The 246,853-nt window shown below is 43.6% G+C and overlaps 5 protein-coding genes and 3 long non-coding RNA genes across 18 annotated transcripts; 5 read left to right on the top strand and 3 right to left on the bottom strand.

Annotated features, from left to right (window-relative positions):
- Nucleotides 1–6,487: 6,487 nt before the first annotated feature.
- On the top strand, nt 6,488–30,362 carry LOC309370500 (solute carrier family 2, facilitated glucose transporter member 9-like). The gene is made up of 12 exons (XM_081912314.1): nt 6,488–6,857; nt 11,764–11,862; nt 12,114–12,274; nt 14,303–14,427; nt 14,960–15,105; nt 16,489–16,621; nt 16,795–16,982; nt 18,183–18,293; nt 22,259–22,360; nt 23,008–23,083; nt 26,714–26,841; nt 29,089–30,362. Exons 1-12 carry the CDS (start codon nt 6,813–6,815, stop codon nt 29,332–29,334), a joined length of 1,560 nt encoding a protein of 519 aa, XP_081768440.1. The 5' UTR covers nt 6,488–6,812; the 3' UTR covers nt 29,335–30,362.
- Nucleotides 30,363–36,144: 5,782 nt separating this feature from the next.
- Nucleotides 36,145–85,186, bottom strand: POLL (DNA polymerase lambda). 5 transcript variants are annotated; one of them, XM_081912311.1, is made up of 9 exons: nt 83,072–84,148; nt 82,476–82,773; nt 82,110–82,281; nt 80,465–80,773; nt 79,269–79,442; nt 78,962–79,090; nt 76,649–76,817; nt 75,211–75,336; nt 36,145–36,289 (listed from the first exon to the last, which is right to left on the bottom strand). In XM_081912311.1, the coding sequence occupies exons 1-9, from the start codon at nt 83,181–83,183 to the stop codon at nt 36,192–36,194; spliced, it is 1,587 nt and encodes a 528-aa protein (XP_081768437.1). In that variant the 5' UTR covers nt 83,184–84,148; the 3' UTR covers nt 36,145–36,191. The 5 variants fall into 5 exon arrangements, with proteins under 5 accessions (XP_081768437.1, XP_081768435.1, XP_081768439.1 ...); XM_081912309.1 differs by lacking the exon at nt 36,145–36,289 and adding an exon at nt 85,113–85,186 and having other exon boundaries at nt 73,240–75,336; nt 83,072–83,226; XM_081912313.1 differs by lacking the exon at nt 36,145–36,289 and having other exon boundaries at nt 73,240–75,336; nt 83,072–83,226; nt 84,090–84,255.
- On the top strand, nt 52,515–59,992 carry LOC309369473. The gene is made up of 4 exons (XR_014168162.1): nt 52,515–52,657; nt 53,519–53,564; nt 55,871–55,926; nt 59,355–59,992. It is a non-coding gene; the product is annotated as an uncharacterized lncRNA (long non-coding RNA).
- On the top strand, nt 84,616–93,954 carry DPCD (deleted in primary ciliary dyskinesia homolog (mouse)). 5 transcript variants are annotated; one of them, XM_081912326.1, is made up of 6 exons: nt 84,616–84,916; nt 86,144–86,224; nt 87,522–87,646; nt 88,638–88,771; nt 92,176–92,278; nt 92,862–93,954. In XM_081912326.1, exons 1-6 carry the CDS (start codon nt 84,739–84,741, stop codon nt 92,964–92,966), a joined length of 726 nt encoding a protein of 241 aa, XP_081768452.1. In that variant the 5' UTR covers nt 84,616–84,738; the 3' UTR covers nt 92,967–93,954. The 5 variants fall into 5 exon arrangements, with proteins under 5 accessions (XP_081768452.1, XP_081768451.1, XP_081768453.1 ...); XM_081912325.1 differs by having other exon boundaries at nt 84,616–84,970; XM_081912328.1 differs by lacking the exon at nt 84,616–84,916 and adding an exon at nt 85,182–85,318.
- Nucleotides 93,955–94,979: 1,025 nt separating this feature from the next.
- On the bottom strand, nt 94,980–167,702 carry FBXW4 (F-box and WD repeat domain containing 4). The gene is made up of 9 exons (XM_081912341.1): nt 167,034–167,702; nt 153,331–153,426; nt 152,003–152,188; nt 150,723–150,855; nt 147,791–147,885; nt 112,159–112,224; nt 97,012–97,152; nt 96,709–96,850; nt 94,980–95,733 (listed from the first exon to the last, which is right to left on the bottom strand). The coding sequence occupies exons 1-9, from the start codon at nt 167,255–167,257 to the stop codon at nt 95,617–95,619; spliced, it is 1,200 nt and encodes a 399-aa protein (XP_081768467.1). The 5' UTR covers nt 167,258–167,702; the 3' UTR covers nt 94,980–95,616.
- On the top strand, nt 167,027–169,165 carry LOC309370514. Its single transcript, XR_014168593.1, has 2 exons — nt 167,027–167,167; nt 168,812–169,165. It is a non-coding gene; the product is annotated as an uncharacterized lncRNA (long non-coding RNA).
- A 39,943-nt stretch (nt 169,166–209,108) lies between these two features.
- On the bottom strand, nt 209,109–227,360 carry FGF8 (fibroblast growth factor 8). 2 transcript variants are annotated; one of them, XM_081912336.1, is made up of 5 exons: nt 226,819–227,360; nt 226,601–226,637; nt 224,227–224,407; nt 214,811–214,917; nt 209,109–210,505 (listed from the first exon to the last, which is right to left on the bottom strand). In XM_081912336.1, the coding sequence occupies exons 1-5, from the start codon at nt 226,848–226,850 to the stop codon at nt 210,218–210,220; spliced, it is 645 nt and encodes a 214-aa protein (XP_081768462.1). In that variant the 5' UTR covers nt 226,851–227,360; the 3' UTR covers nt 209,109–210,217. The 2 variants fall into 2 exon arrangements, with proteins under 2 accessions (XP_081768462.1, XP_081768463.1); XM_081912337.1 differs by having other exon boundaries at nt 224,227–224,374.
- Nucleotides 216,395–223,024, top strand: LOC309370524. Of its 2 annotated transcripts, none has more exons than XR_014168610.1 (2): nt 216,395–216,486; nt 222,639–223,024. It is a non-coding gene; the product is annotated as an uncharacterized lncRNA (long non-coding RNA). The 2 variants fall into 2 exon arrangements; XR_014168611.1 differs by lacking the exon at nt 216,395–216,486 and adding an exon at nt 220,705–220,904.
- Nucleotides 227,361–246,853: the final 19,493 nt, after the last annotated feature.

The raw sequence follows: 246,853 nt of genomic DNA, 5'->3' as shown, positions 1-246,853 counted from the left end.
AAAAATTAACAAAACAAATTCTAGACATTTCCAAACATTTGAGGACAAATCAACCACAATACTAAACTTGAAAGATCCTGAAGAAAGAGGGTTCTGGCATCACCAGTTAAGGAAACCCTTCAAAACAGTATTGCAGACCATAAAAGTTGCTAGCCCTCAAAATTATTTACTAGCCTGCTAGGGGCTGGTAAAGAAGTATATATGTGCTGCCATTTCTCTAAATTTTACAGCATTGCTTGCTACTAGTGCCTTCACTTTTTACTTGCGTATTTGGAAGGTTTGTTTGTCCCTATTTTGTTCTCAGGCTACTGGGCCCCTCACAGGACACTGCCTGTTGCTCTCCCCTTTTCACCTCCTATTCCTAATACGCCAAAGGACGTATTTCCACTAGGTTTCCAGCTCAGTGTGAACATTCACCTTTACATGATTGGCTTTCTAGGTAGTATATACCGTATTTTTCGCTCTATAGGACACATTTCCCCCCCCCTCCAAAAATGAAGGGGAAATATGTGTGCGTCCTATGGAGCGAATGCAGGCTTTCGCTGAAGCCTGGAGAGTGAGAGGAGTCGGTGCGCACTGACCCCTCTCGCTCTCCAGGCTTCAGGAAGCTATCAGCAAGCCTGGGGAGCCTGACGGGAGTTCCTGCCGGGCTCCCAAGGCTTGCGGATAGCAGCCTGCATCCCGAAGCCTGGGGCGCACTGAGCAGCCTTCCCACTGTTCCCCGACCTGGTTTGGAGGCTGGCAGTGGGGGAAAGCAGCGCTTATCCCCACCACCAGCCACACAAGCTCGAGGGACAGCGGGGAGGCGGAGCGCCGCCATCCCGCTGTTCCCCAACCTGGTCTTTGGGGCTGGCGGTGGGGGGAAGCAGCACTCCCCCCCCGCCAGCCCCAAAGAGCAGGTCGAAAGGAACCCAAAGCCTCCAGAGCCCAGTGGGAACTCCTGCTGGGCTCTGAAGGCTTCGGGTGAACGCACCTTGAACACACAGAACGCACCTTGACTTTTATGGGGACAAACAAGAAAAAACATTTTTTTCCTGTTCTCCCCCTCCTATGGTCCGGTGCGTCCAATAGAGCGAAAAATACGGTACACTTTATCTTTTGGCACCCTGCCTTGAGGAAAGGGACCTGGCTAAATCTGGACTACGTCAAGTAGTATGTTCTGGGCAGTTACCTGCTGAGGTCCTCTGCTTCACTCAGTCGGCCACCCAAGATGCTGTTTTGAGGAGCAGTAAGAAAACTGAAATCCTAAAGTGGCTTTGTTTAGGATTCCCAACTCCAATGATAAAATGTGCTATGAGAAAGGTAGAGTATATTTCACATATATACTATGCTGGGGTGGAAAGACTAGGCGCTGCATCACTCCCCCCCCCCCCCGCCGCCCAAATCCAATGATCTACCAACAGGAACCAGGTCCAAAAGGCATATGGTTAAAATTTAAAAACTGGGAGCCTTCTGGTGCTTTCTGTACGGAGGGATTCATTTTCAGTACCAGAACTCAAATGAGCCTCAAGCCATTTCACACAAAAATCCACTCCAGATTAGCTTTCTTCATTTCAGCTGCCTCATTGAGGTGAACAAAGTTTTGGGAGTTGAAAGCATTTGCTGATCTGCAGTAGCTCACCCAGAGATTGTCCCTAGATTCTGATCAACTTTCTGCCCACTCCTCTGCTATGAGATGCCCATGCCTTGGAGCGGTCCTTAATCATGCATTGTTGTACTAAAATTGTAGAGGGTGTCTTTAAATTGTCCTGAGTCTCCTTGCTCTCAACCACCTTCCAAATCTGCTCTGGACAAAGCTATGGGCATGCATCTCATGTACTTTTGCATCATGATGCACATCCAATGTTGAGAAATCCCCTGAGCCAGGACAATGCATTGACACAACAGGTTTATGAGACTTGCTTGAGGTCTGATGTTACACACTAGAAATGGTGGGTGCGATGTCAGAATGCAAAAGTTTGGGTTCTGCTCAAAAATCATTGCACAGATGAGTGTAATGTCATCATGCAGGGAAAATTGAAATTTGAAAATGAAGTGCCTCTTCTGAAGTTGGCCCACAATGCGAGAAGCATGTCAGCTGGGAGTTGAAAGGCATTATGGATAATTGATCCTGGAACCTGGAATAGCACTCAGTTACTAGTGTGGTACTGAAGAGAAGCAAGATACTTGTGCATCTTCGCCTAAATATTGGTATACCAGGTAGGTGGGAGAGCTAGAAGTGCTGCAAATTCTTTTTCTGGGGCAGCAAGAAATATCCAACCTTGGCAGAATGCCCGGTTTCCGCAAAACAAATTCCATCCACCAACTTATAAGAATACAAAAGTGTTCTTTCATGGCTAGAGTCAAGGCTTGAGAAGGGGTGGCCACCCAGTCTAGGAAAAAAGGATTCTTTTGCTGCCAAGAGTTTTCAGTCTTGTGCCTTGTGGGCTGCCTCAGCCTCACAAGCTCCCCCAAAAATGAAGACTTCTGACCGTAAATTGAATAACTGCCGCTGCTCTTGCCCTCCTCTTGCCAACTCAGTTCATTAACAAACTCTGAAGGTCTCTGCTTCACCTGCTTTACTGCCTCATTTTCCAAAAGGGAAGTATTTGTTCTGAGTAGGAAAGAAGAAAGAAATTTGGTTTCGTTTGCATTTTAATGTGAAACTAATTCACCCTTCTCAAACTAATGCACAAATGCATTTTGTGAATCAGTTTTCCAGCCAACTTTTACAAATATGCATATATTGGCAGTAAGCATGCATAAAAAATGAATACATTTATGAAAATAACATACAAAATTGCCTTGTGTCAGGAAACTTCAAAAAAGTGTGCATTAGTCAAAAGGGCATTAAAAAATGTTTTATTTGGATAAATTCACACTAAAATGCAGACAATGAGGATTTTTTAAAATTGCAAATTGCTGTGGAAATGTGGAGAACTGAGTGTAAGATTGGAAAAATGAGAAACAAAGAGAATTGAAATTGACATTACTGATTACTAAGGAGCAGAAATCACCTTTCCCTGGCACTGTTTCCTTAGTTTACAAATACTGCTTGGGCATTGCTAAGCAATGAAAGAACCAATTTTATTCCATGTAACATGGGCAGTGTGACACAACTGGTTTTCTCCTCCTGATACTGGAGACTAATACTGAACACACCCTGTAGGAAATATGCTTTTAAAAGCCTAAATATTGGCAGGACAATAGCTCCATTGATGAATATTTGCATAACAACCATATCTCCCACTGCTCCCAAAGTGAAGTGACTCAAGACTTTAAGACGGGGGTAGGCAACCTAAGGTTCATGGGCCAGATGCAACCCAATCGCCTTCTCAGTCCGGCCCGTGGATGGTCCGGGAATCAGTGTGTTTTTACATGAGTAGAATGTGTCCTTTTATTTAAAATGCATGTCTGGGTTATTTGTGGGGCCTGCCTGGTGTTTTTACATGAGTAGAATGTGTGCTTTTATTTAGAATGCATCTCCCCCCAATATATATAGATGATAGATAGATAGATAGATAGATAGATAGATAGATAGATAGATAGATAGATAGATAGATAGTCTGGTCCACCACATGCTCTGAGGGACGGTGGACTGGCCCATGGCTGAAAAGGGTTGCTGACCCTGCTTTAAGAAGTTGGTACAGCAGGGACGCGGACTTATAAAAAATATTGGGGGGGCCCGGGAAAGCTCATGAATAATAAATAAGCTCATGAATATGCAAATAAAGTGGCGCCGCCTCCTCGTGAGCGAATAGGGGAGAGCGTGCTGCGCCTATTAATCAGCTCCAAAGGAAATTGGGTGGAGCTTTTGCTCGGGAGATAGGGCAGGAGGCATGCAGCCCGCCCCTCCCTGTGCATTTTGGGCTGGGGGAGGGGCGGCGATGGCGCTCTGCTGGAGGGGCGCCGGAGATTATTGGGGGGGCAGAGCCCCCCCAAACGAATTTTTGAGGGGGCTCGGGCCCCCTCAAGCCCCATGGAGTCGGCGCCTATGTGGTACAGGCATTGGGCTAAGCATCAACAGAACTCTTCAAAAGGAGAAAATACTCCAGAGGTCACCAGTGATTTTGTGTGTGTGTGTGTAAGAACGTTCAATTCTATCCAATATCAATTAAGGCCACTTGTATTATTCCAGTACAGGGGTAGGAAGAATTCAGGGTCCCAGGATCTACTCTGGGTGTAGTTGTGGTTTTTTACTAAAACCTTAAGATCTACCAACTGGTGCCTGGTGCAAAAGACATACACTTACAGTGTAACCCTATACTTGCCTACTCAGTCATAAATCCTCTTGAGTTCAATAGGACACATCTGTTCCCAAGTAAATGTGTTAGGGTTGCTGTCTGAAAATTTACAGGGGAAGTGCCATAGCTCATTGAGAACAACTGCCAGCATCTCCAGATAAAGGTAAAGGTACCCCTGACAGTTAGGTCCAGCTGTGGCTGACTCGGGTTGTGGCACTCATCTCGCTTTACTGGCCGAGGGAGCCGGCGTACAGCCAGCATGACTAAGCCGCTTCTGGTGAACCAGAGCAGCACACAGAAATGCCATTTACCTTCCTGCCACAGTGGTACCTATTTATCTACTTGCACTTTGATGTGCTTTCAAACTGCTAGGTTGGCAGGAGCAGAAACCGAACAATGGGAGCTCACCCCGTCGCAGGGATTCAAACCGCCAACCTTCTGATCGGCAAGCCCTAGGCTCTGTGGTTTAGACCACAGCGCCACCCACGTCCCAGATAAGGGCTGTCCTATACCTGTAATTCTGGAGAACTGCTAATTGATGCAGACAATACTGAGCAAGGTGGACCAAATGGTCTGGCTCGGTATAAGATGGCTTACTGTGTTCCTTAAGAACTTTGAGTCTAGGAATTTGGTTAAAATATCAGAACTATTCTCCTGGTTCTCCAAAGCACTGGAATTTACCGCTGAAAGTGCTTTTATGCTAGTCAATAAATTCTCCACTTGATCTGAGGTTCGCCAGATACTGACTCCGTCAACCCCTTTCCCTAGACTGTTTCTTGCCTTATCTCAAGGCTAGTAGGCTTAAGCTGGGGTCAGTTGCAGCCCTTCGGCTCTTACCGCTGCACTGTTACTGGGGTGAACCCAAAAAACATGGGCACCTCTCCAGATGTGTGACTGCATGGTGTGCCAACATGGTTTTAGAGCAAATTTAATCACACCAGGAGAAATTATTTTTTGAACAGAAGGCAATTTGTGTTTTCAGGCAGAAAATAAATCTCAATGCTTTTTTTTTTTTAAGGACAATGTGATTGGGTAGGGAGAGGCACAAATTTATGCTAGTGGTTGGAGGGACTTTTTATTACTTTTGGGAAAGGTTTGGGACAGCAGACTCTTCCTTTCAACACCATCCAACTGGAACAGGAACAAAGATGTTGAGAAGCCTGGAGACAGACTGTTGCGATTTGGGGGTGGGATTCAAGCACATACCACCCAATTCAGGTTGTGATAGTAGATCAGGAAGACTTGCACAACAAACCCACTTTCCCAAAATTTCAGATTTTGGGGAAATATGGAAAGTAATGAGGAAATGCACTGGAAACTATGAAAAGTGTTTGATGCAACATTGTCTAAAAACTCCCCGCAACCAGATAGAGATGAATGCTCACTAACAAGTCAGCATTGTCTAGCTGCTCTGTGAACAAATGAATCAGGATAAGTGCTCAATCAACAGCTCACTTAGAAGCACCTCAAGTTTTATGAGGAATGGCTGAAGGAACTGGCCATGTTTAGCCTGAAGAAAGCACAATTAAGAAGTAATATGAAAGCCACCTTCAAATAGATGAAGCCAAGTTTGTCTTCTGTTGCTGCACATTGTAGGGATAGGAACCAAAACCAATGGGTTCAACTTAATGAGTGGATTTAGACCACACATTACTAAATATTGCCTGGTGGTATGAACTGTTCAACACCATTGGAAAGCAATGAACTTTCCTTAGTTAGAGATTTTAGTTAGAGTCCACCTAGCAGTGGACTTCCCCAGTCAGCAAGGAGTTAAACTACATCCCCCACTTGAAATCTCTCTGAAATCTGTGAGGCTATATAGACTCAAGATGCATTGCTACCTCATCGTCCTCTAGCACCCGACATGAAATTCTGAAAGAAAAGGATTCCATTCTATGTTCTCCATTTAGGGCAGGAAGTCCACATGTTGCTGGACTCTCAACTTCCATCAGCCCCAGCATAGGCTCATTGAAATGAATGAACATGGCTAAGGTAGCCAATTAATTTTGATGGATCTACTCTAAACAAGGCTGAATTGAATACCACCCTTCAGCCCTACAATGGCCCTTATTGTTATACATTTCTAATGTGCTAATCCCTTCTCCTACAACCAGTTATCCAGGTACAGAGAGAGTTAATATTGCCCTGGGCAGCTGCCAATGCTGGAAGGTCCTAGCGCCCCAGGTTCTGAACTATGTCTCTTTTTCTCAAATAAGCGAAGCGAATCACATCAACCATCATGTGATTGAGCACTGCCTCTAAGAGCTTAATGAAGCAGAGCTTTTCTTCCATCTCTTGCATCTTTCTCTCCCTATCTTCCTTTTACTGCCTTGGCCCATGTGCTTGTGGTTTTTTCTGTCCGTCATTTGGCAAGTTGGGGGGGGGGGAGGTGTGTGTCTGCGTCTCCGTAGCTTGAGCCTCCAGAGGGTCTTACAGCATCAAGTATTACTTTGCTGAGTTTTTCATCTCTCCTGGACAATCCCATCATGGGTCACTGAAATGAGCAAGTGGATCTCAGCCAGGCAACTTCACTTCTTCCTGCTGAACCTTCACTGTATTGTCTGGACATAAAAGACAGAGATTGCCCAAATGGACAACAACCTGCGTTTTGACTTCCACAGAAAGATCACTGGGGTAAGTGTGGGTTGATTTTTTTTGGAGCTTTCTATATGCCACAAAGGTTATCTCCCTTGAGCCTGGCGTGCTGCAGTGCCCAGCATTCCTTAAGGGATTAGCTGGGATTTTAATTGCACACGACTTGAGAAGGCTGGCCAAGACTATAATCTCCGCTACTGTGTTCTGGGATATGTGGAGTGACAGTTTCCAGCTTCCCAGGGCATGGGGCTTGCTGTGCTGGCCTAAGGAATCAGGGCCAAAACTGGGGTGGGGAACTCAGTCCAGAAAGACCTTTCTAAGCCTAGTAAGCTTTAGATCATGCACCCCCAACCTGCAGCCCTCCAGATGTTTTGGCCTCCAACTCCCATGATCCCTAGCTAACAGGACCAGTGGTCAGGGATGATGGGAATTGTAGTCCAAAACATCTGGAGGGCCGAAGCTTGGGGGTGCCTGCTTTAGATCTTTCCAGCTGCAGATGCTACTGGGCTAGGGGGGAGGAAGGGTGCTGGAAGTGGTGCTGTCTAGCTCCTTATAAAATAATGTTTCAGCTGGGGTGCTTTGCAGCCACCATTTCACTTGTGTCTGTTGCATGTTTTCCTGTTTATGAGAATGAGGCTTAATCATTCCTGCTCTAAGTTTGCCTCCTGGCTATGTAGTTTTTATTTCATTTTCTTTGGGTTTGCAGATCATTGGTGATCTGTATATGTTATTAAGTTATTGCCATATGCTAATGAGTTGTGGCAAGGCTCCTCCCCCCTCAAAAAATAACCACACTGGTACCTCGGTTTAAGAACAGCCTTGTTTATAAACTATTCCGTATATGAACACCACAAAGCTGGAACTAGTGTTCCACTTAGCAAAGTTTACCTAAGTCTACGAACGGAAGCTGAATGGTGGAAGGGCACCAGGAGTGGGAGGCCTCATTAGGGAAAGCGCGCCTCAGTTTAAGAACGGCTTTGGTTTAAGAACGGACTTCCGGAACAGATTAAGTTCGTAAACCAACATACCACTGTATTAAGGGACCAATCCTGGTTACTTTCAGCATCTGAATGCCTACATCTTTCCACAGAGAAAAATACTAGACTGCAAAGGACTTTCAAGCCAACATAGGCAGAATAGGAAGAAATGGCTGACAGTAAATGCTGGGCCAGTTTCAGTTTAGAAATCATGTTCCCCTGAGCCTAGAATGTTGAAAAGTCCTGCCTGTCTACAGTTCAGAAGAAAATAATCTGTCCATTTTTCACAGTCATAGGGAGTAATACTGAATTATCATTTCAGCTCAGGCAGGTTCTATAATGGCCAGTGTTCTGTGTCTCAGAACACGAGGCACACAGAGCAAAGTAAGCCAGGAATGACAGCATGAGTGTGGCCGGTCCAGTCCCTGGCATCTCCTGGTAGGGCTGGGAATGTCCCCTGCCTGAAACCCTGGAGAACCACTGCCAGTCAGCAGTGGTGTAGCACTGGTTGCTGGCACCCAGAGTATGTGCCAGCCCAGCCCTTGCCACTGGAACAACCCCACCCACATTGGAGCAAAATGGGGCTGCACTGAGCTGCTCGCTTGTCCACACTGGCGGGAGCCTGGCCAGCTACTGCAGCCCTTGGTGGGTGGAGAGGAGCATTGGGCTGCAACATTCTGGGGTCACCTGCATAGGGGCGCCTGGTTCATTCCACCTCCAAAATTTCGCACCCAGAGCCACAGCTCCCCTGGCACTCCCCATGCTATGCCCCTGCCAGCCAGGGTAGTTAGTGCTGAGCTAGATGAATGGATAATGCAGCTTCCAACGTTCCATTTAACAGCATAGTGAGCTTGACGTTCTTGTATGGTGCCATGTTGGAAGAAGTGGCAGTAAACAGGGATGTTGAACCAGAGCATCGCTTTCCCATCTGTCCACCACACCATGTGCCCCTTTGGCTTCTCCCTCATTCACTCTGTGAGAGATGCATGATGTTGTAAACACAGAAACAACCCCAAAGTCTCTCCTTAATTGCTTAGCTGCTGTCCTCTCTCATATGCCACAGAGAGGGATAATGGGAGGAACCACTTGAAGGTCCATAGGAGAATGCTCTGCTATCCATTCAGAAGGTCCCAGCTTCAATTTCCAGCATCTACAGGAAGGACCAAGAGACTCCTGCCTAAAAACTTGGAAAGTCACTGCGTATCAGTGTTGGCAATACTGAGGTGGATGGTCTTGATAGCAGTGGAGGTTGGTCCATTGGGATTACTGGAGTGCTGTCCCACCAACCTCAGTCTGCTCTCGGTTAGCCCTCAATTGCCTGCCTCCTTACTTGAAACCAGCTCAAGGGGTGGCACTGGCTGTCAGCCTCCTCCTCCCTGGTCTCAGCACTTGCAGAACTCAGCAGGGAAAAGCAAAGGGGCAACAATTAGTTTGTTCTGGCTCCACCTTCTATTGGGCTCTCTGCCCTCTACCCCACCAGTCCCAATGGGCACCAGGCAACTTCTGATGCTCCACTGTAGGATTACAGCCATTTCCTCCACTCATTTCTCTGCCTGATTCTTAAAAAAGGGACACTGCTGCTACCATCTGCCTGGTATATTTTGGATGAGCTAAGCTAGGGAATCCCAGCCAGTTATTCCAGTACGTATAAAATACATTTCACCAGCATATCTCTATATGTGGAAATTCTGGGGAACCCACCTCCTCTTTTGGTAGCTGTAAAAATTCTCTTCTAGTTGCTACTATGGTTGTCCCAGGTTAAACTTCCTGTATACCAGTATTGCAGGGCTGTGCTTTTTGTTACTCTGCTATTTTGCGGGGGCAGTGTGTGCTCTTCTGTATTGTCCAATTGCTTCACTTTCAATAATGCGATGTTATGGATTCATCTCATTTTGCTGTCTGTGCCTAGCCACCTTGAATTATTTTTGTGATAGAAAGTCAGTATTGCAAATATTTTAATAATAATAAACCTTTAAGAGGCTGGGTGATAAACTCTTGTGCAAAAATAAGAAAAGGTTCCTTGGCATTCACATCTGACCTCAGATAATTTATTATGCCTTCCCATGATATTCTTACTCTAAATAAGTGTCACAATCTGGGCCTGCATTCACCATGATTTGATTTCTAAAGTCCTACCAGCTTCCATTTTCTCTGGAATCCACATTCCCTTACAGGACCTACCTGGACTAGCAAAGCTGGAAGTATTTTTAAGATCCCTTTATGGATCTGTTTCTGTGACAAATGAGAGATTTCCTCCCTCTACCATACTTCCTGCTAGCAAATTATGGTCCTGTTGCCCTTAATTACAGTACCATGAATTGTTCTAAAGAATCCTCCCCCCAAGGAACCCACCCATTTTTCAGTAGACTAGCTTGCGACAATTTTATTACTTTCCATGATGGGTTTCTTTTTCATGTTGTTTTGCTACGTTTATTAGACACTCAATGGCTTGTATTCTCTGGATACAATACAAGACTTACAAAATCCACATAGTAGCAAAAGCTTATCTGATAGGCTTTCACATGCTCTGTCAGTGCAACATTAATTGGTTCCAGTCCTTAATGGGTGTGGTTAGAAGCCTTTGTTGATTGTAAAAGTTTCTCTGTTAAACTATCCTGGGGAGTCCAGTTCTCTCTCTTCCTGCTGGCTCTTCCGCAATACCTAGCGGAAGGAGGCTTCTGGCTGGAACTGCTCCAAACCACAGCCGGCCCACGAAATAATTCCTTGATGGCACATGATTCATAGGAATAGCTTAAAGAGATAGCCAAAGTGGTGCCCTCCAGATACTGCTGAACTACAGCTCCCATCATCCCTGGCCATTGGGCATAGTGCCTGGGGCTGGTGGGAGTTGTAGTATCCAGAGGGCACAATGTTGGCTTAAAGAAAACAGCGACTTCCTGAACCCCTTTTAATTGTGTGGTGCCGTTCTCTGTACTCTGGAGAAACTGCAGTCATAGGCAAATTTGGTAACAACTTTTTTATTTTCCGAGTACCCTGTCATTCTGATTTCCTTCATGGTATGGTGGTAATAACCCTTCTGCTACCTTGAAATGCCACCCAAGAGGGGTACCGGGTCTTCCTCTCCCATGCAGCCAATGCTGGTGTCCTCCAGTGTAATTGCCTCACTAGCCACCACTGGGGTGAAAGCTGCCTATATTTATTTGTTATACAGTTTCCTCAGCGCTAGTTCGGATTACCAGAAGTGTGTTCATGTGCAATGTCTTCCCATCAGTGGAGGCTGGCCCAGTGGCGTAGCGTGGGTTGTCAGCACCCGGGGCAAGGCAAGTAATTTGTGCTCCCTAACCCATGGATTTGCGCCCCCTAGCCCGTGGATTTGCGCCCCCTAACCCTAACCCCCAGAGGTTGCGCCCGGTGCGGCCAGCCCCCCCTGCACCCCCCACGCTACGCCACTGGGCTGGCCCATTAAGACTCACTCTGCCCTCAGTCAGCCCCCACTTGCTGCCTTCTTACTTAAAACCAGCCAGTGAGCAGCATTGCTTGATAGCTGTTATTCTTTGTAGAAATAAGGGAGGAGGAGAACAGAGACGAAACTATATTTAGCTAGCTCTGCCTGTCATAGCTCTGGCTCTGTTTCTTGTTGGCCTCCTTGCCGTCTGCCCCTCTGGTCCCAAAGGGCACCGGCCACCACTGATTCTTATCAACTTCTTTTACCAGCTGAACAAATCATTCAGTAAATCTCACCGAGCTCCAGCACTTGGACATACTTATCTCTTACCAAACATGCTTAGCATTGTTTCTGTTTCTTTTCTTTTGGAGGAGTGGAGGGTTTTGTATGAGCATCTTTGCTGCCTTCTGCTACTTCTGGAATTTTGCACCAACTTTTGAACCCCTGTTGTTATGTAGGTTCTATAGCAACTCTTGGTGGCAAAACAATGTCCCATGCTTGGTATGTCTCATGACCTACTTCCACCTCCTCCTTATCTGACATGTATTCTTGTCCTTCCTAGCACCTCACCTTCCCTCTGCTGGCTGTCACACTGCTGTCATCGTTTGGGTCTTCCATGCTGTATGGCTACAATTTGGCTGTGGTGAACTCTCCAGCAGCGGTAAGATTCAGACAGAAAGTGCACACATTGACCACCATAGAGCCTTCCATCCTCTGCTGAGCTAGAATGCCCCTCTCTCCACTTCCTGGCCTGATATGCCATGTTGAACTTTCTGTTTCTCCCAGGACCTCACTTGGGTTAATACTGTTTCCCACAGACATCACAAGACTCGAAATAACCATCTGATGATGGTGAACACAGATCTAGAACTCTCACAATTTTATTGCATGTTGTGTCTTCCTCCACTGCAGCACATCAAAGCCTTCTATAACACAACATGGTTTCGGCGCTATGGAGTGGGCCTGGCTCCAGCACGGCTCACTCTCATGTACTCACTGACTGTCTCGGTCTTTGCCCTGGGAGGCTTGGTGGGATCCCTGCCTGTGGGAGTACTGGTAACCCAATATGGAAGGTAAGGGCACGGCCAATAACAGTGAATTTCCAATTCATAGCCAAGATGTGTTGACAGATACACCACCCATTCAATGTGGAGGGAAGCGAGGATGACTGGCACTGAGTTCCACATAGCTGAGCCCCCACATCCCTCTGGCTAACCCCTAATCCTGCTGCAATTGCTCCTTGCCACTATTGCCTGCTCTCCTGTCCCTTCTAAGCCAATGAGCAGTGACAAAAGAGGAAAGAGAAAGAGCAAAAGAAGAAGCCTTAGACCACATTGACCCATCTCCCACTGGACAGGTGTATGGACTGTGGCCAAAGAGAAGGTATAAGCAAAAGTGCAGTAGCAACAGCAGTGAGGAGGTACATAGGTCTTCTCTGAGAGGAGGCCCATAGAAGGTATCATGCCCAAGTCCCCCCACAAATGTTACAAAACACACATTAATCCCCGTAGAGTTTAGACAGCAGGAATGTACTACTACATAACCCCGTTCCGTTTTGGCACGCAAGCCAGAAACTGCCTCTCTCTTCCCATTGCAAGCTGCAGCACCCATGGATGTGACCAATTCATTAGCCTTCAACCTCATGACCATTAAGGACAGTGCTAAACTTGAGCTGGATAATGTGATCAAGGCAGGAGTGATTCTAGAATTCAAACAATTAAAAGATCAAAGAGGATACAACAGTGCAAGATACTGGCTAGACTGACTTTTGGCTACACATGTGAGACATTGGATGCAGCCTTATTCCATCCAGCTCAGTTTTGTCTACACTGCCTGCAGCACAGGCTTCAGGCAAGGGTCACTCCCCATCTCTTACCAGGAGATGCTGGGAACTGAACCTGTGACTCTCTGAAGGCAAAGATAGACGATAGGTATAAAAACTGTCAGTTAATTTATGGTCCTCTTTGACATCTCAGTCGAGACATGTTCTTTAAATGTATTTACTTTTTAGGGCATCAGGAATGAACTGAATCACTTGGAAGCACGATTATTCTTCACCGTGGGTTGTTCTGAATATGTTTTAAGCTGACACTTTAACTGTCCCTGAAGCTCATTGGAAACATATTTTGTTAAAGAGGGTGTATAAATAATAGAAAGAAATGTAGAACAGTTGTGTCAGCTGGGATAACGCTATGATTGTCAAAACAGAGCTACTCCTTATGCCTGCCTCTCAACTCACATCCCAGATTTAATTTGAGTTGAGGCTACTTGCCAAATCTCAATACCATCAGAACAATTTCCATATGCTCTAGCAAACAACCGTGTCTCCATTTAAACTCTGGATATCACAACAATTCATCCAGCTGAAAGGTTGCTCAGTGATCATCTACATCAGGGATGGAGAATCTGTGGCCCTCCAGACATTGCTGGACTCTAAGTTCCATCAGCCTCAGTCAGCATAGCCAATGGCTAGGGATGCTGGAAGTTATAGTTTAGTAATGTCTGAAGGGCCATCTCTGATCCACATCCCATTTGGCTAGTCAGTCCACCTCTGGCTACAGGCCTTAGGATCTGGCAAAGCAATTCTAATGGGGAAAGGAGTTAGAAGCACCAAGGAAGGAAGGGGGCAGAGGGGCAATTATGGGGATGCCAGATGGGCATTTTGTTGCAACAGAAAGCAGAGTGTTCAGCAGGGCTGGCCCAAGATATTTTGGCACCTGAGGTGAACCAGAAAACGATGCCTCTCTCCCTGGTAGGGAAGAATGGATGAGTGAATATCTACCTCAGGAGCAAGGAAATAAGATCTACATCGGGATCAGCTGCCCCTATGGATCCTGCCATGGTGCCACTTGAGGCAGTCACCTCACCTTGCCTCATGAGTGAGCCAGCCTTGGACCTCAGGGAGTGGGGATGGAACAAAATGTTTTATTTGGAACTTTTTGTAATCAAAGAGGTTGGATGACCATCTGTCATGTATGTTCTAGTTGAGATTCCTGCATTGCAGGGGATTGGATTAATGACCCTCTGTTCCCTTCTACCGCTACAATTCTATGGTTCCATGATTCAATGAAACCATCTAAAATAAATGACCTCTCTACCAGGAATGGTACCTTGGTCCGTAGCAACGTCCTCGTCTTCCTGGCTGGCATGTTAATGGGATTCAGTCGCTACTTGGAATCACCTGAAATGGTCATATTCGGACGCTTCATAACCGGCGTTCACTCTGGTAAGAGAAATGTCTCTGCCCAGACTTCCTCACTTTGTGTGTGGGTCTCCTCCTTCTCTAGTGTAGTTCCTTCTCCTCTAGGGTCCAGGTAATGCACAGCCACTGAAAACTACATATTCATCTCAAAAAGCATATCTGTACTGTATATATAGATTATTAGAGCCACTGCTGCCTCTCTTGCTTATGACGTTCCACACTGATTTGGAAAGCAAAATAACGTGCTTTTTAATTTAGAGAGTTGGAAATGAGTTACCACCTACAGTGAGTGAGTGGGAACATTCACAAATTATTGAATGTGGATTCATTGCATGCACTTTCTGAATTAGGCCACTGCCCATAAAATCTCGTTCCACAATAAACTAATTGCTAAGATGACACATTATTCTGCAACAGAACTTATATGACTACTTTGCGGGAAGTTAATATAGATTTAGTTGTTCCTGAAGATATTAACCCTTAGGTATCTGAGGCTGCTGGCTGATTGCCATGTCATTCACCACCTTCCTTCCCTTTTCTTTCCTCTTCCTACCAGGGATCTGTCTCAGTGTGGTGCCCATGTACCTGGGAGAAATTGCCCCTAAGAACCTGCGTGGATTCTTGGGCCTTGTACCAAGCATTTTCATCTGTCTGGGGGTCTTCTCTGCCCAAGTCCTGGGCCTTCCAGAGCTGCTGGGAGAGGTAAATGCCCAGGCGTGCCACTCTCTGCATAGAATGCCCAGGCCTGCTAGCTGCGTTGCTGTCAGAATGTAAACTGATGACAGGATGGGAAGGGCACCACTGGGAGCAGCTGAGAGTCCTAGAAGAGTGTGCTAGCAAAAGGTGGTGTAGTAATGAACATGTTGGACTTTGGATGGGGAGACATGAACTTACAGATATGAAGTTCAATGAATCACCTAAGGCAAATCACTGTCTGAGTCTAGCCTACCTAACAGACTTGTCCTCCAATCCTGAAGCTCACACTGTTGCTAAATACCACTCTAGCAGATGACACCATCACCCCTGCTGTCAAAAAGAGCAACAAAGCTGCATTTCATTCCACTGCCCCCATTTCTCCTACTAGTTTAGAAAAGGCAGACGGGCTTTTGCCATCTTGAATCCAAACATGTTTTTTTTAATGCGCTTCCCACTTCTTCAAGTGGTGAGAAGTTCTAGGATAATGACTTATTCATCTTTTATTCTCTTTGGGAAGAAGAGATGGATGGCGAGTTAATATGTTTCTGCTATATTGATTTACAAATATTCAAGTTGACCATAGATGAAGGTGAACATGAGGGATAGATGGAGGGCTTGCCCTCCCAGAGGTGTCTCCAGTTATTTCCTAGCCATTCCCAGCCATTTTAGCTCTAATTTCCCTAACAGAAGATGTGCCTGCTGGTATGCTTGGCCTCTTGGCCATTAAGGAACCTTAAGAACTCATTCTGCCTCCTTTAACATTAACAAATGCTAATCCCCACAGCAGAAATCAGATAACAAGACCATAAAAATGTTATAAGAAATCTAGCCATTATACAAGAGAAAAAGTCTCTGCCATAGAGAAAAGAGGAGGCATCAGGGAATATGTTGGAGAAAGTGTGAGGAGACAGATGTGGTGTAGGAGGGGCCTATCTTGCTCAGGTCATTCTTGTTTCTATCCATGCACCCACCACACCCAAAATAATGCAACACCTAGGTTTGCTACACATTTGGAATTTCCTAGGCCTATCTGGAATACTGCATTCAGCAGCAGCATCCGGACGGAAATTGTGAAAATATCTGGGAAAATCCGGACATATGGCAGTCCATGTCGGCAGTGTTATTTGCCGATTTCCCATAAAAACAGCAAAAAAACAGCAAAAAAACTCAACGACTTTGGCCAAAAGTTTGAAATATGGTAACCCTAGCTATACCCTTCAGAACTATATAACTCTGTGGGGAGAAAGATGGAGAAAGGGCTGCAGAAAAGGAGCCATTAATCTATCAAGTCCTTTGTGTTTCACAACCTGCATAAAGTGTCCTCTTTGCCAGAAAGTTGCTGCAAAAACCCCTCTCATCATGGGGGGGGTGTCTCTCTCTCTCTCCTAGGATGCCTACTGGCCTCTCTTCCTCTCGCTGGTGGTTGTTCCTGCCTTCCTGCAGCTGATCCTCCTGCACTGGTTTCCAGAAAGCCCCCGTTACCTTCTTATTGAGAAGAACAACGTCCTTGGAGCTACTGATGGTAAGGGAAGTGCGAGGATCTTCGTTTCTTACCGCTTGGAAATATTTTGGGGTGGCTATGAGAGGCAAGAAAAGTTTGCCATTGCGTGGCAGGGCTACCCACAGCCTACAGGCCTCCAGCTGGCCATCCCTGTCCTGGATACTCTTCTCACCCGTGTTGTCTTAACCCTACAGCACTGCGTTGGTTCCTGGGCAAGTACGACGTGCAGGACGTAATCGAAGAGATGCAGGAGGAGAAGCGCTCGCTGGCTTCTGTGGAGACGGTGTCTGTGTGGCACCTGCTCTTGGATCCCTCTGTGCGGTGGCAAGTTCTCTCCGTCGTGGTGATCAACATGGGCATGCAGCTCTCAGGGATTGACGCGGTAAGGGCTGCAGGGTCAATCACCCCTGCCACAAGGCCGCTGGGCTGGCCTTGCGCCTCCTGCACCTTCATTCAAGCACAACAGTATTCCAACTTCGCTGCTCTCTTCCCCCGTTTAAACCTCTGGGCCTATTTCCCCCATATATCTGCAACACCTTCGCTAATTGGAGCCAAAGAACTCTGAGCTAGGTGCCAAAAGTCAAGAGTTACTGTTGTTCCTCCCAAATCATGAATATTTATTTAAATTTCCGTACCGCCTTTCTTCCCAAAATGGAGGCAAATTGCAAAACAGAAAAATAATGCATAAATAAGTAAATCTAAAACCTTGTAAAACAGTCATATCCCCTCACAGCTAGTAATGCCACGTTTGCAGGAAACAGTGCTTTTCAGCCATCAAATGCCTGGAGGAACAGGAATGTTTTAAAATTCCACCAGAATGTTAATAGTGGGGAACTACCACCATGGAGACCCTGTCACAGGCAGCGCCCAGCACTGCCAACAGGCTGAGATGGTTGACATTCTTGGGTACTTTGGTCCCAAGCCTTTTAGGGTTTTGTAAGCTAGTTCCAGGCTTTGTGCACCTTGAATAGAGCCTTACTGACACCCACTCTGCTTGCAAAAGGAGGGAGGGAGAAGGGTTCTGCATGTACTTTTCACTCTAGCCCTGCCTACCACCGATATGCAGCCCTTAACAGATTACTCCCAAGCAAATACAGCCCATGGCAGAAAAAGGCTCCCCACTCATGTTTTACATCATGCATTAAAATGATTTACTATAATTCATGGTAGAGCATAATTAATCCCAAGAGGGAGGGGTTGGGCGATTAAAAATGAGGCACTCATATCTTAATAAAAGTGCTGTTAGTACCAGCATACAAATGGTTGCCATAAGCAGCCAAAAAAAGGTGATTTTTCTTATTTTACAAGTGTGCTACATACAGAACGGAGAAAAGTGGCATGCCTCCAGCTAATTTTGATTTGAAATCAGACCCTCAAACTGTCTTTGCTAAGTCCCACTGGCATGAAAGGAGAGGATAGGCAGAAATGGTCTGCGGGTGCTAACACACGCAACTCTGCAGCAGTTCCCCGCATATCCGTCCCCTGGATTTCCTTGCAGCCTCATGAGGTATACCACTGTCCTTCCTACTCTTCTAAGCCACACCTACCCCCTCTGCTTATGATTTCTCCTCTTCATTGACAGATCTGGTTTTACACAAATGTCATCTTTGAGAATGCCGGCATCCCTGACCCAGAGATCCCCTACACTACGGTCGGCACGGGTGCGATTGAGGTTGTTGCTGGCTTGATAGGCGTAAGTGTGGAAATCTCTAGTTTGTGTTTGGCTTGTCCTTTAAGAGGGCATCATCCTTCTGCTTTCCTTTTGCACTGAGAGAATAGATTTGTATGTACTTTTCATAATGAGACAGGGCAATAATTTCCTAACTCCTATCCAGTGTGGAGGGCACACTCTTGGTTCCTTCAGGATGCTCTCTACCCATTTTCAACTGGAAGGATATTGTTCACAGCTGGGCTCTTGGAGAAGAGAACCTGTGAGGTTGCTTGTCACTGCCTGGTCCTAGCAAAGAGCCTTTTCTTGCACTCATTCTCTGCTCTCCTTGTGTTGCCAAAAATAGCCACCAGAAGAGAACTGTTCACTTGCCCTCAGCACTCACCAGATACTGTTTATGAGGCTGGATACACACCATAAGTCTAAAGCACCTCCTGGGACTCCTGGGAATTGTAGTTTACACAGAACTACAATTCCCATAACTCTTAACAAACTACCATTCTCAGGACGGTGGGAATGTGCTTTAAATGTACGCTGTGTACGGAGCCTAAGCTAGCAGTACTTTCCTTCCTGTCCTAGCTATGTTTCTTCTGGGCCTTTCCTGCTGAGTGGTGGCAGTGCTCTCCTTAACAGAGCACCAGTCAAGGCACAGGCAGAATGAAAAGCAACAGCTTGGAAGATCTCTCCAGCTGCCTCTCTTTCTCCACTGGTGGTAGGGAGTGAGGACCATGCAGCAAGTCTACTTATAGGTAAAGGGGAACTATGTTCCATGCCTTTCTTCCTCAAGTGGGCAATGTGGGAACTGGGCCATAGGCTGCAATCCTATACTGTACATGGAGGCAGCCAGTGTGGTACCTCCAGATGTTGCACTCCACATCCCATCAGCCCCAGGTAGCATAATCAGGGATGATGAGCGTTGTAGTCATAAGAACATTAGAGCCTTGCTGGGTCAGGCTAAAGCAGCCTTTCTCAACCTGTGGGTCCCCAGATGTTGTTGAACTACAACTCCTATCACCCCTAGCTAGCAAGGCCAGAGCTCAGGGATGATGGGAGTTGTAGTCAAACAACATCTGGGGACCCACAGGTTGAGAACCGCTGGGCTAAAGGCTCATCTAGTCCCGCACAGAGTGGGACTTACTTCTGAGTAGACAAGGCACTGCTAGATTCTCTGTGATCAAAGAGCAGCCAGCACACAGAAGAGTGGAGCATTTTGCCTTGTGGCTTGGGAGGCCAGAGGGATCACAGAACCAGCCTCACTCAGCATGGTCTCTCAAACTCAAGGGTTGAATCATTATGCAGACTTAGTCACAGCCCCTTCTCTCGTCACCCCCAGACATCTTACCACAGAGAGGAGGATAATCAATGGCACCTCCTGTCTGTGGAGAAGGACTCGCAGTATTGTAGGAGGACAGAAGTCATTTATTAATCAGATTGCTTGCTTCCCACAACAGACAGGCATTTGTAACACTGATGATTTGCCTTGGGAGATGAGTCAAAAGGACCCTTCTGATTATTGCTAATAGCTCGTATGTTTGCATACAGCAGAATCCGGCAAAGGCTTCTGAGGGGTGCAAGCATAGTTACATAAACAACAGATTTGCAGGACGCATCCAGTACGGCATTTGGTTTGTTGGCTTGCTTGTTAGACGAGAGGTATAAATGGCAGGACCATCCCATACCTAATGCATCTTATAGCTGTCTTATTGCAACAAGGGTGCTCATTCCAGCTGTCACCATCCCTTTGACTCCAAATTTTAGCCTAGCTGGGGCAGATTTCCAGCTGGATATCACCCAGGGCTGCCCATGTCGGACCTGTGCCTCTCCCTATTACACAGGCCCATAGCTCTCCCGCCCACCAACCGCCTTTGCTGCCCATCAGCAACGCCTAACTCCGGCAAGCTCATCGCTCCATCAGCCTGATTGCTCCTGAGTGCCGACAAAAACGGCCCCCAATGGATGCACTGAGGTTGGTTATAAAATTACAGGCATTTGTTCTGCTGTCAGCAGCTTTCCTGCTTTGGCTTCCTTCTGGCAGCTTCTCCACACACACACGCACACACACACACCATCGCAACCATAGGCTTCTGGCTCCCAGGATACCCTCCTTCCTTCCACAACCAGTGCACAAACTGCTCCCATAGCTGGAGCAGAGCCAGGGGTACATCCACAAAAGTTTGTTCCTGAACCCACTTTCCATCAGCTTTAATGAAAACGACCTCACTTCTTCTCTTAGGGATGAACTTAACGGTTCTGCTTTTCAATGGCAGCTGCCCCATAATACATTGGATGAGAAGCCCTTCCCAAAGCTAGGAATAAAACCAGGACTGTGCATTTCCAGGCTAATGTTGTGCCTTATATATGTTTCACCTCCTTTGTAATGTTTTATTTTGAAATCTTTAAGATAATGTTTAGTTTCCTGTTAATTATGTTACTCTGAACATACACTTTCTATTTGAATTTCTTCAGTAATGTTTATTCTGGATTGTTTTATTTGATGTTTTATTGCACATTGTAAACTGCTTTGTTTTCCCCCCTTAAAAAAATAAAGTGGTATAGAAATAATAATAATAAGTTGTTGGACTACAAATCTCATCATTCCTGACCTTTGGCCATGCTGGCCCTGGCTAATGGGATTTGGGAGTCCAAGAACATCTGGAGGGTACTTTGTTGGCTGCCTCTGACCTAAACTATTTGATCTTGGAAGACAGAATGCAGGAGACAATGCCAAGCATAAGGAAGATGTCACATAGTCAGGCTATTGGTTCATCTTGCTTAGCCACTGTCTTTGGGCAGCAGTTCTCTATGGGCAGAACATCAGACAGGGTGACATTCCCTGCTCTACCTGGAGATGCTGGGGAGTGAACTTGGGACCTTCTGCATGCAAAGTGGATGTTCCACCAGTGTCAGATCTATTGCTCTAAAGGTCAGATCCCCATCACCACCATGTTGTGTGTAGAAGCCCAATATACAAGCTATACCGTTGGGACACCTGCACAACCAGGTGCCCTAAAAACAAGGAGCCCCTACTCTTGAGCATGAACTCACAGGTAGGGCTTCCTTCTCATGCACCTGCAGGGAACAAATGTTTGTGGGGCAGGGGCAAGATGTTGCACTGGGGCACAAACGTATGCCCTGCATTTGACTAGGGCATACTGGATCCCATATTGGATACCACTCTCCCCTAGCTCTGGAACCAAACCCAGAATTTCTAATCGTTGGCATTCCAGCCCCATTGTATAGGCCAGTAATGGCCAACCTTGGCCCTCCAGCTGGTTTTGGACTATAACTCCCATCATACCTAGCTAATGGGATCAGTGGTCGGGGATGATGGGAATTATAGTCCCAAAACAGCTGGAGGGCCAAGTTTGGCCACCACTGGTATAAGCAATGGGACAAGATGGTTCTGCATCCATGCACTGTCTACGTAGCTAAGGATGATGTTACTCCATGCAATACTGTTGGTGTCTACACAATAAGCTTGTCTGTATACTTTGTGTATATATTTGGGGGAATCTCAGAGACCAGGGATGGAAACCTCTGGCCCTCCAGACATTATTGGACTCTACCTCTCATCTGCCCCAAACAGCATGGTCAATAGTCAGGGATGATAGGGGTTGTAGTCCAACAACATCTGCAGGCAGTGCTGGCTCAAGATACTTTGCGGCCTGAGGCAAGGTATAAAATGTTTTCCTCTCCCATTCCACGTTCAGAAGCCAACTGGACCAGCAACTGAATCTTACTTCAACACCAGCAATGAGGCAGTGTCTTCCCTTGCCTCCAAGAAAGGCAGGTACAGGCTGTGAGGCACACTTAACTCTGTCCTTCAACTGAAGAAAAGGCCAAGGTTGCATTATTCTGCCTAATGGTAGAACCAGCCCTGCCTGGAGGGTCACAAATTCTCCATCTCAGAACAGACAGAGACACATGCAAAACCCTAATACAACTAGCCAGCAACCTGTCGCCTCATTTTCCCCCTTTCTCTTTGACAGTGCTTCACCATTGAGAAGCTGGGACGTCGCCCTCTCATCATAGTTGGGTTCTGTTTCATGGGCATCTGCTGTGCAGGCATCACCCTGTCCCTGATTCTGCAGGTAGGAACAGCCCCATAGACACTTATATACCCATGGATAGCTGACAACGTCTCTGCAGTCCGTCCCACCCTCCCACCCCCAATCGCATATTAGATTTTGTACTTCAGTTTGCACAGTGGGATCAGAAGTGCTGGTGGATCCTCAGAAACTCTATCCTGCTATATCTATACCACTGGTTTCCGTTTTCACACCTAAATGCTAAAGTGTAAACATAAGCAAGGCTTGGTCCTAGTTCATAAAATTGGTGCAAGTACAGGTGTGACCTCACAAAGAAACAGGGATGAGTGCAACGGGGCAGGATGAGGGGGGCAGGTTTATTTGAGAATCAGGAGATGGAAGAGAACTACCATCTCTGGAATATTGGTCAAGCTAGGTGGAGGACACCAGCTAAGTTAGGAAGCAAACAGCTAAGCTTGGAGCTATGACAGCAGGGTGTTGTGCCTCAGCTGCTTGGAACGGAGGTGTCTGCTCAAGCAAGGGTCACAGGATTGGCAAAGCTAGCAGTCTGCAGACTGGGACTGAGTGTGGTCAATGGAGCTGTAGGATGCAGGCCTGGATGTAGTGGTGGAATCTCAGAACTGAATGAGCCAAAGGGGCCCAGCTGCATTTATGTAAACTCTCTCAATAACCTTCTGTCCTTCCCACAGGCAACTGTGTCCTGGATGCGTTACGTAAGTGTGGCATGTGTCATTGGCATCATTGCAGGATTCTGCATGGGACCAGGTACGTTTCCAGTGCCAGACAGAGGCATCCAAAGAAATAACAAGGCGACAAAGCTCCTCTTCAAGATCCCTGGGCACCAGCAAAGCTGTGGATAGGCTGAGATCACAGGAAACCTGGTCTGAGCTTGTAGCCCCCAAGAACAGGACTGTGAGGGAATGTAAGAAGTTTGCTGATAGGATTCAGGTTATTTTGGGTCTTACAGGAGATGCAATGAGTCTTCTTCTTAGTGGGGTAGGAGAGCTGAAAATAATGCCAATATATTTCACATCTGGCAACCAATGTGCCCTTTTGGTTTGAGATAGTACATGGGAAGGCGAGTCTAAAATGCCTGAGGACACAAATTTTCATGGCCCTCTAGCAGCTCTGGTGGCTCATTTACCAGAAGTAATGTATTTAGCATTAACTCTGGTGTATATTTTGCTCTAGGAGGCTTGGTTTGCTCAGAATTGAGTATACACTTCCAGTGTTTAGGCTAAATACATGACTTTTGGAAAATGAGCCACCATAACCGCTAGAGGGCCATGAAAGCTTGTGACCTGGGCTTTTTAGACTTGTCTACCTGGGCACTAGTGGGATGTGGCTGGCACTGTGGTCTAAACCACAGAGCCTAGGGCTTGCCGATCAGAAGGTCGGTGGTTTGAATCCCCGCAACGGGGTGAGCTCCCGTTACTCGGTCCCAGCTCCTACCAACCTAGCGGTTCGAAAGCACATCAAAGTGCTGTGGCAGGAAGGTAAATAGCATTTCTATGTGCTGCTGTGGTTCGCCAGAAGCGGCTTAGTCATGCTGGCACATGACCCAGAAGCTGTCTGCAGACAAACACCGGCTCCCTCGGCCAGTAAAGTGAGATGAGTACCGCAACCCCAGAGTCATCCGTGACCGGACTTAGTGGTCAGGGGTCCCTTTACCTGGGTACTATCCAAAGGGACACATTGGTTGCCAGATGTGATTTTTTAAATCTCTCCTACCCCACTATTTGAATTGTCCTAAGTGCTGAGGATATTTATTTATTTGATAACAATTCTACACTGCTCTTGACCAATAATATGAGAATATGGACTTAAGAACGTAAGGAGAGACCTGCTGGATGAGGCCAATGGCCCATGTAGCCCAGCACCCTATTCTCACAGCCTCCTATTCTCAACCAGATGCCTGTGGGAAGTCCGCAAGCAGGACCTGAGGGCTATGACCACAGCATTCCCCCCCCCCAATTCTGATTCCCAGCATGTGGTATTCAGAGGCATACCCTGGCTTGGTTCTGGCATTTTGAGTACCCAAAGGATCATGGTCAGCAGGTCACTGGTGGGAATCTGAATCTGTCACCACCTGCCATGCCCTAAAACTGGTGCGGCATGAATTGCCTAACGGTGTCTTGCTTTGGATTTCAGAGGCAACTCCTGCGATTTCTGCTAACGAAAGGGCCAAAGCAGAGCTCTCTAAATATGATGGACGAGGCGGCTGCTGGTTTACCCAATTGATGTATTAGTATAGCCGCCAACAGATCCATAACTCATTGTCGGCCCAGAATTTATTCGCTGTAATTACATCTTTAATTAGGATTTTAATGGCTCATTGTTCACAAACAATGATGAATCTGACTTTTAAAATAAAAATATCTCTCTTCCCACTCTGGGTGATCTGTGAGCAATGCTCAATCAGGGTTTTTTCTTAACAATCCCTGGATAGATTTCCCCCCAGTATTAAGGCTGGTGGTTCTTTTTAACAACAACAAATATTATTATTATTTCAAGAAGCAGTCCCTTGTGTTCCTGAAAGAAAGTGGTGCTGCCTAAACTGCCACCATGTAAAGAGGGCAGATCTTGATGCACTAGGGCAGATAGATCTGAAACCTTTCTGTTGCAGGAGCACAAGGTCTTGGCTCCTTCTGTTAAAGAAGTGTCTGTCATCAGCATCACCATATATACGCAAGTGTGTAGGGCTACGCTGTACCAGAGAGCAGTTTTGTGAATGTCTTTATGCCCCTTGATAAGCAGTCCTTCACTTACAGCAATTAGAGGGGGTACTCAAAAGCATGCAGAAGTGTTTATGGGTTGTGGGGGGGGAGAGGGACCACATCTCTGTTGCCTTGGAAACTAGGCTGACAATCCTGCTTTGCTGCAGTTACGCTGCTTTGCCCTCACTCAGAAGCCCTCTTCCAGCTCTGGATGCACCAGAACATGTGCTGGAATGGGCATTCATGCTCGCAACCTACTGAGAGCAACGTAGTGCAGACAGGCCACATCTTCACTCAGATGTGCATCCTGGTATGCATCCAAGTGCACATTCAGGTGTGGGTGTCACCTATTCAACTGATCTCAGTCGGATGTGCACTCAAACAAACATTTCCATGTGACTTCTGGCAGCCTAGATAGAGCCAGATTAGAGCAATGCAGCTTAGCGGGGCCTCCTCACTGTTTTTGTCACGTAGCCAAATCTGATTGGCTCCACAACATCATCACTTTTACTGCATCACCCGTGATTGTATGAAATCTCTTGGGGTTTTTTTAAAGGGAGTGACAAAGCAGCAATAGATTGAGTGAAAAGAAGTGCAAAAAGTAAAAGACAGGGAGTTTGATTAATGGCTCCTGCATCCTTTATAGTATGTGTTTTGCCCTGTTCTGGGGCCAAAAATGTGGCACAGTTCTAACTTACTTTCTTTCTCTTTCTTTCTTTCTTTCTTTCTTTCTTTCTTTCTTTCTTTCTTTCTTTCTTTCTTTCTTTCTTTCTTTAAATCCATATACTGCTTGGTTGTAAAAAAACAAAAACAAACTCACAGCAGTTTATAAAAAGATAAAAATGTTAGATGAAAATTTGCAACCATGCTTTAAAACATGCAAAAGTTAAAATGCTAAAACAGATTAAATTTAAGTGGTTGTCTGTGCAGGTGGTCTTCCAATTTGTCGCTGCAGGGGGCAGCAATGAGCAAAATAAATGCCCCCTCTTCTGCAACATTATTTAATGTCAATCTTAATAATTAAGATTTATTGCTGGTGTCAGGGAACTGCCATCGGAAGGACAGGTGGTGGAAGGGCTCACGGAGGCTAGGAGAGACTTAGCAGCTGAAGAGGGAACCAGCAGGGGGAGAGAAGGGTCGGAGGGATGGCTCCGAGACACTTCCAGCGAAAACAGTGGGGAGGTTTCAGGACCTCCTATAGGGACACCCACCCCTCGCCGGAAACTGTCGCGCCGAGAGTCCAGAAGACGCGTTTCCGTTAAGGAGCTCTTACGTTGGAAGAGATTCCGTAAACGCCCACTGTCGGATTCTGCCAGCGATTGAGGGAGCCATGCTTAAGGGGCTCTGTTATAGACAGAGGTTTGCTAACCTGGCCAAACTCTGAGGGACTAAGCTTTTACGCACAAGCAGCTCATCATCCCATCACAGCTGGGTTGTTTTTTATTTTTATTATGGATTTTGTGCTTTTGTGTTGTAGCTGCCCTGTGGGTATAGGGTGGTATACAAATTTAATAAATAATAATAAACATCTTTGGGGAACCTGATGATTTGAAATAGATTCACCCCTGCAAGGGTTATTTGCTGGTTCTGACTTAGATAGTCTGGCCCCACTAACTGGGGCTCGGATTAAAAGCCTAGCCTGGCCTATTTGATTCTGAGTGTCGTCTTTCCCATACAGCTGGGGTTCCATTTCTGATGACAGCTGAACTCTTCAAGCAATCGCATCGGCCATCGGCCTACATTGTGGGTGGGTCCCTCAACTGGCTCTCCAACTTCACTGTTGGCTTTGTGTTTCCCTTCCTGCAGGTAATACTGGGCCCCTTTGAGAGGCTGGTAGGCTCTGGGGTCCCCTGACTAGCAAGGCAAGAGAGCAGAATGCCTAGTGAAGGCATAGGCAAACTCCAGTCCTCCAGATGTCTGGGGCTACAATTCACATCATCCCTAGCCAACAGGACCAGTGGTCAGGGATGATGGGAATTTTAGTCCCAAACATCTGGAGGGTTGGAGTTTGCTTATGCCTGGCCTAGTGGTTCTCATGGCAGGTTCCTTCTAGCAGTGGTTGCAGGACACAGCACAGAGGAGAACCATATGCTGTATTTCTGTGTGACCTAGAACTTTCTACTAGAAATGGGGAAAGAACTCCATAGGTACTGCATAGCTTAGTTCTTTCTCAATAGTGGCGATGGGGTCATGCTCCAGCATTCTGAGTGGCAGAAAACACACGTTACAGGAGCGTTTTGCCTACAGCGACAAAATGTGTCAGACTGACACTGCTAGGAGTGGCTCTGACTTGAAACCCCGGAGTGCCTCTGCTAATCAGTGTAAATGGGTCTGAGCTGGATGAATCAATGGCCGGACTCAGTGAAAGGCTGCTTCCTATATTCCAGATGTTGTCGAACTCCCCTCCACAGCCAGTATGGTCAATGGCCAGCAAGATGGTGGGAACGGTAGTCTAGCAACATCTGGAAGGCCACCACATTGTCTACCCTCTGCTCTAAAGAAACACAAGACCAGTTGTGATCTTCGTCACATTACACACACACAGAGAGAGAGAGAGAGAGAACCAGCAACAAAGCCATCTGGTCTTGACAAGTTATTCCCTAATCAGATCGCGTGGATGCGCCAAATGGCAAACCAATTCCATTGCTTTGTAAACACCATTCCCTGCCCCAAGACATGAAATCATTACATTCTGAAAGTACCAGTCCTTCTCTTATGTAAACAGCACTGGAAAGCCAAAGTGAAGGTTTCCTGTTGAAGGGTCAGAAAAGTAATTTAGCACTTCTTGACATACCAGTTGTATATGGTGAAGGTGTGTGTAGGTAACTATGCTAATTCACTTCAGTCACGGAATTAAGAGTCTTCTGGTACTAAATTTTAGGACTGTGTAATCTAGATCAGGGCAGTCCAACTTTTTATAGCAAGGGGGCTGCAATAGTGCTGTGACATGGGACTCACAGGCTACACACTGCCTTGTTGCATGGGGGGAGGAGAGTGAGGCCAAAACCCCTCCCCCCTCGTGCTGCCTTCCCAAAGTCAGGTAAGCGAGGCGCCGGGCTTGGGGATAAGGTGCAAGGCTCTGGCCAGGTCCTAGAGCCCTTCTACCTCCTTCCCAAAGTCCAGCACCTCACTTAACCAGCTTTGAGAAGGCATGGAAAGGGCTGGGGGAGAGCATTAAATGTTGCCAAGGACCACCAAAAAAGGCCTCAATGGCTGTGCATTGAACCACCCTGATCTATATTATTAAATCCCCCATGGAGCCAGAAGGAAACACATTAAGAGGAAGGGGAAGAGCAATAGCAATAGCACAGTGGTAGAGCCACAGATTTGGTTGCAGAAGGTCACAGGTTCATTCTGCAGCATCTCCAAGTAGAGCTCAAGGAAAACCCTGCCCAAAACCCTGAAGAGCTGCTGCCAGTCATAGACTGGAGTGAGGAACCTTAGTCCCAAGGCCCAAATGCAGCCCTCAAAGCATTTTTGTCTGGCCCTCAGAACTCTTCCCACACCACACCTGATCCCCAGCCTCACACCTTCTTCCCATGCCCTGCCTCTCACAAACTCTGCTTCACACCCTCTTGGGGTGTTTTTGCTTATACCCTGACCATGCCTTTTGTTGCCTGGATGGAGGATAGAGAGAGATGTATAAGTATGTTCAGAAACTAGCCTACTGTACAGTGGCAATATTTTTATTTGTTGCTTCACTCACTTTTGCCTCTTCACACCCGACACCTTCCATGTGGCTTCCAGGAGGAAATGCTGAAAAGGGTTCTCCAACCCTCGGTGTAAACAATACTGAGCTAGACAGACCAATTGCCTGACTTCATGTAAGGCGTCTTCCTATATTCCTAAAAGGCCTTAATAGGTAAGAAGAGAACCTGTGATGGTGAGGAATGGGAGGTGCTGGGGTTTGCTAACAGAGAGGGTGCCTATATACAACAGCAAAATGCTGGAGGCTGCTTCTTAGTGCACTGAGCCAACCTAATGGATGAGGACTGGGTAGAGCCTGTTTGTGTCCCTCTGCTTATCTGGACTCTTCTTTGTCTCCATTCCCAGATGTCTGCTGGTGCCTTCTGCTACTTGGTCTTTTGTGGCGTCTGCCTTTTGGTGGCACTGTATGTCTATTTCATCATCCCCGAGACCAAAAACAAGACGTTTATGGAAATCAGCCACATGTTTGCCTCTCGCCCCTCCTGCCTCTCCAGCTTGCCGGATTCTGTCAAGATGATCAAGTTCAACGGTTATGGTGCCCTGGAGAACAGCTCCCTGGAACTCTCTGGCTCAGGATCCAACCCTCCATGATGATCTCCCATTCAGTGTTTTGGGGGGTTCCATTTCTCCTATTGTGGGGAAGCCACCTCAGTGAAATGGCAAAGGGAGACAATAATACTGATTCTCTTCCTGTAACTTCTTTCATCTTGCCTGGACCAGCAGCACAAAAGGGACCGGGGGGAAGATTTGGGGAGAAGCATCTAATTTATACCTAAGAAGTCTGACTCTGCCCCCAGGTATTTTGGGTGCACTTCTGTCCCAAATCCTTTCTTCCTCCTTCACTGTCTTCTTCTGAGGGCCGGAAATTAGTAGCATTGAGGGATAGCTATCCTCAGGAACTTGGTTTATACACACAGGTTTTTTAGAATGTCATGAATGGGACTCATCCTCTTTCCTTTAAGGCATTTTGAGGATTTTTGGGAGATCTCCTCACCTGCTTCCCAATTTTTCTGGTAGTCATGCCAACACATGACTGGAAATCCTATTGAGAGATCACCAATAACAAGTCTTCCCAGCAGTGCTGCAACTAAACAGCAATGTCTGAACCACACCAAAAGACAAACTCAGTACCTGTAGGAGCACATATACATTCCACATGCCACTATGTCCCAAAAGGCAAAGACAGAAGTCAAATGCCCATCCAGTCACTGATTTACTTCCTAACGGAGCAAGAGCAATACACTGCTGGGACATTCCACTCAACACTGATTCATTCATAACAAAACTATTCCAGGGACAGGGAACTTGTAACCCTTCAAGCTCAGTATGGCATACACCAGAGATGAAGAATCTGTGGCGCTCTAGATGTTGCCGGACTACAATTTCTGTCACCCCTTACCTTTGGCCATGCTAGATTGGACTGATGGGAATTGGAGTCCAACAACATCAGGCGGGCCACAGGTTCCCTCATCACCCCACAGAACCTGAGGTTATTTCCAGACTGGTTATTGAGGATTCATTCTCATTTGTTGTACAATGCTTCCGAGTCGTGTTTTCCAGGTTGCTTCCCTCCAACCCAGCCCTAGAGATTGAAAATAAAGAGGAATCTTTTGGGTTTGTGTTCTGAGAAGTGTGAATTTTGAATGATAGCTGTGTTTTGGTTCATTAATTGGTTCGAGATGGCAGATTAGGCAGTTTTTCATTAAAATGCAAGCAAAATTGAATTTCTTCTCTATTCTAAGCTGGGCCCTGTCAGTGCTTGAATGGAATCACCTGAGAACCATATGTAGGCTGCTTTGAGTTCCATGAAGGAAGAATGGAAGGGAATCACATTAATAAATTAAATTAGGGTGGTGGATGGGGAAAGGGTTAAGCACACCCTCCCCTTGCTGGTTCTCTGCTTTATATCACCTGTTACCAGAACAGGTTTTTTGTGGGAGCCAGAGGTAGAATTGTTACCTGTACTTCATTTAGCATCTAGTTCAGCCAGATGAACTCTTTCCAGAGTTGTAGTTATTATTTTATTAGAAAATTTGTAATCCACTCCTTCATAAAATATAACAAGTTGGCTTACAGTAAAATACAGTAAAATCAACCTATAAATGTAAGTGAAGCATAATTAAAAACATCAGTACATACTGGTTCATTTAAAGAAAAGAAAAAAATCCTGTCATGAAAGCCTGTCTAAACAGTTTTCAGGAGACACCTGAAAGATGGCAGGGACAATTCCAGTTGGAGTTTGCAGGTAAGGCGTTCCACAGGGCTCAGTCCCCCATGGAGGCCAACCGAACTTAGGTTTACATCAACCCTCAACCAACCATTACAGGGTGGTGTAATGGTTGGAGATTGGAGGTTCAAATCCCAAAGTTCTGCTGGGTGACCTTGGGCCAGTAGCTCCCTCATATAAATCAGCTTCCCAGGGTTGGTGTGATGATAAAACAGAAGGTAGGCCAGACGTGGCATTTTGTACTTTCTGGAAGATGGGTGCATTTGGGTTTTTTGGGTTTTTTTACGCAATAAATAAATAATTTGTACACACAGAGGATGGAAAGTGTTACAATGAATGACCACTAGATGTCCCTGTTGGTCAGTAATCTCAAGTGGATGCTTTCAGTAAAACTGAGCTGCCTGAAGCTGCAATCCCAACTTTACTAGCCTACATCTGCAATATGCATTTAAAACACTATCATACCTCTTTAACAGTCATGGCTTCCCTCAAAAAATCCAGGGGACAGTAGTTTGTTAAGGGTTCTGACAGTTTTTAGGAGACCCCTATTTGCCCACCCTCCTACAATTTCCAGCGCTATTTTTCTAGAAAAAGAGGTGCCAGAACTCACCATGATTTCTTCCCTTGTTCTCTCATAATGGCGCCCACCTGAGAGATTCCAGAACTGAATTCCAGTGAGTTCCGGCTTTAACAATCAATCCGTCTTCACAGGGAACTGGGAATTCTAAGTCTCTGAGGGGAATAGGGTGGCCTAACAACTCTAAGCATCAAACTACAGTTCCCTCCCAGCGCTCTCTCCCTCTCCCTCTCCCTCTCCCTCTCCCTCTCCCTCTTCCTCTTCCTCACCTTGGTGTCCAGCCCCAGCTTCTATTCAGAATTCTGGCAGATTTTCTCCTGTGGTCAGCACAGAATGGGGAATCCTCAGGCGATGTTGACAAGTAGGAAGGAGAAGCGAGGACAGATTCCTCACCTCTAGACTCTGAATTCCGTCTAGTGTGTCAGGAAGATGGAGAACATGACTGGGAACCTGATGGGCCATTGTGGGTGCCATGGCACCCATGTCAGTGAAACAGGGGCCTGACTGGGTCACAGGCAGCTTCCCACATTCTGTGCACAAGGCCCTAGGATTACGGTAATCTTCAACACTGCCAGTTGAAAGGATCTCAGATACAGGGCCAGGGAAGACTTATGCTGTAGTGCGGCAGGGACATGGGATGGAAGCTGAGGGAACAACACCTCTTCCCTTTGGGGCCTTTTCTTGGGAGCACAACAGAAGTGACATCCAAACCCAGGTCTTTGTGGCTTATCACAGCTCACATGCTGACTCCTATGCTTCACTGAGGAGCCCTGAGGGAGGGAAAGGTTGGCAACTCAAGCAGGAAGGAGTCAAACCAAGTTGGCTCAGCCCCAGCTTCCCCTAAGACTCCTTTTCCTCACTCATTCTCCCTCCCACTATTAACTGCCTTTTCCTGCTCAGCCATCATGTTCTTCTGTGACATCCCAGGCAGTCCACTGTCAATGGCAGCAACTGGGGAAGCATCACTAGGCCTGATCATCATTTTATTTGTATGCCGCTTTTCCAGAGTTAAAACAATGCTGAAGGCAGCTTACGATATGAAAAGATTTACATAATTACAAACATAGCAAAGTAGTCCTAAAAATAAACACATTAAAAACTACATAACCAAACTGAACAATTTCCACATAAAAATAAAGATTCAAAAAGTTAACATCAGTAATATCAGTTAATATCAGTAACAACAGCAAAAGCTCCCCCCAAATACCCCAGTTCTTGCTGGGCAGCAGCCACAGTCCTTATGAGGCCAGGCAAGCCCCGCCCTGGGCCACGTGGATAATCATGGGAGGACACCAACAGTGATTTATTTGTTTATTTCTTATTTATTTCTCACCCAGCACACCCTTCATGTCTAATGATACCAACTCAAATGCATGATATCCCGTTACATGAGGAAAAATATAGAATGACCAGTATATGCATTTAGAAATATAAACTGGCTTGTTCAAGCCCTGCAGTTCTCTCCAATACTTTCGTGGGTGGTCTTGAGAAAAACTCACTGGCTTCAGACATCCCTGTAAAAGGGATTTTGTAACAACCAGAAGAAAAATGGACAATGAGTGGACTAGCTGCCGTCTGGCAGCATTGCCCAGGCACCTCCACTCCTAGTTTCTGCCTGGTGACTTCATCTAACTTCAGTCTGCCAACTTCCAGGGCTTTCATCTATTCATCTTTCACACATCTCATTCATGCACATGTACACACCATTTCACCTTGACCACATTCGAAAGCTCCTATTCATTCATTCATTCATTCATCCATCCAGAGAGACATACACCAGCCAACATCCATGAAGAACACCAGTGAACACATCCAACCCTCATTCATTTACTTTTGTGCCCTGGCTTTATTCCACAAATATCCACCTGCTGCTGTTAACTGGCTCCCGAAGGTGAACTTCAACCAGCTTATATTCACAAATATCAACCTGCTTCAGCCTTGCAGCATCCACCAGCTTCTGAATGTGAACTTCTCCAGCATCTACCCACTGACATTTGCCAGCTATTGTTAGGTCCACTGCTAGACATCAGCAAGCCATTGAAATCAGCAGTCTTCAAGCTGCAATCCCACCTAGCAAACAAACTTGCCTTATTATTTCTCCATAGCATCCTGCTGCTAGCCTTCTATTCTCCAGTGTTCCTTCTCCAAGTGGGGAAAAAGGGGCACTGCTGAATGCCACAGTTGTGTCCTGCTGGGGAACAGAGAAGGGCTTTCCCCTTGGCCTGCCTTTATATTCACTCAGCTGCTCAGTGCTTTTGTGACATCATAAGCAGTTTGCAACCAATGGCAACAGCTGTGCAGGTATCATCTTCATCTCCTCAGACCTCACAATCATGGGTGCACCTCAGCAGTGATTCAGTTGTGTGCCTGTCTGTATGTCAGTGTTGGCCGGGTACAGAAGTAGAACAACAAATGTTTCGCACACACACATTTTCTTGAGTCCTAAAGATCTGGGCAAATGAGAAGCAAGGTGGGCCTGAGCAGGAAAATGTATTCCTGTCTCAAGGGATAACATTGCACAAGATTGCTGTATCCCCAACCTCTTCCCACCTGTATCAATAATATACACATTATGAATGTGCATTGGGAATGACACTGATGCACAGGAAAATCTGGCATGGATGGGAGCGAGGATCATATCTGTAACTTTGGCCAGGTTTTTGGTGTCATCATACCAGAACTGCCCTTCATTAGAACTGCTTTGTATCATTTTAGGCCAAGTTCCAACCTGTTTCAGTAACAGAGACATAGCATTTGCAATAGTATTGGCATGCCTAGGTAATCATGCTGATGGGATAGGGAAAAGAGAAAATGTCTGTGTCTTCCAACAGAAGTGGTTTGTTCCACTTCAGAGAGAGATACCTGAAGAATGCCACTGGCTCGACTTGCATCAAGCCAGATGCCTGCTTCCAATCTATATTAGTTCAGAAAATAGACCGAATATCTTTTCTTCCTTGCCTATACTTCCCTGAAGATCTGGCTGTCCCCTCTGGCGTGACCTTGCTCAGAGGGAAAGGGATGGGGTGTCAGAGGAGCAACCCCTCTCCTAAATCCCTTTGTTCACCACCAAGCCAAGCGGTAAATATGTACAACATTACGTATGTATAATGGAGTGTAAATAATCCCAAAAAGTGCCTTGTAAATAGACTCCAAGTTTATCCTTTATTAATGAGCCGCTGAGCATCCTGCTGCTTTAGAGCAGCAAGGCTTTCATAATATCAAACCCTAAATTACACTTGGTGTCTCTCATTCCCGGCAAACGAGAATCATTTCAGGCCTCTTTGCTGCCTGTATTTATTTATTCATTTATTGATTTTTGCGAGAGTGAGCCCAGCATTCTCTGTGCTGCCATTTAGTAACGTTGAAGCCCCTTTAAATGGGAACTCTACACCCAAAAGCAAGCACAATAAAAGATGCCAAGGGGAAAATGGAAATTGCTGCCTTCCAACCGGTGCCTCCTCCTTGCTCCTGCCCCTCCCTGCAAGTCTGAAGCTTATTGGATCTTAGGCTGTGCTTTACACCTTCCACTGAGGAAGGTGGAAGAAGGAGACAAGGTCTTAAGAGACGGAGTACTTTAAAAACCAAGACCAATCTGGCAGAGGTAGACTTAGTTCCAAGACTTCTCCAGGCCTCATGCCAACAGGGAAGTTGCTTTGCTCAGCAGTGGGTCACTACAGTTTTGAGGGAGGGCCATCAATGCTAAGCAGGGATGTCAATAGGATATCCTGGTACACTGTATGAGCACTGGGGCACCTGTGCGCACACACATACTACCATCCATCTTTTGGCAAGAACTGCTGCTTATGTACATATATAAACTTCACCAAGCCAACCCCACAGGGCTGTTGCAAAGGTAAAAGGCAGAAGCAGAGCATAGCATGCCCAACCTAGAACTCCTGGGAGCAAAAGCAATATACAAATATATAATGTAATTCACAGATCATGTAAAGAAAGCTAGAAAAGCAGCCTCCTTGCTTTAACTGCAGCGTTTCACAGTCCTGATATTTATAGCAAAAAGCAAGAGAAAAGTTTGTCAACCCTGATAAATAGCAAGATGCAAACCACCACCACCACCTAAGTATCTGTAGTTTCATAACTCTGATCTTGGAGGAAAAGCAAGATACTAGTAAACAACAGGAAGATAAATACTCTAACCAATAAATACTCTAACCATGTGCAGTTTCACAAAACTCAGCAAAACACAAACCCACAGACACATTTTGCCAACTTTGATAAACAAAAAAGTATTGTGTTAAGAACACTATAGGAATTTTAACTTGCTGCAGCTGTAAGGTGCTTGATGATTTTTTGGTTATATTTTTGTTTTATTTTGTATTATATGTTTCTTTATGATTACTGCATATTAACAAATGACAGCCAAGTGATGACATGCAGACCAGTAGTGGCTGTTTGGGGGACATAGAAAACAAGGGGCACAGCATAGCAATATCACTATGTTTTCTCAGCAGGAAAAAAGCCTCATTTATTTCATGGGAGTTCCTTTTGAGTAAGCCATACCAAAGCCAGCCATTGGTGTTTTACACTGCAGACACAGCACAAAATGAAACAATGTGAACACAGAGCAAATTGCTTGAACAAACTTACCCCAGTACAGACAGACAGACAATCTTCCTTCACCCAGCATCAGGCTAGGAGCAGCAAGCAGCCATAGACTTCTGTTTTCCTCCTGCTCTGGGAAATGCTCCTCTTGAGTCCCAGGTGGGGGTGATCAGTGTTTCTTCCTGTAATTGCATAGCAACAGGGATTAAAGGTGGTATCCAGCTAGGTTTTACTCACATCGGACCCATTGAAATGAATGAATATCCCTAAGTTAGGTCCATTAATTTAAATAGATCTACTCTAGTACAACTTAGCTGAATGCTATCTTAAATGATAGGCATCTTTAGCAACAGCAGCTTCTCTGTATCTGCCTTAGAACATTTTGTTTTCTAACTTTCTTCAAAGGTTTTCCAATTGACTTCTTTTAAAATGAAGGCTAAGGATCTGGCAACACTGCTGGCTCAGGGCTTGGTATGTGGGTACAGTACAGTACAGTACTCTTCTTACATCAGCAGCCCTGATACTAGACTGCAATGAAATTTCGCACCATTGGGAAATCAATCAATCAGTCAATCAAAAGTGGAATGTTTGAAATTTGAACGTAGTTAAATGTTGCTTTTGAATTGTGACTTGTGGAGACTTAAACACAGGAAGATTGGTAACTTGGTGACTTTTTAAAGCAACGTGTTAATGATCAGCTTGCCAAATGCAATGCATTCATACTTTGTTCTTTTAAATCTGAAATATCTATAATTCGGAGGGAGGTGAATTAAGCAAATGAATTAAAACACAGGTTTTCTCCCACCCCACCCCAAAACTGGATCATCCCCTGTCCTACCCCAGTCTTGGGATTCAAATTGTACTGTAATTTGGTTGAGACTAAGATTAAAACAAAAAACAGAAGCGCCAGAAACTGCAATCAAAATAAGATATAGAGAAACTGAACACCATTAGGTCCAGCACCCCTTCTAGTATGCAACTGTGTTGGGTGCTTCTCCCCGCCCCCGCCCCCACTCTCAGGACAAAAGAATTACAATTATGCAGAATGAACTGGTAAAATTATGAACTTAAACTTTTATATATTTTTTTATGTTCCCTCATGCTTTCTTTCCACAAGATTATCAGATCATGTGCCTTCAGACCAGGCCATGGGACATGTGACAATAGATAAGTTTTTTTTTAAAGACGGATCACCTTTCATGCATTAAGAGGAGTGGTAGTAGCTTGAATTCGCCAGCTGCCCACCCCTCATGAGTCACATGTGTGTGTGTGTAGAGCTTGTGATTGGCTCATGTGGAGAAATCCCACATATTTACATCTATGCAAGGTAGGGTTGGGATGCGGGTAGCACTGTGGTCTAAACCACAGAGCCTAGGGCTTGCCAATCGGAAGGTCAGTGGTTTGAATCCCTGTGACGGGGTGAGCTCCTGTTGCTCAGTCCCAGCTCCTGCCAACCTAGCAGTTTGAAAGCACGTCAAAATGCAGGTAGATAAATAGGTACCGCTCCAGCGAGAAGGTAAATGGCATTTCCGTGCATTGCTCTGGTTTCACCAGAAGCGGCTTAGTCATGCTGGCCACATGACCCAGGAAAACTCTCTGCAGACAAACGTCGGCTCCCTCAGCCAGTAAAGCAAGATGAGCGCCGCAACCCCAGAGTCGTTCACGACTGGACTTAACTATCAGGGGTCCCTTTACCTTTTAAGGTAGGGTTACCATGTTTCAAAAAAATAAAATCAGGACATCCCAATGCTTCAGAACTTTTTCTTACAAAAACACAGAAACTGTGATTTTTTTATTTTTATTGATCCGGGACAAAGCGCCACCTTTTGGAAATTCCCCCCGGACGTCAATTCTACCTTTGAAATCCTGGTATGGCAGGCCTAATATAAGGCCTTTTCTTGTGCTTGCTGAATGTGTGGCTAGCAAGAGAATGATCAGTACACATGTGGGTGGGGCTGGTTCCTGCATCCTCCTCAAATATGTTTTGAACATGTGACAGTGAACTCTGTCATGAACTCTTATCAATTTCCAAATCCATATGTGGACTCTAACAGTTAAAGCAAAACGGAAGGAAGAAAGGGTAGGAGGTGGTCACTACTTAGGGTACCAACTGGCTGCAGGAAAATAGCTGGACTTAGAATGACCCCTTGCTGCCCTCTAACATCTCAGTGGGAAAGAACTGGAATCACCATAGAACATCCTGGCTGACACTTAGTGTAGCTGGCATACTTTTATCTTGGTATTCATATTTTTAAAATTTCCAACCAACTTTTCCTGGCAAATTGGCAAAACTACTCATGTGTGGTTTTGACAGTTGCAAGTGCTCTGAAGCAGCACCCAGAAAACGTGCCAAACCATGAATGAAGATAACTTCTTTCCATGACTAAAAGCAATATTGTGAAAGCTTAATAACAGATTATGTGTGTAAAATATTTCCTTTGTAGCACAAAAAAAGAGAAAAGACAAAATGAACACTGGAGGCCAGTTGACTCCTCACATCCCAAGGCCTTGTCTGAATTAAGTCTTTGGTCTTCCTGTGGTATCAGAATATTCCCTTCCTAGTATTAATGCCAACCAAACACTGCCATGTGCTCATCATTGAAGACTAAATCACAGAGTACCTTTGGGGGGCATCTAGAATGGTGTCAGCATGGTCGCCATAAGCACTGGCTTCTGGGGGCTGGGGCTATTTGGGCCCCCTCAAACTTTTTTTTGAGAGGGCCAGCCCCTGCATTGTTGAGGCTGAACGCTGAGCCAGGAGCGGAATGACATCAGGACATCGCACAACATCAGAACGTTGTGTTGGGCCCCCTCAATCTTCTTCCAAAGATGGTCCTCTGGTGGTTGCAAATGTTTCTCTGACAGAAACAAGGACATCTGCTTTGGTAAGCAAGGCATGAACAGCTGAGCCACACAAAATGTGCCTCCGTCCCCATTCATTGGAGTAAGCACATCTACATCTTGCTACTTCTTACTCAGTTTCACACTTTTCTGGAAGGGTAGCATTTGCCATGTGTTGCTGCTAGGGTTCCACAGACAAGGAGCTAGAGAGAGTCCCATCCAGGCTAGACATGTATCCATTCCAAGAATCTCTGGAACCACTACATTTCCGAGTCATTACCTGTGTGAGCTATCTTGAGCCTTGTAATGGCATGTGTAGGGAGTCTCTTCTTTCTCCATCCCAGTCAATGGGAGTCCAGAGGCACCATCCTCTGGACATGCTGGTGGTGGAAGAAGGTGTATTTACCTAGTGATCTCTTGCTGCTCCACCCCCCCCCCAGGTTGTGTACCAGGCAGACAGCACTAAAAGGATTTATTGCTACACCAAGATGCCTCTCGGAGCTCAGTCATGTAGGAGATGTCCCATTATATGGGCAGTTGACTTTAATAGTCATTGTGTGCTTAAAGCACAGCAAAACAACAGTGGGGGGGGGGGAAATCCCCACTCCACTTAAGATCGCCCTTCCCCCTTTCCCGCTCCCCCCCCACTCCGCAAAGCCCTGCTAGTCTATTTGCACAGTAAATTAAAAATATGAATCACTTCTCTGTACTGCCTCCCCAAACACTCATCCTGTCAGGCTCTGGGTTGTCTTCATTTGTATTACCTTAATTTAATGTTAATTATGTTCTTCATTTACAAAGAACAAGCATTTACACTCCCCGTCTGGGGATATGCCGCACTTACCATCTCCAAGGATTTGGTTCATGGAAGGGGGAGGGGGAGGACTCGTTAGCACACCCTGCAAGGTAAAGGAGGGGACTGGAGGGGCTACACACACACGCACACACACACACACACATACACACACACCACTCTGCTCTGCAGCTCTCCTCCCCACTCTGCTGCTCTGTACCACAATGGACTTGCCTGATGAGAAGCAAAATTACCTTTCAATTTATGAATTGGTGTGCTATCCTGTCTCTTAAAACTGGATTGTGAAGCTCAGTCAACGAGAAGAGATTGATTGTCCTGGGGAAAGCGAGTTAGGTGATGCTCTGTGGTCAAAACAGCTTATCACTTTGGGTGTGTGGGGTACACCGAATGGTTCAGATGATGTTTTAAGCAGAGACTCTGCCAAACAGAAAAGTTTGGGCAGGCTGTGCCACAGCTATCATAAATGAGGAAAGGCACCATGATATCTTGCTTCTGTCCATCAATAGGCAAAATGAGGGTGGAATTAAATGCTGTGCTATTACAAACATTTCATCTGCACTAGCATTTCAGCTTGCTAGAAGGAATGGTGCTCCCCCACCCCACCCCGGGCACATTGTTTTGGAAGTTCTCCTGACACACACACCGTGAATATGGGAGGCATGAGAGAAGGAGAGAAAGGAAAACCCCTTTGCGCAAGCAGAAGTCCCCCATCTGGGCTCATTAGGTGAATCCAACCCTAAGTATTTGTCATCTCTACCACCCAAGGTCACATTACAGCACCAGCAGGTAGGCCAACCAAAATTACTCGCAGTGGTTGTACTCCACCCACTGACTATGTGGTTTGGAGGCTGTTTTCTAGCTGGTTGGGCCTCCAGGTGTAAATGATTTCCATCCCGGTGCTAGCGGTCAACAGGCTTGTTGGATGCTGGTTTGGAGGTTTTTAACACAGTTGAGACTAATGTTTGAAAACTGTTTCAAACACTACTCATTTATAGTTACTAAAGTATTTGTAACTAGCCTTGAGGACCACTTCAAACATATAGAAAAAAGCACATAGCGAAGTCCTGTCAAGATATATCAAGGCAAGAAACAGGTTAGGTAAAGGTAAAGGGGCCCCTGACCATTAGGTCCAGTCGTGACCGACTCTGGGGTTGCGGCGCTCATCTCGTTTTATTGGCCGAGGGAGCCGGCGTACAGCTTCTGGGTCATGTGGCCAGCATGACTAAGCCGCTTCTGGTGAACCAGAGCAGCACACAGAAACGCTGTTTACCTTCCCGCCGGAGCGGCACCTATTTATCTACTTGCACTTTGACGTGTTTTTGAACTGTTGGGTTGGCAGGAGCAGGGACCGAGCAACGGGAGCTCACCCCGTCGCGGGGATTCGAACCACCAACCTTCTGATCAGCAAGTCCTAGGCTCTGTGGTTTAACCCACAGTGCCACCTGCATCCCTCTAGCCTTGAGGACCACTTCAAACATACAGAAAAAAACACATAGTGAAGTCCTGTCAAGATATATCAAGGCAAGAAACTGGTTAGTAATTGAATACATAAAATGTGCATCTTCAAGTATAAGTTTGCAGGCATGATGCACATGCAAATGATGTGGTGATGGGCATAACACCTCTGAGGTTATAGATACATCTGTGAATAATAAGCCATATTTGTGACGGCAAATCACTTACTGGGATTAATGTTGTGGTGTCATTTTTCCCCAAATCCCATTCCCAAAAAACTGGCAGCCATTTCCAAATCCACCATTATTTTGCCTACAATATTTTGCTCCTCTCGTGCCATAATCCTCATCCCACAAGTGAAACACGCCCATGCAAGGAATTGCGTAGCCTTAATAAAGCCATATTTTGTGGGACAGAAAATCAGAAGATGTTTACATAATGAAAGAGATGCCAAATGCCACCTGATGACTTTGGACACTTCCAGACCTGCTGTTTGGGGGGAGGGTTCAATCATAAACCAGTAAATCCAGGTTGCACAATTCTGGTTGACTGGGAAGTCTTGTGCAACAAAACCCTGCTTCCCCCAAAATATACTACTTCTTGCAATAATGAAAGTTAGGGGGAAATGCACTGGAACATGTGGCATAACAGTTACAGTTCCCTTAGTCTTTCAGGCCCAAGTTCAGATGGGGAGGATGGAATACCTGCTTGGGGCTAGCAAAGATGGCCAATATCATCCTGATACTGAATGAACTTAATACTCATCTGAGTCTTACTGTATTGCTAGCGGTATCCTCTCATAAACTGACCTGTTTATTTTAGTAGGGTTAGGGTTTGTGATAGTGAACCTACAACTGGGACTGTCAATACAGACTGAACGTGCCCCTGCAGATATAGGGTTGATAGTGAGACAAACACACATTTAATACCATATCTAGTTTGCCTTTCACAGAGAATTGACTTTGTACAGTATTTCCCTATCTATTTGTGATACCAGATTAAACAGCTGCTCTTTTCCCTGGCTGCAGCACTTTCATGCCATGCATAAGGGATGTCTTGTGCAGCACACTATCGCATGCTTCAGAATCCTTCATGGCAGAACCATCTGTTCACAACCAAGCTTTCATTAACACATTGAAAATTCTCAAAAGGGTTCACTTGGGGAGGCAGTAGGAATATATATATAGGCAGAATTTGAGACCCACTCTTTACACTCTTAGAAGGAGCAATCAACAGGAGCTACATGATTCCTGACAGGACCTCTGGATGCAGCTCAAAAAAGGGGGGAAAGTATGAGGCAACTTGGCCATCTCCTTGTATCAATTCAGTGTGGCAGCCAGGAGCCTATTGACCATCTAATTCCCATGTCTGCATGACATTGCTGGGAGAAGGCACCCAGAAGTTTGGGCTGATGACATACTGCTCTATTTCTGATTCCCATAGGAGGAAGTGGAAATCCTAAAGAGATGCTGGGAGGTTGTTCTGCAATGGATGAAAGCATAGAAGCTGAATCTGAATCTAGATATAAAGAGGTGCTATTGACCGGGAGGACCTGATCTACTGATAGTTTGCCACCAATTTTGAATGGAGTTGCACTGTAACTAATATGTCAAGTATGGAGTCTGGGGGGTTCAGGTTGTGCAGTCTATGGAGACACAAGTGGTTTTGGCAGCCATGAGCACCTTTTAGCAGCTTAGGCAGGTTAGCTGAGACCCTGTTAAAAGAAAGCTGACTGGCTTCAGTTACCCATACCCTGGTTACAGTCAGAGCAGTCTACTATAACACTCTATAACAGCGGGCTCAGCAGGTGGCCCTCGGCAGCAGCGGCTCCACCTCTGGCAAGACGCTGGACCTGCTTCTTCTTGGCTCATCCCCAAGTCGCACTAGGATTTATGCTATTTCCGGCAGCCACCAGGCCTGGCATGGCCCTCCTGGGGCCTCACATCATTCAAGAGCAGGAGGCTGAAGACAGCAAAGGGAAGAGAGGGGAGGGAAGGAGGGAGCAAATAGGCAGATGAGGAAGGGGTGAGTGGCAGGGAAGGGACAAGTGACAGAGATGGGTGGGGTGGGGGGTTGCTCCGAAAGTGTTCAGGTTTTTTTGGAATATGTCAACCGTACTTTATGTGTTCTGGGAGACCAGGAGGGAAGGAAGCTGGCTGCAGCAAGAGGAGAAGACTTTCTGGATTCTTCAGCAGCCTGCCTCATTTCTTTCTCCTGCCTCTGATTCTGGACTCCTCTCTGCCCCTTACCAGCTCCCCTCTTCAAAGTCTCTATGTTGCCCTTGTAGTAAAGAAGAGGATGGTAACAATGCTAGAATTAGCTTGTTCTGGATATCATTGGTTCCAGCTCCTGCCTGAATTCCCGGCCCTAGTTGTCCCCAATGAGTCCCAGCAACACCCCATAGGTTAGAAAGTATAATTATTCCCATATCACAGTGTTTGCTGAAGCTGAGTAAGCGGCTTGATTTAGGCCACCTAGTGCATTTAATGGCAGAGCTGAGATTTCAACCAGCATGTATACAGTGCTGGCTGCAGTTACTGTTGAGCAGCTCTGCCACAAGAGCCATTCAGCCTGACCTGCATCCCTAATACTGCCCCCAATCCCATTGTCTTGTCTGCAAACACTGTGGTGAAATTAAGAGAGAAGGAAGAGCCTGCTTGAACAGACCAAAGGCCTATAGAGGGACAGCATCCTGGTCCCTGCAGTGGCCGACCAGATACCTAGGGAAGCCCAGAAGCAGGACATAAACAGCAGTAACAGCTCATCATGGCATTTTATGGCCTTGGTAACTCACATTCAGCTTGCTTTTGACTGGGAATGAATTGCTCATGATACCTACACCTTGGATTCTGGGGCTGACAGCCTTTTGATCTGTACAGGCAACGGCCATTTTACATGTGGGTTATGTTCCAAGACACCACACGTTTAAGTGAAATAGTGTATATTGGGAATGCCCATTGAAAAAGCCTGCAAACATCCTCTAAACTTCTGAAAACCCTAGAAAAACCCTTTAAAAAACCAGCAGTACTCCCCAGACTGGCATGAATGGTGGCAATTACTCCCTCTAAAACTCCTTCCTCAAACTCCAAGTCTCCACAGACCTCAAAGGTTGGTGCAAAGGCTCCTGGGATTGCACTTGTAAAGGCCTGTGGGGTTGCAAGGTGCTGTTTTTGTGGCATTTTTGCCCTTTCGGCGCTCTGGACTGTTTTTGCCCTTTTTCTAATCACTCCCGGGTTTGCGGTGATGCGTGATCACACAGCTGCACACCTACTGAACGCGCCTAAAATGGTTGTTGCCTATATTGGCATCTTCCCATTGGCACTATGGCTGCCAAGCACCTGACACTAGGATGTCTGCGAATGACCAACCACAACATGCCAGAGGAACAAACACTCTGGGGGGAGGAGTGGATAAGATACACACACTATGGCTTGCTGGTTACACAAGAGCACACCCCTCCCTCGCTTATTAACAATGACCTTCCTATTCACCATGCTCTGGATTCCCCAGCCCCAAATAGCTTTTAAATGCACTTCATGATCCAAGCTTGTGCTTGTTAATAGGGGACGTGCGACTGTAGGCCGGCCGGCCCACTCACGGGCCACGTCACGCTCGCTGCGTGGCACACTCGGGCAGGCGGCACGCGCACACGTCTTCATATCCACCCTAACATTTTAATTAATGACAATGGCGCTTTTCTCTCCCGTCCTCTCCTCAGCGCTTTAATGTGTGTCCATAGCCCGCCTGGTCCCCACAGCCATGGAAATATTAGCTTGACGGATGTGCTGTGTCGCCGGTGCTCCCTCGACGGGCCTGGCTGTCAGCTCGCCGATGATGACATTAACACAGGCAGAAAGTGATGACAAATGCCCGTTATCAGCGAACGAGGCCTGTGACAAATCGAACGCCGCCTCGCGAGCAGCCCCATTACGCTGTAATAAAAAAAGATGGATGGCTTTGCACGCCGGGGCCTGGTGCTAATGCGATTTCGCCTGGTCTCAGAGGGTTCCAATTAAGGCAGAAAAGAGAGAGCGAAGAGGAGGCCCAGAAAGCTCGCACACACGCCCGGCCTTCCCTGCCAACATTGCACTAATCGAGTCAGATCACCTTGAAGGAGAAGGAGCAGACATGTATATATAAATATATATATACACACACAGAGAGGCTGGAGAGATTCCCAGTTCCAAGTGGGGTTCTGAACTGTAGGGTATAATGGGAAGCAAAATGGACAGAAGGATGGCACAGATGGGCCTGGGAAATGTGTTTGTATACTATCCCCCTGCCTTGGCCCAGTTCTGGCAGCTCCCACTGCATCTGGCTTGCTCTGCCTCCATCAGGTGAAGAGCTTAATCAAATCATCGCCTCCACCATCCATAGCAATGAGATGGGAAGGGGGTGGCGGTGGGAGGGAAGGATGACAGAGGCTTCTCTCAGACAAGTGTCACCTCCAGGAGGTGCCTCGCTAGTCTGCGGGCAAAGAGGGGACAGATCTTACATTGCTGGGGTGTGTATGGAGAAATAGTTCAACATGGGGCAGTGACCAACCAGGCCTAGTTGGTGAGGAGGAGAATGTATGCCTGCCCCTTCGGAAATGGACTGATCCTATTTCTACACACCCTAACCCTTGCTTGCATTCTTGCAAGATCCTAACTGTATGTTTAAATTATTAAAGGAAAAAAGGAAAAAAACCTTTATATAGTGCTATAGGTTAAGGCTTTCGATCCCCTGAATGGACAAAACATTATTAGCTTTCAGATGCATGTAAGAACATGTTTGGAGCGATGATAACAAGCAATCTGGCCACTTTTCATTTCAGTTCATTATTATTACTGCTGCTTTTGTTGCACTGCCATTAACTACACTGGACACAAACAGAATCCACTCTACATAGAGGGTTATCTTCAATTAAGTCATAAAGTAGTCCCATTGGAATCAAGGTAGCCTAGCCTATTGGTTTTAATGGGTCTGCTGCTCTGAGTATGACTCAGGCTGTGTATACGCTAAACCTTTAAAGCACAACCAAAGCACATTCTTTCCCTCAAAGAATCCTGGGCACTGCTGTTCACTTCTCAGAGAGTTACAATTCCCAGGGCCCCTTAACAAACCACATTGCCCAGAATTCTTTGAGAGGAAATAATGTGCTTCAACTGTGCTCTAAACATATACTGTGTACACAGCCTTGGTTGGATACAACTCATAGTTGAGCACTAACTATTTTGTTGTTTTACCTGATGGAACAAAGCACTAATTGATGAGAAACTTTGGATAGCCTAACTCCAGAAGAGAATTGGCTCAGCAAAAATTGATCAACTTGCCTGTCTTTGAAGTGTGTGTGTGTGTGTGTGTGTGTGAGAGAGAGAGAGAGAGAGAGAGAGAGAGAGAGAGAGAGAAAGAAAATGGGGGACATCAAGCTAGATGTGAAGTGTGTGGTCTGCAATTTGGATCTCGTGTCTTGTTGTTGTTTTTTATTGTTTCAGGGGGTGGTGGAATGGAATTGCAGAACAATGGTTGGCTGCGTGGATAAAATTCCCCCATATATAGGGAGCTTGTCGCAGAGCAAGGGGAAGTCGTGAAGTAACACACCCCACACCTGCAAATAAACAAGGAATCAATCCAAGCAAAGACTTTTCCATGTTGTTGTTTTGAATGCAGTTTTTAATTGTGTGTTATAGTGAATACTACATTTACCCCCGTTCTGTATCTAGTTGATATTCCTGAATTGCAGGGGGCTGGACTAGATGACCCTCGGGGTCCCTTCCAACTCCACAGTTCTGTGATTCCATGAAGTCATGTGTTTTAAATGGGCTTTATATATGCATACATACATAATTTTAGTTTGTATGCTCGCTTTCTATAGTTAAAACCATGCTTAAGGTGGCTCACAATATGAAAAAATACATAACTACAACATAACAAAAGTGGTCATAAACAATAAATAAAACATTTAAAAATGCAGAACCAAACTGAACAATATGCGCAAAATAGGCATAACAAATGATGAATAAAAATAATGAATTCACTATTCTACTCTGTTCTATTTTATTATGACACCAAAAGAACAAATATTTAATATGATAAACTAATGCACATGACCACATGAGAGGAGCAGGTAAAAGATGACATTGATTGCTAAGTTGAACCTCCAGTTTCAGAGGCAGCCAGTTAGCTTCAGTAGATGAATGGGCATGTGCTTAGTGTTTACACAGTTGCAGGGTTAGGGAGAGACGCATGTCCGAAGCAGGTCTGTGCTTAATAATTTTTAATAAATGGATTTTTAAAATCCATGTGGATTTTTTAAAAAAACCAACCCACACAGATTGCTGCAGAAACGTTGACAATCAAATTTAAGATAAAACAACAACAGAAGAGAACCGAAACTGACAGATTCCCTCCACCCGTAATCAGCAATAGCAGCAGCTACAACAACAATCCAGGAATGGATGTGAATACAGTGGTGCCCCGCTAGACGAATGCCTCGCAAGACGAAAAACCCGCAAGACGAAGAGACTTGCGGAACGAATTAATTTCGTCTTGCGAGGCACCACTGTAAATATGTTACTCAGGCTTCTTTTCAGCTGAGGATGAGGACTGAAGCCCAAACAAAATGCAGGGCTTCTTAAGATGCAAACCTGACACATTCACTTTCAAAGCCAGTCAAAGCTCCAGCCTCAGAGACAGAGATGTGATTCTGGACTCCCACTCCCCTAGAAACCTCCAATGCTCTGGCCCAATTCTGGGAGCAGTTCAGGAGCAAACCAGGGTAGAAGTGAAAGCAGCTAGGATGAGCCAGAGGTTCCAAAGCCATCCCAGTTTACTGACACGCCCCCAAAACTGAGGAGCAATTTAGACCAGCTCAGGGGCTGGAATCTTTCCCATCATTGTCAAGAGGGTAACAGTTGAACAAAACAGAAGTTCTGTTATGTATTGAAGTTATCACCCTGGCCTGGCCACCAGGGGTATCATGTATATAGTTTTCACTCAAGTCCACGTCAGTTAATTTAGGCGGGAAACCCTGGGTTGTTGCTGTTACAGCGTTGACAGTCGGCTGCCTATAAAAGCAGGCCGGCTGAGCTGTTGGCTGTTCAGTTCAGTTCCAGCTTACTTATAAAGAACTACTTGGAGAAAGCTCTGTGTTGTCTGCTATGTCCACCCACTATTTATTAAGTTCAAAAGGTGGGGGACCACAAGAACACCCCTCCAACCTCACTTCCACCCTACTTGCGAGCCCCTGAAAGGGCTTTGGGTGGTTGGTTAAACCACTTTGGAGTCTCCCCTCAACAGCCTTGGGAATGTACAGTTTAAGAGCCAAAGGGGCACCAGGAGGTTAAGCCCCTCCTTTCTGCAAATGTGCCCCTCCTCCTCCCATGTGAACTTGGAAGGGAGAAATAAGATGGCAGGGGGGGGGAGCTTGTGATAAGATAAGGGGAGTTATAAGCGAGAGAATTCACAGTTCCAGCCTAAGACAGTTTGGTGTCTGAAGCAGAGCCCAAAGGCTGCCTTGCCTGGCTAGGCCCAACACTTGCTGCATCATTCTGGCATCCATCCTTCCGTTATCTATTGCCTCATCACTCTGCTTCATCTCACTGCATCGCAAGGCTGTCCCTGAGTTCAGCACAAATCGCTGTCATACTCATTTTTCCTTTTAAATTGCACCTACACACACACACACACACACACATTTCCGTTAGTTTAGCTATTGCATTTATATTCCACTTTTTTCTCCAAGGAGCTCAAGGTGGCGTACCTGCTTCCCCATCTCATTTAAATCCCCATAATACCCCTGAAAGGTAGATTAGGTTGACAGACAGTAACTGGCCCAAGGTCACACACCCAGTGAGCTTCATGGCTGAGCAGGGATTCAAACCCTGATCTTTCAGGTCCCAGTCTGACAAGCTAACCCCCTACACCACAGTTTTATGAGAGGATGGGGCAGCCACAGGCCTGCCACCATCACAAATAGCTTGGGCCTAAGGGGGTTAAGCTGCAGGCCTATTTGCTAGATAAGGTTGGTTTTGAGAAGGCATTTGAAGGAGGGAGATAAAGAAGTACAGCGGTACCTCAGGTTACAGACGCTTCAGCTTACAGACTCCGCTAACCCAGAAATATTACCTCAGGTTAAGAACTTTGCTTCAGGATGAGAACAGGAATAGCGCCACGACGGCACGGTGACAGCGGGAGGCCCCCATTAGCTAAAGTGGTAGCTCAGGTTAAGAACAGTTTCAGGTTAAGAACGGACCTCCGGAACGAATTAAGTTCTTAATCCGAGGTACCACTGTATTCTTGTGAGTTATTTCTCATATAAACAAAATTCCAACATAGAAAGGTAAATTTCGCACAAATGCTAAATCACAGGTGATACATTTGTAACTTCTGATTGACTGGATCGATACATCCTCTGTCAAGATATATCTGTATTAGCAAACTGATTTCCAGCTTTACATTTAATAATTAAAATGATGTGACTGTGACTGAACCACTGTGGTGCAATAAGCTCTTGGATAGTCTCTTCATTCAGCACTGGTGATGTAAGGACTGTTGTCCACCACATGCCATTTCCAAAGGGTACAACCCTATGCTTAAGAGATATCCTTAAGGTAGCCTAAGTGGTGGTGTCAGATTATTTGTTCATTGGGATCTTGACATACATGTCTACACTTTTCCTCAGGGCAGGCCTGGATTCTTGCCCTCCGTGAAAATGGTAGGCCCACAGTGATATTTAATTTATTTAATACAATTTATACACCACTTGGTTGTAAAAAAACCAACAACGCTCAAAGTGGTTTACAAAAAGATAAAACAATAACATCACAAAAAATTATGACCATACCTTAAAACATACAAAAGTTAAAAGAATAAAGTTACCTCAACTTTCTTGGTAGGCTTGAGGTATGGGCCCCAGAACAGTTGCTCTGAGTACTGGAAAATATCACAATGGCACTATTGTTGACGCTCCTGCCAGGGGCTGCTGGATCCGTGCATAGATGTCCCATGTGGTGAGCCATGGACAGCATATGGCAACTTCTTTTGACGCTAGACTGACTTTGCCCACCAAGGTCCTTCAGGACAGGAAAGAAAATAAAGGGCTTCATTTGCCAGCTGTCCTTGACCTTTCGTTAATCCTGACCTCTGGCTTGCCTTTTGCCCCTGCCTCCTTATCAAAAGTTGCTGCTCACTCTGACTTCTGGTTGCTCCTCATCACTGCCTGGCCATGTGCCCTTTGATCCCAACCACTTCTGCCATCCAGGCTACTGACTTGTCCCATGACTTCCCACTCATCTCGAACTGCCTCCTGCGGCACTGCCACTAGGGCACAGATCTGCCACCCACCTATATTTCTGCTGAGTAGAGAACCACATAGAATGGTTCTCAGTCCAGTCTGCTGCTTGGATTCCAGAACACACTGGCTATTCTCTTTCTGGTTTGGCAGAGCTAGGCAATAGCAGGTTGAACTTGCCCTTCCCTTGGGTACCTGTGCAGGCCTTCTTGCCTTTTTTGGAAATGGCTTATCATCAGCATCATTTTATTTGTATGCCGCCTTTAAACCCATGCTCAGGGATTTACAACATGAAAATATTTACATAATTACAAAAGTAGTCATAAACAATAAATAAAAAAGACCAAGAAGTACACAACAAAATTGAACAGTTTCCACACAAATCATAAGACCGAAAAATAATGATACAATTTTGTTTTATAAACAACAGCAACAAAAAATCCCCAAACAACACCCCAGCCCAATAGCTTGATCAGCAGCCTCAGATTTTGTAGCTGGAGTCAGTCCAGGCCCCACCCTCCCAGGCCAGGTGGGAAAAGACCAGCAAGGCAGTGAACAGGTCTTCCAGGACTCACAGCCAAGATTTATATATATTAACTGCTTTTATATGCAATTGTTTCATATATGTTTTTACTGTATTGTGAAATCGCTTCAAGATGCTTCATAGAAAGCTATTAATAAATGAAATATAATAATAATAATACAGTGGTACCTCGGGTTAAGAACTTAATTCGTTCTGGAGGTCTGTTCTTAACCTGAAACTGTTCTTAACCTGAAGCACCACTTTAGCTAATGGGGCCACCCGTAGCTGCCGCCGCGCCACCGGAACATGATTTCTATTCTCATCCTGAAGCAAAGTTCTTAACCCGAGGTACTATTTCTGGGTTAGCGGAGTCTGTAACCTGAAGCGTCTGTAACCTGAAGCGTATGTAACCCGAGGTACCACTGTAATAATAATAATAGTACTACCTTAGAGGAGCTCTGCTGCAGCAAGAGCATGGGTGATGAGAGAGGCAGTGGTTTTACAGCACTACCCTGTGGCAATGGCAAAGGAGTCTTCTCTGCTACAAATTGTCGATCCTGGGGATGGGGGTTGCCATATGGTCTGGTGAACCCAAACAGAGTCGTCACCAGTTTGCTGTCATGCTTTTGGCATCAATTTGCAGATGAAGCTGTTAATATTCAGCAGCTGGCTTGGAAACCACTCATTTTATGCACAGCCAGAGTTTTAACATATCAGAATTCTTATCTTGTCCATTTGCATCCATTTCAATTTATGTCACTCATCTTTAAGTGCTGTTAATTGGCTGACTATTGATAATGAGCCTCTGCAGATATTTATTAAGCTATGCCTCTAATAAACATGCAAAATATACTTTCCATTTGGTATCCAGCATCATTTACATGCTTTCATCTTGCCATGCTACATATTTTACAAGTGAACATTCAGATGAAACATATTCCATACAAACTGCAACGCCTTAAGAGTTTTCCAGATCCATTCTTCTCCCTTTTGCATGATAACATATGGAATAATGTATTATTGAATACCCTCCCCCCCTTTTGCTTATCCTGACATTACATCCAAATGGTGACCTTCATTCGCCTGGTATTTTTGAAGCCTACATCAGACATTAGGAAGTATTTGACAGCACAGGAAAATGTGTTGAAAGGCATTTGGTAGAGTATGAGACACTTCAGTTCAGGGTTGTGGATTTGTGCCCCACACTGGGCAAAAAGATTCCTACATGGGAGGGGTTGGACTAGACAGCCCTCATGGTCTCTTTCAACTCTATAATTATGATTCTATGTCTTCCATTCAGGTTCTCTCTAAAGAACTCAAGAACAGTGGTCTCTGGTGGTAGGCCTTAATACCTGATAGGTTTCATATTTGCCATAAAAATTCATCCTATTGTGATAATGCTCCTTCTGCAAAATCCCACATGTGTAGACTCAGCGGCTGCAATTCATAAAAAGGCCAATGGGAGTTAAGCACAAGTCACTGTCTCTAGATTGGGAGCAGCAAGCAGGGCTTGTAGGCAGTTATCATCAGTTTATTGCATCACTTTCTTGGGTTAAGCAAGAAGTACACCTTGACTACGGAGCCTTTTTGGATTGATCAGAAATACTTTGAATTTGGTGACTTCATGGGGTTAAAGCGCTCATGTTAGTATTTACTTACTCACTTTCTTGATTAGCAATCCATAGACCATTAAAACATTTTAGAATATAAATTCACACCAGTTCAGTGCCACATATGTAAACAATACTCTATTTGGACTTCGAAGTATGGAAAAAGACACCAGGGGTGTAAGTCATAATCAGAATTAGGGAGATAAATTTGATTCAATTAATATTTAAAGGCAAACCAGTTTAGTAATTTGCACTCTACAAACCCCAACACACCTCTTTTAAAATTTGTATTTCTCCAGATTTTGCAATGCAGTACAATGTAGGTTTTATTTACGGTATCCAAATTGTGTTGAAATAAATAAAATTTGCCCAAACAGAACAGAGAAATCTTATGCCTTCTATTTGCTGTTCAATTAGGACCATTGATGCTTTTAAATCCTGTACTTCTAGCCAATGTATGAAAGTGAACCAAATTGTTTCCTAGTTTTTTCATTTGGATGAATGCAATGGATATAATGTGCATGTGTCTGCTCATTTTTCGCATCAGCTTCTGCTAGTCACAGAGAAAGTATATTGAGCTATGCACCAAAGCCTCAATCCCCTACTCACTTCAATCCCTTTGAGTTCCCATTTGGCTTCACAGATTTAACCATCCTTTGGCCTTTGCACTTTCTAGCCTACTTTTGAAATTGCCACTACAAAATGTGGTGCTTTTTTCTGCTGCTTCTAGCTCAGACACAGCAAGAAGTTTCTGCTGAAAGGTTGCCCAAGAACAAGAGTTGGAAAGAGGGAAAACTACCTGGGGGGAAACGTAGAAGGATGTGGAAGAAATGTAATTATATCTGGAATGGGCAAAGGAAATCTAATTTGTCCCCCAACATAATCTTGTCTTAGCAGTAACTCTGAGTGAGTATCATGAGGAATGACACTAAAGACTGAGGTAGGTATTGGGGAGACTTCTAATTAGTAACCACAGTTGTGCCTAATCTACCTTGATAATAAGATATGGCCAAATTAAGGCAGATTTACCAAGAAGCTCTGTGGCATTTGCAACAGAAGTCTTACTAAAATGTCAACTTTTCCCTTTTCTTGCGAGGAATCCTATTCGGAATAAGGGAATTTCCCTTTAAAAAGCTATGCTGTGAAAGGTGGTTTGTTGTTACCTAGAAGTCTATGGAATATGGACTTCCTTAGGGCCCAGGACCTCCAAACTATGATTATTCATGGACCTTAAGGTCCTCTGCGGGGCATACCAGGAGAGGCGGTCCTGTAGATACGAGGGCCCTAAGTCACAAAGGGCGGGCAGGCAGGCAGGCAGGAAATGTTAGATGGTGTTGTTTCATTTTTATCCTGCCTTTCTGCCAAAGAGTCCGCCTCTTATTACCTAAAAGAACAGGACTTGAAAACACTCACCTCTGGAGGCATGATCCGTCCCAATGTAGGCACTGGGCAGCGCTCTGAATGCATTGTTTCTTCCTGTGCATGTAAAATGGAGAATAGAAGAGTTGTGCCTTTTGGAGTGGTGGCACCCAAAATCCACAGATGGGCTATACCTTTACAGTATTAGTACGAACAAAATTGTTGCAAAGTAATGTTCAAGCTTTCAAGTGGTGCAGAATGTTTAATCAGGCTAGATGTTATTCAAAGCAGGGGTTAGGGGCAGAGACAAAATTACCCAAAATTAGACTGGATTGTGATGTGCTGAGGTCTGCATTTTAGACTGTGTCTAAAGTTGGAGACTGCAGACTGGATTCATCTCTGCTAGGTGGTTGCTGAATATACTTCAAATTCTGGGAGGAAGAGGCAACGATTGAGTCCCCATTTTTGTAAACATAAGGGCCAAGTACACAAGTTCCTGGTTATGCAGAAAGCAGGTGTAAAGAGAAATATAGCACTCTTTATAATAGGAAAGCCAGAGATTAATTTTTGACAGTGTCCAAAAAAAACCCTGCTCCATTGAAACCAAATTGCATAGCATTACCTAATGTTTGGAGGGTGTCCTGATCTGACAGGATGACGAGGAGGAGGAAGAGGATCCCAGTGAGGGGTGTAGCCAGGACTTGGACACACCAGGGCAAGCAGGGGTTGGGGGAGGAAGTACTCTTTGAGGCACAGAGAGCAGCAGGAGGGGTGCTCTAGGAGGCTGAGGTAGGCAGGGGCCCACAGGCTAGCTCACTAACTGGCCAGGTGGGCCTCATCAGCTGGAGGAGGCTTGGAACAGGTGAGGGTCACCTGCCTTATCAAGCCCAGATGCTGCAATCAGCATGCAAAGTACAAAAGGGAAGCAGAGCTGAGGGGCTTTGCCTGCTCAACTGCCCATGTTGATGGACCTTGGCTTGGATGCTCCTGGATCTTTAGGGGACTGTACTTTGATTCTGGACTGTTTCCTGACTGCTGGATTTCAGACTTGGCTTACTTGGACTGACCCTGGACTGCGTTTCCTGAAATTCGGACTTGACATTCTGGCTCGCTGCCAGGTAGGCCAGGGATTCAGGACAGAGAGTAACTCTCCAAATGCAAAGTGAGGTGGTAGAAAATCATCTTCCCTGCAGGCATGTACACATGTGGATTGTCTTTCTACCCTGCCAGTTCTCTAACCCCTAATACATTGTTCTTCTGACTGTCCCCTTATTATTACCCATCAACGCAAGTGCAAGGTCATGACAGATTGGCACCTGCCATGAATCAGTAACCTACAAGCAGGGGGAAAGAGAGGCCCCAAGTAGATGCAGGCAAAACATGGATTGCCTAGAGATGGAGGAAGCTTTATTGTAGGCGTAATCTTCTTGCACCATCCATTACTACAAAAAGATGAGAGGGGAGGATGAGGAAGTACTTGTGGTCTCCTTATAGCAGGTTAGAAAATGTCAAAGGCACCCTTGGTGTCTTCTTCCCCTACCCTCAGAGCTACGCTGGGGCAGCCTAGTACGGGAATGATCTTGGAACCTAGCAAAGATATCATGGCCAAGAAGGGCTAGCACAAGACTTAAACTAATCCCTTACTTTGTCATGCTTTCTTGCCTTCAAATTCTGAGGTGCAGTGGCAGAGAGGGCAGGGAGGTCAATAAATTAAACTAGACCTACATATGACTGTTTATTCCTGTTATTGTAACCTGGCTGAGACCGAAAAGATGGCCATTGATGGTCTATTATAAGGAATATGATGTGATAACTGGGATTTGCTGGCACAAAGACAAGGGTGAGTTGCTGACTTTGCTGATTGTTCACTATTTCCTTGTCCTCTAGTTCCCTCTGCTGGCTACTAAAGCTGCAAGCAATTTCTCCTTGGCTGCATCTTCAAAGTGAGTTTGTTTCTGTTTTTCGTCCTCTGTCAGGAATTGTTTGGGGGTTTTTAAAAGCATTTCAGTATTCAGCTCTGAGAGGAGAAGCAAAAATCTCCGTCAGTTCATTCTGGATACAAGCATCTTTGGGTGGATCTGTTCCTCCAACCAGTAGCATCAGCTGCCTGGGGCTAATGGGAGTTGTGGATGGAGGAGAAATTTGGTTCAGCTCACATTTAAAGGTGAGCCTACCTAATTCATGCTGTCTGAAACATGAACTCATGCGTACTTCACAATTCACACTTCTCTGGATTTTTCAATGCAGCCAAATAACATGTACAAAAATACATTTACTAAGGTTAAAAAGTTTGTTAGTAAAAAATAACACATAGAAATGCCTTATACCAGGGAAAACTGCAGTGTAAAAATGCGTAAGGCAAAGCCACATACAAAAATGTGGATGTTTGGAGAAATTCGTACCAAGGTCTGATGAGTTTTCATGAGGTCTTTAAAACCAGCAGTTGTGGAAATATAGAGAATGGAGACATGAGCAAAAGAGAATCTGAAAGTGGCACATTTGCCTATCCATCCCTACTTGTAGTCCAAAATGTGGGGTTCACCAGGATGGGAAAGGCTAGTGCAGAATATTGTAGCAGAGCCACTAAAAGATGGTGGATCTGAAAATTCATATTGAAATCTTGCCTCCGGCATGAGCCCCCCCCCACACAAACACCCCTTATGGGAACGACCAATCTTACAGGGCCATTGTTGTAAAGATTACTGAGGTCATGGAAGTGAAGTGCTTTGAGCACTCTAAAGCCGCTGTATAAATGCAAAGTGTTTTGTGATGGGGCAGTTTCAGGAATCACTGAGACCATGCCATGAACCTGGTGCCATAGGATGCTGCATCTACTTGCCTGCCTGCCTGCCTGCCTGCCTGCCCTTTGTGGCTTAGGGCCCTCGTATTTACGGGACCGCCTCTCCTGGTATGCCCCGCAGAGGATCTTAAGGTCCATGAATAATCATAGTTTGGAGGTCCTGGGCCCTAAGGAAGTCAGATTATCCTGGGCCAGGGCCAGGGCCAGGGCCTTCTCAGTGAAGGCTCCGACCTGGTGGACTGCTCTGTCCCATGAGACCAGGGCCCTGCAGGATTTAACTTCCTTCCACAGGGCCTGTAAGACAGAGTTATTCCACCTGGCTTTCAATTTGAACTTAGCCTGATCTTTTATTGCCCTTCCTTCCTTCCCTCCTCCCCTTTTTATGAATATTACCCGCTCTGGGATCCCACAGCTAATTCTCCCCTGGTCTCCTCGCTGGCCCAAATTGGAATAATTTAGCCAGCTAGCCCTGGTCACCATCTAATGTTTATTGGATGGATTTTCCCCCAAATTGATTTTTGAATTCTGAATTTATTGTTATTCATGTTTTATACTGTATTTTATGCTGTTTTTTGTTGCATCAATTAAGTGTTTTAAATTTGTTGTTAGCCGCCCTGAACCGGGAATGGCGGGGTATAAATTATTATTATTATTATTATTATTATTATTATTATTATTATTATTATTATTACAGCAGCTGTTGCAAAACTTCTAAGTGGTGGGGTGTCTCCTGGGATATTCACTAAAGGATTATATTCATGCAGTGTGGCTGGTTCAGGTCCATGACCAAACTGAAAGAGAGGAAATTATATGATTCTAGACCTGCAGAACTTGAAAGCCTCCCCCCACATGAATGAGAGCCCCCACCTGGAGCCTCAGCGACCTTCTGCTTTTGTTGCTTGGCTGAGACTGCAAAGTCAAGCCCCTGGCAGGCCACAGGATATAGCTGGTGGGCTGAAAATTCCTCGGTAGTCACAGGTGATTTAGGCCTATGTTAGATGTGACAGGTTATTTCGCAACAACTGTTGGATCTAAAAATATTGAGGGGGCACAACAGGTCTTTTGAGATTCCACACCTCACACCCTCTTGAGGCTTCCACCTTCTTTGGCCAGGGATAGGACAATATAAAAGGGCTCCATTCTCAGTATAGGTATTGAAGAGGATCGCTAAGTTTTTGTTAAAGAAATGGTGGGCCTGCCAACAATTGGGTGCATCTACAAGCATCTCTGTGATCAGGAACATGGATTGCACAGGGTTCCTGATCACAGGGAGTCTGGTACGCAAGTTTAAGCAAGCCCATTTCCTTCAGAGCCTACTGCGGCAAGCAGCAAGGTTGGGAGTAGAGCAGGCAGGGCTGGTACATACAGTCCTGTATCATCAACACAGTTTGAACTTTACTATTACTGCAGAGGTTCAGCCTGATGGTTCAGCCTGGGCCTTTGAATGATCTCAGCCAGCAGTTTCACTATAACATTAAAAAGCATGGGAGACAAGACAGATTCTTATGGCACTGCGTATGGTTCAACTGCAGTCTCTCGGTGCTGTCACCTAGGGATGGGTGAATCTGTCCGTTTCAGGTCCTCATTTTTCCAGTACTAAAGCGAGTTATTCATATTTCCATATTAGTCTGAGATTTTCCTTTTTAAAGCCACCTTGAAATTTCATTTTATTGCAAATTTCTCCAATTAGATACATTTTTGCAAAACAATTTCCCCTGATGTACAAGGCACAATGATTCCAACATTTTCCAGATCAAACATTTCTAAATGGATTTGGTGTTATTTTTATAGACAGCCATAAATATGGTGGAACAATGGAGTTAGAGGACTCTGTTTTAAAAAAAACAACAACCTTGGCATTTTTTTTTAAGAGTGTGTTGCTAGTTGTGCGTTCTTCCAGATGTATACACAGAGCGAGAGACTCAACAGATGCATAAAGCTGTTCAGTGTTATTATTGAGCCATGGTCTAAACAGGTAAATTATACCCCAGTAACAGATTTGCTATGAGACAGGGGAACCATAAGAAATATTGCTACAACCATCATCAGTGCCCATATCATAGCCCCATTTCCGGCAATGACAAAGTGCTGAGTTATTGTCTTGGCTTGAAAGGCAACGAGTTTGTAAACTCTCTTGTTTGTGCCACTTTCCCAGCAAAATGAAAAATCATTCATCATCACTAGGTAGGTACACTGTCAGAGCAAGGAGCAGAAAGCAAAAGGGCTACAAAGACCAAACAAAGCTATTGGATGCTGGCCAGATTTGAGAGAGAGGCTAAGTGGCCAAACAGGTTGCAGGGCTGAAGTGTTAAAGGCTTCTCCAGATGAGCTATTTATTGAGCATTCATCCTGATTTGCTCACAGAAAGCTGACATGGAGGTTAGATTGTAACTGTCCAATAAGGTTATAGGACAATAAGCGTTCCGTCTTACATTCACCTTTGATTTGCTTGTGGAGTGTTTATGCATCCCACACTTTTCTGTGAATCTCCCTGTCACTTTCCCGACCACAAAAGTCCATTTCTTTCTTTCTTTTTGGCTCTTTGGCGACAAAGCACTTTCATCCAAACAGGCACTGATTGGAAATGAAGCAGCATGACCAGCCCCAAAACATTTGCCAGCACCAAAAGCATTGAAAGCAGGATCAGATGTGACTGCTCCAATAGCATCACAAGCACAAATCATCACAAATGTGCAATAAAAAAAGACTCCAGGAGGGGCCCTGATTGTGACAATCATTAGAAAGATGTCCAAGGTAGGGATGGAGGAAGAGCCAAAAGCCCTTGCTCAAAATGGGGTGGAGTGCAATGCTTTCCCATTTCTCCACCTGCAGGGAGAACAGCCATCAAACCACTCACTTTGCCCTATTTTTACTGCAGAAATTATCTCTCTGACCCACCATTACCACCCTATTTCTGCCTTCCCATCTATGTCTCATTGCCGCGACATTCTTTCCAGATTGCGCCAGTAAAATCACCCCACACCCATTTATGTCACCTACCATAGCAACATTTTGCAAGCCCCACTATATCATTAGCACTCTCCACACCCAGTATACCCATTCTCACCTTATTCTCAGGTATCTGTTGTCACCTGGAGAGCAATACATGTGGGCCACTTATTAATGCTGCTTTGCAAGCATTGGGGTCCTTAACTATTGCAAAGGCCTCTAAGACCAAAGTAAATGCCAGGAGGATGAAAAAGAGCATTCTAACAAGGCATAAGGGTAGATAATCTGAAGCAGCTGGGGCACTCAGCTCTGCATAAGAGCTCCACCCACTCTCTCCACCTGCATCCCTCTGCCATCAGATATCTGGTAGATGGTCACATGAGGCTTTTTCTTGGTGGCACTTAGCTTTTGGAATGTCCTTCCAAGGGAAGCTCGCTTAGCCCCATCATCTCCCTCCTTTTTTACCCAGCTAGTGAAGATGCTGTTTTAGGATGTCTTCAGGGTAAGTAACAACTGAGGGTGTCTTCAGAGACAGTCGCTGTTTTGTGGGATGGATTCAAACATGTACCGGAATTTTTGGTTTGCTCAGTCAAAGTGGATCCAAAGGTTCTGTTGCCATGTAGACACCCCACAAACAAATCAGGATGAGTGCAGGACAAATGCTCATTGTTATATAACTGCCCTGAAAATAAAGCAGAACAGTTGTTCAGTATAATCTAGCCTCTATGCAAGCAAATCACGGTGAATGCTTGATAAATCAGCAATCTCTGAAATAGCCTTGAAAATAGATCTGGATTATTTCCTGGCACTTGTTATGGTGTTCCTGCCAAAGTGATGTGTCTCTTTTGTTTTGTGGTTCCTTTAATATTTGTGTTTTCTTTTATTTTGTTAAATTGTTTGAGGATGTGCTTTGATATTGTGCCTTGGTGGTCTTGAGGGACAGAAAGGCAGGATGAACAATATTTTCAATTAAATAAACTGCTATCAGGACTTCTCAGCATGTGCTATGTCTGTTGTTCTTGGCTGAAAGGATAACAAAACACCAGACCAAAAGGCAATGCCCACTGACCAGTGTCTCCTGCTTTAGCCACACCTGGTTGAACCTGTTTCATTGTTGGTGTCCATTCTAAAGAGCAGAAGAGGTGTTGCACTCCCATTGCTGCATGGAAGGAGTACATTTGGTGGGCTGGTTTTGTATGTTGTTGTTGTTGCTGGCATCTGTCTGTCTCGAGAGACAATGGAGTGCGCCTCTGGGTGTGAAGGCAAACTGCTGGCGATTCACAGCACCTGTTGTAGCTGCAGAGAATGGTAACTCGCAATGTTGCCTCCAGTGTGGTTTTTGCTGTGTTAGCAACGCCAAAGTGACCTTCCTGGAGCACAAGCCTGGCAGTGTGTACGGAGTCCTGGGCTGTCCAGATGACGAGGACTCCCACTCTCAGCCTCACTGATGTGGTCCAATGAAAAGCAGAGAAATGTGTTTGGCATCAGCTTGGCTGCAGGAGTTGACAGAAGGAGACGTGCACCATCCAACTGTCTTAGGGATTCCACTCTGGATTTTTTTAGGGTTTACTCCTTAGCTTTCATTATCCAGAAGATGTCCCAAAAGATTTTTCCTCAGGTTTACTCCTGAGGCCTTTCTCGTGAATGAGTATAGCCACAAAGCAGTAGGGGTTTCGGACCAGAGATTTCCTTCTGTTGTTGTTTTCCAGTACCAAGAAAGTGATTGTGTTCTTATCAAACATCACAGAATGGGGAGCTGGTATTTGTGAATATTGGAAGAGAAACAGGGAGTTTAAAACTGTTATCCAGTCGAGACTGTGCACACCTTCACCTTTTTAATTTTTTTTACCCCTTTCTAGCTCCATGGCCCCTGGGCAGACACTGGCAAAGAGAAGGATAGCGCACGGGATAACACACAAAGTTGCCTAGGCCAACACAGTTACTTGAGAATCTTGCCCTTTGCAACTTTCTTTTTTTAAGAATGTAAGAATTGTTTTGGGAGATCTAAGTCCAGCTATTCCAGTATTCCGTCTGCAGCAATGACCATCCTATGGAGCTCATAAGCAGAGCATAAAAGCTGATGGCCCTTTTTCTGATTGCTCAGCATCTGGAAATCAGCTCTGTTGTCTCTGAAGATGAAGCTTTAATTCAGCTCTCATAGTAGCTAATGGCCACTTATTAGGTCCATCCTTTTATGAATTTATCCAATCCTTTTTGAAGCCATCTTAGCTGGCTTTAAAACTAGCACACCCTAGTGCAAGCTTTAAAGAACCAGCTAGAAAACAAACGAACAACTAGCTAGTGAATATCCTACAGCAGCCTTCCACAGCCTGATACCTTCCTGGATGCTCTTGGCCAATGGTCAGCATGGCCAATGGCCAGGCCATAGGAAGAGTTTTGGCTTGGGATTGGCTGAGCAGTGGAAAGAGCTGATTGGCCAGAGAATAGGAGATTGACAGAAATGGCTGCGGCAGTTCAAACTGGAGGCTTGGGAGAATGTAGGGAGCAATAAATAGTGTGGGAGTTTTGGGGAGGGGTGTTAGTTTGGAGGAAAAATTAATTTCTTTCCCTTTTAAACTCCATGTGATGGGACAGTTCACCCAATAAGTGACCAGTCCCCACTCACTATTTAGCAGTGCTGGACACAATCCACCCAAAGCCAAGCATTTGTCTGTGCAATCTTATACATCTATAGATGAGTTCAGTGGGGCTTACTCCCAGGTAAGTGGATATAAGGTTGCCACCTTAAAGCCGTTTACAGTGCAATCCTATGCACATTTATTCTGGAGCAAATTCTTCAATGGGGTTTATTCGCAAATAATTACGCATAGAATTACAGTAGTAAACATTGATTTAGGTAGAAATCCCATGCACATTTACACGAAAGTAAGTCCCACTGTGTTCATTGAGGTTTACATCCAAGTAAGTAGGCTTAGCATGGCAGCCGTGAGTATTTTACTGTGCCTGGGTTGTGCCCCTTCGTTTCATTATCTTAACTCTTTATAAATTTCACTGGTTTCCCCTTTTATAACTATATTTTCTTTTTTTATCTCCCATTTTTATAAAAAAAATATATTTTGTATATTCTTGTTTTCCCTTAACCACTTCTTTGTCTGTTGCGCCAGTTGTATACAGTTAAGCCAAGTTATTTTACTTCCTGTTAGAGCTTCTCTTATTTGTTCTTTGCTTCTCCTTTTCTCCACCCATTCTATTTTTAAAAATACTTTATTGAAATAATACTTTAAAAACAAACGAACAATAAACAAACCACAAAACAATATAATACAGTAACAAAGAACAAACAAACAAGAAAAAGCATCACATATTCCTTTAACTTCCGTTCATCCCACCATGTTTTCTAGGCTTCATTTTCGATTTCAAACTTTGTATTATCACTTCTTAATGTTTAAAATCACTTAATTTATTCATGTTCCATATTGTCCTGCAAGGTTCAGTCTAGACTAGTCAAAGTGTTTAAGTTTTTACAATGTAGCTGTAAATATTCTTTAAAGACATTCCATTCTTTATTTAATCTCTGTTTTGAATCATCTCTTAAACTTCCAGTCATTTTGGCTAGTTCTATATATTCTATCATCTTCACCTGCCAGTCTAATTTGGTGGGTATCATTTCTCCTTTCCAATTTTTTGCTATCAAAATTCTAGCCGCCGTTGTTGCATACATGAAAGTTCTTCTAAAAAATTTTGGTATTTCATTATATATGATTCCCAACAGGAAGGCTTCTGGGGGTTTTTTGGAATGAACATTTAAAGATTTTTAAAAAGTTCATTATATATAATGTCCCACAGTTCTCTAACTTTCACACAGTTCCACCACATATGTATCATTGTACCTTCTGACTTCTTACACCTCCAGCAAACATTCAATTTTTTATTTACATTTTGGCTAATTTGGCTGGAGTCAGGTACCAACGGTAAAACATTTTTTTTCAGATTATAACATGCAGTGAATTTTATGTCTACCTTCCAGAGTCTTTCCCACGAATCCATTTGGATATTATAACTGAAGTCCTGGGCCCATCAAACCATAACTGATTTTACCACCTCCTCGACTTCCCAATCAAGGAGGAGTTTATACATCTTGGATAAAGGTTTTTCTTTCTTTAATCTCTTCTCCACCCTTTCCTTTATTTTAAATATTTGGTTTTAATGTCTGACTGCAATATTTCACTTTTCATAAGTTCTTTTGCAAGTCGCTGTGAGAGGTGAGTGCTGCCAAAGCCAGCGTAGATAAAAACTCCAGGCTTGCCACCAGTTACTGTCTTTAAGATTTATTTACAAAGTTCAAAAAGGTTTCCAGAGCTTCAAAGCATGTCCGTCTCAGTCTGATTAGATGCCTCGAATGCTTTTTTTTTACTCCTCTTTCCCCAGCAGGCTAATCGGCGGAAACCCCGCCTCTTATCTCCTCTGTTCAAAGGATAGCTAGTTCCGGGCTGAGCATCCCCCCTCCCTGCCTCTTCTTCGCTGTCAGATGAGAGGCTGCTAATTAGCTCTTTCGGCTCTCTATAAGTGCTCCTCTCCCCCTTTGGGTCTTTTGCCGTGTGCATCTCCCTGACAGTCGCTGTGAGTTGCCATGGCAAAAAAGGAAACTAATAAGTCCAGTAAGTAAATAATCATAAATGTCTGGCAACCTGAATGAAGAGTATGTTCACATTAATGGCTTGAAACACAGTGAGGTCATTCCCCTAATCCACTGCATTTCAAGCTACTTTTGCACAAAGTTTTGCACTGTGCACATGAAAAAGGGGGCAGGGAGGTCTTCACTGGGTGCACAGACCTTTTGGGGATCCCCACTCATGCAGCCCCCCAGCACTCCTGTTTGCTAAGCTGTCACCTGTGTTTGCATGCTCACCTGTGCCAGTGCAATGGCTACTGGGTATGTTCAAATTACCACTTATTCCACATCCAGTTTTCTAATTGGATTGAAGGTGTTTGAGAAGAAAAACACATCACACAGGAATATTTGCCAAGAAACTACAGGATCGATATGGACCGTGTGAATGCAGCTTAAAAAATGAGCAGTGCAAGTGCATTGGATGTGGAGTAAGCAGTAATGGGAGCCCCTCCAGTGCCATATAACTAGCTACAGCAGGTGGGTAGAGACCTTGTACAGTATTCAACTGCTATGTCTCCCATCAGTATCAAGATTTCTGCTTCTGCAATCTCCTCACCATACAGGTGCCTCACAGCCTCCCTAAATCTGCTCCAGAGAGTTGACGGAACCCCTAGAACAGATTCAGGGGGCACACATGGACTAGCAAGGGGGAGAATGTTTCCTTCCTCCAGCAGAAATCCTGGCACTGATGAGATGTTCACACAGCACTGCCTTGGATGCTCCCCATAGCTCATTAGCAGAGTGCACTGTTTACATGCAAAAGGTCCCAGGTAGGTTGAGGCCCTGACATTTCCAGCTACAAGGGCCTCAGGTAAAGAAATAAAGTAAATGATATCAGATATGAAGGGTCTGTGCCTGAGACTTTGGTAACTCTGCTGCCCATCAAAAAAATCTGGCCTGGTAGAAAGCAACTCCTTTGTTGCTCTGAAGTTGTGTTTTGTGCACCTAGGTGTGCACATAAGGTGTACATAGGTACACCTTAAATTCCATGTGTGAAGCAGCCCTTAACTTCCCAGTCTCAGGAGCAGACCAGTGGTTATCAACCTGTGTGCCGTGGCACCCTGGGGTGCCTTGAATGATGGTCTGGGGTGCCGTGGGCAACACTGGCTTCTGCCCCTCTTTCCTTCCCTCCCTCCTCTGATGCCCTCTTGCATCTCTGCCTCCCAAAGGCTTGCGCAGCTGTTTGTGCAGCAGCCCTGGCTACAAGCTCCCCAGGTGAATGGTGCCTCTGGGGCTGGCCATGGGGTGCTTCCAAGGCCCCTGTGGGACAGTGGGACGAGGCACCTCTCTTTGGGGCATGGGGGAGGCAGCTCAGAAACCAGGGGTGGCAGCTGCAGCTGCCTAGAGGACACCCAAGAAGAGGGGAGAGGAGAGGAGGCTGAGGGAACACTCCACAAGGAAGGGTGTTCGAAAAAGGGTGAGAGGCTGCCAGCTCAGCATAACTGGGCTCCTGAGCCCCACAGGGTGTCGCAGGAAGAATGTAGTTCGCTAAGGGAGCCATGAACTCAAAAAGGTTGAAAACCTCTGACTTAGACCTTACTCAGTGGATGCTGAGCCCTTGAGAATGTCCCCAAGGAATGTGGGTTGTAGCATTCCTGGGTGTGTTCCTCGCAGGACATTGCAGCCCCAGCCTTGTGGTTCCCAGCTGTCCTGGGTTGGCTATATCAGAGTCCCACACATCGTGGCTCAGTTTTTAATTACAAGTGCTCGGATAGGCAGAAGAGATGGCACCCGCTGGTTTTGCATGTTAATGAGGGTGCTTAATATTCATGAGTCAATATTTTAGGGCGGCGAATAGCTGTGCAGTAGGTGCACATATGAATGGGAGTTTATCATGATTAGGCAAATCAGGAGGGAGAGCGAGCGGCAGGGGAAGGGAAGATGAATTTCTCCAATAAAATTAACTAAGGCCGCCACGGCATGCTGCTCCCCTCCTTCTCCTTCCCGTGTGCTTTGCTGAGCTCTCTCTTTCCTCAAATTTATGAGGCCAATTACAGAGATGAGCTTGGAAGTTTCTGGGAACTTCACTAAGTGCAAACGGCGCTCCCTGCTGTTCCCATCAAATTAATTAACCGAGTGCTATTGATGGCTGTCCGGCTCCGGCGAGAGATTTAGCTGCAGGGAAACGCCGGCGTAGGATTCGTGGCGAACGGCACCATTTGGAAACAGGAAGATCCTGGCTTGTGCTGCTGCCACTGGGAAGCTGCATGGCAGGGGGGTGGCCCAGGGAGAGCGGCCTGAGCTGCAGGAACCAGGAACTGCTGCTTTAAAATGAAGAGATGACCCAGGAAATGGTGTGATGGCCGTGGTGGCTGGTGCCCATTGGGTCTGGTGGGGCAGAATGCAGGGAGCCCAACAGTAGGTGGCGCCAGAGCCAATGGCAGGCAGTGCAGGCTAATTCTTGCCCCCATCTTCCTCCTTGCTGAGTTCTACCAGGTGCAAGACTGAAACTAGGGAGGAGGAAGCTGGCAGTTGCTGCTGCCTCTTGGACTGGTTACAGGTAAGAAGGCAAGGCAAGTGAGGGCTGGCTGAGGTTGGTGGGGCAGTGCCTCATTTGGCTTAGTGGGTCACCTTTCACTACTTGAGGGTGGAACATGACACAGATACTTTGCTGAAGCTAAGAAGGTGTCAAGGTTGCTTTCCAGCCAAAGAAATGCACATGGAGGAGAGTGAAGTATTTGCTGTCAATTGTAACACTTAAGTGGAATCTACACACATATTAAAAAATGTTCTGAAAATAGTTTTTTAAATAAAAAAATATATTGAATTTTCCATAAGGCTCACCATTGCCATCTAGTGTCACATTGTATATTGCACTTAAAACGCACTTAAAACGTTCAATTTGCAGCTGAGTCCTTATAGTTGCTTCTACAGCTCTGGATACCTACGCACACCAGTCTAGTGTCTAGGCAGCTATTCCCAGGTCCACATTCTATGGAGCAGTTGCAGCACCAGGGAACCAGTCCCCTCCACCAGTTTATGTACCTTCCCGACGAGCTGCACACACGCAGCCAGAGACTGTGCCTATGTGGCAACTTCCTCTGCTCATCCCTTTTCAGTCCCCTCCTGCTTCTGGGAGACAGTGGTGCAGGAGAAGGTGGGGAAGCAGCTGGCCCTTCACTTGCCTGGCCTGCCTTTTCCTCCTCCTCTTCCGACCCATCCTATGCTCCAGCTCTGAAGCTTCCCCTTTCTCCAGCTCTTGCCTCCTGTCCAGAACAGTTCACCACAAATCGCTGATCCCCTCTTTCAAGACTCCAGCCCCACTTTCCCTTGTGCACACTCTTCAGCATTCTGCCAGTCCCTGATAGCAGGTGATGGGCCCTACCCTACAGAGCCTACAGTCACTCTGGAGACTTGTTCTATTCATTGAGGTGGAGGGGGGGCTTCTCAGAGCTGCACCGGGGATAGCCTTTGCCTAAGATAGCAGATTGGCTGTGCATCAGGAATGAGGGAGAGCAGCAGAAAGAGGACCCTGCTCCACAGCGTTAGGCAGCCTCAGTGGGAGATTAATGGTCAATGCCCTGTTCATCAGAATCCTAAGGCCTTAGCACAGCAGCCTTTTCCAACCTGGTGCCCTCCAGATGTTTTGGACTGCAACAGCCCCAGCCATAGTGGCACACCAGGTTAATGTAGACTTGCCAAGAGTATTGAACTGGGTTGCGACCTTTTTAAAGAAAAGGGCTAGCAGGGGATGGACAAAGGTATTGATTTTGGTTTCTCTCTGTCATTTTTGCAATCTTCGATTCTCCACCTTTACACATCAGTTAGCATGTTTTTTAAAAAACAAATTTTCATGAAAATTCATCAGAATTGTAGTGCAACTTTCTCTCAATATACACTTTTGGTATGCAATGTTTCCTTGTGTACATTTTTTTTGCAAAGCATTTTTTCCTTAATATAATGTGTTATTTTTACTAAAATATGTATTTATACTCACGCCTAGTATAGACATTACAGAACAAGCTACACAGCTGGGGAACTGAACTGCAAAATTCAGAGATGGGCAGATTTCAAAGGATAGCTGTGTTTCAGTCTGCATGTTTCAAAAAAAGTGTGAATTTGGTAAGTTCTCCTTTAAATGCAAACTGAATCAAATTTCTCCCCCATCCTTTGGACTAACACAATGACAACAACATTTATTGCAAGGTAGGAAATGTCACCTTCCAGTATTTTTTGAAAGTGGAGCGCGTAGCTAATGCAAAGGTACTTAAGATGAAAGCAATATGCAGTGCTGGATATATGGAGGAACAGAAGCAGCAGTTTTCTCTGGGACTAGAGTTGTAAGAGTTGTTACTCCACCCCAGGAAGCCCCAATTCCCATTTCCTTGGGCTTCTTCTCCAACTAATCTGCTGCAGCATTTAGCTGAATTTTAATTTTCAGGATCATCAGACTCACAGTCTATGCGCAGGGGTAGGAACTTCCCAGAAAAAGAATAACCCAGCATCAGAGGCCACCTAGTGAGAGCCTGATACCCATCTTAAATTTCTGAACGTGCTAGCAGAGGCGCAAACTATGTGGCTCATACCTGCTCCTAATGCCAAAAATCAGTGGAGCAAAGTCAACATTAAATTCACATTTTTTCCATTTGGGAAAAGTAGTAGTCCAGAGAGCCTGGCATTTAGACTGGTCCTCCTTCTGGTCTGGTTAGCTGCCTCTGCCACTCTCCCAGAGTTGACCTGCATGGGCAACCTCATAGATACCCCTAGCGGTTAAGTGTTAAGAGTCCTCTACCTCCTTACTCTTCAATGTCTACTGCAGGCCAAAACATAATTCATGATTACTGAAGCTCTGGGGTAGAATTCACCTGCTCTTTCATCCTTTTCATCCTATTTCCTAGGCTTTTCATTTCATTTATAACAAACTGCATTTACCAACCACTAAACTAACAAACTTACCAGAATGTATCATGAAATTCTTCCACACCCTACTCCAGGAGAAGTTTCACAAAGCCACTTACAATCCACACATTTATCGTCCTGTGAAACTTTAACTGCTTTATCCAAGGGTCTCCTTCTATGCATTGAAGGCTGACAATTATGCTGTGTGTGTGTCAGTAATGTGTTTGAATTTACACAAAACACCATGTATAATTGTGAGATGATACAATTGCAGGAGACGTGGATTTCTTCCATGTTCAGCTGCACGGTGCGCCATACCTGGGCAAACATGCCAGGCTGTTCAGCCGCATCTCAGAAGTGATATTTTGCCATATTTCAAGGAAAGAGGGGGAGTAAAGACTGCTAACAGAAGAGATCTCTGATAAAACAAGACAAGATTAAATCATGAGAAGATACGCCAAGACATGGTATGGCAAATGACTGATGGGAGAGGGGGGAAACTTTCCTTTCTTTCCTTATGTGATTAAACAAGAATCCCCTCCCCTCACGAGTCAGAAATGTCGTTTTGAGGACTTAAGCTGTGGATTTAAGGCTGTGTGGAGATAAACTTTCGAACCAAAGCATGTTTTAAGAAGAGCATGGAATGTATAAGAGCTTTGGAATGACGCAATTAAAAATGCCGTCGCCATATTGGCAAGTTCTATCTCAGTGAAAGAGGTCTTTGCACAATTAATTATGACGACAGGCAGGGAATCTAGGGGCTATAGGAGGTCATAAGCTGAACATGAGTCAGGCAGGCGATGCTGCTCCCAGAAAGGCAAATGCTGTTTGGAAGATGCATTAGAAGCAACGCTGTACTGGAGGCGCAGGCCTGCTTTACGGCGCTTGTGCCCGCAAATGGAGGGAGAAAGCACCCAGCTTTGATAGTCATGTTGTGAATGGATATTAACACACTGAAATAAATTTAAAGGAAAAAAGCAGTGGGATGCAAGACATGCGGAGAGGTTGAAGACAATAAAACATATTTATTGTAGGCGAAGGCAGATTAAGTTGGAACGTGGTTTTAAATACTTATAAGCTGCTCTCAAGGAGCGGGAATGACAGCTATGCTTCACTGTGGCAGAAGAAAGGGTGAAAGCAAGAGTTTTATGGTGCAATGGTAGGTATTTAGTGGAACTCAAATAATAAAACAGAAACGAACAATGGGACAAGTTACTGAGAAAAGTTAGGGGATAACCTTTCATTTTCCAAAATATTTTCCCTAACTTTTATCAGAAAAAGAAGTATAAGAGGTGGTAGTCAGGAATGTCTTGGAATCCCTGCTTTAGAGCAGTTGGACGAACCTTTTAGAGATCCCTCAGACTAAGGTGGTGTGTATACTGCAATGGCCATCTGAGAACTTCGGTTTTCTTCCCCTTGTTAGAAGCAAGTTTCTAGCCTATATGGTTGTGTATATATGGTTTCCCTCCCACTGGGAACCATGGGAAATTCAGACTTAAAGCAGCTCCAGTGATTATCTAAATTTTTCTCTAGCTGGGGAAAGAAACTGGAATGGCTTGCAGTTCTCCAGCATGCACCCCAAACTGCCCCAACGTGGATCACCCTCTCTAACATCAGAACTCTGCTTCCTTATTGAGAGGAGAGCTGGTTTGTCCTACAGCTCCTAAGGTGCCTTCCCGAGAGCCATAGTATTTCATGCACAGGGACTTTCCTGGCCACCGAAATAGTCCTGCAGGTTACGAAAGAATGGAACCTTCTGAGACCATCACAGAAACATGCGCTAGAGCAGTGTTTCCCAACCTTGTGCCTCCAGCTGTTTTTGGACTACAATTCCCATCATCCCTTGTCACTGGTCTTGCTAGTCAGGGATGATGGGAGTTGTAGTTCAAAAACAGCTGGAGGCACAAGGTTGGGAAACACTGCGCTAGAGATTCTGCCTATAAAAAGGGAGTTAGCAGAACATGTCATTACATGTCTTGACCACAAGAGGACCCCCTTATTACACACAATGTGCATGATCTGAATTGGGGAGCCAAGCAACTTGAATGGAGATGCATGAAAATTGCTTGTGTCAACCTAGGATAAAAAGGGGAACTAGTAGCTCTTGATGGTACAGGGTGAGCTTACCAAGGACCAAGCAAATACTGTAAAACCAAAAGAGAGCAACACTTACTCAACACTAATATTTAATGGCACAAGAGCTCAGTCCTCCCTTGCCTCCTGTCACCTTACAGGTAGGCAGCATTTCTGTAGGTGTCTGTCCTCCAGACCTTTAGCAACACAGACTGAAATATTCAGTGTAGGGCACATGGCTTCTGTCTGCATTGCAGAAGTGAGGATCCGACCAGCAGGGCTCAAAACAGGGATGGGCAACCTGGGATAAGTCAGTTGGTAGAGCACGAGACTCTTGATCTTAGGAAAGTTTTAAATGTTTGATATTTTATCGTGTTTTTAATATTCTGTTGGGAGCTGCCCAGAGTGGCTGGGGAAAACCAGCCAGAAGGGCAGGGTATAAATAAATTATTTATAATTATAATTATAATGTATTATTATTATTGATCTCAGGATCAAGAGCTCAAGCCCCATATTGGGCAGAAGATTCCCGCATTGCAGGGACTAGGGAACTAGATAACCCTTGTGGTTCCTTCCAACTCTACGATTCTATTAATGTAATTGCACCACAACTCCCATCAACCCTGACCACTTGGTCGTACTAGCTGGGACTGATGGGAGTTGGAGTCCAACAGCACCTGGAAGTCCAGAGGTTCCTCATCTTTACCTTAAGCACTGTGTTTTGAGAGTACAGACTTTCAGGAAGGAGAGTCCACTTGAAACTGTGGGACTGGGCCGAGTGTGGGGTGTCTCTTTAGAGACACACCTGGAGGAGGAGGTGGTGGGGTTGTCCTTCTGACTTACAGCAACACCCATGTGAACCTGCGCGGCCAGTAAAACATCCCCAGGTCTTATTACTCTAGCAAGCATAGGGAGCATCTCCTTGAAGAGCTGGGGAGGGGAGGCCTGTGATACAGTGAAAATGCAACTAGTGGCTAATGACTTTGACAACTACATGTGATCTAGCACTGTGAATTTTCTCACAGGGGCCAAGTCTCCCTTCTGCTCTCCCCACAGGCTAAATCTCTGGGAAGGGGAAAAAAATCCATTATAAAAGAAGATTACAGTCATCAGGGTTGAATTGAGACCCCCTCATAAACTACAGTGCAGAGGCTCCATTGAGGTTTAGGGAAGCTGCAAGTATGCTGCTGCCCTGAAATTCTTACCACCTGGTTGCCCAAGTGCCCACCCCAATCATTGTAAAAGAAACAACACAGGAGGGGGGGACCCTTCACTGCAGGAGCAGGAGGCTTTGATGATTTGGAGCTGTGGTTAGTGCCTGGGTGTGAATTGTGGCTCCCTGCCACCAGCACAAAGCTACTGACAAAGGGCAGGGAAAGCGCTGTGCCTTCTGAACTCAGATCAAGGGGGGAAGAGAGCTAGCAGGATTGTGGTCCAGCAGTTCCTCTAGCTTTACCTTTCGGCAGGCCAGGAATTGCCCTCCAAGCCGCACTGTGACCAACATATCCTACTGAGCTTGTCTTCTAAAGCAACAATACAGTACGTCAAGATGGAGAGCACTTCAAACACTTTTACTTTCCCATTAACAGTTCCATCACTCGCCAACAGAATCCTATTGCAGACCAGCCCTGATCTGAATTAGTCCAATTACTGTATAAAAGGTCTTGTTCTACATCTCCATGACAGAACAAAGCGTCTATTGGCTCCTCAATAATATTATATTGGGGGAAAGGTGTGTGCGCCCCCCATACCAGATCAAGCCACCTTTCAATTTAGTTGCTAAGTAGGTTGAATTCCTTCTCCCTTTCCCCTCAAGTTCTTCACTGCATCAGCAATTTCAAATTCCTCTCTGGGAACATCACACAGCATTCAGGCGGTACTTACAGCCAACATGGAGGCAGCTCTAGAATGCCATCCCTGTTGCATCATTAGTCCAACCAAGGATCTAATTCATAACAGAACTTAAAACATGTTAACAGGTTTTATTGTCTTTCAGCAATCACAGCAATCCTTCGTTTCCAAAAGAACAGAGCACAAGGGGACCTTATTGTGCTGATCCCTAAGTGATACACTGCAGAGGTACAACATGGAGGTGCGCAAAGGAGCCTGTGGGGCTAAGGGGATAACTACAGCTCACTAAGGTGTATTTCCCTAAGCGTCACCTAGTCAAACACAAGAACTGGGAAGGGCCCATGACTCAGTGGCAGAGCACCTGTCCTGCAAACAGATGGTCCCAGATCTTCAGTTCCTAGCATCTCCTACTTAAAAGGATCATGTAGCAAGAGACTGGGAATATCCCTGCCTGAGTCCCTGGAAAGCCACTGCCAGTCAGAGTAGACATTATTGCGATAGATGGGGAAATAGTCTGATCTGGTATTAGGCAGCTTCCAATAAGTTCTGACTCATCAGCTAAGGCAAAGTGTATTCTGCTGTTTAATTCCTATTCAAGCCATACAGATGCAGAATGTGGTAAAGAACCCTGAGAACTGCAGCTTCATTTTTAAAAAAGGGGGGGGGACAAGTTTCAAGCCTTTAAGGCTGTGAAGACATGTCTGAAAGAGTGCTGGTAGCAAATTGAGGAGTCTCAGTAGTGTACGGATGTTTCAGCAGCATTTCTGGGTAAATAGACCTCAGTGAGTGTATTTTTGTGTTTTTATATTGTAAACACCCTGTGATCCTTGGATGAAGGGCAATATAGAAATTTAACAAAGAAATAACAAATTAGTACAAAATTATGTTTACCTCGGCACAGAAGTTTGATATTTAACTGCAAACTATATCTGAAACGTTCTTGAGAGATGTTGATCCAGCCTCTTCTTGGTACTCAGAGAAGCATATACCCCAAAGTTGTTTCACTCCCTGATTCTTCTTAGTGCTAGAAAAGCACCTCCAAGTTATTCCATCCAAAGCTACCCTCCTGCTGTGTCTTCACTTCATGCCGTTCTCTGCCCCTTCCCTACTGGCTTGCAGTAGCTCCCTCTCCTTTATTTACCTCCTGAAAGTACTAACAAGAAGTTCCAAATCCTGAAACCATACCAAGCTCTACAGTTAGCATAAATTATGCAAATAAACAATCCTGTGCCACCATTTGGGGAAAGGTAAGATTCTAAAACATTTTCCAAGGCCAGGAGCAGGGTTGGAGGGAGAATATAATGTCAGCTAGAAGAGATTAATCCCGAGATGGAAATCCATGACACTTCATTTCTTGGCAAACAAACCACAGACTCCCCTCTCTTAGCAGAAAAGCAGCCTCTCCAAATAAGAGAAGCTAGCAGCCTTAAAAGGATGCTACCTTTGCAAAGGTGTGTTTAAAATTCATTCTTAAAAATCCATTCTTAAAAATCTATTCATTCCCCACCACCACTCTTCCTCCGCCTTTACATGGGAGTTTCAATGTGCAAAATCACTTTACAAATTTTCTTATTCATTCATTAAAACTGACCGGTGAGGTAGGTTAATTTGCCCTTAGTGCCTCTCTAATGGCAATCCATTTAAAAACTGAATCCATTCAGGACCTTGGGCTTTTCCTCACAGTAGCACAGAGAAGGACCAGCTCCCCGTAATCACACAAGTCCTCCTGTCTTTAGCACCAGCAAAAATTTGCCAAGGAAAGCATACATGTCTGCAGGCTAGAAGGTCCCAATTGAGTCACATGCAAGCACCATGACGGCATCCTCAAATAGCTCTCTTCCTGTCACCAGTCCCTCTCGGGGGGCTCCCGGTAAGGCAGCCCCAGGTGAATGAAGATATCCCTCTCGGTGGGAGTAGACAGGGCCACGCCAGGCACTGTTTTGAGGCCACCAGCTCCACGCACCACCCCGCTGCTGAGGGCATGCTCCGACAGGCTCATGCCCTTGGTCTTGGCCAGAGCTCGCATGGAGCGGTTGAAGTGGGCAGAGCCAGTGAAGTAGAGCAGGGCACAGGCAAACTCACTGTAGGGCACCACAATGATGTCAAGGCGCCGGTGGCGCCGGCCTGGTCCTGGCAGACGACAGACCCCAAGGTATTTCTTCTGGCTTCCATTGTCTTCCTGACTCACCAAATCGTCTGTCAGGAAGCCTGTGGGGAAAGGCACAGGTCAGGGAGTTTGGCTGGCAGAGTGCCTGGAACATGTGCAGGGGACAGCGATCAAGATGATCTGGAAACCAAGCCTTATGAGGAGCCGTTGAAGGAGCTGGGTATGTTTGGCCTGGAAAGCAGAGGCTGAGAGAAGATGTGACAGCCATCTTCTCAAAGGTTGTCACATGGAGGATGGAGCAAGCTTGTTTTGCCCTGCTCTGCAGGGTAGGACCTAAACCAATGGATTCACGTTACAAGAAAGGAGTTTTTGACTAAACATCAGGAAGAACCTTCTGACGGTAAGAGCTGTTCGATAGTGGAACAGACTCCCTCAGGAAGTTGTGGGCTTTCCTTCTCTGGAGATTTTTAAGCAGAGGTTGGGCGGCCATCTGTCGTGGATGCTTTAGTTGAGATTCTTGCATTGCAAGGGGTTGGACTAGAGGACTCTGGGGGGGGGGTCCCAATTCTATGATTCCTGCAAGGATTGTTTTCTGTCCCCACTCAGTGGTAAGCCTGTGCTGGAGGGCTCCCTGCTTGCTAGCATCAGTACTGGGCTCCTGGCTCACCAACATGATTGGTAGGGAGTCTCCTGGGATCTGGCACACCGCTGTTAAGTACTGGCCTGATCCTGCAGGGGTCTTCTTATGCTCTTATCAAGATTGTGCATCACCAGGACAATTCACGGTGTTCAACATACAAGAGACCTGAACTACCTGATCATGATCAGCATTCTGGCCTCTCAAAATATATGTTCTCTCCTAAAAGAACATCTGAAACATAGCTAAACCAGTATCTTGGAGAATGGCAAGAGTAAAGCCTTTCACCAAAATTTGGCTAGAGATAGTGGCTCCATTGCCCTTGTATGTTGGCACTAAGGGCAAAGAGTCCAAAATGTGAGCAAGAAGCTAATCAAACCTGCTATATTCATTAGGTTGTGGCCTCATATTTACAGTATAATAGGTGAGAAGAGGCTCTGACATTCATACAGAGAAGTATGTCAAGAAACAGAATCACCCATGTTGTTATATTATGGCAGGCACTATAAACCATTCCTTCTTATAAAGTCCTTCATGCAGGGAGCCCAACTATATACACGGGGGTGGGGAGAGAAGATGGTTCCTTCCAAAGAAGTCCCAGATACAGGCACTTTTAGTGCCAAGATGAACTGCCAAGACAAGCTCAACATGGCAGTGCCAGATACACATTCTGGATTCCCATTCTGCTGATTTCAGAGTGGTGAAAAGGTTCAACAGTGTGACCCCCTTGCCTTGCCCTCCCCTGCCATATTCCAGCCCCACAGATACCCTCATACCACTTTTCCGGAGGCTATCAAGCAGCTTGCTGAACACTCCTTGGTGTGAGTGCCCATCGGGGTGAGTCACCAGCACATCCACATCCCCACAGGTGGTCTTTTCCCGCCGGAACGAGCCACACGCAACACACACCAGCCCAGGATTGATCAACTGGGCTGCTTCTCTGACCTGCAGTGAAAGACAGTGTAGAGGAACGGGCAGAGGTGTAGTTGCTGATTTCAAGTATCTTTCCATTCCCATCCACTGTGGTGATTCAATTACCCCCAGCAGTGTGGGTAAAACAAAACAAAACAAAACAAAACATACACCATAATTCAAATTCTTTTGTCAAGACAGCTGAATTATTTTGCTTGTATGAATCATTAAATCATTAAATTTATTCTGCTTCTGCTGGGCATGAGGGAGGGCAAGGAGGCCAGCCCCTTCGCAGCAGAAAATTGTACTGAGCCCGACTGGGGTTTGGGAGTTTACTGTAAATTTAACTTCAAACTCTCACAATGGTGATAATGAATGCTAAAATTCTCAGGATGCTGAATTACATGAGTTGTTACGTATGCAGATTAGCTAACTTGTGACCCATTTGTAGTTTGGGTTATAGGTGAAAATAACCCTTCAAAATTATGGGATGTTACTCTGCTGCATAAACAAAGCATTCTGTCCAAAGCTGTAATGAAGCAGGTTGGAAAAGAGTGGGACCTGGGACCTTTTAGCAGAGAAGGGTGGTAGCAAAATATGTGACGCAGCAGAACCAGTCCTAAAGTCACCAGGACATCCAAAATTCATAAGGGATCAGTATTTTGGGCTGGCGTAAGGCTGGCTGACCCTGGCACTCTCCTCCTGCAGGGCTGGGCCATTTCCCATTTCATGGAAGGAAAACTCTTGGCAGTGAAGAGCAAAATGTCCTGCTGGAGCAGCAGTCAAACCCTAGACTGCTGGAAATCACATCCCAGTGGGTGGGTGCCCAAAGAAGAGTACCTCGCCCAAGAGCTTCTCTGCACCAGCATACTTCTGATGGCTTTATTTAAAAGCATCGCTTGAAGGTGATTTCAGAATTCAGGATTATGGGTATCATGGTGCCAATAATCCACCTTACTAAACAAAGACATGATTGCTGCTTCAGAACATAGAGAGTGGCATGGGTAGAGGGGAAGGAAGCAGTTGTGGGGCTGGTGGGGGGTGGGGGAGGGTCTGAGTGCTCCTTGTCAGTCTCCAGGATCATCCTTCATTAGTGAGGGATAAGCTCATTAACCTTTGCCCTGCAACATTTGGGAACAGCTTTCATGGCTTTTCGAATGCAGATCTGTCCCTCTGCATCCTCAATTAAGTTTTCTTGAAAGCAGCCAGCCCCACACAGCACCTTGGGTCTCAGACGGACAGCAGCTAATCCCCTCATTCTCTTGTCTACTCCCTGAGGTGGGCAAGAAATGGGTAATTCCATCAAACCCACAATAGGTCCACTCCCAAGGGCAGGGGCTCCCAAAAGAGCTTTAATCCTGTGCGAGGAATGATGCCCTACCTGGCAACGATGCATTCTTCAGGGGCAGGCACTGTGACTGATTGACAGCATCATGCTGCCCAGTGCTGCCATGGTGATTTCAATGTACAGGAGAAGCAGTGATAAAGGATCACGTAACTTCAGCCTATAAGCCGACAACTTGCAACCCAAAAACAATTTTATGAACTGCCTATTGGCTTCTATGAGCACCATCCTGGTCAAACCCACAAAAGGAAGAGAGACCTGTTCAGAAAGTTAGAAAGCTCCCTTTCCCTACCATGGGGGGGGGGGACCACAAAGATTTTCAAGGTGTTATTGCACCACTGTTCTGCCATGATGCAGTCTGAGGGTCCTTTAAGAGAAAGACTGGCCTATCAGGTTGGGAGCTTACAGAAAAAGGGGTGAGAATTGCTGGTTTGTAGCAAATAAATAGACAGGTAAGATTTCTAGGCTCTCTTTAGAGCTGGGATGTGGAGCCTGGGGTCCATCAGATCTTGTTGGGTCTCCAAATCCCATCAGTCAATGGTCAGGGATGATAGGAGCCAGAGTCCAACCACATTTGGAGGACCAAAGCTTCCCATCCCAGTTATACATGTTTGCAGAATCTGGTATGTGCCAGATTGCCAACCAGGAGGGAGGAAAGGCAAAACAGGCAGCGGTTTTGCTCATCATCCTTCCCCTTTGAACTGCCAGGAAGTCCAACTATGTGGGACCTACCAGAATTGTGGTTGCCTCAAGAGCTGATTTGATGAGGTGCGTCATGTGACCTGTTAAGCCTCGACATTGCCCTGCCTAGAGTCCTCACAGGGGTACTCACCGTCTGCTCAATTTGGGCAGCTTCTTCACGTGGCATGCGCTCCAGCAAGTCCTCATAGTGCTTCAAGCCAATGGCCTGCTGGCTGGTGAGGGAAGCCTTAGTGCGGATGTCATCCAGAGTGCGGAAGCCCTGCCCAGAGGACACACGGGACATGTATGAAGTTCCCTCCTCTAGCACTTTAGCAGGTTTTTCCATACCAGTTTCAGCAAGGAAACTAAAGAATTAACTCACATACAGGGTCCCTGTAACAATACCATAATACAAGCAAAACTGCAGCACTTGTTGACAGCAGAGGAGAGAGAATTACCTGCTGGTACCACATCTGAGCAGTCTTGACTCCTGCTCCCCAGATATTGGAAAATACTTCCAGCACTGACACACTCTCACTGATGTGGTCCAGCTTTCGAAGGTGCCCACTCTCCAGGATCTCCACAATCTTTTCTGCCATCTGCTTCCCAATTCCAGGGATTTTGCAGGCTTCCTGAAAAACAGCCACAAACAGACAAAAGGCTACAATGCTGATTTAATCTGGAAATATCACCTGTTTCCAGCTTGGAGATGCCTCAGCTTGGGCAGGGGGGAATTGGTTCTTGACTCCTGAGGGTATCTAACACAGACCCTCCTATCCAAGAATCCACCTTCCTAAATTGGGATTTAGAAGTCTATGAATTTTTTGCAAATAAAATCTGACCTTTACTCTTTAACTATAAGATTTTTCTGTCTTTCTCTCAGTGCAGACAGAGACTTCCTCTGCATTCCTTTTAAATGACCATAATAATAATAATAATAATTTATTATTTGTACCCCACCCATCTGGCTGGGTTTCCCCAGCCACTCTGGGCGGCTTCCACAGAAACCAAAAATACACTAAAATATCACACATTAAAAACTTCCCTGAACAGGGCTGCCTTAAGATGTCTTCTGAATGTCAGGTAGTTGTTTATCGCTTTGACATCTGATGGGAGGGCGTTCCATAGGGCGGGCGCCACTACCGAGAAGGCCCTCTGCCTGGTTCCCTGTAGCTTTGCTTCTCGCAATGAGGGAACCGCCAGAAGGCCCTCGGCGCTGGACCTCAGCATCCGGGCAGAACGATGGGGGTGGAGACGCTCCTTCAGGTATACTGGACCGAGGCCGTTTAGGGCTTTAAAGGTCAACACCAGCACTTTGAATTGTGCTCGGAAACATACAGAAGCATAGTGTAGGCTTTTGTTAATTTCATACTTAAGAAATCTCTCTATACAATGGCCCAAGTAGAAATGGAATGATGCTGCCAAGCCCAGGGAAGTTAAAACACAAGCAATTTGGACCTTACAACTGTTCAGTGGAACAAAGCTGCTGGCTAGCCACACAGGATGCAGTGCAGCCAGGAGTTGCAAGTGTGAGGCAGGAGAAGAGAGGCTAGTTGCTCCATAGACTTAATGGCTGCTCCCAAGAACATTAAGCTGCAGCTGCTTTAGAGAAGACAAGAAAGGATTTGCTTTAGAAGAGATCTATCTGAGTTACCTGATAAGAGGTGATTGGCTTGTGGTAGCTCTTGAGGGCGTTTATGGCTTTTGAGTATCCCAGAGCCCTCCACTTGTCCCCTTGGACAGAGTAGGCTTTTGCCAGCTGCTCTAGCTTCTCTGTAATGCTCTGGTTATGATTAATTTTCTTGCTTGCAGAGGAGTGGGCACAAACCCACTTGCTAGTGGGAAGCGCCACAGAAGAATCTCCTGGCAAAGTCTTTGGGTCTTGGCCTGACCTCAGTGCTTCCAGTTCTCCCAGAGTGACAACAGGCTCTTCCCCTTCAGTTCCCTCGTTGTCCAAGATTGTCTTTGGAGAGAGGTAGAAGAGGAAGCTGTGAAATGTAGCCATTACTTAGGCAAGCAATTACAAGGCACTGGCTCATAATGCACCAAAGGCAGGGAGACTCTGAAATATTAAAGGGGATTGGTAGTCCCTGTGAGACCCACCACAATCGTTACATAGGTTGAGAGAGAGAAAGAAAAAGCATAAGCTGTACTAACAGTTGCATATAACATGTTCCTCCCCTCAGTTATGATGATCATCTACAAGAAAGCATAGCTGGCAGTCCCTGCAGTGACCATAATGCTATGGATTCATATAACTTATGAAAGTGGCTTTACTTTGGAGTGGTGGTGACGAATGAGCATGAATAAAATGTCCCAAGTTACAGCAACCTTAGTGGCACAATTTCCTTTTGCTCTCTACTTCAGGCACTAGGGGGCAACATCCCATTATGAACATACCAGGTATTCCTTTGACTAGTAGAAAACAGAAAGGATATACCGTAATACTTAAGAAGCTCAACAATAACTTAGATTCATTACACCTCGTGGTCAAGATGCTATAAGGAGCACATTGTAGTCAATATGATCTTTTTATGTTCTGACTTTAGGGTGCTAACACTTTGTAACTAGTATTTTACTAGCTTATTTTAATATTGCTTCAGAGTTGAGAAAGATTAAAATTCAAGGCAACTGGACATATAGAGCTTTTACAACAGTGTATATTTTTGCCAGATTCTCTGAATGAAGAGGAGACTTGGCATAAATGAACCTCAAGGCATTGCCAAACAAAGACGGCAGCAGAATAACACACATACATTCCAATGCAGAAACAATCTGCCAAAAGCTCCTTCTACATTTTCCTGTTTTTGTAGCTTTTAGGTGTTCTGAAGTGAAGCTTGCTAGAAAAACATGCTCAGAGTAACCAAAGGAAGCACATGTTAGGTGCCCAGCTTCTACAATGACAGCCCAGCATTTGTTTAATAGAGGCAAATTCACTCCTTTCAGAAGAGAAAAAAATGGTTGTATCATCTATAGACTCCACCCGCTTAATCTGTTGTCAACACACAAACCTCGTTCCAATTACAATATTGTTCCCTAACTCTAAGAGGAGCATGACACCTTTTCATCTTTGGAACAAAGAGGTGTCAATCATGTCCACAGTGACAGCAGTTCTCTAAGATTTCAGGCAGGGCTTTCCCCCTGCCTTACCTGGAGACACTGGGGATTGAACCTGGGATATTCTGCATGCAAGGCAAATGCTCTGTCACTGAGCTACAGCTCTTCCCCAATAAAAACCCTGGCATAGCCTACAAAAATGCTCAAAAGCACAAAAATGGGAATCTGCTAAGTGGGCTCACCCCTTTAACTTCTTGCTGCCCTGAGGAATTTGCTGCACTACAGGGAGCGCTGGAAACATCTGCCTGAGATTCATCCTTCAGTGCCAGGACTGCACTCTCCATTTGAGGCTGGACCATCACTTCATCCAGATGTTGTGATTGCTGCTTTGAAGTGTCTGACACATCCAGATAACTGCCAAGAATCAAACGTACAGCAAGGTGCAATCACTGCTTCTGAAGGCAGCCATTCTATCCATAATAAGAGTGTGAGAAAATTGAAAAGAAATGAGGAATTCAATTCTCTTTCCTCTGTGTCCATTCCCAAAATAAGAAATGGATTTCCACATAAAACTTGCCACCACATGCTGAAGTAAGAAAGGCACCTACTTCTCCGGGATGAAGAGGCTGTAGCCAGTAGTCTTCAAGATCTGCTGTGCTGCAATACAGGAACTCAGCCAGGATGCCTTCACCAGTTGCAATCCCTGGGGTAACTTGGCTAGTTTGAGAAGCCGGAAAGCTCGGTCACAGTCCATGCCTTCATCCACTATAACATGTGTCACATCTGGGGAAAGCTGGCTGCAGACAATTCCCCCATTCTGGACGATCTGCTTGCGGAAGATCTCAGCCCTGGCCTGGCCAATTCCTGCTTGCAGCACATAGGCAGTGATTGGCTCCAACCACGCTGCTAATGAAAGCCAGAGAGAAAAGACTCAGCAAAGCAAGAGTGGGCTTCATGTCTTATCTGAGTGATGGGAGTCTGACAGCCTGAAGCCATAACTAGTATGGAGAAGACCAGATCTCTTGTATCACACAGATAAGACTTCAAAACTCAATGCCTCCATTTGATTGGAACCCTCCAGGTTTAAGTGATTTCTCCCAAAGTAAACCACTTGCACTAACAGCTAGGCCATAGTAATCTCAAGCAGAGCATGCTAGGTTGTCTCATAGCTTCACATGGCTGAGGAAGCAAACAGAAAACTCACCTTGCTCATTCTTGGTTTCTTCTTTCAGTACCTTTGTAGGCACTGCCTTCTGTGAATCATATCTGATCTTCTTTCGTTTGGGGAAAGCTTTGACAATTCCTTGGGGCTCCATGGAACATGGATGCCTCCTTCCCAGGCAGAAGTAAGCAGTCTTACTGAGGAAGATGGTAAAGATGGCAAGAGTTTGAAGTGACTAACAACACAAAGGTATTTGTAAACCTGAAATGAAAATCAAGCTATCATATGTCCCATGCCAACAGGTGAAACGTAACCTTATACGCAACTTTAGCTAGAGGTGGAAATTAATGAGGTGCAAGAATCTGACATGCCAATAGGGTAACTTCAGTTTCTAGGGGGCATGCCTTAGCTTGTGATCTACCTTAATGACAGAGAATCTTCTAGCAAAAGTCACTCCCTATGTTAATTCAGTTGTGTGTTTATTTTTCTGCAACAGGTGAAAGGCCCTGGTAGATATCCCACCAAATCATTAATAGGTCTTATTCGCCTCAATTTGCAAAATGTGGTACATTCAAAGACCAACAGACTTAGTGCTTCATAGCAGTAACATAAGACCACCTCCCTCAAGAATTCCTGAATACACACTAGCTCCACAGACACCACCTTTTCTTTATATAGCATCCTCAGTGTGAATGGTACTTTACAGAGTATGAGGCCAGGCCCCTGCCCCAGGGAGCTTTCAATTTAAAATTCAACTCAGGGGAACAGTTTGGCTGCAGTTGTTTTTTTTAAGGGGGTACAGGGCAGGCTGTCTTCAGTGGAGCCCCCAGCACCAACCAAAACATACATTCCAGGATCTGCTGCCCCTTGGGCCCTCTAGTGGTGATGTTCCTGCAGCCACCAGACTCCCCTCACACTTCTCCACAGTGGCACTATAACAGGCAAGGTCCCAAGCAACCACTCAGTTCCTGGCCCATTTCAGAGTTGTCACCATCTCTGAGAAGGTCCATGACGCACGCAGGGAGGTGGTGGAGAAATTATCAGCCTACTCCTGGCTCATCTGTTGCGGCGCTGCTGCAATGGGCTGGGAGTAGAGTGACTACTCAGCAATTCATCCATTACATCACTGGGGTCTCAGGCAAGCTCAGGCAAGCCTGTGAAGGGAGCAGGATGCTGGTGACCACAGCAGTGCTGCCACTAGGGAGTCTAAATGGATACAGAGCACCAATCCTGGTGGCCCTGTTGGAGCCCTGAGAAATAAAAGTGGAGGCAAGGATAAACAGGGGGGAAACACACAATTGTTTGAGTTGCATGTGCTTAGGCTCAGTTACAGCCTTAGTTGCAGCAAGGCATAGGAACTAGGGAGCTGAGCCAAGGGCCTCACAGAAAAAGTAGGATTTGAGGAGGAATTTGAAAAATTAGGAAACACCACACAGGTATTCTGGGAGACAGTTTCAAGCATAAGGGGAGAAAGGGTAGAGTATTTTGAAGGGAGCAGGAGACTTTAGGATGGCTGAAGGTGGTAGAGCTGGAGGAGCCAACCTCACAAGCAGAAACCTAACAGGGTGTTCGTTGTAACAGGGCTACAGAGAGCGGAGGCAAGGGACGTGGAGCTTGTGCAGAATGCAAGAAGAGACAGGAAGCCAGAAGGAGGTGTCTCACTTCCAGAGTGGAGGGCCGGACAGATGTGAGGAGAGCAAGATGAGACAATGCGAGACCATAAAGGAGAACAGGGGAGAGGTAAACATAGCCTGCTGGACTACGAATCCCATCAGCCCGGCCAAGCAGGATGGGAGATGGGGCTGATGGGAGATGGAGTCCAACACCGCCCCAGGCCCCAGGTCCCTCTCCACGTGGCAGCAAGGCTTCGCGCCGGCAGGCATGCAGGTGCGCCGACTCTTCCTGCACCTGTGCGCTCGCTCTCTTCTGATCTCCCCTCGGGTAGGATGAGGCCCACTAAGGAGGGAGGGAGGCGGGGCTAAGGAGACGCGCGGAGAGGCCTAGAAACGCCCCTCGGGCGGAGGAAGGAGAGCGAGCGCGCGGGGTGGGGGCGGGGAGCTATTTCGCGTTTTATTTCACTTACCCAGGGAGTTGCGGGCGCGAAAGAGGACTGGGGGAGGGCGAGAAGCAGCAAAACTTCCCCCCGCGCGGCGTTTTCTTCCGTGTCCGGTCAGGAGAGGCCGGAAGTGTAGGGCGGTTGCCCTGGCAATGCGTCCGGCGGCATCATGGCCGGGCCGAGTTGGCTGGAGCAGCTGCGCGCGGCGCGGAAGACCGCCCTGCTCGGGGACGGTAAATGGGAGCGGGGCGTCCTGGGCAGACCTTCCTCCGGGGAGCTCGGAGGGAGCGGGGAGCGGCGAGGCCCGGATCCTGACGGGCTGAGGACGAGGGACGGGGGGTGGACTGGGGCGAGTACCAGGAAGCGGGGAAAGTAGAGCCCCGGGGTCAGTGGGGTGTATGCAACGCAGGGCTTAGGACTGCTGCCTGCGGTCCACGAAAGTCTGTGCCACAATAAATTTGGTCACAACACTCTACTGTCCCATGTCTTCTCCGAAATAAGACTCATTGGTTCCAGTGGGACTTGCTTCCAAGGTAAAGGGGTCTAGGAGCGATCCAATGCATATTTACTCAGAAGTGAATCCTACTGTGTAGGGCTTGGGCTTGTTTCCAGGCGAGTGTGAGTTGGGCTGTCACCTTCGCATTAAGGCTGCTTTAGTACCTACAGCCCAAGGGCTCGACTGAGGCGGCAGCCCCTGCTTGTGCTTACCTGGGAAGCAGCCCCAGTGAGGTGCCCTGGGAACTTGTCGAAGGGTGGGGGTATAAATCTCTTAAAATAACAATTAAAACTGAACTTAACTAAGAGTAAATTTGCAAAGGGTTGGGCCTTAGTTATTTACGCTTGGGTCAGTCCCATTGAAATCTCTGTCCGCTGTCCCATAAGATCAAGCTGTATGATTTAGGGTGGCAGCCTGTGAATGCCACAGATGCTGTGGTCTAGACTTTTGGCTTCTCCAGCAAAGTCTTGGGGTAGCTGAAAACAGGGTCAGGGAGTGTGTCAGTGGGTGGGACTTTTCTCTACATCATTTCTGTGGATTCACTCACCTCTGCTTTCCTTAGGTATGCGAAAAATCCATTACTTGTTTGACAATGGGAAGGAGATGGCAGAGGAATATGACCTGAAGACAAACCAGCTGCTTTGTAAGCAAGCTTCCTTTCTTTATTAGGAGATTAAAATTGGTCATAACAGGGGCTTGGCCTATTCACAGTACAGGTTGATGAGAAGTAGGAGCTTGCATGTGACAGATGCTGCACATAACACAGGTCCAGGTTTCATGTTGATCATAGCAAAGGGAAGTTCCCAGTCAAAAATGCCTTTAGTTATAGTGCAGCTTCGAATTAGGCCACTTGTGACTCATTAATTTCATCCTCCCACTCAATTTGGTAATTATTTCCAACATAGGAGAAGTAGAATAGAATTGTACAGTGGTACCTCAGGTTAAGAACTTAATTCGTTCTGGAGGTCCATTCTTAACCTGAAACTGTTCTTAACCTGAGGTACCACTTTAGCTAATGGGGCCTCCCGCTGCCGCCGCACCACCGCAGTGCAATTTCTGTTCTCATCTTGCAGCAAAGTTCTTAACCTGAGGTACTATTTCTGAGTTAGCGGAGTCTGTAACTTGAAGCGTCTGTAACCTGAAGCGTCTGTAACCCAACGTATCACTGTACTTTGAGTTAGGAAGCAAATTCATACTTGACAGGACCACGGGAAAGAATACTCTTCTAGAATGAGCTTGCATGTTACAGTACATATTAGCAGTGATGCAAGTAGGAAATTTTCCCAATACTACATTTATCCTTGGGCATTTGTTTGTTTCTAAAACTGCATTATTCCATAAAATTTCAGCAATAGCATGCATTAAGCATGTATGTCTGAGCCAGAAAAGACTCTGTGAGTATATTTCCATGAAAGCTGAAGGCCTGATTGTTTTGACCTTGCCCCTGAGGCCTCATGATCACACATCTCCCAACATCTGCATATTGAGTGTGAACATCTGAGCTGGGTAAGGCCACTCCTATAGGAGTTGAAACTCTGAGCATGATAGCCCCAGCCTCAAGTTATGTGGTTCCCCATACCCATGTGGATCTCATGGGTAGGGAACTGTGCATGGCTTTGCTGCCCCTTTCAGCGTGCGGGGCATAACTGAGGATAAATTAAAACTTAAAGTATAAATAACCCACCATTGTTAAATCAGCTTCAATTGGTTTTCAGCATTGGGAAATTTTCTTATTTCAATTTTTTACAGGAAACCTACACCATGCCTAGTGCAGTTTCTTGTTAATCATGTCTTACTCCTATATCAAAATCCTTAGCCATGCAACATCTGAAGTTACTCCTTGAAGTGTCAAGAGAATCCCATCCTCAAATGCAAATTTACTGAGGATGTTTCCCTGAAAAAGCAATTGAAAGAGGTGCTTCCTTTCTGTTTCTTTGCAGTGAGGAAATGGAGAGAGAAGAATGCTTTGGGTGCTTGTGGCGCTTGGCAGGTTGAGGTAGGAGAGCCAAACTTGCTCGCATCAGGACCTCTGGATCGGGAGCTCATTAAGGAGAGCAGTACTAATGTAAGTAAGGCAAGTTCCTTTCTACATCACAGTCACCTCTGAAATTGCTACGGGTCTCATTTTCTTAGGTTACCTGTTTTGAATTCTGAGACTACAGTTTGGCTTCTTAAGATGAGTAGTAATGCTTCCATTGCAAAGTAACATAATGTAGCTCATCTTAGCTTTGGAACTGAGAAAGAGATAATGCATGGTTTCTGTTTCCTTGGGGATGCATCCGGGTTGAGAAACCTTACGTAGTACTCTGTTAGGTGACTTTACTTCATGACTCACTGGAGAACATATGCCTATGACATTAGTGCTGGTATAAACTTGTAAAGCTGTCTCACACCAAGTCAGACTATTGGTCCATCAATATTACCTGACTGGCAGCAGCTACTTACTGAATTAGGAATGTTTCCAAGTGCTACTGTTTAAAATAATTTAACCAAAGGTGCCAGATCCTAAAACTTTCTGCATGCAAGGCATGTGCCATTATGCTATGGCCCTTCCTTAAGATAAATAGCTCTCTCCATAGAATGACCAAGGGAGATTCATGATCTCACCACCAGCATGGGGTAACCAATGTTTCTTGTGGAACAGGCTCATGATACCTCTACCAAAGAACACATTGTTCCTCATCTATGAGACCTTTGTTAGTTAGTTAGTTAGTTAGTTAGTTAGTTAGTTAGTTAGTTTCCTTTCCTTCTGGCTTAAATCTAATACAGCTTTCTTCCTCCCCATTCCGTCACATCAGTTTCATTTGTGTATCCGGAAGAAGCCTCTGACTGCTTGGAAATTATATAAATGACTTATAGACTTGTATAATTCCTGATACATTTGAAGAACTATAAGCGAGGATGGGGGGTGACCTCAAAGAGACTCCATCCTCAGTACTGCTGTGTGGGTCCACATAACTAGACCAAGCACCTGAATGTGCAAAGCCAAAAACTCCCCACTGCTATCTATTCCATCTGAGTGATGCCAGGATAACTGAAATGTGCCTTTTCTCTAGCCTATCTTTATGCGCAAAGACACCAAGAACAGCTTCCAGTGGCGGATCCGGAACTTGCCCTATCCTAAAGATGTCTATCGTGTTTCAGTGGAGAAGGATGAGCGCTGCTGTGTGGTCCGTACAACAAATAAGAAGTCAGTAAGCACAAGGTTCCCCTGAGGTGGGGTGAAGCTGAGTGGGGGGCTGCAGATTTTGATAAAGCCCATGATATGGAGGAAACTTATTGCAAAGTTTCATCACTTCTCCTCTTCCTGCCTGACAATAGCATTACAAACAGAAGCAAATGAATTTCTCAATCCTAATTTTTGATGAAGAAGTCGGGGGGGAAACATTGATTTTCCCTTCCGTTCTCTAACTTATTTTTGTGCAATCCCTGAAAATTACCTAGAGGTGGTGCTGTTGGCAAAGAGCTGCTTTGTTCTCTTTGACCAGTTATGTTTTTAAGTTAAAGTTCTTCTGAGGGCAAAGAATACTATTAATCAGTGACAGTAAAGGGCCATGGATATGGTTAAGACTTGTCGAACACTTCACAATGAAGGCCAGGCTACATTGACCCTGTAGGCCTTCCACTTAGCATCTTTGCTATCTGACTGCAATTGGCAGGTGCAAGATCAAGTTCTTGCTGCTCAATGGCCTCCTCTTGATAGGTATGGAGATGCTTAAGTACTTCTTGATTTAAGCAGCCCTTGACTAGCCTCGACTTTCTGCAGAAACGCATGGTGCATCTCATAACACAGGTATTCAGGGTCAACCAATAAAAGAGGGGACTTATTCACACATATAACTCATAAAACAGAATGGGCCGATGGTCACTGGCTTTGATGGCTTTAAAGGAAACATGACAAATTAATAGGGGATTTACCTATCATTGGCTACTAGATATGATAGTTAAATGGTATCTCTATGTCCAAAAGCATAGCATCTCTGAATACCAACAGTAGAGAGCCGTTTCATTCATGTTTTGCTTGTGGGCTACTGGTTAGCAGGCCTGTACAGAAGAGGAGAAGGAGGGAGATAATTTTGGTTTTCAGAACTGCAAGAAGGGAAAGATGAGGTACATCTAGGTACATTAGATATACCTGGAGTGAACTGCTCTTAACTGTGTGCAAGATCAAATCCCCAGGATCTCCTCTTCAACAAGCAAGACATGTATTGTGAAAGGCAAAAGTGTTGGGTTGGCATCCACATCTTGAACTTAAAAGTTCAAGAACAAAAAAGAGCAGAGTGTCTCCTGCTCTGCAAGCCTCTCTGTAGTTTAAGATTTACAGGAGAGGGCTTGCTCTCTTTTGTGGCACCTCCCTTATGGAACTCCCTTTCCAGCAAGGCCTGCCCAGCTGCAGTCCCCACCCCTGCTACTCAGAATGCCGGTGAAGTCCTTTTTCAAAAAGCTTCTGGGACTACAGATGGATGCTAATATGGTGAATAGTGGTGGTGGGGATAAAATAATCTGAATTCAGGTTTCCTGCCGTTATTGCTAGTGGTATATTATTTAGAGAGGAGCAGAGATGCTGTGTGTGTTTGATCTTCTTTACAATTGTTGTACTCTTAGTGCTTTTACAAAAATCAGGCTTTTGTTTAGGCTAGATATAAACTCCTAAAAACCGTGTCAATTCTTGTGGCTGGGTAAACAAGTCCATGCCTGCACTTAGGAGTCCAAAGAGACTACAGTTAGGGATATCTCTATGCCTCCAACAGCTGCATGGCAGGCAGAAGTTAAACAGATGAAATCTCCACGCAGGGAGATGCACTGAGGGAGAAAACTAAACCTATTGAACATTGACTATGCAGCTGTTGACAAGCACAGGAGCCCTGCCAGAACACACAGCTGCCCCGAGGGACCTTAAAAAAGAAAATATTGCCATCCGTTCCAACTCATTCATTGTTGGCCCCTCTAGCCACAGCAAAAGGCTGCTCAAGTGGGATTTGCTCTAGCCCTCTTGCTGTAAAACAAATCCATTAAAGCAAACTTTCCAAACAAACAGGCAAAGCCTCTTCAGCCACAGCAGATTCAATTATTGCAGGGCAAGGTAGCAGTTAACATTACACTAGAAGGGGGCAAAGCAGCAGATCTGTTTTCCTTTGATCTCTCACAGATTTTAGTTGGAGACCATACCAGGTATTATTTTTCCCACTACTTCAGTCCTGGGGAAGGCTGGGGGGCAAAGTTGGTGTTCCCAGTGTGGGCTCCTTAGGCTCTTTGAAACACTGGGCTTTTTCTGGGACCTGCTTTTTTATTGTCTCAATCAGTAAGAAGTTAACACTTCCTTAACATGTCTTTGTGTTCAACTAATCTTTGCAGTTTAACCTTTGACACCCCTATTATTATCCATGTCTGCCACCTTTCCCAAATTTACGCAGAAGGCTCCAAGCCCTGCGGTAACATTCCTTGCTAGCAGGCAAAGCATCCAAGGCTGGTTGTCCTTTGTATGCATTTTCGCTAAGGCTTGGAAAATAAAGGGTTCATGTTTTGTGCAGCAGTAGTTCAAGCAGTCGACCTCTAAGCAGAACGGGCTTAATGGAGAAGGATTGCTTATGGGCCTGACACCAGGGAATAAATTCTCCCATTCAGTTTGGGGCACCAGAAACATGTCCATGCGATGGAGGGAATTTCACAAGGGAAGAGTAACAAAGAGGCTAAATGGTAGTAGTGCAGAGGGTGGGGTAGGGGGGGAGATAAGAATAATGTTCACTCAGTTTTGTTAAGTCATAGCTGGGTAGTAGACAGACTGTTTAGATCCACCAGATACTTGGCAGGACAAAGGTGTACGAACCAGTACAGATTCAAGGTAATTGAAAATAAACAGCCCTTCAAACAGTTATGGTTCTCTCCCACTTTACCCAGCACTCTGCAGCCATATTTGGAAAACACAGCTTTCACATGATTAAGAAATCTTAAGTCAGTTGGTGTTACAGTGGTAGCTTGGTTTTTGAACACTCCATCTGGGGGCTTTCTGTGAGTTAGTGCCAATGGGAATCTTGCAAGCTGTACCCCTTCCTGCTCACACCTTTGGTAGGATGATCTAGAAGCTGCACACTGGAGGAGTGGAACTGCTGGAGCTGTTTGGGACTGGGCAGAGGGAGACCTGCACAGCAAATCAGGGATATAGTTTGCAGCCTAAATATGCACATGAGAAAATAAATCTAAGGGGAAAACAAGCACACTTCATTTTTGAATGATGCTGTGTTGTAGTAGATATCATCTGTGGAATCCCTCCTCTCTCATAGCAGGTGGGATATCTTAAAATGGTGCTTGCCATTGCAATTTATATGTACTTGCATTAAAAAACACTGTAGTCTCAGCAACCAGGGACATCTTCAGAATCAATCAAAATGTGTGCTTTTAAAATTGAGTGATCAATGTTAAATATTGAAACTGTTTCTGGTCAAAATAGAAGTATGAATGCATTTCTGTTTCTCTAACTTGTAGATTAGGTTTTATGTATAGGATTACATCTTATTGAACTAGCATTCCAAAGATGACAAAAGTAACAGCAAAAAATGGTCTTACCCTCACATTCTCTCTCATGCTTATCTTCAGATATTACAAGAAATTCTCTGTTCCTGACTTAGACAGATTCCAACTGCCCTTGGATAGTACTGCTCTGAGCTTCACTCATGCCAACAACACATTAATAATCACGGTAGGTACCTATAAGACTAATTTGTCAATGTAACTCAGAACATTTCCTGGCCTTCCTTTTGGCATCACCACCTCTCTGAAAACTGGGGAAACAAACAGAAAAATAGGCCCTTAAGTACAATGGGAAATTGCAAAATTAGGAGCTTGAGGCTTAGTAGGAAAAATCCTAATTACTATTTCTGTTTCTGCTTCAGAGTTTAGAATGCCATAGGATTTACACCTCTCCCATGAGTAACCATCTTTTTCTTATGGCTGTAATGTTTAGTGCAGATATTAAAAACTGCTTGCATATATGAAATAGCCAGCAAAGTTAAGTGCATAGTTTGCCAGGGGAGACTGTACAGTCCAGTAGTCTAACCAGGGTTAAGTTCCAATATGAGATAACATGCATTAAATTAGATGCATTTGAGATACAGTTTTATGCTGTATTTCCTCTGTAAATTCTTATGCTCAGTGTTATTGAATTTTGGGGTGACTGCAAAGACTTCACAAGTGTGAGAATTTCCAAGGGCTTGCAAGCTTGACACTGTGTAACAGCTCTGTTTGTGCTAGAGATATACGCGGCTTATTTTTCGTTTTCACAGTACCTGAAGCCAGCAGAGATTCTGGCTGCGGAGGAGGAGCTGCAAAAGGAGCTAAAGAAGATCAAGGCAGCTAATAATGGAGATGGGGAATGCAAGACACAGTAGCCAGCAGTTGCAGAATCTCATCTGTATATATTTTACTACTTTTATTTAATAAATAAAGGAGATGATTGGAGACAAACTTTTTGGGGAAGGACTTAAGTTACCTGAGTTTGTAGATCCTGGGAGAGCTTTCTTGCAAGACTTTTAGAGCTCCCCATCAGCCTGCTGGTGTCCAGCACAGGTGGGAAGCACTAATCTCTTAGGAGTCTTTGTATGTGTGCTAATTACAATTCTCAGAGAGCCAAAGCTCCCATATTGGCCCGAATATAAGCCGCACCTTTAAAATTGGAGGGGGGAAAGAAAAAAAAGAAAAAATACCCAAATATCAGCTGCTCCATTCCTCACTGCTCCTGGCTGGGTGGGGGGGGAGAGCCGTGCTGCGTTGCTGATGGCCTATTCCCTTCCTCTCTCTCTCTCTCTCTCCCGTCCCAGCCTTGGGGGACTACATATGGGGCGGGCACCGCTATGCCGCGCTCCTGGCGCTGTTTGCCTCATGCTCCTGGCTGCATACCTAAGGTCGTGGATATAAGCCACGCTTTTACTTTTCACAGTTGGAATTTGGAAAAAAACTGATGCTTATATTCAGGCCAATATGGTATATGCATCCTCTATAGCACTATGAATTACTTTAAAGGTTCTAAAAACTTGTGTCTTTGTCTTCAAGAATATGGCAGGAGAGAGGTCCCAGAAAAAAAATGAGTACCATTACTTCTCCTACTGCATGCAATAGCATTTAAAGTTGATATAAAGGGAAGTGCAAGAACCAAGTAAGCATATCTGACAGTGTCAGCTGCCCGCAGTTGCCCCTCAAACTGAACACCCAACCTGTTTCAAACAAAGAATAAAGGATTTTTTCCCACTGCCTTTGCCCTAGAACATGTATATTCTGAGCTCTCAATACTTTGACCTCTCTCAGTATATCATTTATGCCAGTTTGTACCACTACTGAAGGTATCAATTTCATTTTAATAAAAGCAAATGTTCAAATTTCTATGCTGGTTTCTCAGTCCCGTATGCGTGGAAGAATAACCTGATCTTGTAACCATATCTGTCCATTCTATCATTCTTCTATGAAAACTATACCCCTCCCAGCCTGATCCCAATTTTATATGTGAATAAAGGCTAGAATTTTTTAATTAAACAACAACACACACAAACACACAGGCCAGACACACAACAGGCAAAAGGTAGATGATTATCTTTAGGCCGCAAGTTCGCAAACCTTAAAAGCACAGCATTTCCTAGTTTCCATAGAACTCTGCTATACTAATGGCAAATAGAACCAACAAGGACTTGCAACAAAATGTTATAGTCTGGAGAGCTGCTGTTCAGCAGTCCAGCCATTTCCCCCTCATTGGACATTCAGCATTCTTTGGCTAGGCATGCTCAGTCCTCAATGAGTTGCTGCTGGGGGCTGCCCCATAAATTTTTGTATTCCTGAAGATCTTTTAACCTTTGGGTTCTCTCCTAAGCATGCTGATTTCTCAGTGTCACTCACTGAATTTGTTAGGACTGTATATCTTAATGGAAAGCTGGAGACAGGATGATCAAGGAACATGTCACAAACACAGGTGTTTGTTGGGAGTGGCTGACAGGGGCTAGGGTACTTGGCTACTTTCCCCCTGTTGTGTCCTACTCTTAGAAGTAACCAGGAATGGATGTTGCACAACGTTCTTGGAGAAAAACATCCTAGTAGATTGTGGTCGATCGCAGGCAAGTAATGTCCCCTTAATGGACTGCAGGCGCTAGGTCCCTTCGTTGGCACTGCAGCAGCAGTGACTGTTACGGGAAAGCGAAATTAATGTTAGCTTTATCGCTGTGTGTGATATGCATCTTTTAAATGATTTTATTCCCTTGATTGTCTTTTTTCCTCCCCCCTCAAAAAAAAAAACTCCCAAAAAAAAGCTCAACAACTCCAATAACAATGGGTAGATCACTGTCAGCTATTTTATACTGGGAGTAGATCGCAGTCTCTTGGGAGTTGGACGTGCCTGATGTAGTTCATTGTTTCAAAAGTTACAGCTGTAGAAATAACTTTATTTTAGGTAAGCAAATCATTGCATTTGATCCTAGGAATCTATTCAAATTATACAGCTATTAGTCAGTCACTGGTTTTGAACTCACATTCTTTTTTCCCATTGTAAAATTTATTTAGCACATTGACCTGACAACACCTTTCTAGTGCAGCACTCCTTGCAGCCAGTTAAAAATTGGTACAATTTGCACAGAGTAATCTAAGGCTTTGGTCTTATAGCCCAGTGTCTATTTATGTGGCAGTGATGAGAGTCAGTGAAGTAAGCAGCTAGTCCCATCCTCCTAAACTAAATCCAAAACATGAAGAAATGGTTGGCTTGCAGCATTCAGAGGCCCAAAGAGAATCTATGCTGATAGCAAAAGAGAATGCATAAATTGCCAAGCTGAATAATGCCTTCAAATAAATTAAAATGCAACACAATACCCCAAAATGTGCAAAATAAAATGAGGCAAGGATACATTAGCCTTTAATGGAACCAGAAGGCAGGTGAACATTCCTTCCTTGGGTTCCCCCATAGCACTTAGTGTGAGTTTCAGGCTGCTTGTTCTGTCAAGGTAATCATTTCCTTTTTGTGCTCCCTGAGCTGGGTATTATATCTGCAGTCCAAGCCAATCTCCATCAGGAGGTAGTAAAATCAAGGGCATACAGGGCAGATGCCAGGGTGGCATAGAGATGAGTGGTGCTGAAGCGCAGGCAGTACACAGGACTGCTGGTGGGTGATGACAAGTAGAAGCTCTGTAAAGAAACAAGAAAAAAGATCCTCCTAGATAGGTGATTTCTGTTATTCAGGAATAAGAGCCAGTGATAAGATGGCAATCATCCAGCACCCACAAAATTCCATTCCACCCTGTAAATCTGCATCTGCATCATAGCAAGAAGATAACAGAACTGAGGTGAGGCAACAGTGAGGGCACTGCCAATTGTGTTTCTGAACGAGACCAGCTCAAAGTGGCAGCAACAGCTTGAGAAATCGCCACTACACAGATATATTCCTACTGACATCTTTGGAGTTCAACTGAACCCAAAGCTGTTGTATCAGATCCCCATAGGCAATTCCTTGCTCTCCCAGTTAATTTGCATTCATTTATTTAGAACACTTCTTGATTGCCCAATCAACAAAATCCCCTGGGCAGTTCACACAGAGTTCAAACAATGAAAACTTTAAAATTATTAAAACATTAAAAATGAATCAGTTCAGTTTCCTGCCTAAAAACCAGCACAAAACAGCATGTCAGCATTTAAAACCTGTACCTGGTCTCATGAAGTCATAAACACAATTCCTTGTCCTAGTACCATGACAATATGGAGCAGCTGGCAGGCTTGTTTTGGTCCTGTAAGAACTTTTGTATCCCACCCTTCTGGATCTCAAGGTGACAAACAACAATTCCCGTCCCCCAGCCAAAAATTAGCGTGTAGCAGGCTTGTGCCCCAGGGAAGTCACTTTGGTGCTGCTAATACAGTGGTTGGACTTCACCCCCGAAGGCACACTCCACTGTGTTTCAAGACAGACGGATGCCAACTAAGCAGCACTGAACAAGTTACTAGCTTCATGGCTGAGTAGGTATTTGAACTCCCATCTATTACTGTTTACGTAAAGCAATCAGGAATGAGCAGAAGTGACACAGATCTCCACACCCTTAGTCCTTGTGCGGGAAACTTGATATAGCTCCCCTTCTATCAACTTTTGGGAAGATAATGGTGATTCCTTACCTGTAAGCACCTGGTTTGTCGCTTATCCCAAAGACGGACCACGCCATAATAAGAAGATCCACTTGCAATCATGTGATTCCCATTGCTCCTAATGCAGTACAGGGCACTGTCGTGAGGCTCTTCCCATTGCTTGACACATTCCCTTTTGGGGAGAAAAAGTCACAAAAGACCTTTAGAGCATTCTTTTCCACATACTGGATCACCAGTCTTTATGGATAGCCTGGCATGTCAGAGCAAGGCACCCAGGAAATTAGCAACCAGAATATTCCCAACCAGCTTTGATAAATAGGCTACAAGACTGACCTTGTGCTCGTCCGTAAATCCCAGTATCGGATATAGGTATCATACCCACAAGATAGCAAGGTGGAAGGTGTTTCATAGAAAACATCCAGGACTCCAGCTCCTCGATGGAAGTCTGTCCCAAGGCAGGTGACTAGTTGCCCACTGAAAAGAGAACCGATTATGGTACTGAGCATCTTTTTATTACATATGTTAGGCTTCTGTTTTGATGCAGTTCTTCTATCAGGAAAGATTAATGAAACCAAAGTGTTGAAAGATCATTCAAGTGCAGGTTAGTTTGTATCCAGTTTTTTAAAAAGAAAAAGAGCACAGGTTGCATACCAGGACAAATAAATAATAGCCATTTTCCCTTTGAAAGTATAAAAGCCGTTACTCAAATCTACCTCTCACACTAAGCAGAACTAACATGTTTTTCTGTAAAGCAAAGAGCACTGATAAGCAGCCCTTATATTAGCAAAGATGCAGATTTATTTAGATAATATACTAGTTGTGGAATCCATAGACACCACATTAGTGGTCATTAAAAGATCTCTGTAAATATGAAGGGGTATATGTACTTGGCTGTAGTATAATTCTCCCTCTGGTGTACTTATATTATTTTCTTAGCACTCTGCTTCTATATCTAGCCATAACAATTTGGGGATTACTTGGCAAGAGAGGGCAACCACTTTGTGAACAGCAAGACGTACAACTGTGTCAGAAAATAAATCTTTGTTGAGAGCACTACTATCCTTGACAAACAAAGACTCACGCAAAAGACCTCCCTGGTATACTGAAGGAACACTTACTTGATATAGTGGAAAACAGCATGTGCTGGAAACAATTGTGCTTCTCCAAGGGTTCTATGTATTTTGTCTTTGTGCTAATAGCCCTAAGCAATCCTCTCTTGTCTACAAATACCAGCACAGCAAGGAAGGAGACACTCAATCAGTGCAATCCCACATTATGGCTGGAAGATCACTGATCAATTGTAAACGCAGGAGTTCAGAACGGAAAGCAGGTTTTCATGAAGACTGTGGACCATAGCAGTGAGCTGCATTCCACAGCTCAATTGTTTAGGAAGCGTTTGCCTGTTACTCCCCCCCCCCCCAAGCATTCATGTAAAATGGTTACTTGTATACCTGAGAATGTAAAGCATGAACATGGCAAAAAAAAAGTCCAGTGTTTGGAAGCATATGTACCCTGAAAATTGCTAGGAAGCCTTGACTCCCTTCGTTGCACATACATGGCGAAAAACGATATTCGCTGCCATGTGATGAGTAAAGCTGCCCTTGGTTTCTGATCTGTCCAACTCTGAATGATTTGGGAAACATTTTCTGGCTCACTGCATTTTTAGGCAGCATCTCTGCAATACTGAAAAGCAACTCCATTTCTCCAAGACTCATTTCCTTTTTTATTTTGTTCTCACCTAGATGGGTTGTACTGCATCTGTACTCCAGATATGCTTTTTGTTTTCAGTAAACCCTTTCTTTCAGTTCACCTAGATTGGTTCCCTTCTTCCAGCCAGCCTCTTGCATGTAATGTTAGTGTTAGAGATGACAGCATTCACTGCACTTCCATCATTATCATGAAAGCATTTCAACCTGCTCTGTCGTGAACTCTTAGCATTGCAAGACAACAATGCCCAAGGGAACTATCTAGACTTTTTCTAGTGCTCAAATTACACAGGATACAGCACTCCCCTATCTTTCATGACAGCTTATCTCTCATGGCAGCCTTTGGGGGGAGGTGGGGAAGCATGATACGGCTAAAATTGGGGAGGACTGGGGATGGACCATATCGTTGTTGTTTTTAAGTGTCCCCACATCACACAACCAACACTGAAAGGCAGGCTGTGTTCATTCCCATCATCTGAATCAGTCTATTGAGCAGGCTCACTTTAGATGAAAAGCCATCTGAGGCTGCTTTCACAGGGACCCAGTCTCACAGACATGGCTCGGGTTGCAGAACTTTCTGCAGCCACTTCCCCATGTCTAAACTGGAAGGAGAGGAGCTGCTTCTGCAATGCCCCACCTTATTCAGGAGGCATTTTCATCAAGGAATGAGAATGCAACTTTATATCAGGAGACAGTTAAGGACCAAATGGGCATGAAAGGCAAAAGGATTGCAAGGAATAAGAGGCTGAATAAGACAGCTGAGTAGTTCCCTTCCTTCATTACAGCTACAAGTTCTGTCTAGCACAGGGCTCTCTGATTAATTAATACATGCTCCTAATCCACCGCCCTTGCAAGAGAAAGCCGGGCTGCCACAGTTCTCACTACCACTCAGACAACAGTGTCCAATGAAGCCCATTCAGCCACTAAAGACCCACATGTTCCCAGCCCTTCTCCTCCTCCCTAACGGTCTAATCAGAACTGGTCACAAAGCACCGAGCGCCTGCTTTTCAGGCTGCCGCACTGGCTCTCGCTCCGTGGGACAATGCAGCCCCACTCCCTGAAGCAACTAGTGCCTCCCCCTCCTCCCAGTTATTTTGTTACTTTCTGCTCCTTGATCCCGTATCAGTCTTTCTGGGGCACCCGAGCCAGAGGCCTTAATTCCATCTGTAATCTGGGCTAAAGCCCCATCGGGGGTGGGGGGGATAAAGACCACACAATAGGCGAAATAGAGTCCCGGGAGATGTTCAAACAAGTAAACACCGTTGTGTCAGAGGAGCAAAATTGCTGAGAAAGCAGATTAGCACCAGCAGCACTGGTGTCCCCCAGATCAGAAGGTGAGCCCTGCCCTGCTCGCCAGAGCCAACACGCTTCCATGATCACAGCACCGGCAGCCTGCTGGGGCCGGCCCATCTCCCCCAGTCACTCTCCAAAAAGCAGATTACGGAGAATAACAATTTCTTTGTGGCTGTGTAATTCCCTCCGTGACCGTGACTGTGGAACACTCCATCAGGCCGTAATGCCAAGGCCTTAGCAACCATTTAACACAACCAGTCGGCCCTAGCGATGCTCCCCCCAAGGCAAACCTCTTGGGCAAGCTTTAACATCAAGTGCAGGAATTAATCCTCATCCCTCCCCCCCCCCCGACCCACCCACAAAACCTGAATCCAGGGGTGCTGTGTTATTGCACTTTGTGTTTCTCAAGGCAGGGAATTGCTGGACAAGTTCTTAAAACATTAACCCTTGGAGGGAAGGAGTGTAGCCCATCTGCTCTGTACAATATGCAGCTAGAGGTAGATGAGGGGAAGACGTTTGCAGGATCAGGGCAGGAGTAAGAGGCAGGGGACCCATCATCTAAAGAAAGAGGAACTCCTAGACAAAACAAAAAACAAAGAAAACTGCCCTGCTTTGCAATTCAGAGGAGGAGCTGGGGAAAATGAGGTTAGTGGGAGCTATACTTAGGCACCCTACTTAGGGATGCTGGCCAGATGTATATGGAAGCATACAGAGGCAACTACCGTATATCACCACACACTGGGAACTCTCCAGAGACCCGGCTTTGCTCCTCTGGCTTTGCCATATTCCTCAGCCCGGCTCTTGAAATGCAGAATCTCAAGATAGGAAGAGGATTTCCTGTCTCTCAAAAAAGGAACACCTGAAAGGATGGTCCTTTAACTCCTGGGCAAGAACATCCTGATAAGTTGAGGGTTGTTTTTGTTCTTTGCCTGTCCAAACTGATCCAAAAGTCGTAGAATTCATAGAAGCATGGAATTGGAAGGTACCCTGAGGATCATCCTGTCCAACCCCCTGCAATGCAGGAATATACAGTTGTCCCATATGGGGATCCAACCTGCAAACGTGGTGTTACCAGCACCATGCTGATAACTGAGCTATGTGACCACATATGACTGTGATTATACTGCAGTTGTGTGACTGGCAGAGTTGCCTGAAAAATGCTCCTTAGATTATAGCTGAACTGCCAATAAGCTTTCCTCTCCTATACTCACATTAGTGAAAAACTTTCCAAGTTGTAAAAAAAGAGGAAAAAAAGCCCTTGACAAATGCCAATAAGCAGAACAGCGCTGGAAGTACATCATCTATAGAGGTGCTTCTATGCACATTAGAAAATCTAGAGATTACTTGGGCAGAGAACATTTATCAGGAATTGAGTCCATTGCACTTAAGTTATTCATGGTTATAAAGTAAAATAATATTGTGTAACATTAAAATGAAGCCACCCTAATCACCTTACAAAAACATTTTTTTAAAAGCAAACTTCCGGAAATTCTCATGGGATGCTGAAGATTTAACAGAGCTTCTGTCCTTTCTAATGAAAGCACTTGCAGTTTTTCTCCCGTGATACAGCATGAGTAGCACCTCATTTGGATGGAAGAGACGTACAGGCAGTTCCCCTAAAAAGAATCTATAACTTAAAAGAAGCCCAGTCCTGACTTGTGCAGTGTGTGGGTCATAACACACCCTAAGCCAGTGGTTTTCAACCCTTTTTGTTGAGCAAGCCCTGTAACAAGCTCCCCCTCCTGGAAAGTGAAATAAAAACATTTTTAAACTATTACAAAATTCAAAGGCAAAAGTTTGCAATAACTAATCATTACTTGGAATTATTCAACATCATGGGGCAAGAATGTTCACAAACGTATTTCTAAGACTTCATTAAGCTTTCAGGGTCAAGACTTGAATTTGGTGAATTCAGTCAGTGATCAAAATAATTGTTGAATTATGTTCACTCTTTTTGTATAAGAACTGGCAAGACCTTTCTTGCATACAGTATGTCATGAGACAAACTCAGGCCTTGTGTTATTTGTGGGCAGTTCCCACTATTGAAACGCAGATGTCTGGCCAGCATGAGAGGGCAAAGCAAAATGCCTAAGATGGGAGGCTGTAACATTTTGCAGAATCCCATGGGGATGCTTGCTGAACCCAAGGTTTCTATGAAAAATGCTGCCCCAAGTGGTACTATACTAACAGAGCCTTCCAACAGCTCTTTTTGTCTGAAACTGTAACACTGAGAAGATACCCAGGGAGCTAAGGACATGTTGCAAGGTACTTTTGTGTGGGGTGTGTGGATATGGAGGTATTTCAATCTAAAAACACTTCTAAAGGTGGTATAAACTACATTCCCATTTTTAAGGAGGATTTGTTAGTGCAAATGAGCTCTCAAGTCTGCAGATGCATCCACAGGAGCTCTCCACCCTTTATCCTGACATGAGATCTGTAGCACTTACAACTGCTACATTTACTTACTCACCCACTCATTCTCTTTTGTGTCTGAGACACGACTTCTCCATCAGCACCTCACCTACCTTCCAGGCTGGGGAAGGATAACATCAAAATGTGCTGGCAGATGGGGACTGTTCAACCTCTTCTGCTTAGACTTGACCCTGAGCCCTCTCATTTATGAACAAAATGATTTCCAAAGGGGTGCCCGTATCACTATGTAGCAACAAACACTAGAGTCTCTCCCCTGTAAGAACTATATTGTGTCGTCACCTTTCATAGACTTCATCAGATGCATGGAGTAGTCTGAAAAGTTTAGTAGGCCTATACACAAACTGATTCAGATCAAAAGCAATCAACAAACAAACAAACACGCATTAAAATGTAGCCACAAGGAAGAGAAAATGCAAGAGGTGTTCTATCCAGAGTGCAGAGGGAGTTCAGAATTCAGTTTCAGCCAGTGTCATCACAAAATGAAATCTGAATGGAAAGGGGCAATCAACAATTATAAAAGCAGTCAGTGATCAAAATAATTGTTGAATTCTGTTCACTCTTTTTGTATAAGAACTGGCAAGACCTTTCTTGCATCAGAAACTGTGGGGCTGGAAGCATATGAAACAGAGAAGCAGTTTGCCATTTCCTCCAGATAAATTGACGAGACAGCTTTAGAATCTTATTTTTGGAGGCTACCTATGTGTCCTACTACATGTGTGGGTGGATTACTCATTCCACTACTTGTTCAAGTAGTAGACCATTTGTGTGAGTGGTTATTTCTGCAGTTATGTCTGTCCTGGCTCGAGCAATTCAATCATTCTGCTGCCACCCATTTTCCATAAAGATCACCTTTCAACTCCACACATCATAGAAAGGTTGAATGGCTAGTTTTAAGGAAGCCAAGACTCTTGACGTTCAACTCACTGTACCCTCATCCTGGAAAAGCTTTTCTGTTTGCAACACTACAAAGAGACATTTTTACTCTAAACAATGCCCCTGGGAAGAGGCTCTTGTATCTCTTGCTACTACCCAAGCCCCTTCCAAGTGGCACAAGCATCATCTTACTAGGGTGAAGGCTGCAGTTTGACTGCTGAATACACAAGGTCATCTGGCAGGGGGGAATAGAATTTAGTTTGCCAGCAGCTCTCCTGTTTTGTCATAATACCCTTCCTGAAATAGTATTTTAACCACACTGCTAGCACTAGGAAATCAGCAGCACAACCAAGATTAAAAAGGCAGAACAAAATGAGACGACCTGGAAATTCTCCACTGGGTTGCTGTTGTTTTTTACCCAAACCCGGTCTTCCATTATTCAAGTTGGGTTGAGAACAGAGGCCATAAGAAGTATTGTAGCACTTTCAAGTCCAGCAAATTTAGGAATGAATTTTCAGAGGCAAGCACCTATTTCAACAGCGGCAGTGCACTAGAACTGACATGAATTTAAATTTACAAATTAGATGTATCAGAAGCTAATTTTGATGCTGATAAGTTAACACATTCATCTCTCTCTTTTCCAGAAGTTTAGACAAAACAGAAGGGGCTAACCTTTTCAGGTCTAACAGCTGCATCACCAAGCAGACCTTTATTTCATTGCATGCAAATGTATTGAAATAAAGTGGGGAACCTTTTTCAGCCCGAGACCCAGATCCACAGTTGACATGCGTTCCATGGGTCATTTTGCATTTCTGGCAGGTGGGTGGGGCCACTCACCTGTGATCTCACAGTGCTAATATCTGAGAAAAGCCTCTGCTGCTGGCTTTTACCAGCAAGGAGCAAGCAGCCTTTGAGTGTTTAGACAACAAATCTCCACACCTGATGTCATATGACTTCAGGTGACTAACAGATGGGCATGATTTGTCCAAAATGGCCTCACAGGCCAAATTCAGATGCCTGGCAGGCCTAATAAGGCTTGCAGGCCTGGGGATCCCCACCTACTGGTTAAAGCAAACTTGTGCATGATCTTAACCCGGTATATCATCCATCTGTGATCATCTACACTGGCAGAAAAAAACATGCCCAAGGCAGGCTTAATGACGTCGCCAAAATTTGATGGAAAATTTCATACACAGTTACGTTTGGGCATTGTTCGCAGATGTTGTTTGGGTCTCAACAGCCAAATGCTTTGTTTCAATCAACTGCAAACAGCATGCCAACAAAAGTCAGAAACTGGAATGTTCCAGAGCCATATAGAATTGTCGTACCACTAAGAAATGACTGGGTGCTTAATTTTAACCAGAACTAAATTCGCAAAGGTAATTCCAAGATGGTGTTGCCCAAAATTATTAATTAAAATGAAGCTAGGATTCTCAAAATACTAACAAAAACCTGTGAGTCACAGAAAACTACACAAATGCTTATTCCTGCCACCGCCTGCCCCCCAGCCTTAGTTCCCCATTTTGACACATTCCAATTTGTTGTTTTTTTTAAGTCACACTGTTGCTTATGCCTATGATTCGCTAATAATATAGGGACGGAAAGCATACATGGTGAGAAGCATAGAAGAATCAGGAGGTGGTCTACTGCTTTTATGAACTCACAGCTAAAAGTTTATTAATAAAGAATCAACAAGTGTTCCTGGACCATTTACAAATGAACCAGAGTGAAAAGAACTTGGAGGTGTAGCCATAACAGGATTCTTGGGACAAGGCTGCTTTTTAAAAAGTTAACGCTGGACAGCACATTGCTTATAATGCTCCCTGTGCCAGCTGGAGGCACGCATGCCTTTCGCTACAGCAGGGGTGGCAATGATAGCGGTGGTAGCGAGGCTGGAAAAAAAGCTTTGCCCTCTTTTCTTCTGGTGACTCTGAATTAGCCCACACACACTTTAAAGGTTCCAATAAAGAGATACAATTTCTTTACCTTTCCTGGCTCTGAGACCCTGGAAGTTTTTTGTTGTCCGGGTTGTCGTAAGGTTAAGTTCAGAGGATAAACTGACATGCTAGCTATGGGGAAAAGCCAGTTTTCTCAAATAAAGCCACAACGGTGCAAAGGAGACCCCTCTGGGGCTTTTATTTGGGAAAACAAACAGAAATGGCACCAAGCCCTTCTGCTTTACGGGCCAATTTAACTATCAAACCAACTCTCTCCCTCCCAGAGGCAAAGAAGGGAGAGAGACACGGCAATATGACAATGGCAAGAAACATTCAGGGCAGAAAGGACAAAGCAAGCTGTCTGTCTCCTTGTCTTTCTTGTTCAGGGTTCTCTTTCTTAGCACACGTGTGTTCTTGTAAAAACGATTAGATTGCAATTTGTATAACATGGTGACCCCCAAATTCAGACGTTTAACCCCTTTTCTCTGCAAAGAATGTGAAGAATGTCTCAAAGATGGGGGGAATTCGCTCAAATTGGGGGGGCAGTAAGGAAAACCGGCGGGGAGTTGTGTGGGAATAAGCCACTGTATAGCTTCTTTTTGAACAGACAGCACTTTGGAGGTCTCCTTCGGCCGTCAGACACAAAAAAAGGAAAAAGAAAAAGAAAAATGGAGATTCCAAATCAAAACAAAGCCATCTGTTTAAATGAGCCAGCCCAAAGGGTTGGGGGGGGGGGAGGAGTGCTGTGTGTGTGTGTGTCCATCCCACATGTAGGTGCTCTTATTTTTTTATAGCTTCTGTTGATTCTCTTGCCACCTAGAGGAAAATAAAGATTGTCTTTTGACTCATGAGCATGAAACTGATCAGAGACGGAAATCTTCTGGAGGATTTTGTTACAGATATTGCAAGATGCTGTTTGAGCACACGAAGGGTCAGAACAGAAGTCAGGAGTCCAAGGTAGATTGAAGGGTAGATGCTGTTGCTTTAACTGTAAAAGAACTTCAACTGCAGCAAAAGAGGGCTAAGAACTAAGAAAGTTCAAGTCTACCTAGAACTCCTTGTAACCATGGTCCTATGCACATTGACTTTTAAACAAGCTTCACAGAAAATCCACCCAACTTACTTCTAAATAAAGGTGGTTGGGACTGAGCTATAACTTGCACTAAAAGGCAAGAATCGTGAGAGTTATAAAGTAGAATCTTTGACCAAGATTTTCAATTTATATGGATAAAACCTTTGATAAAGTCCCAGCAAATGAGGATCTGAGTAGGGCTTTCAGTAACCAAATTATTAGATTCAGGTAAGTAGCTGTGTCGAAAGAAAGAAAGAAAGAAAGAAAGAAAGAAAGAAAGAAAGAAAGAAAGAAAGAAAGAAAGAAAGAAAGAAAGAAAGAAAGAAAGAAAGAAAGAAAGAAAGAAAGAAAGAAAGAAAGTATATATATATATATATATATATATATATATATATATATATATATATATAAATAAATTATCCAGTAGCACCTTAGAGACAAACTAAGTTTGTTCTAGGTATAAGCTTTTGTGTGCATGCATTATACCCAGAACAAACTTAGTTGGTCTCTAAGGTGCTACTGGACAATTTTTAATTTTTTTAATTTATTTCAAATTATTAGAGTTTGACTCTATCCATAAGGCGTATTTACACAACCCCCTCCCCAAATGCAAAACACAGACACTAAAGCTCTACAAAGTATATTAACCTCTACAAAGTGTACCCAAAACTAAGGTCGGAGAAGCCCCTTGAGATATACCTGGAGAAAATCTTACTTGTTCAACTCCTCTTGACTTGGGTATCAATCAGATAAAACCATATGCTGCCCCTCTTAACAGTAAAATATATTAAGCTTCAGAGGGTGAAAGTGCATTCTGGTTACATGTCAGCACAGAGACAAAAAGGCTTATTTTTAAATTGTGATATTTGAAAGAGACTGTGCTTCCAAAAGTGAACATCTAAATTCTGATCAAGATTCTTTAGCTTGGAAACTACAGTGGCATGGATCAGCATAGCAAAGTCTGATATTTCTATAAGAGGGAGGAGGGAAAACTTCCTTATGACCAGAATATCGTAGGAGACCCTCCTGGCAACACCTCCAACCTGTTTCTCAAGAAGCAGTGGTAGGTCAACGAGTATTCCCAATAAAGGTCTCTGTGATTTATCTTAATTGGGGAATCACAGGCAGGCTAATCTCCTCCACATCCTTGCCATTCCATATCAGCATGAATATATATTGATCTTACTGAACAACTACAGATAACTTGGTATGTTCTGAATCAACAGTAGGAATGGGGAACATGGGACTATCCAGATGTTGTTGTACTACAGCTTTCATCATCCCTAATCTACTGACCATGCTGACCAATGCTGATGGCATTTAGAGTCCAACAATATCAGGAAGGTCTTATGTTTTCAATCCCTGCTCAATAAAATTGTGGAAAAGGTCTTCATTTTATGGATGTAATGTGTTGTATAAAAACTGGCCTTAAACTTTTGCAGGATCCTATTCAAGCCCCAAAAGAGAAATTCATCTTAGAATGCACTTTTTTGCAGATATCTTTACTTGATTTCAATGAAAGGAAAGCAATACAACTTACGCTTTCCATTTTGATTAGAGGCCATGTTTCTATGGTATTTGCAAATAAAAAGCTGAATAAGCTTGAATTCATATATGAAAAGTCACTCTAAATCTCACCTGGAAGGTTTCTTAAACAAAGATATTTGAATAATATGTAGCATTGGGATATGTTTGGAGTGATTTTGCTCAGAAAATATTGAAAGAAGGCATAATTAAATCATACTATCAAATTAAACAGGATATAGGTCAAGCACAGATACATTTCCTCCAGAATCTTAAGTGAGGCAGATACTAAACCATTTGTTGGTGCAACAAAGATCCCTAAAAGACTACACAAAGTTTGAAAAGTCAGGGTTATGGGTGAAAAAATGTGAGAAAAAGCCAGATACACACTCCCTTCAACAGTAGCCTGGATAATAAGAATGAGGGATATAGCTTATATATGATTAAACAAACAAATGTAATGGGTCAGAAGAGGCAGGCAACAAGATAACTTTGTTATGAAACTGAGTTTATTCATCTTTCACAGGAATAAGTGTAATGTGCAATTAATTTGTATACAGTATTAGGTGAAATATAAATTGAACAGCACCAATCCAACAAATTCGCACATGTCAGAATGTGTGATGCTTAGCGTGGCATTTACACAGGGCTCTCCTCTTTCACTTTACAGTAATATCTTTGACTAGCATTTCAAATCTCAAGTCACTTATTTTAAAATCCCTATTATGAATGAAGCAGTAGGTATTATTGTGAATGTTAATCAAATTAATCCAATTAATCTGGAATGAAGGAGACTGAAAGTACAGGAGAGAATTGTTGAAACGATGTAATTTACAGCAGAGTTGTGAAGTATATTCATTATGTTAAGCATCTCAGGAATTTAATGAAATGTTATGCATATTATTTTACTGACAAGAAGTGGGGAAAGAAACAACAAACACTGATCACTCTTTCTCTCACACACACTTTTAAACTGTACCCAAAAGGACATCAAAAGGGCCCTACCTAAGCACTCAAAGGGGTAAGAAAAAAGGCACCAGAGAGGAAAGAAACAGAAAACCCAACTGGATGAGAAGTGAAGGTCTGTGGCTTTCGCTTCACATGTGCTCCCTACCCCTCCTCCCTTTCTTCTTCTTCCTTGGCAAAGATAAATGAAGAAGAAGAAGAAAAAAGCCACAATCTTTGTCCATCCGCCCACCGCTATTACCTAAGGGGGAAGGGACTTTTCCAAATAACCCAAAACCACATGTGCTCAGACACAATAGCTCAAAAGGCAGGCTAGGTAGCGGACCAACCCACTTTGTACTGCTAACAAGGGGAACCTAATTACAGGAAGAGGTTAAAGAGGGGCAGATAAAAGGGATACAAAATTTCAACATCTGTTGCTATAAAGGGATAAGAAGTGGGGAAAGGCAAAGGTGTCAGTTTGGTGTCAGAGATGGCATGAAGCCAATTTCAAAGAGTTAAAAAGATCGAGAACTGAAGAAGAAAAATTAGAGGGTTCCCTTAAAAAAGCTGTCACAAGTACTTTTAAGAAAAAGATTATTTAGAAGAGGGAAGAATGTTTGGAAATAGTACAGCTAATTATGACCAGTGTTCACAGGGTCTCTGCAGAGCTGTGGGATCAAGGTGCATGTTAGAGCACAAGAAAAGTCTCATTGGATCAGGTGAATGGTCCATCCAACCCAGGACTCAACAGTAGCCAGTTCAGTTATTCACTCGAAGAAGAAAAGCAGGTGTATGCAAGGTGTATGCACATGTATATACACACACGTTCACACACTCGTTATCCATGCCCTTCTTTTCACCTCCACCTTCTGCTTAAAGACATCTTGCAGAGGGTGCATTGTCATCAATACTGCCATTCATGACTTTGTCAGATTATTGTTTGTTTGTGTGCAGTATTATATCCAGTGACAGCGGGATTCAGGAACCAACTGTGAATAGCATCAAAAGTGTTATTTACTGTTTTAAATAACACTAGAAGGAGAAAGTACCCGAAGTTTGTCCAACAGTTTTAAGGCACATGCAAGCTTTGTTTCCCAGTTCCCTATTGGCCACCAATCATCATGCAGGCATCTCCTTGAGCCTTTTGAAAAATACCAATCTTCTTTATTTACTTTCCTCCAGAATGCATTTTGTGTACCTGACACATATTTCCCTCCTCGGGGACAGTAACCAGGACTTTTATAGTACTGAGGCCACAATATGAAAGTTTAGAACAGTTCTGTTGCAATACTGGATATTTATAGCAAGCTGCTGATTTTACCTAGGCCAAACAAACAGCTATCTAAAATATCCCCCAGATTTTTCTGGGCAATATCCCTATTTTGCTTTCCTGTAGAGCAGATAACAGAAAGTGGACCCAGAACAAGTGACAATGGCAAACATCTTACACAGATGTCAGTGGCAGAGGTGGGGGCAGAAATATGGATCTGAACACATAGTCCAGCGTACTACCACTGCAACACAGTCCCAAAAGTGGTGAGCTGCATGGGTAAATAGAAACATTCAGAAGCAGCATCTGTTTCCCATCCCCCTGAGGGTGGGAGCCCTCCAAGCTCCACTAAGATTCTGTGCTATGTTTGGTGTCCAAGCAGCATGGCATAGCTTTTCACACATCCAAAGTGTTAGAAACACAGGGTCAGGGAAAAAAGCAAAGGTCATCCCATCACCAACCAAGTAAAGTCACAAACAGAAACCACACCTTTGGTGTAATTCTGTGGCATGTTCCAACTTCTTGAGCCAATGCACCAGAAAGAGAGGCACCCAAACATCTTTCTGGGAAAACAACACCCAAATGGACCACCATAGTTCAGCTAAAAGATGAGCAGCAAAAGGGCTTTGGAAAGAAACAACTACTAAGGTAGCAGAATCCATTTGGCCACAGTCAAGCCAACATTAGATTAGAGGGGAAAGAGAGGGGTCAGTCTGGAATGTGCCTGCTTCCTTGGTCTCAGTTCTGGGATCTTTAGTAAAGCTCTGCAGCTGGATCACAATGATCAGCAATCCAACAGTGTCCTGTGGCCCCGTGAGGGCAAAGGAGAGAGACTTGAATACTAAATAGAGAATCTGCTACTGCACAGACATATGTTTATCTACCTAGAACTGCCAAAGCAGAAAAAGGAGGTACAAGGGACTTGTCAGCCAGAGTGGGGAAAAGATATAGGGAGAGGTATGTGACAAAGAGATGTGCAGCTGAATGGGCAAGAAGGTTACAAAATATTGATAGAAACAGCAGAGGAAGGAAAGAGAAAACATGACACTTGAAAGATTAAAATTGTGAAGAAGCACAAGGCTGTTTGGAGAGGGAGGAAGGAAAGAAGCGAGGGGGGAAGGAGGTCCAGTATTGAGGTGGCAAATGAGCCAGGAGCAGGAGGGCTATAAATAATAAAGAAAATATTCAAACACTTAAGCTATACAAAATGAGTTGGGAGGGGGAATCTATCAATTGTTTGCTTACTACATATAGCATTCTAGAGTGCAAGTAAGCCAGGCATGTCCAAAGTCTGTTTCGGGGGCCTAACCTGGCCCACTGTGGCAGTTTATTTCCTGGGGTAAAATCCTTGAAAAAGCTCAACAACTTTGGTCGGCCGCATGTTCACTTCATCAAATCTGGCCCTCTTTGAAAAAAGTTTGGACACCCCTGAAGTAAGTAACAGAAGTATTTATGGACTTGCAGGTATTCAGCAGTGACTCTTTTGGACAGTGTGAGGGCTAGCTACATTGGTGGGTCCAGAAGAGAACACAAACTCACAAAAAATACCTCCTGGCTAAAAAAAAGCAATGCAGTAACAGAACAAAAATTAAAATACCAGTACGGAGAAACACTGCTGGTCCTTCTCCTCCATAACTGCCCAAATTTCACCAACAACCACTTCTCGTGAGAAGTTGCCCCACCAACTACAGACTTCCGATTAACCTGTATATGTGAGAGACCCAAATTGTGTAGACTTTTGCTCCTCCCTCCATGTGAGGCCTGAGATGGGCAGCCCAGTGGCACAGTGCATTCCACTAAAAACAAGTGAAAAGGGAGGAATCCGTGACACTCAGCAGCCACTGTAGGTAGTTTCCCATTGGTTGGATGGTTCCAGGCTTTAGCTCTGCCTGTCAGTCAGGCTTTTGCCTTATTGAAAGATCAAACTCCATCCTGCCTGTTCATTACCTTAATCCTATTTTCTACATAGCTTTATTATCTCTAGAGGCTTCCTTGGGAAAGGCAGAAAAGGTGACACAGCCACTCCTCACTTGCTCCTCAGTGCTGCTTCTATTTGAGGTAAGCCAGGAGAAGTTCATGGGCAAGGAGGATGGGAACAGAAAAAGCCAAAGCAGCCCTCATTCTTCTGTAGTCTAAGCACAGGAACCACATTACACATAATTCACCAAGCACAGAGACTGTTAATCAGCGAAAAAGTATACAAATATCTCTAATGTGCAAAAAAGTATACAAATATCTCTAATGCAGGATTTTGGTCCAGAGATCAATGACTAAGCTGAACCAGATGACTTCAAGTCTCGGCTACTTCTGAGTTAATGGTACACATTAATTTTCAACTACAGTCAGGTCTTAGAAAGTTTCCACAAGTATTCATCCCACAGGCAGATTTTTCTATTTACTGCCACAACTATAAGAGAGTCTTACCTCCCCAAGTCCCAGATTCTCAAAGGTGAGGTATGTCCACAGCAAGCTGTTCCAGTCACAAATGAACTGTCAATCAAGAAAGAAAAAAACAAAACATTATTAGCCATCCTCTTTGTACCATTACTAAATATTTGTATGACCACAAGCGGATGAAATACACAGAGGTCAGATGCCAAAACATTTGAGAGGTGTAATGCATGAACTTCCATGCCCTGAAACCACAGCAGTAAAAAGCAAAGTGCACAAGCTGGAATAGAGTCTGCAATGCGGCTGCGGTTCAAGTCAAGGCATTGGACTACGAAACATGGAAAGGTGTTCTTTTAACACGAGCTCTAGTGCAACTCTAAACATTATTCAAGTTTATAGTCTCAAGATAGTAATATAACCAGAAAAACTAAATGCCTACCATCATGACAATGCCAGCATAAACAGATGATTCCCAGGTCCCTAAGCCATTTTCTTTAAATGAAGGAAGGGAAGAGCATTTTTCTGCAAAAACTATTTCAAGACAAGCCATCCTACACCTACATACATAATGAACTGGCTCACATGACATGCTAAGCCAAACCTTCACTTTGCAAGACTGCACAAACATGTGGACTCCCAGAGAGTTGCACTTAGTCACTACGTTCCTCCTGTCCGTTTTGCTGCCTCATCCAAACAAGGACTTGTCGTTCAATTCTCTCCTCACTAACTACGAGCTGAAACCAAGAGCAAACATTGGCTACAACTGATGGTTAGTGAGGAGAGAGCATAACCACAAGCTCCAGTTCAGACAGCATGCTAAACCAAAGCAACTCAGCAACAATCAGGACCAGGGAGGAACAAAGGGGCTGCAACTGCCTCTTAAGAGCCCACAACCCTGCACAGTCTTGCTATGCCAATGTTTGGCTGAGCACATCGTGTGAACCAATGTAATACCTTTCTCCAATTTGCAGCACTGTTAGTGCTGATCCATGTTGCCTATGTAGGAAGATTACTGCAGCACACAGTCAGAATTATTACATGAAAAGCTCTTAGAGCTCCTTAGGCAGGTTGAACGAAGCACAAAGCTAAAGGTATCAGTGCAACTGCTGCTTCATCCCCCATTTTTGTGGGTAAGTGTCCAACTGCCCTTTTCAGTTGGACATCTGGATCAGAAGATTGTCTCTTGGAGCGGCTTCATAAACATATCCACAGTAATCACAAACAAACACAAAAGCAGCAACTCCCTAGTCTCACCCCAAGTCTCATAGCTCCTTGCTGAAATCCTGCAACTTTTCAGACTGAAACTGTCCTGGTTCTTTTGTTGCTGTTCTGCTTCCCACTCTACCCTGCTTTTCTTCTGTTGCACTATAGTGTAAGAGCACCCTTTAGAAGGCAATTAATGTGGCAACATCAAGGAAATTCTGCAGAACAATAAATAATGAGCATAGTCTAAAACTATGACATACTACAGAATACACTTGGCAAAAAAACCAACGAAACACCAGTCGAGAGGGCCCTGAGATTGCTGCACCATGCTTTGAAGAAAAGAGAATCGATGTCTTTCCTTTCCATGGCATCTAGCTTACAGGTGTTAGATTTTCTAGAAAACCAACTGTTGCTGTTGACGCTTCAGGATTTGTGGGCAAAGAATTCAAGGAATCTCTGGTTGGTTGGTTGGTTGGTTAGTTGGCTTCCTTCCTTCCTTCCTTCCTTCCTTCCTTCCTTCCTTCCTTCCTTCCTTCCTTCCTTCCTTCCTTCCTTCCTTCCTTCCTTCCTTCCCTCCCTCCCTCCCTCCCTCCCTCCCTCCCTCCCTCCCTCCCTCCCTCCTTCCTTCCTTCCTTCCTTCCTTCAATGTGCCAACCAGAGTTAGTTTTTTCTTAGCTAATTCCCTGGACTGTGGCACAGAACAGCCTAAAACCCTATAAATGTGATATTAGTTTCTCTGACACTATCTGTCTAGGTTTTATGCTGCCGAGAAACCCTTCTTTCCACACATATATATCATAAACAGAATAAAGTTTATGGACTTGATGTCATCCTTCGCTGGCTTAGATGGCATATACTGCCTCATTGGATGTCCTCCTTGGAATGGCACCACTTGTTCGTCAATTCTAATGTTTTCACATGGCACAAAGCATTGTGGGAGAGTGTTGGTAAACATCCCACAGGTTTTGCATGGGGGAAGCCTGTCTCTCACACTGGTTGCTCCGCATTGAAGATGATCATCAAATCCCCGGCTTTAATTGACTTTTGAAGAAGGCCAGTGACATATTGGTCTGGAAGTGTTGAGGGCAACCCTTAACAGCACATCTCGCATAGGACTTTTTGTGAATAGAGGAAAGTGGCCATCTCAAGGTCCTTGACTGAGAGCTGTCATTAAGTCTGCCACTTGTCAAAGTAAGAGTCCTAGGTGCTTGCAAACATATGCAGATCCATCTGGGGGCTCGGTGACCCCAAAAGCAATCAGTAAACTTTGTACGAAATGATAATTTGATTTAAAAAATATACTGTTTTGCTGGGTCAGAAGAAATGTTTCAGCTGCAGAAAAATGCTTTTTAAAAAATCAGGTTTGTACAAGGTTTTTGTAAACATGTGGAGTACTATTGATCCCCAATGTCATTTGTGGTAATGGTAAGGAAAGTGAATGATTCACCCAATATGAAAATAGTCAAAATAGTGGGTGGTATTCAACTATATTTTACTCAGAATAGACGCACTGAAATTCATGAACATGTCTATGTTATGTCCATTGATTTCAAGAGGTCTACCCTGAGTAAAATGTGATGACTATCATTCAATTTTCCCCACTCTATATGCGCTTTTCTCACACAAAATGGACAGAATAGGTTCTGAGGTAAGTACCTGTTGACATGACAAGTAACTAATGAATCAAGAGCATCTGACAAGGCTGCTTTCACCCCATTGCCTTACAAGCATAGTTCTTCATTTTCTCTGTCATTCCAACAGAGATAAATTTGTAACCGCCAACCATAAGAGTAAAGCCATAGATTTTTAACTAAACTGAGGAGAATCCTAAAATATCACATGGCAATTAATTGCTCACCAGGAATAAGGAGTTGTGGAATACAAAAAAGGGTTATTGTGCTTGGCCCCACTGTTGATGGAGGGTTAAAAGCCAGAAGAAAATGATTGATTTCTGTCTATCAACCAGCTAGCAGGTTCCCTTGAGGTCCAACTGAAGGTCCAAGTTGCTGACCTGATGCCCATGATAAGAATCTGCTCCACTCCTAACAGGCTATCAAAGGTGAGATGTCTGAACACTGACAAGCTCTTAATATGGAAAAGTGAAATATAAATATTTTGAAATAAAAAAAATTAAGGATAGAGCATCATATCAACTGACACACATTTCAAAGTTGGCAAGCAATTTTTAGCAGCCCTGAACTACAAAGTGAGGTGCTGGGTTTTTGTCTCTTTCCCCCCTTTACCATAAGCCATTAGTAAATAGTAACGCCAATTACTGTGGTCAGAAATATAATAGCAGATTGGAAATCACTGAAGTGGGCAATTGGGTTTTAAAGGTTTTTGCTCCCTCTCCCCCTTGCTCTGTCTATACAGGCATATAGATCTTTCAGAAGAAGTATGCAGCACCCCTCCAGAGACTGCACAGGTCTAAATTAGCATCAAGGTATGCCAATAAGAAAGGAGAAGTGGGTGGAGATCACCAGCACTAATCCCTGCCACTCTGCTGGTACAGCCTCCATGCCAGTCTGTGGTAGGGATTAGAAATTTCTCGGCAGTTGACTTCCACATTGCTCCTTAGCTTTGCACCACTTCCCTCTAGCTAAACAGATCCTGACCCACCAATGTACCCTGCCAACCTAGTGCAGAAAAGGGTCTGTAGGAAATCTCATAATTGGAATGTTTCTATTGTTGAGGTTAAAGAGACTGGTGCCATTTCATGCACATTCAATTCTAAAATTATGGCTTTGTTACTATTTTTTGAGAGCATAAAGGGGCTATCCACATTTTCAACTTTTTAGCTACTTTAAATGAATTCAAATCTCCATGGCCTGATGAGCTGCATCCAAGGGTACTAAAGGAGCTTTTGGGTGCAATTTCAGAGCCTTTGTCTATTATCTTTGAGAATTCTTGAAGTACAGGCGAGGTCCCTACAGGCTGGAGACGGGCAAATGTTGTCCCCATCTTCAAAGGGGGGGGGGAGACCCAGGTAACTACTGACTGGTAAGCTTGACATCAATACCAGGGAAGGTCCTAGAGCAGACAATTAAACAGTTTGTGTGTGAACACTTGGGAAAAGATACTGTGATTACTAAGACCCAGCATGGGTTTTTCAAAAACAAGTCATGCCAGACGAATATAATTTCTTTTTCTTTTCCTTTTGTAGAATTACAAGCTTAGTGGATCAGGGGAATGCTATGGATGCAGTGTATCTCAATTTCAGTCAGGCTTTTGAAAAATTCCCCCTAGTATTTTTGTGGAGAAGCTGGTAAAATATGGACTGGACTAGGTAACTGTTAGGTGGATTTGTAGCTCTCTGGCTGGCCAAACCCAAAGAATGCTCACTAACATTTCCTTGGCATCCTGGAAAAAAGTAGCAAAAGAACACAGGGTTCTGTCCTGGGCCCGTTGTTGTCCAACGTCTTTATAAGAGACTTGGATGAAGGAATTGAGTGAATACTCAACACACCTGCAGATAACACCAAAACTAACAAAATGAATTTCAATAGAGATGAATGTCAGGTTTAACACTTAGGCAGGCTGCACAAACATAAGATGGGGAACACCTGGCTTGCCAGTGGTAAACGTGAGCATATTACACCCGTCCTGGCCTGACTGCACTGGCTGCCGATTAGTTTCTGGGCTGAATTCAAGTTCTGGTTTTGACCTATAAAGCCTTAAACGATTCAAGACTACAATACCTCAAGGGCCGCCTCTCCCCATATGAACCAATACATCTATTACAGCTCTAGAACCTAGATATACAGTGCACTATAGGATAAGCCAGGCCGACAGAAGCAGGCAAATTGTTCATTGTTTGCCATAAAAGGAAAATAAAGATTAAAGTTGCCACTTGAATATATTCTCAGCCTTGATGTACTGTAGATGAACCCCAGGCAACCAAAAGCATCCAAAATATAGCATATGCCCTGCAAGTATTGCACTTTATTTCCAGGTACCAAGACCATTTCCAGGTTGTCAGTTGCTTTAGAACTAAGGCTTAATGTGCTACCCTGTCTCTTGCACCTGCATCCAAATTAACCATGTTTCAGTTCTTTTCCATTTTATCCCATAATTCTACCCATTCTACTCTATTAACCCAACACTTTCCACCAAGTCCTGCACAGCTCTTTGCATATGGGACTCCAGAATCTGGCTGCATCACACAAGCTTCTATCTCTGTTCTTCTCTCCCGCCTATCCCCACACCCTTTAAACTGGATGTTATCATCGCATTTTGGAAATTATTCTATATGAAGGATCATCGAACCAAGAAACAAAGAACCTATTACTTAGCAAGAGCCCAGCAGCTGGGAAATGGGGGGTACGGCAAAGGGGGCTGAGGGCGGTCTCGTTGGGACAAAGAGTCTGGGCGTCAGGGAGGAATGAACCCAAGTGTCATAAAGAAACAAGGGGAGGAACTGAGCGCACAGAGAGAGGAGACCAAAGAGAAGGACACTTTTCCTGAGCCTCTTTCAACCCCAGAGCTGTGCTAGCCACATAGACCCAAACTGGTGCAGCCTTTGAGTCCGCACCGACACGCTCTGGCAAGGGCGGCCACCAAAGCTGTCAAATCCTTCACCAACTTGCCCATCAATTGCATTCAGCTCTTCCCGACCCACATTGGCATTTTAATTACTGTTGGGTAAACTAATTTGTCCAAATGAAGGCAACTCGGCCTAATAGAATATGCAGGCTCCCTGACCTCTGACAGGCAATGACACAGGATACAAAAGGAGGCAGAGGAAAGCTTTTTTTTAATCAGAGCCTTATTACTCTCTATTACTCCAATTAGTCAAGCTCCAGTGCTCTGAATTGGGGGGGAAATTGCAATTAAATCAATTTTTGATGGTCTGGAAGTGGGTTACCGAACCGCCTGGCCTGTGAATAACTGATATTATAGCAGCAAAGGTCAAAGTCTTTGTCGGCACCTGTAGGCCCCCCGCCTTTCCTGCCTCTTCCTCCTCATTGCTCCTGCGCTCCTGCTAAAGCAAATCATTAGAACATGTCACGTCTTATCGTGGCTGCCACCAGCCCCGCTAACCTAATCAGTTGACATCATTATAGAAGGTAACTCCTGCAGTCTGAATTTAGTGCTAAGGTCACACAAACTTACTGCGTCCCCCCTGCTGGAGGGTGATGGGAGGAGGGGCCCCAACAGTAGCAACATTGTAAAGGGCAGGAGGGAGGTGGACATTGCACAGCGGATGGTCCTAAGCTGAATCTACAAAACGTCATGGAGTATATCCAACTGTACACACATATCCAGAGATGATTGGATGGTGAGAGAATGTTCTTCTCTCCCAGGAAACATCACCCAACAAATTAAACTATCAGCAGTTTAGTTTTAATTGACCAGTTCCAGGTCTCTATATATCACGCATGAGCATGGGTGGAAATCAAACAATTAAAAGTCAGCAAGTGGGTCTCACAGAATTCAACAGAACACCCACCCCCATAGCACACCGCCATATTTAACTGGTTATAACAAGCACTGTCTTGAGACCCTGCCAAAATTTAGACCAGTTATAACACATGCAGCAGAAGGAGGTAGCGGTAGAATGGACTGCACCAGTTCAGGCTGCGGGGAGAAGATACCATTTCTGAATTCTCAGCCTTGTAAAAACACACATACAAACGCTGCAACTTAAAAACACATACACACTGCGGAGACAGGTTCTAGCTGAGCCTGGACCCTGCTGGACTACTTGCAAGGAATTTATTTGTTTTTAACAGAAATGTAATCCAAAGAGTGTTTCTAAGACAGTCTCCAGCCTGAAGTGGTACAGCCCGTTCTACTGCCACCTCATTCTCCCACAAGTGCAGAATCCTCATTGGGATTCAAACTAGGAATGAAACCAGACGTTAGATGGGAATCATTGTACTTCCCACCCCATGTTTCTCCCATAATGCAAATGGAGTGCCTACAGAGGAAAATCAGCAGGCAAAAGAAAAGGCGTACATCATTCTCCCTTAGCATCTAATTCTCACCATTCACTTTGACCTTAACTTTTTTATTTGATATTCTTGGTACAAGCTATTTCTGAAATATTTATTTAAAATTATTCATAGCCCACTCTGTTTCCAAAAAGGTATTCCAGAGCAATTTCAATAATCGAGACAAGAATGATATTTTAAGGTTTTTAAAAATCTTATTTCGTCCGCCAAGTTTACCTGGAGACTGATTCTTAATTTTTATTATTATTGTTTTACGCTGTTCAGTTTTATTTGTGATATACTGCTGTGTTTTGTTTTTTTAAAAAACTTATTTTCATCTAGCTTTTATTGAATGTTTTGCTCAATTTTGTACTTAAATTGAATGTTGTATTTTAATTGTTCTATGTAAACTGCTTAAATATTTTAATTACATTAAGTGGCATTACAAAATAAAAACATAAAAAACACTAGAAAACCAAATAAAAATAAACATCAATGACAGCAGTAAAATTTCATCGGAACAAACTAAGTGGACAACAAAACACCAAAAGGTCTGGGTAAACAAGTAGGTTTTTAAAGGTAAAGGGACCCCTGACCATTAGGTCTAGTCGTGGCTGATTCTGGGGTTGCGGCGCTCATCTTGCTTTATTGGCCGAGGGAGCCGGCGTACAGCTTCTGGGTCATGTGGCCAGCATGACTAAGTCGCTTCTGGCTAACCTATTTATCTACTTGCAGTTTGACGTGCTTTCAAACTGCTAGGTTGGCAGGAGCAGGGACCGAGCAACGGGAGCTCACCCTGTCGTGGGGATTCAAACTGCCGACCTTCTAATCGGCAAGTCCTAGGCTCTGTGGTTTAACCCACAGCGCCACCCGTGTCCCTAGTAGGTCTTTAAGTGGCACCAAAAATTCACAATAGTAAGTACCAGCCTTATTTGGAATGGGAGGGAATTCCATAAGCAGGGTGCTTGTAGTGGAAATGCCCTCTGCCATGTCTCCACACGCTGAATCTCAGGTCCTGATGTGCCACACCATACCGAGTATATAGGCATGTGACACTTGCCGACATGCTTCCCCAACAGATCCAGTAGCGACATCCAACTCTGTACATATCTGAACCATTTCACAAAGCAATCACCTTCGAAATGTAAAAAGTCTCCATAGAGCATTTGTACGTGGGAGAGTTTTTTGAGCAGGAGCAGTGGGTTTAAAGCAAGCCTGCAGTGTATATGGAGAGCACACACTTTGCATAAAGAAGGTCCCAGGCTCAAACCCGGGTGTCTTCATAAGGCAGCAGGTGATGTGAAAGCCCTCTGCCTTAGACCGCAAAGAAACACTGCCTTTGGGAGTAATACTGGGCTAGTTGAACAAATAATTCCACCTGATATAAGGCAGCTTCTTATAAATCAGGAACCAAGACTCACCAGAACAGCAGCTTCCTGTAGGACACAGTTGGCAGGATGAGGGGGTACTTTAGGCAAAAGTGATCAACTTTTTTCTCCAGGACATCTCATTGTGGTGAGTGCACCATGATAATACAGTTCATACTGGTCCCTGCCAACCATGGGAAATGGTAGCGACCAGCTTTATCTGAAGCACCACACACACTGGATTAGGGCTATTGGAAATGCTGAAATTAGACTCTCAGCTCCTGAATTAAACCCATATGGAAAAGCGCTTGGTTTAAATTTTGCAAACCAGAAAGTGTACAGAATCCAACTCTCTAAACTGCCTTCCCCCATTAAAAAATTCCTTTGGAATCCACGTTCATCCAACTTTAAATCCCTACATGTTGATTTTTTATTTCTGAATATAGAGCCCTTTGATGCCCACTGAATTCTGCCTGCAAAAGCTTTGACGCATCATTTTATATTTGCTTGATCAGCAGATTGTAGATGAACTTACCACATGGCTTATTTTTCCAGCTCTCAAATCTGTCTCATTACATTGTTCTGCACGTTCAAACCATTTCTGTGCAGCTTAGTGCATAAAAACATACTATATTTAAAATACAATATGTAAAACAAATAAATAAAATTAATGTATCAAAACGAACAGAACAGATGAAAGCAACTGACACTATCCTCCTAAAGAATGGTAAAATAAAATATTAGCTTGCTTTTATAATGCCAGTAAGGAGCTAGGTCTTTGGGCTTGAGAGGGAATACCATTCCAAAAAAGAGGTACTACCACCGAGAAGACACTGTTCCTACTAAGCATCAACCTGGTTTCTGCCAAGGGAAGTACCTGGAGATATTGATGTGCAGGGAGGTGAATAAAGGAGAAGGTAACCTTCTTAGTTAGCCTGGACCCAGACCACTTAGGGTTTTAAGTATCAATGCCACTGATGCTTTGTTAGGGGGGTGGGTCAGGAGGTCTGAGCAGTGGGGTTTTTAAAATAAAAAACTTAAGGTTTTCATTTTACGTTGCTTCCAGAACTGCTAGACAAGCTGCAAAGCATAATGCTGGTGAGGCCCTAATGACCCACAATTGTAATTTGCTCAAATTCCCAAATTTACATATATAAATATAAGTGCATATGCATATTTTATGCAAAAGTTGTACAATGGGCTTATGCCCTGAATCTTTTAAGATAATGCCTCTGCAAGCACCACTTAACATCAACATAAAATGCTCAAGCAACCAGTGCCAGTTAATAACCACACTGCTCCATTCTGAACCAGCAGGATCTTTTGAGTTGTCTTCAATGTTGTTGTTGTTTAGTCGTTTAGTCATGTCCGACTCTTCGTGACCCCATGGACCAGAGCATGCCAGGCACTTCTGTCCTCCACTGCCTCCCGCAGTTTGGTCAGACTCATATTTGTAGCTTCGAGAACACTGTCCAACCATCGCGTCCTCTGTCGTCCCCTTCTCCTTGTGCCCTCCATCTTTCCCAACATCAGGGTCTTTTCCAGGGAGTCTTCTCTTCTCATGAGGTGGCCAAAGTATTGGAGCCTCAGCTTCATGATCTGTCCTTCATTCTGCATTTTAACAATGATCCAATTTGTAGCTTGAAAAGGCATCCATTACAGGGATGAACTTTGTTGTGAGTCTAAAACACCACTATGAATTCCTTAGAATCATGATGGGGAACCTGTGGCCTATCTGATGTGCTTGGACTCCAACTGCCATCATTCCTAAACACTGGCCATGCTGGCTAGGGAGCCAGCAATATCTGGAGACCACAAATTCCCCAGCCCTGGCTAAGAGATAGGACCAGATACAAATGTAATACATTAATCTTATTACTACCCCAGCTCTGTATCCATGTTGTTCTAGCTCTACCTGGTCTTTCCTCCTTGCTGCCCTGCCTAAGTCTCAACAGCTACAGTACTGTCCTTTGCCTTCTCGGCAACCCTCTTCCCTGGCTTTGCTGGTGGCCCCAAATACCAAACTACCGTTCCTACTTGTAGAGAAGCCAATCAAACTCTTTAAAATATACCTGCCAAGTATTTAATGCTAATTTATTACCAAAAAGTAGAAGCGAATAGGAAAGTCCATCATATTAGCAGAGTTATGGACAATTAGCATATTAACCACTGCTCAAAAAATCTTTGCATACACAGATATATGCACTATGATGCTATTTTCATAGATCTCCGCCAGCCTGAGAGTGAATGGCTCTCTGGGTATGCATCATAAATTGTAAACAGAAGAGCTACAGAAGAACTTCGCCTGGTCCCTTCAGGTCCTGCAATGGAGACATTTGATGTGCAGAGAGAACAAATCTTGAGCAAGGAGATGTGTATATTTCCAGGATTTACAGTATTCCCCCACCAGCACCAAAGGAGGAAATGGTAGGGACCACTAACGACAGAAGCACAGAAAGATACCAATAATTCATGTGTGCGCAGTTTCCCACCTTGGTTGGAAAATTGGCCCCTGGGAAGTGGGTGTTTGCATTTCACACCAAGGAGAGCATTGTGAGTTGTAGGGAAAGCCATAATTCCGGACCCAGGATTTGAACAGAGATGCCTCTCAGTGAAGGCTGGGTTGAAGGCTAGGGCCAGTTGCGTCACTGTTCCAAGTCTGGTTTACGGATGAAAAGCACCATCTTCAGTCTCTGGCAAACATACTGCTTTTGTGTATGAAAATTTGCTCAACCCAAATCTTTTACAGCAGGGCTGGGGGATAAATCCCAGAAGTCCAATTGCCCAAGGACCTAAAAATTCAACCTGGTTTATAGGAATTCAGAACATTTCTTCAGCCCATTCCAGGCCTCCAGACTAAATGGATTAGAGCAAGCTATTTCACCAGGTTAAGAAAATCAAGTATTAAGCATACAGCAAGAATGGCAACTTGTGGCCATCCAGATGTTGTCTGACTCCAACTCCTATCAGCCCAAGTAGTTAGCATGGTCAACAAGCAGGGATGATGGAACAACATTTGAAGGGTCACAAATTCTCCATTTCTGCCTATTACCTGACTATTTCTATAAGTCCAATGGTAAGCAATTTGTGATGCCCTTCAGCACAGAGTGTTTTGTTTTTGCAGGCCATTATATTTTGTGAGAATTATAAATGTCAGAGTTTGATTTTTGAGAGGCAGTATAATTGAATAGAAATGATGGCAATCGACTTTAAAATCCAGAGGCAGGTCCCAGATCCCAAACTTAAATATAAATGTTTTAAAAATCCAACAAGTTATAGATTTCCAGTATGCCACAACTGCTTGCTGGGTATGAACTGCAGCACAAAGACAGTCATTTGACGTCACTAAAATGTCTGCAGCAGTCCTCTGTATTGAAGGAATCTCTTCCCACCCCACCCACTAATCTGATACAAAATGTAGGAAGTCAGACTGTGCCCTGCTTTGTATAGCAGAAACAGGTGAGCACATTGGGGATACTTAAACATATCGTTCATATGCAGCAGTTCTCTGGCTATTATACTGTTTCTTGTTTGCCTGTGGCTGGTGGGTCCAACAGACACCAGGTTGTACCGTTATCATTTCCATCCAACATTTGCATGCTTGTTGCATCTGGGCATTCCGTGGAAAAGTGAAACAGGATGCATATTATCTTGAACATATATGACATTGTTACAACTGAATCTGTCATTACTGCTGATTGTTCTGAGGCAGTCCATTTAAGATCAGTACCTCCAGCACAACCGCAAAAACAGATAGTTCAGGATAGCTTTGGAAAGCCCAACGTATCCAGTTGCTAATATTATGTCAGCTGTGGGGGGGAGGGGTTGATTGCAAGGGCTAGGTAGCATCAGTTCACCACAATGCCATGATTTGATTGATTAATGAACTCATAAGCTCCCTCCTTCCCTTATTCCTGTGTCTGGTCAATTCTCACATACCTTGATAAACCACAGTTTACTGAAAAGAGAAAACTATAATTTGTCTGCACACTGGGATTGCATGCAAAATTTGAACTGGGTTCACAATAATGTTTTGCCTAATTTGGGTATAATGGCAAACTATGGTTTGCTACTAAATCAGGAGGAAAGCAGAGAATACAAGGAGACAAGAGAAGGTGTAGCATAAGGCTCATTCATATAGCCTCAAGCCAGTGTATTTCCATATGGTTGCTTTACTGTTCACAGTCCAACTAGGTTTAAATTCTGATAGGGGCTGGGCTGCTGAGGCAGTTCATATAAATACTGTAATTTAAGATCACCACATTCTAGAGTCATATCGGTTACAGAGCTTTTACTTAAGTCATAAGCTATTCAGAAACTGTAGGTGGTTTACTGTGCAAATGAATTTGACCTACCGCTAACTAAAGAAAAATATTTAAACCAAAATTATAATGAATGAGTGAGTGAGTGGTGAGGAAACTATCATGAGACTTAGCTTTTACTCGGTGTATTGAAGATTCAAGGATTCAATTTTGAGACCAAGTATGAATGCTATGCAGTGAAATGACACAAATGGGGCAGAAAACCAGGACAAATTGGCCATACACAGTCTGCTGCATATAGACATCCCTTAAATACTGCCTTGGCTTTCACTGAGAAAATGCCTGCTGAGTTTATTACTTCAAAAAAATAATAGATAAAGGAATTATAGGCTGTGGCGGGGAACCCTTATTTCAATTGCTAGAACAGTAAATCACATTAAACTACACAGTACTCTCACATTTAAACTCGAGAATACAAGAACTGGCCATGGCCTCTTTTTCAACACATACCCACACAACTGATTCTAGGTTTAAGATTAAAGTATTGATGCTGAAGACATTGACTAAATTCAGAAGTACTACAAAACCAAGGCTTCTTCTAACCTTAATTAAGAACCCACATCATAGTTTAAGCTTCCAGACTTACAAGAGGCAAACAGAGGTTTTGATTAGCTTTTTGTTTCCCATCTGCTGAGCATTCAGCTTCATAAATTTACTCCTATTTCTATGATGTGACAGTCTCTTGAGGCAAAGTAATGGCCCTAACTGTGGTCTGCCAATGGTCTGTGAATTCATACACAACAGCAAGCCATAGTCGGCTCAAATAGTGCTCTACAAATCAGTTTGAAACTGTAATCTACATCCTGGTGAGTCACATATTTTGAGATCTGACTTGGGTTAGACACTAAATCCACTAAATGGAGATCAGAAGCCTCCATTTCCATTTTAAACTAACTACTGCTTGTCCTTTCGTTCAAACTGGGAGCTGCAGTTAATTCTAGCTATGCTTATTATAAACAAACCAGGATCAGAAACGACAGCTTGAGCTTGGTTTGTTTGGTGAAAACTGATCACAGTTTGTTCTGGACCAGATGACAAGCTGTGATTAGTTCAAAACAGAAGTATATGCTTCTGATCACCTCCTCGTGGCCACACTGCAGCAGAGGAGGTGCATCACCCTAAGGCTCAGCCATGTAACTCTAATCTATGGTTTAAGGGCAGGGATGGGAGGCCTGTGGCCCTTCAGATTTTGTTAGACACTAACTCCCATCAGCCCCAGCCATCTTAGCCAATGGTCATACAGCCAACAGCATCGAAGAGCCACAGATTCCCCAGTCCTGGTTCAGCCTAACATTCAAAGACAGCCATTATAGATCATAAAGCTGTTGAGCTATGACCAGAGTTATACTCATATGAAGAAATAGATGTTGGCATGTACCCAGAAGAGTTTGCATATCACTCAAAACAAATAAGAAAGTAAGTATGTTAAAAACTGGTTTCGGTAGGGAGATTAGTGGTAGAATTCTCCTTCAGTGACCGGCTAAGTTTTTTTGTTTTTGTTTTTAAACTAAATGGGAATATCTGAGAACTGGGAGGAAGGTATGTTACATCTTTGCTCCACCCACCATCTCCTGTATCTGCGGCCAGGGCTGAGGCTGTGAGAAACACCAGCAGTAGCCACCTAGTAAGGACATCCTCATTTATGTGGGACTAATATCTAGCTAGGGGACACAGGTGGCGCTGTGGGTTAAAGCCTCAGCACCTAGGACTTGCTGATCGAAAGGTCGGCGGTTCGAATCCCTGCTGCGGGGTGCGCTCCCGCTGCTCGGTCCCAGCGCCTGCCAACCTAGCAGTTCGAAAGCACCTCCGGGTGCAAGTAGATAAATAGGGACCGCTTACCAGCAGGAAGGTAAACGGCGTTTCCGTGTGCAGCTCTGGCTCGCCAGAGCAGCGATGTCACACTGGCCATGTGACCCGGAAGTGTCTCCGGACAGCGCTGGCCCCTGGCCTCTTAAGTGAGATGGGCGCACAACCCCAGAGTCTGTCAAGACTGGCCCGTACGGGCAGGGGTACCTTTACCTTTACCTTAATATCTAGCTGCTTCAACTGCTAGGAGATTCAACTGCAGAACAGCATTTGTTGGAACACCAGAAAACAAATAGAGGGGGGACTTCTATATACTTTTGCCCTGTTAGGGCATCACTGTCCATTTTATTGTGTTTTAAACTTATTGTAAGTTGCCTCAAAAACTTTGGTTTGTATGCAGGGTATAAATACAAACAAACAAATTGATAGGTCTGTGATCTCATGGAAAATTCAAGCTCTCTTATTATGTTCCAAGGTGCTGTTCTTGCATCGCTGTCTGCTAGCATTCCTATCTACGTTAAGGGTGGAATTTTTGTTGTACTCTTAACTATAAAGCTGTGCTGTCATTAGTTTCCTAGAACATGGGTTGTGAAGAATAACAACTCCCATACAAGATTTGTATGGAACATTGTCAGGACGGAATTACCTGGACAAAACAGGGAGGGCTTGCTATGTTCTCTGCTCAATGGCCAACTGCATAGACGAGGAACCCCTTGGTTCTCAACATGTCACCTTCTGGCCTTTAGGTAGGGCTTAATGCGTCTGCCACAGAAAATCCTTCCACCTATATGCACAGCAGTTCCAGCAGCTACTCAGAGACAGGACAGTAGAGGGAAATGTGGGTTTTCTAAGGCTTCCACAGTACTGTGGACAAAGAACACAATTTCTGTTCAACTGATCAGATGGGCCCTCATGCCCCCTAAAGCACCTTACAAGAGGCAGTGAATGGCATTGTTGAATTTTTCAAAGCTTGCTCAGGTGTAAAGCTCCAGCGATTCCTTTTTGTGACTTATTTGTTCTCACTCTCCCTCCCTCTCTTGCTCCCCACTAGGTACATTCAAACCACTTAACAAGCAGGGAGGTTGGGATATATTTGTGGGAATCCTCCCTCCCTCCTCAAGGAAGGCATTTTATTTCCCCACCCAATGACAAACAAGCGCAAGAAAAAAGCCACAATTTCTAAGCAGCAGTTCACCCCCCCACCTTCACTGGGTGACATTATTTTCCCTTAATTGCCTGGCAGGAATCGTTTATTTGAGGAGGAGGGATTCTCCCCTTTTCCCCCAAGGCTATATCGGGCTATTGAAGTTTAGTGGGCTTTCACCTGGAGACATTGGTAATTACCCCCTTTATTTTAAAGCTTCTACCTGTAGCTTCATACTTGGGGCTGGACACACTCTGCAGGGGAGCTTTGTTCCCACTAAATACAGCCCCTGAACAAATAGTCCCAGCAGCAGGAGCGCAGGGCAAAGTGGTAATTTTCAGTCCAGCATAATTAGCCAAGGTTCTTTTAGCCACCATCACTGAATGGAGGGACTTTGCCAAGGGAGGGTGGCCCATGTGGGAATGGCAGGCCCAGACATGCATGCAGTATGCAGACAAAAGCTTCTTGGGGGTCCAACCTGTTGAGGAGGAGAGGGGAGTGCAGCGGCACCTCTACCCAGAAAGGTCTCTCTACAAAGACCAAAGCACAGGTACCAGCACAGAAAGTCAATCTTCTTCTGGCTTTTATACTAAGCTCCAGACCCTCCTCCCCTCAAAACCAGATTAAAAGGGAAGAAAGTTGGCCTGTGCTGGGATGTCTGATCACCTATGATGTGTTAATTACCTGGTCCTTCCAAGGCTGCATTTAGGATGAAGTACTACTAGGGCTGCAGCAAAGGAACCAAGCTTGAAAAACACTTTCCAGTTGCAAGTCAACATGGATAAAAGAGTAGTAATAATTAAGAGCACTTTCTTTGGTGCATAAGTTGCCCACATACTTTCACAGATGGCACTTTTCAAAAAAAAGCAAACCAACTCCCCACTCTCAAGTTCATTTTGATACAGGCAATGAATGATTTATGTGTGTTTGATAAGTGTGCAACCACGCATGCGAGCATCTCAGCAACCTGGAAATGGCCGGGAAAGGGGGTGGAACTGGGGCATAGTGGGTTTATGCATGCTCTACCACTGTGCGTGATGATCCGCAAAGCAACCCCCTTGCAAATCAGGGGTTGCCTATACTATGTTATGAAAGAATCAGACCAGGCACTTGTTTGAGAATATGAACTGGCTTTGGAAGTGGAAAGCACAATCTAATCTGGTTTTCTGTCAGTTTCTAAAATATGCATTTTGTTGAGGTGCACCTCATGCCCTGTCAAATAAAAGGGTGGGATATGATTCTATATATGTATGTATGTATGTATGTATGTATGTATGTAAATAATGCACAAACACAAGCAACATAAGGCAATGTATCATACAACTGACCAAGCATTTGCAAACTCTTGGTTTTGACTGGAGGACACTTTCATGTAAGTAAACACTTGGTGGTATGGAAACTTCATAGCACAATCAATAGTACCACTAAGCTGGGCAAAGGAACAGCTTCAAATCTGTGTATTTGTTATAAAGAAAAATATTCCCTTCGTAATAAACAAGTTTCTTCTACAAATTTTCAATAAAATATAAATATTTAAAATAAAAATATATTTGGCACATTATTTCTGCATTACAAAAGCCCCTAAATTTATAAAGTGGCCTTGAATCAGGCACAAAGCCTTCCTACACTCAAAAGAAACTCAGAGTTGTAAGTGTACTCTAGAATTAGAAAAGTGTGACTATAAAGCTCTATTTTAACAGAGAAGGAATAAAATCAGAAAAGAGAACAAAAAGTTAATGCGACTCTCAAAATTATAAGTATCCAACAGTCACAAATAATAAAAATTACTTTAGCCTCCATTAGCAAAGGTATTAAAGGGTGTGGGGAGTGCAGTTCTGCTGGCTGTAACTATACAAACATTTTGTTAGAAATGCCAACACAGAGAGGCAAAAAGTCTTTTTATTTTTAAAGTTTAAACCAAGATTTTTTCTCTTTTCATTTTACCCTGTAAACAACCTCACACAATAAGAATGCTTATTGAAATAAAAGTCAAAAATTCTCAGCATATTAAGCAGTCTGCTGTTGAGCAAGATGCTTTCTTCTAAAAGAACCTTGATAACATTAAGGTGATAAATTACTATTGTATCACTGTATCAAAGGGAAGAGTCTAGACAGTACATGGGCAATGAAATGTAGAGACACAGATGCATAAGATGGAAGTGGAATGTCATTTGTCAGCCATGAAATTACAGTGGAAGCAATCCTTCTCTAGTCAGAGAACCCTGGCTCACCACTGCACAAATGGAGAATTTTCTGCCATACATACTGATGTTGGACACTTGCTTAGATGAAAGAAAGAAAATTGGATAATTTCCAGAATAATACTCAAGCTTCAAGATAGGTCCCACAATGTGACCTCCCAGCTTATTTTCTGCTTGTATCTTTGCCTAGATCATTCCCCTATTCAGGTTCTATCATATGGACAGATACAAAATGACCATATGCATCTGAACAAATGATAAGCAAGACCTTCTGTTCCTATGTGACACTTGCCCTGGTACAAGCAGGATATACAAGCCAGGAAGCCTAGGCTTCCCATTATGTCTGAACCATAGATCGTTCTTTGTTGCTCCCTAACAAGTCATGGTCAGCAAGCTAACAACAAACCATGGCTTAAGGTTGACTAGTGATTGTGGCTTGTTAGGGTGAAACAAACCACAGTCCCTCACTGGGGAATAGCGGGAAACCTGGACTTCCAATTCACGCCAAGAAACGTGTGGACTGGGAGCAACTGAGTGGTGTCACCAGCAAGCTGCTTATTCCTTGTGAAACACAAGTAAGACAGAAAGCCTGACTTACTGCTATGTACAATTGTGAATGTTGCGTGTTGATATATGCTTCCTGCAAAATCCTGACTTAGGAAATCTAGTACATCAATGTAGAGAAAACACAAATGAATGACAGTAGAAGATTGGAGGGAAATGCTTTCTTTTTCCTCTGCTACTAACTGACTGTATTTAGGGAAGCTGCAGTGGAAGCAACAGGTGTGACAACAAATAGCTGCCCTTTGCTTTGAAATTTCAGAATCAGTCTCAAAATGCAAGAGACCAAGAATTAAAGGCAGCCTTGTGGTTATGTTCAAACAAACTGCTCCTTCCAATTATCCCCCTTTATTTTTTTCATTCCTCTTTCTGGAGTAGGGGAGGGGCAATGGGTGCTTGTTCCTACCTTCTTTTCTGAAGAGAACAAGCTGCTGGTGCCGATTTTTAAGCTCCCAACCATGTGCTAATAAATCTCCAGCCTATCCGTCACCTCTGCGCAGCCTGCACTCCTTAAAGGAAATGGGCTCTCTCCCTCCAATTAGTAGTCTGTGTCCACCAACCATGGAACAGTCCTCATTTAACTTTCCCTCAACAGGTGGAAAATCGGACAAATACAGGCACTGCCATCTTATGGGGTGGGGAAGGGGGCAATGTTTACAAATCAGCCCCCCTCCAAAAAAAGCTACGGCATATTTTGCATGAATACTAAGCTAACCACCAGCATTTCTACGTAACACCCAGTCCCTAAGAAAAATAATGTAAAGGTACCACCTAAAAATGCCCAGAAGGCAATGAACACTATGCCTCATTTTCAGCTGCTTCCTGTATCCAAACTGTACCCTGCACTAGAAAGAACCCTACAATGATCCAAAAACTTTTCTGTAATACGGTCTGCACATTCAATTTGCTATATTTCTCCAGTCTCTGCCAAAGTTTTTCAGCACAAGAACTTTATGAATTGAACTACAATCCCACCAGCCATAAGCTGTATTTTTTCTTTCTTTTTTTTCAAATGGACAGCACATTTATATATGGCATTTTTATTTTTTTATTTTTTATTTTTTCCTGGAGCACTTCACATGTATGCTGATCAACTGTCCTCTATAGTGGGGCAATATTATTAGCCCTATACAACCAGTGAGAATCGTGGCTTGGCTAAGGCTACCTAGCAGCTTGTGGTAAGATTTGAACGAAGGACTTCCTGCCTAGAACTTAGGCACTTAGCCACTATGCTGCACCATCTCTCAACTAAGTCAGCACCAAGTACTCTTGTTAAACTAATGTGATACAGAAGACAGCATGTTTACTTTTTTTTTTTACTGAGGTTATGGTTCAAGGAGTGCATAAGATTTTTCAGAACCTAACATCTGTCTTTAAACTAGGTGAAGCTCACCTATATTGCAGGTTAGGCATCTATATAAACAGCTTCTGTAAGCGTTAGCAGCTGGACAGTTGGTAAAAGGGAATAAAAGCACGTAGAATGACAGAGAAATGGAAGCAAAAAATTATAGCATCTTCCAGAAGCTTTTGCTATACTATACAACTTTCAGGAGGATGCCAAAACATGCAAGAACAAAGCTGCTAGGTGCTTTCATGTTCCCCTTTTTTGCATTGCTGATGCAGTCTACCTTCCAGCACGTACAGCCCATAGGAATTTGCCTGATCAAACAGTGCACCTGCCCAGAAAAAACCATCCTGAATCTAAAGGTTTAAAATGCCTTTTACTTTCTAATCACCTATCACACAAATGTTCTTTAGTGTGGATGCCCCCCCCCTCCCGCCACCCCCGCCGCCAACACGCACATACAGGATGGGGCGGTAAAATTAAGAAATACACAAATAACCTCATTCTATGCTTGTAGAAGGTTCAAACCACTAGGCCCCGTATACATCTATGAACACAGAAGGACTAATAATACCTCTTCAAGTTCTCTACCCATTTAAAAATATTTGTAAATATATATCCCAGGAAGAGGGCTTTTCCTGTTTAAAGGCATTTTGTGAAGAGGCCCAGCACCCTCTCCCCCTGGTAATGAATCCCTGTAATGGAATGCCCTACACTCCAATTAGGAAGAAATGCTAATTTTCTCCAGTTGAGCACCCCCTATAGATGTATCTAATTTGTTTCAATGCTTTCATCTCTCCCCTCCATTGCATTTTCATTTAAAGGTTATGATCTGTTTGTGCCCTTCATGCTGCGCCCTGACAAGACACCCCTATGAGAGGGCTACGTGGCCCCTGCAACCTTTCTAACCTCTGTCCTGAACAAAAACCAAAGCTATTTTTCTCCTGCCTGATGGAGGGGACAGAGAAGAGAGGAGGCAGGAAAATCTGCTGAATAATAGTCCTTATTTTTATTATCTAAATAAACATTGCTATATTGGAAGCTCATGGATTATCCAAGGCAGATTTATAATATTCAGAAATGAGAAAGTTTCAGTATAATCTGAAACCAATAGAGCACCTAGGGGAGTCTTATATATTAAATATGGTATTTAATATATTAAATATGGTACTACTTCACACACTCTAAGTCTGTGACTAAATGCAGAAGTTATGGCTTTAACACCAAGCCAGTTTTTTAATTTTTTCGCTCTGCCCCACCTCTCCTCTATTGCATAATGTCTAATGTATTCTGGAGAACTTGAAAGCTTGCTCACAATTGTCACTATTTTGTGACATTTTGGTTGGCCTTATAAAGTTATTATCCCTCTACAAATCAAGCAGAGAAGGTACCACCTTTCAGTGGACCAATTCCTATTTGTGAAAACAAGTTTCCCAACATTTATAGGGCTTACTTTCAGGCAAAAGTCAGGTTTTCTCATTTCAAAAGTCTCTAAGGGGTTCCTTTACACAAGACTGGATGAGGTTACTGTTAAGTGGATTTGTAGCCAGTTGATTGACCAAACCCAGAGTGCTCACTAACAGTTCCTCACCATCCTGGGGGGAATGACGAGTCGGGTGTCACGAGGTTCTGTCCTGGGTCTTGTTGTTCAACATCTTTACAAACGACTTGAATGAAGGTATTGAAAGGATGCTCATCAAATTTGCAGATGACACAAAACTGAGAGGGGTAGCCAATGCCGCAGAAAATAGAATCAGGATTCCAGATGACCTTAACAGGTTGGAGAACTGGGCCCAAACTAACAAAATGAATTTAATTAGGGACAAATGTCAGGTTGTACACTTAGGCAGGAAAAACCGGATGCACAAATATAAGATGGAGGGCACTTGGTTTGACATCAGTACCTACGAAAAGGATCTAGGGGTCTTAACATGAGTCAACCATGTGATGCAGCAGCAAAAAAAGGGTGGATGCTATTCTAGGCTGCATCAATAGAAATATAGTGTCCTGATCAAGGGAAGTAATAATCCCACTCTATTCTGCCTTGGCCAGACCACACCTGGAGTACTGTATCCAGTTCTGGGCACCACAGTTTAAGAAGGATACTGATAAGCTGGAATGTATGCTGAGGAGAGCAACCAACATGATCAGGGGTCTGAAATAAAGAATGGTTGAGGCATGTTTAGCCTGGTAAAGAGTAGACTGAGATGAGATATGATAACTATCTTCAAATATCTAAAGGATTGTCATGGGAAGGATGCAGTAAGGTTGTTTTCTCCTGCTCTGGAGGCTAGGAGCCAAACCAAGGGATTCAAGTTACAAGAGAGGAGATTCCAACTAAACATTCTGACAAGAGGTGGTGGACTCTCTTTCCCTGGAGGTTTTAAAGCAGAGGTTGGATCGCCATCGGTCATGGATGCTTTAGTTGAGATCCCTGCATTGCAGGGGGTTAGACTAGATGACCCTTGGAGTTCCTTCCAACTCTACAATTCTCTGATTCTATGAACATATGAAGCTGCCTTATACCATTAGCTCATTTAGCTTAGCAGTGTCAACACTGACCGACAGTAACGCTCCAGGGATTCAGACAGAAGTATTTTCCCAGACCATGTGCTCTTCCAAGAAGATTTTAGAACTGTTCGAAGATGTGTGGCATCTGCATTTCCTCTGTAAAATGATAACATTGTGTGCCAAATACAATTTTGCACCAACTGCTGGAGCAGTATCTAGATTGAAAAGGGCCAATAAACCTGGATCCTGACAAGACAGAGGTGCAGATTGTGGAAGATTCCCACAATGGCATATTCTGGATGGAGCTGCACTCCCTCTAAAGGAATATAGGCCACTGAGGCCTAGAAATGCCTATTCCCAGCTATGGCTGGTTTGCCAGCTACAGCTTTTCCTGGACTGGGATAGTTTAACAACAGTTTACACTCTGATAACCTCACATTTAGACTATTGTAATGCAGTCAAAGTGGGGCAGCCCTCAAGGACAGTCTGAAAGCTGAAGTTGATGCAGAATGAGGTTCCCATATTCCTGTTATGTCTAAACTTGGGGGACTACAGTTAGTTCAAAAACAGAGGAAGATGCTTCTGATCTCACTGCCGCCTCAGGAGAGGAGACAGGGGTTCATAAGCCCAAGGATCATTCATGTAAATGCTAACCCATAGTGTAGCAGCACATCTGAAAAGGCCCATTGACATACAGAGAAAAACAGGTTTTAAGGAACTTGTGAAGGGAATGTAACTTCTGAGATCAAGCACTATAAATAAATCACAATAGATAATATATTTTTTATTATGCAAATCATGAATATTTAGGCTGGGAACCAAACAGCACAGACATTTAGTTTCTGTGTGATGGGGAATACTGTTCTTCCAAACAACACTCAGCCCTTGCTTCTGGAAAGTTCTCAGCACAAGTCTTCAAGTACACACGATTTTGTTTAGTGTCCTTCCAAGTGCACAGAGAGAATCAAAGGGAAATCCTTAATTTTACAATTGCATTCTGAAGCAAATACTGTACAAGTTCTGCAGTGGATGAGCATAGATTTTAGATTCTACTTCTGCCTAGCTTAGAAGTTCCACTTAGTTGCAAACAGATGTGCCTTAACTGTATGTGAGTATGTTCAGGAAACATATAAATTAAAAAGCCATACATTTTATTGATATTGCCCACGTTTTCTTGATTTAAAACAATCCACCATGGTACTATATTGGGCGTCCTTGGCAGAAGATTTCAGGACATTTGAAATGATGGAACTTGTAACTGCACAACATACAGGAGCAGAAACATACAACTGCATGCAATGGGCATGTAGTTGTATGTTTCTTATATGTCATGCACAGTCACAAGTTCCTCCGTGACCAGTTACAGAAAGACTGGAAAGCTCTTAGAATACTTCCTCTGCTATTACGTGTACTGCTCCAAGAGCATAAACAAGCATTAAGAGCTCAACCCCAATATATCCTGATTTATCTCTGCACTTGCCTGTTCTACCCAAAAAAGCATGAATTGTAGGACTATTTTGAACTGCAGCTGTTTCTGCCTGCCCCCTCAAAATGAAGGTAGTCAAAATAATGATCGGTTGCTCAAATCCCATGTACTACACCCCCAAAAACATGAGGAATGGGTAGGGAACACAAAACTTTGCTCTTCCCAGAGGAAATCTATTCCCCTGTCTCCCAAACACACTTTTCTATCTAGTCCATGTGAACAAGCACCCGAGTGGGAACAAGCGCTCCAGTGGGGCCCACTGCCTTTCATCCAAGAGATGTCTTTTCCCACTGGAAAATACATGCATTGTGTGAAAATATTTTAATATATTCATGCACATTCCTATAGTTAGCAGGCACAGAGGCACAGAGGGTGCCGGCAAAAGATACACTGCAGTAAGAATGCCACCTGTTCTCTCGGATGCCCACAAGCATGTAAATGGTGGGAATATACAGGATGGGTGCTGAGTGTTTATTGTGCTGCAGGAAGATTTTACTAATTACTTTCCTAAAGTCCAAAGCCGCACGCCTGTTCTCCTCCCGCCGCTGCCCCCCCCCCAACAAAGCGAAGGGCAGAGAAGAGTAAAGGGGGAGAGGGAGAGGGAGAGAAAGAGAGAGAAAGCAAGGGATGCATTTCAAAGTTTCTCCAAGAACTGGAAGGGGAAAGAAAAGCCGGGTCTGATGTGAAATCATAGAGGTCAAAGGTGGGCCTCCCTCCCTTGTGAGAAAGCGGTAAATCAGGCCGGTTTATCAAACGATCATTTTCTTTTGAAACTGGAAGGCAGCAGCTGGGACAATTCTGCAGATGTGCTTGATGAGTTTGGGACAAAAATGGGCCACTCCTCTCCCCCTCCCCTCTAGAAGAGCTCCCAACAGGGGCTGCTTCTCCCTTCACTGCCTCCAAGAACCTCCCCTCCCTTCTTGGCGGTCAGCTGAGACCCCCACCCACTGATCGCTTTTGTCTTCTTGGCCTTTGGACACACTGGCAAGGCCCTTTATGAGACCCCAATCAAGACCCCCATGACACAGGTACCTAGTAGAGATACCAGGCCCTTTTCAAAGGAGGAACAACAAGGAAAATATGCTGAGCCCATTGTCTCCAAGCGACACTAGAGATGAAAGGGACAGGCCGCCCTTTCTGCCAAGGCTGTCTGCCAATCATCCCCACTTATTAAGGTCACAATGTAGAAAATTTTGACCTACATTTAATCAAAGAGTCATTAGACCTTTATAAGCCACAGGGGAAGGTGGAACTATGCCACAAATACAGAGGGAAAAGACTGTACCCTGATATTGTTTTTCCCAGGGTTAAGGCCAGCCGGTGCCAGTTGGTGGCCCCCTTCCTATGTAGGTGGGTCACACCTGACTGCAGGTTTACCTGGTGGCAGCAGCAGTCAGCTGGGAAGTCACCACCCAAACTTTCTCTAAATACTCTGGGAAACTGCAGTTTTGGGACCTCCAGGACACTGTGGGAATTCAAAATAGTGGTTGATAGCTGCCTGGCCTGGGGGCCCCAGGCCAGGCATCAGCACCAATGGCTTCTGTCAGGATGCTAGACTGCAGCAGCTGCCTAAGGGTGCCAGAAGCTGAAGCTAGGCCTGCTCAGAAGTCACTTAGTTGCAACAAGTGAACAGAGCATTCAATTAAGGTGGGGAGAAGAGTATTTCCTCAGATCTGAGCAACTGGTTCAGAAGCAAGTGAAGTCCCGTGACAACAACCAACTAGCATCTAGGGCAGGCATAGGCAAACTTGGCCCTCTAGATGTTTTTGGGACTACAACTCCCATCATCCCTAGCTAACAGGACTAGAGGTCAGGGATGATGGGAGTTATAGTCTCAAAACATCTGGAGGGCCAAGTTTGCCCATGCCTGATCTAGGTGCACATATGTAAGTCAAACGAGAGCTTGGGGTCCACACTTCTAAAGAGTTCCCAAAGTTACCCTTTGTCTCTCCTCATAGTATACAGGACATCACCACCACAGTAACTATGAAGAACATGCTATTTGCTGCACATATTTTCTGGAACCAGACAATCTACACTTTCAAGCAAGGCATAAATCACTTTAGCATACACAGGAAACAATCCTCAGTCTGGTGATCTGTTGGAGGAAGATGATTTTCCAGGAATGTGTCATCATGTACTCTCAACACTGTAGGTGAGTCATTAATATACACAGCATATAGTGAAATACATTATTATAACTATGAATGGGGGGGGGGGGGGAAACGTTTAACAATCTCCAAACTGAGTCAGATTCAAGGTCCTACTAGCTCAAAATTGGCATCAGTTCTTTGTGAGGTGCCCAAAGATTTCTGCTATCTTTAATGACACAGTTCATCTGTGTTATTGAGACTGATGTGTTTCTTTACATCATAGAATCAAAGGATGTTACAGTTAGAAGGGACTAAGGGTCATCTATTCCAACCTTCTACAACGCAGGAATCTCAACTAAAGCATTTATGACAGATGGCCATTGAATCTCCAAAACCTTCAAGGAAGGAAAGTCCACCACCTCTTGTGGGACTCTGTTCCACTGTTGAACAGCTCTGTCAGAAAGTTCTTCCTGATCTTGCTGGAAAGAATCTTCTGTCTTGTAATTTGAAGCCATTGGTTTGAGTCCTACCCTACACAGCAGGAGAAAACAAGCTTGCTCCATCTTCATGTGACAGCCCTTTAGATATTTGAAGATGGCTATCATATCTCCTCTCAGTCTCCTCTTTACCAGGCTAAACATTCCCAATTCCCTCAACCATTCCTCATAAGGTTTGGTTTCCAGACCCTTGATCATCTTGGTTGCCCTCCTCTGTACACATTCCAGCTTGTCAATAACTTTCTTAAACTGTGGTTCCCAAAACTGGACACAGTACTCCACTTGTGATCTGATGAAGGCAAAATAGAGCAGAACTATTTGGTCCCTTAATCAGGACATTATACTTCTGTTGATGCAGCCTAAGACCCCTATATCCTTTTCAGATGTGCTATAGGCAAGCCAGATATCCCCATCTTATATTTGTGCAGCTCTTTCTTCCTGCCTAAGCGTAGAACCTTACATTTTCCCCTGTTGATATGCGTTTTATTAGTTTTGGCCCACTTCTCCAATTTGTTAAGATCATGTGGAAACCCAATTCTGCCTTCTGCAGTATTAGCTACTATTCCCAGTTTGATGTCACCAGGGGCAGACTTTGGTCTTTCATATTTCAGCAGTCCTAGATGAGTCCAAAATTTGGTGCCCACGCCCCCTCACCTTCTGTTCTGCATAGTTGTGATGCCCTGTGGCACTCGCTAGGCTAAGCACCCAGTGCAGCAGAACTGGTTGCACTACCCTAAATCCACCTATGGTGTCATCTGCAAACCTGATGAGCATCCCCTCAATTACTTCTTGCAAGTCATTTATAAAGGTGTCAAACAGCAACAGGCCCAGGACAAAACTCTGTAGCACCCTACTTGTCATTTTCCCCTCAGGATTATAGGGAACTGTTGGTGAGCACTCTTTGGGTTCAGTCAGTCAATCAGCTACAAATCCACCTAACAGTCACCTGGTCTAGCCCATATTTTACCAGCTTATATGCAAGAATATCTTAGGGACTTGTCAAAAGCCTTACTGAAATCAAGATGCACTAAGTCCACAGCATTCCCCTGATGCACCAAGCTGGTAACGCTATCAAAAAAAGAAATGAGATTTATCTGGCTGCCTGTTATTAACATCCAAGCTGACTGTCTGGTAGTTTCCTGGGTCTTCCTTTTCTCCATTTTTGAAGATGAACATTTGCCCACCTCCAGCTTGCAGAAACCTCATCTGTTCTCTAAGAATTCTCAAAGATCATAAACATAAGCTCTAAGATTAAATCTGCAAGTTCCTTTGGTATCCTTGAGTGCAGCTCATCAGGTCCTGGAGATCTGAATTCATTTAAAGTAGCCAGGTATTTCCTTACCACCAGGGTCATACAAGACACTCTGGTCCCAATCTCAGAAAGCAACACTTCAGATCCTACGTGTCTCTTAAAAGAGAGAATCTCAATCTAAAAGCTTTGTCTCCAAATACCTACAAAACTGTTTGTCCCAATTCACACAAGCAGCTCTTGCTTATGAAAATGTGTTATGTAACCATATTCCTTCATAATTGTTGAAAGCTGGAGAACAAAGATAAAGTTACTACATGAAAAACATGCCATATAAACAAGCTGTTTACATGGCACATCAGTTTGCCATTGCTGAAGGTGATACAGAAAGATTATACAACTGCAACAGGGCACGGAAGATAAAGCTGTTCAACAAGACTCACTCAAGGCAGACAAACAGTTGACAATATAAAAGGGCAGTGAAACCTTGCAATTCAGAAACCAATTTAGCTTTCAGAACAGGTCTTCACGGAGCCAGAATAAGAATGTGTATGTCCTGTGTCCTACATTAATCACCAGACAGGATAGTTTTAATGGCAGCCCTGCAACTCGATCCAGCTAGCACCTGCAGAGACACTGGCTGGCAGCTTTCACCTCCTTGTTACTGTAAATGCCTGAAGTTCTGATCAGGTTTCCTGGAACTGATGCAACACGTGGGCTACCAAAACAGTTTGGCCACATGACACTGCTCACTAAATGAAACTGCTTTAGAAGGCAATTGGCACCGCATGGCCACAAAGGCCCAAGAGAAATACGGCTGCATTGCAGGTGCTTAATATCATGACTAATGTCAGATCTCTTCAAGTTTAGCATGCACCCTTTCCTGTATATTTCCAGATTATTTCTGCTTGAATAGGCAGCAGAAGAACAAACAAAATAAATAACTGCCTCCCCAGTATCATCTTCTGGCATGTTGTGGCTTCTACCATAATGTGACATGGTTCTTAGGGGCTCAATTAGGGTATTTTGATAGAAGAGTGCTTTGTTCTCAGTCTTTAGGAAAAAACAGTTATGCAATATCTCTAATGTAGTAAGATATTTGGGTCTATAAGGAATAAATTCTCAGTCTACAAGTGTAAAATCCAGATTGTTATTTGCCCTAGGACAACACATGATTCCACACATGATATGAGATTAGAATTGCATGTTTCAGACACTATTTACTGCAACATGCAACATTCCTTCTAGAACAATCCTGATGTATATACTTGAGCCTTTCCACATAAAACACTTTCCACATAATTTGCTAAGCATGCCCTAATTTGCTGTCCTGTATTGGAAATAAATTGCAGCACCAAAATGCCTGTGCAGCTTATATACATCAAAGCTCAATTTCCTGCCCCCGTTTTCTTTAGCTCACTCTGATATACACTCCCAACAAACTTATCCTCTCAAGAGCTCACCCACACCAGTTTTAACATATTTTCAAGCTGCCAGCAGTGCTGAGAAAGAGCACTCAAAACTTCTTTCCCACTTTCCATATACACCCTTCATCCTCATGAGTTCTTGTTTAAAGGGTGTCCAGTGCTGGTTACACCTGAGGCAATCACATACCAAATGGGCCCCAAACAAGCCTTTGAAGGGAAGAGGAAAAAAGACAAGAAACATGGACAACAACTAACTCTCTAATTGAAGGAGAAAGGCTAGCATCCTGCTGCCTGGGTACCTGTGCAGGTCTGTTGCGGATTCTCTTTGAACATTTGGCAGGTCGCTGCCCTCCCCAGAGAAAGATGAAAAAAAATAAAGCAATGATTACTATTGTAGCTGACTAGTGAGGCAGCCTTGCACGAGTCAGGCCATGAAAGGCCTAGTTGCTGAAAAACAAACCCTTAATTTAAATGTTAATGAAAGTGCTGTGGAGACATCAGAGAGTTACGTTTTTGAGGGTTTTTTCCTCTCTTTTTTGCAAGAAGCAGATATACCACCGGTAGAATTTATGGCCCCCGTTGCCTCCCCTCTTGCTATCCCTGCTTCATCAGGCAGTGAAGTTAAAAAAAAAACTAATTTTAACATTAACTCCACACTTCCACCCTGGGATGCAATTGCTAAATTATCTGCTGGCAGGACACTGATCAAAGGTGGAAAAACAAAGGCACACTGCACAGCCAAGCAAAAGTAAACAGTGGCCATGGCCCAGGAAAATTACCTTCTCCATCCCTCCCCTTGGAAGTTTGAAAAATGGAGGAGAAAGATCACTGACTGGAAATGGAAACCTGCAGTCTTATGTGGGACCCCTGAACTGTAATCAATGTGACAGGAGAAACTAACACAGGCATTTTCTCCTTCACTGTGCAAAATGGTAGAAGAGATGGGTTTCTCCCCTAGCCTCACAGGAAAACCCTCTGCACCTGGAAATCGGAAATTAAAATCACAGCAGCAGCTGTACCACATAAACCTATGGAACTACATTAAAGGAGAACCTGACATTAGCTGCCAACTTCCTAATAGAATGAAATCTCTCAGAATAGTTGTCTCCTCATTACAATGCTCTGACAAGCTCGGCAGAGAGAAGAAATTCATTTTAAATATTTTCCCTCTAACCTGTGAGCACCGTCATTTGCTATGATGAAAGAGTATATTTTCTGAAGGGCATGAGAAAATGTGGCATCACTATCACAATCTTTAATATTCTACAAGATTCCACCATTCAACAAATCTAAAGCTATTGATTTAAGCAAATAGGTTAACAGGATCAAAACAGAAATATATAACAATATTGCTCCCATCATATGGAAAGGAGAATAAAGTTTAGCTGGAAAAATTACTGCAGTATTTAGGGGGGGGAGGGGGGAATAGCTAAACAATCATCTGTAGGGAACAGCCCTGCAGTTCCACCTTAATAGTAAGCTTTAGATTATGGTCCATTTGGGGAAGCACTCAGTTCTGCAAACTGAACCACAGCTTTGCAAATCTAGCTGGGCTCTTAACAGTGCATTTGCTAACATCAATAACAAGTTAAACCTGCATTCAGATGACACACATCACTTCAGTTTCCTCACTGCAGTAGCAGAGGAAGCAGATGAACATATTGCCATTATGGAGTTAGCAGTAGCCTAGGATCATAGTGCTACAAGAGACTGGCATAACAAGAGAAGAAGATCCAGCACTACTCAATGAATATGGCAAAATTTGTTGCAATGAAAAACTGCCAAACAGATTAGCTCAAAGTACTTGGGAACGCACCCCATCATCAACTGGATCAGACTGCAGACAGCAGGTGGAAACAAGAAAGTGTGTCCACAGGACTTGAGGAAAGTCAAATGTGCATTCAACTTTGTCATACACAGTGTCTGAATATTGAGCACATGCTGGTATCCTAGTCATCTGTATCACAAATGTTGGGGAGGAAACCCTGAGACAAGTGCAGCCAGGATGACCCAAAGCACCTCCAAGGATATGTTTCTGCTTTCAACCCCTATACAGAAGTGGCTGCATATCAGTACTAAGTATCCTAATTGAGCAGTGATAGAATGCTAAATATTAGCACATGATCTATCAGTTTTGTTGATTGTAAGATAAAAGCCAAATGAATCAAACCTACAATGTATTTTGGACTAAAGCAAAAATATTCTGTTTCCTAACAATTATTAATAATAGTGTTCGGATCCATCAGAAAGGCAATGTTTCAGCATCCTAAATATGTATATATGTAGATCAAAGGAGAAAAAGATCCTAAAGTCAGGCAAGGATACTGAATCACCCGAAAGTTAACTCTTCCCAAAGAGATGAAACATTCAGTTTAGCTTGTGGGGGGACTCTCACACTACACTAAGAGTACTCACTCTTGCCCCCAAACTCACTTTCTTCTAGGATAGCGGCAACATTTTCTTGGAAGCGACAGGTTTATAGGTTAGCCGACACCTTCGCTCTGTGGAATTTTAATTAACTTCTCCCATCATTAATATGTTAAGGAGCAGAGGTTCTATTATATAGGGTCAGCCCGTGTTTCAGGCCTTGCTATATCAGCCGTCAAATTGAAGAATTAATGACGTGGCTAATCGGTTCTAATACTTGAGGGGTGGGGAGGGAAGAGAGGTGCAGTGGGATCAGCAGTCTCATAAAACAAGCGGAGTGATCCAAACCTGATTGCTGATGGAGAAGCCACTCTGCAAGCTTCCATTTATCACTCAGTGGGGGGGAAATGAAGCTAGGTAAATATTGTGACAGAGAGTGTGTGTTCACTCCAGGGAGAGAAGTCAGTGTTCTGACAAGAGGCCAGCCCTGCGGGTCATCACTTAGGAGGATAAAACAGTGTTCTGCAAGGGCTCTCCCAGTCACAGGAGCACATCCAGTGCATACTGCGTAAAGCTTAAGGGGATGAGCTCTGAACAGGCAGGCTGAAGGCTCTTAGTGCTGGTCTATCTGATGCACATGCATTTTAAAAAAACAGACATGTCCACTGGTTCGTGCTGGCAACAGTGCACCACTATGATAGTTCTTATGTTCACTAATTTAAAGGGCATTCCAAATGGTCTCCACTCAACAGTTTGGTGCTTAAAAAGACAAGCATGTGCTCACTAATTGCCAGGGGTTGGCCTCTGAGGTCTCCTTGGAGGAAGAGCACGTCTCCTTATGCTCAGAGAAGGAGGGAAGATACAATACCAATGAAGGAAGAATGGCAGAAAAAAGTTAACAGAATATATAGAAATGGCAAGACTGACAAACTGAATAAGATTAAGATAAAAAAAAACTATTTGAGGAAGGTTGGAAATGTTGTATGGCATATTTAGAGACATATTGTAAACATATTAAGAGGTTAACAATAACAGAAGAAATTCAGCAGTGAAAAAAATTATTGAGCTATGAAGACAAAAATAAGATAGAGGGAGAAATTAGAATATGTAGTGGAAAGGGAGTCAATAAAAATTATGTATTTCTTTATTTGTAGTGTTGTAAAATACAGTGTGAAATGAAAATGAAAATGAAATTGGGGTGGGAGGAGAGTGTGTCTCCTAAGCAGATCTCAGTAACCCAGTAACCCAGAAGAGCTGTTGAATATAGACATGCCTGCTCCAAGTCTGGAGGTCCCCACACATCTGGGCTCCAAGCCAGCCGTCAAGCAACACCCACATTTCACCCAGGGCCATATGAGAAGAGGAGATGGTGAGCAACACAAGAGATTTGGGAGCACACCAGCGTTACCAGATAGCTGCATGTGACGTTACTTAGGAAGAGAGGGAAAAGGTGGAAGCACCTGCCTGAATCAGGGCCTGGCTGAGAGCCAGGAAAGGAATGAGCACCCAGCTCCTAATCTGAACAGCTTCATCACTAAAGCAACAGCTCCAGCCTTCCTGAACTGAGGGAATGAACATGAAATTCAAGCAATTGATGTGAACCAGTAAAGGACAACAAGGTCAAGGTACTCCATGCCTTGGTAACTTCCAAACAGGATTATTGTGATGTGCTCTACGTGGGGCTACTTTTGAAAACGACTTGGAAACTTCAGCTGGTTCAAAATGCAGCAGCCAGACTGCTGAGGTTCCCTTAGAATGCATACAAGAGCCCTAATTCAAGGTGCTCACATTAGTGTTCAAAGCCCTAAATGACTTCGGTTTCAAATATCTTAAATACCACCTCCTTCCCCACAAACCCTCATGGGTATTAACAGAAGGGGCCCTCTTGGTAATTCCACCACCCTCAGAGGTTTGAGGGGTGGTGCCCCAGGAGAAGGCCTTCCCCATAAAGGATTCCTTTCTTTACCCTAGCCTTTGACACTAGAGATTATGTTGTTGTTGTTGTTGTTGTTGTTGTTGTTGTTCCACCATTCATCCATAGTTCTCAATACCCATCTATTACTGTGACTGTAATTTGATTTCACTGCTTTTACTATACTGAAACTGAATATTGATGACTACGATGATATACACAAGAGAGGGAGAACCAGTCATCACAACAGGACAATGTTCAACTTAGCATAATTAGATGCTTTGATTCTCAACAGCCTAATGCAAGTTTCCAAAAGCTTATGAAAAAACTAGGCTCTGCTTCAAATGTAAGACAAGTTTGCCACAGAAAAGCTCACTGTAATTCAGAACAGAAAATGAGCTTCCTCAAAGAATAACTACCTTGCTGCAAGCTGCTTTTGAGGTTAAATACCTCAAAATAAAAGTTGAGTCAGGGTACAAAGCCCTTCCAAATCTTGAAGATACAAGGCACTGCTCAAGCCTTGTGCACAAGTTCAGTTTTGTGACTTTTGTATACAATTGTAACTTGTGGCCAACATTCAGTTCTTAACATTAGCAGAGTAGCAATATGATTACAAAATAACTCATTGGAACAGTTTAATTTCCTCTGTGTATCTTTCCCCAACACATCAGATTTTGTTCACAGATGCCCAGCTGTGACAAGAACAGTAGCCAGAAGATACTCCCATGTGTTTTAATGACTCTTATCAACATTCCCACAGAAAATGAGTGGTTCTCTCGTGCCCCAATGGTACAGAGCAGCTTCGGGGAATCTGCAAGTTCTTATGTACAGATACCTTTTTCATTCTGCAGCATCAACAGAAGAGGCTGTCAGAAATAGAACCAAACTATGGGCTTTGGCAATAGAGCATGCACAACAGAATCTGCTTTGCATTTTGCTTTTTTCGTTGCCAGGGGACAAGCAGTGAATAAGTTTCATATAGGAAATACATATGTAGAATGTATCAAAATGAAATTTGCTTATTTTTACAGTATTCTCAGGAACTCTGAGGTCAAGTGCCATAAACACAGTCTCAATTTAAAATATGGTTCTCTATCTTCCAACAGCACTTGAGTATGCTGCACTTAAAGGAAGAGCAGATTTTTCTCATTCCAATCCTTCCATGGATTGGTTGTAGCTAATTGTAAATCCCACCTATCTTCCAACTGTACAGGGATTTTCTATTAATTAGTTTTGGAATTAGTATGCAGAATGAACTGATTGAACTTGCTGCAGTTTTCTGTTTCTTCAGTTCCTTGGACTGGTGATTTGCCATGAGCAATTCTATGTATTAACATATCACACAGGGGGTGGAGGGTGGGATAGTATGATCATATCTATAGTATGTTTCATGGCAAAGGCCATGTTACTAGATAATGACCAACTTGCTACAGCTAGCCTGTAACCACTCTAAGCCTTCTCTCTCTTGAATCTTCTGAGCAAAACACTGTATTTTGTACTTAAGAAAAAGCAATACTGTACAGTACTTTGCAGATTGTAATTGCGATATGGAATGTGGTTGTACAAGTGGCAACAATTGGATACAGCTTGTGACACAGTGGTGAGTGACAGAACTACTCCCATGCTCAATCACATTCCATCAGTTGCAATTAAGTTGCTTTGAGTGTATACAGATCCCCACTGCATAATGCAGAAAGGCAAGGAAAAGATTAAAAATCAGCCAACAGCCGAAAAGCTAACCCTCGTCCCTTCCCACAAAAAAAGTACAACTTACTTTTTATGCTTTCATAGGCATAGAGGATATAATATTGCTCTTGCCAAAGTGGCACTTGCAAGGGTATTGTGCAAGTGTAAGCTTTGGGTGAAGAGAAAAAAAGAGAAAACTAAAGATCCTTATGCAGAAAGTATTTGGTACAATATCTAAGTCAGTGCACCCCTTGACTTCACCCATACAGACCAGAGTATTCTGCAAGTTCAAACTTCTTTTTTCTAGAACCCAAAAGGCAAGAAAAATAGAAGGAAATGCTCTGAATTGCACAAAAAATATAGAGTAGTCTTATCTACCTAATTTACTGTTTCTACACAAAAAAGAGTTTTGAGTCACAGAACTGATGATACTTAAATGCTGAGTTCTAGACCTCCTGAATACTTGGTATAATAGGGAACTTTAGACCTAAAGAAAAACCAGATTTAACATGAGGTGTGCAAACATTCAAATGCAATTTTTATTCTTGTTACCTTAATAATGGACTAATGGCAATGGACCAGACCCGGTCTTCAGTCTGTATGGTGTGCAAACACTGCCCAGCTCTGCCTGGTGATAAGGACCAAACCTAGAGAGAGAGAAAGCGCAAATGAACACCACACAACAAAAAAGTGCAAGATAAAAGTGTTAACAGCAGCTGTGTTTGGAAACGATCCCTCGCAAAGAAATCTTGGGAGCACAATTTGAAATTAGCAGAGTAAACTTAAATCAACTTCTTTACCCCTGCGATATTTTGACTGCATGCTTTCTAAGCAAAGAAATGATAGAAGAGATTAGTAGCAGCTTCTGTCTAAATCAGTCCCAGTTCCGGTGCTAAAAGCAGAGAACAATCATCTGAAATGCATCTGCTCAAATTATGTTGAAGGTCTGCATGTCAGAACAAATTTAGATTTTATCTCATCTTTATTCTTATGGTTCCTTGTCTGGGCAAATCCTTAAAGCCTTCTCTCCAAGTTTTTTGCAAAACAATAGAAACACATGGGGAATGGGGCAGTCTAATTTCCTGTGCAGTGCCCCCTTCTGTACTAATTGTTAAAACATGCTCAAATCCCTTAATGCACATTCACACTTTGATAATACTTGTTCTCCCACAATACATGTTGTTTATTACCAGGGTAAAGTGACTTGTTTATGAGCTTTCAGAAATCTGTTACTGACATACTGAATAAAGCTTAAGCTTGTGTTCCTGACATCCTTTTGAATACCATCATTTCTTTCCTCTACCCCCAACAAATTCATCTCCCATTTTCTGGATCCTGAGATTTTAGTTTCTGATTCCCTCTCCAACTATCCCCCAATGTCTTAAGGGAATTCAAAGCTGGGAGTGTTGCATTTGTTTGTTTGTTGATAATGCTCAGGATTGCAGGCTATTCGGTGTCAGAGGGGAATTTGGCACCTAGTGTCAGCAAAAGCAGCAGAAAAGTTGAGCTCTTTTAATGCACCCCTATCTCATACAGGTTAAAAATATTGCTGGGAGCATGCTATCTGGTGCCTATCAATGAGGAATGTGCATTAGCAGCTACTCAAAGCTCAGCCCTAATCAACACTCACTATCCCTCCAATGCACTTACAGTTCCCATTAGAGACCTACTAGGGATTCCCTTCTAGCTAGGAGTCAACACAAGGAAAATGTCACTTGGTAAAAATAAAAGCAAATTCCCTGCTCATAAGGATCAGACTGGAAGAGTGTTAGGTGAGCCAGATTCCATTTCTGGGGTTTTTAAAAAAAGACAATGAGCACAATTAAAGCAGAATTCCCTTTGACTTTGAGGATTTTGCCCTCAAGGTCACAAGATGCCTTCCAAGTTTCCAGTGGCAGGGCATCAAAGAATCCCACATAGTGCATAGTTTAATTCAGTGTGATTAAAATTCAGAAACTGAGCTACTTTTCCATTCAGATCTCAGCCTGATGGGCCACAACAGGAGCACTGTTGAACATACAGTAAAATATTAAGAAATGTGTTCCCAAATGCATGTTTGGGTTAAAAGTAGGTCCTGGGTCTGAAAAGGTTGAAGATGCCAGCTATAGAAGTTCCAGCATTTTATTGTTCTCATAGGTAGGAAGTATAGATTCACAGAATCATAGAAGAATCATAGAGTTGGAAGGGATCCCGAGGGCCATCTAATCCAACCCCCTGCAATGCAGGAATCTCAACTAAAGCATATATCACAAATGGCCATTCAACCTCTGCTTAAAAACCTCCAAGGAAGCAAACAGCTCACAATAAACAATGAGTCATAATACAAATAACGTAAACAGCAAATAGAGCATTTTTGCCACTGGTTGACACTTTTGAAACACTTCACATTCTTCTGCTGCTGTTCAGCCTATCCTCTTAGTGGATTTCTTCTGAGTCTCCAAATTGTCAGAACCATTTGGCCAGTGCCAGAACCATTTGGTCAGTGCCCCATAAGGAAACTATCAGTTAAGACACAGTCTGCTGGCTGCTTGGGTGGGAATTGTTGCATGCAAAAGGCTCTGCTCATTGAAAGCAGCTCTAGAGATAACCCAGATCCCGATCTTAAACTAAGAGTAGGGAGCGTAGAATCAGAAAAGCTAGGACTGTTCACTGAAGTTGGACTAATCCTGGTCACTACCCCAAAGAATGTTCTTCCATCGTAAGGGTAATGTCAGGGGAAGAAAAACACTAAATCCCTCTACATGTGTTCTCTCTGACAGCTTGCCACCCCAAACCTCAATAAATAAAAGCTCATGAAAAAATAAGCTGTTGCTCCACATCACTGTTAGCACAACTAAATTTCTAGCTAAAACACACACAAACACAGAACCTTTCATCTCCCCATTTTTCTCTAGGAAAATAAAAATATGACTCAGACAGTGAAAACTTTGGCTCTCAACAAGGGCCCTCTAAATGTTGTTGGAATCCACCTTCAAGGATTATGGGAATTGTAGTCTTTCATTATCTGAAGGGCCACAGGTTCCCAGCACATGCTCTAAACTAAGCATGTATGCCCTTTCAGCCCTAGAATCTTATAAAGGAAGAAAGAAGTGGCTGTATAAATATTCTGTCCTCCAAGGGATCCTGACCCCCACTCAATTCAGCAAAAGAGCTAACAGACAGAAGCCTTAAAGGGCAATGGAACCAGGACTCTGTCTGATTTTTGACTGTCATAAATCTGAGCTGGCCTATATAATGTCTGTGTCACAAGAGAAATGTAGTTAGTTACTCCACTTTGGGCAGGTGGCTCTGAGATACGTCTGAAAAATTTGAGATAAACTTGTATAGATGTAAGAAAATACAGAAAATGGGCAGCAATGAAGCTGAAAAGTTTGTTTAACTGTTAATCCCAAAGAGAGGAATGAGAACAGCATTCCCCCATTCCATCTTCCAATTTTCTTTTCTTACACACACTATAAGTATAAAGCAAGACATACACACTCACCTTTGCTGTTCTGTCCCGTGAACCACTCACAACGATAGCTCCTTGACAATCCACACAGTTCACTTCCTGTTCATGCCCCAAGAACTTGAAGCTGAAGGAGCCATTCAGCTTATGAAGGACAATATTGCCATCTCTGAAAAACAAAACCACAGTGAAGAAGGTGCATCTCCTTGGAACAAATGCCACAAGGCAAATGGCATGAGAGTTTCTTCCAAAACTACTCTCCTTTACTGAGGGTCAATTTACTGAATTCCGCTTCAGATTATCCCTGCCAATGAAAATGTAAAAGACGGATTTGAGAGAGCATGACGTAGAAGTGCTCTTCATGCTCTAGCTGGAGATATACCAAGACAGTACTAGTTTAATTTCCTAAATACAACACATTATCTACACATACATTCAACCCAGCACGTGCAGACAGGAGAGATCTCACCTCTGAGACCAATAGGTCTTGAAAACCCCTAGGTACAACAATGATAGAAACTGATGCAAAGTTGCCCCTTCATTTCATTTCTTTCAAAAACTAGTATACAGAGATATTCAGGAAGTATTTATCTAATGCAGCATATACATTCTATACTTAATTTGCCACTGAAGGCTGTGCAGACAACAAAGGACTTGCTCACATGTCCTAAAAGGTTTCTTTGGCAAATCCATGACCCCCACGTGGCAAATGAACAAAGCACACACATGGTTTAACAGTCTTAGTCACAGTCTTGCAATAGGACAGGCCTGGGGAGGGCTGTTTGTATATGCCATACTAAAAAAGAAATACAATCTGTGATCAAGAAGCTGAATTTAGCCACATGCATAAATTATGCAAACTTAGCAAAAATGCATAATCTCTTATTTTGCATAAATTATTCCACATTTTTTGATAGCCAAGGCTATTCAGGGTACAGAAGCTCCAACTGCAACCACTGGAAATCTGTTTCAGTCCACCCTCAGTTTTTGATCATATCCTTGCAGCTGTAAGGGCCAGAAGCCTGCCCTTTAAGAGTAAAATAAAAGAAAGCTTAAATTCTCAGTAAACTGAATTTTGTTGCCCCATACAACATTTCACACTTCTGTAGAATCACAGCATGTACACCACCCTGGCCATGGGGACTGATTTGCCCAGTGATCCCCAAACAGGAATCCTTTAAATAAAAGTCAGTCACGCAATGCAGAAGCTCTGAAAGTCAGTTCTTCCAGTTCTTGTTCAAGGACACCTATAAACCAATGTTAGACGCTCAACTACCATCACCCTCCTTCTTATTTCCCTATAACAAAGAGCTTACCCTCCTCCACTGACAATATGGCCATTAGCAAGCACAAAGCGGCACACGTCCTCCTGGTGGCCAGAGAAGACTGCTTGGGAACAGTGTTGCAAGCTGGTACCATTGGGATGGAGCCAATAAACTTGAATGTCTTCTGCCTGGGATAGGTAGAGGTAGTCATCATCTAGCTGCATCCAGGGCATTAAACTGGAGGGGGAAATATATTAAAATATTAGAAACTATGCTGAGAGTTGACAAACATCCTAAACTCTTAATTATTATGGAACTTCAGGCCTTTCCAAATGCTTTTAAAGAATCCCATGATATATTTGTACTAACTCTAACCCAACCACCAAAGCCCATAGAATATATAACCTTGCTGTGGGGAGGTATCTATGCTCCTGTTTGGCAAAGCTGTAAGAAAATATACAGAAGAAAATGTGACACACACACCCAAGTACTACCCCTCCATCTTAAACTGATGGTGCTATTTTACTGCTGGTGTGAGGCAAAAGCTTTTACTTTTGCTTTTATGTGATTTATGGTGTTACCTTTTTATGATTATATTTGTTAACTGTCTTTGGAAAGGGGTTTTCCCTAAAAGCAGGACAAAAAATATATTGTTTGTTGGTTTGCGTTTTATACCGCCCTTCGCCCAAAGATCACAGGGTGGCTCACAACATTAATAATATTATTATTATCATTGTAATCCAAAGACTTGGAATCAAACAAGCCTCAAATAATTATTATTGAAAAATATTATGTTAATAAGTGATCCATGTAAAAGCAGGCAGTTCTTTGGAGAGCTGGAAACTTTGGTGATGTTTAGCATTTTAAAAAATCAGAGACTGGATATTTTCTTCCCTGCCCACCCCATATGCTACTTAATTCCACCCCCCACTCTAATTTAAGTAGCATATAGTGAGGAAGGGGAGAACACTCAGTCTCAATAGAGGAACTGAGAGGAAAGAGAAGCAATTTATCAGCAGCAACTTTAAACACTCCTGTTTAAAGTTAGCTGATTCACCGCTTTCTGCTTGTAGATATTCTTCCAGTGTCCAAGCAGCTTGGACACTGAGCTTTCAATGATAATTTGAGAATATGACTCGACACACAGAGCATTCAGGGAGCTTTGGTATTATAGTACTGGCAAATGAAAGCAGGTTGCAGAGAAAGCAGCATCAACAGCTACCCAATCTCAGAATGCCAAAAGTTAAAGAGGCTCAAACACTGTGTAACCAAAGAGATGCAAGAGCTGAACAGAGATAAAAAATGGGATGAACTCCTAAAGACAGAGAGAATTCTAGCTGAAAATCATGGGGCAGGAGAAAAGAGAAGGAACCACTTGCTTGCGCTTCCATTTGAGGAGTGGGATTTTCCGGCAGCGTCCACGCCTCCAGTTCTGAGAAACCTTGACCCTTTCCTTCACTGGAACACCAGCCACTCTGCAGAGAAAGAGTAATTAGAGAAAAGTCAGGGCTGGGTAGGACTCCATCAGCTTACTGACATAACAGAAAGTTGACTCCATCACTATCCCAGTGCTTGAAGGAAGAAGGGAGATAACATTTGCCACCAATGCCACTGTAGTATTGCTGAAAGCTACCAGAAGTAGAACTACCGGTACATCAACCTGAGCAATTTTCAGTTCTCAACACTCTTTTTTCCATCATGTTTTTGTGCCTCCTTAAATCATCAAAATTATGACCTGCTAGTTTATATTTTGAGTATGTTAGGAATTATAAACCAGATCATGATAGATCCAAATCATAACTATACAGCCACAGACTAGTTTTGCTACAGATCTCAAGAAGACAACTGCATAATAATTGTCCCAGCAAAAGAAAAACATCCAGGAATGAAAAAATATATGTCTTTCCTCATGTAGACAATTACAGATTTGAAATTACAGAAGGGCAAAATTTTACTAAAATTGCTAAATGAACATATGAATTAAAACAGCAACCCAGACCAACCTTCCAAAAAATTATGCTCTGTCAGAGAAGGCTTAGAGGACATGCTACTCAGGAAGGTTGACAAAAGCTTTATTTTCTCCCTTAAGCAAGAGCAGAACAACAAAAGGAAAGACTGAACATTGCTGAGATACAATCATGTTAAGTGCCACCTAGTGACTAATCTATATAATGGTATTATCCATACATCCAATTCCTCAAGAGATTTACCTTTCAAATAAAGTCATTGTCAACTTCCTTTTAGCAATTAAGGCTGTAACTCTATGCACGTTTACTTGACAGTAAACTTCATTAATGTAATGGAACTTGCTATGGCACAAACTTACACAGGACTGCAATGTATTTTCCATTTTAATTATTTCACATGAGGTAATGTACCAAACGTTGTGCTGAAACACGAAACAAATCAAGATATCGATTCCCATTTTTAAAAAATCCTTTATTACAGCACTATATTTAGTGTGCCAGTAGTTCAGTTACACTTCCACTTGCAGTGCTGGCACATACCCTACACTTCCAAATTTTGAAAAGCTCATTCCAAAAAGAAAACCAAGCCAGGATTTTTCTCCCCACATTCCGGAGCCATAGCAAATAGTTTTTTTTCCATTTCAAAGTATGTGACTTGCAATGAATCTTCACACACAAGCCCAAAAGAAACGTGCAAGGTGGAAGTTACCAACTAGTCCAGGTGCAAAGCCATCAATGTGGTACTACCAACCCATTTCATCTCTGAAATTAGACACAAACATGATCACTCAGGGAGGCCAAGGAGGTTTTATTTTAACACTACCAAGAGCTAGAGTCTAAATTTAGCAGCCGGTGAACTGATAAAGCAAATAAAGAGAATCCTCTAAGAGCTCGGCATGAAAGAAAGCTACTTTAAGCAGGCATGTGCAACAGTGGGAGGAACAAAACTGCAGGAATGCTTTTGTCCTGGCTTTGTGCATTCCAGCACCAGGCTCACGGGCACCAACCGTTCAAATGCACGGCAGGTAACAGCACAAGAGCTATTGTGGCTGTTTATTATTAACACAAACTTGGAAAGGATTTCTGTTCTCATGGAGCTAGAAAGGTGAGTTCAGGCTAGTTAGCTAGTGACCACTTCAGTGGGGTAGCCTAAGCAGGTGTAACGGCATTTGTTCACGTTCCATCCATTACCCTTTCCTTGCCCTTTCTTACCTCCCTCTGTTGTGACCAGTGTTGAGATTTGTATTGTAAGATCTCTGTGGCAGATACTTCTTTTTCCCTTATGTTACTCTTTACCCAGTACTAAATCTTCCTTTTGATTGAAGGAAAGAATCAGGGGCACGTTTATAACGGGCTTTTGATTTTTCTTCATTTTAGCTGCAGCTTGAAGTTTCAAATGTCAGCTGCAAGAAAGGTGGGCATGGTTTCCCCTAAAAGTCCTGATAGGTCAGTCTCCAGGGACTGGCAGGCCGAATAAGGCCTGTGGACTGGAGGTTTCCCCACTCCTGCTATACCATAAAAGCACTAATGTACATTTTGAAGGTACAGTATAAGTATAAAACTCCATTGTTGCCTGCAGCAGCACTGTCCATATGTAGGCAGCTGGAGCTTTAAGGCATTATTACAACACCCTTTAGTACTGTTGTAAATTTCCCCATCCCATGTAACTCAGCCAAACCCCTTCTGTTTCACCATCATGAAGTTGACCTTTAAAGGGGAAAGACCACAATACTAGAGGTTACCTTAAATTCCATAAAGTCTTCGTTCTGGACTAGTAAAATTAGGTACTAAATGAGGCCAATTCTGATATAGATGTGGGTTAACTTATAGACAGACCCGGTAGCAAACAGCAATGGCTGAGAGCACTCTACTCTTCTGCTCTCAACAGGAAACCACTCTTGCTTGCTTATATGGACCACTACCCAGCACACAGCTACGGGTACATAAAGGTGCATTCCTATGCCCAATTACCTGAGAGTAAACCCACTGAATGGGGTTTCCTTCTGAGCAGACATGCATATAATTGCACTGTAAGTCCCTCCAAATCTGTGGAGCTTAATTGCAGCTAACTCTGTGCTGGACGGTAACCTCCAAAAGGACAAGCAGATACCAACTGCCTTCCCATGGCATTTCCCCTTAACACTGGAAATGCAAGACTATAGCAAGCACTGTCTCTAAGAAAATCACAGCAGTAAGCTAACCCTTAAGGATAGCAGTAGAAACATGAACCATGTTCTGCCCCCAAACAACAAAAAAAGAAGTCTGCAATTGGAGATTTGCTAGCAATTCCATCCATCAAACATGAGACTGAATAGAAGATGTCTAGTTCCCCATTAGCGGTGGGGGCTAACAAAGAAGAAAGCTCTTTTCATGCATCAGTGGATAGAACTAAAAAAACATGAGGCACAGAAGAGATTTAAAACAATGGGTGAAGTAAGGTGCTGCTTTTAAACAGTTTCTTTTCCTATCCTAATAAGCTGTGCTAGAACAAGTGATACTAGAGGGATATTAATCACTGGCTACTGAAGTTCCCTGCAACTCAAACCAGAATAGTTGCCCTGGCAATAAAAGTATTTTTAATACTGACATAACAATATTGTTTTAATAAAGACAATTAAGTTTAGATCCTGTTGGCCCGTGAAGTTTTTCCATCACTTTTTACGAGCATGGGAAGTTCACCTTGTATCAGTTCGAACCTGCCACGTATTCCTATGTATTTTAAGCAATTATCACCTTCACATTGACTTTAATTTATTTTATCACAAAGAGAGGCTTCGCTGGGGAATCCTATAAAAGTCTACTAAGTAGTAAGTCCCACTTTGTTCAATTAGATTTACTCCCAAGCATAGGAGCCAACTCCTAGGGGCTGAGGTCCCTTTGCCCCCCCCCCATAAAATATTTGAGGGGGCCACTCCCCGCAAAGTTTATGGACACTGCTATTCAAATGGTTTGTGTGTGCTGTGTCATGTGATTATGTTGGGTGGGGTTTACCTGCCCCCTCCAATACATTTTATTCAATGTGGGCATCCCTGCTCCCAAGGATGTATGTTTAGGATTGTGGCTTTATTTATTTACTTATTGATACTTTGTTAACAAATAGGACACGGGTGGCACTGTGGGTTAAACCACAGAGCTTAGGACTTGCCAATCAGAAGGTCGGCAGTTCGAATCGCCATGATGGGGTGAGCTCCCGTTGCTTGGTCCCTGCTCCTGCCAACCTAGCAGTTCGAAAGCACATCAAAGTGCAAGTAGATAAATAGGTACCGCTCTGGCGGGAAGGTAGACGGTGTTTCTGTGCGCTGCTTTGGTTCGCCAGAAGCGGCTTAGTCATGCTGGCCACATGACCCAGAATCTGTACGCCAGCTCCCTCGGCCAATAAAGCAAGATGAGCGCCGCAACCCCAGAGTCGGTCACGACTGGACCTAATGGTCAGGGGTCCCTTTACCTTTCCCTAACTGAGTTAACAATTACTTAAAAAAATAACACATGTAGAATTTATCTATCAATGTAATGTTTGAAACTATTAAACATGAAGTTTGATAAGATACATAGCTGAAGAAACAAGAGCAAGTGCACCAAGGAGTGCAGCTATTCTTCTTGACCATCCCTCTCTGTTCTTGATGACCTGTATTGTTTAAAAAATGACAAAGCACCCCTAAGGAGAGAAAAATATCCCTTTAAACAAACATCTCTTATAGCTGTTAATGCATGGGAGAATCTCTAACCTGGCCCTGAGGCCTAGCCAGACTCTAGTATTCCCAGCTCTCTTTCCATCGCCTGGGGCTCTCTCTCTCCCCCCCTCCCCAATCTCCCTCCCTTTTCCGGCACTTTGTCACCATTATAATTTGACTGCATTCCTGGGCATGTGACCCACTTTAAACAAAAACACACAGAGATTGCCATCACCTAAGAATCTCGTTTTTAACAATCAGGAAAAGAGACTAGAGGGTCGGTTTGCAGTCTCTGTGCTTTACCTCCTACTCTGGTCCAAAATGGCAAAAAAATATGTCCACTGAAAGTATGAGGAAGAATTCCCACTTAAAAATGCTGATGTTTTGCAAAAATGTCTTGGACGGGTATTAACTTCCACTTCATGTCTGAAATCTAAATGCCCATGGATTCAGATTGAGTTCTAATTGTTTTATTTATTTGCTTGGAAATTTGCATCAGACCCCACAGCAAATTGTCAGGGAAACTCAGAAGATCGGGCAATAGCAAGACAGTCTGGGTATGGGGTTTAAAAACAGCATAAAACCACAAATAAATACAAAAATCAGATTTGAAGTTAAAATAAATCAAAAGGCATGAGAAAATGAAAAAAAGTGCCAAAATAACTGTGGTAGGCACCAGGTAAACATATGGGAAGAGCAATTCTGTATCGACACAGAAAATACCTTTTCCCTTGTAACCTGCCACAGCTTACCCAGCAACAAAGCTCATTAAGTGCCTCCAATGAAGATCTTAGGTCCCAAGTAGGCACATATGGAGACAGGTCCCAAGTAGGCACATATGAAGATCTTAGGTCCCAAGTAGGCACATATGGAGACAGGATACCCTTTAGGTATCCTGATCCCGAGCCTTCAAATTGTGCCTGGAAATGGATCAGGAGCAACTGTAGTTGGCGAAGCACTAGTGTAATTTGCTTACAGTACTTAGAACCTTTACAGTGGCAGCTCCCCAAATGTAGAACTCTCTCCCAAAGCAAATTAGACAGGCTCCTTCTCTCCTGTCCTTTAGACAAGAGGTTGAGACATTTTTGCTCTGCTGTATTTTCTTCAACTCTTTTATTGTGGTTTTTTAACTGCACTGATATTTGATTATTTCAAATAATAATTTTTTTGGCTCTTCTCAGAGCCAAAAGTCAGTATAAGCACCAGTGTGAGGCCATTTTGTGGACGCTGCAATAAACCATAGTTTCTCGTGCTAAGAACAAGCCAGAAAACGCTTTCACGTTCCTCCCCAAACACGACTGCAAAAATGAGGTAAGAAACTTTCACTTCTATTTTGATTAACCACAGTTAAGTGTTACATCCAAACTCTAAACAGTGGGTAATCTTAAGTGTTGTTTGCTGAAACAAGCCATAATTAGATTAACTACTGTTTCTTGGTTTCAGATGAAACAACCACAGTTTAGAAAAAAAACTGCGGCTTCCAATCCTCTTTTTACAGTCATTGCAAAGAATAAGAGAAGGGAATTGTGTGTGAGCTCCAAAATCACTACAGTTTGTTCCTATCATAACAAACCATGATTTACTGTGACATCCAAGCCAGCTCTACAAGTCTTTTATTGGATCTACTTCCACTAGGGAATGCGCCAGCTTTCCAGATTTAAAGGATTGTCTGCACATGCCCACCAGCAAAAGCTGACTTGGAAGTTATTACCATACCCTGCCTCTTTCCTCCTATGGTGCTAACACAACAAATAAGCCTAAACCTAAACCATTTTGGGATGCTTACAGAGACAGGATTGTACTTGAACCAAATAGGAGCGCTGGCCCTCTATGCCCTCAGGCATTATGCTGTCCACATTATGAAGAGACAGGAGCTTTCTTATCTACCATTTATCCACTCTGTCACTCTGAAGAGCTATCAATCTAGCTCAGAAATATTTCTTTTTCTTTATTTTCCTAGAATCCATGTTTAAGCAGCCAGATGTCCTAAACTGGTAAAAACATAGGAGGGGAAAGCAATGCAGAGTACAGTACATAGTACACAGACACAAGATTTAATGTTAATGTTCCCCTTTTAAGCTATAGATTTCTTGCGTTAGAATCTGAAGCAATGTGTAAGAAATGAAGATATTATCACCTTATTGACCCTACATATTTATCTCTTACTTTAGTCACCCGCTTACAACACTAGTCGATTTATTCAGCACCAAGAGTCACCTTAGACAGATACCACATCAAAAAGCTATTCTAACTACATCTTCTTTCTCCTTTCTTTGGCGATTACTCATAGCCAAGTAAGATTGTCTTCCATGGATATGGTCTTAACAGTGTGTCCATAAGCGACTGTGGAGGCCAATTCTGGATCCACATGTCCTTCAAAACTAGGGACATAGGTTTCCAGGTGGAAGTTGATCATGGTGAGGATTGGCCAAACGTGCCTTCCTCTTAGCATGTTTCTTCTTTTTGTCCTGAGTTCAAGCTTCTTCAAAGACCATGACACATTTGGTAGAGGCTATTCTTCAACTGGAGCGCTTGCAGGCCAATGTTCCCAATTATCTGGGCTTATACTGCATTTTTAAAGATTTGCCTTGAGAGAGTCTTTAAACGTCTTTTGTTGTCCACCGGCATTTCGCTTTCCACTGTTATAGATATAATGCAATAGTATATACCAGCAATCTATTAGCCCCTTGGGTAATCTGACATAGGCCTAAAACGGTTTGTAAAGTATGGTAAGGAGTCAAATTATTTTTATTTGTCTCCTTATTTCGAAGCCAAACATCTCATAACACCATCACATTTGAAACATATCTTCACAATAATTATTTTAATTTAATCTTTAATAAATCTTATTTTATTGATGTTATATAACCTTGGTATGATCAAAATTCTTGTAAAAATCCATGGATGACACTAAAATGCATTTGAGCTATATGTAGCCTGGAAACTGTATGTCATAGCTCTTTCAGTCTGGAAGCAAGTCCTATCAAAATGAGACAATTTATTTCCAAACAAGGATGCTCAGGTGCAGGGTGTTTGCTTAAAAAACAAAACACTATGTTCCACCACTCAGCTACAGCTCACCCCAGGTATATTTTTATTTCCGAATAGGCAAGTTTAAAAGGCAGAGCTAAGGCCAAGAGTAAGATGACAAGAAGGTGTACGATGAATAAAACAGAGTCCAAGTTAACTACCACATTGCTGGTCATAAAACCGCAATGGCAAAGAATGCTCTGGCGTTCAGGGAAGGGGGCTCATCATTTCTGACAACACCAGGAAGCACTTTAGAGATGTTGCTTTACAAGATCTGAAGGGAACTTTCTTACAGACTTTTGGTTACTGAAGGGCAGCATACAATTCTTTCAAATTATGCACTCAGTCACCACGTGCACATACTGTAATACAAGACCTCTCTTCCTGCTGCAATGTACATTTGGGCAAACTATATTAAAATCAAATGGCCCTTTCCTGCTCCTGCAGGTGATTGATCACAACCTCTTTCTCCCTGCCACCGCCTTTAAAGAAATGCTAAACTCAGTTTTTATCATCACACAGAAACTGTTAAACAAAACCTTTTGCAAACTTCTGAAGACGACAATAAATACAGTTGTGAACCTTGGCTTCCTAGCTCCCATGTGCTCTGAATCAAGTACTGCAAATTCCATACTTAATAGTAAGTTCAAATACTCATGTGGACATTTAGAGATGTTTTTTTACCCGGTTTGTTAGAACACTGCACAATCCACCATAGATCAAGTTAGAGACAAATACCTTAATCAATCTACCCCACCTGCAATACACAGCTGTGCACAGTACAGAAGCTCATTCCATGCTGGTCTCCTAGGAATTCAAAGGATAAAGAGAGAGAGCAGAAGCCACAATGTATGCTCACATAGAGGGCAAATGGCATTCTACAATTATTAGATGGGCACCTCCAGTACAACAGGAAAGCATTCGTAGTCATGCACAAGGCTGGAAACCTGAGGCATCCAACTCTTGATGACTGTACCAAGGTGTTCTGAGATAATTTTCATCCTTGTGCAGGAATAGCCAGCAAGGATACTCTGCCAATGTCTCCCTCTCCTAGGCTTTTGGAAACAAAATAAAACTTATAATGTAATACGCAAAGTGTAATTTCCATTTTAAAACTCTGACAAAAAAATGTCAAAGTAGAGAAACCTGACCACAACACCATCAAACCCTTGGCTAAGTGAGACGATAACCTCCAAGACCAGTACACTGCTTATTTGTTTGTTTGTTTGCATGCTGTCATTCCACCAGACAGGGCTCATGGTGGCTAGCTAACAGTAAAAAACAAGTAAAATATAAAATAGCAAAACATTAGCACACATAGGTAAAGCATCTGTAAAACCAACAAACAAAACTGGCTGTTGAGCAAACTGCAACATTTACACTGGCAAAACTAGTGAGCTTATAGATGTTAGTTAATTTCTGGGCCCAACTGAAGGTGCTTATATTACTTCTAAAGACCTAAATGACTAGAGCCCCAAATATCTGAAAGACCATCTCCTTTCCTACAGAACTCCCTCAGCTGTTGTTTAGGAACCCTCTTCATAGTTCTGCCACACTCATACATAGGTGGGGGTACAGAATGGGAGAAGGCATTCTCTGTGGCAGCTCCTAAGCACAGAGGTGCACCTGACACCTTCACTATATAGTTTTTGCCATACAGTGGTACCCCAGGTTAAGTATTTAATTCGTTCTGGAGGTCCGTTCTTAACCTGAAACTGTTCTTAACCTGAAGACCACTTTAGCTAATGGGGCCTCCTGCTGCTGCCGCGCCGCCGGAGCACGATTTCTGTTCTCATCCTGAAGCAAAGTTCTTAACCCGAGGTAATATTTCTGGGTTTGTGGAGTCTGTACCCTGAAGCGTATGTAACCTGAAGCGTATGTAACCCGAGGTACCACTGTATACTGAAAACACAAGTCTTTACCATTACTTTTGACACATGATATATATACACACATATTAGGGCCCACCTTATGCTTCTGAATCAAAATCGTTTCAACTGATTTTAATATTGTCTTTTTATATTGTTGTTGCCCACCCTGTGACCTTATGGTGAAGGACAGGTAAGAAATCCAGTAAATAATAATAGAGGCCAAAGGTATATTTGAATAAATATGTAATTGATTACATGTCAGAATAAGTATGTAATTGCCTGCCAGCTAAAATTCAGCAGAGAAGGGGCTCCCATGGATCTTCTCTGGAAAGAAGTTGGCCTAGTAGCAGCCATCTAGAATAGCAGCCATCTAGAACAGCAGCCATCTCTCAGCTTCCTGTCAAATGCAGCCTAAAGCTGGTTTGAAATGGATCTAGATAATTCACCTCATCCAAGAACACCTGGAGCTGAGGTGCCACTACATACTCAAGAACCTCATCCAAGAATATAGAATATTAGAGATTAGCTGGAAATAATCCCATATGGTCGGATTTGGAGAGGTGTTAGCTCAAAAGTCCAAAACTAATGTTGAAAGCAATATTAAAACAAACAAACAAACAAATTTGAAACCTGTAGCTGTGACTCTGACTACCACAACTTATTTTCAAAACTTGTTCCTTTCTGAAGTCCTTAAACAAGACAGATATAAACCTACATAACTATACCTAAAATTAATACACAACTGCCAACCCCTAGTCACCATCTTGCACCCGCACACAAGATCTGAGAAATTCAAAGTTGTTGTCTGCTTCATTGTAACTGTGGGCCCACCTTATCCCACCCATAGCTCCATCTGCCCCATGATATGCATCTGTTATGTGGGAGGAAAGTGGTTATAGGTAGTGTTCGCTGGCAGGGGTATCAAACCCAAGTCCAAAGACTAGTGTATGCTGTACAGTGTATTACTGTACATGTCTTCTACTGCAAGCTAAGAAGCATATAACCAGTTCACTCTCTGACCACAGGCAAAAAAAACCCCAGTACTACTATCACACAATGTGCTCAAATCTAGGAAGCCTTATAATGCCCAGGGATAAGAAGCAAAATACAGGAAGAGGCCAATTCTAAACATTTTTCCATCCCTCTTCACACAGTCACACTCATAATGCTATTGAGGTATTTTAAGAGTCCACAATACAATAGGAAAATGCAATCAAAAAAAGTCTTTAAGAAAAGCTAGTGAACATTTAAAGTTACCTCGAGAGGTTTATATATGCTTTCATTTGTACACTTTCCTCAGTTGACTGAAATTTCAGATTATTGTTCAGCCTTTCACTTTAGAAATAAGAGTAGAGACCCTACCAACTACTGCACCTGTTATGCTGTATACCTGACCCCCTCCTGCATCCAATGTAGAGCTTATAGTTAATGAAAAAATACAAAAATTCATTTCCTCAGAAGGAAGGACAATATAGCACAGCAAGCAGATCCCAGGTGCTGAAAGATACAACAATCCTACAGCCCTCACCCCTGCCGATTTCAATGTACTATCGCCCAAGACACTAGTGCAAAGGGAATTTCCTTTACTACCTCCCACAACCCCAGGTCTTGATGTGTCTCCTTGGTTTTCCATTCAGGAACATTTTTAAACAGATTAGCATAATAGGGGATTTTTTGGAAAGAGCATTAAGTTCTAAAGCTATCTTTAAACTGTTCAGGGCCATCCAACTAATGTTAGTCGGGCCCAGTAGAATCTGTTTCAACTTTAATAATTATTTCATGGTTCTTGGCTCATGATTAACTGAAGATTTTGGTGTTTTTAATTCAAATGCATCAGATTTTTTTAAACACTTCAGGTTCTGCTCCTATGAACCTTATAAGATACACTCAAATGAAAGATTGGATTTATTAAAAATTTATCTAAGAAAAACACCAAAACAAATTAATGAAAATCATCCATTGTTTCCTGCTTGGCAGGGGGTTGGACTCGATGGCCCTTGTGGTCTCTTCCAACTCTATGATTCTATGATCCAGAGACGAGTTCATCTGGTGAAAAAGTGAGATCATCTGGAGCAGGCTTTCTCAACCTCAGCCCTCCAGATGTTTTGAGACTACAATTCCCATCATTCCTGACCACTGGTCCTGCTAGCTAGGGATCATGGGAGTTGTAGACCAAAAACATCTGGAGGGCCGGGGTTGAGGAAGTCTGATATGGAGGAATGGTGTTCATCGTCCCCCACGTTACAGAGGCCCAACTGGTCTCAGCTAGAGTTGGGCATTTAGTGTCATCTGTCCAATACTGTGGAAAATTCTTCCAGCAATGATTCGGCACTTTCAGGCATTCTCACTTTCAGGCATCTCTTGAAGGCTCTTGTGCTGACAGGCCTTGCAGCTGTTTTTTGTTTTTTTTTACTAAGTCACCTGAATGATTATCTGTATCTTTAATATTAAGTGAGAATATTAAATTGTGTCTTATAGTGTACACCACCTTGATATATTTTATGATACGCCAGTACAGAAATACTTATTATAAATAAATAAAATACCACATAAGTTTTTAAATACCAAAAGAGCTTACCGGTATATAGTTTTAATATGGTTAAGAAATCAAAGAAAGACAACTTTCTCTCCGCTTAACTACTATTAAGGGATATGTCAACACCAGCATTCACCAGTTACCACTAATCCTTTAACCAGGATACAAAGCTGTGTGTTTGTCCTGTGTATGCACGTACAAGGGAGAGTGTGCATGTGTGGGAGTCTGAGATGACCATTCTCGCTTTAGGTCACATCCACCACTGGCATTAGTCCCCAAAGAGTTGGCCAAAGGTGAATGAAACCCTCAAACGAGAACAAGCAGACCAGCTGTTGCCTGATCAACATGGACTGTCAACAGCTCTTCAATGTCTCAAGAAGGAGTTTCTCTCCAACCTACTACTTCAGATGTAGCTAGAGATGCCAACGATTGAACTAGGGGTCTGCATATATGAGATGTATGGAGCTATAGCCTCCTTCACAAAATACCATTGATTCAATTGTCACTACTAGTAAACTGGGTTTTATTAAATATATAGCATAGCATCTACATGAACATTTCAGCTGGACAGTTACCAGCTGAAATGTAAACTATTTAGATGCTATGCTGCATCTGTTGCATCCAGCTACATCATGGGGCAATTTATGTCACACATTTCTTCAGAAAACAAAGGAGGCAGGGAAGTAGTGAAATTTTCCTCACCACATGTTGATGATATTGGCAGTTTGTTTCCCACACAATTACAAATGCAATGATCCATGCGCATGAAAGTGCAACATTATACACTTCCCAGTTTGTGCACTTCAGAAGCAAACCCGGAGGACAGGGTAAAGGAAGATAAAGCAAATCAGGAACACAGTAAGTTATGTGCTGATGTATATTAAGTGCATTGTTTTAACATTGTAATTTTGCATTAACTCCATCCCTTAAGTAGAGTTTGAGTAGAACTTAAACATACTAATCAGTAATTAAGCATAGGTCAGAAAAGAACCAATCTAATTCAGTTGTGATTCCAGCCTTGCTACACTTGAGGGGCACAGAGTATCCCGAGTAATCACAGGAGGCCCACAACTACTACCATGGCAACAGGAATACACAACACCTTTAATCGACCTTTAAATTTCCTGCATATTAAAACTGAAAGGTCCCTGCTGACAAAGAAGTAAACTCACTTTTCTTCCACTTTCTGTATCAGGTTATAAATTATTAAGAAATGCCCTACTTGAGACTCAAGGCACTTTGGGATGTCACATGGAAATGCAACTAGACCCAAGGGCTATTAGGCATCCCTGGGTCTCAAAGTGTTGCCTTCTGTTCAGAACCAGGGCTGTACAACCCAACAGACAACGCAACCGAGTTCAAAGAGAGACTGATGTCAATGGGATTTACTGCCAGAAGGAAGCCCCCCCCCCCCGCTTTATTCTGGATGCATATATAATCACACAATTGTAGAGTAGAAAGGGACAAGCCCAGATCTACATCTTTTTCAGTGTTGCCTAAAGCGTGCCTCCAATGTTAAATTGTATTGAAAACAGGCGCCGTGTCTGCTATCCAAAACTTGGCATCCACTGTCACAGTAATAGATGTCCTAAAAGCCTGGGTCCCTTGCAAGATTGTGGGATTTAACATTGGATGGCACAGATCAATGAGTCCAGGACACAACATACCGTGTCTAATAAAGTACCTAAGGGCAGTACGTCCCGGGACAACAAAACGAAGCACAGTTCGGCCCCTGAATTGACTGTGTATCCCAGGCTGCTTCGCGCCCATTACGAGCCCCCAACCAGATCTCCGCCCCTCCGCCAGGCCATCCGGACTCCTCCGCGGGAATCCGCGGCGGTCATCCTCCCTCCCTCCCTCCTTCGCCGGGCCCTGGCGCTTCAGGAACCCCCCACCTCCCCTGACAGAGCGGGCGTGGCCTTGGTTACAAGGGCGCCCCTTAGCAACCAGCTAGGCCGCGAAGCCCCGTGTTTTCCCAGCCGGCTTTCCCCCAGCCCAGGCGCTTACAGGTCGGCGCCGTGCGCGCTGAAGCCTGCGTTGAGGCAGGAACGGGCGAGTCGCCTCCACAGCGCATCCCGGCAAGTGAAGCGGCAGAGGCGGCGGCAGGTCTGGCCCAGGCGGCCCAAGGCCCGCGCGTCCAGGTACGAGCAGATGAGCAGCAGCAGCTCCTCCGGCAGCGCCCACAGCGGGCAGCGGCTCTCCGCCTGCGGGGGGCTGCCCGGCCTCCCCATGGAGCAGAGGCCTCGCCGGCCCGGGCCCGGCAGCGACAGACTCGGAAACGGAGCCGCCGCCGCCGCTGGGCCCGGGTAGGCCGCCGCTAGTCGGGGGCGGCGGTTCCTCCCCGCCTGGTCGGTCAGTCACATGGGTACGTCCCGCCCTCGGGAGACCGGCCCTCGGTAGTGCGTTCATTGGATCCGCGATGGTTTCAGGGTGAGAAAGGGGGGAAAGAAACAGAGGGACTCCCTTTTGGCACGGCGGGGACACGTTTCTCTCCTCAGGAAACATATCGTCATGTTACGATCCGCAAACTTCTCAAATTCTGGAAAAGTACAGTTGCAGGCAAAACCCACGTCTGCAGACCAAACGCCAATAAAAGAGGAATGTGCTAGGGAAACGTGCCACTTCCCTTTCCATGGGTTGTAGGCAAGTATGTTTTAGACACACAAGCACGTTTTGCAATAGGGGGATAATAACATACTGACATATTTCACAGGGTTATAATGATTAAAACTGAGGCGGTGTATGTGCTTTGAACATGCCAGAAATTCTATATGAGTGCTAAGCTTTTTTTTATCTCTGTGGTGCAATCCTGTGCTTGTTTACTTCCCATTGAAGTACCGGTAAGTGTTCAAGCATATATGACTGCAACCTGTGTCTTATAAATTCCTACAGGATCAGTTCCCCCTAGAGAAGATGTGCATTGCCCAGGCTGTTGTTTCAGAATCAAGAAAATTCTGTACATGCCGAAATAGGACGTGGTTTGTGTCATAGTAAATTAAAGCCTGTGGTAGAATTTACACCTATTTTATGGTTGGAGGTGCTGGTTATGTACACATTCACTGCTTAAAACGCCAGGAGGTTGTCTTCTCCCCCATCCCCATCCCCCCAGCGTTTCAAGTTGCCTTAAGTTGCTGTACAGACCAGAGCGGGGGGGCAGGAATATCTTCATCCAGTCCCCATGACTTGCTTAGCTTCCACCAGCCAAACTCCAACTCACTGAAGATGTGATTTGTAAGCACAGTTTGTTAACTGGCTTCCTGCTGAAATACAGCATATAGACACACAAGCTAACTACAGTAGTGCAATGATACAATAAAGTATGTACCTTGATTTTGATACAAATGTGTCTTCAGAGCCTTTCGGGCCATTCCTGTAAGATCTCAGAATATGTAGATATTGACACCTGCTTGTCCAGCATGCAGACTCCACTTGAGCCTTTGTACTCACATACTGGAGGATGCAGGGAATAACTAATGGAAATAATTAATATCCAGCAAGTTGGACATGTTGCAAAGTTCCTTGTGAATAAACATACATTGTTCCCTCTGCACTATCTCTGTCAATATGGACCAAGGCAAGTTTTATTCTCTGTGCAACTTATTACCAAGTACAACCATTTCCTTTTGTGGGAGAAAAAAAAGGATACATTCAAAAATACTGTCAGGGAAGCTAAGTCTGTTTCTAGTCCTTGGCAGTCACAAGCATTCAGATAACAGGAGTGCTGTATTGCTGTACTGTAATATTAATTTAAATGCCCGATACAAATGACATCTTTTTTATTTCAGAGTCAGTGGAGCTAAATATTGGCAAAGCTACTTTCTTCATACCGTTTCCTTGAAATGGATCTATTACGTGCTACACCATTTCTAGCTGAAAAACAAAACATTCTTCATGTGTCAGATGATCATCAAAGATGCACAAGATGTTCAGAATGTGAGAAGAAAAGGTTGGGATACAGTCTTTGTTACAGTTTTTGAATGGAATAAAATAGCTGGTGCTAAACCATATGCTGCAACGTTTCCAGTAGTATATGGCAATGGCTGTATTAAATATCCTTTTGGACCTGATGATGATTGTAGACTTCAATGCAATACAACTTGCAGACAATGTTATTTCAATAAAGCAGAGTTGAAAACAAACTTAAGACAGACAAGTGTGGTTTTCAGTCTTCACATCAAATAGAGCAACTAGTTAAGTAACATACCATTTGATTCAACACTTTCCATAGTTGCACAGTCTCCTAGTACCAAGGACCAAGTTAAACCTCTTCTTTCACCTCTGAATTTGAAATAAATTGTTATATTTATAATAAATTCTGGAAAAGTGTGATATGAAAGAATAAGAGTTATTAAAGATACATCAAATTGAGCTAAGAAAACTGGAGGGTGCCATCAGCATAAAATCATAGAATTGTAGAGTTGGAAGGGATCCCAAGGGATCCCTAGTCCAGCCCCCTGCAATGCAGGAATTGCAACACATGAAAAATGGCCATCCAGCCTCTGCTTAAAAACCTCCAAGGAAGAAGAGTCCTCCACCACTCGTGGGAGTCTGTTCCACTGTCCAATAACTTTTACTATCAAAAAGTTCTTCCTGATGTTTAGTTTGAATCTCCTTTCTTGTAACTTGAATCCATTGAATTTGGTCCTAGGTCATTAATGAACACTCAGCTAACTTGGATATGTATATGGAAGCAGAGTAATTAAAGATTCAAATACCAGGTGGAGATACATTTGCATGAGAAGTAATTTACCACTCCAGTTATTATAAGATCTTCACAGGTAAGAACATCAACAAACCTGTTCTGTAGCAGCCACAAATTCCAAAAGTGTGAGAGAGAATTTATTGAGATCACTGAGAGGAAAGTTGGTGAGAAATGCCATTATCTTCTTGTAAATTCCTGCACAACCTACAGTAAACCAGTTTGGCATATAAGCAGTATATAAATTAATAATAATACAATATCTGTATGATACTCATGGAGTAAATTAACAGTCACCTGTCCGAGAAAGGTTTGTATACAAAGTTAAGCATATAAAGTTAAGCATATAATAGCAGAAAGGATGTTAGGCATGTCCAAGGAAATGTAAATCTGTTCAGCTGATGTAAATCTTGTAGCTATGAGGAGGGAGATACTCAAGTTGTTTTATATAATTTGTTGGACATACTAATTTTATTAGTCTATAACAATACTCAGAAACAAATTGGTTCATACACATTGATTTAACATTGATTCAACATAAGGAAAATCGTTGCCAAAATCGGAATTCAAGCTTTAACATACCTTGCCTTCCATGCACTATTATGGTTGCTGATGTCACAAGCTGCATCTAAGGAATCTGGAAACATGCTTTCTGCAGTCTGGCGCTCTGCCTCTTCCCTGCAATTTTGCTTCCTCATTTCCTAAAGACAGTTTCTGGAGTTTGTGGCAATGTGTCTCTTGATGCATTGTCTCACTACCCTCTCTCACTGCCTCACCCTCAAACCAACCCCCTGTCATCTGTCCTTCTCTGAATATAATAATCTATCTGGTTTGATGGCTTTCATTACATTGCAAGGAGATTTGTGGTCATAACAAGCCCCACTGTGGAAGGGTAATGCATTTTCATATATTTCACACAGTAAAGATTGGTGCTTAAAGGAAAGCATTGAAACTGACAGCAAATAATGAGAATACAGTATTTGCAGCAGACCAGCTTTTTCTTAGTGTGTAGCTGGGTTGTCTTTCTCAATTCAGATTAGGGTAAGAAGCAAAGCCTCCATTTGTGTGATTCCATTTGTGTTCCAATTAACACAACCTTTGATACTTGGATGTGGGGGATATTCCTTTTTGTCCATGCAAAATATAATGCCTGTACTGTGTTAATATGAGCATACATAGATTACGGTTCCCAGAAATAAGTTTCTCCACATTTATGAGCGCATGTATGCAAAAGGCTCACACAGCAGCTTTTTTTTATTATATTTTGCATCACATGTAATGTACATGTGTGTAGTGCTGTACACAAAGTGGTTCACAAAGCTTCTAACATAACCAAAAGGCAACAGGCGTAAGAACTACCTGTTCATTACCTGACTGCTGTTTTTATTTGCACTCCCTTTTTTCAAAGGCTTCCTCTTTATGTTGCTGGAGCTTTGTACCTTTTCAGCAAAAGACACAGGTCATGCGGATGAGATTTTTCTGTTTTGTTTTTCTTTCTAGCTAACACTTTTGTGTATTTCTGAAATTCAAGACACCTCTGATACTAGCAAGGTACTTATCTGTAACGCCATCACTTTGAGGGATTAAAGCCAGTTACTTGTTACACACTTAGATCAAGAGTTATCTGAGTAGAGAGGCTGTCCTGTTAGGGTTGGGGAAATCTGGTTTTGATCTTGAGTTGTTTTGATTTTCTCTGAGAGCAAAACCATGTTATTTTAACTCCTGAATAAGGTGGGCTACCTGGCTGTGTCTCTTTCTCTCTTCTTTGGCAGAAAGGATTAGAAACTTCCACAGAATCAGCTCTCTATTAAAGCAGAGTGCTCTCTATTGAGTGGCAAGGAATGGAATTGTTTTCAGATTATATGTGTGTGTGTCTCTCTCTCTTTCCCACATCAAAGACTTTGATGGAAGTTGTTCACGCTATTGTCAGGAATGCAGGCATCGGCACAAAGGTGATTAGCAAAATTGCTTTTCTACAAGAGAAGCACAAAAAATTATCAAGGGATTAAGGGGGATAAAAAAGTTTTCATTGAATTCGGGGTGCAGTCTTCTCCAAATCATGGTTCATGGGTTTTACTTCACAAAAGTAGCCCATGACAAATCAGAGCAAATAGGTCTTCTGCATATATGTATTTATTAGAAAAAAAATATTTGTTTCTGCTAAAAAAAAGTTTCTTGGTTCTTCTCTTCCAAGGTGTCCACCAACTATTCATTTATTTATTAGAGCAGAAATAGGCCTCTTACTAACTTGTGATGTGTGTAATTAATTAAATAATGAAATACTATAGAGCTGTGACCATTCAGTGAAAAACACAATTTGTAATCTAAAATATTTTTATAACAACAGAATTTAGAACAATAAAATATACTACCATTATCTCTTTCCCTTACACAAACAGTTCATCCAAAATATGGTATAGCTCCACTGATCCTGATATTTGACATCTCCCAGTTATTCAGATACTTTCCCCAGCTACGTCCATATAGCAGTGGGCAAGAGATATTCAGTTCACCCCTCTTAGAAGATAGGGAAATAGGTGTATGATAAAGCTTAAAGATGTAGGCTTGATTGGACAATGGCCTCATGTGTCTTGCCTCCCAATATACTCTGAATAGTACCCCAAATAAGCATATGAGCAAAAACATATGAGTGACTTTGGCTTCCGTCCACAAATCAGTTTAGGCAGAGTACTAAACAGGCTAATTTAAGTTATCTAAGCTGCCTGGCATTATTCAATTGGTTTAAGTTCAAGTACTCCAGTTTAATCTGTTTGTAGATCAGGTTTCTTAATTAGCACACAAACCTTAATTCATCCCATTTAATCGATTTTTATTTTATTGCCTCTGTTTACTAAAATGTTCTTAAGTATCTCTTCACAAAGAGATCATTTTAACTTTAATACAAACGATGTCATCTCTCTCCCTGCCCCAGGCTATATCAGGCTGTCACTCACCAGCCAGCTGTGGAATTCTGAAAGATTCCATTTAAAATGCTTTACAATTCCAAATGCACAATTTCTAATGCCACAGTGTGACTGCCACACAGATTGAGAAACGCCCCAACCCTTCAGGCTTCAAAGGCCGGACATCCTTGATCTCCAGAAGGAATGTGTTTGAATCCTGGGTCTTTTTAGTGGGCTCTTACAAAGATATTTATTTTAGGAGAGGGTTTTTTCCCCCTTTCACACTTGAAGCCTGACCTTGCTTTTTTAAAAATCAATAGCAAAACTCCCATGTTCTCCTTTGGTAGCAGAATTGGGGCCCATTTTAGTGAAACATTCTTTAGGGGTGGGGGGGTTCGGAGGGGTTGGTTGGTGTGTTTTTTTTTAGTGGGTTGCCGAAAGCTTTTGTCATGAACAATTAGAGCTTCACAGAAAGAGTGCTTGAGCCTACCTCTTATTTATTGCAAAGGCAAGAGTCAAAGAAACAGTCCGTAGACTGTGGTCTCCCCCCCCTTCAAGAGCTACAGCCCTTTCACTGCTTCTCATGTGGGTTACTTTTGTTGGGTGCTTCTCCTTCAGATACAGAATTATAAGCAACAGTCTTGTTCATTGCAGGACTGATCTATAACTGCCTATGTTAAGAAACAGGAATTGATTAAGTGCTTGCATTTTCTGTACTTTCCCAGGAAAGAATGGCTCTGTGACTGTGTATTCTCCAATATCACCTTTGCTGATCAAGGTGTTTGTCACCTGCCTGCCTTCTTCTTTTCTTTTCCATTAATTATATTTAGAAGGTTAGGGCAGGAGTCAGAAGAGTTTATAATAATGCAGTTCTCTGCATGTCATCTCAGAAGGAATCCAGTACACACCACTTCTAAAATATATACAAATGTACATCCTTCTTTATAGTACCTTTTTACTTTAATAGTATAAGAGTAAACTTTCACATCCACACCAAGAATAATGTTTTCTAAAATATTTACTTTTTAAAGTTGGGTTTTAGAGAGTGGCTTACAAGATTAGAACCAACACAACTAAGACTGCAATCCTATATACATTCATGGTAAAAGGGTTGGTATGAAGTAAGGTATGCTCCATTGAACTCAGTGAGACTTACCTTCTGAATAGACAAGTATATGTTTGTGCTTTAAATCATAAAGAAAGAAAATCTGGGGGGAAATAGGTAGGATCTATGCTTTATAATCAGTAGACTACTAGGATACACATAAACAATATTTTTTATTTAAAAAATCTATACTTGTTGGGTGGCATGATACTTGAGCATACTTTAGGCTACTTTTGATAATGCAAAGTGGGATATACATTATTGAAGCCATAACAGCACATCTAAATGAGTTGTGAAAGGATGCCAGGTGGTGATAAAGGGAGGCTGGTTTAGCCATGATACTGCTTACTTTCATAAAACATTTATTAAAATAAGAACAATCTCTTGCTGAACATTATATTGTTGGGTAATATTGGTGGGGTCAGTATTTCTACTTGAGGAGCGGCCGAATACCTCTTGGTCCCTCGTGGAGTCTACTTTGAAGTAGCCTTGATTTTTAACATTTGTTCAAGCCAACCTCTGATTTTTCAGGTTTCAGGCACAAAGAGTTGATGGTACAATCCTCAATAAATTTATGCAGCTTTTGTACAGCCATGCTGTATAATGCATCACATCTCCCATGGAAGATGCTATTTTTATGTTTGTTTGTTTAGATCTGAAAAGAACCCCCATCCCTAAATGAAGAATGTTTTCCTTGGGGATTGGGAGTACTGTAAACATTCTTGATGGCTTTAACGTCTGCTGTCCAGTGTATGGGTGGGCAGTTCACACAATTTTTGAACACGCACGTGTGTGCAGCATGTCAGATTATAAATTCTGGAAGAGGTTGACTAAACTCTCTTGCCCAGCCCAGCCTCAGCCCTCAGCTACCTCAAATCTCTGTACTGGAAGAGAAACATAAAAAGGTGGCTTCTCCATTGACTTCTCCATCCAGCTCTCTTTTTCTAATGTCACAAGTAAACATAGCCTGTCTCTTTCCTAAAACACTTCAACATGGCTGAATTCTTACACTGAGTCCAACATGGGTCAGATACCAGATCTGCCACTGACTGGACCTGAGGCCTATGCTTGCTGGTGTTCATGATGGCAGAGAATGGTTTGCAATATATTTGAATGCCATCTAAGTAAAGTTATGGCAGAATGGAAACTGAGCACCACCTGTTCCACAATCAGGTAGCCTTTGGTAGTTATCACAATGTGTGTGGAGCATGCTGTCAATAATCAATGGCCTTCATTGCCTCTGATTACCGGTAAATTCCATTTGCCAATGTTGCCAGAAAGCTTCCCATTCAAGACAGACAGACAGACAGACAGATATAGTTATATTTGAAATTTCTAACCTGCCTTTCTAAAAGAGACGAAATTATAAAATATAATACAATAGCTACAACACTGTTGCAATCTTACCTTTTCAAAGGTAAGTAGCAGGGCTGGCTCTAGACCAGGGGTAGTCAACATTTTTATACCTACTGCCCACTAATGCATCTTTCTTGATGATAAAATTTCCTTACCTTCTACCAGTGCTCGATGGAAGGAGGATTCAGCTTGTGCCGTAGAACCCCCTACTGCCCACCTAGAATCCTGAAACGCCCACTGGTGGCTGGTAGGGACCAGGTTGACAACTCCTGCTCTAGACCATGAGACAAAATGAGGCATTTGCCTCAGGCAGCAGATGCTAGAGCAGGGGTAGGCAACCTACCCAGCAGATAAGGCCCAGGGGCTGGATGCGGCCAAATCGCCTTCTCAGTCTGGCGCGCAGATGGTGTTTTTACATGAGTAGTGTGTTTTTACATGAGTAGAATGTGTGCTTTTGTTTAAAATGCAGCTCTGGGTTATTTGTGGGGCATAGGAATTCGTTCATTTCCCCCAAAAAAATATAGTCCGGCCCACCACATGGCCTGAGGGACGGTGGACCAGCCCACGGCTGAAAAAGGTTGCTGACCCCTATGCAAGAGGGAAGTAGTGAGGGCTTTTACTGTTCCTTCTGAACCTCCAGCTGCTTCCAACTAGTGGAAGACAGGACTGTGTGTGTCACCCACTCCACCTTGCACCCTCTAAGCTGTTTTCAAGTGCAGTGGAGGGCACTCACATTGCTAGCTTTTAGGTAAGATTGAACTTCCAGTCTTTTCAGCTTTTGTATAGAGAACTGGAGCACATGGTCTTCTCTGCCTCAGGCAGCAAAATGTATTGGGTTGGCCTTGGGCAGCAGTAGCAACAACAACAATGTGGGATAGTCAAAAAACCTAAAGAAACTTCAGAAACAGAAATGCACACAGTGAATGAGCAGTCTGATGGACTGGAGGAGACTCAATTAATGACAGTTGTGAAAACCTAAGGCTTGGAGGAACACAAAGAAAGACGAGATGGTTAACTTGATCAGAGCACCAACAGAGTGGTTAAGGAGGGCAAGGACAGAGAAGAGACCTTTGGATTTGATAGCAAGGTCATCTAAAATTTTAGCAATGTGTATTTTAAGGAAGGAGTTGAAGGAGAAAGATGTGATGTTGATGTGATGGGGATAATGGTAGAGGAAACTAAAACCAAGAAGGAATAGGATCAAAGTGACAAGCAGAGAGGATAAGTGAGGAAAGCAGAATGGCTACCTTGCCAAGGCAATCTGTGGTAGTGGGGAGCACTAAAGGTACAGAATGGAGCAGAATTTCCTGAAACTGAGACTGGCTTCTCCTGAAAAGCTGAGTTGCTAATCCTAAAACCCTTGCTAATCATGGCTCCTTTCTGGATGACTGAAACCCTGCACTTCCCCTGTAGCGCTGTGTTCGTGATAGCACCAATCCGTCACCAATAACATTATATCCAGCATTGGCAGTTGTAAAAAATATAAATAAATAAATAAAATCAAGGGAAAGGTGTGCTTCCCTGCTGGAAGCAGAAGCACAGCCTCAAGGAAATAAATAATGCAAAGAAAATACAACAACCCAAATAAATAATACACCCCCCCAAAAAATGCTCTGTTTCCCATCCAGTGTTGTGCCCACAGTCATTTTACAAAAATCAAATCTAACACACACACACACACACATATATACACACACACACACACACACATATATATATATATATATATTCAGTTAGTATAGTCCTGCGTTTTCGTGCGCTCTGGCTTCCATCAAGGTGTTCCGTTGTGCCAGAAGCAGTTTAGTCATGCTGGCCACAAATGCTATCCTGCACTTTCCAGAGCATTTTTGCTTCACCTTCCTAATCACAAAAGGTGTTCCCAGACTGTTTTGGAGTGAGATTCATTCGCATATCTGCAAATTCAGGTTGTGCAATTTGAGGTGATTTGGATCTCTTTCCCAGCTCACTTGCTTTCTCCAATTTCAGATTGTTTGCAATAAGGAAAGTGGCAGGGAAATGCACTGGGAAGTGTGGGGTAACATTTACTTGATGCAGTGTCTAACCTCCCTGCAAACAAATTGGAGTGAATGTTCAATAAATAGCTGACATCATTCAATATCTCCAAAGAAATATCAGAATGAATGCTCAAGAAGTAGGCCATCTGGAAAGTGACCCCAAAGTCTGGTTTGGGGGAGGGAATGGGTTTGTTGCACAAGAGCTCCAAATCAACTGTTAATAGTGGAATACAAATTTGTTGTTAGGTGATAGAACCTTGGTCTACCTGATTCTGCAGATTTACAACCTGAGGCTGCCCCTTTAAGGCTTGCTGCACTGACATAAACATTTGCCCTCCCTTTTCAGAAGAAAGAGTCTGCTTTACACCCTTCCAAGGTATGCCTCTCATCTCTCTGCCTCCTCTCCCTTGCACCATCCCTCCCCACTCCACTTCAAACCCTGGGAAAAACCTCACTAAAGAGACTCGCCGACCAAGGGACCGTTTCGTTGCATTGTGTTTTCCAGCTAGACCTGAACAGACTGAAATCAATGCAGCTCCCTCCATCTACCCCCCTCCCTTGTGCTTTCCCCCCTTTCTTTTTTTCTTTTTTTGTTCCTCTTAGTTTGTGCCCTCTGCCTTAAACAAGCCCAGTTTAGTTACATCCCCATAGCAATGAAGTGTCCAGCAGCTTCTGTTTCTTGTAAAAACACAGGTCTTTTTCATGGGGCTCAAGTGCCTCGTCAGTTCAAAATGCCCAGAGAGCAAGGGGGAGCGCAGCTTGCAGAATCAGAATGCATCTGTTTTAAGGATTTCTAATACACTCATCACCATGGTATCTGAGTGCTTTTGTATCAATATAATACATGACACCAGGCATCCACTGTGGTATAGAACCGCAGAGCAGAGTTACTAGAAAATTACATGCAGAGTTACTAAAAAATAAGCATGCAATTGTGTGTGTATGTTTGTGTGTATACATGTATGTACTTATCTTTCATCAGAGTTGATGTCTAACACTGCAGTCAATGAGACTTACTTCTGAGTAAAGATGTTTGGGATACCCAGTGCTTTTTTCCTAAAAAAATGTTTAGGAGATCTCTCATTTTAACTCAAGAAAACCACCATTTTATAGTTCAAGTTGGGAAAAATAAATACAGTAAATGGACAAAAGTATGACAATTCACAAAATGTTTAGGGGTATACATACCCCTGCATACCCCTAGAAAAAGAAGCACTAGGGATACCATTGCACAGCTAATATTTTGGGCTTACTAGGGGCAATATAACATTCTCTGTTGAATTGGATGACATTGGATTTGACTAGCAGCTTAAGTCTGCAAAAATTTAAACCCACATTTATTACGTCCATGGTTAACACCATTATCTGAAATAAAGTTTGTGCCAGGCACTAATGTTTAAAAAATGCTTCCACTTTGTACCACTTTTATTTATGTTGATACAAGTTTCTTGCTGTTATGTCAGGAGTTGTAGAGAAACTTGAATGTGGCAGAAAAATTTGAAGATTTGGCTCATTGCAGAGCAATCTGTTCCTTGAAAGAAAATGGCAGGCTGTGCATTGCAAGTGAACTTGCTCCTGTTGGTGTGGTGTCAGAACAAAAGTGGAACAAATCTGCAACACTTAGAGCATGACCTGTATGTAAACACCATTGGGATGACTGGATCAACAGAGCTATCCCTGGCTATAATTTCATGCACAGACATTTTGCACTTAGTAAATACATCAAAAAATGCACAGTTGTGCGGCACCTCATTTTGTCTAAATGTTTTTGGTGAAGTTGCACAAATCCAAAAATAAAGAAAGAAAGAAAAAGGAGGAAGGGAGGTGGGCAGGTGCTTCTCAACTTATCATCCTACCTGTGGAGATGACCTGTTTCCAGAACAGTGGTACTGGCTTGTAGAGCTATCCATTTATTGCAAACTACAAGCATAATTGCAATTTACTTTCCATCCTATCAGGAATATTATGTTTTTTCTTTGTGTGCATCCTGCTTTGTAATGTCCAAACCAATGGATATGCAATGGGTGTTTTGTATATTTGAATACATTCACTATAACCCTTGTAGTAGGTATCCTTTTATAACCCCATTAATTTTTTATCAGTCTTTTAATTAGTGCCAGAATGCCTTTGTAGCTATAATTCAAACTTTACTGAGACATAGGTGTAGTGCTATAACACCATAATTGCTATACAACAACATCATTATAGAGCTATAAAACTAGAATACATTTTTGTTTTTAAATGTAGGGGGAAATTAAAAGATTGATTTAATAGGGGGTCATAAAATGGCCCCCACCACAAAGGTGGTTTTTTAAACGTTTTTAGTGAGTTTTTCTTGGGTACCAATGGAAGTTACAGAGGCTCTGCCTTTTTAAGAAGATGGAAGAATGGTGCTTCAAGCATCTACATGTATGGCGATTATGCTACACTTCCATTCTGCTGAAAAAAGCCAGACTTCCTGTGGTTTGAGAAAAGATGGAAGACCAACAGGGAAAATCTATGATGACAGTGATCAGATGACAGTCTTGTGTAGATTTCCCCAGAAAAAGTGAGTGAACAAAGCATAGCAATCACTAATGTCTAGTGTGGAAGTGCCTGGAAATGCTGATGTGTGCCTTCAGCCACATACAACTTAGCAGCCTGACACCTGTGATACTAGCTTCTCTCTTTAGCATGGTGGATACAATGCAAAAGGGTTGTTACAAGTCAGACTAGGCAGGTACAATGTGCAGAATCACTTTATCCTTCTGATAAATAACTTGTGCAGGCACAGGAAAAAGATAGTGTTGATTTTTTGTGCAGCCTTATTTTCTATTTCTAGTATGTCAGAAAGGTTTTAGGCCTGTAATTTTAAAAGTACACAACTAATTATTTATTAGTTGCGTTACTTATAATAAATAATATACCCAGTTACAATCCAGTTATATAACAAGCGCTATATCCCCAGCCTCCCAAAAGTTTAATAACCATAGACTCCAAAAGACACCTCTAATTATAATGGTTAAATTCTTCTGGATTTACAGAGGAATTCAACTCACGCATATCAGGCAGTAAGGGGGTTGTGTTATCTTGCGGTAACACATTCCGTAGTTTAACTAAGTGCTGTGTGGAGAAGTGCTTTCATCTATCTGTCTTGAATCTCCCAAAATGCAGCTTTACTGGGTTCTAATACTATTTATTTATTTAATTTATTTATTAAATTTGTTAGTTGCTTTGTCTTGCCCAAGAAAACCCAAAGTGAGTTAGTACGAGTACAGTGGTACCTCGGGTTACATACGCTTCAGGTTACATACTCCACTAAGCCAGAAATATTGCTTCAGATTAAGAACTTTGCTTCAGGATATGAACAGAAATCGGGCTCCGGCAGCGCGGCGGCAGCAGGAGGCCCCATTAGCTAAAGTGGTGCTTCAGGTTAAGAACAGTTTCAGGTTAAGCATAATTTTATAGAAGTTATAATAATCACTATTAAGCTTTCCTCACTGGGCACTTTTCTCCATCTCTGCGATCATTTTGGTTGTCCTTTTTCAAACCTTTTCCAGCTCTGCAAGATGCCTTTGGTAGTACAGAAAACAGAACTGTACCTAGTCCAAATGCAGTCATGCCATAGATTTGTATAGTGGCAATATGATATTGGCAGGATCCTCCCCCCCGCACGCACACACAAAAAATCCAAAAATGAGCCCTGAGATGGAATTCACTCTTTGACAGCTGGGGCAACATCATCATCAAGCCATCCATAATGACCCCAGTACAGTATCTCTTTCCTGGTCAGTTGCCTTAAGTTTAGATCCTACAGCTCAGTTGGTAGAGCAGGAGACTCTTAATCTCAGATTCGTGGCACGCTGGGCAAAAAGAGTCCTGCATTGTAGGGAGCTACACTAGATGGCCCTCATGGTCCCTTCAAACTCTACAGGTCTATAATTCTATGAATCTATTCACGTATATGTGGTGTTAGGGGCTTTTGCCACAACGTGCATCACTTGCTTGCACTAAATCAATTTGCCATTTTAATGCCCATACACCCAATTTGGAGGGGTTTTAATGGAATCAAGTGGTGTATAAATTTTGTTAACTAAATGAATCCTTTTTGAGGCCTTTACAATCCCTTTCTGTTTTTGCCATGCCGGACAATTGGCTGTCCTCAGCAAACTTGCCCACCTCACTGCTCTCCCCCCCCTCCAGGTCATTATGAACAAATTAAAAGTACAGGTCCCTATCCCAATCCGCAGGGAATTCCACTTCTTACCATCCCTCCATTGTGAGAACTGTCCATTTATTCCTGTTCTCTGCTTCCTGTTCTTTAACCATTTACTGATCCATAAGAGGACCTATCCTCTTATCCCATGACTGCTAAGTTTACTCAGGGGTCTTGGTGAAGCTTTATTGAAAGCTTTTTGAAAGTCTATGTACACAATGTTGACTGTATCACCCCTATCTATATGCCTGCTTGACACTCAAAGAATTCTAAAAGATTAGCTGGAAAGGACTTATCCTTGTAAAAGCCACCTTGGCTCTGCTTCCCTTGATCAACATTAGAAATTTTGTAAAGGAGGAAACAGCACCCATAGCTATGTTGGGCCCAAGCTGCTAATGATTTTTTAAAGCACTCAGTTGTGCTTTGAAGACAATAGGACACCGACCCTGATGCTGGAACAACATAGGAAGCTGTCTTATGCTACAGCAGACCATTTGCCCCATCTACTCTGACTGGCAGCAGTTCTCAAGTTCTGCAAGTTCTCAAGCAGGTGTCATATAATCTGCTGTAATCCTCTTAAACTGAAGATGCCAGGAATTGAACCTGGGACCTTTGGCAGAAAAAGTATGTGGTCTGTCACTGAGCTACAGTCCCTCCCCTAATATGCTCCAAGGTACTCGTATTTTAAAACAGACAATTGCAGAACAACCATCAAGAACAGTCCCACAAAAGGCACATTCCAGTAGTCTAGCCTCAGGGCAACTGCACATGCTAAGATTGTAGATTATGACCTACAATCAATGTTGTGCAAAAAGAAGATTTTGAGTAAATGCAAATGATCTGCCTTTTTATCGGTGGGGTTAAGTAGGGCTGACCCTACTATCATTGCACAGGGTGAAACAAATTATCTATGCCAGCAGATTTTTGAATCATAGAATTGTAAAGTTGGAAGTGCCCTCAGAGTCATCTAGTTCAACTCCCTGTAACGCATGAATCTTAGCTAAAGCATCCATGACAGATGGCAATCCAACTTCCGCTTCAAAACCTCTGAGGAAGGAAAGTTTTACAAATCAATCCAGTTCAGTTCCATGCCAGGAGCACCAACCACTGGTCCCGACTCCATCCCAGCTTCCAGCACTTTGCTCCCTTCTCCTTCCGCAGCTGCCACAGCCCTCCACAAAAAAACATCCCTGAGCAGCAAAGATCCGGCCACTGGCACTGTCAGCTCAGCTCCCGGGAGTCCACTGTTTCCTGAGGGAGTCCTTTCCACTGTTGAAAAGCTCTTACTATCAGGATTTTTTCCCTTATATTTAGTCAGAATCTTCTTTCCTGTAACTTGAAGCCATTCATTAAGGTCCTACCTCCAGAGCAGGAGAAAACAAGTTTGCTCCTTCCTCCATGTGGCAGCCCTTTAGATATTTGAAGGTGGCTAACATATCCACTCTCAGTCTCCTCTTTTCCAGGTTAAACATACCCCATACTCAACCGTTTCTCAGAAGGATGGTTTCCAGACCCTTTTATTATCTTGGTCGTCCTCTTTTGAAAACATTCCAGCTTGTCAAGATCCTATTTTCCAATATCCTTCTTTGTACCATTAAAAGGCAACAAATGGTCAATTATTGGTTTATGATCAAAGTTTTACCACTAAGCTGGAGTGGAAAGGGGAAACAGAAGGGAACCACTGGGGTAATCTGTTTCAGGGGCCAGAATACATTAGGTTGTCTATGAGGTTAGGATGTAGAAGGGAAAGCATGTAAGAAATGTGAATTACTATTGTTGCCATTGTTATTGAATTGCAATTCCAATGGGATTTACAATAAAAACAACTAAAAATAAGTATTAAAACAATACAGAAAACAACTAAAGGCAGGTTTTTAAATAATACAAATAAGCATCCAAGGCGTGTGTGTGTGTGTGTCTTACCTGTTTAGTGAAGATATCTCTCTCTTTATCTCTCTCTCTCTCTCTTTTCATCCTGCTAGAAAAGCTTGTTGAAATAAAAAATATCTTCTATTGTTTCTACATACTATAAATAGTGGGTGGCTGTCTTATCTCACCAGGGATGCTGTTCCACAAAAGAGGAGCAGCCACCTGCCTTATGGGAAACATGAACCGCTCTAACATCCATTTGAAGCACATCCAAAGCACACCTCCCCAAAGAATCCTGGAAACTAGTTGGATGATGGGGCTGGGGATTGTATCTCTATGAGGTGTAAGCTACAATTCCCAGGAAGCTTTGGGAGCAGGAAATGTGCTTTCAGTGTATGGCGTGCACAAAAGTGTGGGTGCAGGAAGAAGTGGGACTCCACCAAACAGAGTTACAAACAGACACAAAGCTCCTTACATAATTCTGTAGAGAGAGCAGACACCTGCAAGCAGTAGGCTCATATAGTCCAAACCCCATCCTGTCAATAGGTACCCTAGATCCCCAAAATATATCTAAGCATTTCCATTCAGCAGTTTTTCCTAATGTTTAACCTCTCCCACTTCTATGGAATATCAGCCTTTGAAATATTGGAATATTTTCGCCCAGTCTTCTTTATATGACTATCTCCACTTCCTTGTATTTTCTTTATCATTGCTCTCTGAATGCTGATTATTCTTAGAGGTGGGAACATCCAGAGTTTAAAAATAAGGTTGTGAGCAGGGTGGGGTTGCTTTTTGGATGGGGGGCTGCTGCTGACCTTTTCCCATCTAGCAATTCCTTCTGTCCCAGTGCAGAATGACAATGGGATCCCAGTGACAGGGCAATTGGAATCCCCTGTTTACATCACAGCAGTTTTGGTGGGATTTTGCTGCTTGCTCCCCCCCCCCCAATCCTCCAGAGCACCTTGCAAGCAAAAACCAGGCCCGGCTTTCCCAGCTCGCTCCCTTCTTCTTCTTCTGTTGTTGTTGTTGCAGTTGCTGTTACTGTTTGTTTCCATTCGCTCCCCTTTTATTCTCCGTTTCTTTTCCCCCTTTCTTGACTCTGACGGGGGCTCCCTTTTGTGCACAACAAGCCCTTCTGATCTCCATGAAAGGCGAGCCCATGTCATTCTTCCAGATCATCATTGTATGACATGTTTTTATATCAGGCTGACAAAGGAGCTATTTGATCAGGGGGTATGGTGTGTGATTGTAAGAAATTCAGCTTGCCGGTGGTAACCATTGTTCCCCAAAGCGGCTCCCTGACCCCATTCTATTCAAGAGAAAACTCCCTTGGAGTGGCCCCTATTCATTGAGGAACACCAGTCCACAGTCTCACTCCGGGAGCATGCTCAATTCAGAGGCATGTCACTGATATTGCCCATCGGCCAGCATTTAACTCTTTCATTGGCATTGGATTTCCAGCACAACAGCTGTTATCACAGTGATGGACTCAAGGGGTTTAGCGAGGCATCCCAGCTCACTTCAGCTCATCTTATCTTGAAGAAACTGAACCTCCCTTTCAAAAGTCAGGTTGGGAAATCATCCGTCTGCTGCTTTCCATACTGCCTGGCTGAGTTTCACACCCTCATAATAATGACTGAAAGCATTACACAATTCACCAGCAAATGGTTCTATTAATTCATTAACTTCAGGCTATTTTTTGAAAAGTTTGTATTCTGTAAAGGAAGTTTGGTGATTATTGTCTGATAGAAAACACCATGCTTTAACTAAAAATACAAATGTCATGATCTTGATCCAGCAGCCCACTGCAAAGAGCTCTTTGATGTGGTCACAATATTTTCCACCCAAAAGGCTTCACCATTCACTTCTATGGAGGGGCAGCTTTCCACATGCATTCTTTGGCATGTGTAGAGCTGCTGCTTCCCTTAATGAATACAGGAATTCCACCTGTACATTTTGGACCCACAAAAGATATCTGGATCAAAGTAAACTGGCTAAGTTATCTTCCAGATAACAAGTGATTTCTTTGTACTATGTATACAAAAAGGAAACATTGTCTCTACAAACTATCAAAATATAATTTGTATTTAGACATGAGGATGCTGATCTTGACTGTTAATTAAAGGAAAGTACTTGATTTAAAAATTAAAAATTAAAAACTTAAATCGGGGGACAGCCCTACTTTTCCAGTATTTATATCTAGGCTACCCAAAGACTGTCAACATTTGCTTGTTTCAGACACAGACTGGTCTTGTCCTCCCCAAATTGCTGCATGGTCCTAGACTCTTGCATAGGGATGGGGAGCCTGTGATCCTCCAGATGTTGGATGCCCTAGCCAGCAGAGTCAATGGTCAAGGAGGATGGGAGTTGTAGCCAACCACAATTGGAAGGCCACAGGTTCCAAAGCCTATGCTCTCCCCATTTCAGAGATGGCTGAGCTTGGTCATAAGGAGATGTCTCTTCTTCTCAGAAAACTCTGATGTAGCCTCCACTGCAGCCTCTCAGAAGCAGAAGGTATCTGGCTGTACCTTTCAGGATCAAATAGTCGGGATTATGCAGAGATCCAGCAATCTCCATTTAAACTGCCTCTGTATCCATGCCTACTGGCTAGAGCTTGCTCATGGCAGGTAAACATTAATAGAAACATTATGAACATCCAAACATTGGATCTCTTCATTGAAACTCATTCAGAGGGTGAATGAACACAAGGAGAAGAGTTGTAGCTCATGGGAAGAACATCCACTTTGCATGCAGAAGGTCCCACGTTCAAGCCCCAGCATATCCAGGTAGGGCTGGGAAAAATTTCTGGGCTGAAACTGTGAATAGTCACCACCAGTAACTGGAGACTGAGCTAGCGGACCAATGGTCTGATGCAATATAAGACAGCTTCCTTTGTTCCCATACAGATACCACCAGTGTGACAAATGGCAGAACTGCCCTCTATGCGTGTATACACATCTTGTTATGCTAAATTTTAAAGTCAGTGAAGGCCAAGTTGTAACAACATATCATATCATACAATTTCCAAGAAAAATATCAAAAACATGGGGTGCGGGAGATATCACATCAATAACATCCCCAATAATCTGGTTACTCAGACACATGTTTCCAGTTTAAACATCAATGTGTAGTGAGTAATGCAAAATATATTGCTTCAAAGATTGAGACACAGGAATGAAATTTGATGGGCATGTTAATGTCATGATCAAGTACAAGCTCTGTGTCCATTTTCAAGAAGGCCAGGAAATATGTAAAACACACAGTAATGCAATATTTCCCTTAAGCACTGGGATATCATAACGAAACTTGGTGTGTCATTTTACAACAGAAATTCTTCATTTGAAATTTGATCAACCCCTGTGCTTGTTTTATGGAGGGGAAGAGGGGGAGAAAAGGCAAAATAGATTGAAATATGATCTCTGAAATGAAGCCACTCCAGAACTGTGCCCTATTAGTTTGCAATGGGAAGAGAAATTTTCTAGGTTCGTGGCTGAAGAGACAAAGCGAACACCTGGCTTAAGACACTGGAGGCAAGCCTGAGTATCCAGGTAGCCAACACGCACACCTGTCTGTCTGTCTGTTTCATTTATCATTTTAAAATTGAGTTTAAGTTTGACTCAGCGCTTCCAGGCTGCCACAATTTTTGAGTGGGATTCAGTCATATGCTGGCAAATTCAGGTTGCACATTTGCAAGTGAGCTCCTGCACAACAAACCCATTTCCCCCAAAGATCATGCTTTTTGTAATAAGGGAAGTGACAGAGAAATGCACTGGGAGTGGGGTGCAACTTGTTTGGATGCAACATCGTTAAAAACAAACAAAACAGAATGATTGCCCATTCAGTCATTGGCAAATAGCCAATGTTTTCTAAACTCCCTGCAGACAAATCAAGATGCTCAATAATCAGGTCAGGAAACACTCTTAGGGTATTTATCATGCACACAACCTTTTTGCAGCAGCCACATGATGTCATTGACAACTAAACGCTAGTCCATAGTCCTGCCCTCCCCCCCTTCAGTCTAGATATTCTTCTTAGGGGAAATCCAAGAAGTAAAACAAACAAACAAAAAAGATGTTGCCAGCCACCTGTTGTGATATCTCCCATTTGCAAATTAAACCCCCTCTACACACACACACAGGCACACACCTGGTCTGGAAAAAACCATAGCAAGATGGGCCAGGAATTGACCTTTTATAAATCCAAACTTTTTCACCCACCCCTAATAAAAAACGATTGCAGAACTATGGGGTGGATATGATAAAGATAAAATTGAGGAGATATTGGGAAAGTAGGGGGAGGCAGAGTTGAAGGGAAGATTGGTTTCTAACAGCCCTGGTTTCTATCTCATTATTCTGGGCACTGAAATAAACTATTATATCAGTGATTGAAAAATGGGATGGGGGGAACTGCAAATCATTTGTAGCACTGAATGGCTTTTGTAAGCAGTTCTGAGAGCCTTTTTGGCTAAGAGGTGAGATATAATGCCTTAATTAAAAAAAACCTGTTCAAAGAAAGTATCCTAAAACAATAATTAATTTGTTCCATTATTACTTAGGTAATGTTTTCCCTTTTCCCCTATGTTTGCTTGTGCCTTTTTCTTTTCATTCTTTTTGACCCATTAATCTTTGAACTTGATGGCTTCTTGGAGGTCTCTGAAGAGCTGGGGCACTTTAGGTTATTTTAAGCCACATACGCGTGAACTGTTGATGGATTGGCTTTCTGTGCTATTGATTGTGGTTCCATGCTCTCAGTGTTCCTTCGTCGTGGTTCTTCTCTCTTGCACCCCTTCTGCCTCCACCTGAAGAGTCCCCAGCACAGAACTAAAGGGTTTTACAGTTGTCTTCTACTGAGGGTCTATCTCTAGAATTGCCAGCTTTTGCATCCCAAGTTTGTCACCAGCTTCACTGTTGGTAATGAGTGTTTGTCAATGATGCAGTGCTCCCTCTGCTGGCAAGGAACACAAACTACATATGTGCTTGGTCTCTTGCATTTTCCTCGCAGGTTATCTACTGAGTTAGGCTTCCATTCCCACCGCTGACTCAGCTGTGTTTATAACCCCATCACTCGTAAGGATAAATCCACCTGATACCTCTCTACTGTTTGCCATCTGGGATTCTCACAATCCCCATTAGGCGCTTTCCCATTCTTGCTTCTAACACACAGCCAGAAGAACAAAAAAGCAGTATCAGTGGATATGTGTGCACAGAAGTGAGGTGCAATGGGTACTTTCTGAATCAGCATTCCCTCTTCCTCCATGTACACTGTGCAGCCCAGGCATGGCCAACAGTTCCCCACATCTATCATGCAGCAAACAGAAAAACCCAGGATGAGTTTGGCTTAAGGAAATCTGTGCTTTGTTGATCTCTAGTGCACTGAAATAGCATGCCTAAGGCATGTGGGGGGGGGGAGCCATTTGTGAAGGAGACCCCTGGATCTCTGCAGTCGCATAACACAATAAGAAAGTAATGATAATTCTTCAAGGGCTTGTGCCTAGTTCTCACCAAGGTGGTTTTTCACCTGTACCACTTCGGACTACATATGGAAGTGCATCCGATGGAATGCTCCCAATGGAGGAAGAAAAAGATTCACACACATATTACATTATATTATATTATATTATTATTATAATATTATTCATGTAGAAAGCAAATCTAGAACTCAACATCCAGGGAGGAATTATTTATGGTGGTGGACTATTCTTCTCACTAAGAGAGAAAGTGAAGCTGTTTAATGTGCATAGTGCACAAGTGTTGCACATAAGTCTCACCTCTGCAAAGAGCAATGTTATGGAAGTTATTCTAGCAGGCGTGGGAACAGGGGTTAGACTTCATATTATGATGCTTGTATCTTCCAAGCAAACAGCAAAACGACTTCTGATGGGCAAGCAAGGAGCAGTGTTAGCTTCTGGAAAATAAGTATAAACATAACCTGGTGGGTGTAGTACAGTAATTAGACTAGGACTTGGGAGATCTGGGCTTAAATGCACACATAGCCATAAAGCTCTCTGGACGACCTTTGACCAGTCACTAACACTCAGCCTAAGCTACCTCAAAGGACTATTGTGACGACAGACTGAGGAAGGACCATGCATCCTCTCTTGAGCTCCTTGGATAAAAGTTGGGATATGAATGTAATAAATAATCATATATATTTCTATAGATTGGCAAGGCTGAGGACAAAGGCCCCCTGGGTGCCAAGTGAAACGGACAGGCCTGATTTAGCTCTAATTCTTTACTGTTACTGGCTGAGTCCACATCCACTCCATGGCCCCTTCCTTTCTCCAGGTGGCAAATAAACTCCCAGAGACTTTGAGCTTCAAGGGTGTTTATTCCCATCCTCAATGTGCTCCTTAAGAGCCCTGCTGGAGGCATCTGGTTTTCAATGGCTCTGCTTCCAAGTTTATCACTTGCAGGAACTCTCAAAGTGCCAGGAGATTTTAGCACACTTTTCTGATCTTTGAGGTGCATTTTTCATGCTGAGTTTGTTCTCAGTGGCCCCTCCTCTTCTCTGTAGATGTTGAATGGCCTTTAGCAAAAATCCCTGCCACTCACCAGATCCCCTTGCATTGCCTCTTAGCATCAGCCAAAAGGAAGGAATCTTATCTGGTTAAATATATGTGCATGTGCATTATATATACTGGTAATCATTCTGCATTCGGAAGAAATTTGTGTGTGTGTGTGTGTGTAAAACCCATGGGAATTTTTAAATTTTGCATATATTTAAATAAACTAACACGTTGATCTTACAAGTAGTTATTTTTCTTTGAGAGAAATCCACTACCTGAGGCAGGGCTCCTATGTCTTTCACAGCTGTGCAATAAGGAAAAATTCAACTGATGGAGGTAACCCCACATCACTGCAACCCAACTCACAGAGAAAAGAATTAGCCACTGTTCTATACATTTGTGAGAATTTAAATACATTTCTATACAGGCACCAGAGCCCTGTGTGGGACAAAGGAGGTGGGCAGAGAATGTTAGTGACTGTATCAGGAAGAGATAGCAAGCTTTTTGTCCTTTCAAGGATCTAAAAGAGCACTAGCCAGAAACCGTGAGTGTGACTCTAACCGCCAGTGAAATCAATAAGGCTTAGAATTGTCACAACCAAGTGCCATCATCTTGCTTTCAATATGAATCAGTTGCTGAGCTGCATCTTCAATATCAGCACAGGTGACCGAATTGGATGTCAAAATCCCAACCTGGAGCAGCACCTACAGCAGTCTGATCTTGGTTTTTGACTTAGATGAGGAGGGGGCTGACAGACGTGCTGGACCAGTGGCATGAGAAACAGAGGTATTAGGAAGCCAGCCTGGAGCCCAGCATTATGACCCCAAATTAGATTGGGGGGCCTTGATCCAGGAGTCCTTGGAGGAGAGGAGGACTTCTAGCCTCTGTGTCCTCAAAACCTCATCCCTCCCTGACACCCTCAATATCAGGGGCCCTCACTCACCATCTTCCCATTTACACCAGCAATGAGTCTGGAGGGTATCTCAGAGAGGAGGCAGAAGAGGAGGAGTGCTAGGCTTCAGAGTAAAGAGTTGTCATGTTAAGGCTTTTCTTTTCAGAATAAAGGGGTGGAGCCTGAGAAGACAGATGTAGACATCAAAGCATAAAAATTTCAGTCTGGTTCTAGGCATTGCTGGAGCAGGTTGCTCCCTAGGAGCTCTCCTTGGTGCTGTGGCTAGCCTTAACCTGCCTTGTGCGTTGCATGGGTGCTTTGTCAGGATCAGGGCAGGCCATTGGTTTGCAAACTTTTTTCTCGGGGCTATACTTTCAGAATTAATATTTGCTTCTGCCACACAATTTTTTTTAAGGAAAAGAAATGCATTGGGAGGGGAGAAACAACTTCTTGCAGTTCTTGTTTTGTAACATAGAACACAACTACTTTATAATATGATTGTGGGGCATCCAGAAAGTACAAAACAATGCAGCTACATAAAAACATGAGTAATTCCCATAAAAATATGATAATAAACAAGCCTCCTACATACGTACCTGAAGTATGTATACAGAGCTTTGAGCTTGTTTTTTGCTCATTTGTAATAGATCTAATTTGAGACAAACTCTCATCTTTCTCTTTTCTGATCTTTCAAATTTGTCAGAGTTGAAAATCCCTGTTCACAACAATATGTCATGGAGAAATGTAGAAGAGAGATGTGGATACTGATTCTGGTTGTGTGTATGCATATATATATATACAGTAATTGTGATTACTACTGATACATACAGTATATACTGAAATTACTACTGTTACATATATATGTTTCTTGATTGTTCTTGACTCTTCCCACCACACTTGCCATCCTCTCCTGTCCAAAAGCTCTTGCAACTTTAACAGGTCTTTTGTAGAAGAGGAAAGTTGCAGCTTTGAGCAGATGCAGAATTTTTCACCCCAACATGCCAAGCCAAAATTCCTTTTCTGCACAAGTAAGTTAGTGAGGCACAGGAGCCCAGTCCTCGCCTCCTATCTGTATCTGCTCACCGGAGGCAGACAGCCCTTGGGGTCATTGTGGACAGCTCAGTGAAGATGATGGCCCAGTGTGTGCAGCAGCTGTGAAAAAAGCAAACCACATGCTAGGGATCATTGGGGGGACGGGGGGACTGAAAATGAAACTGCCAGTTTCATAATGGCATCATACAAGTCTACAGTATACTGCAGAATACCCTCCCACCAGATGTCAAAGAGAACAACAACTACCAGACTTTTAGAAGACATCTGAAGGCAGCCCTGTTTAGGGAAGCTTTTAATGTTTGATGTATCACAGTATTTTAATATTTTTTTGGAAGCCACCCAGAGTGGCTGGGGAAGCCCAGCCAGATGGGTGGGGTATAAATAATAATAATAATAATAATAATAATAATAATAATAATTATTATTATTATTATTATTATTATTTGGAATGCTGTGTACAGTTCTGGTTGCCTCACCTCAAAAAGAATACTGCAGGGTTGGAAAAGGTTCAGAAAATGTTGTCCCAAATGATCAAGGCGGGTGGAGCTACTCCCCTCTGAGAAAAGGTTACAACATTTGGAACTTTTTAGTTAGAGAATAGGCAAGCAAGAGGTTATAGAGGTATATAAAATTATGCAAGGTGTAGAGAAAGTGGATAGGGAATAACATTTATCCCTCATAACACTAGAATGAATGGACATGCAATGAAGCTGAATGTTGGGAGATTCGGGAGAGACAAAAGAAAGTGCTTCTTCACAAAAAACATAGCCAAGCTACAGAATTTGCTCCTACAAGTGACAGTGATGGCTACCAACATAGATAGCTTTAAAAGACGATTAGACAAATTTGTGGAGGAAAAGGCTATCAGTGGCTACTTAACCTGGTGCATACATTCTACCTCCATAGTCAGAGTCAGTATGCTTCTGAATACAGTACAAGTTGCTAGAAGCCTCAGGTGAGGAGAGTGCTGTTGTCCTCAGGTCCTGCTTGTGGGTTGGCCACTATGAGAACAGGATCCTGAACTTTGGCCTGAACCAGCAGGGCTCTTCTTATGTTATTGTACTGCATAGTCCAAGCACCGGCTTCTAAGGCAGAGCTGAGGGATTTGTGGCCTTCCAGTGTCGTTGGCCTAAAACTCCCATCATCCCTTACCACTGGACATGCTGGCAGGTGCCGATGGAACTTGTAGCCTACAGTGCCTAGAGAAGGCAAAAGGTTTCCCAGCTCTGTGCTACGGAATGTTGCTGTAGCTTCTGGTCCAAAGGCAACCCAGCCTGATGTAGTAAGATTTGCTAGCTCTGTGCCCTTTCATATGAATTTGCTTCCACTTGGTCAGTGGAACTGTAAGATGCAGAGCATGGAAAGTGATACTTTTTATTGGACTGACTTCTGTGGCGAGAGTTTGCATTCTTTGCTGGTTCACGGAGCTCTTTGAAACTAAGACACTTGCAAAGTCTTACCTGCAGAGTTTGTATCATCTTACCCATGCCCTGTCTCTCATTCTCTGGAATCTGTGCCAGTGGTACTGTGTTTATTTAACAACTGCTGCCTGAGCATGCTCACCTTCCCATCCCTAAGCTATGCCACCCTGATCTCTTATTAGCTCCATTAATCATGAAGGCAGGTGGAAGATTGATGTCAGCTCTTCAGAGCTGAGCGTAGGCTTCTACTGAGGCTTCATCTTCTTCAAAGCACTTGCGTCCTCTGCTTTATTTCACTGCTCGTTGCTCTACAATGGATCTCTGCAAGCTGCTGTTTCACTGCAGTGAGGATTCTGCTCTCATATAAACTGATAAAATCCAAGTTGGCCACCAAGGTCAAATAACTGCAGACCCCTGCTGATGGAACAGTGCAATAATCTATCCGTATTCTTTGTAAACAACCTTTTCTTCTGCTCATGGTATAAATAGCATCAGTTTGCATGTGATATGAAGTCAACTTCTAGCTTGTTTCCTTTGAGGCACATCACAGGAAGATGCAGAGGAGGAGTACAGCAGCTCCTTTTAAACAGAGTGCACCAACACATGGCTCATTCACCTTAAACCATAGTTTATTTTTTAACTATGGCTTAATGTGATATGTGAACCAGACCATAGTCCATAAACTGCCTTGGGAAGAATTTCATTGTTAACAGGCAGTATATTAATTTATTAGCTAAGTATGAATACATAAATAATAGCAACCTTATTTTGTGTTCTAAGTTATATATCTTTACAAGTGGGGAGTGCCTGGCACTGCCTGGGATTTTTTAGAAACCCAAAAATGTTGTTAAATAAATGTTTTTAATGGATAGTGTAGTTTGTCAGTTTGGACCCATCACACCAAAAATTGGGTGAAGTCATGCCAAAATCATCTCAGGATCCCTCATGCTGAGTTTGGTGATGATATATTCAGAGGCAGCTGAACATATATGCCCCAAACGGGCAAAGTCAAAATCTTTTATATCATGGGTTAAAGGAGCTCAACCTGTTAAGCTTATTTGAAAAGGAAATTTGCATAGAAGAGAATTATATATTCATTCTACAGATAACTAGGAGATTGTATTAAGTGAATCATTTATAAGGATAAAGATCCCGATATATACAAGGCACTGGAGATGCCACATCTGGATTCCTGCTCCCATTTTGATCAGAAAGGGTAATTTCAAGCTGGAAAAGGTATAAAGGAGAGCAGCAACAATTTGTATGCTTACTGTAATTTTCGTTTCCCTTCTGTTCACTTTTTGTGGCTTGAGTCCATCCCATTATTACTATTAGTAGTAGCTGAAGCATTGCCAAAACTGTATACAAGAACCCAAATGCAGCCACACCAATGCCTTGCACATAAAGGGTTCTCTGTCCTGACTTAGAAAAGCTGAAATCGGGAATTCAGTGTTGTCCTCTCTGCAGCCAAACTTGAAAGCTCGGGTTAATCTCATGAACAACTAGTACCCCAATACCTTTTTCCTCTGTTACATCCCCCCACCCAGCACATGACAAATTATGCATGACCTTATACTTTTTGCTACTGCATTTCATTCAATTTTTTTGTTCTTCTGTTTCATGAGATCATCTGATTCATACACCATGATTTCCTGATCCTTCACTGCAGTTACAAGGACTCCTAGTTATCTGCAGATTACATCAACCCACTTTCCTCCCCCAGAATATTATTACTGTACTGACTATAACAGACTCAAAGACCTATCCCTGAGAGACTTGACTGGTTTTTTCTCTTCTGCTAGAAATTTGGCCTGTTAGCAAAACTTCTTTTATTTTAATCTCTCAAGTAATGATTTTTGTTGTGTTACCAGATATTTTACTAAAAATCAAAATGGTCCCATTCTGGTACATTTCCATTGTCTAGAAAGCCACTTCCTTGATAACAATGACAAGGAGAAAGAATGTTGTAAATTAATCTGAGGGTCAGCTCTCTATGAACCTCTCATGCTATTTTCTGGTTATTTTTTCCATTCCCTTTTGTAACAGGACCTTTCCTGCCAATACTGTTGTGTGACTGTACAGTCATACCTCATGTTACGTCCGCTTCATGTTATGTTCTTTCAGGTTACGTCCACGGCAACTCGGAAGTACCGGAAAGGGTTACTTCTGGGTTTCGCTGCTCAGGCATGTGCAGAAGCGCAAAATGACGTCACGCACATGTGCAGAAGCGGCGAATCGCAACCCGCAGGCGCGCTGTTGCGGATTGCGTTCTTTTCATGTTGCGAACTGTCCTCCAAATGGATCCCGTTCGCACCAGAGGTACCACTGTATTATGGGACCCTCCAGATGGCTGGGCTTGGGGTTTTTTTTGCCAAGGGTATATTCCAAAGCATGCCACTGATGCAATAACAGTGCGTTAGTGGTGGATTTAGACTAGACCAGGCATAGGCAAACTCTGGCCCTCCAGATGTTTGGGACTACAATTCCCATCATCCCTAGCTAACAAGACCAGTGGTCAGGGATGATAGGAATTGTAGTCCCAAACATCTGGAGGGCCGGAGTTTGCCTATGCCTGGACTTGACCATCTACACATAATCCAATGTTATTAGCTGTTCTACAATACTTCCGAATGTTACCACATTATTGGTAACTCTTGCGGCAACGTGCAAGAAAAGAGGGACAAAAAATAATAATCAGCCAGAACCTTTGTGGCATAAAAAGTTTACAGGATTTCAGTAGGAAATTCCAGGATCTGAAACAAAGCAGTACGTCTACCCCAAACTTTTGCTGGCACAAACAGTATTGAAAGCAGGATTTTGTATAAGCACCCCAATATCACCATGAGCACAAATGATCAGAAATGTATACAGTCATACCTTGGGTTACGAACTCTGTGGGTTGCGCGTGTTCAGATTGCGAACTGCGCCGAACCTGGAAGTACCGGAATGGGTTACTTCTAGGTTTCAGCGCTCGCGCATGCGCAGAAGTACAAAATGACGTCACATGCATGCACAGAAGCGCTGAATTGCGTCACGTGTGTGCGCAGACATGGCGCTTCAGGCTGCGAATGCCACAGATTGCGAACGTGCCTCCCACACAGATCATGTTCACAATCAGAGGTATGACTGTAATAAAAAGGACTCCTGGAAGGTTTTTTCTTTTTCACATGGGGACTTGCTTTTTGAATGTGCCCCTGCACAAATGTGATGCCCTCTGCCTCTGGGCATCATTTACATGTGGGTTTTTTTTTAAGGCATTATGGAAAACATCCATCCTGGTTTCAAGTATAAACGAATGGAAGTAAGTCCATTCATTTAAAAGAGGTTTGCTCCCACTACTTTCATTTGGAAGTTCCTCCAATATTTGACTCAGGAACCTAGGAAAGTGCCTTATACCAAGTCCACTGGTCCATCTAGCTCAGTATTCTTCGGATCTCTGGTTTTTTTTTTGGTTTTTTTGTTTTGTTTTTTGGTCATTTTAATTTCTTTACTTCTTGAGATTAGAGAGACAATTGGTTTGAAGGGTGGGATGTTAATTAATCTATTAATTGAGCAACAACTAATTAAGCATGTATCACAGCTGGATGCACAGGACACACGGTGAGTACCCTGCAGTAAAATAAGCGTTGCAACATTTCTCATGCAGAATGCATAAAGAAATCTATACCATGATAAATCTCCAGTTGCCCATCCATGAAGGGATTGGCATAGCAGTAAAAAACAACCACCAACACCGCATTCCCAAAATAATATTGCAGTCAAGAAGACACACCTTTTTGAGTTCTGAAATCTAAAGGTGGAGTTCAATGTGATCCAGTGTGTAGAACTGCAACCAACACTGTGAACTGAACTTCCTTTAATATCCAGAATACTGGTCCCATTGCACTAGAAATACAAAAGTCAGGGCCACATCAGATGCTACATTTGTAGGTCAGGCCATTTATGTATATACAGTACTTAAAAATAAAACATGATGATGTGACTAGCATGAATTGCAACAGGTTTATTGTGCAGAGGACATGTCAGGGAACTGGGACTGGTTGTGAGCTCCTGTTGAGAGCGCACTGGGTCACATACCTGGGTTTGAAGCTATGTTGTATGTAAAACAGTTCACAGATCTGTAACATCTCCTGCCCATACTGAAGTCATTGATCTCATAGCAGTTTGGGTTTTTTCCTTTCTTGCATTTTCATGCATCATCCTGGAGTGCTTCTACGAAGTGTTTCTACAAAGGCAATACTCAGGGAAGTCTATTTCTTGAGACTAAGGCTTGATTTTGGATTTATGCCGATTTGGCTGTGTGTGTTCTCTGTCTCTTAGCCTTTCCCTTGTGGCATTTCTCTCTCTCTCTCTCTCTCTCTCTCTCTCTCTCTCTCTCTCTCTCTCTCTCTGTGTGTGTGTGTGTGTGTGTGTATTTCACAAGGCTAGGCCTATTCCTGCACTGTAGTGCATTCTCTGTGTTTTCTAAGTGTTTTCAAACAGGTGTCAGCCTCTTTTCACTCTTTACATGCTACAACTTGAACCAGCAGCTTTGATCATGTGTGTAAGGAAAGCTCTTAAGTACCAGCAACAATGTTGTAGACCTAAATAGTCCCTCTGAGAAATACAATGTAAAGCTAGAGACAAGGGGAAAGAAACAGGTTTGGACAGATTAAATGCTGACCAGGAGCTACCTCCCCACCCCCCAAAAGGAAAACTCTTGTTTGAAATTATCGGTAATTTATTTTTAAGAGCCCCATAAGTTTGAATTAAAATGAAATGGGACTTATTTCTGGCAGTATCTCTGAACATCCTGGATGAGGACAAAGCTCTGGAGTCCAAATGACTTCACATCATGATTACACATGTTGTTGAGGCCTGAAGGAATTTTTTGTAATCACCTGTCCTCGGTCACAAAGTTGCACAAAAGATACCATGCCGAAGGAAGGTAGCACAGAGATGAAATTCCAGGTTTCACACAATGGGCTGGTTTGCACCTACATTCCCAACTTCCTAAACCATAGTTCAGTGAGTTGAAAATTTTAATGTTGGCAAATTCAACCCAGCATTCCAGTCAAGCTAAATTTATTTATGTGCCCCTTTACTGCAGTTCCTGGCTGCACTCAGAATGTGTTTGTGACAGATAGCGTAACAGTGTTTGCAACATAAATTCATAGCAAAAGTGAATCAACAAAAAGTTCAATTTGTAGACATATGCACAAACATGCAAAACAGATTTCATATTCTTTCTCAAGACTTAGAAAGCTGCACAACTGCCCTAGCTCTGCAGGTCCCAGTTTCAAATACTGGAGAATCTCGCAGGTTTAGGGGCATTCAGTTGAACTAGATATCCAGGCATGTTCAGGCTTGTCTATTATATGCAAAAACTGCATTTCAGACTTGACAGAAACTTTTGCTATCAACATCCTCATGGAATCTTAACTGAAAGCTCATGTGGTATATTGGTTAGAATGTTAGAACAGGATTGAGGAGACTCAGGTTTAAATCATTGCTTAGTGATGCATCTCCCTGGGTGGCTGTGTACCAGTCACTCTCCATCTAGCCTACCTCACAGAACTGGTATAAAGATAAAAGGAAATGGGAAGTAATGTATGCTGCCTTGTGTTCCTTGCAGGAAAGAGCACACTTGAGTTCCAACAAACCATTTAAACTTAATAAAACCACAGTTAAAATGACCCAAACACTAAAAATGCTATAGGTGTTCAAATCAATACAACCACAGCCCCCAAACCAAGCAGAAGCCATTTTGCTAACATCAGCAAAGGCTTTCAAGAACTATAAAAATTTAACGGGGTGATGGGAATTATTTAGGAAACAAGGGCAATTGAATCTCCAATGACACCAGTTCCAGAAAGTGGGTACTACATTAGGTAAAAGCCAGGCGCTGGACTTGGAGGAAATGACCACATTACCATGATTATGATCACCTCCAGACTCTCTGTATTTTGTGGGAGGGATCAAGCACATTTAAACTTGCTCAGTTACAGTGGATTTGCCCTTCTGCAGCAAGTCCAATTTTTAAATTGACTTTTTGTGGTTAGGAAAGTGACAAAGAAATGCGCTGAAAAGTGTGGGATGAATGAATGACTAGTAGCAAAACATATAAACATTGTGCAAGCAATTCAGGGTGACTGCTCATTGTCAGATAACCTCCCTATTTAAAAAAAGGGGGGGAGGGAATACTCACTCAATTCCACATATAGTAGAACCTCTGTGGGGGCATTTTGCCTGCTCGATAAACAGATTGTTTTATTGCATTCATATCCCACATTTTCCTCCAAGGAGCTCAAAGTGGATACGTGCCTTTCCCCCTCCTCTATTAATTCCCACAACAACCCTGTGAGGTGGTTTCAGCTGAGAGATAGCAACTGGTCCAAGGTCACCCAATGAGCTTCATGGCTAAGTGGGGATTTGAATCCTGGTCTCCCAGGCCCTAGTCAGACCCTCTAACCACCATACCACACTGGCTTTCTGGTCATCTGGAGGAGCCCTGAAATAACCAAAGTTAAATTAATCTGAGTTAAACAAAGCTGAGAAATCTGGGTGATTATTGACGGCTGCAGGTTTCCTGGTCCTGATGGCAATGCTTGTGTCCCTGGCTGCTGTGTTTTTATCTTTGAGCCCTTTGCTGAGGCTTGGTGGATGCAGTTTAATGTCCCAGGTCTTTGGCTTCTCCATCCAAGCCCCAACTGCCGAGGAATCAATCATTACCAACTCTTGATCACCTTAAAGTCAGCAGGCTGAACTGAAGCCAAACTGGCTGTTAATTGCAGTAAGGACTGATTTCAAGGGGCTGCTTCACAGAGACTAAGGTGCTCAGCAATTTACCCTGTGTTGAAATTAGCAGGCAAAGCAGTTATAACGGGCAATAAAGAGAGCTTCACAAGCTGTTAGCAAACGGTCTCTCTTTCCCAGCTGGGTGTCACTTTATGTGGACTGTAACTAGTAAAATGGTGGCTTAAAGATGAAAGATGGATCCTTGTATTTGATTGCTTTACTGTGGATTGTTAAAAAGCTACCACTGGAGGAGTAAATAAGGTCTCTCCCCTGGCTTCTGTATCCATCCCCAGAATCACCCAGCATAAATAATTTCCCACTAACTCTATGTGTGATTTTGCCCAAAGTAAAAATAAATAAATAAAATAAAAAGCTATAGGGCGTCTTTCCTTCTTTGAAGCTAAGCAGGTGTTGGCCTGAGAACATAAGCAGGACTTGCTGTACCAGATCTAAGGTCCATCTAGTTCAGCATCTTGATCTCACAGTGGCCAACCAAATGCCTATGGGAAGGCTGGAAGCAGGGCAAGAGAGCACCAGCACTCTCCTCACTCTTCCCAGCAACAGGCATTCAGAGGTATACTGTCTTTGATAGTGAAGATAGAACATAGCCGTTGTGGCTAGTAGCTATGGATAGCGTCACCCTCCATGAATTTATCTCATCATCTTTTAAAGCCATCCAAGTTGGTGGACATCATTGCCTCCCGTGGGAGCGAGTGCCATAGTTTAACTATGCAATGTTTCTTTTTGTCTGGCTTGAACCCGACCTCAGTGGGAGACCTCCTGGGAACTCTCTGTATGCTGCGTTTCCTTCTTGCAGGAAAGGCTGGTGTCAAGCGAAATCAATTAGCCACAGTTTTTGTGCCAGCAGCTCCACTGCTATCACCGAAAACCATCTCTCCTCTTGATTGTGCTGAACTGATCCTAAGTAGACATTAAGCTTTATGTAACATCACACACAAAGACCTTCGAGCAGCAATGAACCATGACTGCTTGTATACACAGACAGGGCTCATCACACTGGCAGAATTAGGAAAACTCACGGGAGAGATGGAGAAGCCCCAGGACATGCTGTACTTGGTCAGCACAGAACCTTCTAAGATTGCCTTTCTGTGAAAAGTGATTCTATTTATTCTTATTTATTTATTAAAGCATTCCTATACCACCATAACATAAAATATCATGGTAGGGCACAACAATATGTGTGCAGTAAAATATAAAAACACAATTAAAACCAGTACAAAAGAATCATTAAAATGACTGATTGAATGATTGAGCAGAATCAAGCCCCAGAAAGCCCAAGAAGTCCACTGTGGCTGATGCCAGCCTCCCCCTTTTTAATTCTTCTTTATGGCATGACACTGTAATGAGAAGTCCTGAGTAATGTGCAGCTGCCACTCTCTTCCTTTATCCTCCATGTTTCTGGACTCCAGCCTCAGCATACACAATGAGGAAGGCGAACACAGAAGCACTGGGGATATGCTCTGGTAACCTCTAGGCTGGATTACTGCAATGCAATATACATGGGGCTGCCACTAAAGGAACTTCAACCAGAATTCAGCAGCCAGATAACTTACTGGGACAAGACAAACCAAGTATGCAGCTACAGCATAGATTATGGCTCAACTGCACTTGCTGCCACTTGGTTTCCTGGCCCAATTCAAAGCATTGGTTGAGACCTATAAAGTATTATACAGTGGTACCTCTGGATACGAACGGGATCCGTTCCGGAACCCCGTTCACATCCAGAAACAAACATATCTAGTGACGGCACGTCTGCGCACACGCACATCGCTTTTTGCTGCTTCTGTGCATGTGTGTGACGTCATTTTGAGCGTCTGCGCATGCGCAAGCGGCGAAACCTAGAAGTAACGCACTCCATTACTTCCAGGTTGCCACGGAGCGCAACTCGAACATGCTTAACCTGAAGCGCATTCAACCCAAGGTATGACTGTATGTCTCAGGACCCCAATACCTGAAGGACCATGTCCCCCTCATTATGGACTACTCAGATGTTATGGTCATCACCAGAAGCCCTTCTCTGTGTGCTTCCTCCAAGGCAGGTGCAATGGGCAGCAACGAGAAATTGGGTCTTTGTAGCAGTGGCCTCATGGCTGAGGAACATTCTGTATCTAAAAAGGTTTGCCTGGCACCTTTGTTGTCAATTTGTATATGCCAGACAAATACGTTATTCTTTCCATGGGCATTTGGGTCTTGATATGGTTTGATTTTTGGCTGGCTCTTGGCTTTTCATCTTTTGCTTAGGTCAGGAAGTTTAGTTTTCTTGTTACTGATTGCACCCTTTTAGGTTTTGTTGCTTTTTGGCTATTTTATCGAATTTTTACAATATTGATTTGAGACTTTTTTGGGGGGGTAAAAAGCTATCCTGATTATGTGTGTGCAAAATGACAGGTATTGTATGTTATTCATTTTGTCAGCATGGATTTAATCCTTAATGCTGTAGTCATATTAGCTTCCATATAGAGCAGGAACACAGCTTTATAACAAGTCAGGCTAGTAGTCCTATCAAACTCAGTACTGTCTATTCCAACTGACAGGGACTCTCCAGGATTTGAAGCAGGAATCTTCTCCAGCCCTAACTGCAGATGCTAGGGAGTGAAACTGGCCCTTTAGCACGGAGATATGGTCCTTCACTCTGAATGGGAAGTTTACGTGCATTCTTTCACCCACAAACAACTTGGTTGAGTGCTGCAGCACTTCATAGCAAAGGAGCACACAACCTCTCCCCCACCTGCCAAGTAAAAATCCCCAAATGACTGGCCAATGCAGAAGCAGTGTGTGGGAGTGAGTAGAAATAGACATGCTGCTTTTCAAGCTTTTTTAAAAAAATAAAAAAACCTTCTCCCTGAATGATCTCTTCAATGCTGTTGTAGTCACACTCTTGAGAGGAGTGTCCAGCCAACAATGGCATGTTAAAAATACAGAGGCAAAAGACAGGGAGGGGGTGTTAAAATGTTGCAGATAATAGGAGATGGAGTTGTATCACCATCACTGGTGGCATGAGAGTCTATGACATGGACCAGGGGCGGCCAGCATGGTGGTCTCAAGATGTTATTGGAATCCAGCTCCTATCAGCCTCAGCAAGCATGGCCAATGGCCAAGGATGATGGTAATTGTAGTCCAGCAAACATCAGGAAGGCACCATTTTGGCTATTCCTGGCATAGCTGGTATGTACCTGCAACCATCTTCCAATGCAGCAATTACAACGGCAATGGATCACATTTTCTATCACAAAGTACAGCATCCCTGTATCAGAAGCACAACATGGAGGAAAGCCATCTGGACACTGCACTAGAAATTAAGTGGGAGCTGCACATCTCTTGCACTATAGATTAATTGCCCCAAAGGACCTGTTTCTACTTCCTCTAGCTTCATTTTAGACTTTATCATGAGCCGAAAAGAGTGTGATTCATGTTAAGTAATTGGATAATGATGGCATGACACTTGTAATTTACATGGGAAGCACCAAGAGGTGGTAGCAAAGTAGCTGTGAAAACACCAGCATGCTCCACATCCCTGGACCTAACACTTACTTGGCAGTCAAATCACAAGCTTGGAACACCTCCTGCTGCTACCCTGTGAGCTGCAGGGAAGTCTCAATCCATTCAAGACATCTTAGCTTGGGAGGAAACAGGTTTTTTTGGGGGGGGGGAGAGAAGAGAGAGAGAGAGAGAACACTTCCAGACTGTCACTATTTTCATGTGGGATTCAATCACATACCAGTAAATTCAGGTTACATAATTATAGTTGATTGAGAGGTCTTGCACTACAAACCAGCTCCCCACAAATATTGACTTTTTGCAATAAGGAAAGTGTGGGGAAATGGCCTTGAGAGCCTGGGACAAAGCACTTTCTTTGACACAACATTATCTAGCCTCCCCACAAACAAATCAGAGGGAATGCTTACTGCATAGCCAACCTTGTCTGCTTGCAAACAAATAATGATGAATGTTCAATAAACAGGTGATCTGGAAGTACCCAAAGAGTGAGCCAAAATACACCAGCCTAGGAAAAAGGAAAAGCAGAAAGGTGAAGTGAAAAACTAAATGTTATAGTCTGGGACAAACAGTTTCCCCAAGATGTTTTTAATTTAAAAATTCCAAACATTAAAAAGAATCCCTTAACATACAGTCTTAAAAATAAGCTTTTTAAGGTTTTTAACCTTCAATAGCTGCACTTTCATTGGAAAGGTATTTTAACACTTCAGCTCTTAAATAAAATGAGCTGCTTGAGGAATGATACGTGCATTCAGTAAAATGTGTGTGTGTTTTCTGTATACAGTATATTCAGCTGCTGTCCACTTTAATAGTAGTTCCCAGAAAATAGCAAAGAAGGCAACATTTTTTCTTATACTGGCAGCAATATTGAACTCCCCAAAATTCAAAAAGCACTCCAGAACAGAGATTTCTGGGAGAGACAGAATGGCAGCTATTCCGATTTACCTTCCTGAAAAGAATTTTGCCTCAACCCCCAAATATAGCCAAAACAAAACAGACAATTTTGAGATGGGTGAAAGAGTTGCTTAAGGCTTTAGGCACAGCTTTAAGCAAAAGCCCTCAGGGATGAAGAGGAGAATCACTTGTCAAACCTTGGGCTCAAGCAGTGGCCCATCCCTCCTCCCAGGGCTTGACTTTGTCCCTAGCCTGGAACTCTCACAAGGCAACCAGGTGATGTAGAAAGTTTATTCCTACTTCACAAGCAGCCTACCCCACCCTTTGGCAGTGGCAGACTTTGGGCTCTCAAATTTCAGTGGTGCCCTGCATGCCATTTGAGGACAGTAAGGTGGATTCTGGATTTGGCTCCTGATCTTCAGCACATACTCCTTTCCAAAGAGTTGATAAAGCCTTGGCATGTTGTGCCCAGCAACATCTTTAGAGCCATAGTTTTAGTGGCGGCGGCAGCAGCAGAGAAGATGGTGTGCGGCAGGGGCAACATTGTGGTTCCACCGTGGCAGGTGCTAAGAGCACAATAGCTCATTCAGCAGCTGTGATCCTGGGACGAGGGTTTGCAAGTCAAGCCAGTTTAATCTGGAGTAAGGGACAGAGGGAATTAAAGTATGGGGTCCTCCTGCTGGGATTTTTACAGAGTCCCTTCTTAGCTATAAATCCCTTTAAAAGGAGGGGGGGTCTTTAGAAAATCCAGCAGGAATGATCAGCAAACCCCAGGACCTCCCTACCTCCCTCGCTCTTCCTCCCCACTGGAATTGCTCTCAAACAAATGAAACGTGTGTAATTAATGGGCCAGGGGGCTGGACAGGTCCCACATGAAAGCGTTTCCTGGACTTCTTCTTCATTTGCATGGCATCAGAAGCTGTTCAGAAGGTGTGACTTTTCCCACGGGGGAGCCCTGGGCTCCATGGCACAATAAAGGCAGCACTTTGTAACTAGAATTAATTAAAGGAGTGGGGAGGGCCGATGGAGCAGGAGGAGGGCACAAGGCACGGAGGAAAGATGTTTGAAAGCTGAGCCCTGTGCAATAAACAAGCACGCTGGAGCCACCCTTGTAGAGTGGAGGCATTCCAGAGGCCATCCAAGCAGCAGAAGCAGCTTCTATCTTTGACGCGGGGCCCTGGCATCATGGCCTGTTCCATTCTATCCCGTGGTTTCAGCTTGCTTTCCATTTTGCCTGACAAAGAGTTTTGTGTAACTGTGAAGCTTGTATACTCCTGCAATTCAACATAGGTTGGCGGAACTGTGCATCTTTGCTTGGCTCAGAGCTGCATGGCTATGATCAATTGAATGATGGACAAAGTGCCAAAAAGGGAGATCAGACAGGATATTTTCCATCAGCAGGAAGGTAGTATTCAAAGAATCAAGAGCTTTTTGTAAAGAGACTGGGCTAGGAGAAACCAGATAAACTTGAAACATTGACTATTTTATGGAAATCACTTGAAATCATTACATGTCATAACTAGATTCCTAATCATAAAAGTAGTGTGACCCCCCACCCCTCACATATATGAAATCTACAGTGATTTCTGAATGTGCACTAATTTTGGCAGAGAACATTGCACTTTATTAAACCACAGTTAGGAGGAAGGTTGGAGAATATGAGCCAATGGCTCATATTCCTGAGAGCACATCCTAAAAGTTATGGAGTAGTGTGATTCTATGTCTACTCTGAGTACAGTGGGGCGTACAATTAAGTAAGTGGATATATAGGATAGCAGCTGGGTAAATCACATAAGTAATGAAGAGGTAGAAAGAGCATATGGAAGCATTTATTCCAGATGATAGCTGCCACCTAGAATGGAAACATTTACCTGGAAGTTATTCCTGTTGAACTGAATGGAATTTACTGCTGAATAGGTGCATTAAGGATCGCCCTGTAATTTATCCCAAAATAAACTGTGGATATAATACACCAAAGAGACAACAAATAATACTATGAACTTAGAGGTCAGTGTGGTGCAGAGCTCTCCCTCCTATTCAGGATCATCACAGCCCCACAGTCTGTAAGGGTGAGTTTCCCTTATTTCAAGTACAAGGAATTCTGCAACCGTATAGGGAATTTATACAAATCAATAAGGAAGGGTGTTCAATAAAGGTTCTGTAACAGAGGCCACAGCCTAGCTAGGTTTTGCTAATACTAATTGTACAGGGGACTTTGGCTATTATATAATGACAGACTTCTTGGGGGTGTTGCCTTTTCATCAAAGAAACGCTTTGCAAGGAAGCTATTAATTATACCTAGCAAACTGCCACATCCCCCACACCACGGGTTATCCTGATGCAAGAAGGGCCCATGTTAAATGCTTATCAGCTTTGCCCTCCCAAACAGAATGGTTTGAACTGCCCATAAAACTTGAAGTTATACGGAAGGGAGCTCCAATTTCTTCCTTTTGTGAAAAACTGGATATCCAGTTGCAGAAGCCTTGACTTTACCAGTTACATAATTCTGGGCTCCTGTTATCGTTTCTGCTGGTAGTCCAGATTCTTGTAGATGCCTGTAGAGCAGGGAGGGGGGAGCTAGGGCTTCCAGATGTTGCTGGACTCTAGTGTCCATCAACCCTATACAGCATGGCAAGTGACCATGGATGATGGGGGGGTTGTAAATCAGCAACATCTGGAAGGCCACAGGTTCCCAATCACTGCTGTAGGACAATTCCAGAGTGAATCACAGGGATGTCCTCTCTGCTTCTAAGCTGGAAACCAAGCCAGTGGGAATAGTTGGGCCTGAGTTCGAAAAGATGCCTGGGTTACGCTTACAGCATCTTCATCCTCAGGCTTTTCTTATTAAAAAAAGGGGGGTGAAGAAGGGAACCTTCCAACCTCCCCAGCCCCAAACATTCTACAGACCAATGTGCATAAGATTCTCCCCTAGAGCTCTTTCCCAATTAGGAGCGTGTCATACTCTCAGGACGTACACTCTCAAACTGAAGCTCACCAGCTCCTGCCTCCCATCCCATTTTCAAATGTATTTCCCTTGCAGGGGATCTTTCATGCCTTGTGGCTGCTTCTGTTACTTGGTGTTTCTGCCAGTTCACCTGCCCTTTCTAAGTGAACTTGCAGTACAAGGAACAGGAAGCAGCAGCAACATCTGCACACCCTATCCTCCGGGAGGTGGTCTGATTTAGAGAGCAAGCAAAATGGTCAATGGGCCCCTAGACTAGTGTGTCTATTCCCCATCCAAGCTAGTGACCGTCACCACGTATTGCAGCAGTGAATGCCACAAGTTCATTGTGCTGTTACAAAGACTAAGGCCTCAGATGCAAACTCTAGATAATATTTTAGAGACTAAGACCTAAACCACATTTCTAATGGCTGTCATATTCGTATTGTTTATTGTCATATTCAATTGTTAATTTAAACTTAATCCTATTGTTTTTTATGTTCGCTTAGTACGGTATGTGAATCTGGTCTGGGACCATCATAAATTTTATTATTACTATTATTATTATTATAATATATCACAATATTTATTAGCTCCTAAAACATAGTATAGTCCTGTGCATGTCTCCTTAAAAGCCAAACTCCTTAAGTTCAACGAGACAGGCTCCCAAGTCAGTGGGCAAAGGATTGCATCCTAATGCTGTGTATGTATTTGTAGTAGTAGTAGTAGTAGTAGTAGTAGTAGTAGTAATGATGATGATGATGTCAATTTAAATGAGTGTTTGTAGTAAGTGTGTCATCCTCTCCTTTGGGGGGGGGAGGGGTGCTTCTGGCTTTTAGCTACCAAAATGCTTTTAATTCAATTTCCAGAGTATTGATAATTTAAGTCAGCATTTCAAAGTTTCCTGTAGCCATACTAGGTGCCCTTCCCAAGCTGTTAAGAATCTGGACACCACCACAAGCTTTGAAAAAAATACTCCCATTCCAAGACTTTTCAAAGGCGACAATTAGTTACATTGTTAAAATGTCCACAAGAAACACAAGCAGCTGTTGTGATGACCTGTCCCCAGAGAGCCAAAGCCAGGTGCCAACCCTTAAAGGATTTGCAACCCAGTTTTTTCTCACCTCTGGTGTTTGCAAATTTCCCCCTCCCAATCCTTTGTCTTCCTCCAGCACCACCCAAAAAAAAAAAACAAAAAAGATTCCTAGCCCTGCTAGAAATCACACAGCCAGAGAGAGCACACCTCATTTATACTAGTAGAAAAATTTAATGCACATATTAAATAAATATTTCAGACCATTTCATATTCAATTTGTACACAGTAACAATTTTTCTAAAAAAAAATCCCTCAAGGAGACAAACTACCCCACAAGAAAGATGTGCTGTGACAACAAGCCAGCTCACAGCTTCCACACACTGAAGTTTTCAAAAGTATCTTTTCTTTTGTTGTTATTTTAAATAATCCTTTGCAAAGTAGTACCCCTTTCAAACCAAACGTCCAACTCAGCATCTCTCCCTCCCTCCTCGCCCTTAAAAGTATTAGTTAAGCCTTCTGAAGTTCCTGATTACACAAAAGATGCCACCATTCAGCAGCCCATTCAAGGCTTGCGTAGCTGGATCTAATCTAGTCTCCCTGCAGAGAAATAAACTGGGACACAGGCAGTAAGGCAAGCAATATTTTCTGTGGCGATTAAAGGCCAACATCAGCATCTACACAGAAACCCCCATCAGTATAGGACAGGGCTGTCCAAATTCCAAGAGGCTGATCTACTCCCACTATAAAAACAACAACTGGCAGTGATCAAAGTTGTTACAAAGTTTTTTTGAGGGGGGTAATTTGATGAGGGTCCCAAGATCGACCAGGATCGACCACGGACCAACCTATCAGACAGCCCTGGTATAGGATTCTCAAGGGTTCCTTGGCCAAAGGAGGATCTGCAAGCTCTTATCAAGGTTGGTAAATGAGGGGCCAGGCAACATTTCTGAAGAGCCAGATATGGGCTGAGGAGAGGTTCAAATTGCTAACACCAGTTTAGTGGGAGCAAGGCTTCCTTTCTTATTTCCTTTTGGCTTTTTAGGGGCCCAACCATCCTCCATGCCTGTAACATGAGTGAGATCCCAGTTCAGTCTCATTGGGAAACTTGAGACAAGAAGCACCTTTGATGAAACGGGTGTAATGGGGAAATATATAACATTTGAACTCAGTGGCACTTTATTGTCATAACAAATACAAAAAAAATGGTCTACAGAATAATAATAAAAATGCAGACCTCTGGAGACATGATCAGCTTGGATAGAACATACAAAGCAAAACTAGCGGCCCTCATCTGAGCACCACCTCTGTGGTGGCGTTCATTCATTCTTCCTTGGGGATTCTGCTCTCGTTCTCTCATTCAGAAATGGAAACAGTGACTTCACATCCCACCCTGTTGGTGCCTGCAAGTCTCTCCCTGGTTACAAAGGGACTTGCACTCATTTGACTCTGAGAAAGGCCACAGTCTGCAGGTACCAGGAACATCCACACAGACCCATCAAAATAAATGGAACTTGCACAAAAGCTCTTGATGGGTTGTGTTTCTATTACGTTTGTTTTATTTGAGGTAGAAATTTGGTCCCAAAAATTATTATTTAATTGAAGAGGGCAGGTTCTATGCTTACCCCTAGATCAACTACCTCCTACCCACCCCCACCCCACTTTTTTTTTAACCGTCTATTAAAACATAACACGCCCCCCATGGACTCAAAATGTTTCTTAAGTGAAGAGCAACCCTTCACAAGTCTTTTAACGTTACAGTGCTTTTTCTTAAAAAAGCAGTAAAGTTGGAATACAAAAATAGAGCCTCTTTTTTGTTTTTTAAAAAACACAAAACAAACAATTATAAACAACTAGATCAAGTTTGGTTTCCCCCTCTTCTTCCACCCTCGTTTTAATTATCATCACAGGTTAAGTCTCTAGGCATTGTCCATCAGTTGAAAGTCTCTACAGAATGTCCTCCAACAAAAAAAGGGAAAGGAGGGTGGACCCAAGTGGCACTAAGGAGGGTGGTGGGTCAGGGGGTGGGCTTGGGGCTGGAGTTCCGAGTCCTTTTACTCCTCCGGTTGAAAGGGTAATTGAGGAATTCGAAGCGTCTGTGAGGCTCTGTCGTTTGGTGGCCCTTGGGTAGCCTCTTCATGAAGTGCACCTCACGCTGATGCTGGCGAGTCTTGGAGCCCTTGCGGGGACGCCCCTTCCGGGTGAAGGCCATGTACCACCCTTCGTACTTTGCGTTCTGCAATGCTGTGTAGTTGTTCTCCAGCACGATCTCGGTGAAGACACAGTCCTTGCCTTTGCCGTTGCTCTGCAGGTGGGAACAATAGGAGACAAGTGAATGGAGATGCCCTTCATCTTTTCCCCATGTCTCCCCATGGAACCAGAGCCAGGTTGTCCTGGTCTAAAAATAGGGGGGCAGGGACTTTGTAAGTAGTGATAGCGCTTGACCATGCTTTGAACACTGTTTGACCTGGATGCTATTATGCCAAGAATGCTTATTGTCTAACAAACATCCCCCAATGATGTACCAAAGGCACAGTTAAGTCTGTTTTATACTTTGTGTTATCCAGAACAGTCAAGGCATCCAATTCAAAGTTTGTGGGAACTCCAGGAATATAAATTACAAAACTAGGGGTATCCATGATTTAAGTATTAGTATACCACTAGTACTAATACCTCCTGTTTAGCTATCTAAACATTCAGTTCAATAAACACACATTTCCATAAATCCTTGGACATCTGATATTACCTTATCCAACCTCGCAGGCACAAACTAAACAGTTCACATCGAACGATTTTCTCTAGCTATTTATTGGTTCGTGAAGTTGTCTCTGGCTAAAGTGTAATGTGTAGATCTGCCGTAATGTGTAGATCTATATTGAAAAGGCCACCTTCAGAAGGTGCAAAGTGTCCTTAGCACTTATGAGAAAAATCGACAGACCTGGGATGTTGCTAAGGATTGCTTTGTTTGAATGCAAACCAACTCATGAGGGATGCATATAGGATTGTTTGGTGGCTCACATTCAACCCCAACCTGACACTTCACACCAACTGGCAAACTCAGAGGGGACTCAAGAGGAATCACCTAGATTGTGAATTTCTACTGTCCTCAGCCTTACACTAGCAAAGAGAGTGGATGATTATGTGGAAAGATTATGCTTAATATTACTTGGAAATGTTCCCCACCATCCCACCTCCGCCCCACCGCCAGGATACTGCAGAGAAATCTGCAGCTATGCTCAGACCTACTTCAGCACACTCACGCTAGGATTGGTTGACATCGTTGGCTGATAGAAGATATATAGCTAGTCAACCCATCAAGTACCAACCTAGTCAATACAGTGGTACCTCTCGTTATGAACCAGAGGTCCGTTCTTAACCTGAGGTACCACGTTAGCTAATGGGGCCTCTCACTGCCACCACACGATTTCTGTTCTCATCCTGGGGCAAAGTTCTTAACCCGAGGTACTACTTCCAGGTTAGCGGAGTCTGTAACCCAAAGTGTTTGTAACCCGAGGTACCACTGTACCTGAGAAATGAGGCAAGGGCAACAAGCACTCAAATAATTATTGGAATGCAAGCAATGCAGGCACCTGTCCCCTGATTGATTCTAATCAGGAACAGATCACACAAGCAGCACCCAGGACAAAAGTAAAAGGAAGAAGAGGACATCTAGGTTGAGGAAAGCTAAGCTGTTGGAAGGTCATATGGTTAATTATCCATGGCTGAGCAAGTAATTCTACAGAGAGGAGAAACTGCAAGGTCACTGCTGGCAAAGCAAAGTAAGTGCTTACACAGGAAGGAATATAGGAAATTGCCTTAAACAGAGTTGGGCTATTGCTCTGTATAGCTCAGGCTTCCTCAAACCTGGCCCTCCGGATGTTTTTGGCCTACAACTCCCATGATCCCTAGCTAGCATGACCAGTGGTCAGGGATGATGGGGATTGTAGTTTCAAAACATCTGGGGGGCTGAGTTTGAGGAAGCCTGGTATAGCTCAACATTGTGTTTACATTGATTGGCAGCGTCTCTCCAGGGTTTCAGAAAGGGGTCTTTCACAGCACTTTCTGAAGACTGAGCCTAATAGGGACCATTTACATGTAAAGTGTGCACACTGCCACTGAGCTACGGCCATTCTCTGCCTTTGTGGCTTGGCTTATCCCAGGGGAAAATTTAAATATATATGTATGTGTGTGCAGTTCTTCCCAATATTTGAAATTCTGCACTATAGTAGTAGTGCAATGAACATAATTTGATGATATATTCTTCCGCTAGGACACTAGGGCTTTTGTGGACTGTTTTGGTAGAACTAGAACTATTTTTGCAAATGCTGATGGGCCAAAAAATAAGCATTTTTCTAGATGCCTCTGAATACCAGCTGCTAGTAATCCCAGGTGGGCAGAGTGCTATTGCACTCATGTCTGGCTTGCAGGCTTCCCATTGGCATCTGGTTGGATGCTGTGAGAACGGGATGCTGGACTCATCTTATGTTCTTAGACAGGTGCTAGAAAAGTGGAGTTGCTTCATATGGGCATTCTTTAAGGGTAAACCCAAGGCTATAATGTGGGGTGGTAGAGAACATTGTTTCAGTGCTGGACGCTGAGAGAAGCAAGCTGCTTTTTCAGCCCCCAGCATGGAAGCCAAGGAAGTTGCTGGTGGAAGAAGAGAGCAAGCACTTCTCCAATGAACAGCCCACTGTGTTTTTGTGTTAGGTAATAAGAGAAGAGAAGGGGGAGAAAGGAATAGGAGTGGGCAGCAGAATAAGAAAAGGGGTGTTACTACTAGTTTGCAGCCCCTGAGCATGTTCCTCTAGCATGTGACCCTTGAGTTTAAAAAGGCCCCCTACCACTGCTGTAAAGTCTAATTCAATCATGCTTTTTTTCTCTCACACTCTTGGTAGCAAACACATTCTAAGTTCTGCTTCCAAGAAGTCTTAGATCTGTGCTCAGGGCCAGTTTACACACATCAGCAAAATCAGCTGGTAAAGCTTTTCCTGAACTGTATCATTTCTTATTACAGCATATTGAAATGCTTTATCTGAAAGCAAAAACTCCCCAAACACCATGTTACAAAGAAGACCAACAGTGCCATCCTAAATACGTTTATTCAGGAGTCGCCAAGTTCAATGGATCTTACTCCGTAGTATGCTTGATTAGGGCTTGGACAATTTGTTTTCTTTCTTTGCAGTGGGAGAAAATGTTTCCTAGCTAGCATCTTTGAACAGTGAAACAGTTTATTTGACAAGTAGGTGTCAGATAAAGGAGATGCTTGAGGATAGCTGTATTTATAGGGAGTGGAGAGGAGACCTTCTAGGCCAATTCTTGGGTTTTCATCTGGTTTAGTGTACTCTGTTTTTTTTAATTGATCAAAGGGTGTGATGCATTTAATATGAAACAGCAACACTGCATGTGCATAAGTGGTAAACCATACAAATACAGAGCAGGTTACCACAGCAAATCATCAGATCCTAACTGATTTTGGATAGTATATTGTTTTTTATATAGTATATTGCTTTGGTATTTTCATTTATTATTTGCATGGTGGTTGTGTTTTGGTGAACAGTTATGAGCATCCCAAACTTGTGCTTGTTAATAGGAGAGGAGGGAGAGGAAGGCGAGACTTTTGTTATCAGAAATGGGCTTAAGTTGTGGGATGGCAGATTTTAGGAAAAAATGTCTTAGTGGTAGGAACACTTCCTCATTGGAATGAATCACAAAGGGAGTTGCCCAGCTTTTCCTTCCTAGAAACCTTCTGTCCGAGACTGGACAGCCATTTGCTGGGGATGCTCTAACACTAATGAATAGATAGATAGATGATTGATAGATAGATAGATAGATGATAGATAGATAGATAGATAGATAGATAGATAATAGATAGATAGATAGATAGATAGATAGATAGATAGATAGATAGATAGATAGATAATGTATGTAATTGACTAGGGGGTGTCTAAAAGACTGCCCCCTCCCCAACCCAATGAATATATGATTCTATGAATGTCACAGGCTCTATCAAATAGGTGCCTGTGATGGTCTCACAACAACCCTGTACATTGTAACCTGAAGAGGAATGGAGGCAGTAGGTGGCATTGTGTTTCTCAGCAATACAAGGTTGCTACTTGAGTGTTGGGGAAATGAAACTTCCCCTCCAATGGAGACATAACCTGAGAGAAAAGCCATCTGATACCTCCCATAGCAGGAGGTTAGTGTGTGTGTATGTTCAAGCCTTTTAAATTGTCTGCTACTTCTGGCCATGCGAAAGAGGGCCTCCAGATACTTGCCCAGCATATTAATGATGGAGAAGAGTTGATGCAGCAGATTTTCAGTCTTGGAATGTTTTTGTCATTGAGGGTAGGCTGAGGCTGGAGTGGCGCTGCTCTAATGGACCAACCTCTACTGCTCCTCGTCTTTAGACATTTGCTTGAATTGTGTGGTTCTGACTAACCACAGCAGTATCCACATGAAATACAGCATCAGTGAATGCGTGTGAACAAGCTCGCTTCCAGCTTCAGTTGTAGGCCCTTTTGCCCTTCCATTCCCATATTTTGTTCCTGAGAAGACTCCTGCTCCTCCCCTTGTTGCACAGCAAGCAATTCCTACCCCGAAGCCCCCTTACCTTGCCAATCAGCTTTCCTTTCTTGTTCATGCAGATATAGAAGCCTGTCTCAGCCCCCTTGATTCTTACTCTGCTCCCAAATGTGTCGGTCTCCACAATGAGCTTAGCTGGAGTGGGAGAAGATGGCAAGAAAATGAGTCACATGAATATTACAAGATGGGCACCACATACAGCACTCCAAGAGGACAATTTGTCTTCTCGAATTAGCATTTTCTTAGGCAGGACGGACCACGCAACCAAAGGGAAGGGATGCTGTGTCCCTCCTTATAGCATTTGTTACAGTAATACATAGGAAGCTGCCTTCTATCAAGTCAGACTATTGGTCCATATAGCTCAGTATTGTCTACAATACTTTTCTGCCAGACAGTGGATGGTCCCAGTTCTAACTGGAGATGCCGGGGATGGAACCTGGGACCTTCTACATGCAAAGCAGATGCTCTAGCACTGAGCTATGGCCCTCCCCTAAGAAAAGGATCAGGGTGAACTAATTATAAGACCAAGTGTCACAGTCAACCTTGGCCAACCCTTCAAAAGTGACCTGCTAGTGATGGGTGTGGCCAAAAGTGGGCATGTCTAGTACCCCATACCCTGTCTTTTAAACACACACACACACAAACACACATCCCTCTCACCTCCCTGCACATCAACTGAGGAAGAGAGCTATTGCCTCCTCTCCTCTCATCAAATAATTGATTCAATGGCTAGGGTAGGAGGTGATTTGCATCCCTCCCACCATCAAGGCACTAGGCTCTCCTCACCCAAGTGCTGTGTCTATTTTAAGTTTCTTTTCTTTTTGCTGCCACTGCCATCAAAATCAGTGGAAAAGCCTGGAAAAAAATGTGGTGTACACAGTCACTACATGTACTGGGTGGCTCCCTGATTGTTCACCCATAGTAGCAGCAGCAACAAACAAACAATGGTGCTTCCATTCAAAGGTTGCAAAATCTCTTTCTTACTTATTACTTATTTATAAAAAATATTTCTATACCGCTGTATGTTAAAAAATATATCACAATGGCTTACAACGATATAAAAACATAAAACCAGACAATAAAATCTTAGAAAGTTAAAAACTAGTTAAAAACAAAAGGAAATTAAGAACAAACATCAATAGACCATTGTGGGAGATGTATTCTTAATTGCCTGCATAGGCCTGGTGGAATAGAAAAGTTTTCAGCAGGTGTTTCAGCAGTCCTGTTTCTTCAGGAAACAGACATCTTAAATTCAAGCAATAGACAGAATCAGACCTATTTTCAAGAGTCGGCCATGCATGATGGCTATTGCAAGTCTTACAGCGCTGGATGGAATGTCTTATATACTTCCATTTCTGAAACCAATGGACTTCCAGTTGCTGTTTTGAGCAAAAGATCTCTTGTCCTCTCATTATAGAGAAATAACTGGGCACACAACACAGAAAGGCTACAGGACACAAGGTTAATATAAAGCCCGGGCCAGTAATTGCTTTAAATCATCCTACTTTAAAAGGACACACAATGATTTGGGCAGTAGCAGCAGGAAAATTAGTTTCTAATTTGGTATTTTTATACTTGGTCCCCTTGCTCTTCTTGTATCTCTTTTCTGTGTAGGTCAGGAAGCTCCATATGATCAGTTTAAGTCCTTTCTCTGTCTCTCTGCACTGATGCTGACTTTGCAGCTGGTAGAGGAAGCCAGGAAGGGTAAGGGCAGCCCCTTAATGCATTTCACCTTTGCGAGAGTTGAGAGGGCGTATTGATTTAGTCTCAGTTTTTTTAATGGAGGCATTGATTAACTTTCAAAGCAGCTATGCAAATCACAGATCAATGGCTCGTCCCCTTCTTCTTGCCGCTGCAGGAACCCCAAAGAGATGGAGCCAGCCAGCCCCAAAGGGCCATCTCACCCATTCCAGCCCTTCTCTGTCATTGTACATGAAAGAGAGGAAACAGAGCAACATTTCTGTACTGTGCAGCATTTTTGGTCAGTTGAATGGGAATTCAGAGGGTCCCAGGCACCAAAACTGGTTTTGCTCTTTATGACTTTAAAGAGAAGGTTTGCTCACAAGCCAGAACCCAGGTAGTCATTACTCTTGATGATGCTCAATACATCATCAGTACTTTTCTCCCATTGCTGTTGCAGTGCCAGTTATGATAAGTTAGACTTTATTCCTCTAGCAATGTCACATTATGGAATTCACCATGTCTTGGGTACAGGCAAAATGGTTCTTGTTTGTGATTCTCAATTTCACACATGTTTCACTCACACAGAGAGAGACAGGAGGGAAGTCCAGTCTAGGACCATCTCATCCCATCACCTATTGTGAACAGGACAGGTTACAGGCAGTCCTAGGCTCATTTTGCTGCATGGAAAGCATTATAGTGAATTTTTTTTGACAAGGCACTGGAGAGGGAAGGGGTCCAATCCCTCACATGTCCCCTTTGCTCTTAGAAAGAGACTCTGCTCCTCCTTTCTCTGCTACCAAGGCAGGCCCAGATTTAATGCACCTGCCACCATCATGGATAGTTTTGAGACCAATATATCTGCAGGAGTCTATCTGCAGAATGGGCCAGAAGCTTTAATGATGGTAGCTTGGTACTTGGGAATCTGGGAGGGAGCAATGAGATGTTCTAGAGCGGGGGCAGGGAACCTGTACCCCTATGTTGCTATGTCCCATTAGTCTCAGCAAGCATGGCCAACGGTCAGGTATGATGGGAGTTGTAGTCCAGCAATAACTGGAGGGCTGCATGTTTCCTGCCCCTATCGCAGAGCAAAGTAAAATGGTTTTAGCTGTCACAACAAGTTGATCAGACTTAACAATGGAAGTGATTCGGTTATGCAGTTATATTGGAAGGATTGGCATACAGTAGGAGACACTGAGAACCCTGTGGGTCTCAACTGGACTCAACAAACCTCTGTCTCAAATCTCCAGCTGCAGCATGTATTTGCTGCTGCTGTGGCAGTGCAGGGAATATTTGTTTGTTTGTCAATTGATGTTTATATCCAATTTACTCAATAGAAGGCCTCTAAGGGGCTTGCAAAGAAAAATCTAAAATATTCATTTGAAATAAAAATCAATAAAAGCAAACATTAAGAAAAAGTTAACGTAATTTTTATATACAAACGAAACCTGCAATTTTTAAACAATTGTCCATAATAAAATTGTGTGTCAAAATTACATGCCTGGTAAAACCAATACCACAAAGGTGCTTGCCTAATATTAATGAATAGGTACTTCTAAAGAGTGGGTGCTGCCTATCTGAAAGATTGATTACTTGCAAGCATGTAGTGAACATTGTTTGGCGCTTGTAAAATGGCCAGTTCCATAGATTGAAGTGGTTCAGTGGGCACACAGGGGGTAAGGGAATCCTTCTAGTAAATAATGAGTCAGTGCCTTTTCCCCAAATTCTAGAGTCTGGGACCTACTATGTCTGACAAGGGCTTCTGAAGAAAAAGTGATCCTGAGTTTCATACACAAACCTTATGCATCATCAAGCTATATGTGGTCTGTGGTATTCATGCCTCATATCCACAAATACAAAGCTGAAAACTCTAATCAGTCAGAGGAAGGATCAAAAGAGACCTTGAAATTTGCTGAGAAAAAGCAGCTTTCCTACATCACCTTTGCTGCTGAATGATTCACCCACCCCCAATGCCAAACTCGAATGAGTTTGTTCTAATCATTAGGCAAAACATAAACACAACCTCTCCTGTTCTGCTTCTTGTGCTCAGCCAATCAGATGATAGTTTTTACAGCACATTTCCATAACACAAACACCTAGAAAGGCTGGATGATAGCACCTCATTATAAAAGAAGTGGAGCATTCAATTTACCAAAGAGAAGGTGCTTCCAAAAGAAGCAAAACTGTCAAGACTCAGGACATCAAGTAGAAATGCCAGCTAAATCCTCAAACCAAGGGATATATTCACCTGTGACACTAAGGGTGGAACTTCCCAGTAGGAAAAAACCCACAGGATTTCAAACTTTGCATGGGTTTCCATAATGCTAATATAGGGAGGGTATAGAGGAGAACTGGCAGGGGGTGCTTAACCCTCCTCTAATTCTCTCCTGCAAATGTTCCACCTTCCCCCAGTCATTTTAACCCATGTTTTCCCAAGAGTGGCTCCAATATTAGGAGTCAGCCTGGCTGAGGGAATTGGGGAGACTTAGGAAACTGTCTGCAATGACAACATGTGGATCTTCCCTAACACCAACATTTTTCATCTGGAATGTATCACCTGTGAATATTGCTAATGTGGGAGAGAAAAAGGAAGTGAGAAAGTTTTAAACAGAAGAATGAATTTTAGCTAATGAAGGTTTCTCATCTCACCTACAAACACAGGAAAGGGTCAAAGAAACTATTCAAGTTGTGAAAATGGGCAAAAAAATATAGACTTGCTGTCTGGTCCGATGTGGGCAAGCAAACTGATGAGGATCATTTTCCCACTTTGTAACCAGCTTAGCTCTTATGCAAGCCTCCACTAGGGTTTGGGTCACCAGCTGCCTGAGGTTTGGTTGAGGGACATTTTGGGTCCAGACTGTCTCACTCATTATCAGTGATGCTGGGCTTAATCAACAGCCAATTGTAGCACTGCCATGTTCCAGACAGCATCACTTCAAAACGCAATGGCCTTTTTACACCAGCAATAATATACTGTATTGCGATGATCTGAAAGTTAGGAAATTGTGATGTGCCTGAAATGGGAGGTTTTTTGAAGTAAGATGTTTAAATCCCTTGCAACAATCAAGCAGCTACTCTACATTTGATGTGCTATAAGCATTGTATGAAAAAGCATCAAAAGATGCTTTTTAAATATCCTTCTTCATGGGAAGAGAGACACTTCAGAAGCAGTTTGCAGTTCATTTGCAGGAGTAGACTTTTCTATTTCACTTATACCTTGCCCTTTGACCTTTGCAAGGCTTTTTGGCCCTTGACTTTGGCTGTGCACAAACCTCTCATTTTGCCCTTGTGATCCGGCTTCCTCAGGCAGGGCAAGGGGGCGAGGTATTTCCAATCTGAATAGGACCATGGGAAATCCTTCAGTGCTGTGGCTATGAAGCCAGTGCTTAAAAGGCCACTACACTCCACAATGCTTTCTCTTTTTAGCCATTCATGAGGACAACTTGAAACCTTTCTCAAGCTCTGCCCCTCTCCCTTTTGTCCTATCGATTTTACAAAGCTTGGAAGGCAGGGACTGTATCACTTGCTTATTTATTTATTTATTTGATTTCCACCATATCTTTCAATCCAGAGTTGGCTTACAAGGCTTGTTCTATGGCCTGCCCAGTGTCTGACACTTTGTTAGAGCTAAATAAACAGGAGCAATAAAATCCAAGACGCAACAGTAACAAAGTAGAATAAATCAATGGTCTCAAACCTAGTATGCCCGAGCTAATGGAAGCTGCATTTATGTATATAGCTAGGGGCTGGTTAAGATGCTTTTCTGGGGTATGCTATTTCACACGAACCTACAGCTCACACCTCCATCACCACACACACACAACACTCATTTGGCAAAGTAGTGGGCCTGGAGCAAACCTGAGATGGATTATGAAGAGAAACAGTCTCTTCCTCTGGTGATGATGATGATAATTTGTACCCCGCCCATCTGACTGGGTTGCCCCAGCCACTCTGTGCAGCTTCCAATGTATATAAAAATATAATAAAACATTAAACATTATTAAAAAAAACCTTTCCTATACAGGGATGCCTTCAGATGTCTTCTAAAGAATAATAATAATAATTGGGGTACAAAGCATCCAACAAATATTACAACGTAGATGGGCAAAAGGAAAACTAGATTTGGATGGGCAGGATCCTAAAGTAACAGGCCCTGGATATTTGACTTCAATAAAGAGAGTTATGGATCATAGAAACACCAGTGGATCCATACTATTTCCCACAGAGATTCATCCTATTACATATTCAGCACCAGATATATGTTCTGCTCTCATTCTCATAAGAACATAAGACTGAGCCTTGTTTGATCAGGTCAAAGTCCCGTCTGGTCTTGCATCCAGGGTTCCACAGTGGTGGACCAGATGCCTATGGAAAACTCGCAAGAAGGACATGAGGGCAAAAGTCCTGTCCTACTGTTGTTCCCTAGTGACTGGCATTCAGAGGTATACTGGAAATAGTACACAGCCATCAGGACTAGCTTCTGTTAATAGCTGAATTTGTCTAGTCTCGTTTTAAAAGCCATCCAAGTTGGTGCCAATTACCACAAATTGTGGTAGCAAATCCAAGAGTTTATATATTGTGTGAAGAAATGCATCCATTTGCCTTTCCTAAATCTCCCACCATTCAGACACAACTTTCTTCACACAATGCATAATTTTACAAACTTTGATCATGCCCCCTACCCACTTGGCTTTTTGTAGTTGGGGGGTGGGGGACAGCCTCAAACATAGCAACCTTTCCTCATAGGGGAGTTGTTTCTGCCCTTTTGATCATTCAGGTCCCAACTCTTGCAACCATCATGTTTTGTCTGTGAAAGGCCAGGACCTCACCACAACATTATTATTCTCCTCAGCTTCTCTGAGGCAAAATAACTATATTTCCTCAACAGGGGCCAACATCCACAATATTAACAATAGTGGAAGATGGCTCGACACACGTGCACAAGGAAAGATTAGAAAACAACCGTGTCAGTAGTCGGGGATTCACCAGCAGTAATGAAAACAGTTATCTAAACTAAGCCTTTAGACTAGGCCCCAAGCCTTGGTGGTCCAAGCCCTGGTAGAATGGCTGCTTCCCTCCCCGTCTGCACACTGTGCTGTGTATGAATTACAACATCACATCACTTCTTCCGACCCATTACAACCCCGTTAATTTTAGCACTTCTCCTTCCTATAAAATATTAACATCTGTAAGTCCCCGTCTCCCCACCCCCTGCCAAAGAGCAATTGGACCCCCGACTCCTCTTCATTGAGCCACATAGACAAGGTCCCCTTATTTATCTGTCTTTGGGGGGCACGAGCGAGGGAGGTCGATCAAGAGAGCAGTAAAAGGTTTAAAGAGCATCAATTTCCATGCTCTCTTCTGCTGACTGATGGAAAGACACAGCCCTGAACGGAGGCAGAACAACACATGCTGCTGCTTCTCTCTTTCCCCCCCTTTTTTGTCCTTTCCACCTTTTCAAAGGCTCTTTCTGATTTATTGTCTGTTTGGTGGGCTTTGCCTTGCCACACGAGCCGCTTTGGTGACCGGCCTCCAGCACTGAATCGCTGGTCGCTTGGCAGGCCCTGCTGGCTTGGAACTCTGCTCGAAAGCAGAGCCGTGGATTCACAGTGGGGCAGGAAGGGCAACGAGTTAAGTACAACTGGCCTACAAAAAGCCACAGCAGTGGAAGATGCATCCCAGGCCCCAGGCAGCACGAAAATATGTACGGCAGCCAGGTCCCAGTAGCAAATGCCAGCCGTCAACACAGCCAGAATCCAATACAGCAATTATCATTCACTTTCAGAACAATTTCCTTCTCATACAGATAAAGACCATTTTAATCCAGATTATGGACGGCTAAACAGAGCTCAGAGAGGTGGACCAAGGTTTAAGATGCATGGGGCTTTGCTCCTAATTAGAAAACGGAGAAAGATATTGACAATCAAGACAGATAACCGAGAAAAATGGACCTGACATTAAGTCAGCCGTAAAAATGTCACAGCAGAGAAAATGGTCATTGGCAGAAATAAATCACTTAAAAAGGAAAAAATTTCAGCGCCCCCCCCCCAATTTCAATACTTAATATAAAATAAAGACTTGAGGTTTTAATATTTGATGTTAATGGTGCGAAAGGTTGATTTTGTTTGGGGTGGTGGGGGGAGCTTAACATTTTCAACTCTATTCTTTCACTTCAGTGACAGATTTATCCCAGAAAAATTATGTTTCGTGCTCAAACTTTGAAGGGAAAGTGGCTACGTAGATGCAGAAAAAATGCAGCGAGGCACACTTGATCCCCTAACTGGACTGCGAAGAGGAGAAAGTATTCAGGAAATGTTAAAAAAGGTGAAAGTAAGAAGAGTTTTAATAGCTCTTCCAGACATGGGGGTCTCTCCAGAGATTCATATAGAACAATCCTGAACCTCTATTTTAACATTTACAGACTTGCGACTCTTTTAAAACTTTACATCTGAAAAACTGCTTGTGTTCTCTCTCTGTTTTAGATCATTGCTCGGCTTGCTTCTTAGCTCTTCAAATGCTTAACCTTTTTATTATGTTTTAATAGAGGTCTTTTCTTTTTCAAGCTGTTTCCCTCATTTCATTCTAGCCTCTCTTAACATTGTCATTTAAATCTAAAGTAATCTCTCTTTTTATATAAGACATTTAAGTGGGAGGGGGAAGTTTGTTTGTGAAACAAACTGGTCTCCTTCAAATCATGGTTGCTTTAAGGCTGGCATGCTTTGCTTGAAAGGTTAAAAATACATCTTTGTACATGTAGAACCCACTTAGCCCCAACTATTAAAGTTCATTCTGAAATCTTCAGTCAGCCCAAAGCTATATGAGAGGATGAATGTTTGCAGCAGTTTAGTTGTAAATGAAAAGGAGAAATCACATCTAATGTGGAAGGCTAGGAAATCTAAGCAGGATGCATACTGCATGTACAAATATGTATGTGCAACGTAAGGATGCACGCATTTTTGCCAGCACACAGAAAATAAAGGAAGTCGGAGCTTTCAGAATGTCAACTAACCTTGTCCCGTGTCTCACATATGCAATGAAAGGAGCTCAAAGACTTACAGTTTATTGAAGCCACAGTTTTGCACCTTGTCCTCTTGTATATGGCTTGAGCATTTGAAAGAGTAATTAACACTTACGATCTAAGTTATTTAAAACTTCCACGCTGCTCAGGGCTCCCCTGCCATACCCCCTTTATTTTAGAGAACAAGAGGATCTGCTGCCAGGTCCTCCCATGCATCCCACAGATTTGTGTTTGCTGCACTAAGAGACTGAATACAGTTGGTGACAATCTCTGCCTAAGACTCTGGGAAACTCTGGGGCTTCGAATCACATCCTCCATGCTTCCTTGTTTCCGTATCACTGAAAGAGATCCTAGCTAGAGCTATGTTGCAGGAATGCACCAGCTATTTCTAATCTAAACAGTTTGGGCATCCCTCTTCTTTTCCGCTCCTCACCACGACCACAAAAGAAAAACGTTTTTTAAATGCAACTCACCCCATCATCTGGGTGGTCAGAGAGATCAGGTGTAAAAAAATAAAACGAAACCCACACGCCTCCTCATAATCAGAGCTATCATCCTGATCCCCAGGGGGAAAGCAATGTACTATTATTACAAATATTGATTGCCACATTCTTCCATCGCAAGACCCCTGCCTTCTGAACACTTGTAATGATTTCTGGCTAACAAAGAGGACGGAAATCATTAATTACTGTGCTGCGCGCACCAGCACCCTCCCCCAGCCCTTCTGCCCGCATATTCAGCCTTACCATGAGCATCTCCATCCTCCGCCATGGCATTGATTTTCTTGTTGTCCAGGATTTGCACGTGCTTCCCACTGGTCCGACTGTACAGCTGATAGGTCCGGACGAGTCGCCGGCTTAGTTGGTCGGTCACCAGGCTCTGCTCCCTCACATGCTGTGTAAAATTAGGTGGGGACTGAACAGTTACCTTTAGGAAATTGAAAAATATACAACACACCATTATAATCTCTACTCCTCCGAGAAAGGCGCTCTCGGCATGTTCCTGGTGCATTTTTTAGAGCACTCTGAGCTGGTGCTGTGCAGAGCCAGGTTTGTGATAGGTCAGTATAAGAAACCCTGGCATGGGTGAGAAATTGCAACCGCTACCTAGACATTTATTGTTGAGAATCAAGCATGGGATAAAGAAAACACAGGTGATCCTGGAACACTTGGGACAGAATTACAACCAGCACAGCTCCTCAGATTTCAGAAAGACTTGTGCCGATTCAAACCAGGTCGCAAACGCCATGGAGCTCAAGTAGGCATGGTCCCGATCCTGCTTGCTCCAGTTCAAACCCAGGAAGGCTCTGCAGGAATCACTTTAAGGTCACCACCAGAGCAAAAATAAACCGGCTCCATCATTCATATCCGGCTCATTCCAGGCAATACAACATGCACGCGAGTGCGACGGACTTCTAGCTAGGTAATCATCCCAAGGCTTTCAATTACTGGGCTTGTTTCTGTGTCTTTGGTATTTGCTTTCCTGATCTTTCAAGTGGCCTGCTTGAGAGTTTTGCTTTGTAGGGCTGTAAGGGCCCTGTGCGCTGTGGACCAGAGTAACCAGTGACCAAAAGAAGAAGGTGGGGGGGGGAGCAGCCATATTTTATCCCCCTTAAACAGGGATCAGTTGTGTCAGCAGCCGAGGCAGTTCGGAATTGTCTTTGCAGCTAATATTTACGAGCCTTTCCATACACATCAAGGCTGGCTATGGGTTTCCCACCTCCCCACCCACCCCCAGCCACACATTCAAAGTACTCGTAACCCTGTTAGCAGTAGATTCTGTTATGGAACAGTTTGGCGGGCGGGCGGGGGGGGCGGGGAGCGGCTATGTGTAGCTTCAGTTGTACAATGATATTGCCACTGCTCAGATCTGTTTCTCTCCTCTCTCTCACAGCCTGGTCTTAGGAGAATTCTTCCACCCCCTCCACATCTCCGATTCCTCTTTTAAGTCTGAAGGGGTTTAGTTTGCCCCTGACATTTATAAAGACGTATTCTGAGCAAATGTTGAGGAGATTTGTTCCTTTCAACCTCATGGGGTGGCAGTGTACGAAGTAACCCCCGACTCGTCTCTCTTTTCCCCCCACCCCACCCGCTGCCCATGTCAAATGCTAAGGTTATTCCATGCAAATGGGGAAAGTAACCTCCTCCTCAAAGCTGGAGTTTATAGAAGTCTTCCCTTGACAATTTTCCTTTCCTTTCCTTTGTGTCTCTCTGTGTGTTTCCTACAGAAGGTTCTTTTGATAATATCTCTGGATTCTTTTGCCAGCTCTGATGAGGGGACCATGTGGACACCCACATCACTCTTTGATTTCCATCTGACGCCCCCAAAATATTACAATGTAGCTTTTTTTTTACACAACTCCCATGTTCCTCCTTCACATTCAGAGTGATCTTTGTTACTCCGACTTACAAAATCAAGAGATCCTTGCAGTTTTAACTCGGAACCTTACACCTGTTATCTCTCTCTCTCTCTCTCTCTCCCCTTCACTCTCTTTCTTAGGGGAAATTGCATTTGTCTTTGGCTCTCTGGATTTGCAATCAATACTGCACCAGCAGGGTTATAGATCCCACAGTATCAGACTGTGTTGCTTAATATATTAGCAGCACTACCGATGGCCAGCAAGCTAGAGTTAATAATGGTTAGAATTTCCATCTCTTAAATATTATTAAACTTTTGAAAATCATAGCAACGGAGCAAAGGTGCTTGCAATTTTAGCAAACAATAACTACCTACCTACCCATCCATCCACATACTTGCACAATGTCTGGCTAAACACTGCAGTACATTTTAAATTAATCAGCATCTATTTCTTGCCTTGGATTTTGCATGCTTCTCTCATGTCTGCGATTTCAATTTTTGAACCAAGCTTGCATCTACTTTCACTTTAACCAACCTCCTGTCGTTTAATTTTATCAAACACGTTATATTTAACGTTCTGCTGCGTGTTTCAGTTGCTCCATCAAACACTTCCCATCAAACTCCTTATCTAAACTTTTTCTTTTTCTTATAACCGCTTTCCGTTTCTTTAAAAAAAGGATGCCTGAAAAAGATTTGGCTATGAGCTTTAAGCCCACCAAACAATGTCTTAAAGGATAAAAAGTAATAAAACAGTTTCCTTACCTGTGCCTGCAAGCAGAAAGCAAACAAGTGCAGTAGCCTAGAATGATGGGAAAGCGGAGGAAAGGGGGAAAAAACAAAGTAGATGGTGAGGTGATTTCGCTTTTGAAATGGAGCAGAAATAAAGATGGAAAATCAAGGGAGGTTGTTGGGGTGGTTGTTGTTTTTTTGGGGGGGGCAAGGGAAAGCCGGGAAAGTCCAAATAACCAGCAGTTACTTACAAATAGCTGAATATGGACGAGAAGAGATTCATCCTGAGCGGTTTCCCCCGGCGCTGGATCTTGGCCGGTTCCCGGGACGGTGGAAGGCTCCGCTTCTCAGCCTCCCTTCTCTCGCTTTGCGTTAAGCTCGCCGGTTGCTTCGGCTGCCTCTTCTTCCTCGCGCGTCTCTCCGCGCCCAGCTCCCCACGCGGCACTTGCCTCCCCGAAGCGGCTCGGTCAGGGCAAGGGGCTCCCTCGGCGCGGCCAGCCCATGCCCTCGAGAGCCGCCGTTGCGGAAGGAGATCGGGGCCGGGAGAGTGAGGGGAGCGCCGGTCTTGCGGCGGCTGCTCCGGGGGCCCAAGCGGCGAGGGCGCGCCCGGGGGTCGGCTGCGCTAGAGCCCGGCGAGGCGCGGAAGGGGCGCTCGGCTGTCAGCAAGGCTCCGGGGCAGAGCAGGCGCCCAGGCTGCGCTGACAGTTCCTGAGCCCCGGATCGCCGGCTGCGGAGAAGGAAGGCGGCCGGGCGGCAGGGAGGGCGCTGCGCCTCTCGCTCTCTAGCTCTCCAAGCGCCCGGGGGGCAGTGCGCACCGGCCCAGCGCTGGTCCCTCCTCTTGTGCGCGGCTCGCCAATGTGCCAGCCCCTTCTCATCTGGCCGGGGATGGCCCTCCGGCAGACCCCCTCCTCTCTCCTCCCCCCCCGACGGGGGGGACCGGCAGGCTGCGCTCCGAGGCATCCCGAAGGCTATCGAGGAGGCACCTTCGGAAGGCGGGGGGGGTGGGTTCCTCTCGCTCACATAGAGACCCACGCAGCAGCTGGGCAGGGAAGGGGGGGTGAGCTGATCACACACACATGCGCTAGTGCGTTGTGGCCTGTGCCCGGTGGCATCGCGCGTGTGCGTACCCACGAGGCTGCCCGGGGGTGGGGTGGCGCGGATTCCCACGAGAGCCTCGGACGCGTGTGTGACGGGTGCCAAAGCAGCAGAAAGCAGGCTTGAAGTGTGTGCCAGTCTTGGAGAACGGTGGGGCGCTTTGGCTACACGCGAGAGGGAAATCGCTGTGTGTAGAGGCAAGTGTGTCTAAGCACCTGCTTTTGTGTCGCGGTGGGGAGAGAAACGCTCGTGGGAGAGATGTCGGGTAAATGTTGGGATCCGTGCCTGGGGGTACTTTCACGGTCATTAATGGTAAAAGTATTATGCACATGGCTATGTGAGAAGGTTGTTGGTGCGATATTCAAACACACACACAGACACATATCCTATGCTATCTCTATCCATCTGCACAAATACAAGCTTGGCACATAATGGCGCAAAACGAGTGTGCCTTAGAGGCTAGGTAGAGTGCAAAAGTGAGGAATCCGTCCTTTATGTGACCTGAGAAATGTTGCCTGTGTAGGTGCACAGGTTTGAAAATAAATGCATGTCTGAGACCAGGGAAAATATATTTGCACATAGAGAGCATGTAATACTTAAATAGATATATATTTCACTTTTCTACAGAGAGTACAAATTTCATGAAAACATAAGCACACTAAAAATATTAAAGGCATGAAAGTGCATTAAGGTGATGGTATGTTTTCTGAAAACTGGGCCGCTAGGTATGCAGATTATGTGCAGGAGCAGTCAATGGTGCTTTGTCTAGTGTGTGTGTGTGTGTGTGTGTGTGTGTTTAACACCCAGCACCCACAAAGCCTAATGGCTGCTTCTCTCCCCTCTCCTCCCCTTCCCCAGGGGTTTATGTAGACCAAGGCTGGCACTTAGCTGTGCAACCTGTTTGCAGTGCTGCTGCTCAGCACCGGTGACATGTGGAGCACACAGGCACAGGCTTCCTTCCTTTCTGCACGGTGTACGTACACCAGCCTTCTCCAACCCAGTGCCCACCAGATGTTACAAGTCTCATCAACCCCAGGGAGCACCAGGCTGGGAGAGGAGGGCAAGGGCTGCATCTTACAGATGGACTTGAGCCCCAGCACCTTTCATTTCAAAAATTAAGCACTTTAAGAGAGAGAGACAATAAAAATGGCCAGGCCACTTTAGATCGCTAAAGTGGAGAAGGGAATCACTATTGGGGGAAGAAAGAGAAAAGTGGAGGCTTGCATTGAGTGACTGAAGAACAGTTAACTTGTTGCCTTTGCTGGCCCATCAGGAGCTGAAATGACCAACTAAAAAACCCAGGGAAGAAAACTTGATTGCAAGCCATTCTTCACACAATGCATAAATGAACTTGTGGACTCCACCGGCACAAGGCATGGGGAGAGGTATAGGCAATTAGACACATTCTGAGGATAGGATACCAATGAGAGCCCATGTGGCGTAGTGGTTAGAGTGTCAGACTAAGACCTAGGGGACCAGGGTTCAAATCCCCACTCAACCATGGAGCTCACTCACTGCCTCTCAGCTTAAACTACCCAAAGCAACCTTCTTTGCTGTGGGTATTAAATGAGGGGTGGGGAGAACCATGTGCATCACCTTAAGCTCCTTAGAGAAAATGTGGATATAAATACATAAATGCTAAGTCATAAGGGCCAAATGGAACCTCCACAGTCTGCTGCAGTATATCCCTGATGCTCTCCCTGATGTTTTTAAGGCTGGTTTAGGATTTTAAGAGGCCAAGCCCAGCATAAGGGAACCCAGGAACAAACTTGTACCTACTGCAGATAATTAAGAAGTATGGAGATGTGATTGGCTGGACAAGGCTGAACATTGTCTAAGCTGCTGGGAAGAAGCTTCCATTGCATCCCATCCAAACCACTGCATCTACACCTTGATCCTCTTGCACCTAAATCACAGTCCTGTCAACAGAAGCCAGTGGTTACCCCATGTCAGTCGCCTGGTAGCTAGAGGAATGGGCATCTGCCATAAATAAGTCCCAGCATTCTCTTCCTTGGACCACAGGAACCAAGTTTGTGAGGTTATTCTAGCAGGACCTTTGGAGCTCCCACAATTGCTTTCTGAGATCATCCTGTGAACACACCAGAAAGCATTGACCAAGCATCTTTTTCAAAGGACAACCCAAGACATGAAGTCCAAGTGGAATCCAGTAACCCATTCACAGAAGAGGTGGGATAATAAATTCAGGCATAATTGTTACTGGATGACTACCAGAACTCATTGCATGACTCCAAGACATGAAGTCCAAGTGGAATCCAATAACCCATTCACAGAAGAGGTGGGATAATAAATTCAGGCATAATTGTTACTGGATGACTACCAGAACTCATTGCATGACTCCTCCAGTATGCTTTCAGCAGGCCCATGTTTTCCCAGGGCAATTCATTTTTGTTGAAAGGCACCAGCTGTGTGTTTGGGGGAGAGGTGTTCATGTGCCCATAAAGAGGGTCTAAAGACCAGTCCCATCCAAAGCGGAAAGCAGGCATTCTCACAAATGCTGTAATTTTGGTTTGCTACTCTGTCATGCCAGCCACCACCACATAAAGTTCAGCATGGGGCCCGGACTTGACTTAAAACTATTATGCACGGACTTTGGGAAATCTGATTTTGTGGATTGGGACAACCAGTGCAAGCGAACTGCAGCAAGTGATAGACATTAAAAGAATTAGAGTAAAGAGCAAGACTTTCAGGAGGGGGGAAACACACCACCAAAACAAATAAATACACTGCAGTGCCCATTATCTCCACTAAGTCCCATTATCCACTTACCCTTCCTCTCTTCCTCTACTTTCAAGGCAGGCTAAGCCATGGAGGCGGGGGGGGGGGGCGGGGCGGGGAGAGAACATTGGTGGCACAAATATCCACAAAACTATTAAAACCAAACTCAAGTCATTTTTTGTCTTGTCTGCTGCTTTCTGAAGCCAAGCCCAAGCAACAGAGCAGGTCAGCTAGAGGGGGTGAAAACCCCAGGAGGGTTCAGAAGCAGCACACCTTCTGCTAGAGAGGTAATTCTATCTGCTCTGTGTACTGATAAGGCCAGAAGTTACAGCTTCACTAATTTCCCTTCAAACTGGAAACAGAGGAAAGTTGGGGCTAGGCAGAAGCGCAGGAGTTTGCAGTCTAATTAACTTTGTGCTTTTTCTGGGAACTGTAACATTTTCCCCACTCCCATGCTAGGAAAAAACTCAACCCCAGATCACACACATGTGTGTGTGTAAAACCCAACCCCATATATATATATGCAATGTAACACCCCAAAACACTTATTTATCTAAACTCACTTGTCTCTTCCATGTAGCACTTAGTCTGCTTTAATATTAGTTGTTTGTGGCACCTTAATGTTCAAGGGATGCATTGAGTGGCATGAGCTGTTGCCCACCAAACTTTATGCCACAATAAATCTGTTGGTCTTAAAGCAGGCATGTCCCAAGTGCTTTTTGGGGGCCTAATGCGGCCCTCCGGTCAGTTTAATCCAGTCCCGTCTCAATCCTAAAAAAAGGTCAACAACTTTTTTTGGCCCTTTGGTCGGCCCTCATGGCCCTTCACTTCATCAAATCTGGCCCTCTTTGAAAAAAGTTTGGAGTTCTATCAGATACTTTGTTATTTTCTCTTTACCAATGCAACACTCGGTCAATAGCAGTCTTGCACTCTCTTCAGTTTGTATATAATCATCTGAATGCTTTGGCTACCCCCCCTTGGCTATTTTGGATAAATTATTCTATTGTATTTGGCTTTGGAAGTTATGTTTTATTGTTCTCTTTTATTTAAAAACCCAAAACCATTAAAAAATAATACTTTTTAGTTGCTAAATCAAACAAAAAAATCCTTTTAAACGAAAATAACTCGAGGCAACATTTGCAAAGTGTACAAAACTCAAGTGAAAGTTTTGTCAAGCCCAAAGTTATTATAAAGAAATATTTCCTGCCAGGTGAATGCAAACCATTCAACCCAGTATCCTGTCTCCACTGCCTCCACTGCCACATCTGATAAAAACCTGAGAAGCTACAGGGTCATCAGACCCATCCATTGTCTGTCTCTCCTAAATATTTAGGGATACCTTGCACTCCAGTTGTTTGTTATCAACATTATCATAATAGGTTTCAGTCACTTCCAACAGGGATATAGTAAGAAAAGAACTGATATATACATAATTGTAATGTAATATCAATCTTTTAGCTTTCTGTTTCCAGTTTCCATCAGGACAGAGTTTTAACCAATTGTCTGTCTAAAATGCAATGGGGAATTGGAACAGCAATACTTATTGAAAACTAAAATTATGACATATGTGTAGCTTCCCCAGTAAGTACTGCTGTTCCACTTAGGAGTTAATTTCCTTGCATACCAGTAAGACTACTGCTTGAACAAGCTGAGAAGGTTTGGATTTGGTGAGGCCACCAAAACTCAATATTATTCTATTTGTAGGTTGGATCCAGTAGGTTCATAGTTCATGAATCCTGACTTCGGTCCAACAAACATTTTCATAATTCAAACTGAGACTGATTGCAAGTTAACGGATGCTTTCTATGCTCACATGTTCTGCGTATGACTAAGCCACCCAAACTCTGCCACCTTTGCACATGCTCAGATCTCGCTTGATATATCTGTTTACTTTCTGAAGGAAGTTAAAAAGTCCCATTTGCAGTGCACATGAGCATGAAATGATTTTGCCGTAACAGATTAGTTACTCTGTGCCAAAAGAACCAAGCTGTTTAAAAGTTTGGATTTGAAACCATGCAACAACCAATCAAGCAAAAGGCACGTGGAAGAAACAAATAGGAAACAGCCAGTGATGGTGTGATGCATGAGGCTGGCAAAACAATGCCACATTACACATGCCAGATGCCCAGGATGCACTAGATATATTGAACTATCTGAAAACTTCTGTCTGAATTAGTACCTCTAGAATCAGAGAATTGTAAAGTTGGAAGGGACTACAAGGGTCATCTAGTCCAACCCCCTGCAATGTAGGAATCTTTTGCCCAATGTGGAATGGCCTGAGCAGACACATTTTTTAAAAAAAAAAATGCATACTGCACTATTCCCGCAGGTCTCAGGGGGGTTACAGAATTAAATCACAATTCAAAAACACAAAATACATAAATAAAAACAAAAACAACCCAATAACTCCCCCCCTCCAGGCCATGGATGGTATGTCCTGACTCAGGTCAGCTGGTAACTCAATGGCAGAGACAGGGACTGCACTAGCACAGAAGGCACAACATCCATTTGAATAATTCCCCTTCACAATTTGTAGCTGAAGGGGTAAGTTCACCCATCTCTATTTGGAATTGTATGTATCTTCTTTTACCATCTTTCAAGCAGCAGATGCAAGCCTCTTTTTATTATTTCAAATAGCTTTTTTAGCTGAAATAGATGTTGTTATAGCTGCAATTCTGTTTTTTATCCTTTGTGGGGGTTTTATGCATGATTTTATTTTATAGCATTTTATTATATTTCATTCCAAATCATTGTAAAACTCTTTTGATGTGGTAAGTAGACCGATTGGACCATGAAATGGTCACCCCAGTACCCATTCCAAAGGAATGACACTATACATTGTGGGTCCAAGGTTATCGGCTGGTGGCATTTTGTGCTAAGCCAAACTCAATGCATCATCTCAAGCATGTTTTGTTGTTGTTAGCGTCAGTGCTGTAAGCAAACAAAAATGTTAAATGGCTTTGTCTGTGGGATGGTTTCTTTCTTTGCTTATGCAGCAAATTGCTTCCTCAGGGTTTTTTTTAGCCAAAACTCACCAGAACTCAGTTCTGGCACCTCTCAGGTGGGCACCATTGCCATTATGAGAGAGCAAGGGAGGCGTTCATGGTGAGTTCTGGTACCTTTTTTTCTGGAAAAATAGCAATGCATACAAGGAATCATCAATCACACCTACAGGGCATAGTTTACTCATAGCAGTGAGAAAAGGCAGCAAATAGAACTTCTCTTTCATTTTCCAAGAGACTAACAGCACAATCTTATACATACCTACTTAGATGTCAGTCTCGCTCATGCACTTGCCACATCCATGAGCCAGGAAATCAAGGGCTACTGTGAGTCTGCACTCCCTGCCTTCCAGGGTGAATATCGGGGCAAAGGGGAGATTCACCTGGCCCATCCCATCAGTATATACTCCAGTGATTGCTTTCCTTCCCCCCCATACTCAATTTTTCCTGGATTAGACTGAAAGCCTGCAGGCAGACACTATCTTATCTTTTGATATCTGAATAGCAGTTAGATAATTTTAAGGACTTTATAAGTGTTAAGGAATAAGAACAATACTCAGAAGGTTTAGTGGAGAAAGGATTGCAGCCCAAAGCTCAGTATGCTTGTGAAACATGGACCACTTATAAATGCCATCTCCAACTCCTTGAAAGATTCCATCAACGGTGTCTCCAAAAAATTTTACACATCACTTGGGAATACAGGCGAACTAATGCCAGTGTACTGGAAGAAGCAAAGATCACCAGTGTTGAAGCAATGATTCTTCAACATCAACTTCTTCGAACTGGTCATGTTGTGTGGATGCCTGATTATCGTCTTCCAAAGCAACTACTCTATTCCAAACTTAAAAATGGAAAGCGTAATGCTGGTGGTCAACGAAAGAGGTTTTAAAAATGTAGTATAAACACCAACAATTGGGAAACACTTGCCTGCAAGCTCTCCAATTGGAGAACAGCCTTTGAAGACACTCAAACTCAGAACAAAAGGGAGAAATGTGCTAAGAGGAAGAAATGATTGATCAACTCCAGCCCGAAACCAATGTCCCCACTGTGGAAGGACATGTGGATCCAGAACTGGCCTCCACAGTCACTTACGGACTCATTGTTAAAACTGTGTTTATGGAAGACAATCTTACTTGGCTACAAGTGGTCACCAAAGAAGAAGAATATGTGTGTGAGAGAGTGCTTTGCAAGCAACTCATGGGCTTGTGCAGCAGGTTAGAAAAAATAAAAGTAAAAAATGAAGAGAATATACCACAAGCAGCTTAAGAGTGATTAATCTGAAATAGTAAGAGAAAGGTAGAAATAGGAAGATCTCTAGCAGACTGCAGACACCTGTATTTTCAATTCTTTTGTGGGAATCGGGGGGGGGGGGAGAGAGATCTAATATGGGAAAGTGAGATCAGACACAAACCTTTTCCCCCCACTCCTGAGTAGGGCTGAGCTGCACAACACCAAAATTAAAAGATCCCATTTTTCTCCAGTCCTCAACACTTGGTGTTTAAGGTGACTTTCAGTTCATCTGCTCCAGGTCAGATTTCCCTGTGTTGTTCCAGCAAGGTGAGAAAATGGGTGTCTTGCTTTGGCTTTCAGACATAAAATTCCCCAGACCAGAGAAGTTCCCTGCACTTAATACAGGGCAAAAGAAAACTAGCTCAATGGTAGAGTACAAGCTTTGCATTCAAAAAGCATCAGCTTTTTGCATCTTCAGGTAGGGTTGGGAAAGACCTCTGCCTGAAACCCTGGAGAGCTGCTGCCAGTCAGTGCCGACAGTACTGAGCTAGATGGACCAAAGGTCTCAGGCAGTTTTGCTTTGTTCCTAAGAAACTTTAAAGGGAGCAAGACACAGAGAGAATCTTCTCACACGTTTTAAAAGGCAGAGGATAACTTACCTTTCATGAGAGCAGGCAGGCAGGCAGGCAGGCAAGAACAGTAGGCAGCAACATGGATGTGGGTGAACTGGTGAAAAATCAAGTTAAGGGTGTATGACCCCTACACAGAAGAAGTGTATGAACAGTCCATCTAGTTACCTATTGTTGGTACAATAAGCCCAAATCTTCAGGGCCAGAAGGAAGGAGGAGACTGCTTGTGGTCAGGATGACCCTTAGACCTTCTGCTTTACCTAGGAATTATCCCATTAATAATGTTCCCTCTCAGCCCAGCCTGGGGACCAGCATGGACTGACAGCTGCTAATTCAGTGTAAATGACTAGTGATTGCTCAGGACTCCCTTCCCCACCCAAGACCTTATCTTATCAAAGACCATAATTACAATTGCTATTTTGTTTTCCCAGATCAGCAATCAGGGCTTTTTGCCACCTAAACAGCTCCTGTCAGCCTGATCCATGAGTGACAGATAAAGCCCCCCCACCCCGCCTCACTCATTCACGTACAGTGGTACCTCGAGTTACAGACACTTCAGGTTACATACGCTTCAGGTTACAGACTCCGCTAACCCAGAAATAGTACCTCGGGTTAAGAACTTTGCTTCAGGATGAGAACAGAAATTGTGCGGCGGCGTGGCAACAGTGGGAGGCCCCATTAGCTAAAGTGGTACCTCAGGTTAAGAACAGTTTCAGGTTGAGAGCGGACCTCCAGAACGAATTAAGTTCTTAAGCTGAGGTACCACTGTACACACTTCGCCCAAGGAGAGCACTGCACTCTTCAACATCGCTTTGTTGAAGCCGAAAACATCATCCACACCTTCTCTTTGGCTTCTCTAGATGAAATATATATATATGGAAAACTTGAATGGAAAATCCTGTGTCAAATTTTCCCCGCCTGTCCTCAAATGGGGATAATAAAAGTGTCCTTCCCTCTTTCTGAGACACTGTAAAAAAAGTACTTTGACCACTGGAAGTTAACTACAGTGGTACCTCTGGTTATGTACTTAATTCGTTCCGGAGGTCCGTTCTTAACCTGAAACTGTTCTTAACCTGAAGCATCACTTTAGCTAATGGGCCCTCCTGCTGCTGCCGTGCCGCCAGAGCACGATTTCTGTTCTCATCCTGAAGCAAAGTTCTTAACCCGAGGTAATATTTCTGGGTTAGCGAAGTCTGTAACCTGAAGCGTATGTAACCTGAAGCATATGTAACCTGAGGTACCACTGTATGTAAATCCTAAGTACTATTATTGCATATATCACTTATTGTGATTAATAGTATTTAGTTTTTCTATAACACACATGACAGAGATAAATGATAGATGATAGATAGATAGATAGATAGATAGATAGATAGATAGATAGATGATTGATAGATAGATATCGTAAACTTCTGAAGGCAAGTGAGTTAATTTCAGTGGCCTTTACATTGACAGAGTCAGGGATGCATGGAAGGGGATGAATCTTGTTTCTATTGCCACACTTTGTTCATTTAGATAACCAGAAGGAGCGTGGGCATTCCATTTTCTTCTGTGCTGGGAAATGAGAGAACACTCCAAGGACCCCTGCAGTGTAGGGTACTTTAAAGTGACCTCCCATTTTGTGATGGGAGAGGCAGCAGCAAAATGGTGTGGTGGCAGTGCTGCCTGCTGCCACCAGCTCTGAATGGCAGCAGCAGCAGCAGGAGGAAGAGTCACTTCCCAAATGATCAAGAAATGGACCCAGCAGCAAGCGAGGAAACTGAGTTTCCCGCTTACAAAGAATCCACAGAGAGATCTTAGCTTTATTTGTATTTCCCTTGCTATTTATTTTCTATTTCTCTAGAAAATTTGTAGCCTCCTTTATCTTGGAGGCTCAAAGTGGCTCACAGCCCAAATTTAAAATAATCAAAAAAGTAAAAAACCAAACCCAAATACAAAATTAACTTGAACTCTTAACTAGACTAGATGTTAAACAAACATCCCTTCCACCCGTCTTGTTTTCTTTAACATTTGTAGCCTAAGTACCTAAAACCTCAGACTGAAAAAATAGTTTATGTTGCCTAAGGTGTAAACATTTTACTTTTCCAAATGCTTATTTCCTACATTTTGTAGAAACTGACACAATTGGACTATGCTTTTCTTGGGACACAATTCAGCAAAGAGAAATGATTCCGCACTCTGTTCCTCTCTCCCAGCTAAGTTCAGCCGGGGTATCCAAGGAACCATGCCCAGCTTCTTGGTCCCCTCAATGGATCTGCTTACAGAAGATCTTTCCAAGAGAGACTTTGCCATATTAGTTTGCTGTCTTTATTTGTACATGGCACTTCTTATTTGGAGACCCTTGGCGGAACAGATAAATTTCCAAACACTGTACGTACAGAACCCACTCTTGTCGTTAAGCCAACCTGTGTCCACAAGGTGGCAGTCTGAAGACACTAAACCACATTTGTTTTAACCTCTGTTTTACTCTTTCTTTCCGGAGATGTTCCTTGGCCAGCTCAGCGATCATATTCCTTAGTCTTGTTTTTGGATTACATTTATCCAAAGCTGCTTTGTATCCGTTTGTGTTTTTTTTAATTTCAATTTTCTTGTTTTTTTTTAAACACCCAAGCCCCTCCTTCCTTAAAGCTCACCTCTTTCAGCATACATACGCAGCTAAGTTTTAACTTGCACCCTCCTTCCTTAAAGCTCACCTCTTTCAGCATACATATGCAGCTAAGTTTTAACTTGCATCATCCTTCCTCAAGATAAACTTTGCTTTTGAACAAACCCTTGTTTCTGGTGCCTGTTCCAGCTGTTGATTTTTCCCCAAGGCAGAAACCATGGAGTTGTAAACCTCTCTCTATAGGACCAAAGCCTGGGTGAGAACAGCAGCCGATAAAAGAAGGCAAACGACCACAGGACAATTCAGTGTGGACCCTTGGGCCAGCTGCCCTTAGTGAGTCAGAGTCAGACCCCTCCTTCTTGCCACCATCAACCACCCTCTGGCCAGTCTGGCCCCAATCTGCACAACTGCTCACAAGGAGAAGGCAAGAGAAATGGAGGAAGCTGCTCCATCTCCTTACTCTGGTCACTGCCTGCAGTCTTGGTGCAGGCAGGTGAACAGGCACTGATAGCAAAGAGGAAGTTGATGAGGAGCAGGAGAGCGATACTTTGGGAATCAGCAGTGGGACCCCTGAACTGGTGGGGGCCTTGGCATGTGCCCAATAATGCTGACATCTGACATCAGCCCTGCTGCAGTCTCATGATTATATGTTACACAGGCGAAAATGGAAAAGCTATATACTTAATACAAAATGAAAAGCTTTTCAAAACAAAAACTTAAGACAGTCCAGTTCCATTATTCTGGAACAGCTGGTTCACTCAGGATAGGATATCTCAAAATGGATGTTGGCCATAAACCATAAAACACTTTCAACTTTTGAGCACCATTTTGAGACCTTGCCTCTACTCCCCACCCACCATGGGTGTGGTCCCTTCTTTTTCCTATGCTTGACATCCAAGCTGCTCCACGTGCAGCTGATACAGACTTCCCCTTCTCCTCCTCCCCACTTCTAATGTTTGTCTGTATTCTATGAATTCTGTGATATCAGAACTCATGAAAGGGGCCCTTGGCCTATGCTTGTTTAAACTGGAGAAGCCAGGGATCGAACCGGAAACCTTCTGCCTACAAAGCATTTACTCTGCCACTGCACTGCAGGCACGCCCTATGGAACTCTAATGCAATGCAAATTCATTTCAGACCCTGTTTCTGTTTGCTCAATGTGGATAGCAAGCTTCCTGTAGTTCTATTAATTCTTCATAGGCCATATGATGTCCTCCTCTAAATCACTGCCTTCTCACACTTTCCCCTGCCTCCATCTGGATTTTCTCATTACAGGGACACTCCAGAAAGGAGAGGACTAACAGGTCCAAATAAATATTTTAGCATACCTGTGATTTCTCTTCCCTTTCCTACTTTCGCATTTTTGGCTATGATTTAATACTCCAAAGGGAGATGCTCAACTTCAGGGCACTTTAAAGTGTGATCCCTCTCCTGTGGGTCACTTCAAGCAGACAGACATTTATGGACAGCCTGAGCTACAGTTTTGTTTAATCCTTTTCAATCCTGGTTAGCATCAAGAAGGCTTCACGTCATCTTTAGCCAAGTTAATCCTGGGTTACACAAATAACCTTCTGTGAATTATTTAATTTTCCAGCTTGCACTGTTTCAGGGCCTCCAAGTGCGTAACAATATATATCTATATATATTAAAGCTCAATCAAAGCACTGCAAAATGAATAAAACTGCTTTGAAAACAGTTCCTGGAAGGGATAATCACCCACTATGTGCTCTGGTAAACCACTGCATCTCCCCATTGGGAGAGGCAACAGTGAAAGTTCTGATTAGATGAGTTTCAGTCTTGGCCCAGATCAATGCAATTTTATAGGCAGGTGTCTAACCTCCTCCTTTCCTAAGTGGGAGGGAAGGGTGGTAGTTGGGAAACAAGGAGTTACAGCCGCTCAACTAGCCCCCAAATCCACATGCTCAAAGCTCTCAGGGAGATAGATGGCCAAAAGCCATCCCAATGTTGCATCCTTGTTCTCCCCTCCCTCCCTCCCTCCCTGCCTATACCTCAGTCCCATAAAAAGCTGGAAGGTGTGGCAATGGAAGGTCTCAGCAGATTTATACCTTAAGCAAGGAAGGTGCTTCAGCCCCCAATGGCACTTGGCCAATGAGAACAACAGAGTTCACAGCACATCTCTGCAAAGGGGACCCATATTAATGCAGCCTTAGAGTGACAACAACACCTTTGCCACAGCTGGGTGACTCTCGCTTGCCCCAGGCGAGACTGTGAGACCCAATTAACATCCCCTCTCTCCCAGGCTCAGAGAGCTCCCTAACCCGGCTTTCCAGGGCAGGTTCCATGGGAATGATTTTGTTGTTTATACCCACAGCACAAACCTGGCCTAGGGGCATCAGCAGCCATGCATGGGAGCAGGCCTTGCTTGCCCTCTTTGATGATCAGTAGCTGAACACAAAAGCTGCAATTCCCAGGTAAGGCATCAGCAGAAGCGCCTTGCTGTCTCTCTCTCTCTCCCCCACCCCATTCTGTGTTGTGAAGGCAAGGTGACGGGTGCAGGTGAACTATCCTAACACAAAGTATCATGACAGAGGGGTGGGACGTAGCAGCACTGAGCAAGTGAGACGGCACCCTATGGCGTGTTTATTTAAGGAATTAAATAATCATTTAATTAAAAAAAATCTTTAATTTGGATGCTCTTCAGACAGAAATAAAATAAGGCTCCTGGAGTGGTTTACAAATTACTAAAAAGAACGTTACAACCCTGCTGGATGGGGCCAATATCCCATCTAGTCCAGCATCCTGTTCTTGCAGTGGCCGGCCAGATGCCTGCGGGAAGCCTGCAAGCAGGATCTGAGCACAACAGCACTCTGCCCACCTGCAATTCCTGGTATCCAGAGGAAAAGAAAGACAGTCCCCTGCCCTCCAGTTACAGCCCAAGGGCTCCTCCACTCCATCTATTAATTGAACTTTCATCCTGATTTGCTTGCACAAAGCTCACACGGAGGTTAGCTCATATCTGGATTTTATTGAGCATCTGATCTCATTTGCTTCCAGGGAGCTTATACATCTTCTCATTGATAATTTGTTCATCCCGCACTTTTTGATGCATTTCCCTGACGCTTCCTGCTTTCACCCCCCGCTGCCCCCCACCCCCCACAAGGATCCTGGAGCAATTACAGTGGTACCTCGGGTTACATTTGCTTCAGGTTACAGACTCCGCTAACCCAGAAATAGTACCTCGGGTTAAGAACTTTGCTTCAGGATGAGAACAGAAATCGTGCAGCGGTGGCGCAGAGGCAGCAGTGGGAGGCCCCATTAGCGAAAGTGGTACCTCAGGTTAAGAACAGTTTCAGGTTAAGAACGGACCTCCAGAACAAATTAAGTTCTTAACCTAAGATACCACTTTACGGGATAAAATAGCAAGATGAATGAATGACTATGTTATCAGCTCCTCCACACCCATTCCAACACAGCCTGGCACTGGCTTAGATATACTTTTGGGGCACGGGCTTCTGAAAGCAATTTAAATCCATCTCACAGAATCAGCCCCATCTAAAGCAACCGGAGACCCTCCACGCGTTTGCTGCACAGAGGTGTTTGGGTATGGGTATGTCATCAAATCTGGATCTGAAGGTGGCTCGGGCAAACTTCAGAGTGCAGGAGGCTGTAATTTTAGACCTGTTTGTTTACTTACCAGTAGGCCTAAGCAACCTTTACCACATGGCTTTCAGGGCCTCTTGCCTCGGCGATGGCTGAACTACTGACCCTGAGAGTTGGCAAAACACTGGGGTTGCACTCTTGACATCCTCACCTCGAGATGATATTGCTTCTGCGAGAAATATCCTGCTGCCCCACCCCAGTTCATAGTGCTTACCTGGATGTCCTTACATCAAAGTGGGGGAAATGCTCAGTGTACTTGGTGTGTGTGTGTGTGTTTAGGTGGAGCAGTTAAGGTTTCCGAAGCATCCAAATACAGCCCCATTTCAACAAAGGCTGGCTAGCCTCTGTTTTTATTTGTTTTTGAAAGGAGAGGGCTGTGAGGAAAAGGATCTCTGCAGTACTGAGTCCATGAAACGTGAGTTGTTTTGGCTTATCCTATTGATTTGGTAGTGCCCCTCAGCGGCTCCACAACTATGAGTTACAACTGAGCGCGAGAGGTGTAGGCATGCAGAATTTTGGCATTGCACAGGACCCCACTGAAATGTCTACATTCCCACCTCCATCCCTGCACTACGACTTCAGAATGCCACTTCTCATCTTTCAGGATGCCGGGGTTACAGACCCTTTAAAAATTGTGGGACCACCTTGGCAGAGTCCTTTAAAATGCTATGCTAATCAGAAGCATCCTTCCCTAACCTGGCGCTCTTCAGATATTGCTGGACCTGAACTGTCATTCTTCACCAACCACCAGCCATGCTCACTGGGTCTCATGCCATCTGGGACTTGTAGCATCTTACCTGTGGTCACTGCAACACTGTGTGTTTGTCTTGTCTGAAAATTGCTAGGGTCCATTACAGCATTGAAAGCTGTATGTATGAAATTAGCCAAGTTCCGCTGCAGTGTATTGGGGCTGCAAGCTTCTTGGCACACCACTATATATGCCCATGCACACCCTTTCCCTCCAGCAGTTTCTGAAGTCTTCAGAAGAGAAGAGGTAGTCCTTAATCCTTGTGGATTACAGCATCAGTTTTGAGACTGTCATCAGATGTGTGGGGGAGAGAGATGGGGGCCCGCACACACACAGAGTCTGTGTCTAAGGGGAAAGAATAGGATTAGAGGGTCAGGATAGGGCAATCGGTCCCCCTCTGGAGATGATGCTATCAAAACAGATTCAAATACTTTGTGCAAATGAAAAGGAAGTCCTAGGGGAAGGAGAGCTTGCTGTCAGAGGTTGCTTTTGATAAGCTTTTCCAAGGCAAGGGGGCTGTTAGTTTGTTTTCCCCAGGCTGAGAGGGACAAGGCGTATATGGTGCTCTCTCTTGCTTTTAGTGAAACTAAAGAAACCTAGGGAAAAGAGAACCTAAGTCAGTGTTTCATGAGTGAGTGTAGGTAGCTTGGTATGTGCTCCTAGTGGAAATACTACAGCACAAAGAGCTAATACAATGCCTGGTGATGTTAACAGAGTCATGCTGATCTCTGGAGAGCTGCTTCTGATATGGGTGGCAATATTTAAGAAGAATCAGGGCGTTGACATCTTGGTGAAAGTGGTGAAGACACTCATTCTGTTGCTGAACACATTGCCACGCAAAACAGAGCAAAATCCCAAAGAGTGGACTACAGCGTTCTGTAATAATCCAGGCACCCCTGTTAATCACTGGGAACTGGATATTAACTGAAAAGCAGTTGGGGGTATATGTCTCATTGTTCCAGTCTGTGCAAAGCCATTCTCTAGTTTTAACCCACGACATAAGATACACCACATGCAGCCCAGTGGGATATTACTAAATGATGCTTCAAAGCGGAGACACCAAAAGCAGCTTTAAAAGATCTCAAACGTGCCCAGAAGGCAGGCAGAAGAAAGGATGAACATTCAAATCCTTGCAACTCTTCAAAAAACGTTTAACAGGAGCATTTGACAAATCTCCCTATACGACTATGGGTTAGAACCATGAAGGATTCAGAATCTGCAGCGAACTTCTCCAGGGTTCATTTAATGCAACTTTGTGTTCTTTATAATATCGCACCAGTTCTATACTAATGCTATGCCATAGCATAGCTTTCACCAACCTAGTGCCTTCCAGACTACAACTCCCATCAGACCCAGTCAGCACAGCCACAGGCCAAAAGGTTGGAAGGACGCTAGATTGGCGAAGGCTGGCTTAGTGGATCTGTGAACTGTACCCTGATGGCATTTGGAGTTTTAAATGCATCAGCAAAAGCTGAACTGTGCACTGCTTGAAGGATCACACGTTACCCTTGATGCAATCACATGGATACTTTGAATAGGGGAAATACCAAAGCTGTTTATCATAGGAAATACATGATGGATAGGAAATATCCTAGTTTTAGCTAACTAAGGTGAATGTGCAAAGAGCCAATGAAGGAGAGAGACACAGGAAAGATGCATTCTCTCCCACAATGGTACAATAAAGTGAGATAAGCAGGAAGTGAGGTCAGACACCCTGAGAGTGTCAGTCTAGCACTTGAGGAAAGGTCAGCCCAGGTTATATCAGAAAGACAGTCTAGGAAGCATGGGGTTCCTCTTTCTCCCCACACAAACCCTTAAGACCTTAGTTACAGGTAGGTAGCTGTGATGAGTTCTGTCAAGAGAACAATAGAGTTCTGTCAAGAGAACAAGCTGACAAGAGAACAAGCTGGTCATCACAAACACTCTTTTCCAACAGCACAGGAGACGACTCTACACATGGACATCACCAAATGGGCAGCATCGAAATCAGATTGATTATATTCTCTGCAGCCAAAGATGGAGAAGCTATATACAGTCAGCAAAAACAAGACCTGGAGCTGACTGTGGCTCAGATCATCAGCTTCTTATAGCAAAATTCAAGCTCAAACTGAAGTAGGAAAAACCACTGGGCCGGTAAGATACAATCTAAACCAAATCCCTTATGAATACACAGTGGAAGTGAGGAACAGGTTTAAGGGTTTAGATTTGCTGGACAGAGTGCCTGAAGAACTATGGATGGAGGCTCGCAACATTATACAGGAGGCAGCAACGAAAACCATCCCAATGAAAAGGAAATGCAAGAAAGCAAAGTGGCTGTCCAATGAGGCCGTACAAATAGCGGGAGAGAGAAGGCAAGCAAAATGTGAGGGAGATAGTGAAAGATACAGGAAATTGAATGCAGATTTCCAAAAAATAGCAAGGAGAGACAAGAAGGCCTTCTTAAATGAGCAATGCAAAGAAATAGAGGAAAACAACAGAATGGGAAGAACCAGAGATCTGTTCAAGAAAATTGGAGATATGAAAGGAACATTTCGTACAAAGATTACCATAATAAAGGACAGAAATGGTAAGGACCTAACAGAAGCAGAAGACATCAAGAAGAGGTGGCAAGAATACACAGAGGAATTATACCAGAAAGATATGGATGGCTCGTACACCCCAGGTAGTGTGATTGCTGACCTTGAGCCAGACATCCTGGAGAGTGAAGTCAAACGGGCCTTAGAAAGCACTGCAAATAACAAGGCCAGTGGAAGTGATGGTATTCCAGCTGAACTATTTAAAATTTTAAAAGATGGTGCTGTTAAGGTGCTACACTCAATATGCCAGCAAGTTTGGAAAACTCAGCAGTGGCCAGAGGATTGGAGAGCAGTCTACATCCCAATCCCAAAGAAGGGCAGTGCCAAAGAATGCTCCAACTACCGCACAATTGCACTCATTTCACACGCTAGCAAGGTTATGCTTAAAATTCTACAAGACAGGCTTAAGCAGTATGTGGACCAAGAACTCTCAGAAGTGCAAGCTGGATTTCGAAAGGGCAGAGGAACCAGAGACCAAATTGCAAACATGCGCTGGATTATGGAGAAAGCTAGAGAGTTCCAGAAAGACATCTACTTCTGCTTCATTGACTATGCAAAAGCCTTTGACTGTGTCGACCACAGCAAACTATGGCAAGTTCTTAAAGAAATGGGAGTGCCTGATCACCTCATCTGTCTTCTGAGAAATCTCTATGTGGGACAAGAAGCTACAGTTAGAGCTGGATATGGAACAACTGATTGGTTCAAAATTGGGAAAGGAGTACGACAAGGCTGTATATTGTCTCCCTGCTTATTTAACTTATATGCAGAATTCATCATGCGAAAGGCTGGGCTGGATGAATCCCTAGCCGGAATTAAGATTGCCGGAAGAAATATCAACAACCTCAGATATGCAGATGACACAACCTTGATGGCAGAAAGTGAGGAGGAATTAAAGAACCTTTTAATGAGGGTGAAAGAGGAGAGCGCAAAATATGGTCTGAAGCTCAACATCAAAAAAATGAAGATCATGGCCACTGGTCCCATCACCTCCTGGCAAATAGAAGGGGAAGAAATGGAGGCAGTGAGAGATTTCACTTTCTTGGGCTCCATGATCACTGCAGATGGTGACAGCAGCCACGAAATTAAAAGACGCCTGCTTCTTGGGAGGAAGGCGATGGCAAACCTAGACAGCATCTTAAAAAGCAGAGACATCACCTTGCCAACAAAGGTCCGTATAGTTAAAGCTATGGTTTTCCCAGTAGTGATGTATGGAAGTGAAAGCTAGATCATAAAGAAGGCTGATCGCCAAAGAATTGATGCTTTTGAATTATGGTGCTGGAGGAGACTCTTGAGAGTCCCATGGACTGCAAGAAGATCCAACCTCTCCATTCTGAAGAAAATCAGCCCTGAGTGCTCACTGGAAGGACAGATCGTGAAGCTGAGGCTCCAATACTTTGGCCACCTCATGAGAAGAGAAGACTCCCTGGAAAAGACCCTGATGTTGGGAAAGATGGAGGACACAAGGAGAAGGGGACGACAGAGGACGAGATGGTTGGATAGTGTTCTCGAAGCTACCAGCATGAGTTTGACTAAACTTCGGGAGGCAGTGGAACACAGAAGTGCCTGGCGTGCTCTGGTCCATGGGGTCACGAAGAGTCGGACACGACTAAACCACCACAACAACAAAAGCTGTGTTGGCCTGCCGTAGTCGAAACAAAAATTTAAAAAAATAATTTCTTCCAGTAGCACCTTAGAGACCAACCCTTAGAGACCAACTAAGTTTATTATTGGTATGAGCTTTTGTGTGCATGCACACTTCTTCAGATGAGTCTTTAGTATCCAGTATCAGTTCTACTCAAGAGTAGGCTCGTTGACATTAGGTCCATTAACTTCAATAGGCCTAGCCTGAGCAAAACTTAGTTGGATGCAAACTTGTGCCATTACTATATTATGATCTAGGGCCTTCCAACGAAAATGTGAAAACAAAACCATTTCTTCACTGTAGCAAAGCAGGCCAAGGAAAGCTCTAGGCACCAATCATGATGGCAAGTCTGCCATCTTGTGGCTGCATAGCCTGTTGTTTCATGGAAGTCCTACAGCTGTT

The sequence above is a fragment of the Podarcis melisellensis genome (genome assembly GCF_964234715.1).
Source record: "Podarcis melisellensis genome assembly, chromosome: 5".
Lineage (NCBI taxonomy): Eukaryota > Metazoa > Chordata > Lepidosauria > Squamata > Lacertidae > Podarcis > Podarcis melisellensis.
The sequence above is the reverse complement of the archived record's forward strand: the minus strand, read 5'-3'. Positions and strand labels throughout refer to the sequence as shown.

Excerpts from the sequence above, each read along its gene's own strand:
- LOC309370500 (XM_081912314.1), top strand. The coding sequence starts at position 6,813 with ATGGACAACAACCTGCGTTTTGACTTCCACAGAAAGATCACTGGG. Across the intron at positions 12,275-14,302 it reads CTGGTAACCCAATATGGAAG|GAATGGTACCTTGGTCCGTA; the intron begins GTAAGGGCACGG and ends CCTCTCTACCAG. Across the intron at positions 14,428-14,959 it reads CATAACCGGCGTTCACTCTG|GGATCTGTCTCAGTGTGGTG; the intron begins GTAAGAGAAATG and ends TCTTCCTACCAG.
- POLL (XM_081912313.1), bottom strand. The coding sequence starts at position 84,148 with ATGGATGAATTGCTGAGTAGTCACTCTACTCCCAGCCCATTGCAGCAG. Across the intron at positions 83,227-84,089 it reads TTGCAGCAGCGCCGCAACAG|TAAGACTGCTTACTTCTGCC; the intron begins ATGAGCCAGGAG and ends CATCTTCCTCAG. Across the intron at positions 75,337-76,648 it reads TGATAGCCTCCGGAAAAGTG|GCTTCCTGACAGACGATTTG; the intron begins GTATGAGGGTAT and ends CTTTCCCCACAG.
- DPCD (XM_081912325.1), top strand. The coding sequence starts at position 84,739 with ATGCGAGACCATAAAGGAGAACAGGGGAGAGGTAAACATAGCCTGCTG. Across the intron at positions 87,647-88,637 it reads TTAAGGAGAGCAGTACTAAT|CCTATCTTTATGCGCAAAGA; the intron begins GTAAGTAAGGCA and ends CCTTTTCTCTAG. Across the intron at positions 92,279-92,861 it reads ACAACACATTAATAATCACG|TACCTGAAGCCAGCAGAGAT; the intron begins GTAGGTACCTAT and ends TCGTTTTCACAG.
- FBXW4 (XM_081912341.1), bottom strand. The coding sequence starts at position 167,257 with ATGGGGAGGCCGGGCAGCCCCCCGCAGGCGGAGAGCCGCTGCCCGCTG. Across the intron at positions 96,851-97,011 it reads GATTTACGGACGAGCACAAG|GGAATGTGTCAAGCAATGGG; the intron begins GTCAGTCTTGTA and ends TCTCCCCAAAAG. Across the intron at positions 95,734-96,708 it reads GACAAACCAGGTGCTTACAG|AGCTTCTACTTGTCATCACC; the intron begins GTAAGGAATCAC and ends GTTTCTTTACAG.
- FGF8 (XM_081912336.1), bottom strand. The coding sequence starts at position 226,850 with ATGAATCTCTTCTCGTCCATATTCAGCTATTT. Across the intron at positions 226,638-226,818 it reads TCGTCCATATTCAGCTATTT|GCTACTGCACTTGTTTGCTT; the intron begins GTAAGTAACTGC and ends CCATCATTCTAG. Across the intron at positions 224,408-226,600 it reads CTTTCTGCTTGCAGGCACAG|GTAACTGTTCAGTCCCCACC; the intron begins GTAAGGAAACTG and ends AATTTCCTAAAG.